The sequence below is a fragment of the Pseudophryne corroboree genome, chromosome 3, assembly GCF_028390025.1.
Source record: "Pseudophryne corroboree isolate aPseCor3 chromosome 3, aPseCor3.hap2, whole genome shotgun sequence".
NCBI classification, from domain to species: Eukaryota; Metazoa; Chordata; class Amphibia; order Anura; family Myobatrachidae; genus Pseudophryne; species Pseudophryne corroboree.
The window spans coordinates 39,321,118-39,609,475 of record NC_086446.1 but is presented as its reverse complement, the minus strand read 5'-3'; the positions used below and the strand labels follow the sequence as shown (position 1 = coordinate 39,609,475).

Below are 288,358 nucleotides of genomic sequence, written 5' to 3'. Positions count from 1 at the left end.
CAACCAAACATGGAACAGGGACAGCAACAGCAGACCCAACCAAGAACACTTACAACCAGGTAAGCAGGAATCCGAAGCACTGAGGAGGGTGCCCAGTATCCACTACGGACTACGAGAAAAGGAATTACTGGTAGGTATTAAATTCCTATTTTCTCTAACGTCCTAGTTGATACTGGGATGACATTAGTACCGTGGGGAAGTCCCAAAGCTCCCAGAATGGATGGGAGAGTGCTGAGACCCCTGTAAAACCACCTGACCAAACTTCAGGTCATCTCTGGCCAAGGTGTCGAACATATAGAACTTTACAAACGTGTTCGAACCAGACCAAGTAGCTGCAAGGCACAACTGTAAGGCCGAGACACCCCGGGCAGCTGCCCAGGAAGAACCCACCAACTATGTGGAGTGGGCCTGGATAGAATTAGGCAACGGTAATGCTGCCGAAGAATAGGCTTGTTGAATGGTCAACCTGAACCAACGAGACTGCTTAGAAGCAGGACAACCAATTTTGGTAGCGTCATAAAGGACAAAAAGGGAGCCAGACTTCCTGTGACAAGCTGTCTACTTGATGTATATCCTCAAAGCCCTCACAACGTCCAAGGACTTTGGAGTAACCGATGTGTCAGACAGTACCGGAACCACTATCGGTTGATCAATGTGAATAACCAATGCTACTTTCTGCAAAAACTGCGAGCGAGTCCTGAGCTCTGCCCTATCCTTGTGAAATATCAAATATGGGCTCTTACAGGATAAGGCCCCCAATTCTGATACACAGCTGCAGAGGCTAAAGCCAGCAACGTGACTGGCCTCCACGTTACATATTTCAAGTCTACCCTGTGTAAGGGTTCAAACCAGTCCGACTGGAGAAAGGTCAAGACCACATTGAGATCCCGCAGAGCCGTGGGAGAGACAAAGGGTGGCTGAATGTGAAGAATACCCTTTAGGAAAGTCTGTTATTCTGGTAGTTGTCTCTGGAAGAAGAAGGAGAGAGACGAAATCAGAACTTTGATGGAGCCTAACCGTAGGCCCTTATCCACACCTGCTTGCAGGAAAAGCAGAAAACGGTCAAGTCGAAATTCCACAGGAGGATATTTTCTACCCTCGCACCACAAGACATATTTCTTTCAGATACGGTGGTAATGTTTGGACGTAAACACCTTACGGGCCTGGACCATAGTATAAATAACGTTGGAGGGAAGACCTTTTCTAGTCAAGATCTCCCTCTCAACTTCCAAGCCATCAAACGTAGCCGCAGTAAATCTGGAGGCTAACTGTCCTTGTTGAAGAAGGTCCTTGAGTAGCGGCAGAGGCCAGGGTTCCTCCAGAGACATGGTCAGGAGGTCCGCATACCAAGCCCATCGAGGCCAATCTGGGACAAATAGAATTGCCAGAACTCTTTCCCTTTTGAGTCTTTTTAGAACTCTTGGAATGAGAGGTATTGGCGTGAACAGGTATACAAACTGGTAGTTCCACGGCGCCGTCAGAGCGTCCACTGCTGCAGCCTGTGGATTCCTCATTCTGGAACAGTAATGACGGAGCTTCTCGTTGAGACGAGAAGCCATCAGGTCTATCTGCGGACATCCCCACAAGTGAATCAGTTGTTGGAACTGTGTCGCACAGTGGTAAACGCCACGTGGTTACTTTCCTAGCCCTGGTCCTACCCATGTACTTAACTAATTGCTGATATGTCATTGGTTATATGCCAGGCAATATTGTATTGTGTTGTTATGTTATTGTGTTGTGTTATTACAGCCGTGGTCTGTAAGCAGGCGAGTTGTCAAGTCAATGCTGTGTAACAGTTGTTACCTGGACACCGCCTTTATCAGGAAATCGTCCAGGTACTATGTTGAGCAATTGCAGCATCATTTCCGCCATGACTTTTGTGAATACCCTTGGAGCTGTGGAGAGACTAAAGGCCTGGAACTGGAAGTGTTGATCCAGTACCGCGAACCGAAGGTAAGCCTGATGAGGCAGCCATATTGGTATACGAAGGTATGTATCCTTGATATCCAGAGATACCAGGAACTACCCCTCCTCCAGACCGGAGATCACTGTCCTTAGGGATTACATCTTGAATTTGAACACGTGAAGATACGGTTTCAGGGATTTGAGATTCAAGATCGGCCGGACCCTGCCATCCGGTGTCACAACTAAGGGCCTGAGCTGACGGGAGGCAGCCTCAGTTGTAGGGGCTGAGATGTACCGGAACCTGGGAGGTTGTATCAGACCCCTGGACATGTAAGTAACATGAATAATAACTGCCCGAAGGCGTGACCACGACAACTTGGATAAAAGTCAATGATGTTTATTATGACAACTCCGCATCACAGCAGCAGTAAAAGAAAACGTAAAAGTCAGCAAAGAATAAATACAGTTCCTGAGTACTACAGGATGGCAGGAGCCACAGGGCACTGGTAGTGTGAGATAGTTCTTATGATCTTCTAGATGGAAAGTCCTTACCAGGCCCGACTGTAGCAATGGAGATAACCCAGGATTGTGCCAGCTGGTGTTCCAGGAAAAGCTGGGTTGCTGAAGGTAAAACAGCTGCTGTGGATACTGGCTGGAACCAGACTGTTGTTAGCACAGAGTGGATACTGGCTGGAACCAGTTAAATAATAAATGAACTTGGGAGCGATGAAATATGAACTGAAATGTAGAACTTGAGAGCGGAGAAATAATAATACCGGTGGAGAGTGGTAAAGTGTAGAAAGGACACCGGCCCTTTAAGGGAAGCTGTACTCTGCTGGAAGCTGAGCTGGAAGCAGGTAATGTTGTAGCTGGAAACAGATGAATCCACAATGGATTGGAGAGTCAGGCTACACCGCAGGTGGAATGCTGGTGCGGGTCTCTATGGTGGAAGTCTTGAGACAGGAGCTGGAATCTGGAAGACAATCACAGGAGAGAGACAAACAGGAACTAGGTTTGACAACCAAAGCACTGACGTCTTCCTTGCTCAGGCACAGCTTACTTATACCTGCAGCAAGGAAGGGGTTGGCTAGGCAATTATGCAAATCAACAATACAGACAGCAGATTGGTGTAAATGATCAGATGACAGAATCCAAGATGGCTGCGCCCATGCAGACACTTGGAGGGAAGTTTGGTTTGTAATCCATGTGGTCTGGGAAACAGTAATGGCGGCGCCGGCCACCGGAGACAGGAGACGCCAGGCTGATAGATGCACATTTAACCACGCGGGCACAGCGGAGGCTGCGGCTGATGAAAACACCACTCTGACACTCTGCATGTGGAAACTCAGGAACAGCGGGATCCGGTCCTGGAACGCTGAGCCCGCCTTTGGAGGCATCTGAAGGGTAAGTAATGGCGTCCAGATACCTGGATCGTGACCGCACCCCCCCCCTTTAGGAGTGGCCCCAGGACACTTCTTAGGCTTTAAAGGAAACTTTGCGTGGAAATTTCGGACCAAGGCAGGAGCATGGACGTCAGAGGCATTGGTCCAAGAGCGTTCTTCAGGACCATAGCCCTTCCAGTCAATGAGATACTGAAGTTGACCGTAACGGTGACGTGAGTCCAGGATCTTGGCCACTTCATACTCAATGCCTCGTTGAGTTTGGACTTTCGGAGTTGGTGGAAGTGAGGAATGAAACCGATTCAAGATTAGCGGTTTCAACAGGGAAACATGGAATGTCCTGGGTATTTTTAAGAAGGGAGGTAACTGGAGTCTGTAAGCAACAGGATTGATGACTTGATCAATTTTAAAAGGACCGATGTAGCGAGGTGCAAACTTCATACTGGGAACTCTTAACCTCAAATTCTTCGTGGATAACCATACCCGATCACCCACCTTGAGAGCAGGAACTGCTCGACGCTTCTTATCCGCAAACTTCTTGTACCTGAACGATGCCTTGAGCAGAGCTGATCGTACGCTCTTCCAGATATTGGCAAACTGATGCAAGGTGATATCCACTGCGGGAACAGAAGTTGCTGGAAGCGGTTGGAACTCAGGGACTTTAGGGTGGAATCCAAAGTTGGTGAAGAATGGTGTTGAAGAAGATGAAGAATGATACTGGTTGTTATGACAGAACTCGGCCCAGGGAAGTAATTGAACCCAGTCATCTTGAGAGGAGGACACATAGATGCGGAGGAAGGCCTCCAAGTCCTGATTCACCCTCTCAGTTTGACCATTGGTCTGAGGATGGTAAGCCGTGGAAAACTTTAACTTGACTTGGAGGACTTGACATAAACTTCGCCAGAATTTGGCTGTGAATTGAACTCCTCGATCTGAGATAATTTCTTCTGGAAGACCGTGGAGTCGGAAGATCTCTTGTATGAATACTTGAGCCAACTTGGAAGCTGACGGAAGACCGGTGAGAGGAATGAAGTGTGCCATCTTGGTGAACCGGTCAACTACCACCCAGATGGTATTGAACTTGTTGCACATGGGCAAATCTGTAATAAAATCTATCGACAAATGGGTCCATGGTCGACGGGGAACAGATAGTGGAACCATTTGCCCCGCAGGCGACTGGCGGCATACTTTATGTTGAGCACACTTTGGGCAAGATGCAATAAACTCCAAAACGTCCTTTTTCAGAGTTGGCCACCAATAGGACCTAGAGATAAACTCCAGGGTTTTTTGGATACCTGTATGTCCGGCAAAACGGGAAGCATGGGCCCAATGCATGAGCTTCTTCCTTAGTGTCGGCTTCACAAAACTTTTCCCTGATGGGGGCATAGAGTCCATCCCTACCGTGGAGAATGCCAACGGATTTATAATAGGATGCTTGTCTGAAGACTCTGACTCATTTTCTTGCTCCCATGAGCGGGAAAGGGCATCGGCCTTGCGATTCTGAGAGCCCGGACAGAACTGGAGTTTAAAGTCGAACCTGGAAAAGAAAAGTGCCCATCTGGCCTGACGAGGGTTGAGACATTGTGCGCCTTTTAGATATTGAAGGTTCTTGTGGTCTGTAAGGATGGTGATTGAATGAGAAGCTCCCTCCAACAGATATCTCCACTCCTCTAGAGCGAGCTTGATGGCTAGCAACTCCTGGTCGCCAATGGCATAGTTGCGCTCCGCTGGGGAGAACTTCCGTGAGAAGAAACTGCAAGGATGTAAATGACCATCTTTAGCCCTCTGAGATAACACCGCTCCTACTCCAACGGAGGAGGCATCCACCTCTAAGATGAAAGGAGAGTCGATGTCAGGCTGTTTCAGGACAGTTGCAGAGATGAACCTCTGTTTTAAAAGATGAAAAGCTTGCATGGCTTCTTCAGACCACTTGGACGGGTTAGCACCCTTCTTGGTGAAAGCAGTAATAGGCGCCACAATGGTGGAAAAGTCTCGTATAAACTTTCGGTAATAATTGGCGAACCCTAAGAACCTCTGGACCCCTTTGAGGGTTAAGGGTACCGGCCAATTCTGGATTGCTTGTAGTTTCTCAGGATCCATCTCTAGTCCGGATCCGGACACAATGTACCCTAGAAACGGAATGGACTTGACTTCAAAGACGCATTTCTCTAATTTGCAGTAGAGATGATTGACACGGAGACGGGACAGAACCTCCTTTACCCAGAAACGATGTTCCTCTAAATCGTTGGCAAAAATGAGGATATCATCTAGATAGACCACGACATGACGGTATAGAATGTCTCTGAAGATCTCATTGACGAAATGCTGGAAGACAGCTGGAGCATTGCTCAATCCGAAGGGCATGACGAGGTACTCATAATGTCCGTCACGGGTGTTAAATGCGGTCTTCCACTCGTCACCCTCACGGATCCGGATGAGATTGTATGCACCTCTCAGGTCCAGCTTTGTAAAGATGGTAGCTCCGCTAACTCTGTCAAAGAGCTCAGTAATCAGGGGTAAAGGATAGCGGTTCTTGATGGTAATGTCGTTCAAACCTCTGTAGTCGATGCACGGCCGCAGACCACCATCTTTCTTCTTTACAAAAAAGAAGCCTGCGCCGGCTGGAGAAGAAGAAGGTCGAATGAACCCCTTTGCTAGGTTCTCTTTAATGTATTCCTCCATAGAATGCGTCTCGGGGAGAGACAACGGATAAGTTCGGCCTCGAGGTGGAACCTTCCCTGGAACGAGATCAATCGGGCAGTCCCATTCTCTATGAGGAGGAAGGATATCAGCAGAAGCTTTACTGAACACATCCGTGAAATCTTGATATGGAGGAGGTGGAACATCAGACGACCTGGGGGAGGAAGAACAGACAGGCAACACTTTAAACAAACATGTCTCAGCACAGGAGGGACCCCATGCCAGGATTTGCGTAGTCGTCCAATCAATTGTAGGATTGTGAAGACGGAGCCATGGAAGGCCCAGGACCACAGGATGTGTGGCTCTTGGAATCACTAAAAGTGAAATAAGTTCGGAATGAAGAACTCCCACTCTCAGACGAACTGGTAGAGTCCTTAGAGAAATAACTGTATCAAAAATTTTACTGCCATCCACAGCAGTTAAGGAAAAGGACGAAGGAAGTCTCTCGGTGGGTAGGGACCACCGTTTAACATAGGCTTCGGTAATAAAGTTCCCAGCTGCTCCGGAATCCAGGAGGGCAATGACGTTCTGATAACGTTGAGCAACTTGAAGCGAGACTGGGAGTTTACAATCTTGAGGAGATGGAGAGGAGATCATTACTCCTAGCCGGCCCTCTCCTTGACGAGCTAGGATTTGGAGTTTCCCGGACGTTTGGGACAGGCATTAATGGTGTGAGACGGAGCTGCACAATACAGACAGAGAAACTCGGAGAGACGTCTTCGGCGCTCAGCAGGAGTTAAACGGGAACGGCCAATTTGCATGGGTTCATCTTTAGTTGGTGACAGTTGGCGAGGAGGAGGAGCAGAAGATTTTGGAGCAGATGATCTTCCACGCTCAGTTGCTCTCTCTCTGAAACGTAAGTCAACTTTCGTACAAAGTGAGATTAGCTCATCTAACTTGGAGGGTAAGTCTCTGGTAGCTAACTCATCTTTAATACGCTCGGATAAACCATGCCAGAATGCAGCATACAGGGCCTCGTCGTTCCATGCCAGTTCGGATGCCAGGATCTGGAACTGTATAAGATATTGTCCTACAGTACGTGATCCCTGGCGTAAACGGAGAATCTCAGACGAAGCTGAAGTTACCCGGCCTGGCTCGTCGAAGATGCGCCTGAATGTTGACACGAATGCAGTGTAAGAAGATAGCAGGGTGTCGGACCTCTCCCATAACGGTGATGCCCAATCAAGGGCTGAGCCACTGAGAAGAGAAATAATGTAGGCAATTTTTGTACGGTCACTGGGAAAATTGCCAGGTTGTAGCTCTAACTGAATCTCACACTGGTTGAGAAATCCCCTGCAGAATCTTGGAGATCCGTCAAATTTTGCTGGCGTTGGAAGATGAAGACGTGGAGCAGAAATGGGTAAGGTGGGTGGGGTTATAGCTGGAGTCACTGTGGTTGACGCACCAGACGCGCCTGATCCACGGAGAGTTGTCTGAATCCCATCCAGCCGAGTAGAGAGATCCTGGAGACAGCGGATGATGTGGCCCTGTGCAGCCTCCTGATGTTCTAGTCGGGCTGCCAGTTCCTGCATCGGCCTGGCCGCTTGATCCTGGTCTCCGGCTGGATTCATTAGGTCAGTGCTTACTGTCACAACCGAGGGCCTGAGCTGACGGGAGGCAGCCTCAGTTGTAGGGGCTGAGATGTACCGGAACCTGGGAGGTTGTATCAGACCCCTGGACATGTAAGTAACATGAATAATAACTGCCCGAAGGCGTGACCACGACAACTTGGATAAAAGTCAATGATGTTTATTATGACAACTCCGCATCACAGCAGCAGTAAAAGAAAACGTAAAAGTCAGCAAAGAATAAACACAGTTCCTGAGTACTACAGGATGGCAGGAGCCACAGGGCACTGGTAGTGTGAGATAGTTCTTATGATCTTCTAGATGGAAAGTCCTTACCAGGCCCGACTGTATGTTAACTTCCTATTTGCGTATCATCATCATCTCTGCCATCACCTTGGTGAACACCCTTGGTGCCGTGGAGAGACCAAATGGCAGGGCCTAGAACTGGTAGTCCTGCAGTGCAAATCGTAGATAAGCCTGATGAGGCGGCCAGATCAGAATGTGAAGGTATGCATCCTTGAAAACCAGAGACACTAGGAATTCCCCCTCTTCCCGAACGGAGATCACCGCTCTCAGAGACTCTATCTTGAACTTGACCACCCATAAGTACTGGTTCAATGACTTGAGATTTAGGATCAGTCTTACTGAACCGTCCAGTTTCGGAACTACAAACAAGCTGGAATAGTATCCCCTGTCTTGTAGATGAGGTGGAACTGGAACAATGACCTGGGTCTGTAACAGTTTTTGAATGGCTTCTTGTAAGGTTACTCTTGTTTCTTGTGAAACTGGTAAGCCTGATTTGAAGAATCTGTGAGGTGGGAGATCCAGTAACTCCAGCCTGTGGCCCTGGGATATAAGGTTTATGGCCCAGAGGTACTGGAAAGATTCTGTTCAGGTGTGACTGAAAAATTTTAGGTGGGCTCCCACATGCCTGATTCCCAGGCATCGCGGCCCACCGTTATGCAGAGGGCTTTGAGGAGAAAGAGCCAGAGCTCTGTTCCTGAGAACCAACAGCCGCTGGTTTGCGCAGTTTACCTCTAGCACCTCTGGTGGCATTAGAGGAACCTCTGGTCCTGCCCTGAAACTCTTTGCCAAATAAGGCCTCACCTGTGAAAGGCAGGCCTTCCACACCTTTTTTAGAGTCTGCGTCAGCAGTCCACTGACGCAGCCATAATCCCCTGCGTGCCGACACTGCCATAGCTGTGGTGTGTGCATTAAGCAGTCCTATCTCCTTAATGGCTTCAATCATAAAATTTGCAGTCTTGTATGTGTTGCAAGAGTATAATACTATCATCTTGAGGCAAGGTGTCTAAACCCTCAATTAAATTACCAGACCATTTTGCAATGGCTCGTGTAATCCACCCACATACTATAGTGGATCTCTGGGCCACCCCTGCTGCTGTATACAAAGATTTGAGGGTAGTCTCAATCTTACAATCAGCTGTATCCTTTAGGGAGGCTGCACCAGGAACAGGCAATACTGTTTTACGTTAGAGCCTGGAGACTGATGTATCCACTATCGGTGGATTTTCCCACTTTTTCCTATCCTCAGAAGGAAAAGATGACAATAACCACCTAGGAATTTGACATTTCTTATCGGGATTAACCCACGGTTATTCAAACATGGTATTTAGTTCCTTTGACATAGGAAAAGTGGCTGAGGATTTTTTCTTTACATTAAAGTAAGATTCCTCACACACCTCTGTCACCTTATCAGGGATATTTAGGACTTCTCTGATAGAGTTTATGAGAACCACTACACCCAACAGAGTACCCTCACCTACCTTTATGTCCCCCTCACCTTCCTCCATTTCTGTCCCATCATTATCAGAGTGAGAATGTAGGATATGTGCCAAAGTACGTTTTTGCGGACAAATGGTAAAGGACTGAGATGCTGGTCTGATTACTGAATACTTTTGCATAAACGCAGCCATAGACTTTCTTATATATTGTGTCTCCTGCTCACTAAGATTTAATTTAGTAGAGATAGTGGTAATCATCCCCCGAATGGAGTCCATCCAAGCTGGCTCCGCAGCCCCACTTGTCTGAGAAGGTGTACTACACTGAGTACACACTAGTGAACCCCCTGGAGAAGAGGAACACTGTGCCTTACATGTTACACACTCTTTGCCTGACATAATGCAGCAGTAACAGCACACACACAGGAAATGGTTAAATGCACAATTTACCTACAAAGAGCACTTCCCGAGAGACACAGAGAGAATCAGCACACGGCGCCCTTATCGCTAAAGCCAAGCTTAGCCGGGTCGCAGACTAAGTACCTAGATTAGGGACTTAGTACACAAGTATAAAACTCCACCCTACTATGACCCCCTGGTATCGCTGAGGTAATCTGGAGACTCTTTGGAGGAGCTGCACATCAGTGTTGATGCAGTGAGGTAAAATGGCGCCTGTGAGCTGCTGTTTCCGCTCATAGTGAAGCCCCGCCCCTTCAATAGCACACGGTCTTCCCGCTCTTCTTTATACTGGCTGTCATCTCTAAGTGCATAAAATGGAGTAAGCTCCCTTTTAAGCTGTATTGCCAGTCTGGGAACTGTGTACACATACTGTGTACTAAGACTCAGTCCGCCCCATTAGAAGCCGTGCATCTGTGTACCACGTACACGCACTGTGTACTAAGTCTGGAGACTCAGTCCGCCCCGTTAGAAGCCCTAATGCCGCCATAACGGCCGGTGACCCGCTAGCCGGGACACCTGCCTTTCACTCACCACTCTTATTTCTTCTGGCTCTGTTAGGGGTGTCGGCGTGCTGCGGAAATGTTTGCTCGCTGTGGGGGGGCTTGCAAATAGCTCCCTCAGGAGCTAGTGTCCTGTCAGCGGGGAACCGGACCATTAACCCTTAGTGGGGTTGGGCCATTCCCCCCCTAAGTCCCACGAAGCAGGCAGGCTGATGCCATCCAGTCCTGCCTGAACAAACTTAAAATAAATGCAGAATACTCTTCAGGAGCTTCGAGATGTGACCGTCTCCGTCGGGCACAGTTTCTAAATGGAGTCTGGTAGGAGGGGCATAGAGGGAGGATCCAGCACACATTATCAAACTTCTATAGTGCCCACGGCTCCAAGTGGACCCATCTATACCCCATGGTACTAGGATTTCCAGTATCCCCTAGGACGTAAGAGAAAAATATAGGAATTTAATACCTCCCGGTAATTCCTTTTCTCGTACGTTAGTACCATGGAGTATAGATCAGGTCCATTGGAGCATGGCAATTTAAGAATTTATTAGTGTGTTCTGGCTCCTCCCCTCTATGCCCCTCCTAGCAGACTCAGTCTAGAAACTGTGCCCAAGGAGACGGACATACTTTGAGAAGGATATAAACACAAAAGTGGTGAGGTAACAAACCAACACATAATAACAAAGACACCAGAGCTAACCAGAACAGAGGATAGCAGCACTAACTATAATAAGGATAGCAACGCTAACCAAACATGGAACAGGGACAGCAACAGCAGACCCAACCAAGAACACTTACAACCCTGTAAGCAGGAATTTGAAGCACTGAGGAGGGCGCCCAGTATCCAGTACGGACTACGAGTAAAGGAATTATCGGTAGGTATTAAATTCCTATTTTCTCTAACGTCCTAGTGGATACTGGGGAAAGTATTTTAGTACCGTGGGGAAGTCCCAAAGCTCCCAGAATGGGTGGGAGAGTGCTGAGACCACCGCAAAACTGCCTGACCAAACTGAAGGTCACCTGAGGCCAAGATGTCAAACCTGTAAAACATTACAAACGTGTTCGAAACCAGACCAAGTAGCTGCACGGCACAACTGTAAGGCCGAGACACCCCGGGCAGCCGCCCAGGAAAAACCCATCCAGGGCTGATTCTAGCCCTTGTGGCCCTCTGGGTGAAAATATGGGCGTGGCTTCATAAAGGGGTGTGGTCAGGTATGCCCCCTGTAGAGTTGTGCCCCCCGTTTGTGCCCCCGTTTGTGCTGGTTACAAAAAAATAAAAAAATAAAAATTAATACTCACCATCCTCACTCCTGATTCCCGACCTCCAGCCGCCAGCGCCGCTTCTCTGATCTATGGGAGAGACGTCATGACGTCTGTCCCATAGCACAGCATAGACACTAGAGGTCAATTATGACCCCTAGCGTCTATGTGCCGGTCCAACAATGCTGTGCAGTGCGCGATGACGTTATCGCTCAGCAGTGACAGCACAGCCACGAGGGGCACCACCAGGAGCGGATCTTGCCACGGCGGCACCCTGGGCAAAAATCCTGTGTGCCCGTAGCAAGATCCGCTACTGAACACACCGACCTAGTGGAGTGGGCCTGGATAGAACTCGGCAGCGGTAATGCTGCCAAAGAATAGGCTTGTTGGATGGTCAACCTGAGCCAACAAGCAACGGACTGCTTAGAAGCAGGACGACCAATCTTGGTAGCAACATAAAGGACAAAAAGCTAGTCAGATTTCCTGTGATGAGCTGTCCTCTTTACGTAAATTTTCAAAGCCCTCACAACGTCCAAGGACTTTGGAGCAAGTGATGTGTCAGCTAGCACCGGAACCACTATTAGCTGATTCATGTGATAAGCCGGCACTACCTTCGGCAAAAACTGTGTTCAAGTCCTGAGCTCCATCCTATCCTCATGAAATAATAAATAGGAGCTCTTACAGGATAAGGCCCCCAATTGTGATACTCGTCTTGCAGAGGCTAATGCCAGCAACATGACTGTCTTCCAAGTGAGATATTTCAAATCCACCCTGTGTAAGGGTTCAAACCAGTCTGACTAGAGAAAATCCAAGACCACCTTGATATCCCTCGGAGCCGTGGGAGTCACGGAGGGTGGCTGAATATGAAGAACATCTTTAAGGAAAGTCTGTACTTCCGGCAACACAGCAAGTTGTTTCTGAAAGAAGATGGAGAGAGACGAAATCTGGACCTTGATGGAGCCATACCGTAGGCCCAAGTCCAGACCTGCTTGCAGGAAGAGAAGGAAATGACCAAGTCAAAACTCCGCAGGAGAATATGTTCTACTCTCACATCATGAAACACATTTTTCCATATACGGTGGTAATGTTTTGAAGTAACACCTTCCTGGCCTCGACTATAGTAGAAATAACCTTTTCTTGCTAGAATTTCCCTCTCAACCTCCAAGCCATCAAACGTAGCCGCTGTAAGTCTGGATAGACGAACGTCCTTGCTGAAGGAGGTCCTTGAGAAGCGGCAGAGGCCAGGGGTCCTCCAGAGACATCGTCAGGAGGTGTGCATACCAGGCCCGTCGAGGCCAATCCGGGGCACTCTGAATTGCCTGAACTCTTTCCCTTTTGAGGCTTTTTAGAACTCTGGGAATAAGAGGGATTGGAGGAAACAGGTATAAGAACTGATAAGGCCAAGATGCCGTCAGATCGTCGACCACCGCGACCTCTGGATCCCTTGTCCTGGAACAGTAACAACAGAGCTCCCTGTTGAGATGAGAAGCCATCAGGTCTATCTGTGGACAGCCCCACCGGTAACTCATTTGTTGAAACACCTGAGGGTGAAGGGCCCATTCTACTGGAGGAAGGTCGTGCCTGCTGAGGAAGTCCACTTCCCAATTGTCCATGCCTGGAATGAAGATGGCCGAAATGGCCCTTCAGTTGGCCTCAGTCCAGAGGAGTATCCTGGATACATCTTGCATTGTGACCCTGCTTCTTGTTTATCCCTGTCAATTTATGTACGCCATCACCGTGGTATTGTCCGACTGCACCTGGATGGCTTGATTTCGGAGAAGAGAGGAGACCTGCAGGAGAGCATTGTAAATTGCCCTGAGTTCCAGTACATTTATCGGAAGTGCAGATTCCTGACTCAACCACTTTCCCTGGAATTGGGCCCCCTGGGTCACAGCCCCCATCCTCATAGGTTGGGATCCGTTGTCAGCAGTATGCATAACTGGATACCAAAATTCCGACCATTCACAAGGTGAGGGACCTGTAGCCACCATAACAGGGAAATCCATGCTTTTGGCGAAAGAGTTACCATCTGATGCATGTGTAGTTTAGACCCTGACCATTTGTCACGCAGATCCAGCTAGATCGTATGGGCATGAACCTGCCATACTGGATGCCTCGTATGAGGCTACCATCTTGCCAAGTAAGCGAATGCAAAGATGAATTGAAATCTTGTGGGACTTAAGCACCGAGCGGACCATAGTCTGAATAGTCAAAGCCATGTCCATTGATAGGAACACCTTCTGAGGCACTGTGTCCAGTATCATCCCCACGAACTGAAGTCTTTGTGATGGTTTCAGGTGAGATTTATGGAAATTTAGGATCCATCCATGATCCGTAAGCAGGCGAGTCATCAGGTCGATGCTGTGAAGCAAATATTCCCTGGACATCGCCTTTATCAGGAGATTGCCCAAGTAGGGTACTATGTTGACTCCCATTCTGTGCAATTGCAGCATCATCTCTGACATGACTTTTGTGAATACCCTCGGAGCTGTGGGAAGACTGAAGGGAAACGCCTGAAACTGGAAGTCCAGGAGAGCGAACCGAAGGTAAGCCTGATCGGGAGGCATATGTAGGTAAGAATCCTTGACATCCAGGGATACTAGGAATTCCCCCTCCTCCAAACCATAAACCAACGCAAGCAGTGATTCCATTTTGAATTTGAACACACGTAGGTATGGGTTCAGAGATTTGAGGTTCAAAGTGGGGCGAACTGTCCGGTTTCGGAACAACAAATAGACTGGAGTAAAACCCCAGTTTGTGTTACAGAGCAGGTACTGCGACAACAACCTCTGTTTGTAGCAGTTTTTGAATGGCGTCTTGCAAGGTAGCTCTTTCTACGGGTGAAGCTGGCAAGCTTGACTTGAAGAATCTGAGAGGAGTTAGTTCCTGAAATTCCAGCAGGTATCCTTGGGATATGAGCTTCCTCAGCCAAGGATCCAGGCAGGACTTTGCCCACATATGAGCAAAGCACTGAAGGCGAGTATCGTATCTACCTGGAAGTCACCTTGCTGCTGGAGCCAACCGTCACGTGGAGGGCTTTGTGGATGAGGATCTGGAGGCCTGTTCCAAAGCACCAGCAGCTGCTGGTTTACGGGACGTACCGCAACTTCCTCTAGTAGTGTTGGACACACCTCTGGCTCTGAAATTTGCCACACAAACTGCAGAGAGGGCCCAGGGTAGGGACGTCTAGCAGGCGGTGCAACAGATGGCAGATAGGTAGACTTACCTGCCTTCGCCTGAGATATCCACTTGTTTAGTTCTTCTTCAAACAAGGCATCCCCTGTAAAAGGAAGGTTTCTCAACCCCCCATTTGGAATCAGCATCTGCTGACCATTGTTGCAGCCACAGGGCTCTGCGAGCCAAGACCGCCATAGCCGTGGTACGCCCATTAATGAGACATAATTCCTTAACTGCCTCACTTATTAAGTTTGCAGCATCTTGGATATGCTGTAGCAGTGTAATGATCTCATCCTGAGGTAGGGAGTCAAACCCATTTATTATATTATTGGACCATGTAACAATGGCCTAGAGATCCAGCCGCAAGCAATAGGGGGGCATTGGGCTACGCCCACTACAGTATAGAATGACTTAAGTGTGGTCTCAATTTTGCGCTCAGCTGGATCTTTGAGGGAGATAGCCAAGGGACAGGTAGTACGATTTTATGTGACAGCCTGGACACTGAAGTATCCACGAATGGTGGGTTTTCCCAAACTTTCCTATCCTCAACAGGAAAGGGAAAGGATTTTAGTAACCGCTTAGAAGTAAATTTCTTATCAGGATTCACCCACTCCTCTTTGGAAAGAGAGTTTAATTCTTTTGAGATGGGGAAGGTGACAGAGGATTTTGTTTTCACATTAAAACAATTCCTCTTCTGGTTCTGTCTCCTTATTGTGTATGTTGAGGACTTCCCTAATAGCATAAATCAGGGCCTCAACCACTGGGAACAGAGCATTGTCATCTTCCACCTCCAGTTCTCCCTCACCTAGCTCTAGTATTTCAGTATCAGAGTCAGACTGGAGCACCTGTGGTAGTGTGCGTTTATGAGAGACCACCAGTGGGGGCTGAGTAGCCTGTCTGTGGTCAGCAGTCTTAACCAAGAAATCATCTACAGACTGTTTCAGGGTCTGCCTTTCCTGCTTTGCAGCAGCTAACTCTGAATTTATATTAGTAATCATTGTTTTAAATGATTCTAACCACTCTGGTTCCTGCAAGCCACTACCTTGTGATGGCAGAGAACACTGGGTACAGAGTAGAGACCCTTGTGAAGAGGGTGTAAACTTGGTGTTGCATGAGGGACACAGACTTTTCCCCAGACATGCTATTAGCAGGAAACACAGAGTTATAACACAGTGCAGTAACAACACATCAGTGACACAGCACAATAAGCCCAGACAGCCCTGAATGGAGTGACACAGAGAGGATTGGGACCAGCAGACAATACCTCCGCTGGGTGTATATGTATATATATTTGTTATGAGCACAGCAATGTAACCGCTGTATATATGTTCCCCCCTTTCTATAATAATAATAATAATAATAATAATAATTTTATTTATATAGCGCTCTTTCTCCAATAGGACTCAAGGCGCTTAACAGATACACAGCATAATATAGTACAGAAAAATAATGAAGTACATTTTCATAAAATACAGAAGCATGAAGATACTAAAAGAGACACTATGGAAATGCTTGAGTAAACAGGAAAGTCTTGAGTCTACTTTTGAAGGATTCTATAGTTGGGGCCTCTCGCACTGTGCTGGGAAGTGAGTTCCATAGAGTCGGAGCCGCATGACTAAAAGCTCGACCCCCAGATGAATTACGGTAGATTCTAGGTACTGCTAAAAGTCCTTCATCTACAGATCGCAGTAATCGAGTGGGGCAGTATGGGATCAGAAGCTGTTTCAGGTACTTTGGGCCTTGGTCATGTAATGCTTTGAAACTCAGTAAGCCAATCTTGAAGAGGATTCGCCATCTTACAGGCAGCCAGTGAAGGGAGTAGAGGATGGGTGTTATGTGGCTGGAACGGGGCTGGTTGGTTAACAGCCTGGCAGCTGTGTTTTGCACCAGCTGTAAGCGTTGCAATTCTTTTGCTGGTAGACCAAGGTAGAGGGCATTACAGTAGTCTAATCGAGATGATACAAATGCATGTATAACTTTTGGCATATCATCTGAGGGAATTAAGTGCTTGATTCTGGCTATGTTCCTCAGGTGAAAGAATGAGGATTTGATTGTGGCTGATATCTGATGTTTAAGTGTCAAGCCATCATCCAGGACAACGCCAAGATTCCGCACATGATCACTGGTCTGTAATTCTAAATCCCCAAGTGTAAGTCCAGTTGGTTGGCTATGCTGCAGTCTTGTCCTTTGATGTTGCGGTCGTATTATAAGGACCTCTGTTTTATCCGGGTTCAGTCGCAGCCAACTGGCGCTCATCCACTCCTGTAGTTCAGCTAGACAGCCATTCAGGGTTGCTACTGGGTTATCAGTGCCCGGAGCAAAGGACAAGTACAGTTGTGTATCATCTGCATAGCAGTGGTAGACCAGGCCATGGCGCCTGATTATTTCGCCCAATGGGAGCATGTATACTGCAAAAAGCATGGGGGATAGTATAGAACCTTGTGGGACACCACATGGCAATGGCACTGGTGGTGATGAGTATAATCCAGATGATACTCTCTGTGACCTGCCTGTGAGAAATGATTTGAACCAGTTTAGGACTGTGCCATCCAGACCACAGAAGTGTATCAGTCGCTCAATCAGAAGCCCGTGGTCCACGGTATCAAATGCTGCCGAGAGATCCAGAAGGATTAATATTGAACAGTCACCTCTGTCTTTTGCCATCAGAAGATCATTTAACACACACACCAGGGCTGTTTCAGTGCTATGTCTTCTCCTGAATCCTGATTGAAATGGATCATAAATATCATGGGTTGTCAGGCGAGTTTCCAGTTGATTTGCAACCACTTTCTCAATAACCTTTCCTAGGAAAGGAAGGTTTGATACCGGTCTGTAGTTGGACATGCAGTCGGGATCTAAATTAGGTTTTTTAAGAAGTGGTCTAACAATTGCTTCCTTTAGGGGTCCAGGAAAAATGCCTGTCTGCAAAGAGCATTGAACAATTTTTGCAAAGACAGGACCGATTATATCCGTACAACCTATTAGAAGCTTGGTTGAGGCTGGGTCCAGACCACAGGTGGTGGGACGCAAAATCCGAGCAATTTCAGCAGTGTCCTTTACATCCACTGGGTCAAAGCTGGTCCATGAAGGCAGGTAGCTTATATTGGCAGGCTTTGTAGTTTGGCTCTCCTTTGATGGCACTGTGGATATTCCAGCCCGGATGGTGGATATTTTATCTGCAAAGAAGTTTGCAAACTCGTTGCATCTTGCTTGGGAAAGGGTCTCATCAGTCTGCAGGCATGCTGGCTTGCAAAGCATCTCCACTGTGCGGAAAAGTTGAGCTGGCCTATTGTTTGCTGCTGTGATCTCATTTGACAGGAACTGTGATTTCTTGCGAGTGATTGTCGATTGATATTCTTCGTTATGCTTTATTAGTTTTATTTTGTCATCCACTAGGTTAGTCTTCCTCCATCGTCTTTCCAGTCTACGCCCCCTTTTCTTGAGCTCACTAACACTGTTGTCGTACCATGGAGCTTGACGATGTGGTTTACGAGGTCTTATACGCACAGGGGCGATAATATCAATTGCAGCCTTAACATCCCTATTATAATAACGGACTAGGGAACAGGGATCTTCACAGGCACCCAGTATAGCAGAGAGATCCATATTTGCTGCAAGAGCCTGGGGAGTCATACCCCTCCTTGGACGGTACCTGGTCAACTCCACGGGCAGAGATCTTATTTGAGGGGTTGCAACTGAGAACCAGAGGGAGTAGTGGTCTGACCAGATGACTGGGTTTATTTTTAGGTCAGTGACTTCTAATCCAATCTGAAAGACAAGATCAAGAGTGTGACCACTTTTATGTGTGGCAGAGGGAATTATCTGTGTGAAGCCCAGACCATTCATTGTGCACAGGAGGTCTTGGCCAAGGCGTGAGAGCTCATCATCCACCCATGCATTGAAATCCCCGAGGATGAGCCATCTTTGATGTTCCAGAACCAGGCCAGCAACAGTGTCTGCAATTTCTTGTAGAAATATATTTCCATCTCCAGGTGGCCGGTAGATGAGAAGTACTCTGAAACCTAATCCTGTCGAACTCTGGGCAGCAATGCACTCAAATGAGCGAGTAATTTCAATAGGGTGGACCCTAAGTTTAAGTTCTTTTTTGAAACAGATAGCCACCCCGCCACCCCTGCGGTCCAGTCTTGGGTTGTGGATGACAGAGTAGTTTGTTGGTACCGCAGCCTCCAATATAGGTGCTGCATTTTCGTCTAGCCAGGTCTCTGTAATACAGGCTAGATCTGCAGATTCAATAAGGTCAGCAATTGTTGCAGTCTTGTTTCTTATAGATCTGGCATTACAAAGGACTAACCTGATTGGGCATACCAGAGGGCCTTCAGTTTTCTTTATGTTAAGTGCAGGAGCTCTGGGTATGGGGGTCACAAAGCGAGAGTTGACAGTTCTGTCCTTCCAAGCATAGGGCCGTCTTTTGGGTATTACTTCTATTTGATTGTTCTTTGTGTATGGGGGTGAGCAGGTGGGCAAAGGACGTAGATGGTTACCGGGGGAGATAAGTTTCCTGCCTGCTCGCTTCCCACGAATGCGCCTGTGTTTTCTTTTTAAAATGCCAAGGGATTGGAGAATAGAAGCCTGTGATGGTGTGATAGGAACTGCAGAACGTGGTGGGCGGAGTGAAAGAATGAAGCTGGAGCAATATGTATACATTTGGTCATCAATGACAGATTACTATGAGTTTGAGCTGCATATGATGATGAGATAAGATCCCCTGGTACCAGTATAATTGGTGGGTCAGTGGCCTTTGTGGAGGAGCAGTCTCAGTGGGTAGCCTGTAATCAGCAGCAGCAGGAAATGGTGCCTTTCAGCTTCTGGTCCCGCTCTCCAGGAAGCCCCGCCCCTTCAATAGCGCTCGGTCCCTATAAAGATTATAGTGGCATTTTAATGTGATATTGTGTAAAAGGAGAGATTAGGATCCCCCTTTTACTTTGCGCCAGTGTGAGTCCCCAGTGGGCACCGCAGCTCGAGGCCTGGTGACCGCCGCACCCTAATGCCGCCATTGTCACTGGGGACCCACTAACTGGGACCCCGGGGTAGTACTAACCGCACCGCGTCTATTTGCCATCTGTTCGGGGTGGCGGCATGCTGCTGGCGTGGGCTCACACCCTGGGGCATGAGAAACAGCGCCTTAGGAGCTCAGTGTCCTGTCAGCGGTGAAACAAATCATTAACTATATATTAAGTCGGTTCGCCCCCCCCCCCCCCTAAGTCCCATGATGCAGGCAGACTGGTGCCAACCAGCGCTGCAGAAAAAAACAAACATAAAGTCTGAAAAAAACTCTCTGGAGCTCCAGAGAATGCACCCGGCTCCTTGGGCACATTTTTCTAAACTGAGTCTGCTGGAGCGGCATAGAGGGGAGGAGCCAGCACACACTAATGATTTCTTACAGTGCCAGGCTCCAATGGACCCAATCTATACCCCATGGTACTAATGTCACCCCAGTATCCACTAGGACGTTAGAGAAAACATGGATGTAGACTCTTACTCTACATCCATGGTAATATAATAATAATAATAATTTTATTTATATAGCGCTCTTTCTCCCATAGGACTCAAGGCGCTTAACAGATACATAGCATAATATAGTACAGAAAATAATGAAGTACATTTTCATAAAATACAGAAGCATGAAGATACTAAAAGGGACATTATGGAAATGCTTGAGTAAGCAGGAAAGTCTTGAGTCTACTTTTGAAGGATTCTATAGTTGGGGCCTCTCACACTGTGCGGGAAAGAGAGTTCCATAGAGTCGGAGCCGCATGACTAAAAGCTCGACCCCCGGATGAATTACAGGAGATTCTAGGTACTGCTAAAAGTCCTTCATCTCCAGATCGCAGTAATCGAGTGGGGCAGTATGGGGTCAGAAGCTGCTTCAGGTGCCTTGGTCATGTAATGCTTTGAAACTCAGTAAGCCAATCTTGAAGATGATTCGCCATCTTACAGGCAGCCAGTGAAGGGAGTAGAGGATGGGTGTTATGTGGCTAGAGCGGGGCTGGTTGGTTAACAGACTGGCAGTGGTGTTTTGCACTTCTTTGCTGGGAGACCAAGGTAGAGGGCATTACAGTAGTCTAATCAAGATGATACAAATGCATGTATGACTTTTGGCAGATCATCTTAGGAAATTAAGTGCTTGATTCTGGCTATGTTCCTCAGGTGAAAGAATTAGGATTTGATTGTGGCTGATATCTGATGTTTAAGTGTCAAGCCATCATCCAGGACAACGCCAAGATTCCGCACACGATCAGTGGTCTGTAATTCTGAATCCCCGAGTTTAAGTCCAGTTGGTTGGCTATGCTGCGGTCTTGTCCTTTGATGTTGCGGTCATATCATAAGGACCTCTGTTTTACCCGGGTTCAGTCACAGCCAACTGGCACTCATCCACTCCTGTAGCTCAGCTAGACAGCCATTTAGGGTTGCTTTTGGGTTATCAGTGCCCGGAGCAAAGGACAGCCATTTAGGGTTGCTTTTGGGTTATCAGTGCCCGGAGTAAAGTTGTGTATCATCTACATAGCAGTGGTAGACCAGGCCATGGCACCTGATTATTTCGCCCACTGGAAGCATGTATACTGCAAAAAGCATGGGGGATAGTACAGAACCTTGTGGGACACCACATGGCAATGGCACTGGGGGTGATGAGTATAATCCAGATGATACTCTCTGTGTCCTGCCTGTGAGAAATGATTTGAACCAGTTTAGGACTGTGCCATCCAGACCACAGAAATGTATCAGTCGCTCAATCAGAAGCCCATGGTCCACGGTATCAAATGCTGCCGTATATACTGTACACTGACTTCTTGAAACACGACTGTCAAAAATATAAAAATTTTCAAAGTTAATTTTAACAATACTAAACACCTTGGTTTTTGAAATCATGTGATGTAAATCAGCATACCCTGCCATTAATGAATACTAAGGGCTCACACTTCAGCCTTTGTCTAGATGTCAGCCTCTGTATCTGGGAGGTGAGTACACTTTACCTGCAATGTAATGAGGTATGAGGCATACTGTATGTTATAGAGTAGGAACTTGCATATGAAGGGGAACCCTGGATGTTGTGCTGCAAGCTTACATGGGCTAATCACAATATGAACATGAACACACTGTCATGTGCTAGATACACCCAGATCTGCAGTGACAAGTGCTGACAATAATTGTGTTATGTATTATTTATGCAGTGGTCACACAATGTATAGATTTTTTAATTCCAGAAAACACCATTAGTTGCTTAATTCTCCTAAAAAGGTAAAGAACCTCCATAAAAAATGCAAAAACATATATAAAATGCAATTGCAAGACAGTGTAAAGAAAGCTAATGTTTTATGTGTTCTCTACCCATCACCAAGAAACGCTTCCCTGTAAATCCACCATTCCAAACCAGCAAATGCTGGATTCTACCCATAAGTTTCCGTAATAAAATGTTTTTATAAATGATTCCGCTGGGGCGCGGCTTGGAAGACGAATGGAGTGAGATCTCTTTCCTGGAGCTACCGGCTACCTGCTGCCACACACATCGGGGGTACATCCAGCTTAGTGCTCAGGCCTGACGGAGGTGCGCTTGGTGCTAACTGTAGCACTATATACATAGCGGCTCTCCCCACTGCGACACCCGTGGTTGTGGTCTCTCATAGCCACAGTTATCTCAAAGGTAATGGGTAAACAAAAGCTCTATGCACAATACACTGCTGCCAGCTTGCATAAACTCTTATGAGGTATCCTTCACCCCTCACCAACATGGTATAGTGCAAACAAAGAAATTAGAGTAAATGACTTAGCCGGCGCTGTTAGAATGTAGTTCTCATCTGGATACAACCATCAAACTTCCATTTGCATGTCATTGAGTTTCACCATAGGGAAAATGAAACAAAGTGGCAATAGTGAAGGATACCTTGAAAAATACTCCAGCATAGGAGTGGAAACGCGTTGGGAGCCTTCTGGGACTACAGGAAGCGCGAGGTTCATTAACGGTGACCGGCGTGGACATCAATTGGATCCATTCGAACTTCCATCACTTGTCCATGCTCAGTTTGGAACTGTTTGGCCGCGGTTCCATCGTTATCCAGTAATTAGCCCGCACTCTTGAGTTACCAGAAGCTAATGGTGGAAATATTGACAGAATCCAATGATTTGATTTTAACCTTTGTTTGTATATTGTCTCTCACTGTATTAAACAAACTTCACTATTGCCACTTTGTTTCATTTTCCCTATGGTGAAACTCAATGACATGCAATTGGAAGTTTGATGGTTGTATCCAGATGAGAACTACATTCTAACAGCGCCGGCTAAGTCATTTACTCTCATTTCTCATAACCACAGTACCTGCCTCTTGTAATACAGCAGGTAGCACTGGCTACTGCCCGCCGCTGCTGAGCAGAAGTCTGTGGATGACTGCTAGTCACATATCATGTTGGGTCCTGCTGCAGTTACACTGTGTACGGCGGACATTTTCTCCCCTCTGCTGCTGTATGTGATGTGCCAGATCACAGCTTATATCCAGCAACTTCCACATGCCTCACAGTGCACTCAATGTAAGGTTGCCTGCTGCTTCAATTTTTTCTTTCTGCAGCAGGGTACACTGTGTTCCACAGGGAAACATCAGGGTGTAGAAATGGATCTTGATCCAGGCATCAGAGCAAAGCCCTAAACAATATGATGCCCTAGGCAAGATTTTGCACAGACGCTAGTTCTGCCTCGGACCCAGTACCCCTTTCCCAGCACCATCACCCCTTACCCTTAGCAGTCCACATTTTGGTGCTCCTACCTCCTATATTTTAAGTAGGAACAGTGTGCACATTCGGTGCGCAGCCCAAAATGATGTGTTTTCTTGCTGGGAAAGGGCATGGCCACACAATAGCGGAATATATATATATATATATAGAGAGAGAGAGAGAGAGAGAGAGAGAGAGAGAGAGAGCAAAAACGGGCGGCACTCCACGCATTTTCAAAACAAAGTTAGACAGCTACACAAGCTTGATAGTCAACGTTTCAGGTGCTGTTTATTCACACCTTTCGTCAGGATACATACAAGATATATGATCAGGCAACGTTAATTCGTTGCCTCTCTAAGCAGATGTAATGGGTGGAGAGTAGTCACTCCCTCCAAAGTAAGTAAAGAGAAGATGAATAATTACACAGCGCGTTAGTACGTTTGTTGATTAAGAAATTGAGTCACAATTTAATAATATAGACATACAATACAATTGAAAAAACATTAGACTTTATTCATATAAGGATAAAATAGCAGTCTCATGAGAAAATAGAAGATAAAAAGGACCCGCTGTAATTAGCAGTTTGTGGTATCCCAAATGGCATTAGGTTTAGGCAAAATAGGCACCCAGATAGACAGTGTTCACTTTGAACAATTGTTGGATAGGAATACTCCAGTAAAGGTGCTTTTAATTACCAGTTCAGTGTTCCAATTGATTAGAGTCCCAAAGTGGAGTTGGTTCATGTGGCAACGGCAACCATTGGCGATAGGATCCTGGTCCATGGCTGACTGGTTGTGGCTGGTATATGTAGATATCCTTCTTGTGCCTGCAGATGCCTGTTCTGCCTGGGTTCACTTGTTTAAGATAGCAGGGTCTGGGTCTTACGCGTTTTGCTGCTGACTGCAGCTTTTTAAAAAGCTACAGCCAGCAGTGAAACGCGTCAGCCCAGACCCTGCTATCTTAAACAAGTGGACTATTTGGGATACCACAAACTGATCATTACAGCAGGTCCTTTTTATCTTCTATTTCTTCATGAGACTGCTATTTTAGCCTTATATGAATTTTGAAAGTCTATTGTTTTTTCAATTGTATTGTATGTCTATATCAGGCATGTCCAAACTGCGGCCCGACAGCTGTTGTGAAACTACATATCCCAGCAGGCCCTGACAGTTTTGCTGTCAGAGAATCCTAAAGCTGTGTCAGGGCATGCTGGGATGTGTAGCTTCTCAAAAGCTGGAGTTCCGCAGTTTGGACATGCCTGGTCTATATTATAAAATTGTGACTCAATTTCTTAATCAACAAATGTGCTTAAGCGCTGTATAATTATTCATCCACACAATAATACCCCCAGTTGAAATTACGCCACACAGTACTGCAACTTTATTTACATTATATCATGCAATAGTGTGTCTTATTCACGTTACACCATACAGTAGTACCACGTTACTCCCCACAGTAGTGCCCCTTATTCACATTACACCGCACCATATTGCTCTTAATTCACATTATACCACACAGTAGTGCCCTTGCATATTTTGCCACAAAGTACTGTAGTACACCTTATACACATAATGCCGCACATCAGTAATGCATTTCGTACGCAGATACAGCCGCAATCACACACAAAATATAGGCATGCCGCATATCATTTTAATCAGTAGAAGCTGCTGGAGACCCTAGGCATTCAATTTGCCTATGCCTAGGGCCGGCTCTGCCAGGAACCAACAGGCTAAAGCTTTAGGATGTCCAAGGATGCATTGGGGCCTCCTCTATAACCCCGCCTCCAGGCACTGTGAGCTCAGTTTACGAGTTGGTGCTTGCAGAGCAGGTCACCTAACATGGGGGCTGCACTGGGCAGCCCTAAAAAGCTTTCTAAGAAGACTTCAAGGGCCACAGCACTTATATGTCAGGGTGACATTCTGTGCTGTGGCTCCGTCACCTACCAAGCGGCGTTGCATACTCCCGTGGCTGTTACCCAGGTACATGCGGAGGAGACACTCCAGCTTTAGGCACACGGTCGCATACGCTCTCCTGGTTCGCGTGGCTGCTATAAAGGGAGGAGGTAAGAGGGTCCCCCAGGCAGGACTCGCCACTAAATCACGTTCCTGTTGCGGTCTAGGATGGACCACGATGCTGGCAGGGACCCCACTATATCCGCCAGGGCATAGAAGTACAGGTCGGGTGTACTAACGCCAGAGGCCTGGAGGCGGAAGAAACAATGGTGCCCCACTCCCCCGCACACATAACCACATATATGCACACAGCCACATATATACATATACACACAGTGGCGTAAGTTCGTCCCAGTTGCCCGGAGGCAAGATAAATATTGGTGCACACCCTATTTCCTATATTAAGATAAATATGTGTGTGTGTGTGTGTGTGTGTGTGTGTGTGTGTGTGTGTAGTGTTCTGAGAAAAATGTATATACTGTATTTATACATTTAATTGTCTTTTATTGTAAATCACACATTTCTTAGCAGGATTAGAACCCATGACCTGTTACACTAACAGCAGACACTTTACTGATGGAGCTATTTGCTCCTGTAGAGGATGCATGAGAATTCTAACTATATGAAGTTACGTGTAATTGTCAAAGAAGTATCTTCATATAGGTAACATTCTCATACTTCCTATACAGGAGCAAACAGCTTCATCAGTAAGGTGTCAGCTTCCAGTGTAATAGGTTGTGGTTTCTAATCCTGGGTGTGACACTTGTAAAATGTGTATATTTAGTATAATAAAGAGGGTGTGATTTGTAAGGTGCAGGGACCAGTGAGGGCAGTGGCAGCTATCAATTAACTTAATTAAATGGTGTCACAGAATGGGAGGAGAGCTTCCCCCTTCAGAGGCGGCAGATGACTCCGTTGCCTCCCAGAGTTCTGCCTCTGACTAACGCCCAGTTTAATAAGACTCCATAGTAACAGGCGGTGAAGACCAGCATAGGGGAGCTGGCGCTTGACCTGTAGCCCATTCCCTGGCCCAGGGTGCCATCTACTGCAGATTTTTCCACCCTGGCGCTGCCTCACACTCTCCCTCACTCCCTGACTGAGACACTGGGCACCCTCTTCTAAGCATAGCTGCGACTGGTCTCCGGGACTGCATGGCAATGTCTCTCTTGTAAAGCCGCCTGCATACAGCTGATGGCTTCTGATGTATGAGATACACCAGAGAGGGTACAGTTTGGTATGCCGGCGGTCAGGCTCCCAGCGACCAACATACCGGTGCCGGGAGTCCGACCGCTGGCTTACCGACAGCGCAAATGAGCCCCTTGCAGGCTCGCTGTGCTCACCACACTACGCGCGCCACGCTATTTTAGTCTCCCTCCAGGGGGGTCGTGGACCCCCACGAGGGAGAATAAGTATCGTATGCTGGCTGTCGGGATTCCGGCACTGGTATACTGTGCACCAGGATCCCGTCAGTTGGCATACTGAAGACCACCCACCAGAGAGTATGGGGAGGAGACTGGTCAGATATCTGGGCTGGTAACACACAGGGATATGATGTGAGGGAGAGAGCAGGAGTATAATAGGGACTGATGGCTCCTGATGTATGAGATACACCAGAGTGTGTGTGGGGAGGAGACTGGTCAGATCTCTGGGCTGGTAACACACAGTGACATGATGTGAGGGGGGAGCAGGAGTATAATAGGGGCTGATGGCTCCTGATGTATGAGATACACCAGAGAGTGTGGGGAGGAGAATGGTCAGATATCTGGGCTGGTAACACACAGTGACATGATGTGAGGGGGAGAGCAGGAGTATAATAGGGGCTGATGGCTCCTGATGTATGATATATACCAGAGAGTGTGGATAGGAGACTGGTCAGATCTCTGGGCTAGTAACACACAGTGGCATGATGTGAGGGGGAGACCAGGAGTATAATAGGGGCTGATGGCTCCTGATGTATGAGATACACCAGAGATTATGGGGAGGAGACTGGTCAGAATTCTGGGCTGGTAACACACAGTGACATGATGTGAGGGGAGAGCAGGAGTATAATAGGGGCTGATGGCTCCTGATGTATGAGATACACCAGAGAGTGTGGGGAGGAGACTGGTCAGATCTCTGGGCTGGTAACACACAGGGACATGATGTGAGGGGGGAGAGCAGGAGTATAATAGGGGCTGATGGCTCCTGATGTATGAGATACACCAGAGAGTGTGGGGAGGAGAATGGTCAGATATCTGGGCTGGTAACACACAGGGATATGATGTGAGGGAGAGAGCAGGAGTATAAGAGGGGATTATGTATTCTACATGTCTTTATACAGACAGCATTAGTTAAGAAAAAATGTACCTATTACAGGATATATTGTATGAGTATTCTGATATATATCTCCGGTCTAGGACCACGCTGTGTTTTATTTATTTATATATATATATATATATATATATATCATCCCTGTTTCCCTGTGGAAAATAATGTACCCTGCTGCAGAAAAGGAGAGTTATAGTAGACTTACCATGGTTAACTCTTTCTGCGAGGTACATTGGGTTCCACAGGGCACCCACCATGACGCACTTACTGTAGCTTCTATGGGTTTGTATGGCATTAGGCGCTGGTTCCTTCTCCTGTCGTTAGAATGTGGTTCTATGTGATTAACATCTGCCTTCTCTTTTACCTGCTTCTGCATTGGACTGGTTAACGAAAACTGAGCTCATAGTGCCTGGAGGCGGGGTTATAGAGGAGACCCCAATGCATCCTGGGACAGCTTAAAGCTTTAGCATGTTGGTGCCTGGATCAAGCAAGAGCCATCTCTACACCCCGATGTTTCCCTGTGGAACCCAATGTACCTCGCAGAAAGAGAGTTAACCATGGTAAGTCTACCATAACTCTCCTTTTGTTTACTCCTTTATGATCTATTTTTCAAAATCTGCAAGTTTGTAACACCGTGCTCTACTAACATTATTATGAAACAGACCTGGATGTGACGGCTTCTATTTCTACCATTGTGATGTGATATTCTCACTTTTGGAAGTGACTCTAGGGTATATACTCCTTTACACCTGGCTCCTGCTTCACATTACTCATTGGTAATTTGATTATAGGTGGTCATTCCGAATTGATTGCTAGCTGCATTTGTTCGCAGCGCAGCGATCAGGCTAAAAAATGGCAGTTCTGCGCATGCGTATGCGGCGCAATGCACACACGCGATGTACGGGCACAACGAATGATGCAGTTTTGCACAGGGTCTAGCAATGCATTTCAGTCGCACTGGTTGCCGCAGAGTGATTGACATGAAGTGGGCGTTTCTGGGTGTCAACTGACTGTTTTCAGGGAGTGTTCCGAAAAACGCAGGCGTGCCAGGGAAAATGCATACGTGGCTGGGCGAACGCTGGGTGGGTGTGTGGCGTGAAATCCAGAACTGAATATTCTGAAGTGATCGCAAGCGCTGAGTAAGATTTAAGCTACTCTGAAACGACACAATTTTTTTCTGCAGGCGCTCTGTGATAAAAACGTTCGCACTTCTGCTAAGCTAAAATACACTACTAGTGGGTGGCGGCATAGCGTTTGCATGGCTGCTAAAAACTGCTAGCGAGCGATCAACTCGGAATGACCCCCATAGTCTTTACTTTTACCATTGTTTGCTGGACACTCTAATATATGTTGATCTTTCTCTCGGTCTATGCTGACATCTTGTGGCCGAATGGATACAATTATCTCCACACAGACCCCAGCCAGAGTGTCTCGTACTAGAGCACGGTGCTTAAATTATTCAATTGACACAGAATCTGCAGGAGTTCCGTCTGACTCATAGAGTAATATGGACCTTCCTACCACAATGTCCTCCTCAACATCCTCCGCAGAGATCCAAGTGGTGGCTATCGAATTAAGACTTGGTGACCATGAACAGGCAATTACAGAATTACAAGAACAAATGCATTCTGCGATTCAGCAAAACCGTCATTTACTTAATAAGGTCGATGACCTTGAGAACCGATCACGACGGAACAGTTTGCACATTATTGGCCTGCCTGAAAGTCTCCGCAGCCCAGAATTGGCAAATTTCCTACAGTCCACACTTCCAAATCTATTGGGTATCTCTGAAGATATCCCCTCTTTGTTAAGAGCACACTGGGTACCCCAGGGACTCACCCCATCCGGACAGTCATACTCTGCTGCCTGAACTCCGCACACAAAATGGCCTTGTGGACGGCAGCGTGGAATATGGGCTGTATTGAATGGAACACCAATTACCTACTGCTGTTCCAGGACTATTCTACTGAAGTATCCCGGGCCCGGTAGGAAATGACTCCAGGTTACACTAAATTGATCCAATCACAAACAAAATGTGCACTCCTCTTTCTAGCCCGCTTATGAATTTTTCAAGGCAAAGACTTTATTTCTGCTCAATATGCACTGGCGTTTCTAGATAAGGAGACCTCAACGCCTGCTGATACCTGATTTAGAACCCTATGTGCCCGCACTTACTGCGGGTGCCCTGCAATAAATGCGAATGCTTCTGCCAGTCAATCAGGCACAGGTGTTTGTGGAGCGGGAGGGGGGCAGCAATGCTCAGTTTGATAGGCAGATACGGATCATTGCAGAAGCGGCGTTACTAAAAAGGAGGCGTGGCGGGGAAAATGGGGGGCATGGCGTGGTTGGGGCAGCTGTGTGACATCACACACTGCTCAAATCAAAAAGATGGAGGCAGCCCTCCTGCAATCGCAGCCAGGCTGTGCTGGGAGGATTCCTTACTTTCTGCAAACACGCTGAAATTGCGGTGCAACAACAGTGTCAGCATGGTCACAAGGGGGAGGTGGTGGGTAGCATGCTGGGCAGCCTTTCCCTGCTATGGGTGGCCTCCAGCATGCAATCCAAAAGGATTGCAATCCTTAGTCCACCGCCTAATTAACATGACGCATATTTCCTTGTTCATTATGTTATTTTTGTCATTAACATAGTAACATAGTATCTAAGGTTGAAAAAAGACAATTGTCCATCGAGTTCAACCTATTTGTGGTCTCCTATGCATGATTATTTTGTATAAAATTTTGACTAAAGTTGATGACTGCCATTACGTTTTACCCCTCTTTTTTATAATAACCATAGTGCGTGACTATGCCCCGTAACCCTGGATATCCTTATCCATTAGGAATTTATCTAACCTATTCTTAAAGGTGTTGACTGAGTCCGCCATTACAACTCCCTCAGGCAGGGAATTTCAAACATGTATCTTCCTTACCATAAAAAAGCATTTACGCCGTATTGTGCGGAATCTCTTCTAACCTGAGCGAACGAGTTCTCTGTGTTGATCTAACCAAAAACAGGTCCTGTGCAAGATCTGTATATTGTCCCCTTATATATTTGTAAATGTTGATCATGTCCCCTCTTAATTTCCTCTTTTCCAGTGTAAACATGCCTAGTCTTGCAAGCCTTTCCTCGTATTCCAGCGTCTCCATACCCTTAATTAGTTTGGTCGCCCGCCTTTGAACCTTTTCTAGCTCCAGGATATCCTTTTTGTAGTAAGGTGCCCAGAATTGTACACAGTATTCGAGATGTGGCCTCACAAGTGATTTATATAACGGGAGTATAATACTCTCGACCCTAGCATCAATTCCCCGTTTTATGCATGCTAATATCTTATTAGCCTTCTTTGCTGCAGTCCTACTTTTGGTACTACTGGTTAGTTTGCTATCTATGAGGACAACTAAGTCCTTTTCAAGTACAGAATCACCTAATTTTACCCCATTTAGTAGGTAGGTGTTATTTTTGTTCTTGTTACCACAGTGCATTACCTTACACTTGTCTGTATTGAAGCACATTCTCCATTTCGCTGCCCAAGCCTCTAATTTAACTAAGTCATTCTGAAGCGACTCAGCATCCCCCTCCGCATTTATAAGTTTACACAATTTGGTATCATCTGCAAAAATTGACACCATGCTCTCTAGACCTTCTGCGGCACACCACTTAGCACTTCAGTCCAAGTTGAAAAAGATCCATTAATCACAACACGCTGCTCCCTATTATCTAACCAGTTTTTGACCCAAGTGCATATTGTGCTTCCTAGCCCTGATTCTTGTAGCTTGTAGATAAGTCTCATGTGTGGTACATTGTCGAATGCTTTGGCAAAATCTAAAAAGACTACATCCACCTCTTTATCCTGATGTAGGTTTGCGCTTACTGTTTCACAAAAGCCAAGTAAATTGGTTTGACAGCATCTGTCCTTCATAAACCCATGTTGATTCCTTTTAATGAGCTTATTGATTTCAAGGAACTTCTGAATACTATCTCTTAGAATACCTTCCATACTTTCCCCACTATAGATGTAAGACTAACTGGTCTATAATTACCTGGTTCAGCTTTACTTCCCTTTTTGAATATAGGCACTACTTCCGCTATACGCCAGTCTTTGGGAACCATACTTGATATTACTGAATCCTTACAGATCAAACATAGCGGTTTTGCAAGTTCAGAGTGAAGCTCCATTAGAACCCTTGGGTGAATACCATCGGGACCTGGTGACTTATTAATCTTTAAATGTTTTAATCGGTCACAGACTACTTCCTCACTTAAATAAGTACCTATCAGTGGGATATTCTCATTATAGAGATTATGTGTTAGTCCCTGAATTGGGTCCTCTCTAGTAAATACTGTTGAAAAAAACTCATTTAGTGTGTCTGCTTTGTCATTATCATTTTTGCTTAAGACTCCCAACTTGTCTTTTAAAGGGCCTATACTCTCCTTCTTTAATCTCTTGCTATTAATGTATTGAAATCATTTTTGGGAATTTGCTTTGCTTTCCTTTGCTACTAATTTTTCAGTTTCTACTTTAGCTGCTCTTATTTCCTTTTTGCATATTTTGTTATATTCCTTATAGTGCTGAAATGACTCTGCTTCCCCGTCAGATTTGTATTTTTTAAATGCTCTCCTTTTCTTGCCCATAAGTTCCTTTATCTTTTTGTTAAGCCACATCGGTTTATGATTTTTATTCCTTTTCTTGCTGCTCGTAGGAATAAATTTGAGTGTATTTTTAGCTAGCAGGAATTTTAGTACCTCCCATTTTTCTGTGGTATTTTTTCCTAAAAACAAACCTTCCCATTCAATATCCCTGAAAAATACCCTCATCTTTTCAAAATTCGCTTTGCTAAAGTTTAGAGTCCTAGTTGAGCCAGCATAGGGCTGTTTATCAAAACTGATATTGAATGTGACCATATTGTGGTCGCTGTTTCCTATGGGTTCCCCTACTATAATACCAGATACCAAATCCCCATTGTTTGTTAATACCAGGTCTAAGATTGCATTGTACCTAGTTGGTTCCTCAATTAGTTGAACTAAGTAGTTATCATTAAGTGTGTTTAAAAACATATTGCCCCTAGCAGTATCACATGAATCGTTTTTCCAGTTTATCTCTGGATAGTTAAAATCTCCCATCACTACTATGTCTCCTACTCCTGCTGCTCTTTCAATTTGCTTTAGTAACAATAAATCATCAGATATGTTGATACCAGGCGGCCTATAGCATACACCCAATACTTTTTTATTCCTTTTTCCCCGCATGCAATTTCTACCCATAATGTCTCGACAGTGTCTACAGTCCCCTCCTGAATATCTTCCCATATATCAGGATTTAAAAATGGCTTTACGTAAAGACACACCCCTCCACCCTTTTTATTTAGTCTGTCTCTCCTAAACAGTGTATAGCCCTCTAGATTGACTGTCCAATCATGAGATTCGTCCCACCAAGTTCCAGTAATGCCTATAATATCATACTGTGTGCTTGCTGCAAGTATTTCTAGTTCGCCCTTTTTACCAGTAATGCTTCTAGCATTTACATACATACAACTAAGATAAGTATTTTACCTTGTGTTAGGGACATCTTTCACCTTATGTAGCAATGATGACCTGTAATCGTCATTGGTTAGTGCTTTGGTAAAATCTCTTTTACTACCAATGTTGGTAACCTAACCACCTGCTCTTACCCTCCCCGCAACTTCTCCCCATTTCGTTTACTACCACTACCACCATCCCCACTATTCTCACTGCATGACCCGTAGTTTCTAGCTAAACCCTCCCCCCAGGCTCCTTGTTTAAAATCTCCTCCAACCTTCTAACCATCCTTCCCCCCGGCACCGCTGCCCCCTCCTCAGTCAGGTGCAATCTGTCACGAGAAAAATAGATGGTGCCTGACTGAGAAGTCCGCCCAGTGTTCCAGGAACACAAACCCCTCTTTCCTGCACCAATCTCTAAGCCACACATTTACCTCCCTAATCTCCATCTGCCTCCGTGGACTAGCGTGTGGCATGGGTAATATTTCGGAGAATATTACCTTAGATGTCCTTAAGTTTCTTTCCTAAGTCCCTATAGTCTTTCTTAAGGACATCCCACCTTCCGCTAACTTTGTCATTGGTGCCAACGTGCACCAAGACCGCCGGGGCTTTCCCAGACCCTCCCAACAATCTATCTACCCGGTCCGCGATGTGCCGTACCCGAGCACCCGGGAGACAAAAGACTGTACGGCGATCACGGTCCCGGTAGCAGATTGCCATATCTGCCTTCCTGGTGATAGAATCCCCTACCACCACCATCTGACTAGGTACCTCACTATCTTTTTTTTTATTTTTATAAATTTATTTATTAGACAGCCATAAAGTCACAACATATGTTGCCAGATATTAAGGTACAAGATTATTCAGCAGTGACATATAATCAAGTTCTAAAATGAATAGAATACAGAGAATTGAAGGCTGTACAGTTTTTTTTGTAAGAGGAGAAGAAAAATAGAAACACTTCACAACAAATAATGCAAACTCAGCTGTCTAGTAATAATAGTAGTAATAGTACTAGGGGGTGTTTTTTACTCAAGTGCACCACCTCCCCCAATAATAAGGAACAGTCCAAACAAATGAGTTAAATATCACAGCTGTTGAAGGGAAGTTGAGATAGGAAAGAGAAAGTATAAAAGAAGAAAGAAAAGAGGATAGACGTAGAAAGCAAAGAAAAAGAATTAGTACCGCGGTACTATAGATGGGTAGTATATGTTGCCGGGGGAAGGGGGGGAGTTATTAAATCCATATTCTGGATGAGGAGAGTAGATCATGGGTTTGGAGTGAATGCTGTAGTACTCTAATGAGGAGTCGATGCTCTAAGCAAGGCATCCCAATTAAACCTCTCTTTCAGCCTACAGGTGGTCAAGTATTAGTTCCCACTATCCGACTAGTCCAATACCATGTTGTGTCTCGGAATACCTTCCAGATACATTCGCGCCTGTCTAAGGGTAAACTCTCTATATAGGTTCCCCATTTTTTATGGAAAAGCATCACTCCATTTTCAATTTGAAAAGTGGCCATTCGTCTCTCACAAAATAGTACGTCTAATAAGGCAGATTCCCATTCTCCTATCGATGGAGCAGTTTTATATATCCAATGTTGCAGTATCTTCTGTTTCGCCACCGTGACCATCACAGTCAGTAAAGGGATCACAGGAGCAAGGTCAAACCGTGACAGCCAGGGCGAGAAGTCTGCGAACAGCAACGGGCCCACCGCCTCGGGAAGAGTTCATTTGAGTAAACGGGATAAATACTGGAGAATCTTACGCCAGAACCGTTTCATTTTCCCACATAACCAGAGATTGTGTGCAAGGGATGCTCCACTCACTCCACATTTAGGGCAACTGCCCGCCTCACCAGGGCGGAAGTGTTGTCTTTGAGAGGGGGCTATATACATCCTGTTCAGAGTCCTTAAATGTATTTCTTGTAGTGTAGTGGATTTTAGAGCCTTTAGGACCAATTCAGTGTTTGCAGAAATCTCACCCATCGCGGGTGCCTCCGGGAGCTCCCGCCGCCATGAAGCAGAGAGATGGGACCAAGAGGGGGCTGACACCTCAATCAGGTCACTATAAAGGTAACGAATTTTGAATGGGTTATGTCCGCAGAACGTGAGAGTGTCGAGTATTGTTCGAGTAGAGGCCTTTTTGCCCAGGGGGTCACCTAGTGAGTTAATGTAATGGCACGCTTGGAGATACATAAAGAAGTTAGTGTGGGGCAAAGAAAATCTGTCACGTAGTTGCTTAAAGGAGAGCATCTGTCCACCAGGATCAAAGACATCCTTGATAGAATATATTCCTTTACATTTCCATGTGTAAAAGTGACGGTTATCTAAAGAAGAGGGGAAATTAGGGTTGCCCCATAAGGGTATGTACGGTGACTCAAAAGGGTTAGTATAGAATAGTTTATGAGTGGAGATCCAGGTCCTATAAGTATCCCAAAACAAAATATTAGTCCTAAGCTCATGGGGTGGTTTAGATAATGGTGTGTGAAGCAATGCTGCAGGGGAGTAAGGGAAAAACAATGCTTCTTCCAATTCCAGGTTCGTAAATAGATCTGACCGGAGTAGCCAGTCTAAGGCGAACTTAAATAGTGCTGCTCTAGCAAACATCGTCACATTGGGCATGCTCAGACCACCTTTTCATTTGTTAACATAAGTTCGGGCTTTGGGCATGCGAGGCTTAGCATTTTTCCAGATAAATTTTGAAAATATTTGCGGGCAGAGAAGGGAGTCCTGTTTAGTAATCGTAACGGGGAGCATCTGGAGCAAATAAGCCAGTTTTGGGAATATAACTGTCTTTATCACCACTATCCTGCCTAGGAGAGAGAGTTTGAGGTCTTTCCAGGTTTCTAAGCATGTTTTAATTTGTTGAATAATGGGTGTATAGTTGAATAGATACAGCCGGGAGAGTTCCGAAGGGATATAAATACTTAAGTATTTTAGTTTAGTAGGGGTCAGCGTAAATTGGGAAGTGAAGTCAGTATAAATGAGGGGGTCTTTTATGTTAGTCAGGGGGAGTAATTCAGATTTATGGGTATTTATGCGATAACCAGCAAAGGTACTAAAACAGTGTATGGTGTCAAAAATAGCTGGTATCGAAGTACGGGGATTGGAGACAAATAAGATCATATCATCCGCGAATAGTCCAAGTTTAACTTCTTTCTCCCCTACCGAAATCCCCGAAAAGGCCGGTAATTGTTTAAGTGCTATAGCCAGCGGTTCCAAAGCTGCCGCAAAAAGCAGAGGGGATAAGGGGCATCCCTGTCTAGTCCCCCTATAAATCATTAAGGGTCGTGACAGATATCTATTCGTGAAAATTTGTGTAGATGCATTATGGTATATAGTGTGTATAACGGCTACAAATCGGTCAGGAAATCCAAAACGTCGGAGTGTCTCAAACAGGTGGTCCCACATCACCAAATCAAATGCCTTTTCGGCGTCTAATGACAGTAGGAAAGTGGGATCACCGGTCTCCACCGTCCCCAGGGACTGTAGAACTGTCAGAACTTTACGGATATTGGTCACCGAGTGTCTGCCTGACCTAAAACCGGTTTGATCTGCATGGATTATTTCAGGCAAGATAGTTTTTAGCCGATCCGCCAACAGTTTAGTGAACAATTTGTAGTCCACATTAAGTAAGGAGATAGGGCGGTAAGAGGACAGGAGGAGTGGGTCTTTGCCAGGTTTGGGTATAACTCGAATCAGGGCCGAGTTGAAATAGTGTGGGATAGTAAGGCTGGAGAAGAAAGAATTAAAAAAGGCCGTTAGAGAGTCCACTATCTTAGGGGAGAGCAATTTAAAGAATTCCCCGGATAAGCCATCGGGGCCCGGGGTCTTCAGTGGTTTAAGGGCTTTAATAGCTTCTGTCACTTCAGTGACAGTAACAGGAGCCGTAAGGGAATCTGACTGATCTGGGGAGATATGAGGCAACTGTAATGTTTCCCAGAAGGAGTTTTTAGTAGGTTGATCAATGTCGCTATGTGAGTAGAGTTCGGTATAAAAGGGGTAAAAAATATCAGTGATCGCCTTCCCTTCAGATTGTATAACTGAGGATGGGTCTCTCAGAGCTGTTACATGTTGAGGCCCCTTATCGGATTTAAGGAGATTGGAAAGCATTCGGCTAGGCTTATCTCCATATTGGAAAAATGTATACTTTCCTGCAATAAGGAATCTATTGTCCATTTGTGTCAGGGTATGATCAAACTGGGTCTTAGCGTCCCTATATTTCTGTTTGTTAGCTAACGTGGGTGAGGATTTAAATATTTGAAATAAGTAAGTGAGTATAGATTGTGCCGCTCTCTATGCGGCTTCCAGGTCTCGTCTATATTTCGCCATGTATGCAATTATATCCCCTCGTAAAACAGCTTTAGCCGTCTGCCAAAACAAGGCAGGGTCAGACGTGTGGGCAGAGTTATTAAGAACGTAAGAGTCCCAGGAAGTCATCAACATAGTTTTAAAGTATGGAGAAGCCGCCATCTTGGCAGGGAATCTCCAATGTGAATTGGTACCTAAAGTGAGTCTACCCTGTAGCACAATCGATATAGGGGCATGGTCTGAAATGGTTATGGGGTTAACAGCTGCCTCAATTATCCTGGGGGACAGATCAGTGGAAACAAAAAAATAATCAATACGTGAGAAGGAATTATGAGTAGAAGAGTAGTAAGTATATTCCAATTCCACAGGGTTATGAAGATGCCATACATCAATCAGTCCCAGCTGTGCAGACATGTAATCCATGTTGATCCCGGGAAGTCGGGTCCTCTGAGACGAGGCACCCTTCCTGTCTAAGACCAAAGAGGATACCATATTCATATCCCCTCCAACAATAAGAGAGGCATGCGAATATGGGCAGAGAATGTTCGTTATTTCTAGATAAAATGACTTATCATAGACAGCCGGGGCATAGACGTTGCATAAAGTTAATCTGGTACCCTCCAAAGTTATATCTACCTAGGGGGTCGATAATCTGATGATGGATGTCAAACACCACCCCCTTACGGATAAGGATCGCGACCCCCCTCGCCTTAGAGGAGAATGAAGAAAACGCCACAACTTCTTGTCTAAGCATGGTAAGTTTAGCATGTTCAACAGGGGTCAGATGTGTCTCCTGGAGCATAGAGACGTCCGCTTTTATCTTATTTAAGTAGGTAAGGATATGTCTCCGTTTGATAGGAGAATTAATACCCCTAACATTCCACGATATATTAAGTTGTGACATTTATACCATCGGCAGGAGAATACAGAAGGACCGTACCAGGTCTTAAGACGATAAGCCTCCTTATATAATCAATCCAGAGTGTTGTGAACATAGACAATCCCCACCCCCACCGGCTAGGCATCTTCAGGTAGGAAGGAATAGAAAAGTAGACAGAAAAAGTCGGAAAGTTGAAAGAAAAGTAAAGATAAAGGTTAAGACAAAAACAAAATATGGGAGCGTCCACACCAGCATACATCAGTATAGACTGTCTGCATGACCTCGCTGCAATGTAGAACAAAAAAAAAAAAAGAATAACAACATAACCAACAGGCAATACCAAGATAATGAACTTCAAAAAACATCACTATGACCCTTATATAAAGAGAATGGAGTGACTACTAAATTAACCCGGTAGGAGTTAAACCAAATTCACCCGCAATAGATGAGAAACATCAACTATATCAACCAGCATAAGAATATGGACTAAGTCCAGAAATCAGGTTTCAATCTTTATCATCTGCTCTGCTCGGAGAAGATGGGTGTGAGGCCGAGGGCGACCGCATGGGTCCTCCGAGCCCCGTTACAAAGTCCGTAGCTGAGTCCGTTGAAGTGAAATATTTTGGACCTTGTGGAGTAAAAATGCACAATCGCGCAGGATAAAGGAGGGCAAATCGGATACCACTTTTCACCAGCTGAGAGCATATTGGAGACATTTCCCTTCTGGCTCTAGAGACTTCTGTGGAATAATCCTGGAAGAGAAACAGCCATTGGCCATCCCATTGAAGTGGGCCTTTGCTCCGCGCCGCAGACCACATCAGTTCTTTATGCCTGAAATTTAAGCATTTAAAGATAACCGGGCAGGGTCTAGATTGGTTAGAGTCACGTGGCGGACCCAGTCTATGAGCTCGTTCAATTTCCATCGAAGAGAGTTCTTCCGGGATACCTAGGAGGTCTGGCAGGTTGGAGAGGAGAAATTTTAGAAGATCAGGGCCTTTCAGTGATTCTTTAAGTCCTACAATTCTCAGGTTGTTACGAACGATTTTCTAGGTCGTCCATCTTCATCATCATATGTTGGCGTGAAGATGTTAAATATACGATCTGTTCCTTAAGATCTTCAATTTCCTTGAAGTTAACTCCAATCCTATTCTCATTCACCGAGATTCTGCGAGTCATAGATCCAAGCTCTGATTTCAGGTCTGATACTGCGGTCATAAATTTATCCGCCTGTGCTTATAATAAAGGTTCCACGGTTTCCTTAATTGCTTTCACTATTTCCGAATAGGAAGGAGGAGCGGGGGGGGGGGGGGGGGCTTTTGGGGCCATGGTAGGCGATGGTTCAACTTTGCTGTCTAAGCCGACAGGATTAGAGGACAGTGGCGGAGAGTTGGGGCTCGGATCCCCGCGTTTACTTCCACTCCTATATCTTTGTGGTTTTGGTGCAGAAGAACTTAAGAATTTGTCCATAATAATAATAATTATGAGCTCATGAGGGTCGGATAGATGGGATGGTATGCCTTTGGCTATGGAAGCATGAAGAATTCTACATCACAGCTGCGGGTGGTGTGAGTTCAGATCTCGTTGCGAAATGTGTCAACTTAGGGGAAACTGAGGACGGGCGTAGTCCACCAAGTTGTCAGCGGAATGCAATTGTGTTAACCGGGTATAAATTTGATATCGCCAGGTTATGTGGGAGGGCGAGCAGCTAGGTTTAGAGAGCGTGGTAAATATATTCAGTGGTGTAATATTTCAATTACAACAGCAATCCGGCCAGCGGCATCACCGTATGAGCACGCCAATTGAAGATTAATTAGTAAGTAATGAGATAATCGCACTCACCTCCCCCACACGTGGCGAAAAGAGGAGAGGGTAGGAGTTGTAATTCACTTTGTGGCAACAGACTGGAGAAACAGCACTGCTTCTGAGAATCAACAGCGATGGTATAGGGGTAATTCCGTCCCACTATAATGTGATCTATGAGATAACCAGCTTAGAGGAAAGATTTGATCAGCTGAGGGTGAAGGGAAGCAGGGCTTGGTAGGTCTGTGGTGCCTCTGTAATTAATGCAATGTGATAGACCCAGAGTGTCAGGTGGTCTCCCACAGTCTTCTTATTTGACTGCGGTGCCTATAGGCCTCCTCAATTCCAAGTCCCACCTCCGCCCCAGCAGCTTATATTTTCAAGGGGAGAGGGATGCAGGGAGGGCACAGCCGCCTCGTAGGGAGTCCGCATCGGGTAGAGACAGAGCTGCGCTGTCGCAGCACCGGAAGTGCGGTCCCGTGAGTCTCTCCGTCCGCAAGCACCGGGTGTCAGTAGATGCTTCACGGGGCACCAACTTTGTTGTAGGGGGGTCTCAGAGGCCTCTCAGCAGGTGGTAAGGTGAGTCCAGGTGCTCCGGCGGTCGCGGGTAGCTCCGGTTCTCACGCTGTTCACGGAGCCTCCCGTCGGGCCACACATGGAAATTTAGCCCGCGGCTCCGGCACCCGGTGCAGGCCCCAACCCGCAAAGACCGTAAAAACGGTCTCCCAGCTCCGCGACCAGGCACTCAGGCAACCAGAGCCACAGGGGGAACTGTAGGGGTATGAAGGGGCCAGTAAATCCAACGGCAGCTGGTGTTTTCTGGATTTTTAGCAGGAGCTCTGATTTCCTGCTTCCAGCCGTCTCTCCAGTCAGGCCACGCCCCCCTCATCACTATCTTTTATTCCAATTGCGCCAGAGGTACCGCTCCTCTGGATGCTAGAGGGAGCAGTCTCCTCCGGCACCGTAATTTCTTCACTATCATCCTCCGATTCCTCGTCCAGTCGGGCAAATTTGTTTAGGTTTGATAGTCCGGAGATGTTCAGCCTCTCCCTCTTTTTCTTCCTTCTAACTGTGACCCAGCTGGCTATCTGATCATCATCCTCTTCTACCAGTGACCCCTCCCACAACTCCTCCATCGTTCTGTCTAAACTTCGCTCGAGATTGTGAATCTCCCTCAGTTGCGTAACGGTTTGCTCTAGATCAGTTACCTGGGCTTCCAGGGCAACCGTTCGCACACACCTCGTGCAGATGTAATCACACTAGGCCGGTAGCTCCAGGTGTGCACACATCTTGCACGACATGCACTGAGTGAGGTCCCCAATCACAGCCCCTCCCATATTGTTTGTAAGGTCTAACTCCCGGTTACTCTCAAAGAAAAAGAAGCAAAAAGAGAAAGTAGAAGACAAGCAATCTCACTTATACAATAATTAAGCTGGCTTATACTTATCTATCTTTGTGCGGTTCTTGGTCCTTCACGTTTATGCAGCCGTAGTACTCCAGTGCCCCCTCTGAGTGGGACCTCTCCTGCGGCACCGATACTCCATTTAGCAGTTGCAGTTGTTCCAGCTCACTGCACCTCCTTTTCACTCGGCTTCCAGCTCCTTTTGCTGTTACCAACTCACATACACTTACAAATCCAAGCAACACTTTAAAATACAAAATACATCTAGTATGTTTTTGATCCCTCTATAGGGATGCCCGTATTACACTTATTGTTCACTTATACCAAACAATTGTCATATGCCGTTTTTTCTTGAGCTTCTATTGCTGTGTTGGATCTAGCTGGACCTAAGGTTGATACCTGCTTTGGACCCCTCTCCCCCCCCCCCCGGAGGATGAGGATTGCTTAACCTGTGGGCTTTTGTCCCCCTTTTCTTTTGGTTGAAGTTTTAGCTATCCCATCACCTTTCCTTTTATGTATTTACCGCTAGTCATTCACCTGTTGTTGCAGAAAATGTTCTATTTTTGTACAACGGTTGCTGCATGCTCTGCAATCTCCTCCTTTATCTTCCATCTTTTTCTCTTTCTCTCTCTTCTATTTTTCTGTCCCACACCGCCTGTTCTCCTGTGGTCACCATCTCTTATTAGTGACTGTTTATATGCTCTATATTGATTTTCAAGCTTTGCTTTTGGTCTCTCGGCTGATGACTTGATGGCCATTTCCTCCTCTCATGACTGGCATTACATTTTGCTCCTGGAATGTTCATGGTATTATTATAAACTTATTACTTATCTAAATCTGATGAAGGCTGATATAACATTTCTGCAGGAAACGCATCTTACTGATGCAGAACATCAAAAATGATCAATGCTCCAACAGAATGTTTTAACCTTTTCCTCAAAATCCAAAGGTGCGGCCATATTGCCTCGAGAGAATCTACTGGTTACATTAGTCAGTCAGGCGGCAGATACATTTTAATCGTGATTTAATTATTTGGCTCTACATATATGATATGCTGTCATGAACCAAGGACTCCCCTCCGGTGACAGTCCCCGGTGGCTCTGTCCAGTGGCTTGCGGTACGGCGGTGGAGGTCTGTGGGTGTTGCTGGTGTGTTGCAGCCATGGATAAGTGGGTGACTGTGCGGCCTGCAGCAGCTGGAGTGCTGTGCAGGGAGGCTGACTGAGCAAGGTCCTCTGCTCTGGCAGGTCTGAAGTACTGGGGGCCGCCATGTTGGAGACCAATTTACTGTGTGCTAATGAGATTTAGTCTCTGGTCACTTCCAGCCAATCATCGGCTGGCTGCTCAGGTAAAAGGGGTCGGTTCAGGCTCAGACCTAGCCAGTACTTTATGTTTCTGTCCCAGTACAGGTGTCTTGGCTCTGCGCTCCCACAGGTTCACCTGTGTGCCTTTCCAGTGTCTCTAGGATTTCCTTTCCATGGAATTGTCACCTCAGCTGCCATTTGCTGCACAAGTGGTTACCCTGGTCTATTCTATAATACTCCTTCAGTGTGCCTCAGTCACGCCTAACAATTATCTATTCTATAATACTCCTTCAGTGTGCCTGTCACGCCTAACAATTATCTATTCTATAATACTCCTTCAACGTGCCTCAGTCACGCCTAACAATTATCTATTCTATAATACTCCTTCAGTGTGCCTCAGTCACGCCTAACAATTATCTATTCTATAATACTCCTTCAGTGTGCCTCAGTCACGCCTAACAATTATCTATTCTATAATACTCCTTCAGTGTGCCTCAGTCACGCCTAACAATTATCTATTCTATAATACTCCTTCAGTGTGCCTCAGTCACGCCTAACAATTATCTATTCTATAATACTCCTTCAGTGTGCCTCAGTCACGCCTAACAATTATCTATTCTATAATACTCCTTCAGTGTGCCTCAGTCACGCCTAACAATTATCTATTCTATAATACTCCTTCAGTGTGCCTTAGTCACGCCTAACAATTATCTATTCTATAATACTCCTTCAGTGTGCCTCAGTCACGCCTAACAATTATCTATTCTATAATACTTCTTCAGTGTGTCTCAATCACGCCTAACAATTATCTATTCTATAATACTCCTTCAGTGTGCCTCAGTCACGCCTAACAATTATCTATTCTATAATACTCCTTCAGTGTGTCTCAATCACGCCTAACAATTATCTATTCTATAATACTCCTTCAGTGTGCCTCAGTCACGCCTAACAATTAGCCATTCTACAAAACTCCTTCAGTGTTCTTCAGCCACGTCTAACAATCATCAATTGTACAAGCTCTTTCAGTGTTCTTTAGCCACGTCAATCTTTTTTATTATACAAACTCTTTCAATTAATGAATATTCTGCATTCAAGTCTTCCGGAATTCTTCATCTTTGTTCTTCAGATTTTTGCTCTTAAATGTCTTTTCTTTAATAAAAGTATATGAAAAGAAACTACATTCATCCTCCTCGTTTTTGTGACATATGCATTATATATGCACCTACCTCTTATGATAAGTCTTTCTTCTTAACATGCTCTTACCAAGATACTTGTTTGAGTTTTAGCGGAGACTTCTATATAGTTGGCTCTCATTGTATGGATCGCCAGTCGCAAGCCTCTACTCCTTTTAGAGAAAAGAAATTAGGTATCCCCTACCTCACCCCTACCTACACCTCATTAATGTGTGGTGTTTACACATCCCACTGATAGGGAATACACCTTTTATTCTTCACCCCACAAGTCATTCTGTAGAGTTGATTATCTTTTATTGTGAAACGCCCGTGTATGTAAAGTGAAATCCTCAGCTAATGAAGTTTTAAGCCTCACTGACCACTCATTAATTTGATTTACTATTAGCCCTTCTATTTCCTCTGGTACATTCTATTCCTGGCGCATATTTAACATCTTCTATTAAATTTAAAGACTCCCCACAAACCTTTTGGAATAACTATGGTTTTACCAATGACGTACATTCCAGTAACGCCTTCTATATTGGCAGGCAGCAATAGCTATTATGCGTGTGACATATTCTCCTGTACAGCTCATCATAATAGACACCAGTTGGAAAGTATATGTAAGGCACAGATTGCACTGCAATGTCCACAGGTATCCACAGGATAACAATGGGATATGCCGGAGCGACAGCGGAAATTGCACTAAACGGTTACCAGCTTTCTGGCCTCCCAGGATGCATCGGGGCTTCACCATATAATCCCACCCACTAACTCAAATCAGTACTTTCCACAGCGATTAGGCAGGAGCATCAGGTAGAAATCTATTTAGGTGATAAGAACAAACATGCACACCCTTCCATACAAGAGGGAAGATGTTGAGTGATTGTCAAGATCCTCAAATCAGGTGCGTCAGGGTGGGACCCCTGTGGATACTTGTGGACATAAGAGAAATTATGTTATCAACGGTAAATTCTTACCATAACGTCTATTTCTCTGACTGGGTCCACAGGTTATCCACAGGATAACATTGGGATTGCCAAAGCCAGTTTTAGTGGTGGGGACGCTCCTGATTACACAGGAGGACCTTTCGCCCGAAGTCTGCGTCATGAGAGGCAAAAGTATCCAAGGCATAATATCTAATGAATGTGTTTATGAAAGACCATCTGGCTGCCTTACAAATCTATTCTGCTGATGCACCCAGTTGTGCTGCCCATAAAGGACCTACCTTACATGTAGAGTGAGCAGAGACATTAGCCGGAGTAGGGAGATCTGCACGAGAATAAGCTACTGATATTACCATTCGGAGCCATCTTGCCAGCGTCTGTTTACTAGCAGGCCATCCTCTTTATGAAATCCGTAGAGGATGAAGAGAGAATCTGTTTTTCTGATGGCACTAGTACGATCTATGTAGATTCTTAAAGCTCGGACTACGTCCAGCGACGCTTCTCCCGCAGAAAGTCCCGATACCTAAAAAGCTGGGACTACAATCTCTTCATAAAGGTGAAACTTTGAAACCACCTTCGGAAGATAACCAGATATAGTTCTGAGAACTGCTCTGTCTGGAAAAAAAACTTAGGAAAGGAGACTTACACAATAACACTCCTAAATCTGACACTCTCCTAGCTGACGCCACTGCCAGTAGAAAAAGTACTTTAGCCGTTAACCATTTAAGATCTGATTTCTTCAGTGGTTCAAACGGAGGTCCCAGGAGGAATTTAAGAACTAAGGCCCTCATTCCGAGTTGATCGCTCGCAAGGCGATTTTAGCAGAGTTACACACGCTAAGCCGCCGCCTACTGGGAGTGAATCTAAACTTCTTAAATGTGCGACCGATGTATGCGCAATATTGTGATCACAAACGAGTTAGCAGTTTTTGAGTAGCTTCAGACTTACTCTGCCTGTGCGATCAGTTCAGTGCTTTTCGGTCCCGGCTGACGTCATAAACACACCCAGCGTTCGCCCAAGCACTCCCACCGTTTCATAAACACACCCTGCGTTTTTTCCGGAAACGGTAGCGTTTTCAGCCACACGCCCCTAAAACGCAGAGTTTCCGCCCAGTAACACCCATTTCCTGTCAATCACATTACGATCGCCGGAGCGATGAAAACACCGTGAGTAAAAATACTTTCTTCATAGTAAAGTTACTTGGCGCAGTCGCAGTGCGAACATTGCGCATGCGCACTAAGCGGAATTTCACTGCGATGCGATGAAAAACTCCGAGCGACCAACTCGGAATGAGGGCCCAAATTCAAATCCCAGGGAGCTGCAGGAGGAACAAATGGAGGTTGAATATGTACAACTCCCTGAAAGAAAGTACGTACATCCTGTAAATCAGCAATCTTTCACTGAAACCATACAGTTAACGCTGATACTTGAACTCTCAAGGAAGCTACTTTCAAACCTTTATCCAATCCTGCTTGAAGGAAATCCAAAATCCTGGATACTTTAAAAGATCTTGGATTTAAACTTTTTTCAGTACACCAATGAATACAGGCTTGCCATATGCTATGAAACACATGAGCTGAAGAAGGCTTTCTTGCTCTAAGCATAGTTTGGATTACTTGTTTTGAAAATCCTCTAGCTTCTAGGATAGAGGTTTCAACAGCCATGCCGTCAATGACAGACGATCCAGATGACTGTGACAACAAGGACCCTGCATTAGCAGATCTGGACATTGAGGGAGAAGTATCGGTGCTTCCACAGACATTCTCAGTAGATCTGTGTACCAATGCCTTCTTGGCCAAGCTGGAGCTATTAGAATTATGGTTCCCTTTGCTTGCTTTATTTTTTGCACTACTCTGGGTAACAGAGATATTGGAGGGAACAGATACGCCAGATGAAATTTCCATTCTACTGACAGTGCGTCTACAAGGACCGCTCCGGGATCCTTTGTTCTAGATCCGTACCTCAGAACTTTGTTGTTTAGATGAGATGCCATCAGGTCTATCTCTGGTAGACCCCATCTGTTCACTATTGTCTGAAACACTTCTGGGCGTAAAGCCCATTCGGTTTCCTGAATGGTGTGTCGACTGAGAAAATCTGCTTCCCAGCTCAGTACACCTGGGACAAACACTGCTGACAATGCTGGGAGATGGAGCTCTGCCCATCTTAGAATGGGAGTTACTTCCTCCATCAATCTTTTGCTGAGTTCCTCCTTGATGATTGAGGTACGCTACTGCTGTCGCATTGACTGAGCGAATCTGGACCGGTCTTCCTTGCAGACTGTCCTTTGCCTGAACTATAAATGGCCCTTATTTCCAACAGATTTATTGGCAGGTGACTTTCCCTTATGGTCCATTTTCCCTGGAACCAAAGGCTTCCGAGTACCGCACCCCAGCCTTTCACACTGGTATCTGTTGTCAGGACTTGCCATTCTTTTATCCAAAAGGGTCTCCCCTTGTTTAAATGGTCTGTCTGTAGCCACCACGATAGAGACCTTGTTACGTTTACTGGAAACTTTATCATCTGCTTTTTTATCGTCTGATGATTTCCGTTCCATTTGGTCAGAATAAGGTGCTGTAAAGGTCTGGAGTGGAATTGCGCATATTCCCCCATGTCGAAGATTGATACCATCAGCCCCAACAGTCGCATTGCTGCATGGACTGACATTGTCTGGGTGTGCAACATTTTCCGAGTCATGACCTGCACCTTGACCATCTTTTTCTCTGGTAAGAAAACTTTCTGTGGGTCTGAATCCAATATGGCCCCCAAATGAACCATCCTCTGTGACGGATTCAGACACGACTTTTCCCAATTTATGAGCCACCCGTGTCTCTGTAAACAAACTATTGTCTGTTGAAGATGGCTCAAAAGTAACTCCTGTGAATGTGCTAGGATTAACAGGTCGTCAAGGTATGGGAATATTCTTATCCCCCGCTTGCGGAGATAAGCTGCCATAACCACCATAATTTTGGTAAACACCCTGGGTGCTGTTGCTAGCCCGAAGGGCAAGGCTTGGAACTGAAAATGTTCCTGGAGGATGGCAAACCTGAGGTAACACTGATGAGACATTGCTATAGGCACATGTAGGTAAGCATCCTGTACATCCAGAGATACCATGTAATCTCCCGGTTCCATAGCCAACATTATTGAGCGTAATGTCTCCATGTGGAACCTTGGGATCCAAATGTATTTGTTCAACCTTTTCAGATTGAGAATTGGTCGAAATGACCCATTTGGCTTCTGGATCTGAAATAGATTGGAGTAAAACCCCTGTCCCCTTTGTGATGGAGGTACTGGGACAATCACACCTGACTGCAGTAATTTTTGGACTGCTTCTTGCAGGGCATTGGCCTTCGACTCTATACGAGACTGCTGGTGCAAAACATTTTTTGAGGAGGCTGCCTCCTGAATGGGAACCCATACCCCTGAGATACCACCTTTTGCACCCAAGCATCTGTTGTCGACTGTTGCCATATGTGTGCAAAATGAAGGAGTCGGCCCCCAACACTGGAATCCTCCAGGTGGAGGCCCATCTCTTCAGGTTGATGGTTTCTGTTCAATCTTGGAAGCTGGCTTTCTACTAGCCCATTGCTTCCTACCTCTGGCTGATCTATTGGACTGGGGTTGCTTAGACTCCTCTTTCGCTTTCGCCTTGCCATTGAAATGGGCGAAACTTTGAACCCTTAGTCTTAGGGTTATAACTAGCCGGAAATCTGACCTTCTTTGATTCAGCCTCCGATTCTAGAATATCAGACAATTGTTTTCCAAACAATATATTACCAATGAAACGCAATGCTTCCAATTCTTTCTTGGATTCCGCATCTGCGTTCCAGGTACGTAGCCAAACGTACGTGCTGCTTCTTCCAAGTATTGGGCAGATTGTCTTAAACGGCTTAAATGATACTCTTGCTCCCTATTAGGAGAAGAGAGGCTATTCTCTAGTTCCTCTATCCATTCGCCCATTGCCTTTTTCTATCCAGGCCGAAGCCATAGCAGGTCTTACCACTGCTCCTACGAGAGAAAATATATTTTTCAAGAAGCTATCTACCCTTCTGTCTGTGACATCATTTAGTGAGGTAGATGACAGTAGTAAAGCAGATTTATGCACAAGTTGCAGTACATGTGCATCTACTTTTGGAGGAACTTCTCTTTTCGAACAATCCGCAGCTGGAAATGGATAATAAGAATCCCATCTTTTCGGAATCTTATACTTTTTTACTGGGCGTCGCCCAAGATTCTTCCATCATTTCCGTCAGCTCATCTGACGCTGGGAATTCAGTTTTAACTGACTTTGTATGTTTAAACACAGGTGCTTTAGACTTTGACATTGTTTTGGCTGGCACTTCCAAAGAGAGATCAGCCTTCACAGCATCAATAAGTTCAGCTACATCCTCTTAAGTAAAACTCTGTGACTGATCATCATACGGAGTATTTGAATATACTGTATCATCATCTGTTGTATCATCTTGTGCCACATAGACGCATCTGTCTTAGTCTTACCTGTCCCTTGGTTACTTGTAGAGGCTACTGGAACCAAGCCGTAGGACGGGAGCTGCATGTATGGGTTAATAGTGTAACCTAACCCCTGGGGTGGTGCTGCCGGAGTTAACCTGTCCGCTATTGAAGACAAAGTCTTTGCAAACATATTCCATGGTGGCTCTACTGGTTGTTGAACCAAATCCTGTTTTTTACTTTGCTGAAAAGCAAAACAGTTCGCACACAACCCCTCATCAGTGACCAACTGGCCTATTCCAAATTAACCCTGTTTTAAAAGATAAACATGTTAGGGATGTAGGAGTGCCTGATAAATTCTCCTCGTCACTTTTGCCGCTCACAGACATGGTAATAATCTGTTATTGACTACACAATTTGTGACTGAAAATTACCTATATATGTATATATAGAAGTGAGATTAATCTGACCACAACCGTGCACCTGAATTGGGGGTCAGAACGGGACTGACGACATAGAAAAGTCAGCACACATACTAGCAGTCAGTCATATGTTAAGGCATTAAACATTGTCATATGAGAATACAACCCCATAACAACTTACAAGTAAGTAGGAAAATTGTACTTTTTTTTTAACTGTTTTTTTCAAACATAACATGCAGAAACAACAGTAATATACAGGTCTCATATGCAGTATGTACTAGAAATAAGATTTTAAACCTACCGGTATTCCTTCTAGTCCGTAGAGGATGCTGGGGACTCCGTAAGGACCATGGGGTATAGACGGGCTCCGCAGGAGACATGGGCACTATAAAGAATTTTAGAATGTGTGTGCACTGGCTCCTCCCTCTATGCCCCTCCTCCAGACCTCAGTTAGAGAAACTGTGCCCAGAGGAGATGGACAATACGAGGAAAGGACTTTGTAAATCTAAGGGCAAGATTCATACCAGCCCACACCATCCACACCGTACAACCTAGAACATACGCAACCAGTTAACAGTATGAACAAAACTAAAGCTAAAGACTGATCTCAACTGTAACATAACCCTTATGTAAGCAACAACTATATACAAGCCTTGAAGATTTTGTCCGCACTGGGACGGGTGCCCAGCATCCTCTACAGACTAGAAGAAAAAGATTTACTGGTAGGTTTAAAATCTTATTTTCTCTTGCGTCCTAGAGGATGCTGGGGACTCCGTAAGGACCATGGGGTTTATACCAAAGCTCCAGACCGGGCGGGACAGTGCGGACGACTCTGCAGCACCGACTGAGAAAACGCAAGGTCCTCATCAGCCAGGGTATCAAACTTATAGAACTTTGCAAAAGTGTTTGAACCTGACCAGGTAGCAGCTCGGCAAAGCTGTAAAGCCGAGACGCCTCAGGCAGCCGCCCAAGAAGAGGCCACCTTCCTAGTGGAATGGGCCTTTACCGAATTTGTTAACGGCAATCCTGCCGTAGAATGAGCCTGCTGAATCGTGTTACAGATCCAGTTAGCAATAGTCTGCTTCGAAGCAGGAGCGCCAACTTTGTTGGCTGCATGCAGGACAAACAGTGCTTCTGTTTTCCTAACTCGAGCCGTCCTGGCTACATAGATTTTTAAGGCCCTGACTACATCCAGGGACTTGGAATCCTCCAAGTCACTTGTAGCCACAGGCACCACAATATCTTGGTTCATATGAAATGAGGAAACCACCTTAGGCAAAAACTGAGGACGAGTCCTCAACTCTGCTCTATCCACATGGAAGGTCAAATTGGGGCTTTTGTGAGACAAGGCCGCCAATTCGGACACCCGCCTTGCAGATGCCAAGGCCAACAACATGACCACCTTCCAAGTGAGAAATTTTAATTTAACCGTTTGAAGAGGTTCAAACCAGTGAGACTTCAGGAACCAGAACACCACGTTAAGGTCCCAAGGTGCCACTGGGGGCACAAAAGGAGGCTGGATGTGCAGCACTCCTTTTACAAAAGTCTGGACTTCTGGGAGAGAAGCCAATTCCTTCTGAAAGAAAATAGACAGGGCCGAAATCTGTACCTTAATGGAGCCTAATTTTAGGCCCATATCCACTCCTGTCTGTAGATGGAAATCTTCCGTAGGAGCATTCTTGGCTTCACACCAAGAAACATACTTCCTCCAAATACGGTGATAATGTTTTGCCGTCACTTCCTTCCTAGCCTTTATCAGAGTAGGGATGACTTCCTCCGGAATACCTTTCCCAGCTAGGATTCGGCGTTCAACCGCCATGCCGTCAAACGTAACTGCGGTAAGTCTTGGAACACACAGGGCCCCTGATGTAACAGGTCCTCCCTGAGAGGAAGAGGTCAGGGATCCCCTGTGAGCATCTCCTGAAGATCTGAATACCAGGCCCTTCGATGCCAATCTGGAACAATGAGTATTGTTTTTACTTTTTTGTCGTATGATTCTCAATATTTTTGAGATGAGAGGAAGAGGAGGGAACACATAGACCGACTGAAACACCCAAGGTGTCACCAGGGCGTCCACCACTACTGCCTGAGGGCCCATTGACCTGGCACAATACCTCCAAAGCCTCATGTTGAGGCGTGACACCATCATGTCTATGTGAGGAATTCCTCAAAGACTTGTTATCTCTGTAAAAACTTCTTGATGAAGTCTCCACTCTCCTGGATGGATATCGTGTCTGCTGAGTAAGTCTGCTTCCCAGTTGTCCACTCCCAGAATGAAGACTGCTGACAGAGCGCTTATGTGATTTTCCGCCCATCGAAGAAGAATCCTGGTGGCTTCTGCCATTGCCACTCTGCTCTTTGTCCCGCCTTGGCGGTTTACATGAGCCACGGCTGTGACGTTGTCTGATTGAATCAGAACCGGTAGGTCGAGAAGAAGATCCTCCGCTTGTCGCAGGCCGTTGTATATAGCCCTCAATTCCAGTATGTTGATGTGTAGACAAGCCTCTTGGCTTGACCATAGCCCCTGAAAATTTCTTCCTTGTGTGACTGATCCCCATCCTCGGAGGCTCGCGTCCGTGGTCACCAGAACCCAGTCCTGAATGCCAGAACCTGCGACCCTCTAGAAGGTGAGCACTTTGCAGCCACAACAGGAGAGACACCCTGGCCCGGGGGGGACAGGCTTATCTTCTGATGTATTAGTAGATGGGACCCGGACCACTTGTCCAGGAGGTCCCACTGAAACGTCCTTGCATGAAACCTGCCGAAGGGGATTGCCTCGTAGGCTGCCACCATTTTTCCCAGAACACGAGTGCATTGATGAACAGACACTCTTTTTGGTTTTAGCAAGTCTCTGACCATGTTCTGGAGGTCCTGGGCTTTTTCCATCGGGAGAAAAACCCTCTTCTGCTCCGTGTCCAGAATTATTCCTAGAAATGATAGTCGAGTCATTGGAATCAATTGTGACTTTGGCAGATTGAGAATCCAACCGTGTTGTTGTAGCACTCTCAGTGAGAGCGACACGCTCTTCTGCAATTGATCTCTCGATCTCGCTCTTATCAGGAGATCGTCCAAGTATGGGATAATTGTGACTCCCATCCTGCGCAGGAGCACCATCATCTCCGCCATCACCTTGGTGAAAATCCTTGGGGCCGTGGAAAGCCCAAACGGCAACATTCTGAAACTGGTAATGACAGTACTGTACAGCGAATCTCAGGTACGCCTGATGAGGAGGATATATGGGGACATGAAAGTATGCATCCTTTATGTCGAGTGACACCATAAAATCCCCCCATTCCAGACTGGAGATCCCAGCCCGGAGTGATTCCATCTTGAATTTGAACTCTCTCAAGTACAGGTTTAGGGATTTTAGATTTAAAATGGGTCTGACCGAACCATTGGGCTTTGAGACCACGAACAGGGTCGAATAGTACCCTTTCCCCCATTGGACTAGGGTAACCTTGACAATCACTTGCTGTTGATACAGCTTTTGAATTGCAGCGAACACTACTTCCCTCTCTGGGGGAGAAGCTGGCAAGGCCGACTTGAAAAATCGGTGAGGGTGCACCTTTTCGAATTCCAGTTTGTAGCCTTGGGATACAATATCCATCGCCCAAGGATCCACGTCTGACAGAACCCAGACCTGGCTGAAGAGTTGAAGACGTGCCTCCAACGGTGCGGACTCCCTCAGTGGAGCCCCAGCATCATGCAGTGGATTTAGTAGAAGCCGGGGAGGACTTCTGCTCATGAGAACTAGCTGGAGCAGGTGCTATTTTTCCTCTACCCTTACCTCTGGCGAGGAAAGATGAGCCCCGACCTCTTCTGGACTTATGTGACCGAAAGGACTGCATCAGATATTGTGGAATTTTCTTTTTCTGCGGGGGAACAAAAGGCAAAAAGGTAGCTTTACCCGCGGTAGTTGTGGCAACCAGGTCCGCGAGACCTCTCCCAAACAAAACTTCACCTTCGTATGGCAAAACCTCCATATGCTTCTTTGAGTCGGCATCACCCGTCCACTGCGGGTCCACAGGGCTCGCCTAGCAGAAATTGCCATGGCGTTGGCTCTCAAACCCAGCAGCCCAACGTCTATTTGAGCGTCTCTCATATATAAGACTGCGTCTTTAATGTGCCCTAAGGTCAATAAAATGGTATCCCTATCTAGGGTATCAAGGTCAGCTGACAAGGTATCTGTCCAAGCTGCAACTGCACTACACACCCATCCCGATGCTATTGCCAGTCTGAGCAAAGCACCTGTATGCGCATAGACTTTCAAGTAGTTTCCTGCCTGCGATCAGCAGGATCCTTGAGGGCTGCCGTGTCCGGAGATGGTAGCGCCACTTTCTTGGACAGGCGTGTTAAAGCCTTATCCACCCTGGGTGAGGATTCCCAACGTACCCTGTTCTGTGCAGGGAAAGGATACACCACAAGAATCCTCTTGGTAATCTGCAGTTTTTTATCTGGAGTTTCTCAAACTTTTCAAATAACTTGTTAAGCTCATGGGATGAGGGAAAGGTTACCTCAGGTTTCTTTTCCTTATACATGCGCACCCTCGTGTCAGGGACCGAGGGGTCATCTGTGATATGCAAAACATCTTTTATTGCAACAATCATATAATGAATACTTTTGGCCACCCTTGGGTGTAACCTCGCATCATCGTAGTTGACACTGGAGTCAGAATCCGTGTCGGTATCAGTGTCTGCTATTTGGGATAGGGGACGTTTCTGAGACCCATAAGGGCCCGGTGACCCAGCCGAAGCCATGGATTGACTCCCTGATTTTTCCCTGGACTCTTAGTCCAATCTCTGATGTAATAAGGTCACATTTGCATTTAAAACATTCCACATGTCCATCCAATCATGAGTCGGCATTGCCAACGGAGACACCACAATCATCTGCTCCCCCTCCTCCTTAGCTGAGCCTTCCGCATCAGACATGCCGACACACTCATACCGACACCCCCACACACACAGGGATAATAGTTATAAGGTGACAGTTCTCCAAGAAGGCCCTTTGGAGAGACAGAGAGAGAGAGTATGCCAGCAAACACCCAGCGCCAACTGACACTGGAAAATAAACTCCCAAATAGCGCTTTTTTATATTACTCACTGTGTTAATACACTCATTGCACCTTACAAGTGCCCCCCCTCCTATTTTTAAGCCCTGTGTCACCGTTTTCAGCTGGGGAGATACCAGGGAGCCAGCTTCTCTGCAGATCTCTGTGGAGAAAATGGCGCCGGTTAGTGCTGAAGGACTAAGCTCCGCCCCCTCCATCGGTGGGCTTCGGTCCCGCTCAATCTCAAAACTGGCGGGTGATTTTAAAGAATTACTGCCTCCTCAGTGCCTATAATAATGCGAGATATAGAGGTTATTATTGCTGCCCAGGGTGCCCCCCCTGCACCCTGCACCCATCAGTGCCCGCTAGTGTGTGTAGTGTGTGGGAGCAATGGCGCACAGCATTACCGCTGCATGCTTACCTCAGTGAAGATCAGAAGTCTTCTGCTGCCTTGAAGTCTTCTTTTCTTCTTATACTCACCTGGCTTCAATCTTCCGGCTCTGTGAGGAGGACGGCGGCGCGGCTCTGGGACGAACAGCGGGGGGGAGACCTGCGTTCCGACTCCTTCTGGAGCTAATGGTGTCCAGTAGCCTAAGAAGCAGAGCCTATCACTTAAGTAGGTCTGCTTCTCTCTCCTCAGTCCCACGATGCAGGGAGCCTGTTGCCAGCAGTGCTCCCTGAAAATAAAAAACCTAACAAAATTCTTTTTCAGAGAAACTCAGGAGAGCTCCCCTGTAGTGCACCCAATCTCCTCTGGGTACAGGATCTAACTGAGGTCTGGAGGAGGGGCATAGAGAGAGGAGCCAGTGTACACCCATTCTAAAGTTCTTTAGAGTGCCCATGTCTCCTGCGGAGCCCGTCTATACCCCATGGTCCTTACGGAGTCCCCAGCATCCTCTAGGACGTAAGAGAAATGAACAATTCATACTAACAAGTAGAGAGAATTTTTAGTACTGTATACCCTTCCTCCATAGAGCGGGTTACAGGGAGACTCACCACACTTCCATATCCAAACAAATACGCTGACAAGATGCTGAGTGGATTCAGACGCTACTGGTGTACACTGCCGTTCTGATAACTGATGCAAGACACGGACGCTCACAAACGGACATGGACGCTCAGTGAAATACCATGTGTATGCAGATGATTAAGGCCTGCAATTCGCTCTGGCAATCTCTAGTGTACACAACCGCGGAGTCTAAGCTGCGACCGAGTACCCTCGTGGTAGCGTCTGAGACGGAAGTGAGGTCATTCAGTTCATGGACGGGAGACGTGCGGAAACTGGTCATGAACTTGGGGGAGGGGCAGCCAGGAGAGCGTCTGATTCCCCCCCGTTGACTTTAACTTTAAGGATCGCGGCCTCAAAATAGTCCTGGTGCCCATGATCCCTAGAGCGTAGCGCTGTCGCACCAGAGAGTGTTCGGCGCATCAACACAGTTTTTAGTTTCCACCAAAAGCAGTGTAGCTGTGTCCGGACCCACCTAGTAAGAGGAAATCCATAGACTTACCTTCCCCCCATGCTCCGGCCACAGCCTGGTTACGTCTGCTGGACCTGCTAGAACATCCGACACAGACGCCCGTCGAGACAGCACTGTACCGCGAAGGTAAGCGTTGTTGTGACCCGGTGGGGAGTTGTTGGAGCGACTCTTTCCAGTATGCGTTTAAGACGCTGTTAAGAAAAGTCGCTAAAAAAAAACATAGACTATAAAAATAACATAATAAAAGCTTCAGGCTGCTTTATTAACAGCAGCCCTGTGACCATGGTCCGGCTCCTGCAGCACCAAACAAAAAACTGATTTGACTTAGTCAGTGGGCGGGATTATATGGTGAAGCCCTGATGCATCCTGGGAGGCCAGAAAGCTCGTGACCGTTTGGTGCCATTTTCGCTGTCGCTCCGGCATATCCCAATGTTATCCTGTGGATAACCTGTGGACCCAGCCAGAGAATAAAGGACTTAAACACGGTCAGTCCCTGGAACTGGATGGTCTTACTGGGGAATTCTACAAACTTTTGCGATCCTCTCTGGTTGCTCTGCTTACAGCATTTTTCACTTATATCTTAGGTGGTCATACTACTCCATATTTCAATGATGTAATTTTAAAAGTCCTGCCTAAGCCTAGTAGAGATCCCTCACTGCCAGGTTCTTATCGCCCGATCTCGCTACTTAATGCTGACTATAAACTTTTTACAAAAAATTCTAGCTGAACAATTTAAACATATAGTTCCATCTCTAGCACATAGCGACCAGACAGGCGTTTTTGGGGGAAGAAACTCTTTTTCCAATATATGGAAGGATGTATCTACATTTTGATAATATACAGGATGACACTCTTAATGTCTTTTTATCACTTGACGCTGAGAAGTAACTTGACCTGGTAGTGAGGGATCATCTTTTCGAAACCCTACGCTGTTATGGCTTTCCCCTTCAAATGATCCTCCTAAATATTCTTTACTCTTCTTCCATTTCCAGAATACTAATAATTTTATGTCAAAATATTTTACCATTTATAGAGGCACTCAGAAAGGTTGCCCACTCTCCAGTCTGTTATTCACCTTGGTTTTGGAACATTTCACCATCTCTATTCACTCCAACACACTATTCCATGGTATTTGTTCAAGTAACCAAGAATTGAAGCTGTCTCTCTTCGCGGACGACATGCTGCTTTTTGTATCCAGCCCTGCTGTTTCCATCCCTGCTATATTAAACAAAATTAACAATTTTCACTCTTTTGCAAGATATAAAACGAAATGACAAAAATCTGAGGTCCTCCCGCTTACAAGGCCTGATTTACATCTGCAATGTCCCCTCCTGAGTACCACTTTCTGTGTAAATTTATCTAAATTGAAATAATTAGTTATTTTTATTATTCCTTCCATTTCTAAAATGTATTCTGACAACTTCTCTGTGGTCATTGATAGGATTATCCAGTCTACTCTGCACTAGATGAATCTGCCCCCGTTATTGATAGGAAGGACAGCAAAGGTTACAAATATTTTATTTCCTAAACTTGCTTATCCTTTACAAATGCTCCCTCTGGTGCTTTCAAGATTCAGGGGAACTAGAAGAGGCTGGAATAAATCCCAGCAAAAATATAAGAACATGAGGAATAAAGGTGTATATAATATATCCTCAAAAACCCTTAGTGAAAGCGAGAAAGCACTTATTTCAAAGGGACTGGAATTTGCCTCCTCAAAAGAACCTGAACTATTTGAATTATTTATAGAGCTCAAGACACACCTGAGATTTATGAAGAAAGAGCTACTTCTTTAATAAGAACATGAAGAGAAATGGAGAAGTTGCATTACCCTTTCTGCTAGATAGCCAAGATCAAGGAGCATTAGATATACTAAATGAACTCTGCACTGAACAAGAACCTACCCAAGATATTGCTTATGATGTGAATTCTACTAAATCCAGATTTAAAAATAAATCCGAATTCTATACGACCCAACAAAAAAGTGGTTATATTGAAACTTTTTATGCGGCTACTCTTAGTGATTTTAGAAAATGATGTACCTCTACCAATAAATATAAACAAAAGTATAATTTACATCCAAATGAAAGAAAAGCACTTAAAACCCTAAAGGATGATAATTCGACCATAATAAAGACAGCAGATAAGGGCGGCGGCGGCATAGATATACAAGACAAAAGTGACTACATCAGTGAGGCCACTAGAGAAATGAATAATTCCAAGTTCCACACCATACTTCCCAAAGATCCTACAGTGGAACATCTGAGTTAACAAAAACTTTTACTTGATGATGCACTACAAAAGGGGCGGTGTCAAAGAACAAATATAATTTTTTAATTCACATCCTATTATCCCCACATACTATCACTTACCTAAAATATACAAATCTCGTTCTTCACCTCCTGGGCATCCTATAATTTCTGGAGTGGGATCCTTAACCACAAATTTATCTGCATCTACCTCACATTATTAGATTAAAATCGACTATTAGACTCGACTCACTTTATCAACCTTATTAAATACATGAAATGGAAAACTGATTATGTATTTTTGACTTGTGATGTCAAGTCTCTATATACAATATACCACACATAGGAGGCATTAATGCAGTTAAGAATTATTTGATTCCTGATGATAATTTTACTTTAGCACTGAGTAACTTTATTCTTGATTCAGTTCACTTTATACTTTTGATTCCAAATTTTATTTACAGAAGCACGGTACTGCCATGGGCACCAGATTCACCCCAAGTTTTGATAATCTATATATGGGACTCTTTGAAAAGACTTACGTCTGGGAGGGACCGTTTGGGGCGAATCTGGTGATCTATGGTCGGTACATTGATGACATGTTCTTTATTTGGGAAGCTGATGGGGTTTCCACACAATCGTTTATTTATTATTTAAATTACAACACCTTTGGATTGATATTTACGAGCACTATGCACCCCACAAGAATATTCTTGGACATCGCCCTCCAAGTAGAAGGGATCTGTTTAATTACCTACACAGAAAAAAATATGTTGATTGCAGTAAGCTTAACTTTAACAGATGTCATTACAAACCATGGCTATTGAACATTCCAAAGAGCCAATACCTAAGAATACCTAAGAATGTGGCTAAGAGACGGCAAATTCATCAAAGTTTAATAAATACTTCTTGGTATTTGCTACGCCTAAAAGATAACGATCCACCTATTGAGACCAATGTCACACCTGATTGATTGCAATATGTAATCAGAAACAGGGTAGGGTGCTACAGGGATGGGGGGGGGTTAATGGGTGAGAGAGTGTTAGTTTATTTTATGATTTGTTTTGCTATCATTTTCATTGTGAACTGCTATTCACGGATATAGTTTGTGCATCATAAATAATTCTGACGTTTCCTGAATTGTGCAACTGATTTTGACACTCTAATTTCTACGAACACAGATTTTTCTATAATATTAGATGAACATTTAAGCTGTGCTATTGTCTGTTCGATTATTCTCCTCATCTTATATAAGTACTAGACACTTGACATTGTTAGCCACACAACTGTTATTTTTATGTCTTCTTGGCATATATTATCTGAATGAGTTTGTACAATTATATTGCTCTGCACAATCTTTATTGTATGTCATACAATGCCTCAATAAAAATAATTTTGAAAAAAAAATCTTGCTACTATGGATAGCTGGATTTGTTCTCATACTATCATTAAATGATCTTATAACTGTGGTAAGACCAAATGTATTACGTGTAGTCACATTTTGAACAGAACGCTGGATTTGAATCTAGTTCACTTAGACATAGTTTTAAGATCAAAAAACTTCATCAACTGTCATAGTTCGTTTGTTGTTTATAAAAACACTTGTGTATGTGGGGCACAGTATATAGGAAGAACAACCCGCACACTGAATCTGATTTTCCTAGAACAGGATCCTGAATAGTGACAGAAATTGTGTACAGATCGTGAGCGCAATGAAGCCGCTGTTTGACAGGAAGTTGGCATTTCTGGGCGGAAAACCTGCTGTTTTCTGGCTGTCTAAAAAAATACAAGCTTGCCCAGACGTTTTTAAGGAGGCCTCTGACGTCAGCGATGACCACTTCCAGCGGTTGTGTCACAGGAATTGTGTATGACCTTGCCTTGCGCAGATAGGAAACATCAACGATGTTCCGATAATTGTGTTTGGTTTTGTGATCAGCCCGCATTTTGCGATGCATTCGCAATTTCTGCAACGGGCGTTTTCAAAATCTTTCTCTAATGGGCAAAACCATGTGCACTGCAGGGGGGGGCAAATGTAACATGTGCAGAGAGAGTTAGATTTGGGTGGGTTATATTGTTTCTGTGCAGGTTAAATACGGTCTGCTTTATTTTTACAGTGCAGTTTAGATTTCTGTTTGAACAAATGCCACCCACATCTAACTCTCTCTGCACGTTACATCTGCCCCACCTGCAGTGCACATGGATTTTCCAATTAGAGGAAGATTTTTCTTTTGCGATCAACCTTGAATCAGGCCCATAGACGGTTATATAACACAATGGTCTGTTATTGTTTTGGAGAGAGGTGCCGATATCTACTGCCAGAAACAAACTGGGGCTCCTATTTGGATTCGGCAGTTGTAAACTTGCAAGCGCACGTGACAGGAAGGGAGGGTGGAGCAGGGCGCAAGGATACGACACACAAGGACATGCTGTGAGTCAGGGGGCGTGGACTTGCTGCACGCCGCCATTTCCATGGAGATGCACACTTTGTGCAGTGGGGACGGCTAAACCAGACAGCCAGAGGGTGTGGCCTTCTCATCCCTCTGTGGAACCGGACAAACCCACCAGCCCATCAGCCTTTCTGGAATATGCCAGAAGTGCCAGATGCGCAGTCCGGCCCTGTTTAGTGCAATAAAGAAATACTGTAAGTTTCATCTGAGTGATCTTTTCCAGTCTTATATTAATGACACACATTCCAATTATCTGCAGATGGGTAACAGTGTCACTGTGTGACTGGAGTGTAGCTACAACCCTGTTGTGTATCAGATCTTTGTAATGCTTTACTCCTGTGTGATTTCTGATGTTTAACAAGATACGATTTGTCTGAAAAACATTTCCCACACTCAGAGCATGGAAATGGTTTCTCACCTGTGTGACTTCTCTGATGTCTAACAAGACGTGATTTGAGTGGAAAACATTTCTCACACTCAGAGCATAGAAATGGTTTCTCACCTATGTGACTTCTCTGATGTCTAACAAGTTCTGATTTGCCTGAAAAACATTTTCCACACTCAGAGCATGGAAATGGTTTCACACCTGTGTGAATTCTCTGATGTCTAACGAGCTGTGATTTAAGTGCACAACTTTTCCCACACTCAGAGCATGGAAATGGTTTCTCACCTATGTGACTTATCTGATGTCTAAGAAGATCTGATTTACATGAAAAACATTTCCCACACTCAGAGCATGGAAATGGTTTCTCACCTGTGTGTCTTCTCTGGTGTATAACAAGTTCTGATTTGCCTGAAAAACATTTCCCACACTCAGAACATGGAAATGGTTTCACACCTGTGTGACTTCTCTGATGTCTAACAAGATGTGATTTGAGTGTAAAACTTTTCCCACACTCAGAGCATGGCAATAGTTTCTCACCTGTGTGACTTCTCTGATGTATAACAAGCTGTGATTTGTGTGCAAAACTTTTTCCACACTCAGAGCATAGAAATGGTTTCTCACCTGTGTGACTAATCTGATGTCTAGCAAGATCTGATTTATGTAAAAAACATTTCCCACACTCAGAACATGGAAATGGTTTCACACCTGTGTGACTTCTCTGATGTCTAACAAGCAGTGATTTGTGTGCAAAACTTTTCCTACACTCAGAGCATGGAAATGGTTTCTCACCTGTGTGACTTTTCTGATGTGTAACAAGACGTGATTTGAGTGTAAAACTTTTCCCACACTCAGAGCATGGAAATGGTCTCTCACCTGTGTGACTTCTCTGATGTATAACAAGTTTTGATTTGATAGAAAAATATTTCCCACACTCAGAACAGGGAAATATTTTATCACGTGTATGAGCTGCGTGATGTGTAATAAAATCTGAGGTATCAGATGAACAGTCAACGCGATTAGAGGGATCGGATGAAGTACCAGCACTGTGAGGTACTGGATGTATAGTTAGAGTAATGGGGATGTCTCCTGGAGAATCCTGTGTGATGTTATCTTCTATTTTATTATCTGCAGACAAGATGAGATCTCGCTCCAAGGAATTCCTGCTTGTGCCTCCATCTGCTGAAAATAATATAACTATTACTATGCACAGTTCTATATACAGTGCACACATATTACTCCGCTCTACAGAGAATAACAAGAAAATCACAGTATTCCCTGCCCCAGTGGAGCTAACAATCTATATTCCACATGACACACTAGGGTTCATATGTGTCAGAAGTCAATTAAACTACCAGTATGATTTTTGCAGAGGTGTAGATACAAACTCCACACATATATAACCTTGGTTGGGAACTGAAGTCATGACTAATACTGCGAGACAACACTGCTCACCACTACATCACCGTGTCACTATTATGAATAATGTTTAGTTGTTAAATTTCAGCTTAAAAACTATGACTACATTATTACAATTATAAATGTACCAACATCAAATAAGACTCTCAGAAAACAGATAAAATATTGTCTTCTGCTGCCACAACTACAGATGTCATAGCCCCGGGATGTAGTCAATTTACCTACAACCAAAATTCCCACTGTCAAAATACGGACAACCATTGACCGATGGTCAAAATACTGACTTGGTCAAAATATCGGCATTAAAAATGCCCACAGGTCACAAAATCGACGAGTTTTTCATGCTTTTTTTCATTGAAACCGACTTGTTCATACTTTACCATCCCAGTGGACATGGAGGGGGAATAATATGATTTTAACTACCTACTGGTAAATCCTTTTCTAGTAGTCCATAGAGGATACTGGGGTCCACATTAGTAACATGGGGTATAGACGGGTACACTAGAAGACTTGGGCACTTTAAGAATTTAACAGTGTGCGCTGGCTCCTCCCTCTATGCCCCTCCTACCAGACTCAGTCTAGAAAATGTGCCCGAGGAGATGAACATACTCTGAGAGGATTTAAAAGGCTAGTGGTGAGAATAAAACCAGCACACACAAGAGAAAGGCCATGCTAACCAAACTTGAACAGGGACAGCTTGAACAGGGACATGCTAACCAAACTTGAAAAGGGACAGCAACAGCTAAACCAACTTAACCAAGTAACCGTGCAGGAAAAAACCTGAAGCGCTGGGTGGGCGCCCAGTATCCTCTATGGACTACGAGAAAATAATTTACCGGTAGGTAATTAAAATCCTATTTTCTCTTATATCCTAGAGGATTCTGGGGTCCACATTAGTACCATGGGGATGTACCAAAGCTCCCAAACCGGGTGGGAGAGTGCTGAGGTCCCTGCAGAACTGATTGACCAAGCTGACGGTCCTCAGCGGCCAAAGTATCGAACTTGTAGAACTTAGCAAACGTGTTCAATCATGATTAAGTAGCTGCTCGACAGAGCTGTAAAGGCGAGACACCCTGGGCAGCTGCCCAGGAAGAACCCACCGACCTAATAGAGTGGGCCTGTACAGATTTTGGAACCTGCCGTAGAATAAGCATGCTGTATAGTAAGCCTGATCCAGCGAGCAATAGACTGCTTTAAAGCAGGACACCCAATTTTATTTGGATCATAGAGAAAAAACAGTGAGTCCGACTTTCTGTGACGAGCTGTCCGCTTCACATAAATCTTCAAAGCCCTCACAACATCTAGGGACTTCGAAGCAGAAGAGGTGTCTGTAACCACCGGAACCACAATAGGTTGGTTGATATGAAACGCAGACACCACCTTTGGAAGAAATTGCTGAAGAGTTCTAAGATCAGCTCTATCCTCATGAAAAATCAAATAAGGGCTCTTGTGAGACAACGCCCCCAGTTCCAACACATGCCTGGCAGAAGCCAAAGCCAACAGTGTGATGGTCTTCCAAGTAAGAAACTTTATGTCCACCACCTGTAAGGGCTCAAACCATTCTGATTGTAGGAACTGCAACACCACGTTGAGTTACCAAGGTGTCGTAGGAGGCACAAAGGGCGGTTGGATGTGCAGAACCCCCTTCAAGAACATCTGAACCTCAGGGAGAGAAGCCAATTGTTTCTGGAAGAAAATGGATAAGGCTGAAATCTGGACTTTTATGGAGCCCAGACATAGGACCACATCCACACCTGACTGCAGAAAACGTCCCAGTTGTAATTCTACCACAGAAAAGTTCCTGTTCTCACACCAACAGACGTATATTTTCTAAATGCAGTGGTATTGCTTAGACGTTACCCCTTTCCTGGCTTGGATCAAAGTTGGAATAACCTTGTCCGGGATCCCCTTCCAGGCTAGAATTTGACGTTCGACTTCCATGCCGTCAAACGTAGCCGTGGTAAGTCTTAATAGACGAACGGCCCCTGTTGCAGGAGATCCTCTCGAAGAGGTAGAGGCCACGGATCCTCCAGAAGTATGTCCAGCAGATCCGCAAACCAAGCCCTTCTTGGCCAGGCCGGAGCAATGAGAATTGCATGAACCTTTTCCCTTTTTATTCTTTTGAGAATTCTTGGGATCAATGGAAGTAGTGGAAACACGTACACCATCTGGTAGATCCAAGTAGTCACCAGAGCATCCACTGCCACTGCCTGTGGGTCCCTCAACCTGGAAAAATACCACTTTAGCGTCTTGATGAGACGAGAGGCCATCATGTTGATTTGTGGCATTCCCCAACGATGAGACAAGCACTCAAACACCTCCGGGTGAAGGCCCCACTCTCCTGGGTGGAGGTCGTGTCTGATGAGGTAGTCTGCTTCCCAGTTGTCTACTCCTGGAAAGAAGATTGCCGACAACGCCACAGTGTGTTTCTCTGCCCAGAGGAGAATCCTTGTTATCTCTGACATTGCTGCTCTGCTCTTCATTCCGCCCTGTCGGATTATGTACGTTACCGCCGTCACATTGTCTGACTGAACCTGAATGGCGTGATCTTGAAGAAGATGTGATGCCTGTAGAAGGGTGTTGTATATGGCCCTTAGTTCCAGAATGTTGATTGGAAGAATGGTTTCCTGACTTGACCATTTTCCTTGGACTGTTCCCCCTGGGTGACTGCTCAACAACCTCTGAGGCTTGCGTCTGTGGTTCGCAGAATCCAATCTTGAATCCCAAACCTTCAACACTTGGTCAGGTGAGAAGTCTGAAGCCACCCCAGAAGAGAAATCCTGGCTTTTGGCGACAGACATATCTTTTGGTATACGTGAAGATGTGATCTGGACCTTTTGTCTAACAGATACAGCAAGGGCCTTGCGTGAAACCTTCCATACTGTAGTGCCTCGTAAGAGTTTACCATCTTCCTCAGAAGGCGAATGCATAGATGCACCAATATCCGGGTTGGTTTTACAACGTCCTGCACCATCGACTGGATTACCAATACCTTCTCTAATGGAAGGAATACCTTCTGGGACTCCGTATCCAGTATCATCCTCAGGAATGGAATCCTCCGCATTGGTTCCAGGTGAGATTTTGGTAGGTTCAGAATCCACCCGTGATCCTGGAGTAGTCTGGTTGAGAGGCCAATGTTGTCCAACAGCCTCTCCCTGGAAGTGTGCTTTTATCAGTAGATCGACCAGGTACGGTATTATGTTCACTCCGTTTGCGGAGGATAAACATCATCATCTCTGCCATGACCTTGGTGAACACCCTCGGTGCCGTGGATCCTACATACGTATCCAGAGACACCAGGAATTTCCCCTCCTCCAGACCTGAGATCACCGCTCTCAGAGACTCCATCTTGAATTTTATCATCCGCAAGTACGGGTTGAGTGACTTGAGGTTGAGAATGGGCCTTACCGAACCGTTCGGCTTCGGTACCACAAACAGGTTGGAATAATAACCCTTGTTTAGTAGCTGAGGTGGAACTGGAACAATGATCTGCATCTGTACCAGTTTTTGAATTGCTTTCTGTAAAGTCAAACTTGCTTCTTGAGAAACTGGTAAGCCCGATTTGAAAAATCTGCGAGGTGGGAGTTCCTGAAACTCTAGTCTGTATCCCTGGGCGATAAGATCTTTACCCAGGGATTTTGGCACGAAGTTGTCCATATGTGACTGAAATCTTTTAATCGGGCTCCCACCCGCATGTCTTCCAAAGCTGAAGGCTTTGAGGAAGCAGAACCGGAGTTCTGTTCCTGTGAACTTGCAGCTGTAGGTTTTCTGGGTTTACCTCTAGCACCTCTGAAGGCAGTAGAAGAACCTCTGTTTTTGTTCTTAAATTTGGCAGTCCGAAAGGAATGCAAAGTTGGAGCTGAGTAGGTCTTTCTGACACGGGAGGCTGCGGAATGAAGATATGTAGACTTACCTGCAGTTGCCTTGGATATCCATGTAACCAGTTCATCTCCAAACAAGGCCTCACCTGTGAATGGTAGGCTTTCAGGAATCCGCACCTGCAGTCCACTGGCATAGCCAAAAGCCTCTGTGTGCTGACATTGCCGTGGCAGTTGTCCGAGCGTTGAGCAAGCCAATTTCTTTCATGGCTTCCACTATAAAATTTGCAGAGTCCTGTATATGCTGTAGGAGTAAAACTCTCTCTCCCCTGGGTAAGAAATCTATCAATTAGATTACCTGACCATTTAGCAGTGGCCCTAGTGATCCATGCACAAGCAATAGTGGGTCTCTGGGCTACCCCAACAGCTGTGTACGGGGATTTGAGAGCGGTCTCAATCTTGTGTCTTGCGTTCTTTAAGGAGGCTGCCCCAGGGACAGGTAAGACTTTCTTACGTGACAGTCTAGATACCGATGTGTCTCCAATCGGTGGGTTTTCCCATTTTTTCCTATCCTCCTGAGGAGATGGAAAGGATATGAGTAATCTCTTAAAGATTTGAAACTTCTTCTCAGGATTAACCCAAGTTTCTTCAAACAGAGCATTTAACTCTTTTGATGCTGGAAAAGTAGCAAAGGATTTATTTTTTACGTTAAAATAAGACTGCTCCACCTCCTCTGTCACCTTATCAGGAATTTGTAGAACGTCTCTAATAGCTTCTATTAGAGCCTGTACCCCCGTGAAAGAGCTGCATCCCCCCCGCAGAGCCCACCTCACCCTCTTCCACGTCTGACACGTCGTCATCAGTGTCAGCCTGCAGGATCTGGGCCAGTGTATGCTTTTGTGGACCAATGTTAGGGGTCTAGGACGCTGGTATGGGAACTGAATCTCTAGTCATCAGGTCATTCACAGACTGTCTTAAGTATTGCATCTCTTTCTCATTCTGGGATCATTTGAAATATTCAAGATTATCCCATTAAGAGAATCCAAACATGCTGGTTAGCATCCACTAGCCTGAGAATGTGTACTATCATGAGTACATTGTAGAGATCCCCCTGGGGAAGAAAAACACTCTGCGGTTAATGAAACACACTCCTTAGACATTGTATTGTGAAAGTACACCCACACACACACACACAGGAGAAAAGGTTAAGCACGGTTAACCCACACAGAGCCCTTCTAGGGAGACACAGAGTATGATGGAGCCAGCCACACAGCGTCCTTCTAGCTAAAGCTTAAACCTAGCTGGGTCGCAGACTAAGAACCCTTAATAGGGTATTAGTACACTTAACATAGTAACTAAGGTTGAAAAATTACAATTGTCCATCGAGTCCAACCTACTTGTGGTCTCCTATGCAGTCTTATTATAGGACTAGTTATTTTTATGTTCGGACTAGTTATTTAAACTATAATGCGTGCCTACGCACCATAACCCTGAATATGTTTATCCAATAGGAATTTATCGAACCCATTATTAAAGGTGTTGACTGAGTCCGCCGTTACTACTCTCTCAGGCAGGGAATTGCAAACACGTATTGTCCTTACTGTGAAAAAACTTTTTTGCCTCAATGTGCGGAAACGCCTCTCCTCTAACCTAAGCGAGTGACCACGTGTCCTCTGTGCTGATCTATTAGAAAACAGGTCCCTCCCAAGCTCTGTGTATTGACTCCTTATATATTTGTAGATGTTGATCATGTCCCCTCTTAGTCTCCTCTTTTTCAATGTAAACATGCCTAGCCTTGCAAGAATTTCCTCGTATTCCAGCATCTGCATGCCCTTGATTAGTTTGGTCGCCCACCTCTGAACCTTTTCTAGCTCCAGGATATCCTTTGTGTAATATGGTAACCAAAATTGCACACAGTATTCAAGATGAGGCCTCACTAGTGATTTATATAATGGGAGTATAATACTCTCGTCTCTTGCATCAATTCCCCGTTTTGTGCATGCTAATATCTTATTAGCCTACTTTGCTGCACTCCTACTTTGGGTACTGCTGCTTAATTTGTTATCTATGTGAACCACTCAGGCTTTTTCCAGTACAGAATCCCCTAATATTACCCCATTTAATATGTAGGTGTTATTTTTACACTTGTCTGTGTTGAATCTCATTCTCCATTTTGCTGCCCATGCTTCCAGTTTAGTTAAGTCATTCTGAAGAGACTCTGCATCCCCCTCCATATTTATAACCTTACACAATTTGGTATCGTCTGGGAAAATTGATACCATGCTGTCTAGACCTACTGTTAGGTTGTTGATGAAAATGTTGAACAAAAGTGGTCCGAATACAGACCCTTGTGGCATACCACTTAGTGTACTTTAGTCCAATTTGAAAATGATCCATTGACCACAACGCGCTGCTCCCTATTATCTAACCAATTACTGACCCAAGTGCATATTGTGCTCCCTAGCCCTATTTCTTGTAGCTTGTAGTTAAGACGCATGTGTGGTACAGTGTCGAAAGCTTTGGCAAAGTCTAAAAAGATTACATCCACCTCCTTACCCTGATCAAGGTTCGCACTTACTGTTTCATAAAAGCCAAGTAAGTTGGTCTGACATGATCTGTCCTTCAAAATCCATGTTGGTTCCTTTTAATGACCTTATTTGCTTCAAGGAACTTTTTAATACTGTCCCTTAGAATACCTTCCAATACTTTTCCCACTATAGATGTAAGACTAACTGGTCTATAATTACCTGGTTCAGCTTTGCTCCCTTTTCAAATATCGGCACTACCTCCGCTATACGCCAGTCTTTGGGAACCATACCCAATTTAACCGAATCCATGAAGATCAAAAATAGAGGTCTTGCAAGTTCAGCATGCAGCTCCATAAGAACCCTCGGGTGAATTCCATCAGGACCAGGTGACTTATTAATCTTTAACTTTTTTAATCGGTCACAGACTACCTCCTCACATAAATAAGCATTTAGCAGTGGGACATTATCTTTGAGATTTTGTGTTAGACCCAGCATTTGGTCCTCTCTGGTAAATACCATTGAAAAAAACCTTGTTTAGTTTGTTTGCTATCTCATTATAATTTTTGATTAAGACTCCCCTCTTGTCCTTTAAAGGGCCTATACTCTACTTCTTTAGTCTCTTGCTGTTGATGTACTTAAAAAAAAATTGGGATTCACTTTGCTTTCCTTTGCTACTAGTTTTTCTGTTTCTACTTTAGCCGCTCTTATTCCATTTTTACATATGTTGTTACAGTTTTTATAGTGTTGAAATGACTCCGCATCCCCCTCAGATTTGTATTTTTTTTTGAATACTCTTCTTTTTTTGCCCATTAATTCCTTTATATTTTTGTTAAACCACATTGGTTTGGGGTTTTTATTCCTTTTTTGCTGCTGGTGGGAATAAATTTACGAGTATGATCAATTAGAAGTGATTTTAAAACATACCATTTCTCTGTAGTATTTTTTCCTTGAAATAGAATTTCCCATTCAATGTCCCTTAACGCTTCCTTCATCATGTCAAAGTTGGCTTTGCTAAAGTTTAGAGTCCTAGTTGAGCCAGTACAGGACTGCTTATAAAAACAGATATTGAATGTGACCATATTGTGGTCACTGTTACCTATGGGCTCTCCTACTTCAATATTTGATACCAATTCCCCATTGTTAGTTAATACCAGGTCTAAGATTGCATTGTACCTAGCTGGTTCCTCAATTAATTGAACTAAGTAATTATCATTTAGCGTGTTTAAAAACATATTGCCCCTAGCAGTATCACATAAATTGATTTTCCAGTTTATCTCTGGATAGCAAAAGTCTCCCATCACTGCTATGTATCCTACTCCTGCTGCTTTCAATTTGGTTCAGTAACAATTTCTCGTCAGACACATTAATTCCAGACGGCCTGTAGCATAACTCCAATAATAACTTCTTTATTCCTTTACCCCCGCATGCAATCTCTACCCATAAGGTCTCAATAGTATTTACAGTCCCTTCTTGAATATCTTCCCGTATAACAGGTTTTATACATGGCTTTACGTAAATACATACCCCTCCACCCCGTTTATTTAGTCTGTCTCTCCTGTACAGCGTGTAACCCTCTAGATTGACTATCCAATCATCAGATTCATCCCACCACGTTTCAGTAATGCCTAGAATATCATATTCCCTGCTTACTGCGAGGATTTCTAGTTGCCCCTTTTTACCTGTAAGGCTTCTAGCATTTACATACATACAATTGAGATATGTATTTCCCCTTATGGTAGGGACATCATAATTCTTATGCTGTAAAGATGACCCGTTATCGTCGTTGGATACTTTTATTCTAAAACCCTTTTTAGTTCCCATATTACTACCCTTGCCGTCTGCTCTACTCCTCCCCCGTTTTGTTCAGTAATGCCACCCCTGCTATTCTTACTGAATGACCCGTATTTTCTTGCTAATGCCTCCTCCCAGGCACCTTGTTTAAAATCTCCTCCAAACTTCTAACCATCCTGCCCCCTCCTCATTCAGATGCAATCCATCACGACAAAAAAGATGGCGACTGACTGAGAAGTCCGCCCAGTGTTCTAGGAACACAAACTCTTCTTTCCTGCACCAATCCATAAACCACACATTTACCTCCCTAATCTCCCTCTGTCTCCATGGGCTAGCATGTGGCACAAGTAATAATTCAGAGAAAATTACCTTAGATGTCCTTGCCTTAAGTTTCTTGTCTAAGTCCCTGTGGTCTTTCTTAAGGACATCCCACCTACTACTAACTTTGTCAGTGCCAACATGCACCAAGACCGCCGGGTCGTTCCCGGCCCCTCCCAACAATCTATCTACCTGGTCCGCGATGTGCCGCACCCGGGAGACAACAGAACGTACGGCGATCACGTCCCTGTAGCAGATTGCCCTATCTGTCTTCCTTATATTGGAATCCCCTACCACCACAATCTGACTAGGTACCTTACTAACTTTTAACACTTATACTGCTCCCCCCCTACTATGACCCCCTGCTACCGCTGAGTATGCTGGAGTCCTTGTGGAGGAGCTGCGCTTCCCTGCCAGTCTGTTCAGTGAGAGCTGGAGAGGGAAAATGGCGCTGGTGAGCTGCTGGATCCGCTCACAGTGAAGCCCCGCCCCCTTAATGGCACGTGGTCTTCCCAGTATTTTATACTGGCTGAGGCAATATGGTCTGCCTTACCGTGGGTTAGAACCCCTGTAAGCTGTACTGCCAATGCGGGTATTGTTAGTTGTGGCTTCAGATTCCCCCTCACAGTGGAACACACATACACACTGAAGCCTGGAGCCGCAGCCTGCCCGTCAGCGCTGAGCTCCTACCCTCATGCCGCCATTACAGCCAGCGACCCTCTAACCGGTACGCCGGCTTCCTACTCGCCACTCTTCATACTTCTGGCTCAGTTAGGGGTGATGGCGTGCTGCGGGAATGTACCGTGGTGGGGCTTGCAAATGGTTCCCTCAGGAGCTCAGTGTCCTGTCAGCGGGGAAAGAGACCATTAACCCTAATGAGGTTGGCCCGTTCCCCCAAGTCCCACGAAGCAGGCACTCTGGTGCTAACCAGACCTGCCTGAAAACAACAAACAGAAAAAATAAATGTAGAAAACTCTTCAGGAGCTTCCCTAAGCGTGACCGGCTCCTCCGGGCACATTTTCTAAACGGAGTTTGGTAGGAGGAGCATAGAGGGAGGATTCAGCACACACTATCAAATTCTTAAAGTGCCCAAGGCTCCTAGTGGACCCGTCTATACCCCATGGTACTAATGTGGACCCCTGTATACTCTAGGACATAAGATAAATAACACTGTGCAGAGCGCAGCCAGGCGAGCGAAGCGAGCCATGCAAGGGGACGCAGTACACTTATATGATGTCCATGTCATACTAAGTCGACATACACACCAAATTTTTTTTTTTAAACCCATGTTGACTTTTTAAATGTCGTTATATTGACCAAGTCGCCATTTTAAGTGTCGGTTTCTTCAGCAGGGTCCACAGGCTATCCACAGGATAACAATGGGATATGATGGAGCGACAGCAGATTGGCACCAAATGATCACAAGCTTTCAGTCCTCCCAGGATGCAACGGGCTCATCCATATATTCCCGCCCACTGGCTCAGGCAAATCAGTTTTTTGTTTGGTGCGGCAGGAGACGGACCATGGTCACAGGGCTGCTGTTCTAGGCAGCCCTAAGCTTTCTTATTTTATTTTTATAGTCTTACTACATTGTTTTTGCGTGATCTTTCCTAACAGCGTCTTATACGCATATTGGAAAGAGTCGCTCCAACAACTCCCCGCCGAGTCGCAACAACGCTTACCCACGTGTAAAGTGCTGTCTCGACGGGCGTCTGTGTCGGATAACTAGCAGGTCCAGCAGATGTTACCAGGTATTTTGACCGTCAGGATTAGGATTGTAGGTAAATCATACTGATCCCACAGCCCCAGCCACAGGGACATGCAGATGGCACATCACCAATGATTATCTCCCCTTTCCCACATAATGCAGACTTTGCTGGGTAACATACCAAAGCCAGCATCAGAGAACAGGAAACCTCATCAGCCAGTGACATTACTAAACCACACTATCTATCCAGACTGCCCCCACACATACATACAGGACACTTGTGGGCTGAGCTACCAACATCTGCTTCCACACTACACAAAGTGCTCCAGGTGAATATGTATGTTGCAACAGCAGCCTCTATATGGTCCTCTGGTCATCCCCAGGTAGAATAGTCCCACCAGACGTATGCTAGTAAATTAAGCTAATAAATCAATCATAGTGATGACTTAATTACTGATAAATAAGATACACCAGAGAGTATGGGGAGGAGACTGGTCAGATCTCTGGGCTTGTAACAAACAGTGACATGATGTGAAGGGGAGCAGGGGTATAATAGGGGCTGATGGTCCTGATATACGAGATACACCAGAGAGTGTGGGGAGGAGACTGATCAGATCTCTGGGCTGGTAACACACAGTGACACAATGTGAGGGGGAGAGCAGGAGTATAATAGGGGCTGATGGCTCCTGATGTATGAGATACAGCAGAGAGTGTGAGGAGGAGACTGGTCAGATCTCTGGGCTGGTAACACACAGTGACACAATGTGAGGGGGAGAGCAGGAGTATAATAGGGGCTGATGGCTCCTGATGTATGAGATACACCAGAGAGTGTGGGGAGGAGACTGGTCAGATCTCTGGGCTGGTAACACACAGTGACATGATGTGAGGGGGAGAGCAGGAGTATAAATAATAAGAATTTACTTACCGATAATTCTATTTCTCGTAGTCCGTAGTGGATGCTGGGAACTCCGTAAGGACCATGGGGAATAGCGGCTCCGCAGGAGTCTGGGCACATCTAAAGAAAGCTTTAGGATCACCTGGTGTGCACTGGCTCCTCCCCCTATGACCCTCCTCCAAGCCTCAGTTAGGATACTGTGCCCGGACGAGCGTACACAATAAGGAAGGATTTTGAATCCCGGGTAAGACTCATACCAGCCACACCAATCACACTGTACAACTTGTGATCTGAACCCAGTTAACAGCATGATAATAGAGGAGCCTCTAGAAAAGATGGCTCACTACAGCAATAACCCAAATGTTTTGGTAACAATAATTATGTACCAGTATTGCAGACAATCCGCACTTGGGATGGGCGCCCAGCATCCACTACGGACTACGAGAAATAGAATTATCGGTAAGTAAATTCTTATTTTCTCTGACGTCCTAGTGGATGCTGGGAACTCCGTAAGGACCATGGGGATTATACCAAAGCTCCCAAACGGGCGGGAGAGTGCGGATGACTCTGCAGCACCAATGAGAGAACTCCAGGTCCTCCTCAGCCAGGGTATCAAATTTGTAGAATTTTACAAACGTATTTGCTCCTGACCAAGTAGCTGCTCGGCCAATTGTAAAGCCGAGACCCCTCGGGCATCCGCCCAAGATGAGCCCACCTTCCTTGTGGAGTGGGCATTTACAGATTTTTGGCTGTGGCAGGCCTGCCACAGAATGTGCAAGCTGAATTGTACTACAAATCCAACGAGCAATAGTCTGCTTAGAAGCAGGAGCACCCATCTTGTTGGGTGCATACAGGATAAACAGCGAGTCAGATTTCCTGACTCCAGCCGTCCTGGAAACATATATTTTTCCGGGCCCTGACAACGTCTAGCAACTTGGAGTCCTCCAAGTCCCTATTTGCCGCAGGCACCACAATAGGCTGGTTCAGGTGAACGCTGACACCACCTTAGGGAAAAAACTGAGGACGAGTCCTCAATTCCGCCCTGTCCGAATGGAACATCAGATAAGGGCTTTTACAGGATAAAGCCGCCAATTCTGACACGCACCTGGCCCAGTCCAGAGCCAACAGCATGACCACTTTTCCTGTGAGATATTTTAACTCCACAGATTTAAGTGGGTCCAACCAATGTGACTTTTGAAATCCAAAAACTACATTGAGATCCCAAAATGCCACTGGAGGCACAAAAGGAGGCTGTATATGCAGTACCCCCTTTAACAAACGTCTGAACTTCAGGGACTGAAGCTAGTTCTTTTTGGGAGAAAATTTACAGAGCCGAAATTTGACCTTAATGGACCCCAATTTCCGGCCCATAGACACTCCTGTTTACAGGAAATGTAGGAATCGACCCAGTTGAATTTCCTCCGTCGGGCCTTACTGGCCTCGCACCACGCAACATATTTCCGCCAAATGCGCTGATAATGTTTTGCGGTTACATCCTTCCTGGCTTTGATCAGGATAGGGATGACTTCATCCGGAATGCCTTTTTTACTTCAGGATCCGGCGTTCAACCGCCACGCCGTCAAACGCAGCCGCGGTAAGTCTTGGAACAGACAGGGTCCTTGCTGGAGCAGGTCCCTTCTTAGAGGTAGAGGCCACGGATCCTCCGTGAGCATCTCTTGAAGTTCCGGTTACCAAGTCCTTCTTGGCCAATCCGGAGCCACGAATATAGTGCTTACTCCTCTCCATCTTATCAATCTCAGTACCTTGGGTATGAGAGGCAGAGGAGGGAACACATACACTGACTGGTACACCCATGGTGTTACCAGAGCATCTACAGCTATTGCCTGAGGGTCCCTTGACCTGGCGCAATACCTGTCGAGTTTTTCCCAACGGTTTATAATCATGTGGAAGACTTCTGGGTGAAGTCCCCACTCTCCCGGGTGGAGGTCTTGCTGAGGAAATCTGCTTCCCAGTTTTCCACTCCCGGAATGAATATTGCTGACAGTGCTATCACATGATTTTTCGCCCAGCGAAGAATCCTTGCAGCTTCTGCCATTGCCCTCCTGCTTCTTGTGCCACCCTGTCTGTTTACGTGGGTGACTGCCGTGATGTTGTCCTACTGGATCAACACCGGCTTACCTTGAAGCAGAGGTTCTTGCTAAGCTTAGAGCATTGTAAATGGCCCTTAGTTTATTTATGTGAAGTGATGTCTCCAGGCTTGACCATAAGCCCTGGATATTCCTTCCCTGTGTGACTGCTCCCCAGCCTTGCAGGCTGGCATCCGTGGTCACCAGGACCCAGTCCTGAATGCCGAATCTGCGGCCCTCTAGAAGATGAGCACTCTGCAACCACCACATGAGGGATACCCTTGTCCTTGGTGACAGGGTTATCCGCTGATGCATCTGAAGATGCGACCCGGACCCTTTGTCCAGTAAGTCCCACTGGAAAGTCCTTGCGTGGAATCTGCCAAATGGGACTGCTTCGTAGGAAGCCACCATTTTTACCCAGAACCCATGTGCATTGATGCACTGGAGACTTGGCTCGGTTTTAGGAGGTTCCTGACTAGCTCGGATAACTCCCTGGCTTTCTCTTCCGGGAGAAACACCTTTGTTCTGGACTGTGTCCAGGATCATCCCTAGGAACAGAAGACAAGTCGTCGGAACCAGCTGCGATTTTGGAATATTGATAATCCAATCGTGCTGCCGTAACACTACCTGAGATAGTGCTACACCGACCTCCAACTGTTCCCTGGATCTTACCCTTATCAGGGAATCGTCCAAGTAAGGGATAACTAAAATTCCCTTCCTTAGAAGGATTATCATCATTTCGGCCATTACCTTGGTAAAGACCCGGGGTGCCGTGGACCATACCTACGGCAGCGTCTAAACTGATAGTGACAGTTCTGTACCACAACCTGAGGTACCCTTGGTGAGAAGGGTAAATTTTGACATGAAGGTAAGCATCCTTGATGTCCCGAGACATCATGTAGTCCCCTTCTTCCAGGTTCGCAATCACTGCTCTGAGTGACTCAATCTTGAATTTGAACCTCTGTATGTAAGTGTTCAAATATTTTAGATTTTAGATTTAGAATCGGTCTCACCGAGCCGTCTGGCTTCGGTACCACACTAGTGTGGGATAATACCCTGTTCCCTGTTGCAGGAGGGGTACCTTGATTATCACCTGCTGGAAACACAGCTTGTGAATGACTTCCAAAACTGCCTCCCTGTCAGAGGGAGACGTCGGTAAAACCGACTTTTGGAAACGGCGAGGGGGAGACGTCTCGAATTCCAATGTGTACCCCTGAGATATTACCTGAAAGATCCCGGGGTCTACTTGCGAGTGAGCCCACTGCGCACTGAAATTCATTGAGAACGGGCTCCCACCTTGTACAGCCCTAGCGTCATACTGAGGGCTTGGCAGAGGCGGGAAAGGGTTTCTGTTCCTGGGAACTGGCTGATCTCTGCAGCCTTTTTCCTCTCCCTCTGTCATGAGCAGAAAAGAGGAACCTTTTGTCCACTTGCCAACAAAGGACTGCGCCTGATAATACGGCGTCTTATTTTGAGAGACGACCTGGGGTACAAACGTGGATATCCCAGCTGTTGCCGCGGTCACCAGGTCTGAAAGACCGACCCCAAATGTCCCCTTTTTTAAGGCAATACTTCCAAATGCAGTTTGGAATCCGCATCACCTGACCACTTTACTGGTAGAATTGGACAACGCACTTATACTTGATGCCAGTCGGCAAATACTCCGCTGTGCATCATGCATATATAGAAATGCATCTTTTAAATGCTCTATAGGCAATAATATACTGTCCTTATCTAGGATATCAATATTTCCAGTCAGGAAAACCGACCACGCCAACCCAGCACTGCACATCCAGGCTGAGGCGATTGCTGGTCGCAGTATAACACCATTATATGTGTAAATACATTTTAGGATACCCTCCTGCTTTTATCAGCAGGATCCTTAAGGGCGGCCATCTCAGGAGAGGGTAGAGCCCTTGTTCTTACAAGCGTGTGAGCACCTTATCCCCCCTAGGGGGTGTTTCCCAACGCACCCTAACCTCTGGCGGGAAAAGGTATACTGCCAATAACTTTTTAGAAATTATCAATTGTTATCGGGGGGAAACCCACGCATCATCACACACCTCATTTTATTTCTCAGATTCAGGAAAACTACAGGTAGTTTTTCCTCACCAAACATAATACCCCTTTTTTGGTGGTATTCATATTATCAGAAAAGTGTAAACATTTTCCATTGCCTCAATCATGTAATGTGTGGCCCTATTGGAAATCACGGTTGTCTCTTCACCGTCGACACAGGAGTCAGTATCCGTGTCGGTGTTTGTATCTGCCATCTGAGGTAATGGCCGCTTTAGAGCCCCTGACGGCCTATGAGACGTCTGGACATGCCCAAGCTGTCTCATGTCAACCACTGTCTTTTATACAAAGCTGACACTATCACGTAATTTCAACCGTACATCCACTCAGGTGTCGACCCCCTAGGGGGTGACATCACTTTTACAGACACTCTGCTCCATCTCCACATCATTTTTCTCCTTATACATGTCGACACAAACGTACCGACACACAGCACACACACAGGGAATGCTCTGATAGAGGACAGGACCCCACTAGCCCTTTGGGGAGACAGAGGGAGAGTTTGCCAGCACACACCAGAGCGCTATATATATATATAGGAATAACCTTATATAAGTGTTTTTCCCTTTATAGCTGCTGTATTATTTATACTGCGCCTAATTTGTGCCCCCCTCTCTTTTTTAACCCCTTTCTGTAGTGTAGTGACTGCAGGGGAGAGCCAGGGAGCTTCCCTCCAACTGAGCTGTGAGGGAAAATGGCGCCAGTGTGCTGAGGAGATAGGCTCCGCCCCTTTCTCGGCGTCCTTATCATCCGTTTTTCTGTATGTTTTGGCAGGGGTTAAATGCATCCATATAACCCAGGAGCTATATGTGATGCATTTATTTTAGCCATATAAGGTTTTTATCGATTTATTGCGTCTCAGGGCGCTGCCCCCCCAGCGCCCAGCACCCTCAGTGACCGGAGTGTGAAGTGTGTGGAGAGCAATGGCGCACAGCTGCGGTGCTGTGCGCTACCTTATCTGAAGACAGGACCGTCTTCTGCCGCCGATTTTCCGGACCTCTTCGCTCTTCTGGCTCTGTAAGGGGGCCGGCGGCGCGGCTCCGGGACCCATCCAGGCTGGACCTGTGATCGTCCCTCTGGAGCTAATGTCCAGTAGCCAAGAAGCCCAATCCACTCTGCACACAGGTGAGTTCGCTTCTTCTCCCCTTAGTCCCTCGATGCAGTGAGCCTGTTGCCAGCAGGTCTCACTGAAAATAATAAACCTAAACTAAAAATTTCACAAAGATCAGGAGAGCCCCTAGTGTGCACCCTTCTCGTTCGGGCACAGAGATCTAACTGAGGCTTGGAGGAGGGTCATAGGGGGAGGAGCCAGTGCACACCAGGTGATCCTAAAGCTTTCTTTAGATGTGCCCAGACTCCTGCGGAGCCGCTATTCCCCATGGTCCTTACGGAGTTCCCAGCATCCAATAGGACGTCAGAGAAAAGAATTTACTCACCAGTAATTCTATTTTTCGTAGTCCGTAGTGGATGCTGGGTACTCCGTAAGGACCATGGGGTATAGACGGGCTCCGCAGGAGACTGGGCACTCTAAAGAAAAAGATTAGGTACTATCTGGTGTGCACTGGCTCCTCCCTCTATGCCCCTCCTCCAGACCTCAGTTAGGTAAACTGTGCCCGGAAGAGCTGACATTACTAGGAAAGGATTTGGAATCCAGGGTAAGACTCATACCAGCCACACCAATCACACTGTACAACTTGTGATAACTATACCCAGTTAACAGTATGAATAACAAATGAGCCTCAGTAACAGTAAACAATAACCCTTTAGCTATGCAATAACTATATACATGTATTGCAGAAAGTCCGCACATGGGACGGGCTCCCAGCATCCACTACGGACTACGAGAAATAGAATTACCGGTGAGTAAATTCTTATTTTCTCTGACATCCTAGTGGATGCTGGGTACACCGTAAGGACCATGGGGATTATACCAAAGCTCCCAAACGGGCGGGAGAGTGCGGATGACTCTGCAGCACCGAATGAGAGAACTCCAGGTCCTCCTCAGCCAGGGTGTCAAATTTGTAAAATTTTACAAAGGTATTTGACCCTGACCAAGTTGCAGCTCGGCAAAGTTGTAAAGCCGAGACCCCTCGGGCAGCCGCCCAAGATGAGCCCACCTTCCTTGTGGAATGGGCTTTTACAGATTTTGGATGTAGCAGTCCTGCCACAGAATGCGCAAGCTGAATTGTACTACAAATCCAGCGAGCAATAGTTTGCTTCGAAGCAGGAGCACCCAGCTTGTTGGGTGCGTACAGGATAAATAGCGAGTCAGTTTTCCTGACTCCAGCCGTCCTGGAAACATATATTTTCAGGGCCCTGACGACGTCCAGCAACTTGGGAGTCCTCCAAGTCCTTCGTAGCCGCAGGCACCACAATAGGTTGGTTCAGGTGAAACGCTGAAACCACTTTAGGGAGAAACTGAGGACGAGTCCTCAATTCTGCCCTGTCCGTATGAAAAATCAGATAAGGGCTTTTACAGGATAAAGCCGCCAATTCTGACACACGCCTGGCCGAAGCCAGGGCCAACAGCATGACCACGTTCCACGTGAGGTATTTTAAATCCACAGTTTTAAGTGGTTCAAACCAATGTGATTTGAGGAACCCCAAAACTACATTGAGATCCCAAGGTGCCACTGGAGGCACAAAAGGAGGCTGTATATGCAGCACACCCTTGACAAACGTCTGAACTTCAGGAACTGAAGCCAATTCTTTCTGGAAGAAAATCGACAGGGCCGAAATCTGAACCTTAATGGATCCCAATTTGAGGCCCATAGACACTCCTGCTTGCAGGAAATGCAGGAATCGACCCAGTTGAAATTCCTCCGTCGGGGCCTTCCTGGCCTCACACCACGCAACATATTTTCGCCAAATGCGGTGATAATGCTTTGCGGTAACATCCTTCCTGGCTTTGATCCCAGGGTAGGGATGACTTCCTCCGGAATGCCTTTTTCCTTCAGGATCCGGCGTTCAACCGCCATGCCGTCAAACGCAGCCGCGGTAAGTCTTGGAACAGACAGGGCCCCTGCTGTAGCAGGTCCTGTCTGAGGGTCAGAGGCCATGGGTCCTCTGAGATCATTTCTTGTAGTTCTGGGTACCAAGATCTTCTTGGCCAATCCAGAACGATGAGTATTGTCCTTACTCCTCTCTTTCTTACTATCCTCAGCACCTTGGGTATAAGAGGAAGAGGAGGGAACATGTACACCGACTGGTACACCCACGGTGTCACCAGAGCGTCCACAGCTATCGCCTGAGGGTCCCTTGACCTGGCGCAATATCATTTTAGCTTTTTGTTTAGGCGGGACGCCATCATGTCCACCTGTGGTCTTTCCTACCGGTGTACAATCCTCTTGAAGACTTCTGGATGAAGTCCCCACTCTCCCGGGTGGAGGTCGTGTCTGCTGAGGAAGTTTGCTTCCCAGTTGTCCACTCCCGGAATGAACACTGCTGCCAGTGCTATCACGTGATTCTCTGCCCTCGAAGAATTCTTGTGGCTTCAGCCATAGCCATCCTGCTTCTTGTGCCGCCCTGGCGGTTTACATGGGCGACCGCTGTGATGTTGTCTGACTGAATCAGAACTGGTTGGCTTTGAAGCAGGGATTCTGCTTGACTCAGGGCATTGTCAATGACCCGTAGTTCCAGAATATTTATGTGCAGGGAAGTTTCCTGACTCGACCATTGTCCTTGGACGTTTTCTTCCTTGAGTGACTTCCCCCCACCCTCGAAGGCTTGCATTCGTGGTCACCAGGACCCAGTCCTGTGTGCCGAATCTGCGGCCTTCGCGAAGATGAGCACTCTGCAGCCACCACAGCAGAGACACCCTGGCCCTCGGGGACAGGGTGATCAACCGATGCATCTGAAGATGCGATTCGGACCACTTGTCTAATAGATCCCACTGGAAGGTCCTCGCATGGAACCTACCAAAGGGAAACGCTTCTTAAGAGCTACCATCTTTTCCAGGATTCGAGTGCAGTGATGCACCGACACCTGTTTTGGTTGCAGGAGGTCCCTGACCAGAGATGATAATTCCTGGGCCTTCTCCTCCTAGAGAAACACCTTCTTCTGTTCTGTGTCCAGAATCATACCCAGGAACAGCAGACACGTCGCGGGAATCAGCTGCGACTTTGGGATATTCAGAATCCAGCCGTGCTGATGCAGCACTTCCTGAGATAGTGCTACGCTGACTAGCAACTGCTCCTTGGACCTCGCCTTTATCAGGAGATCGTCCAAGTACAGAATAATTATAACTCCCTTCTATCGAAGGAGTATCATCATTTTGGCCATTACCTTGGTAAATACCCTCGGTGCCGTGGACAGACCAAACGGCAACGTCTGGCATTGGTAATGACAGTCCTGTACCACAAACCTGAGGTACTCCTGGTGAGGTGGGTACATGGGGACCCCCTCTTCCAGGCTTGCAATAACCGCCCTGAGCGATTCCATCTTGAACTTCCTTATATAAGTGTTCAAGGATTTTAAATTTAGGATGGGTCTCACCGAACCGTCTGGTTTCGGTACCACAAACATTGTGGAATAGTAACCCCGCCCCTGTTGAAGGGGGGGGGGGGGTACCTTGATTATCTCCTGCTGGAAGTACAGCTTGTGAATAGCGTCCAATACTACCTCCCTTTCTTTGGGAGCAGCCGGCAAGGCAGATTTGAGGTAACGGCGAGGGGGAGTGGCCTCGAACTCCAGCTTGTATCCCTGAGATACCACTTGAAGAACCCAGGGATCTACCTGTGAGCGAACCCACTGGTCGCTGAAGTTCCTGAGACACGCCCCCACCGCACCTGGCTCCGCCTGTGGAGCCCCAGCGTTATGCGGTGGACTTAGAGGAAGCGGGGGAGGATTTTGGTTCCAGGGAACTGGCTGTCTGGTGCAGCTTTTTCCCTCTTCCCCTGCCTCTGGGCAGAAAGGAAGCGCCTCTGACCCGCTTGCCTTTTTGTGGCCGAAAGGACTGTACCTGATAATACGGTGCTTTCGTAGGCTGTGAGCTAACCTGAGGTAAAAATGTCGACTTCCCAGCTGTTGCTGTGGATACTAGGTCCGAGAGACCATCCCCAAACAATTCCTCACTCTTATAAGGCAAAACCTCCATGTGCCTTTTAGAATCAGCATCACCTGTCCACTACCGAGTCCATAATACTCTTCTGGCAGAAATGGACATTGCATTAATTCTAGATGCCAGCCGGCAAATATCCCTCTGTGCATCTCTCATATATAATGCTAGCCATACATCAGACCAACTTTTCTCCAACACTCCAAACTTCCAACCATCCAACTTGTCTGTTCAACTAAAACAGTGCCCCACACATCTAACCAACTTTTTACCAGTGCTCCACACATCTAACCAACTTTTCATCAGACCAACCAACCTACCAACTTCTGTCCAACTTGTGATGTCACCCAAGTAGGCGGACAGTGCCTGCCTACAGTTCTTCAGTTTTGTTTTGTTTTTTTTCATTTCAAAACATGCAGAATTGTCTTTTTTTTCAGTGAAACTGGGCTTTTCTTTCACCGCCATACATTTATTAGATTTACTTGTTTTTATACTGAACTATGGATACCAGCATGGTTGGGCTGCCAAGGCAAATATATATATATATATATATATATATATATATATATATATATATATATATACCAGATGTAGATATTCGGCACTCCCAATGTAGTAAAATGTACAGCTTGCCTGGTGCCCTCCTGAGCTTCAAAAAGCAAACATATCACAAACGATAGGCGGCACTTTAGGACTTTTCAAAAATCAAGAACATACGTGACCCTGTTCTGACAGCTTAACGTTTCGGTTTCGGTCATTTTCAATCCGCCACACTTTGCTGGCGGAATCTAATAAAAAAATTTAAAAACATGTTTTTTTTGGTGTTTTTTTGGGTGGGTAATAGCATATCTATTTATATTAGAAGGGATTAGGTACTTGGTTTGTCTTTTTTGGAGGCACAAGTATTATTTATATATTTTTAAAAAGATTATTATTATTATTTTTTTTAAATAGAATGGGAAAAACCTGAAAAAAAATTGCGTGGGGTCCCCCCTCCACAGCATAACCAGCCTCGGGCTCTTCGAGCCGGTCCTGGTTCTAAAAATGCGGGGGGAAAATGGACAGGGGATCCCCCGTATTTTTAAAACCAGCACCGGGCTCTGCGCCTGGTGCTGGTGCAAAAAATACGGGGGACAAAAAGAGTAGGGGTCCCCCGTATTTTTTACACCAGCATCAGGCTCCACTAGCTGGACAGATAATGCCACAGCCGGGGGTCACTTTTATACAGTGCCCTGCGGCCGTGGCATTAAATATCCAACTAGTCACCCCTGGCCGGGGTACCCTGGGGGAGTGGGGACCCCTTCAATCAAGGGGTCCCCCTCCTCAGCCACCCAAGGGCCAGGGGTGAAGCCCGAGGCTGTCCCCCCCATCCAAAGGCTGCGGATGGGGGGCTGATAGCCTTGAGAAAATTAAAAGAATATTGTTTTTTCCAGTAGTACTACAAGTCCCAGCAAGCCTCCCCCGCAAGCTGGTACTTGGAGAACCACAAGTACCAGCATGCGGGAGAAAAGCGGGCCCGCTGGTACCTGTAGTTCTAATGGGAAAAAAATACCCAAATAAAAACAGGAGACACACACCGTGACAGTAAAACTTTATTTCACACATGTCGACACACACATACTTACCTATGTTGACACGAAGCAGTCGGTCCTCTTCTCCAAGTAGAATCCACGGGTACCTGAAAATAAAAGATAATTATACTCACCTGATCCAGGGTCCAGATTATAATCCACGTACTTGGCAAAACAACAAACCGAACACCCGGACCAAACGGACTGAAAGGGGTCCCATGTTTACACATGGGAACCCTTTCCACGAATGCAGAGACACCCCGGTCACAGCTGTCACAGAAGTGTCTCTTCAGCCAATCAGGAAGCGCCACTCCGTGGCACTCACCTGATTGTCTCCGTGCGCGTCTGAAGTGACAGAAGGCTGGTGGAGGGGGGCCGCGGGGGGGGGGGGGGTGAATTAGCGGTGCGGGAGCCGATGCGGGCTGGAGCTGGCCCTGGTGGTGGTGAGGGGGAAGGGGTGCCGCGATCTTGGGGGGCAGTGACTGCAGGAGGGGAGCAGAGGTCCCGCGATCGCTGGTGATATGCGAGGGGGGCCGCGATCGTGGATGATATGCGGGGGGTGCCGCGATCGCGGGTGATATGCGGGGGTGCCGCGATCGTGGGTGATATGCGGGGGGTTCCGCGATTGCGGGTAAGCTGCGGGGGGAGCCGCGATCGCGGGTGGGGTGCAGGGTTGCCGCAACCGCAGGTGGGGTGCCAGTGATCGGGGGTGGCGTGCGTGGGTGCAGCAATCATGGGTGGGGTGCGGGGGGTGCCGCGATCGTGGGGTATCGCGGGAGGGGTGCAACTGCTGGGTGTCCTGTGACAGCGGCAGCCCGGCAGCAGTGGTGTGCTACCGCAGCGATGCGGGGGGGGGGGGGGGTTGCGGCGAATTAGCGGTGCGGGGGGGGGGGGGGTGCGGCTGATTAGCGGTGCGGGGGGGGGGGTGCGGCTGATTAGCGGTGCGGGTGCGGCTGATTAGCGGTGCGGGGGCGGGTGCGGCGAATTAGCGGTGCGGGGGGGTGCGGCTGATTAGCGGTGCGGGGGCGGTGCGGCTGATTAGCGGTGTGGGGGGGGCTGATTAGGGGTGCGGCTGTTTAGCGGTGCGGGGGGGGCTGATTAGCGGTGCGGGTGCGTCGAATTAGCGGTGCGGGGGGGGTGCGGCTGATTAGCGGTGCGGGGGTGGCTGATTAGCGGTGCGGGTGCGGCTGATTAGCGGTGCGGGTGCAGGGGGGTGCGGCTGATTAGCGGTGCGGGGGGGGGCTGATTAGCGGTGCGGGGGCGGCTGATTAGCGGCGCGGGGGCGGGTGCGGCTGATTAGCGGTGCGGGGGGGCGGATTAGCGGTGCGGGTGCGGCGAATTAGCGGTGCGGGTGCAGGGGGGGTGCGGCTGATTAGCGGTGCGGGTGCGGCTGATTAGCGGCGCGGGGGCGGGTGCGGCTGATTAGCGGTGCGGGGGGGGCTGATTAGCGGTGCGGGGAATTAGCGGTGCGGGTGCGGCTGATTAGCGGTGCGGGGGCGGGTGCGGCTGATTAGCGGTGCGGGGGGGGGTTGATTAGCGGTGCGGGGGAGGGGGGGTGCGGCTGATTAGCGGTGCGGGTGCGGCTGATTAGCGGTGCGGGGGGGGGGGGCTGATTAGCGGTGCGGGGAATTAGCGGTGCGGGGGGGGGGGGTGCGGCTGATTAGCGGTGCGGGGGGGCTGATTAGCGGTGCGGGTGCGGCTGATTAGCGGTGCGGGGGGGGGGCTGATTAGCGGTGCGGGGGGGCTGATTAGCGGTGCGGCTGCGGGGGTGGCTGATTAGCGGTGCGGGTGCGGGTGCGGCTGATTAGCGGTGCGGGGGTGGCTGATTAGCGGTGCGGGGGTGGGGGGGGTGCGGGTGCGGCTGATTAGCGGTGCGGGGAATTAGCGGTGCGGCTGATTAGCGGTGCGGGGGGGGGGCTGAGTAGCGGTGCGGGTGCGGCTGATTAGCGGTGCGGGTGCGGCTGATTAGCGGTGCGGGGGGGGGGGGCTGATTAGCGGTGCGGGGAATTAGCGGTGCGGGTGCGGGGGGGGGGTGCGGCTGATTAGCGGTGCGGGGGGGGGCTGATTAGCGGTGCGGGTGCGGCTGATTAGCGGTGCGGGGGCGGCTGATTAGCGGTGCGGGGGAGGCTGGCTGGCGGCCGGGCGGGCTGGCGGCCGGTGAATTACCGGTGTGGCAGCCGGAGGGAGGCTGGCGGGCGGGGTGATAATTTGCGGTGCGGGAGCCGGTGCGAAGGGAGGCTGGCGGCCGGGGGTGGGGGGGAATTACTGCTGGGCGGGCTGAGGGAGGCTAGCGGGATGGATGGGGCGGCCGGCGGAGGAAAGGGACTGGCGGGCGGAGGGGGGTTAATTTGCGGTGGGACTGGCGGCTGAGCAGTGGCGGGTCACTGCGGCTGGGGCGGTGAGGTGGCCGGAGGGGGACTGGTCAGAGAGGGTCACCTGCAGCACGAGACAAAAGTAGGCGGACACTAGCAGCCAGTGTCCGCCTACTTATCGTTCAGTTGGGGGGAAGTTTTCCCCTACACCTGAACGATTGGTTGGGAAAATCAAACAGGTTTGATTTTCCCAACTAGTTGGTCAGACCGTTTCTGACCGTTTTTTAGCGTGTGGGAGCAAACGGCTGATAATCGTTTGCTCCCACACACTGCCAGATTATCTTTACAACCAGCCAACTAGTTGGCTTGTTGGAAAGATATCGTCCTGGTGTATGGCTAGCTTAAGACTACGTCTTTAATATGCTCTATGGTTAGCAAAATAGTATCCCTGTCTAGTATTAATATTATCTGACAGGGTATCGGACCAAGCTGCTGCAGCACTACACATCCATGCTGAAGCAATTGCAGGTCTCATAGTACCTGAGTGTGTATATACAGACTTCAGGTTAGCCTCCTGCTTTCTATCAGCAGGCTCCTTTAAGGCGTCCGTATCCTGAGACGGCAGTGCCACCCTTTTTTGACAAGTGTGCGAGCGCCTTATCCAGCCTGGGGGGGGGGGGGTCCCAACGTAACCTGTCCTTTGGCGGGAAGGGTACGCCATCAGTAACTTTTTAGAAATCACTATTTTCTTATCGGGGGAACCCCACGCTTCTTCACACACTTTATTCAATTCATCTGATGGGGGAAAAACCACTGGATGCTTTTTCTCCCCAAACATAATACCCTTTTTTGTGGTAACCGGGTTAAGGTCAGAAATGTGCAACACATTTTTCATTGCCGTAATCATACAACGGATGGCCCTTGTGGATTTTTCATTTGTCTCATCGTCGTCTACACTGGAGTCAGACTCCGTGTCGACATCTGTGTCTGCCATCTGAGATAGCCATTGAGACGCCTGGGCAGGCACGGGCTGAGAAGCCGGCTGTCCCACTGCTGTACGTCATCTAGCCTTTTATGTAAAGGAGTTGACACTGTCGGTTAATACCTTCCACATATCCACCCACTCTGGTGTCGACCCCGCAGGGGGTGACATCACACTTATCGGCACCTGCTCCGCCTCCATATAATCTTCCTCATCAATCATGTCGACACAGCCATACCGACACACACACACACACACACACACACACACACACACAGGGAATGCTCTGACTGAGGACAGGACCCCACAAAGTCCTTTGGGGAGACAGAGAGAGAGTATGCCAGCACACACCACAGCGCTATATATCACAGGGAGTAACACTTTTGTACTGAGTGATTTCTCGCTATAGCAGCTTTTTTACACAGTTTGCGCCTAAATTTATTGCCCCCCCTCTCTATTTAACCCTTGAGGCCTGGAAACTGCAGGGGAGAGCCTGGGGAGCTGTCTTTCAGCGGAGCTGTGAAGAAAATGGCGCCGGTGTGCTGAGGGAGATAGCCCCGCCCCTTTCTCGGCGGACTTCTCCCGCTTTTATATATGTTGTATGGCGGGGGATTATGCACATATACAGTGTTATACACTGTATTATGTGCTTTTAGCCATGGTAAGGTACTCTAATTGCTGCCCAGGGCCCCCCCCCAGCGCCCTCCACCCATCAGTGACCGGAGTGTGTGGTGTGCAGAGGGAGCAGTGGCGCACAGCTGCAGTGCTGTGCGCTACCTTAATGAAGACAGAAGTCTTCAGCCGCCGATTTTTCCACTTCTCTTCGTTCTTCTGGCTCTGCGAGGGGGACGGCGGCGCGGCTCCGAGACCGGACCTGTGTTCGATCCCTCTGGAGCTAATGGTGTCCAGTAGCCTAAGAAGCCCAAGCTAGCTGCAAGCAGGTAGGTTCGCTTCTCTCCCCTCTGTCCCACGAAGCAGTGAGTCTGTTGCCAGCAGATCTCACTGAAAATAAAAAACCTAACAAATACTTTCTTTTTCTAGAAGCTCAGGAGAGCCCCTAGTGTGCAACCAGCTCTGGCCGGGCACAGATACTAACTGAGGTCTGGAGGAGGGGCATAGAGGGAGGAGCCAGTGCACACCAGATAGTACCTAATCTTTCTTTAGAGTGCCCAGTCTCCTGCGGAGCCCGTCTATACCCCATGGTCCTTACGAAGTACCCAGCATCCACTAGGACGTCAGAGAAATAGGGGGTGATGGCTCCTGATGTATGAGATACCCCAGAGAGTGTGGGGAGGAGACTGGTCAGATCCTTGGGCTGGTAACACACAGTGACGTGATGTGAGGGGGAGAGCAGGAGTATAATAGGGGCTGATGGCTCTGATTTATGAGATACACCAGAGAGTGTGGGGCGGAGACTGGTCAGAACACTGGGTTGGTAACACACAGTGACATGATGTGAGGGGAAGGGCAGGCGTATAATAGGGGATGATGGCTCCTGATGTATGAGATACACCAGAGTGTGTGTGGAGGAGACTGGTCAGATATCTGGGTTGGTAAAACACAGTGACATGATGTGAGGGGGAGAGCAGGAGTATAATAGGGGCTGATGGCTCCTGATGTATGAGATACACCAGAGTGTGTGGGGAGGAGACTGGTCAGATCTCTGGGCTGGTAACACACAGTGACATGATGTGAGGGGGAGGGCAGGAGTATAATAGGGAATGATGGCTCCTGATGTATGAGATACACCAGAGAGTGTGGGGAGGAGACTGGTCAGATCTCTGGGCTGGTAACACACCGTGACATGATGTGAGGGGGAGAGCAGGAGTATAATAGGGGCTGATGGCTCCTGATGTATGAGATACACCAGAGTGTGTGGGGAGGAGACTGGTCAGATCTCTGGGCTGGTAACACACAGTGACATGATGTGAGGGGGAGGGCAGGAGTATAATAGGGAATGATGGCTCCTGATGTATGAGATACACCAGAGAGTGTGGGGAGGAGACTGGTCAGATCTCTGGGCTGGTAACACACAGTGACATGTTGTGAGGAGGAGAGCAGGAGTATAATAGGGGCTGATATTTCCTGACTCCCAAATTGAGCAGATACTTTTCCCTCATTAGGCTGTACTGACAGAGGAGGGTGTAGGGGAACAGACTTCTGTAGTGATGCAGCAAGGAGAATATGTGACTCTTTTCTGTAATAAGGATTATTACCTGTGCTGATATCTGTAGGGATTTCCTCTTCCTTACACTTCTGATCTCTCCTCACATACGTCTCTTCTCCCTCTATATCTTCTGCCTTCATATCAGTCACATACGTCTCTTCTGCTCCCTCTATATCTTCTGCCTTCATATCAGTCACATACGTCTCTTCTTCTCCCTCTATATATTCTATCTTCATATCAGTCACATACGTCTCTTCTTCTCCCTCTATATCTTCTGCCTTCATATCAGTCACATACGTCTCTTCTTCTCCCTCTATATCCTCTGCCTTCATATCAATCACATACGTCTCTTCTTCTCCCTCTATATCTTCTGCCTTCATATTAGTCACATACGTCTCTTCTTCTCCCTCTATATCTTCTGCCTTCATATCAGTCACATACGTCTCTTCTTCTCCCTCTATATCCTCTGCCTTCATATCAATCACATACGTCTCTTCTTCTCCCTCTATATCTTCTGCCTTCATATCAATCACATACGTCTCTTCTTCTCCCCCTATATCCTCTGCCTTCATATCAGTCACATACGTCTCTTCTCCCTCTATATCTTCTGCCTTCATATCAGTCACATGCGTCTCTTCTTCTCCCTCTATATCTTCTGCCTTCATATCAGTCACATACGTCTCTTCTCCCTCTATATCTTCTGCCTTCATATCAGTCACATACGTCTCTTCTTCTCCCTCTATATCTTCTGCCTTCATATCAGTCACATACGTCTCTTCTTCCTCTATATCTTCTGCCTTCATATCAGTCACATACGTCTCTTCTCCCTGTATATCTTCTGCCTTCATATCAGTCGCATATGTCTCTTCTTCTCTCTCTATATCATCGGCCTTCATATCAGTCACATACGTTTCTTCTTCTCCCTCTACATCTTCGGCCTTCATATCAGTCACATACGTCTCTTCTCCCTCTATATCTTCTGCCTTCATATCAGTCACATACGTCTCTTCTTCTCCCTCTATATCTTCTGCCTTCATATCAGTCACATATGTCTCTTCTTCTCCCTCTATATCGTCGGCCTTCACATCGGAAAGGTGTTCACCCTGAATAACAACAACAAAATAACACTTTAGTAATGTCTGATAACTTTAAGACTGAACAACAGAATATCACTGTATAAGACACACAGATTCTCTACAGATCATATAGGGATAGTGTGGCCGGAGACCCCGTCAGCCACAGGGACAATGGCGTCCGCGACACTGAAGGGGTTATCCTTCCATGCCCGGCACCATTTTACAGAGACAATGAGCGCTAGGCGCCCCATTCAAATGTACTAACGGCGCCGGGAGCGGAGTGTTTAAAAATGTGTCTTTATGTTATATCACTTCGCTGTGCGCAGTTGGAGAGTTATACACTGCATGTTTTATAATGTATTTGTAACCAAGATGCTCTTAGTAACTATAGGATAAGTCATAGCACACTCTCACATAGGAAGTCATATGCTCAGTAACCTCCTAGTGTGATCAGAACTTTTGATGTGTTGGTCAGGGCACCGCAGGTAATGTGCTTGGGTTCTGCAGTTCCTGTGAGAAGGTGTAAGAGTGAAATGACCAATACTTTGGTTACAGCACTTCCTGTGAAATGACCCCTAGGTGGTCTTTTGGTGTGTCTATGCTATTGGGGAAATCAGTTTGTTTTCAATGATTTCCTGTGTATTCACTCCAGATAGGTGAATAGCAGGGGGAAACAAATTCTATACTTTGTATAAGTTGTTTTCCTGTACCATTTGTTACAAATACAGACACTACTGTAGAAACTATAGAATCTGTGTATCAAAGGAGACTTGTAAATTACCAGGTGGTAAAGAAAATAAGAATTTACTTACCGATAATTCTATTTCTCGTAGTCCGTAGTGGATGCTGGGGACTCCGTAAGGACCATGGGGAATAGCGGCTCCGCAGGAGACTGGGCACATCTAAAGAAAGCTTTAGGACTACCTGGTGTGCACTGGCTCCTCCCCCTATGACCCTCCTCCAAGCCTCAGTTAGAATACTGTGCCCGGACGAGCGTACACAATAAGGAAGGATTTTGAATCCCGGGTAAGACTCATACCAGCCACACCAATCACACTGTACAACTTGTGATCTGAACCCAGTTAACAGCATGATAACAGAGGAGCCTCTAGAAAAGATGGCTCACTACAGCAATAACCCGAATTTTTTGGTAACAATAACTATGTACCAGTATTGCAGACAATCCGCACTTGGGATGGGCGCCCAGCATCCACTACGGACTACGAGAAATAGAATTATCGGTAAGTAAATTCTTATTTTCTCTGACGTCCTAGTGGATGCTGGGGACTCCGTAAGGACCATGGGGATTATACCAAAGCTCCCAAACGGGTGGGAGAGTGCGGATGACTCTGCAGCACCAAATGAGAGAACTCCAGGTCCTCCTCGGCCAGGGTATCAATTTTGTAGAATTTACAAACGTATTTGCTCCTGACCAAGTAGCTGCTCGGCAAAGTTGTAAAGCCGAGACCCCTCGGGCAGCCGCCCAAGATGAGCCCACCTTCCTTGTGGAGTGGGCATTTACAGATTTTTGGCTGTGGCAGGCCTGCCACAGAATGTGCAAGCTGAATTGTACTACAAATCCAACGAGAAATAGTCTGCTTAGAAGCAGGAGCACCCAGCTTGTTGGGTGCATACAGGATAAACAGCGAGTCAGATTTCCTGACTCCAGCCGTCCTGGAAACATATATTTTCAGGGCCCTGACAACGTCAAGCAACTTGGAGTCCTCCAAGTCCCTAGTAGCCGCAGGCCCACAATAGGTTGGTTCAGGTGAACGCTGAAACCACCTTAGGGAGAAACTGAGGACGAGTCCTCAATTCCGCCCTGTCCGAATGGAAAATCAGATAAGGGCTTTTACAGGATAAAGCTGCCAATTCTGACACGCGCCTGGCCCAGGCCAGGGCCAACAGCATGACCACTTTCCCTGTGAGATATTTTAACTCCACAGATTTAAGTTGGTCAAACCAATGTGACTTTTGGAACCCAAAAAACTACATTGAGATCCCAAAGTGCCACTGGAGGCACAAAAGGAGGCTGTATATGCAGTACCCCTTTTACAAACGTCTGAACTTCAGGGACTGAAGCTAGTTCTTTTTGGAAGAAAATTGACAGAGCCGAAATTTGAACCTTAATGGACCCCAATTTCAGGCCCATAGACACTCCTGTTTGCAGGAAATGTGGGAATCGACCCAGTCAAATTTCCTCCTTCGGGCCTTACTGGCCTCGCACCACGCAACATATTTTCGCCAAATGCGGTGATAATGTTTTGCGGTTACATCCTTCCTGGCTTTGATCAGGATAGGGATGACTTCATCCGGAATGCCTTTTTTCCTTCAGGATCCGGCGTTCAACCGCCATGCCGTCAAACGCAGCCGCGGTAAGTCTTGGAACAGACAGGGTCCTTGCTGGAGCAGGTCCCTTATTAGAGGTAGAGGCCACGGATCCTCCGTGAGCATCTCTTGAAGTTCCGGTTACCAAGTCCTTCTTGGCCAATCCGGAGCCACGAATATAGTGCTTACTCCTCTCCATCTTATCAATCTCAGTACCTTGGGTATGAGAGGCAGAGGAGGGAACACATACACTGACTGGTACACCCACGGTGTTACCAGAGCGTCTACAGCTATTGCCTGAGGGTCCCTTGACCTGGCGCAATACCTGTCAAGTTTTTCCCAACGGTTTATAATCATGTGGAAGACTTCTGGGTGAAGTCCCCACTCTCCCGGGTGGAGGTTGTGCTGAGGAAATCTGCTTCCCAGTTGTCCACTCCCGGAATGAATACTGCTGACAGTGCTATCACATGATTTTCCGCCCAGCGAAGAATCCTTGCAGCTTCTGCCATTGCCCTCCTGCTTCTTGTGCCACCCTGTCTGTTTACGTGGGTGACTGCCGTGATGTTGTCCGACTGGATCAACACCGGCTGACCTTGAAGCAGAGGTCTTGCTAAGCTTAGAGCCTTGTAATGGCCCTTAGCTTCAGGATATATATGTGAAGTGATGTCTCCAGGCTTGACCATAAGCCCTGGATATTCCTTCCCTGTGTGACTGCTCCCCAGCTTCGCAGGCTGGCATCCGTGGTCACCAGGACCCAGTCCTGAATGCCGAATCTGCGGCCCTCTAGAAGATGAGCACTCTGCAACCACCACAGGAGGGATACCCTTGTCCTTGGTGACAGGGTTATCCGCTGATGCATCTGAAGATGCGACCCGGACCATTTGTCCAGTAGGTCCCACTGGAAAGTTCTTGCGTGGAACCTGCCGAATGGGATTGCTTCGTAGGAAGCCACCATTTTTACCCAGAACACTTGTGCATTGATGCACTGAGACTTGGCTCGGTTTTAGGAGGTTCCTGACTAGCTCGGATAACTCCCTGGCTTTCTCTTCCGGGAGAAACACCTTTTTTCTGGACTGTGTCCAGGATCATCCCTAGGAACAGAAAACAAGTCGTCGGAACCAGCTGCGATTTTGGGATATTGAGAATCCAATCGTGCTGCCGCAACACTACCTGAGATAGTGCTACACCGACCTCCAACTGTTCCCTGGATCTTACCCTTATCAGGGAATCGTCCAAGTAAGGGATAACTAAAATTCCCTTCCTTCGAAGGAATATCATCATTTCGGCCATTACCTTGGTAAAGACCCGGGGTGCCGTGGACCATCCATACGGCAGCGTCTGAATTGATAGTGACAGTTCTGTACCATAAACCTGAGGTACCCTTAGTGAGAAGGGTACATTTTGACATGAAGGTAAGCATCCTTGATGTCCAGAGACATCATGTAGTCCCCTTCTTCCAGGTTCGCAATCACTGCTCTGAGTGACTCAATCTTGAATTTGAACCTCTGTATGTAAGTGTTCAAATATTTTAGATTTTAGATTTAGAATCGGTCTCACCGAGCCGTCTGGCTTCGGTACCACAACAGTGTGGAATAATACCCCGTTCCCTGTTGCAGGAGGGGTACCTTGATTATCACCTGCTGGGAATACAGCTTATGAATGGCTTCCAAAACTGTCTCCGTGTCAGAAGGAGACATCGGTAAAGCCAACTTTAGGAAACGGCGAGGGGGAGACGTCTCGAATTCTAATTTGTACCCCTGAGATATCACCTGAAGGATCCAGGGGTCTACTTGCGAGTGAGCCCACTGCGCGCTGAAATTCATTGAGACGGGCCCCCCACCGTGCCTGATTTTGCTTGTAAAGCCCCAGCGTCATGCTGAGGACTTGGCAGAGGCGGGAGAGGGTTTCTGTTCCTGGGAACTGGCTGATTTCTGCAGCCTTTTTTCTCTCCCTCTGTCACGGGGCAGAAAAGGAACCTTTTGCCCCTTGTCCACGAAAAGACTGCGCCTGATAATACGGCGTCTTCTCATGTTGAGAGGCGACCTGGGGTACAAACGTGGATTTCCCAGCTGTTGCCGTGGCCACCAGGTCTGAAAGACCGACCCCAACTAACTCCTCCCCTTAATAAGGCAATACTTCCAAATGCCATTTGGAATACACATCACCTGACCACTGACGTGTCCATAACCCTCTACTGGTAGAAATGGACAACGCACTTAGACTTGATGCCAGTCAGCAAATATTCCGCTGTGCATCACGCATATATAGAAATGCATCTTTTAAATGCTCTATAGGCAAAAATATACTGTCCCTATCTAGGGTATCAATATTTTCAGTCAGGGAATCCGACCATGCCAACCCAGCACTGCACAACCAGGCTGAGGCTATTGCTGGTCGTAGTATAACACCAGTATGTGTGTAAATACATTTTAGGATACCCTCCTGCTTTCTATGAGCAGGATCCTTAAGGGCGGCCATCTCAGGAGAGGGTAGAGCCCTTACAAGCGTGTGAGCGCTTTATCCCCCCTAGGGGGTGTTTCCCAACGCACCCTAACCTCTGGCGGGAAAGGATATAATGCCAATAACATTTTAGAAATTATCAGTTGTTATCGGGGAAAACCACGCATTCACACACCTCATTTAATTTCTCAGATTCAGGAAAACTACAAGTAGTTTTTTCTCACCTAACATAATACCCCTTCTTGGTGGTACTCGTATTATCAGAAATGTGTAAAACATTTTTCATTGCCTCAATCATGTAACGTGTGGCCCTACTGGAAGTCACATTTGTCTCTTCACCGTCGACACTGGAGTCAGTATCTGTGTCGGCGTCTATATCTGCCATCTGAGGTAACGGGCGCTTTAGAGCCCCTGACGGCCTATGAGACGTCTGGACAGGCACAAGCTGAGTAGCCGGCTGTCTCATGTCAACCACTGTCTTTTATACAGAGCTGACAGTGTCACGTAATTCCTTCCAACAGTTCATCCACTCAGGTGTCGACCCCCTAGGGGGTGACATCACTATTACAGGCAATCTGCTCCGTCTCCACATCATTTTTCTCCTCATACATGTCGACACAAACGTACCGACATACAGCACACACACAGGGAATGCTCTGATAGAGGACAGGACCCCACTAGCCCTTTGGGGAGACAGAGGGAGAGTTTGCCAGCACACACCAGAGTGCTATATATATGCAGGGATAACCTTATATAAGTGTTTTTCCCCTTATAGCTGCTGTTTTATTAATACTGCGCCTAATTAGTGCCCCCCTCTCTTTTTTAACCCTTTTCTGTAGTGTAGTGACTGCAGGGGAGAGCCAGGGAGCTTCCCTCCAACGGAGCTGTGAGGGAAAATGGCGCCAGTGTGCTGAGGAGATAGGCTCCACCCCCTTTTCGGCGGCCTCATCTCCCATTTTTCTGTATATTCAGGCAGGGGTTAAATGCATCCATATAGCCCAGGAGCTATATGTGATGCATTTTTTGCCATGTAAGGTATTTTTATCGTGTTTTATTGCGTCTCAGGAGGCCCCCCCAGCGCCCTGCACCCTCAGTGACCGGAGTATGAAGTGTGCTGAGAGCAATGGCGCACAGCTGCGGTGCTGTGCGCTACCTTATTGAAGACAGGAACGTCTTCTGCCGCCGATTTTTCCGGACCTCTTCGCTCTTCTGGCTCTGTAAGGGGGCCGGCGGCGCGGCTCCGGGACCCATCCAGGCTGGACCTGTGATCGTCCCTCTGGAGCTAATGTCCAGTAGCCAAGAAGCCCAATCCACTCTGCACGCAGGTGAGTTCGCTTCTTCTCCCCTTAGTCCCTCGATGCAGTGAGCCTGTTGCCAGCAGGTCTCACTGAAAATAACAAACCTAAACTAAAACTTTCACTAAGAAGCTCAGGAGAGCCCCTAGTGTGCACCCTTCTCGTTCGGGCACAGAGATCTAACTGAGGCTTGGAGGAGGGTCATAGGGTGAGGAGCCAGTGCACACCAGGTAGTCCTAAAGCTTTCTTTAGATGTGCCCAGTCTCCTGCGGAGCCGCTATTCCCCATGGTCCTTACGGAGTCCCCAGCATCCACTAGGACGTCAGAGAAAGCAGTTTAAACAACACCAAACTTTGTGTGACAGGAAGGAGGAAATTGCTTTATGCAGTTTTATCCTTTTAAAATGTAATTTATTTATTTATATTTTGTAAGATATCCTGATTGGATGAAAAAGACTCAGGGTGGGACTACCTCATGAGATTCAGTGTGGTTTTAATGTATAAAAAGGGTCCTGCGAGCCTCAGGGGGTATATACACCATCTTCTGTCTGCTGTGAACATCTGCTGTATTGCTGTTGACCCCTAGAACTAGGGAAGAGTTCTTTTTAGAACTATTTGAGTTAATAAACATATTTTGCCTCAAGACGACCGCTTCATCTTGTGACCTGCAGGGTTATGCCAAACATAGCCCCATTCTTCGGCTGTTTTGGGTACACCCAGCGTCTTCAAGCTCCGCCTTCCGCCAGCTACCGTGCCGTGTTTGGGCAAGCGATTAGTGGGGATCAGTCAACGTCACACAGGTGTGGTAAGACAGCATGTTGACGCATACAGAACAGAACCGTGGTTCAAGACGCCACAGGAAGGAGGAGTCTGGTGATGGCAGCATAGTACCCGCCCACTGGGCGGAGTCAGTAACAGGTGGTTACTGACAGTAAACGGGAATCCCCTAATTGGCCAGGTCCCGTGTGACTTGTACTCCCATTCTGTGACGGCAGGACGCGAGGCAGTGAGGGCTTTCGGAGGCGTCCGGTCACAGAGAGTCACTTTGGTATATTGGTGAGACCCTAAATCCCACCTACCTGATCCTCTTGTGGGATCCTGTGATTCTCCTCTGTACGGTCCTGGGAATACAGAGGACGGGGACATCTCTCTGGCGTATCTCTGTTACTGGGTCCATCTGTAGAAGACACACAGTGATTGAGTACAGTGTATATATGTGATTATCTGGTGATGTGTGTATATAGGGGGCCCCCATACCTGCTCTCCCCTGTACAATACATGACAGTCTCCTCTTACCCAGAGATGTGAGGGGCCGGTGATTCTCCATCATCACGTCCTTGTACAGACCACTGTGTTCCTCTATATACTCCCCCTCCTGCATGGAGAGATAGACAGTGACATCCTGACACCTTATAGGAACCAGACACACGCAATGATAGACACTATAGAAAAAATAGGATTTTGGTATTTACCAGGTAAATCCTTTTCTTTGAATCCATAGGGGGCACTGGAGTACTCTTGGGATATGGACGGCTTTAGCAGAACAAAAGGCACTGAATATTTAAATTTAGTAACTCTCCTCCCCTCCATATTCCCAGAGTACCTTAGTGTTTTTTACTGAGCCGAACAGGAGCGATAGAGAGATTGACAATGGAGAATTACATACAACATAATGGACAACTAAACAGTTGACACATAACGTTACTGACAACTAAACAGTTGACACCATAACCGATAGAGCTTGAAACTTTGAACCAGTCGGTGGCAATTCTGTGTTACCATAAGATCCACTGAACTTACCACAAACCAGGTAAAACTGCTCTGGGTGGGCGTCCAGTGCCCCCTATGGATTCAAAGAAAAGGATTTACCTGGTACCAAAATCCTATTTTCTTTTTCATCCACTAGGGGTCACTGGAGTACTTTTGGGTTGTACCAAAACTTCCCCCGTGGACGGGAGAGCTGTTTGGCACCTGTAACACTAGGCGGCCAAAGCTAGATGCTGATGCCGCAAACGTATCAAACTTGTAAAAGCGCACAAACGTGTGCACTGATGACCTTGTAGCCGCACGGCAAAGCTGCGTCGTAGAAGCCCCACGACCAGCTGCCCATGAAGATCCCACAGAACGTGTGGAATGAGCAGTTACTGATGTAGGCGGCTGTAACCTAGCATGAAGGTAAGCCTGACGTATGGTCAGTTTAATCCATCTGGATAAGGTCTGCTTAGAAGCTGGCCAACACATCTTGGCAGCATCATAGAGAACAAACAACGTATCCGTCTTACGAACTGTAGACGTTCAGGATACATAAACGCATAGTGCGCGTACCACATCCAAAGTTCCAGAATCTTCTGTCAACACAGGAACTACTATTGGTTGATTGATGTGAAAAGATGACACTACCTTTGGCAAGAAAGCGGGATTTGTCCGAAGTTCCGCTCTGTCATCATGAAACACCAAATATGGTGGCTTGCATGACAAAGCACCCAAATCTGAAACACGCCTTGCCGAAGCTAAGGTTAGGAGAAAAATTGTTTTCCAAGTGAGAAACTTAGCATCCACTTGTTGTAGGGGTTCAAAATATGAAGACTGTAAAAATATAAGATTTTATTCACCGGTAAATCTATTTCTCGTAGTCTGTAGTGGATGCTGGGGAATCCGTAAGGACCATGGGGAATAGCGGCTCCGCAGGACACTGGGCACAACTAAGAAAGATTTAGGACTACCTCGTGTGCACTGGCTCCTCCCTCTATGCCCCTCCTCCAGACTTCAGTTAGGATACTGTGCCCGGAAGAGCTGACACAATAAGAAAAGGATTTTGGAATCCCGGGTAAGACTCATACCAGCCACACCAATCACACCGTATAACTCGTGATACTATACCCAGTTAACAGTATGAAAAATAACTGAGCCTCGCAACAGATGGCTCTCAACAATAACCCTTTAGTTAAACAATAACTATATACAAGTATTGCAGACAATCCGCACTTGGGATGGGCGCCCAACATCCACTACGGACTACGAGAAATAGAATTACCGGTGAGTAAAATCTTATTTTCTCTAACGTCCTAGTGGATGCTGGGGACTCCATAAGGACCATGGGCTTTATACCAAAGCACCCAAACGGGCGGGAGAGTGCGGATGACTCTGCAGCACCGAATGAGCAAACTCTAGGTCCTCCTCAGCCAGGGTGTCAAACTTGTAGAATTTTGCAAATGTGTTTGACCCCGACCAAGTAGCTGCTCGGCAAAGTTGTAAAGCCGAGACCCCTCGGGCAGCCGCCCAAGAAGAGCCCACCTTCCTCGTGGAATGGGCTTTCACTGATTTAGGATGCGGCAGTCCAGCCGCAGAATGTGCAAACTGAATCGTGCTACAGATCCAGCGAGCAATAGTCTGCTTTGAAGCAGGAGCACCCAGCTTGTTGGGTGCATACAGGATAAATAGCGAGTCAGTTTTTCTGACACTAGCTGTCCTGGAAACATAAATTTTTAGGGCCCTGACTACGTCCAGCAACTTGGAATCCTCCAAGTCCTTAGTAGCCGCAGGCACCACAATAGGTTGGTTCAAATGAAAAGCTGACACCACCTTAGGCAGAAATTGGGGACGAGTCCTCAATTCCGCCCTATCCATATGGAAAATCAGATAAGGGCTTTTACATGACAAAGCCGCCAATTCTGACACACGCCTGGCCGAAGCCAAGGCCAACAGCATGACCACTTTCCACGTGAGATACTTTAGCTCCACGGTTTTAAGTGGCTCAAACCAATGCGACTTTAGGAAATCCAACAGCACGTTGAGATCCCAAGGTGCCACTGGAGGCACAAAAGGGGGCTGAATATGCAGCACTCCTTTAACAAAAGTCTGAACTTCAGGCAGTGAAGCAAGTTCTTTTTGGAAGAAAATCGACAGAGCCGAAATCTGGACCTTAATGGAACACAATTTGAGGCCCATAGTCACCCCTGACTGTAGGAAGTGCAGGAATCGACCCAGCTGAAATTCCTCCGTTGGGGCCTTCCTGGCCTCACACCAAGCAACATATTTTCGCCATATGCGGTGATAATGTTTTGCGGTCACATCCTTCCTGGCTTTGATCAGCGTAGGAATGACTTCCTCCGGAATGCCCTTTTCCTTTAGGATCCGGTGTTCAACCGCCATGCCGTCAAACGCAGCCGCGGTAAGTCTTGGAACAGACAGGGCCCCTGCTGCAGCAGGTCTTGTCTGAGCGGTAGAGGCCATGGGTCCTCTGAGATCATTTCTTGAAGTTCTGGGTACCAAGCTCTTCTTGGCCAATCCGGAACAATGAGTATAATTCTTACTCTTCTCCTTCTTATTATCCTCAGTACCTTGGGTATTAGAGGAAGAGGAGGGAACACATACACCGACTGGTACACCCACGGTGTCACTAGAGCGTCCACAGCTATATCCTGAGGGTCCCTTGACCTGGCGCAATATTTTTCTAGCTTTTTGTTGAGGCGGGACACCATCATGTCCACCTGTGGCCTTTCCCAACGGTTTGCAATCAGCTGGAAGACTTCTGGATGAAGTCCCCACTCTATCAGGTGGAGGTCGTGCCTGCTGAGGAAGTCTGCTTCCCAGTTGTCCACTCCCGGAATGAACACTGCTGACAGTGCTAACACGTGATTTTCCGCCCCATCGGAGAATCCTTGTGGCTTCTGCCATCACCATCCTGCTTCTTGTGCCGCCCTGTCGGTTTACATGGGCGACCGCCGTGATGTTGTCTGACTGGATCAGTACCGGCTGGTTTTGAAGCAGGGGTCTTGCCTGACTTAGGGCATTGTAAATGGCCCTTAGTTCCAGAATATTTATGTGTAGGGAAATCTCCTGGCTTGACCAGAGTCCTTGGAAGTTGCTTCCCCGTGTGACTGCCCCCCAGCCTCGAAGGCTGGCATCCGTGGTCACCAGGACCCAGTCCTGTATGCCGAATCTGCGGCCCTCCAGAAGATGAGCACTCTGCAGCCACCACAGCATAGACACCCTGGTCCTTGGAGACAGGGTTATCAGCCGATGCATCTGAAGATGCGATCCGGACCACTTGTCCAACAGATCCCACTGAAAGATTCTTGCATGGAACCTGCCGAATGGAATTGCTTCGTAAGAAGCTACCATCTTTCCCAGGACTCGCGTACAGTGATGCACCGACACCTGTTTCGGTTTTAGGAGGTCTCTGACTAGAGATGACAACTCCTTGGCTTTCTCCTCCGGGAGAAACACTTTTTTCTGGTCTGTGTCCAGAACCATCCCCAGGAACAGTAGACGTGTCGTAGGAACCAGCTGTGACTTTGGAATATCCAGAATCCAACCGTGCTGTTGTAGCACCTCCCGAGATAGTGCTACCCCGACCAACAACTGCTCCCTGGGCCTCGCCTTTATAAGGAGATCGTCCAAGAACGGGATAATTAAAACTCCCTTTTTCCGAAGAAGTATCATCATTTCGGCCATTACCTTGGTAAATACCCTCAGTGCCGTGGACAGACCAAACGGCAACGTCTGGAATTGGTAATGACAGTCCTGTACCACAAATCTGAGGTACTCCTGGTGAGGAGGGTAAATGGGGACATGCAGGTAAGCATCCTTGATGTCCAGTAATACCATGTAATCCCCTTCCTCCAGGCTTGAAATAACCGCCCTGAGCGATTCCATCTTGAACTTGAACCTTTTTATATAAGTGTTCAGGGATTTCAAATTTAAAATGGGTCTCACCGAACCGTCCGGTTTCGGTACCACCAACATTGTGGAATAGTAACCCCTTCCTTGTTGAAGGAGGGGTACCTTGACTATCACCTGCTGCGAATACAGCTTGTGAATTGCCTCTAGCACTCCGTCCCTGTCTGAGGGAGTTGTTGGCAAGGCAGATTTGAGGAAACGGCGAGGGGGAGACATCTCGAATTCCAGCTTGTACCCCTGAGATACCACTTGTAGAATCCAGGGATCCACCCGTGAGCGAGTTCACTGATCGCTGAAGTTCTTGAGACGGGCCCCCACCGCACCTGGATCCGCCTGTGGAGCCCCAGCGTCATGCGGTGGACTTAGAGGAAGCGGGGGAGGACTTTTGTTCCTGGGAACTGACTGTATTTTGCAGCTTTTTCCCTCTACCTCTGCCTCTGGGCAGAAAGGACGCGCCTCTAACCCGCTTGCCTTTCTGGGGCCGAAAGGACTGTACCTGATAATACGGTGCTTTCTTTGGCTGTGAGGGAACATGGGGTAAAAATGTTGATTTCCCGGCTGTTGCTGTGGAAACTAGGTCAGGGAGACCATACCCAAACAACTCCTCACCCTTGTAAGGCAAAACTTCCATGTGCCTTTTAGAATCTGCATCCCCTGTCCACTGCTGAGTCCATAATCCCCTCCTGGCAGAAATGGACATTGCACTTATTCTAGATGCATGCCGGCAAATATCCCTCTGTGCATCTCTCATGTATAAGACTGCGTCTTTAATATGCTCTATGGTTAGCAATATAGTGTCCCTGTCTAGGGTATCAATATTTTCCGACAGGGAATCTGACCACGCAGCTGCAGCACTGCACATCCATGCTGAAGCAATAGCTGGTCTCAGTATAATGCCTGAGTGTGTATATACAGACTTCAGGATAGCCTCCTGCTTTCTATCAGCAGGCTCCTTTAGGGCGGCCGTGTCCGGAGACGGTAGTGCCACCTTCTTTGACAAGCGTGTGAGCGCTTTATCCACCCTAGGGGATGTCTCCCAACGTGACCTATCCTCTGGCGGGAAAGGGTACGCCATTAGTAACTTTTTAGAAATTACCAGTTTCTTATCAGGGGAAGCCCACGCTTCTTCATACACTTCACTTAATTCATCAGATGGGGGAAAAACCACTGGTAGTTTTTTCTCCCCAAACATAATACCCTTTTTTGTGGTACCTGGGGTAATATCAGAAATGTGCAACACATTTTTCATTGCCGTAATCATGTAACGGGTGGCTCTATTGGAATGTACACTAGTCTCATCGTCGTCGACACTGGAGTCAGTATCCGTGTCGACATCTGTGCCTGCCATCTGAGGTAGCGGGCGTTTTAGAGCCCCTGACGGCTTTTGAGACGTCTGGGCAGGCACGAGCTGAGAAGCCGGCTGTCCCATATCTGCTATGTCGTCAAACCTTTTATGTAAGGAGTTGACACTGTCACGTAATTCCTTCACACATATCCATCCATTCAGGTGTCGGCCCCGCATGGGGTGACATCACATTTATCGGCACCTGCTCCGCCTCCACATAAGCCTCCTCATCAAACATGTCGACACATCTGTACCGACACACCGCACAGGAAATGCTCTGACTGAGGACAGGACCCCCAAAGTCCTTTGGGGAGACAGAGAGAGAGTATGCCAGCACACACCAGAGCGCTATATATACAGGGATTCACACTACCCACAGTGATTTTTCCCTTATAGCTGCTAATATAGTAGTCTGGAAATTGCAGGGGAGAGCCTGGGGAGCGTCCTTCCAGCGGAGCTGTGAGGGAAAATGGCGCCAGTGTGCTGAGGGAGATAGCCCCGCCCCTTTTTCGGTGGACTTCTCCCGCTTTTTTATATTTATACTTGGCAGGGGTATTTTACACATATATAGTCTTTATGACTATATTATGTGGTATTTGCCAGCAAGGTACTCTTATTGCAGCCCAGGGCGCCCTCCCCCCCAGCGCCCTGCACCCATCAGTGACCGGAGTGTGTGGTGTGCATGGGGAGCAATGGCGCACAGCTGCAGTGCTGTGCGCTACCTTGATGAAGACCGAAGTCTTCTGCCGCCGATTTCCAGGAACGTCTTCTTGCTTCTGGCTCTGTAAGGGGGACAGTGGCACGGCTCCGGGACCGGACGACCGAGGCTGGGCCTGTGTCCGATCCCTCTGGAGCTAATGGTGTCCAGTAGCCTAGAAGCCCAAGCTAGCTGCAAGCAGGTAGGTTCGCTTCTCTCCCCTTAGTCCCACGTAGCAGTGAGTCTGTTGCCAGCAGATCTCACTGAAAATAAAAAACCTAAAATATACTTTCTTTTCTAGGAGCTCAGGAGAGCCCCTAGTGTGCATCCAGCTCGGCCGAGCACAAAATTCTAACTGAGGTCTGGAGGAGGTGCATAGAAGGAGGAGCCAGTGCACACCAGGTAGTCCTAATTCTTTCTTAGCTATGCCCAGTCTCCTGCGGAGCTGCTATTCCCCATGGTCCTTACGGAGTCCCCAGCATCCACTTAGGACGTTAGAGAAATCTAAAACCAGATTCAAGTCCCATGGCGCTGTAGGTGTAATGAACGGAGGCTGTACTCTGAGGACACCTTGCAGAAAGGTGTGTCCAGACGGCAATAGAGCAAATCGTTGTTGAAAGTAAACTGACAAAGCAGATACCTGCACCTTTAGTGTAGAGAAACGCAGTCCTCCATCTAACCCCGTCTGTAGAAATAACAAAATACGGGATAATTTGAAAGATGATGTCGGAAATTTCTGAGCTTCACACCAACCTATATAGGCACGCCAAATTCTGTAATAATGAGCTGCCGTAACCGGATTCCTAGCACGTAACATGGTTGGTATAACCGAATCTGGAATGCCCTCTCTTCTTACGAGGGCGGTCTCAACAGCCACTCCGTCAAACACAGCCGCGCTAAATCGGGGTAAAGGAACAGACCCTGTTGTAACAGGTCCGGACGTAGCGGAAGCGGCCAAGGATCGTCTGCGAGCAGTCCGCGGAGATCCGAGAACCAAGCTCTCCGAGGCTAATGAGGCGCCACTAATATGACTGTGGCGAACTCTCGTTTGATCCGTTTTAGCAACATAGGGAGCAGCGGAAACGGTGGAAACAGATACACGAGGCTGTACGGCCACGCGATTGTGAGAGCGTCCACTGCCACTGCCTTTGGATCCCGCTTTCTGGACACATACTGGGGCGTTTGGTGATTGTGGTGCGATGCCATCAGATCCACTTGTGGGTAACCCCACCTCTGGACCAACATGTGAAACACTTCTGGATTTAATGCCCATTCTCCTGAATGAAAATCCCTGTGTCTGAGATAATCTGCCTCCCAGTTGTCCACTCCTGGAATGAACACTGCTGACAATATCACTTGGTGATGCTCGGCCCAATTGAGGATTCAAGCTACTTCCCGCATGGCCATGCGGCTTCTTGTTCCTCCTTGTTTGTTGATGTACGCGACTGCCGTCGCGTTGTCCGACTGTACCTGAACAGTCCGAGACCGGAGGATGTGCACTGCTTGTCGTAGCGCATTGTAAATTGTCCGGAGTTCCAGGACATTTATAGACAACAATCTTTCGTGATCCGCCCAGAGACCCTGGAGCTGTCAATTTTGAACTACAGCTCCCCAACCTCTGAGACTTGCGTCTGTCGTTAGAATTATCCAATTCCAGACGCTGAACCGTTTTCCTGCGGTTAGATTGTGTACTTTGAGCCACCAGAGTAGAGATACTCTGGCCCGTGGAGACAACCTCACCCTCTGGTGAATCTGCAGATGCGAGCCCGACCACTGTGCGAGCACATCCAGTTGGAAAGGACAAGAGTGAAATCTTCCGAACTGAAGCGATTCGAAAGCCGCCACCATTGTGCCTAACAGGCGAATGCACAAAGGTACCGAGACTGTGCGTGGCTTGAGCACTAATTGTACCAGATGACGAATAATCTGTACTTTCTGTTCTGGTAGGTAAATTCTTTGATCTACCGTATTGAGAATCATACCTAGGAATTGAAGTCGTTGAGAAGGAATCAGATGTGATTTCTTGAAGTTGACAATCCAACCGTGCTGAACTAGTACATTGTACGTGAGCAACGCATGTTGGAGGAGCATCTGTTGAGCCGGAGCTTTGATAAGCAGATCGTCCAAGTACGGAACTATTATCACTCCCAGGGATCTGAGATGAGCTATCATCACAGACATCACTTTGGTGAATACCCGAGGCGCTGACGAGAGGCCAAACGGTAGATCCTGAAACTGGTAATGGTTCTAACGTATCACAAAACACAAAAACCTCTGATGAGGTGGCCAAATCGGAATGAGTAAGTACGCATCCTTGAGATCCAGCGCAATCATGAATTCCTGTGGCTCTAAACCTGCAATTACTGACCGCAGAGATTCCATCTTGAATCTGTAGTAAGGGACATACTGATTGAGGCCCTTTAAGTTCAATATTGGCCTGACCTAGTCATCCTGCTTTGGTACCACAAACAGACTGGAATAATAACCCTGACCTTGTTGGTGTACAGGGACCGGAATCAAAACTGCGGAATCCAGCAGAGACTGAATGGCAATTTGCATAACCGCCCTCTTGTCGTCCGACACAGGCAGTCCTGTCTTGGCAGTGGCGGGAGACAGTCGAACTCTATTTTGTAACCTTTTAACACTAAATTGCGGATCCACCCATCTGTGGATGTCTGGAACCACGCCAAATGGAACGTCTGAAGGCGTGCTCCCACAATTGGAGATACGAGATGGGCTGGGAGCCCGTCATGCCACTGGCTTGTCGGTGACCTTAGCATCCTGATGACTGGTGTGGGTTTGTGGAAAACCACATCCTCGACCTCGTCTACCAGGCGTAGCTGTTCGTCTACCACGGCCTCAAAAGGGCTGAGGTCTAAAGGATTTGAACGCCGTCCGAGAATATTTCCGTCTAGGTACCGTTGGAGGCAATGGTAGGAAAACAGACTTTCCTCTCGTGGCCTCAAAAATCCATTTGTCCAATTCAGGACCAAACAACTTCTCGCCACCGTAAGGTAACGCTTCTATACCTTTTTTGACCTCTGCCTCCGCTTGCCAAGAACGCAGCCAGAGTGCTCGTCGTGCCGTAACTAGCGATGATGAAAGGCGAGAACTGAGCTGACAGACGTCAGTAGAAGCTGTACACAGATAATCAGCAGCTTCACAGATTTGATCAGAGAGAAGTATAAGGTGATCGTCATGTAGACCAGACTTGAGTTCTGTTATCCATACAATTAGTGCCTTAGTTACCCAAATGCCAACCAACCCAGGTCTAAGCAACACTCATGCTACTATATACATGGACTTAAGCATAGCTTCTATTTTCCGGTCTGAAGGGTCTTTAAGCGTAGTAGCAGTTGGTACTGTTATGGTTAATTTCTTTGTAAGTTTTGACACAGACAAATCCACCATTGGCGGATTCTCCCATGTAGATGTCACAGACTCTGGAAACGGGTAACTAGACTTAAATCTGCGAGGTATAGAAAACCGTTTATCCAGATTCTTCCTTGTTTCTAACATCTTATTAAGAGATTCCGAAACAGGAAAACACATCGGAGATCACTGCCGTTTAGTAAATACGACTTCATCATTTGTCAGAGGCTCCTCAGTTTCTGTAAACTTCAGAGACTGACGCACCGCTCTGATGAGATTATCAATGCCTGGGCTGTCAAAATCTTCACTATCTGACTGCTGGTCTACTTCGCCCTCCTCACCCTCATCTTGCTCAGTGAGGTCTGGCATAGAATCGTCAGAATGCAACATAGCAGAAACTGGTAAATCATAAGACAAATTAAATTTATCCCTTCTACTCAAAATGGACCTGGACCTTTGGCAAGGCTGAGACCCTTCCGGTAGTTCTGGCGGTCTCACCCGAGACTTAGATCTTGCCGCTTCCCGCTCTAGTCGAGTGGCGGCCAATTCTGATTGCAACCCATCCATGACATCTGTTAGCATAGCCCATGGAGGGTCCGGGGATGAAACCGGCTTTGAAACCGGAGCGGAAATTGTATTCGTAACAGAATTCACAAAACATACTGTACATGTGGTAGATCCATCCGGTAACACACTCTTACAGACACTGCAGTGAAACTGCTTTTTAGTCTTTGCTGGTGCCTTACTCATTATGCAGACAGACAATACAATATAAAAAGACAGGCCACTTGCACGACTAAGTAAAATTGTACTAAGGTGTGTGTAATATACATATATATATGGCCGCAGTGCAGTGCACGTGGCCAGTACTATATGAAATCTGATCCAAAATTCCCACTAACACCCCTGCGCCATCCGGTGGAGTAGAGATGTAGGACAGGAACGTTCTGGAATCACAAATAGGAAGAACAGGAAGCATGGTTAAAATGGCATCCATGCCATGCTTACAGTTATAATAACAGTGCAGGTTATAAATTGTGAAAAACATATATAACCTGGAAATATGCTGTTTAAAACAAATCCTGTTAAAGGCTTAAAAGCCTATACAAGTCTTACAACCCATGCAGCCTTTTATGCTGCTGCTGCTATGGGTTTATACACTTCTCTCCCCCCCCCCCCCCCCCATGCAGCTGCGCTGCATGTGAAGACTTCTCCCCGCCCCCTCCCCCTGTGCTCCATGTACCGCTGTATATTCCAGCTGGGAGCGGGTAAACTGAGCCGGGGAACTTTACAGGGAGCCGGGGCGCGGGTAGAGGGAGCCGGGGAGCAGGCACAGGGAGCCGGGGAGCGCGCTCTATAGAGCTGTGGAGCGGCGGCTATGGAGTGACAGAAGTGCGGCCGGCGTACGGGGCTCTGTGCGGTGAGACTGAGCGGCTCTGGCAGCCGCTTAAAAGACTAACCAGCGGCGCTGCACTGTTAGCGGCGGGCGGCGCACATAAAGGAAAGTGTTCCCCACACAGCGGGGCGGCAGCGTGAGCTGACTGCCCCGTCCCCCAACATACCTGGACACCTGTGGTGAGGGGCTATGTCCAGCCTTTCCTGCAGGTTGATCTGCACTTCGCTGTGAGGGTGCTCTGTAGTGAGGACCGACACGCCAGCAGCTGCTTGTAGCAGCTTCCACTATCTCGCACCCACGCCTTTTGGAAGGAGGGAAGGGATGTGTATAAAGTTTAGTAAAAATAAAAATAAAATATTCAAAATAAGTGTGGGAGGTCCACACAACACATGTTGCTGCTGTGAGCACAGAAAAAAAACTGAGGTACTCTGGGAATATGGAGGGGAGGAGAGTTACTAAATTTAAATATTCAGTGCCTTTTGTTCTGCTAAAGCCGTCCATATCCCAAGAGTGACCCCTATTGGATGAAAAAGAAAGAACATCCTCACAGGTTATCCTGACTGTCTCTTAGTGATATGTTAGTCAATGTGAATATGGGGAGATGCTACCTACTACCACAGTGTATACAGAAAGAGCAGAAATCTGCAGCTGAATGGGCGCCGGTCACGTATCATATATAAAACACAAGCTTTTATTAAAAACTATTAAAATAATAGAAATCCTCACAAAACAGCCCATAAAACAACAAAAGCAGAGGTTATGGTAGACTTACCTAGATAACCCTCTTTCTCTGAAGTCCACAGTGTCCACAGGATCTACCTTGGGATATATAGTAGCGACAGCGGAACAGGCACCAAACAGCTAAGCTTTTCAGACTCCCAGGATGCAATGGGCCAGCCCCCTATATCCCTGCCTCCCGGCTAATGACTAATGACAGGACACCACAGGCTGCTCCCCCTGTATAATAATAATGACAGGACACCACAGGCTGCTCCCCCTGTATACTAATAATGACGGGACACCACAGGCTGCTCTCCCTGTATAATAATAATAATAACAGGACTCCACAAGCTGCTCCCCCTGTATAGAAGGAACCCATTACCTGTTGCCGGACGACAGACTCCTGCTCGAGCGAAAACCGGAAGTTGCAGCGATAGATAGATAGAAGAAAACTCTCTTCCTGTGTGACACACAGGCCGAAAGTGAAGTGTGGAACGCAAAATCCGGAAACGGGCAGAGCCTGAAACGCACAGGCCGGAAGTGAGGTGTGATTGGCAGGGGAACACAAGCTGCTTCTTCCTCAGTGACCGGCCACACTGACGTTCATATCCCCGCCCACGGCCCCTCTTCCAGCCCCGCCCCCGGCCCCGCCCCCGGCCTCAGCACAGGGAGAGGGCGCGGGTCCCGCACATGGCAGTGTGACAGGCGCTGGGGGCAGGCAGGGAGGTGTGAGAGAGGGCGGGTACCCGTGCAGCTGCTGCAGGACACAGAGCAAGGGCTGCATAGGTGCAATGCTTTCTGTGTGTATATCCAGAGATAGATGTACAGGGCGCCGGCACATCTGCAGCGCAGCCTCATCCGGGCATAGTGGTGGTGGGAGTGCTGCTCTCTTGTTGCCAGGGCGTCTGTGCATTGTATCTATGTGATCTTCTGGGGCATAATTGTGTCATGTCTGGGCATCTGTGCATCGTTCCAGAGCCTCTAAGCACCATGTCCGCCCATCTGTGCACCGCATCCGGGAAACTGCACCATGGCCGCCCTTCTGTCCGGGTGTTTGTGCACAGTAGCGGATTTTGCCACGGGCGCCGTACCAGGGCAAGATCCGCTGCTGCTGTGCCCCCCGCTGCCGCTGTGAAGGGAAACTCCTTCTTGGAGAGGTCCTTTACTGTGCTGTGCGTGATGACGTCATCGCGCACCGCACATCATTTCAGTCTGTACAGGGGGCGTAAATGACCATGCCCCCTGTACAAAGCCACACCCTTTATTGCCGCCTGGGGCACACAGAGCCCCAGAACCGGCCCTGTTTGTGCATCATGAGCAGTCTATCACTCATGCCACTGCCCCCATGACTGTCCTGTTCCCTCCTATGACTGGATGCGCCAAGCGATCACAGATTGGTTTTGAGTCTCATGGTGGGCCAATACAGGATCACTTACCGTCAGCAGCTGCCTGTTACTGACTCCACCCACTGCACAGTGGGTGGATACTAAGCTGCCACCACCAGGTTCCTTCAAGAAGGTACTTGGAACCGCGTTTCTTCTCAGGCTTCTACCATCGGCACCTGATACCGCTTGCTGCTGTGTATGTGTAGACATGCTGCTGCCACACCTCCTGCTGGCACTCTCCGGTGCACAGAGAGGGTTAACAGCTTAACCACTTAACTGACGATTTCTCATACGTCCTAGAGGATGCTAGAGTCCACTTCATGACCATGGGGGTATAGCCAGATCCACAGGAGCCATGGGCACTCTTAAGACTTTTCAATGGGTGTGAACTGGCTCCTCCCTCTATGCCCCTCCTCCAGACCTGTTTTAGAAATGTGCCCAGGCAGACTGGATGCACTCTGAGGAGCTCTACTGAGTTTCTCTGAAAAGACTTATGTTAGGTTTCTTATTTTCAGGGAGAACTGCTGGCAACAGACTCCCTGCTTCGTGGGACTGAGGGGGCAGAAGTAGGAACCAACTTCCTGAAGAGTTTCATGGCTCTGCTTCTGGCTGACAGGACACCCTTAGCTCCTGAACTGAACGCTAGCCGTGTCTAGATGCTCACTCCCACAGCACGCCGTCACCCCCTCACAGAGCCAGAATCAGAAGACAGGTGAGTATAAGATAGATCTTCTATCAAGCAAAGTGACGGCTGAGGTACAGCGCGGCTGGCGGGAGCGCAGCGCGCCATTGCTGCCCACACACACAGGCACTGCAGGGGGGGGGGGGCGCCCTGGGCAGCATATACACCTCTATAAACTGGCAAAAAGGGGGCATAAGATGCCGCTGGCACAGCCCCTACCCCCGCCAGTATAAATATTATGCACATACACTGAGGTAAAAATGCGCCATTGCGGGGGCGGAGCTTATTCCGCAGGCAGCCAGCACACTGCTCAGCGCCATTTTCTCTCTCCTCAGGCTGCAGAGACAACGCTGGCCCTCTCCTCCACTTCTGACTACAAGTACAGGGTGAAATTAAGGGGGGGCACAAAGCATTTGTGGTGCATTACAAGTGTGAATTACTGTGTAAAAGCACTGTTTGTTGGAAGGGCATTCTGTGTTCACAGACATTACATACTGGCGCTTGGGTTGTGCACTGGCTGCTCCTATACTGTGTCCCTCTGACAGATTTTACTGTGGGTCTGTCCCCTTATAAGTCCCAGTGTGTCTGTGAGTAGTACACGTGTGTAAGACATGTCTGAGGCAGGGAGTTCCTCCCCGGAGGAAGGCATTTTAGGGACACAGAGTTGTAATGTGGTGGCGCTGCCGGCACACCAAAAGCTTGTATGGGTGAAAGAAATACGTTATAGTATGCATCATATCAATAGGAGATTAGATAAGTCTGAATCTCATGCTGAGTGCTGGAGAAAATCTGTGGAGGATGTGATTTTTCAGGACTCAGTTCTTCCATCTGCAGGCGGCCCCTCTGGGTCACATAAGAGACCATTTGCGAATATTGTGAATACTGATACCGACACGGACTCTGATTCTTGTGTCGACGATAGTGACTCCAGAGAAATAGATCATAAATTGGCAAAAAATATACAGTATATGATTGTGGCTATAAGGGACGTGTTTGAAGTTACAGAAGCCACGCCTGTACCTCAGGAGAAGGCTTATTTATGTAAGGAAAGAAATCCAAAGTCACGTTCCCTCCTTCACACAAGCTAAATACTCTTTGAAGGGATGTGGGTGAATCCTGAGAAGAAATTTCGTATTCCTAAGAGGATTCAGATAGCTTACCCTTTCCCAGCAGAGGACTGGAAAAAATGGGAATCACCCCGTGTTAGACAGTGCACTATCCAGGTTGACAAAGAAGGTAATTCTCCCTGCACCTGGCAAGGCTTCACTAAAAGAGCCGGCTGACCGTAAGATGGAAACTACATTGAAATCCTCTTAGGTGGCCAATGGTACAATGCTCAGACCCACTATTGCCTGCGCGTGGGTCAGTCGTGCTATTGAAAAATGGTCAGAAAGCGTGTAATCAGAAATTGACACGATTGATAAAGATGAGATAATCCTTAAATTAGGGTATATAAAAGATGCTGCCGCCTACATTGTAGAAGCAATAAAAGATATTGAACTTTTGAGTTTACAAGCCGCTACCATGGCAGTATCGGCAAGGCAGCATTGTGGATTCGCCAGTGGAATGCGGATGCAGATTCCAAAAGAACCATGGAGGCTCTCCCATATAAAGGTGAGACCTTATTTGTCGATGGTCTGGATGCGTTAGTCTTGGCGGCTACCGCAGGTAAGTCGACGTTTTTGCCCTCTGCGCCTGCACCGGCAAAAAAGACCTTTCACACACACAAGCAATCCTTTCGACCCAATAAATACAAAAAAGCAAGATGTTCCCCCTTCTTTGCAGGAAGGGGAAGGGAAAAGAAGCTCACAGCGGCTCCAGGTTCCCAGGAGCAGAAATCTACCCCTACTTCTGCCAAATCTTCAGCATGACGCTGGGGCTCCCTTGCGGGAGGCCGCTGGGGGGGGAGGACACGTCTAAAACTGTTCAGCCAAGGTTGGATTCTGTCTGGCCTGGATCCCTGAGTATTGAAAATAGTATCACAGGGATACAAGCTGGAGTTTCAAGACCTTCCCCCATGCCGATTTTTAAAATCAACCTTGCCAGCTTCTCTTCAAGAAAGAGAAGCAGTGACAGCAGCAATCCAAAAATTATGTCAGGACAAGGTCATAGTCCTGGTACCATCACCGCAACAAGGGGAGGGGTTTTAATTCAAGCCTCTTCGTAGTTCTGAAGCCGGACAGCTCGGTCAGACCGATCCTAAACCTAAAAAATTTGAATTGCTACTTGAAACGGTTCAAGTTCAAGATGGAATCACTCCGGGCAGTGATTTCCAGTCTGGAGGAGGGGGATTTCATGGTGTCGGTAGACATCAAGGATGCTTGCCTGCATGTTCCCATTTATCCCCCTCACCAGGCCTATCTGAGATTTGCGGTTCAGAATTGCCATTACCAGTTTCAGACGTTACCTTTCAGTCTCTCCACTGCGCTGAGGGTATTCACCAAGGTGATGGTGGAGATGATGGTCCTCCTTCGTCAAAAAGGAGTCAATATAATTCCTCAACTGGATGATCTCATGATAAAGGCGAGATCCAGGGAGCAGTTGTTACAAAACATTACACTCTCCCTGTCGATACTCCAACAACACGGTTGGATCATAAATGATCCAAAGTCACAATTGGAACTGACAACAAGATTGTCTTTTCTCGGGATGATTCTGGACACAGTTCAGACAGTATTTCTTCCGGTGAAAAAGGCTCTGGATATCCAGAAAATGGTAAAACAGATATTTAAACCATCCAGTGTGTTGATCCATCAGTGCATTCAGTTGTTGGGGAAGATGGTGGTGGCCTACGAGGCCATAGCACCGGAAGATAGTCCTGTCGTCAATAGCCAGGATTTCACTCCTGTGGTGGCTACACAGTCTGCACCTACTAGAGGAACGCAGGTTCGGGATTCAGGACTGGGTCCTGGAAACCACAGATGCAAGTCTCCGAGGCTGGGGAGCTGTCACTCAGGGGGAAAACTTCCAAGGAAAATGGTTAAGTCAGGAAGCCTGCCTTCACATAAATGTGCTGGAATGGATAACAATTTACAACGACCTTCAACAAGCGGTACATCTTTTTCAAAATCATCCTGTGCAGATCCAGTCGGACAATGTAACAGCGGTTGCGTACATAAACAGGCAGGGCGGAACAAAAAGCAGAGCGGCAATGGCAGAGGTGACAAAGATCCTCCTCTTGGTGGAAAGGCATGCAAGAGCTCTGTCAGCAATTTTCATTCCAGGAGTGGACAACTCGGAAGCAGACTTCCTCAGCAGACACGATCTCCATCTATCACGTCTAGCAAAGTTTGGGGATCCGGCAGCTAAGATTTGCCCAAGGAGGTAGCAGGCTGTGGAAGAACAAGATGGGGGGTTTGGATAGAGTTCCTTTGCATGGGACACAGAGCAATGAAGGACGTAGGCGGGGTTTGAGAGTCAATGGAAAGTATTTATTATGTACAGTTCCGAGGTAGAGAACTGAGGTTGGTGAACGGTGACTTGAGAACGTGGTCATAGACAAAGAACTGCGGAACTGTGCGTGAGGGTAAAAAACGAGGCTGAAGACAAGAACCGTGAACTGTGACTTATAAGATGAGACTGCGGTAGAGGAGAACTGTGGATGGTAGTTTGGGTCGTGACTGGAGACTGAAAACTGTAGATTGTGGCTTGAAAGATGAAGCTGGAGATAACGAGCTGAGGACTGTGAACGGTGGTTCAAGGACTTGGCTGGAAGCAAGAATCTGCAGACTGTGGCTTGGAGGACGAGGCAAGAGACCCGGGGTCGTCCGTACCCAAAGGGTCTTACTGAACTGGGTTTTCCAAGAGTGTCTCCACGGGCAGCAGCAGGCTAGGGACAGCAAGACTGCAGCAGCAACTGTGAACCGGCAAAGCAGGGTTAGAAGTACCAGAATACAGCAGGAATCCTGGGAGCACAGGCTAAAGCACCTACAACAGGGTTGTAACTTGAAGCACTGGCATCCCTGTCCTAAACCAGCCCCCTTTTATAGGAAGAAGTCTCCCTGGATTGGCTGGAAAACTAGGAACAAGAATTATGCCAGAAACTTGGTCTCCAACATGGCGGTGCCCAGTATTGCAGACCTTTTCTGACAACATGCTGCTCACTGCCCTTGGTCTCCTAGGCAACGGTTTAGCGAGAGGGAACCGCTGCAGCGGCATCCTGCCACCATGAGCGGACCCCCTCAGTGCCAGATCCCTGAACCCAGCGCCGCAGCCCTCCACCGCCGCTGCCCAGCCTCCTGTAAAGACCGCCCCGCGGCCCCAGCATTCCGATAAGACCCCGGACGCTGACACCATCCAGGAGAATGGGGCCTCCAGCAAGAAGTCTTTGCAGAGGTGACAAGTCTTTGGGGAGTTCCTCAAGTAGACATGATCGCATCTCATCTCAACAAGAAGCTTCAGAAATATTGTTCCAGGTCGAGAGACCCTCAAGCAATAGCAGAGGATGCGCTAGTGACTCAGTGGGTATTCCGGTCAGTGTATGTCTTCCCTCCACTTCGCTGATCCCAAAAGTTCTCAGGATCATAAGAAGAACAAGGGTTCGAGCAATCTTCATTGCCCCAGACTGTCCAAGGAGTGCTTGGTACCCAGATATTCAGGAGTTGCTCATAGAAGATCCTCGGCCTCTTCCACTTCACGAGGACCTGCTGCAGCAGGGGCTGTGCGTGTATCAGGAATTACTGCAGCTACATTTGACGGCATGGCTGTTGAGCGCCAGATCCTAGCCCGTAAGGGTATTCCGAAAGAAGTCATTCCCATACTTACTCAGGCCAGGAAAGGAGTGACGTTGAAACATTACCACCGTATTTTGAGGAAATATGTGTCTTGGTGTGAATCCAAGAAGGCTCCTACGGAAGAGTTTCACTTGGGACATTTTTTCCATTTTCTGCAGGCTGGTGTGGAGTCGGGCCTCCAATTGGGGTCAATCAAGGTCCAGATTTCGGCCTTGTCAGTGTTCTTCCAAAAACAATTGGTCTCTCTTCCAGAGGTTCAGACCTTCATGGAAGGGGTTCTGCACATCCAGCCTCCATTTGTGCCTCCAGTGGCACCATGGGACCATTAATGTGGTGTTGCAGTTCCTTCAATCGGATTGGTTTGAGCCTCTACGAGAGATAGAGTTGAAGATCCTCACTTGGAAAGTGGTGATGCTTTTGGCATTGGCATCCGCACGGCAGGTGTCTGACTTGGGGGCCTTGTCTCACAAGAGCCCTTACCTGATCTTCCATGAAGATAGGGCAGAATTGAGGACTCGTTAACATTTTCTTCCGAAGGTGGTTTCATCTCTCCACATAAACCAACCTATTGTGTTGCCAGTAGTTACTGACACGTTCACTGCATCAAAGTCTCTAGATGTGGTTAGAGCTTTTAAGATTTATGTCGCTAGCTCGAATTCGGAAAACAGAGTCTTTGTTTGTCCTGTATGCTCCCAACGAGATTGGGTGTCCTGCTTCCAAGCAGACTATTGCGCTTTGGATCGGTGGTACGACTCAGCAAGCTCATACTACGGCTGGTTTTCCGTTACCGACGTCGGTGGAGGCCCATTCCACTAGGAGGTTGGGCTCATCCTGGGCGGCTAACACAAAAGAGGTGTTTTCACACCCCAACTCCCGGCGCAATTAAATCAATTCAGTTCAATTGAACTTCAGCTGCACACATTAAAAAAGGATTCGCTAAATCCTCGAAAAGTTTTAAACAAAAAGGAGAGAACAATGGTGCGCTTGAATTAGAATATAAGATTATATACAGGTTGAGTATCCCATATCCAAATATTCCGAAATACGGAATATTCTGAAATACGGACTTTTTTGAGTGAGAGTGAGATAGTGAAATCTTTGTTTTTTTGATGGCTCAATGTACCCGAACTTTGTTTAATACACAAAGTTATTAATAATATTGTATTAAATGACCTTCAGGCTGTGTATACAAGGTGTATATGTAACATAAATGAATTGTGTGAATGTAGACACACTTTGTTTAATGCATAAAGTTATAAAAAATATTGGCTAAAATGACACTCAGGCTGTGTGTATAAGGTGTATATGAAACATAAATGCAATTTGTGCTTATATTTAGGTCTCATCACCATGATATCTCACTATGGTATGCAATTATTCCAAAATACGGAAAAATCCGATATCCAAAATACCTCTGGTCCCAAGCATTTTGGATAAGGGATACTCAACCTGTATTATATAATGAGTGTCTGCTTTTACTCACTGCTGCAGTCAGTAAACAAAGAGTCTGCTTTAATTTGAATACAATTTTTTACTCCAATTAATTGACAAAAATAAATACATAAAACTTTAAAAATAAAAATCAGTATGTTCCACACACTCTAATAGAGGACAAATAGTATCCGCTGGCACTGTAAAGGATTAGCAGCAACAGTGTAGTTATAACCTTAATAGCAACAATGAATTCATATGACACTAAACAGACCCATCCAATCTGTTACATCCAAATGTGTCACATCAATATGTGTCAAGGCTGTATCAACTGCCAACAAATTGTAGCACAAGTCTCTCAAATCCTCCTGCTACTGGCGTCCCAGTGCAGAGGAGTGATGCTGTATTCTTACCGGAACCTGCGGGAATGTCCAGTAATACGATGCATGCACCCAGAGAGATACACGTCCTTTACAGCTTCCAGATACAGCGCCTACCGCCGGTATATGGTTGTTGATTTCAGTCCTGGCGGGCGAGTGATTTAGTATAGCTCCAAATTACCGCTTGCAGTGTAACCGCTAGAGATAGCACACACTCAGGTTCTGGCGAGCGGACAGCGGGAGCTCCGGTCAGCGTCTCAGATGGAAACGCTGGAAACAGCACTTGTGTGGATACTTCCGTCAGTGTGTGGACAACCAGGGAAATTACGTCTCTTATTTTCATCCTAGGCGGCTGCCAGGGGGGGGGGTCTCGGCATTAAAACTTTGCAGAGCACTACTTGGTCGGGGTCAAACACATTTGCAAAATTCTACAAGTTTGGCACCTTGGCCGATGAAGACCTCAAGTTCGGTCAGTTGGGGCTGCAGGGTCATCCGCACTCTCCCGCCCGTACTGGAGCTTTGGTATAAACCCCATGGTCATGAAGTGGACCCCAGCATCCTCTAGGAAGTATGAGAAAACAGGATTTTAATACCTACCGGTAAATCCTTTTCTCCTAGTCCGTAGAGGATGCTGGGCGCCCGTCCCAGTGCGTACTTTACCTGCAGTTTAGTTATACACAAGTTGTGTTATGTTAGTTTCAGCTTGTTGCTGCAATTGGTTCATGCCTGTTGGCGTGTGTTATGTTGATTGCCATGTGTGTGGCATGGTTGAGGTGTGAGCTGGTATGTATCTCACCACTAGTATTAAAGTAAATCCTTTCCTCGAAATGTCCGTCTCCTTGGGCACAGTTTTTATAACTGAGGTCTGGAGGAGGGGCATAGGGGGAGGAGCCAGTTCACACCCATAGAAAAGTCTTAAGAGTGCCCATGGCTCCTGCAGAACCGTCTATACCCCCATGGTCATGAAGTGGACCTTAGCATCCTCTACGGACTAGGAGAAAAGGATTTACCGGTAGGTATTAAAATCCTATTTTTTCCCTTCAAAAGCGTTAACAACATTGTTTTTAAAAAATGTATTTTATTTAATAAAGTTGAAAAAGTATTTTTTAGAATATCTAAACATTATATTATGCACATTTGCAGAACGGATCTCCTCGTTAAAACGGGGACAGGGTGGGACGGCGCAGTTGCATGAAATCTGACCATGCCAGTTAAGTGGTTAAAGCACCGGTCCGCCAAGTGAACAGCACTATGCACCCTGCCCCATGCAGCACAGCACACCAGGGGTTAACAGCCACACTGCCCCCTGAGCTCCCCAGCCACAGAACTCAGTTTGGGCAGTGGGCGCTCCTTACTGTACTATGCTACAGGGAGTTGGCTCTTCCTAGCCCCCAACATGCATCCACATAGACCAACCTCTCGGTAGTGATGGGGCACCAGGAGCTAGTTCCGAGTCCCCAGCAGTAGGCACACACCCCTGTCTTGCCGCATGGAAATCTGACCGGTCTGGTCCTTTTAAAAATGGAGTCAGGAGTCTCCGGGCACACTGCATTCTACACCTGGGCTCAGTTCCAGAAACATGCAAGCCTGGCTCCAGCACTCGGATTTGGGACATGAGTTTGGGGTGCTTGGGATGTTGGACAGTTCATCCTTATTGATAATGTCAATAATTACCTTTAAACATAAAGCTATACCTCCTAATACACTTTTACCGTGGAGCCGCTATGGCTGCTAGACAAATTACTCACATTACGTACTAAGTACGCTATTTGCGTACTCAGTACTGTAGGGATACGCACTTTGCGTATCAGACGCCGTGCCATGGGTACAACGCACACGCGGCACGTTCGCACACGGATTCACGCTACGCACTAAGTACGCTATTTGCGTAGAGTAACGTATCGATACACTCTTAGCGTACAAGACGCCGTGTCGTGGGTACAACGTACACGCGGCACGTACGCACACTGGGTGATATACAGTAAACCTTATTAGTGATACACTGCAATGATACGTGTATGCTTTAAACCTTATGCAGCTTGTGACTATACAAAGTATCCGCAGTGCGTAGACCTTAACAATGCCTATACACCTTAAACAGGTTAATCTACTTTAAAAGCCCATGCAGGAAAGTGAAAACACAACACTGATTTGTAGTTGAAATCACAGGGTTCTAAGGCCACCGTGGATTGATTCCAAAAGGTAAACAATACAATTTCTACACTACAGTCTAACAAGTAAATCTAAACAGAATAATGGAGAATAATGGTACAGTGAATGTACATACGTGAGAATTCGTTCGCAAGCGCAACCCGGATCCAGTCCTCCGTTATCAGGTAGATAGCGTTCAGAGTCTCTGGCCGGCCTTGGCATCAATGGTCTTTTTATACACAATCATGCATACACACTACAATGGTCGCTGTAATCTCATTGTCCATTGGACACAGAGATACGTCTCTACATTACAGGTGAGGTCATAGGTGGATTTGAATAGGTGGACGATGTCTTTCACCAACTGATCCTGTGGGAGGTATCCTCTGGATTCCCGCCGCATACATAATATACAATAAACACAGTTTGTAACTATATTATTCTTTTGCACTAAACTATACGCTGGAGCATGCAATCTTTTCCTAACTAACACCGGAATGTTACCCTTAAAATACTGTACAGCTGGATACTAGACATCACCTTTCAACCTTTATCTGACCCTTCCTATCATGCTAAGGTGAATCTCTCTGTCCAGGGACTGTTTAAACTATTAATACTCGCTGATATGGTGTAAGGGAACTGTGGGAATAAAATGCACTATTTGGGTCAAATATGTAATGTTCTGGTAACACGCTACGCGTTCACAAACTCCGCCGTAAATACCCATATCACGTGCAGGGTCGCCGGAGCAACTCCTACGCAAACTGCGTATATGTGCACGCACGGCGGACTGAGTGCACGAGCAGCGGGCATGTGCATGGGGTTAGTACAGTGTGTGTGCATCATGATATTTTTCGATTTGACATTATATATCTGATTATCTGGCTGCCATATCACTTCTTATCCAGTTGGGGCTCCAGTGGTGTTATGAGTGGCTACCGAGATCTTCAGCTTACAGATCCCACTTGTCTCTCCGCAGTAAGCTAGCCTGGAAGGTAGAAAATAAGTCCCAGTTACAATATAGGCTGAGGCGGGATCTTTGCCACCTGTAAGCATGTGCAACAGTCTAGTCCTCTTGCAGGTGGGAGAATTGGCCCTGCAGCCACCCGCTAGATCAGAAAGGTTGTTGTAATAACACACACCCCTTCCCTACTGAGCCTATTTTGGCACTTTTTGGGCTCATTACATGTTAATTGTCAGCATCCCGAGTCTTACCGGTACGCTGGGGCCGCAGGGCTGGCTTCTCTGGCGGCGTGTGGCCAGCGGCGGAGGTGGGCTGCTGCGCCGGGTCTGTGGGTAGCAGTGGGGCGGTGGTGAGGGAGTCCGCTCGTGGCGGCAAGACGTCGCTACAGCGGGTCACTCTTGCTGAGTCGTTGCTAGGAGACCAGAGGCAGTGAGCAATGTGGCTTTGCAGAAAGGTCTGCATTATTGGGCACCGCCATGTTGGAGACCAAGTTTTAAGCATAGTTCCTGTTTCCTGTTTTTTTCAGCCAATCCAGGGGAAGCTCTCCCTATAAAAGAGGGCTGGTTTAGGACAGGGACGCCAGTGCTTCAAGTTACAACCCTGTTGTAGGTGCTTTAGTCTGTGCTCCCAGGATCCTTGTCGTATTCTTGTTACTCCTGATCCTGCTTGGTCAGTTCTCTGTTGCTGCTGCAGTCCTGCCGTTCCTAACCTGCTACTGCCTGTGGAAGCATTCCTGGAAAACCCGTTCCAGTAAGACTCTTTGGGCACAGTCGGCCCCGGGTCTTCTGCCTCTTCTTTCAAGCCACACTCCACAGGTCTACGTCACCAGCCACGTCTTTGTACCACCGACCACAACCTGCAGATTGTTATCTTCAGCCTCATCCTCCAAACCACAGTCCACAGTCCTTGTCGCCAGCCACGTCTTCAACTACCATTCACAGTTCCACAGTTCATTATCTACAGTCTCGTCTTTCAAATTACAGTCCACAGTTCTTTGCCTCCAGCCACGTCTTTTAACCATTGTGCTCCAGCCACAGTTCTCTACCTCAGCCCTGTACATAATAAATACTATTCATTGACTCTCAACCCCGCCTACGTTTTTCATTGCCCCATGTACCATGCGAAGGAACTATATCCAACCCCCTCATCTTGTTCACCCACAGCCAACTACCTCCTCTGGCAAGTCTCAGCTGCTTGATCCTCAAACTTTGGTAGACATGACATTAATGTCAGTATCACAGTGCACCGGAACCCTTTACCCACTTAACAGGTACAGCAGTGCTGGGCTCCTCCTGGACAGCAGAGGCAGAAGCTCCCTGATGAATTCTCCACTGATGTCTCTCCTTTGGTTGACTTCAAGGTATGCGGCTCACGGCTCATCTCTGAGCTTCAAGTCTCCACCTATATAAGGAAGTCCCTCATGTGCCAGAGTATATGTTCCCAAACCCTGCTCCAGCTTCTGCCTTGTGCTATTTTGTTCCTTACAAAAACTGTGTTCCCATTCCCTGTGCTGCTCCAGATTCCAGTCTGCTGTGCTCCGTTACATTTCCTGCTCCGATCCGGAGATTGTCTCTCAGCGTTCCAGCCATATTCAAGATGACCGGGTTACCACTCCAGTGTCCACACCCCATCCTGCGTACTCCAGTGTCTGCTCCAGTGCATATCAGCCTCTGTACCTGGGAAGCTAGACTGAGGGCTGCGACCTCTGGGTCCGGAGCAGCTAAGATCAAACCTTCTTGTGAGGGCCCTTGGTGACTACCACCGGCACGTTAGACTCTGTGTCCAGGGTCTCAGCCAATCCCACGAGACAGGTTTTCAGCCACAATCCATCCGTGACTTTGTACAGTAATTACTTATGCAGTAACAGAAGAGAAACATGCCTGTGTATGGACTTACCCATATTATACATAGAACTAGCTGCGTGACAATATTACTACCATTAATCAATACTAAGTGCTCACACGTCAGCCCTTGTCTAGAGGTCAGCCTCTGTATCAATGTAATGAGGTATGAGGCATACTGTATGTCATAGAGTAGGAACTTGCAGATGAAGGGGAACCCTGGATGTTGTGCTGCAAGCTTACATGGGTTGATCACATTATGAACATGAACACACTGTCATGTGCTAGATACACCCAGATCTGCAGTGACAGATCTGAAGTCTAGTATACGGCTGGATAGCCATCGGCTGTATGTGCTTACATAGAAGTGCTGACATAAAAGTGTTATTATAAAAATAGCGTTATACCTGCGTTAAACCGAAGGAAACCAGAGGGAAAACATCAACACATCAACACACCAACACTACCACAAAAGGACTGCCTTAATGCCTCAAAAGTATGTAATTCATCTTATGCATATCTGTTTTTAAAAAAACCTATGAAAAGGCATCCCCAATCTGCTCACTACAGTTCTCTCTTATGCAAACTTATGTATGTTTCTTTATGTAATGATTTATTGTAAATGTCATTGCATGTGTGGGGAAATTGCTCAGTGAAACAGTTTATTATTGCATACTGACTGATGTTTACCTCCTTTGAACATTTACCCATTGTGGTCAGGTGTACTATTTCTTTATATTTAGTGAGGTATAGTCATGGTGTAAAGGACAGAGTATGATTACTGATTAGTAAAAGAAAACAAATACTGAGCAACATCCCCAAACAGGTAATTTCAACTTTAAACTTGTCATTTATTTTGTACGCTCTGGACATGGCTACTACTAACAAATGCACAGAGAAAAATTCTTAAAGCTATGTCTGCAAATGCTAGGAGCTTAGGAGACAAAATTCCAGAGCTAATTGCGATTATGACAAGGGATAACCTGGATTTTGTGGCAATTACAGAGTCTTGGTGCAATGAGAATCATGACTGGGACTTCGTACCAGGCTACAATTTATTTAGGAAAAATAGAACATGAAGAATAGGAGGAGGGGTAGCAATGTATGTGAAAAAAAGCATAAATGCTACTTTAATACAAAATATTGAAGCCAAAACTGAGGCCCTTTGGGTCACCATAGAAACTGGGAAGAAGGATATTATTCGCATTGGGGTGATCTGTAGACCACCAGGCCAGTGGTAGGATTTGGCCAGGAACCTATTGTTTGACATCTCTAAAATGGCTTTTAAGGGAGAAGTCATAATCATGGGAGACTTTAATTTACCTGATGTAAATTGGGAGAGGTCTTTTGCAAGTTCAGCTACAAGTGGCAAATTTCTACATTCCTTACAGGGAGCATCTCTCAAGCAATTGGTGAGGGAGCCCATTCGCAAAGACTCAATATTAGATCTAATTCTTACAAATGGTGATAGAATATCTGATATATATGTGGGTGAGCACCTGGGATCCAGTGATCATCAAGCAGTATGGTTTAGTATAAAGACAGGATCCAACTTCTCTCACACAAAAACAAAGGTGTTGGATTTTAGAAATGCAGACTTTGCAAAAATGGGAAGATGTTTAAATGATTCATTGGCAGACTGGAGGAACTTGGAAGGAGTGCAGGAGAGGTGGAAAAAAATGAAAAGTGCATTACTAAGTGCAACAGACCTTTGTATCAAAATGGTTAGGAAAAGCACCAGGAAAAGGAAGCCAGTGTGGTTCACAAAAGTAGTATCAACTAGTGTGAAAGCAAAAAAGATGGCTTTTAGGAAATACAAACAGACTCAAAATAATAACGACAAAGAGGTGTATCTGGACAGACGGAAGGATGCTAAGAAAGTGATCAGACGTGCAAAGGCAGAAGCTGAGGAGAAAATGGCCCAGTCAGTAGATAAAGGGGGCAAAACTTTTTTTAAGTATATAAGTGAAAGGAGAAAATCAAATGGAGGAATAATAAGACTTAAGACAGAGAGTGGGCATTTGGTGGAGGGAGACAAGGCAATAGCAGATCACCTAAATAATTATTTTTGCTCAGTATTTACTACAGAAGAAGGGATGGGGCCACAGTTAAATTGCAAGGACATTCATAAAAATAAGGTAGATGAAAATACATTTACAGAGGAGAAGGTCCTAACAGAACTTTCAAAACTAAAAGTGGATAAATCAATGGGACCAGATGGGATACACCCAAGGATACTCAAAGAGCTAAAAGATGTGCTGGTTACACCTTTAACAGAATTATTTAACCAGTCACTAAATACAGGTGCTATTCCAGAGGACTGGAAAAGAGCAAATGTAGTTCCACTGCACAAAAGTGGAAGCAAGGAAGAAGCAAGTAACTACAGACCAGTAAGCCTTACATCAGTAGTAGGGAAAGTAATGGAAAAACTATTAAAAGAAAGAGTAGTGGAATATCTTAAATCAAACAACTTACAGGATCCAAAACAGCATGGATTTACTGGTGGGAGATCATGCCAAACAAATCTTATTGACATTTTTGACTCTGTGATGAAAATAATAGATCAAGGGGGAGCTGTAGATGTAGCATATCTAGACTTTAGTAAGGCATTTGACACTGTCCCACATCGCAGACTGCTAAATAAACTTGAAAGCCTGGGGGTGGATTATAAATCAGTTAAATGGATAAGAACCTGGTTGCAGGATAGGAAATAGACAGTCGTAGTTAATGGAGTGCAATCTATGGAGGGAAATGTTACCAGTGGAGTACCCCAGGGATCTGTACTTGGTCCAGTTCTCTTTAATATCTTTGTTGGTGACATTGCAGATGGTATTGAAGGGAAGATATGCCTTTTTGCAGATGATACAAGGATATGCAACAGGGTAGACACACCGGGAGGGGTCAAACAAATGATTAATGACCTAGGTAGGCTTGAGAAATGGTCAAGAACGTGGCAACTACAGTTTAATGCTAAAAAATGCAAAATCATGCACTTGGGTCTTAAAAACCCAAAGGCTAAGTATAGTATCAAGGGTACTATAATGGAAACTACTGAGGCAGAAAGAGATTTAGGAGTCACTATTTCAAGTGACTTGAAGGCAGGAAAGCAATGCAACAAAGCAATGAGAAAGGCAAGTCAGATGCTTGGTTGCATAGGGAGAGGAATCAGTAGCAGGAAAAAAGAAGTGATAATGCCACTGTATAGGTCATTGGTACGGCCCCATCTGGAATACTATGTCCAGTTCTGGAGACCCTATCTCCAGAAGGATATAAATACATTAGAGAGTGTACAAAGAAGGGCAACTAAAATGGTGCATGGCCTACATCACAAAACTTACCCAGAAAGGCTAAAAGATCTCAACATGTATAGTTTGGAGGAGAGAAGGGAAAGGGGAGACATGATAGAAACTTTCAAATATATAAAGGGTCTTAACAAAGTTCAGGAGGGAAACATTCTTCAAAGGAAAAGAAGTATTAGAACTCAAGGGCATACATTGAGACTGGAGGGGAGGAGGTTCAGGGGAAATTTAAGGAAAAATTACTTCACAGAAAGGGTAGTGGATGAGTGGAATAGCCTCCCATCGGAGGTGGTAGAGGCTAAGACTGTAGGGAATTTAAACATGCTTGGGACAGGCATATGAATATCCTTACAAAGAATCAAGGTTAAAAAAGGGTTGAGATTGCCTAAAGGATAAAATGAAAAAGGGGCAGACTAGATGGGCCAAGTGGTTCTTATCTGCCGTCAAATTCTATGTTTCTATGACAAGGACTGACAATAATTGTGTTATGTATTATTTATGCCGCGTTCACACAATGTATCGATTTTTTTAATCAAGAAAACACCATTAGTTGCTTAAGTCTCCTAAAAAGGCAAAGCATCTCCATAAAAATTGCAAAAAATTATTTAAAGGGACATGGTACTTGGGATCTCCTGCCTGGAACCCTTTTAAAAATCTTCATATGGTTACTCTGAGAGCCCACAATCTAGCATTCTGTCTCCCCAGTGCTTACCCACCGTAGATGGAGCTGGTTATGGAGCCGGGGGACATTTTGTGTGTCCTCGTGGGTTGCGGCTTCCTGTCTATCCGGAAACCGGGGACTAAATTTTCAGTGCCTGCCGTTACATACCCTGGATAGCACTGTGGATCACCGGTGTTGTGGTGTGACCCTACCAGATGGTGGTGATCTGACGCACATCGCCTGGTGACAGGGCGGTCTGCTTTCCTGAGTGAGACTGCGGAGGGGGAGACGGTTAGAGCTAATACCCCTGAAGGCCGCAGGGAGATGGAGTGTGGTGCACAGTGGATGGTGGTGAGCAGACACAGTTTCGTCTCACCGTGTGTGTGGCATAAGCCTCATTGCTACCAACTCATATTCTGTGGGGACTCCTGAGGATTGTCAACTTGTCAATGTAGCTTGGTGACCATAGGGATAGTCGGCCCCTAGACGTAATATATTATATATTTGCCATTTACAAGCTCACTTTCCTAGCCGATTACAGTGCCTCCATGTAGCCGTAATTAAGAATTATAACCTATACTCCCCTTATGTTTCTACATATTATTGAAAGCACTCTACAGGTTCTTAACACTATGGCCCAAAAAGACGCAGCCCTTCCTGTACTGTGATGGTCCAAACACTGATGCCTTGGCTCTGCTGAGTCTTATGGCTGCTTAGGTCTCCTTTCCTATGTGCGAAATGACCATTGATTCCATATGATCTAAAGTTCGCATTTACAGTATGCCCTAATTTTCATCTTATTGCATTCTGTACATTAGTGCTAGCTCCAAAGTGGTGTGGATCACATGAGTAAAGATGGGTAACGCACTTCGAAATCTGATATACCTAAACAATCGAGTTCAAATCTGCTGCCTGATGTATGTCAGTTTCTGAGGTCGTCTAGCCAACGCATAGCTTTCGCAGAAGTCACCTCTCATCCATCTTCTCCCAATACTTCTTCATCTCCATATTTGTCTTAACTGGACAACACCCTCGACATGGCTACTGATGGAATCCCTGACCATACCACAATAATGCAACTTCTTAAATCATTACCAACTAAGCAGGAACTTCCTTCTAAAAAAGACTTTGAGTTACTTGAATCTCGCCTCCAGGACACAGTCCACAAATAGGTGGCAATACTTAAAGCTGACATGTCCCAGTTGTCGAACAGACTACTACTCTTGGAAGAAAACAAGGATGCATTGGCAGAAGAACTACAAGTCTTGAGAGACATTGTGCACATTCAAGCCATGGGTATCCTTTCCTTGCAGCAGCAATTGGATGACATGGATAACAGAAGGCCTCAGAATAATTTACGAGCCTGTGGTATTCCTGAAGACATATCAGCACAGTCTCTAACCGACATTTTGACCAAGATCTTCAACAAAATCCTGGAAAACAATCCGAGCACTCACATTATATTCGACAGATCACATAGGGCCTTGGAACATCGCAGAGACCCCTCGGCTAAACCAAGGGATGTGATTTGTAGACTTCATTACTATCCCCAAAAAGATGAGATATTACGTAAACTATGTAATTTGGATGAGGTGGACTTTAATGGAAACAAAATCCAAATATTTCAAGACTTATCATGGTGCACCTTCAGCTGCAACCTTTACTCAGACCTCTATTTGAAGCCCTGCGTTCCAAGGACAGGAAATATAACTGGCTCTTCACTTTTGGTCTACAAATCCACTCACAATGGCAAGTCTGCAATATTCTGAGATCGACCCGACCTAGACAACTTCTGCTTCGTGTTGGGAATTCCAGTTCTGGATCTAACCAACTGAGAGGAAAACTACTTGGTGCCTCAACTCCCAGGAGATATTTCCAATTATGAAGGATTTCAACTGGCTTGTGGCCCTAAAAGCCAACGAAGGAGGAGATTCCAAAAAGAGGCACCTGACGCTACTTGACTTTCTTCATAGATAGGTTCCCCCTTCATTTCTTTTGTGTTGCTCTTTTTGACTTTACTGATGATCTATCACTTTTCATTAGACTTTAACGATATCTAATCATTATGTTATCAGTGGTGTTATGGATAGAGGTCAGTTTCTCACACGCCTTGCCGCAGATTCCATGTGGTTCACTAATATTAATGTTGACCCTACCTATGTTCTACTTATTAGGATTGTTGTATATCCAACTTACGAGTTGGATATATTGTTGATGTACTCTAAATTGGATATGGGACACTTTGGAGTGGCTTTATGTGCTGGTCCGGTCAGTCTGTCTGTTTTTCTGTTACCTAGATAATGTTTTATGCATTTTCTTCATGATAGTGTATTACTGTATTTTGCACATTATGTCTATTGATGTGTTACTTACATGTTCTTTTTTCTATAAGTGATCATTGGCACTAATCACCCAGTGCCCCTATACCACAAATGTTTTTCCTAATCATGGTGGGAGGATTTTGTTCTCTTTCCATGCTTCTTAGGAGCGGCATTTTACTAGAGATTTTTTTTAATACTTTGCTTTCTGGTTTTCTTTCTTAATACTTTGTTCTTCTCTTTCTCTTCTTTCTGGTCTCCTTTTTTTCCTGTCCCCCTTTCCATGTTTTTGGGAACTAGTTGTACGATTATTGATACTTGTCATGCTGTTTCTCGCTACAACTTTAGCATTCTGGATCGCAGTAGATTGCCCTTCTGTCTATCCCCCCTGAGAATGTCGATTTGATTACCTTATTAAACACTCTAAGAGGTTAAGAGACTTTGTACGCTATTGGAGTATGTAGTACCGTAAGGGTACGCTCTTAGCGTAGTGGACGCTGCATCAGGAGCGAGCCGCTCGAGCGACACAAATGCTCGCGAGAATACGCTGTTGGTATCGGGCACACTATAGGTGAGCGACTACCGTAATGCTACGCTATCAGCGTAGCGGACGCTCGAGACCACGAGGAGATCACGAGCGGCGCAGACGCTCACAAGATAACAATCATTAAACCTTGTATGTAAAACACAGAAAAGATATTCTTATGCTGTAAACCTTGTACTAGAACCAATGTAGCGATATAACGCTGTTTAACCTTGTTAATACTAAAGCTGTTTGAGCGATTGAGACGCTCTTATTACCCCTTGCAATATAATGAATACACACTACCGTGTTAAGGGTCCAAAACCTTTTACTAACAAGAGTCTTAAGTTATTTCAAAAAGGGGAAACAATTCACAAATCATACGCTACAAACTAACATATAAATCTAACATAATATCTAGACAGAAATATACAATAACGTTTACAATCTTAAACTAAACCGAAAGAGAGAGAATGTGGCCAATACAAAGAAAGAGCAATGATTACAGAGAATTACTTACATACACACTAGGAACGATCGCCGCGCAGCCTGGTACCAGACCCCAAGTTTGTCAATATGATAACCCTTTGTGGAGAGAGTCTGCTGGCTGTTCAGGCTGGCTGACCTTATATACACTACACACAATACAGTACAATGGTCCCTACAATCCCATTGTTCATTGGACACAGGAATTCGGCTTCGCATTATAACAAAAGGTCATAGGTTGATTCATACAGGTGGGCTGTGTCAGGAATCCACATTCTCCATTGCATCACTTCCAGTGAACAGGCGTCTCCTGGCTTCAGTCCTCTGTTTTCAGAGTATTCCCTGTGAATTGGACCTGTGGAACTACAGGTCCCAGCAGTTCCAGTCTTCAGTCTCCTGCAGCCCACAGCTCACTGTGTTCCACCTAACCAGCTCTATCGTTTGGTAATCACTGGTTTCAGCCAGCAGCCTGGAGTACACAGTGATTCTAGGTAACCAGCATTAACTCCCGGTGCACTACTGATCCCAGCCAGCAACCAGCAGTGCATTGCATTAACTGTCTACAGAATCATTCTCCCGGTTAATCACCATCTCCAGTTAATTCTCAGCTGATCTGAGCACCCAATCCTGGAGGGTGTGTTCTCAGAGATTCATCCTATCCTCACAGAGCAAGGTGTATAAACTCCAGTTCCTAGCTCATTCACATTGCCTTGGACAACACGTCACATCCCGTGAACAGGTGGCTCCTGTTTGCAATCCTCTGTCTTCTGAGATTCCCTTGTGTATTAGACCTGTGGAACAACAGGTCCCAGCCGTTCCAGGTTCCAGCAGTTCCGGTGTTCCTGTGGAACTACAAGTTCCAGCAATCACTCCAGCTCTCCTGCTACATTCGGTGTGTCAAGTCTCCAGTGGTTCCCTGTGTTCCAGTCTCCAGATCCCCTGTGTTCCTGGATATTCTCCTGTACCTGTTACTTCCGTGGAACTACAAGTTCCAGCAATCACTCCAGCTCTCCTGCTACATTCGGTGTGTCAAGTCTCCAGTGGTTCCCTGTGTTCCAGTCTCCAGATCCCCTCTGTTCCTGAATATTCTCCTGTACCTGTTACTTCCGTGGAACTTCAAGGCCCAGCAATACCTGCAGACAGGCTTCACACTCACCACCACCTTGTGTGCTTCAGCCTGCAGTTGAGACTGACTCCAGGTGTGTCTCATTCCAACACCTGTGATACAGCTTGCTGCTGCCAGTGCTTCAATACCTGCACTGTGAAGTCAGACTCCTGCCTCTGCTACCAGGTTTGCCATTTCACATCCTACTGCCTAAGTTCCTGTTTTAAATACCTGCACTGGTTTCCAAACCAGAACCATTTTCACAAGCACCTGTTCTTCTGTTATCATCACTACCGGTTACCATTTCTTCAGTTATCATTCATCCATTTACCATACTTCAGTTACCATAGACTTTCAGCTCCCACGCTGTACTATTGACATTGCACTTTCTCCCTGTTATTATTTACTGCCGTTTTGTGATCTTGCTGTTTATATCATCTGCCAATAAATATCATTGCACATGCGCAGAAACCCAGTACTGCCTCCTCACTTAATTCCACCTACCTCCACTGACCCACTAGCGCCCCCTCCGGGGACACAAACCAGACCGAACCTGACAGTTTGTCCAAGGCCCATGGACTCGGATGGTGGTCAGAATGTGGGGTCAGGGGCCTTACAAAATCTGGTCTCCCGTTTGGATGGTCAAGAGGCTGCGCAGCAGCAGATGTTCCAGTTCCTACAGGGAATGTCTATCCGTTTGGATACCTTGCAGCAATCCCTTCAAAGTTTTGTTGTTTCTCCAGTTCCTGTTCAAGTCACTCCTGCTCCAGTCATTTCAACTTTCCCTGCACAATCCGTTCCTGTGGATGGCTGTTGCTCAAGTCAGTCCTATGGCAGTCCCTTCGCAGCGAATTCTCCTGAGAGAGCGACTTCCTCCTTTGAAAGCTTCAAGACTCCTTTGTTGTCTGCTGTGAACTCTGAACCACTAAGCACTCTTTATCATCTATTGGAACAACTTCAAAGTCTCCTAACAAAAATCATTCCGATAATGCCAGAAATCCTGAGTGGTGCTTTAAACGCAGTGAAGAGTACTGCTCAAAGTATTGAAACTAGTGCGACCTCCGTGTCAACTTTTTTTCAAACTAAAGTCTCTCCTCTTGTGCAAAGAGAGGGCAGATTCCAGAGCTACCCGCGCTCCAAACTCACGGAAGCTGAACGCCGGCATCGCAAGCAGCTTAACCTCTGCTTTTACTGTGGAAGTTCTAGTCATCTTATTAAGGACTGTTCCTTCCGCAACTCAAAAGTTGGTGACAGGTCCCAACATCAAAGTGTTTTCACCTGCAAACCTTCCAACGTATCCTCTGCAGTTTCAAGTTCCTTTACCCGGGACAGGAGTGTCCAAAAAGTATACGATTGGGGTCCTGTGACAAATAGACCCAATCCCAAGTTCAGAAATCAACCGAGACTATCTATGTTACCCATAACTAAAGTAGTTTCTGTGTCTACAGCCCGAGAAGGGGCGTCTGTGCCTACAGCCCGAGAAGGGGCGTCTGTGCCTACAGCCCGAGAAGGGGCGTCTGTGCCTACAGCCCGAGAAGGGGCGTCTGTGCCTACAGCCCGAGAAGGGGCGTCCGTGCCTACAGCCCGAGAAGGGGCGTCCGTGCCTACAGCCCGAGAAGGGGCGTCCGTGCCTACAGCCCGAGAAGGGGCGTCCGTGCCTACAGCCCGAGAAGGGGCGTCCGTGCCTACAGCCCGAGAAGGGGCGTCCGTGCCTACAGCCCGAGAAGGGGCATCCGTGTCTACAGCCCGAGAAGGGGCATCCGTGTCTACAGCCCGAGAAGGGGCATCCGTGCCTTCAGCCCGAGAAGGGGCGTCTGTCTCTACAGCCCCAGGTGGGGCATCTGATGTTGTGACCCCAGTAGGGGTATCTGATGTTCAGGTTCCAGAAGTGGCATCCGGGCATGCAACTCAAAGAAGTGTGTCTGATCTATTAACCCCAGGAGGGGTCTTTGGAGTTTCATCCTCAAGTGAGGAATCCAGGGCCAAGATCCCAGGAGGAATTCTTAAAGCCACAGATACAGACATGAACTTTTGTTTGCCAACTTCAGAGAGTGCTACCAGCTCAGTACCACTCCAAAAGGGATCATCAGAACATCCGGATTCTGTCTATACAGAGTCAAGTGTCAATGGACCTAGCCCGGTTCCAGCCGTCGGTCCAAAGTCTCCACTGGTTCCAGCCAGCCTGAGTGGCTCCAATGATGGGCTACCTCCTTCGGTTCCAGCCGATTCCAGAATCCTCGGATCAAATCCGGTCCTATCCGTCAGTCCGAGGACTCCTCCGGTTCCTGTCGCTTCAAGCTCTTCCGGACCCAATCCGGTCCCATCCGTCTGTCCGGATCAGCCTCCTCTGGTTCCAGCCAGCCCGAGTAGCTCTGTTTCCAATGCTGAGCTACCTCCTTCGGTTCCAGCCGATTCCAGCATCCTCGGATCAAATCCGGTCCTATCCGTCAGTCCGAAGACTCCTGCGGTTCCAGCCGGTTCAAGCTTATCTGGACCCAATCCGGTCCCATCCGTCTGTCCAGATCAGCCTCTTACAGTTCAAGTCCATTCAAGTAGTCCTGGACAAATCCCTGTTCCATCCGTTTGTCCAAAGTTGTCGTCGGTTCCTACCAATTCCAGTTCCTCCGAACCCGGTGTGGTTCTCTCCAGTGTTTCAAGTAAGCAACTCCTGTCGCTATGTCCAGAGTCTACAGTTCTTTCAGATATTGCAGTTGCCTCAATCCAGATGGAGGCTCTACGCATATCACCCCAAGATGAAGCTTCTAGCGTTCTGTCAACCTCAGCAGAGAATTCCCGTCAGTCAATCCAGGAGATGACGTCCTCTCTCCACCCTCGAGCATTAAAAGTTGATTCTACTCCTGCTTTTGAATGCTTATTCCAGTCCTCAACTCTCAAGTGTCCTACATTGTCTTCCGAGACTTCATCTGACATTCAGCCTTCCAAGTGTCCACCAGATACAAAAGCTCCAATCTACTTTGATGGTGACTATGCTCAGTTTCGTGCAGTGGCGAGCCAATACCTCGCTTTTACTGAGTCTGAACCTTCAGTGACTATTTCTCCAGCCAATGCAATCAGATACTTCCTCCTGTTCTTCAAAGGTAGAGCACTGGACTGGGCGAATCCTCTCATTGAATCTAAAGATCCGCTACTGAGTGATCTTCCCGCTTTCTGCGAAGCCGTAAAACAGGAGTTTGCTCCAAAGTTTATGCATTCAGAGTCATCTGGGCATTCTGGCCAATTTGTCAACAGTTTGTCTACTGCTAAATCCTCTCCAACATCTCTGTCTGTGCAAGATCAGGATACATTAGACCAAGCTATTAAAGATTTCCAAGCTGTAAAGTCAAGACAAGGTTCTCAGTTTTTCGACTCAATTCCTTCCAAACATGAACAGGTTCTGTTGAATCAATGTATCAGAGATTTCAAGAATCACAGGATTTGGAGAGCTCCAGAATCAGTTCAAAGTCTACCATCTGACGTAAGTGTTGGCTATGCTGCCGTAAACCCTAGTCCTGGTGTCTCACATAGCTTCAAATTCACTGGTCCACAGATTGTCTCAGATTCTGTTGTTCCTAAACAAAAGGCTCCCATGACCACACTAGACCTGGACTCTGACTCTGAAAGTGAGTTTGTTGATGACGACTCAAGTTACATTATGGGGGGTTCTATCCTTCCGAGTTATGCCTTCTCCCAGGAAGTAAAATCTGTCTCAAATGACCATGAATGGTCTACTTGTTCTGAAGATGAAAGTTGGGAAGACTTTTGAGGACCTCTGCTTTTGTGTATTCCTAAGCTCTTTTTCAAGGATCCTCCAAGTTCCAGCGTGGGTGTTCGGTGCCCACCCATAAAAGGGGGGGTACTGTCAGGAATCCACATTCTCCATTGCATCACTTCCAGTGAACAGGCGTCTCCTGGCTTCAGTCCTCTGTTTTCAGAGTATTCCCTGTGAATTGGACCTGTGGAACTACAGGTCCCAGCAGTTCCAGTCTTCAGTCTCCTGCAGCCCACAGCTCACTGTGTTCCACCTAACCAGCTCTATCGTTTGGTAATCACTGGTTTCAGCCAGCAGCCTGGAGTACACAGTGATTCTAGGTAACCAGCATTAACTCCCGGTGCACTACTGATCCCAGCCAGCAACCAGCAGTGCATTGCATTAACTGTCTACAGAATCATTCTCCCGGTTAATCACCATCTCCAGTTAATTCTCAGCTGATCTGAGCACCCAATCCTGGAGGGTGTGTTCTCAGAGATTCATCCTATCCTCACAGAGCAAGGTGTATAAACTCCAGTTCCTAGCTCATTCACATTGCCTTGGACAACACGTCACATCCCGTGAACAGGTGGCTCCTGTTTGCAATCCTCTGTCTTCTGAGATTCCCTTGTGTATTAGACCTGTGGAACAACAGGTCCCAGCCGTTCCAGGTTCCAGCAGTTCCGGTGTTCCTGTGGAACTACAAGTTCCAGCAATCACTCCAGCTCTCCTGCTACATTCGGTGTGTCAAGTCTCCAGTGGTTCCCTGTGTTCCAGTCTCCAGATCCCCTGTGTTCCTGGATATTCTCCTGTACCTGTTACTTCCGTGGAACTACAAGTTCCAGCAATCACTCCAGCTCTCCTGCTACATTCGGTGTGTCAAGTCTCCAGTGGTTCCCTGTGTTCCAGTCTCCAGATCCCCTCTGTTCCTGAATATTCTCCTGTACCTGTTACTTCCGTGGAACTTCAAGGCCCAGCAATACCTGCAGACAGGCTTCACACTCACCACCACCTTGTGTGCTTCAGCCTGCAGTTGAGACTGACTCCAGGTGTGTCTCATTCCAACACCTGTGATACAGCTTGCTGCTGCCAGTGCTTCAATACCTGCACTGTGAAGTCAGACTCCTGCCTCTGCTACCAGGTTTGCCATTTCACATCCTACTGCCTAAGTTCCTGTTTTAAATACCTGCACTGGTTTCCAAACCAGAACCATTTTCACAAGCACCTGTTCTTCTGTTATCATCACTACCGGTTACCATTTCTTCAGTTATCATTCATCCATTTACCATACTTCAGTTACCATAGACTTTCAGCTCCCACGCTGTACTATTGACATTGCACTTTCTCCCTGTTATTATTTACTGCCGTTTTGTGATCTTGCTGTTTATATCATCTGCCAATAAATATCATTGCACATGCGCAGAAACCCAGTACTGCCTCCTCACTTAATTCCACCTACCTCCACTGACCCACTAGCGCCCCCTCCGGGGACACAAACCAGACCGAACCTGACAGGCTGTGACTACTTCCAACTGTTCAGGTGGGTGGGATACTGGGTTTCCCGCCGCATGACTAAGTAAGAACAAATAATAGTAAATGGACATAAACTTCTTATGTCCATAACTATTCGCACGAGCGATTAATCCGTTCCAAACCAACACCGGAATATTGCTATTTAAATACTCTTCCGATGGGTACCAAACACCACTGTATGACCCCTGTTAGACCCTTCGTACAATAAAAAGAGGAATCTCTCTGTCCAGGAACATGCTATATGAACTAAACTTTCAGAATCTATCAAAGGGACCATGATCTACAAAATACATTATATAGTGAAAATATGTAATGATTGAGTCGCACGCTACGATCACATAAACTCTACCGTAAATACGCATACCGTGCGCCTGCGGGTGCCCACGACTGTGAGTATGCGCACGTATGGGAGAGCGTACGCATGCGCAGCACGGACCTGTGTGAAGTGCAAATATGGTAGTGTGCATAGAGATAGTTTTCTGACTTTGACAGTCCACCCTTTGGCAGTCAATAATAACTGCCACCTTCTAAAACATTTCAAAAAGAGAAAAATATATGTCAGGGGTTAATACATTTCCATGGTTGGGTAAGGGAGGAGAGAGGAGAAGGTGTGAAGAGGGTATGACCTAGTGAGATAGCAGAAGCATGTGTGTATGAGTCCATGTTTGGGGGGTCATGTATCATCGTGCCGTACATGTGGTACATCAAGCTTCGAGGTATTGCGAAGTATACATTTGAATTCCTTCTTATCCCGTATTAAGGGTCTGTGGATGGGCTGTCAAACTCTACCGAGCTCTTTTCGGCTGTGGTTGTAACAAAATGGGGGAGCACATTTTAGTTGATGATACATGAATGGGGGAGGTATGTGGTTGCTGATATCTGTGCCTGGATTCCCTATCGACTATGTGTGTCATTACCTGAGGGTTGTAGAAATTAAGATAAAGAACACTTATGGTAAATGCAGTGGTATTCTATGTCAGGTTAATGTACATTTGTCGGTTGAAGTCTTGTTCGGTGTCTGTTGGTTGCAGTCTTCTTTGTGCTTTTGCCCATAAGGTGCGGGCAAAAGCTGTCAATGTCCATAGATTTACATAAGTGTTGGGCTAGCGTAATTTTAAAATTTCTAGGGAAACTGGGGATCCATGGCATAGTTCATCAAAAATCTGTGTATAAGGTTGTCAGAACTTCTTCTTTAATCCATCTGTTGTCTGTATATCGGCTCGTCAAATTCCTCGTCCAAGTGGGTCTTTTAACCTTGGAGAAAAACGGAAAAACAGGTGAAAGAAACGGACCGTATAATCGCATTTTCATTACATCATTGTTTCTACCGTTGGGTCATAAATCAAGTCCATTGGAATTTTGTCATGTGATACAGTCATTACTTCAGGCAGTACTTTTCCAATATAACACAATCCTTCAGAGTTTGGGGCAAGCCACTTATACGCCTTTCTCCCGCATATGAAATATGCCTCATCGGGGAGAACATATGGGACAGAGTAGGACATAACCATATTACACACCTTCCATGTGAAATCTCCTAACCCTAATTCTCCCATCTGTCTAGTACACGTATCAGGTTGTACGATATGTGCACAGTATCCTGGTGATACCTCTCCAACTCCCGTAATCCTATTTCCTAAGGTATACCTATATCGGAAAGATTTTTCTCTACTGGCTATGTGGCGTATAAGCTCTGTATCTGTCGGCATTCTATCTGCTCTATATGAAAAGGTCATGGTTTGGTTACTCCATGACATTTCCCAATTTCCCGGCTTTCGGGGATTGGAGATGTTAAAACATAATAGGGACCTATCCACATGATATTGGTGGAGCTTCAAACTAGGAGGGCTGGAGATATTAAACCTCCTGTCCACCGGTCTCCCACCCTTTAGCTCAAGTACCTCCCCTACCGTTAAAGGAAATGGTACTAGCCCTGATTTGCTATGACCTTGAGGTACTTGAGAGCATACCCAACAATCTGTTTTATTTAACACACTACCCACTAAGGAGTGATAGTCACTCAATGGATGCCGGTCCATATGGATATTAAAACTGGATTGGCATTTCTTAATGCACCCATCCTCAATGACATTGTTACAGAGCCTACAGATACAGTTTTCTTCAGCTAACAATCCTTAAAAGAAAATGTTTACAGATAACATGGCTGCTGGATCGTTTCCGGTACTCGCCTTTGCTTGGTGATTGGGTTGCTATTGGAAATTTACACCTCCATCTTTATCATCATCAGGACCTTTCTAGATCCTTTCTCGACCTCACTGATACTCTCACCGAAACAGACTGCTCTGGTCAACATTATGGTCAACAGGAAAATCCATATCACAGTCTCTTGGGGCAAGTCCATCTTACAGGAGGAGAAAAGAAGAAATTTGTAATGGGGTACAAAAAAAACAGTTCGAGGGGGAGAGAAACTTGTTACGATAATAAGTTCTCTAGTCTTGTTGTTCTTCTTGTTCCGCTGTCATCTCAAAGGTGCTGTCTTTCAGTCTTCCAAACGAACATTCCGATAATGCAATATTCCTTCCAAATCAGCGATCTCTCTGTAAAGAACAAAAATCTTGCATTACCATTTGTCTAACTGATGTGTGACATACCATCTTTAAAACATGAAAACATGAGTGAGAAGAGAGAGGAAACAAAAAACAAAAGAGAGAGAACAATTTATATGCATGTGTATATTACTTAAATCAACAATAACCATCAATAGGAAAAGAGAAAAAAAACATTTTTCAAACATTTTAAAACATTGTCAGATCATCAGGCTGTCATATCTACATGTCCAATGGTTTCCTTGCGCAGTCCCTCCCCACCAGCAACTCCATACCCTCTGTATCTGGCCAGAATACATTGATGTGGGTAGGTCATGCTGGGGTTTGGTAGACTTTTGCAAAGACCAAGTAGATATGCAATGTTTGAGTCCTACCAATAATCGTCAGAGATGGGGAGATAGAGAGAGAGAAAAAAAAATATTTCACAAATACATTTACAACGTTTCACCCGGTCATTCCTGTGTCTTCAGGGAATGACCTCCCAATTTATTAACCGTTACCTCAGGCTTACCATCAGTCCTAATGATCACCTTTTCTGATTGCATATTAAGGGTGTGGCCCAAACTCCTTCCTATGTGATCCTTGATTATAATTTGGGGTGTTATAACTTTGCTCATATTCATGTCTAGGGGGTCTGACTTTATGTGTGTTGCAGTTGCTGGCATAATGCCCTTCTCTTTTACAACGATAACAAACCCTGGGCTTCCTCCAAGTGTCAGTGAAATGGGGTCTTGGTTGATTTGATGCCTCCTCAAACGCTTGGATGCTCATCACCATCAACCGCTTTCCCTGTACCTCCCTGATTCCTTGGATATCATGATTATGTTGTTGTCTAGGGGGTTTATATGAATTTGGTCTACTTCTTGGTCTAACAATCTCTTGCAAAATGACCTTCCTTCTGGCAATTATAACACCTTATCACCTTGGACTTACCCACAGGGATCTGAGGCTCCTTACGTCTCTGTGTTTCCCTGTGCTTGCTGATGTTTTGCTCATGCCCAACAGCAGAGTCCCTTAATGCAGTTACTGATTTATCTCTCCAGTATGGATTGGTGATCTGTATCTTTGCTCTCAACACTTCCTTTAAACCATCCATTAGCACAGGTACTGCTACTTCTCTGTGTGGTGCACTTGTTTCGATGTTTTCTATACCCGTGTACCTAGTCATGTCCTGCAATGCCCGATGGAAATAATTAGAAGTACTTTCCCCTTCGTTTTGTCTTATGGAGAAGATTTTGTTCCACTCGACAATGGCTGGGAAATATATTTCTAACTGTCGGTTGATCTGCTTAATACATTCCTGATTGTGTTCCTCCGTACAAGGTTCCTCCGTGTCTAATTTACAATCAGCAATAAATTTCGCAGGGTCAACACTGGAGGGCAAACATGCCCTCAGCACTGTCCGCCAATCTTTGTTGGTGGGTTCTGTGGAGTTTCCTAGTTCTTTAATAAACCTTTGACATGTTACTAGATTTTTCCTAGGATCAGGAAATTCAGACATAATTGATCTCAATTCCATCCGGGACCAGGGACGGCGCATTGCACTGTCCTTGACGGGAATGGTTCCCTGATCGTCAGTCTTACCATTGGGGACTGTGATCACCCTGACAGGACTAAACTCAATTACATCATCTTGCGTTGGTTCTACAATATGAGGTACATTTGTTTGTGCATGATATAAAACTTTGTACGTACCTGTGGACACGACCTCACCTGACCCTCCGTTAGGGGGTATGATTATTGCCTTTACCGATTTGGTCGCGTCCACCTGGATGTCTTGTGTGATGGTTGTTGGAAGAGGTGCCGACATCGTTCTGGGCTCACTTTCTTGCTGATAATCCTGAGGGAAGTTTAACATGGGGTGCGACTTGCACAGGTTAACATTTGTACATTTAACACTTTCATTTTCATAAACATTATTACATTTTACACTTTCATTTTCATAAACGTTATTACATTTTACACTTTCATTCTTAACACAGTTACTAAGTGCATTTTTATCATTCACCAGTGTGTCATTCTCTGTAACCACCTTCTCTTTCATTGCCACATTTCTCTCACGAAGGTGAGAGTCAGCTGTATGAGCTAGCTCTCCTTGTATTTCACTTTCCCGTTGCCATAACTGTAAACAATCATTTTGTCTAATCCTCTGCTCAGCAGATTTTATTAGACCTATCCTTTTTCGTGGGTTCTGCAATACCTCAGGGTTCAGACTGCCTACCCGGGGAGACTGTTCCCCATCATCCTCTGTCATACGTTCCCATTCGTTGCATAATACCTGATACCTGGCGGACCCTTTGGGCCAGCACCTACCAACGTGAACCCTTGTTGGACGTCCCTTCTTTGAGCAACTGGCCCCCATCGTTTGTAGATATTGCTGTCTTAGCTAATTCTGACAGACCAAATTGCCCGTGGTAAGGTGACGGTGAAAGTTTAACCAGTGCTTTCACTCACTCTGCGCCCCAATTGGCCTATCCAATCCGTGGGATCTTTTTTAACCTCTATTTACTGGGGCGCGTGGGAGTATGTAATCCCTCCCCAGCAAGTATTGGTCGTTAGAGATTTGCTTAGTGAACAGCGAAACTCCCTTAAAATAACAAAAACCTACACAAATCACGTTAGAATGTACAAATAGCGTTTATGATCCCACAATAAATTGTTAATGGGTATCAAGGTAACAAACTAAATGCACACAATCACGTGCGGTACAGTCGCACTGCGTATAAGTAACTAAATATTTATACACTTTACGACCAATGGAATCGGTTGTTTAGGCTGCGAAACCTTCAGCCGGAGCTTTACCTTGACTATATGGGTGCTACTCAAAACCCTCCCCGGGGCTGCGCTTAAATACCTCGCAGTCCTTTTGTCTGCGGAAACTACTTGCTCCTTCAATACAATGTTAACGCGGGCAAGCCAGTCCCACGCCACCAAGTGTCCACTCACCTGATGTGGTCTCCGACGGGATCCCGATTTGTGGGTTCACAAAAATAATACCTTAAGTTCCACACTCACTCCTATTCAATCATATACACTTTTAATCTTTCTGTACAGAAATTCCTTTCATACAGGTAGGAGTCCAATCCCTGGGTTTGCAGTAGAAAAAGGTTTTCTTTTAACTAATACTTTTAGGAAAACTGAACTGAACAACTGTGTGCTATTTATCAGGTGGCTATACTATACCGCCCACCCTAAACAAGGTTATTGTGTGATATGAGTCTCAATGGGCGTATCCGTACGCTCCGTTGCGTAAAACACGCCACGTGCGTATGCCTTTGCGTCACGTACGTGCTTTTGCACATTGTCCGAGACAAAAGTGTAGATACGCCCACAGCGACACAATCAACACGCTTCTATCAATGTAAACAATACTCAACAGAAATCGCTTACCGTACACCACACAGTATTTGCTATGCTGTGTGTGTGTTCTTTACACTTATACCCTTAACAATTTTCCTTTGTAATCTTAACTAAATAGCACCAGATTCCTCAGCACGTGTCTAATAATCAATTCTAATGACAACAATAAAGTGAGCTGCAACACTGTAAATGTGTGCATGCGTGTGTGTGCAAAGGAAAAATAAACAGTTTTAAAAGATAATAGCGTTTTTGTTCTTACCTCCGGTTCCGGATTCCACCCCAGCACTCCTATAGCGTAGCGAAACAGATGCTTATCTAGTCAGCACTACTGTATCCCTCACCACCAATACGGATACGAAAGGATACTGCGTTCCCGCCCTTTGCTGACAGATAAAGTCTGTTTTAGCTAGTGCGGATGGATGTGTGGAGGGAGGACGAGCCCTCAATTGAGAATGTCGATTTGATTACCTTATTAAACACTCTAAGAGGTTAAGAGACTTTGTACGCTATTGGAGTATGTAGTACCGTAAGCGGACGCTGTATCGGGAGTGAGCCGCTCGAGCGACACAAACGCTCGCGAGAATACGCTGTTGGTATCGGGCACACTATAGGTGAGCGACTACCGTAATGCTACGCTATCAGCGTAGCGGACGCTCGAGACCACGAGGAGATCACGAGCGGCGCAGACGCTCACAAGATAACAATCATTAAACCTTGTATGTAAAACACAGAAAAGATATTCTTTTCCATGCTTCTTAGGAGCGGCATTTTACTAGAGATTTTTTTTAATACTTTGCTTTCTGGTTTTCTTTCTTAATACTTTGTTCTTCTCTTTCTCTTCTTTCTGGTCTCCTTTTTTTCCTGTCCCCCTTTCCATGTTTTTGGGAACTAGTTGTACGATTATTGATACTTGTCATGCTGTTTCTCGCTACAACTTTAGCATTCTGGATCGCAGTAGATTGCCCTTCTGTCTATCCCCCCTGAGAATGTCGATTTGATTACCTTATTAAACACTCTAAGAGGTTAAGAGACTTTGTACGCTATTGGAGTATGTAGTACCGTAAGGGTACGCTCTTAGCGTAGTGGACGCTGCATCAGGAGCGAGCCGCTCGAGCGACACAAATGCTCGCGAGAATACGCTGTTGGTATCGGGCACACTATAGGTGAGCGACTACCGTAATGCTACGCTATCAGCGTAGCGGACGCTCGAGACCACGAGGAGATCACGAGCGGCGCAGACGCTCACAAGATAACAATCATTAAACCTTGTATGTAAAACACAGAAAAGATATTCTTATGCTGTAAACCTTGTACTAGAACCAATGTAGCGATATAACGCTGTTTAACCTTGTTAATACTAAAGCTGTTTGAGCGATTGAGACGCTCTTATTACCCCTTGCAATATAATGAATACACACTACCGTGTTAAGGGTCCAAAACCTTTTACTAACAAGAGTCTTAAGTTATTTCAAAAAGGGGAAACAATTCACAAATCATACGCTACAAACTAACATATAAATCTAACATAATATCTAGACAGAAATATACAATAACGTTTACAATCTTAAACTAAACCGAAAGAGAGAGAATGTGGCCAATACAAAGAAAGAGCAATGATTACAGAGAATTACTTACATACACACTAGGAACGATCGCCGCGCAGCCTGGTACCAGACCCCAAGTTTGTCAATATGATAACCCTTTGTGGAGAGAGTCTGCTGGCTGTTCAGGCTGGCTGACCTTATATACACTACACACAATACAGTACAATGGTCCCTACAATCCCATTGTTCATTGGACACAGGAATTCGGCTTCGCATTATAACAAAAGGTCATAGGTTGATTCATACAGGTGGGCTGTGACTACTTCCAACTGTTCAGGTGGGTGGGATACTGGGTTTCCCGCCGCATGACTAAGTAAGAACAAATAATAGTAAATGGACATAAACTTCTTATGTCCATAACTATTCGCACGAGCGATTAATCCGCTCCAAACCAACACCGGAATATTGCAATTTAAATACTCTTCCGATGGGTACCAAACACCACTGTATGACCCCTGTTAGACCCTTCGTACAATACAAAGAGTAATATCTCTGTCCAGGAACATGCTATATTAACTAAACTGTGAAGTGCAAATATGGTAGTGTGCATAGAGATATTTTTCTGACTTTGACACCCCTGATGGCTCCAGTTCTCAAACTTATTTCTATCAACGCTAAAGGTTTAAACATCCCAGAAAAGAGGTCCGGACTTTTGAGAGAGCTCAGGGCAGATAGAAACATGGCCTTTATCCAGGAAACCCATTTTCGGGAAGGCCAGGCTCCTTCTCTGCATAACCGTGACTATAATGAGTCATATTATAGTAACAAAAATCAGGGTAAGACTCTGGGAGTTGCAATACTTTTCCACCATAGGCTCTCCCCATCCAATGTAGAATCTCATATTCTAGCCGAAGGTAGAGGTTTGCTGGTTAAGTGCAAAATGTACCACTAAATTTTCACGTTTGTGAACATATATCCTCCAAACTCAAATCAACATATTTTCATAAATAGTATGCTCGAGCATGTTCATGCCTTAAAGGCTGGTATTCTGATTACCGGTGGAGATTTAAATTGGCTATTACACCCAATGCTAGATTCCTCATCAACCCACTCAAATCGTCCAGATAAATGACATCGTAAAGTCTGACGATCTTTGCACGAACACCAACTTGTAGACACATGGAGATTACGTCATCCCACAGATCGAGACTACACCTTTTTTTCTCATTCCCATAAGATGTACTCTAGGATAGTTTACCTCTTACTAGAACACATTTACACATGCTGGTTGATGCAGAGATTGGGCATATTACCTGGTCTGACCATGCCCCCATTTCTATTTCTCTTAAGATATCTCAGCTTCAGCCCTCTTCGCACTTGGCTGTTCAATTCATTCTTCTTCAAGATCCACATTGTATGGATCAATTAAAACAATGCATTGATGAATATATTGCCTTTAATGACAATCCTAATACCTCGGCTATCACATTATAGGAGACACATAAATGTGTTATAAGGGGTAAGCTGATTCAACTTGGTTCATATGTTAAAAAGCAAAAAGAGGAACAAAAGTCGAGACTGTTATAAAAGATTCATACTTTTTTAAACTAAGCATAAGTCTTCCTTATCCCATGTAGCTCTTCATGAGCTTACTGAGACCAGGCAGGCCCTAAACAATCTCATGTCGGATAAGATTAAATTAGACTACTGTAAATGTAGTTGATTCTTCCAGTGGGGCAATAAACCCAGTAAAATGTTAGCGAGGGCACAAAGGGCCTCCATGCATATTCAGGCTATAGTGGACGACGATGAGCGGAAATCCCACTTGACATCTGAGATTGTGAAGGCTTTCCAAACCTACTATTCTAGCCTCTATATAAGTTTTTCCAGCTTACACATAGCACTCTCTAAAGTTTCATCTCGTAATACTACATCACGGTTTTAGGGATCAAACAGATTATGCAGAAGATTTTACGTTCCTTTCTATGTTTGAACATGGTAAATATCAGCACACTCCCTTAGGTAGTTAATGACCAGAAAGATTGCAGCAGCTGGGCTACAAATCAAGGGTAAACACAATGCAACAGACCTTACAGTCGGGAATCTAAAATATCATGTATTCCCCTCGGTATATTCATCATAGATGTAAATAAGTACCTTTTGTATACATCTATATTGTATGCTATACTAGTGTGCTTTTCGGACACATGCAATACTTATTATAGAATCCTCCTGTTTATGCATCAGATTCTACTAATGTAGAATCCTCTATTTATTTCAGTATACCCCAGCACATTGAGTGCGTAGCGCAAAGATATTGATAGCTTCCCGACTGAGGATTCAGTTGGTTTAGAATTAATACAATGTACATACATTGTATTTGCCGCACAGTAAACTCGAGTCCCGTAATAGAATGTGATTGGTTCATCTGCAGTCACGTGACCGGCATCACCGGGACAGTGCATCAGGACTCCTTGTATTTCTACACGATTGGGTTCCTTTTGGTAGCATTATAGTAGATCTAAAAATACCTTGCTGTGATTTATGTATAGTTTTAACTTTATTGTAGTAAACATTAGGTTTGCCTTTTTAAAGATTAGATTGTAAATGTATGAATACCATTTTGCAATTAAGCATCACCTGCTTTTGGATTGGGAGCGTATTGGGATTGGTCATATGGTATCATGGGACTGAAATCTACCCAGGATAAATTTGGGAACATTAGGACTTGCACAGCACTTCTTGATAAAGGGGAGAGAATCCTTGAAACGCATTGAAGTTACCCATCGACTGTGGGACGTTTATTGCAGAATTCATGCCTGTTATGTCTCATGAATAAACCTTTGTGTATTTTTAACTACATCGGTCTGCCTGCCTCCTGTCTGCAGCATGTGGGGATGAAAAAGAAACTCAAGACTGAATTTTAATGTAAGTGTTGTTCTTATGGTCTGCTGTATTTGAAAAAATCATCAGTCATATGCCACTGATATAAAGATACCTTTATGGGAATGCGAGACTGAAATTTAATGTGAGTGTCTCTCCAATTACGTGGAACCATCTGAAGATTGATTTGGATGAAGTTTCCAAAGCTTTCCAGTCAGATGTTTTATTATTGAAGTTTTTATTGTTTTAATAATTTGTAAAACATTAGCAGCGCTAGTTTTTATCTTTTTTCTAAATAATAATAATGCTGACATTTCACAGCAAAGTACATTCTGTGTGAAGCAAGGTCGTAGCTATAGTCTTGAAAACAAGTTATTAGACAGTCTCTTGTGTTTAGACCTCGTGTGAAGGACACGTAGGAGGGTGTCAGCCTGAGAGGAGTTATGAGAAGAGATGCATTGTTTTTAAATGTGACGCGTATCAAGTATTCATAGAAGTACCTTTTTCTATATAACGCCCTGCTGAATAAAGTGGAGCCAGTCTCATTTTGGTGGACATAACTTGCATGTGGTGTCGTCTGCTTTCTGGGATTCCCAATCGATTGGTAAACAAAGGGTAATGAACAGACAATTGAAGGAGATTGATAGTAGGAGTCTTATCTCTGACAGTTACATGGGCGCTCGTCCGGGATCGATGAGCTTATCAATATCAGATAACAACACAACTGCTGGATGTGTGCAACTACTGACATACCTAGGTAAGTAATCTGAAGATTGATCATATATATATATATATATCTCAACCTGATTGCTTTGTCAGTGCTTGTATATAATCATCTGGTCTGTTCATCTGATTAGGTAAGCAATACTCGATTATTTGGACCCAATTGTCTGTTTGATAAACATTTATTATTTGTCTGTGTGCGCTGATAAAGTTGTACATTTTAGGTTCACGGTTGCAAGGGAAAAAATGTGGTTTTATTTTAGATTTATAAGTTTCAATTTTGCAAGGAAAAATGTGGTTTTATTTTTAGATAACATATCATAACTGCAAATATTCAGAATGTTTGTGGTATAATCCTGCTATTTAGTTAGAATATTGTGAATTTAAAGGTTTATTGCAAAATAGTGATTTCAGGTTTGTAAGGAACCTAAGACAGGTTTTGCAACAGTTGTGGGATGTCATGTTGATAAGGTGGTGATAGAAAAATGTATTGGTGATAAATTTCTGTATTGTCTTGATAAATGAATTGCCTGTTAATTATATACTCCTTGGTTCCACAGTTATAGTTAGTGAAGTAAATTCTACTGATTGTAAATAACGTTTAACCAGTACGGTTAAGACACTGAACACTCGCATACTCAGCCTTTTAAATCTAGTATAGCCGGGGTCTGTGCGTCTCTTTTAATGTAAGGAATCTGCATTCGTGATTTAACATACAAGGTGTGGTACTAGTGGTATCAGTTTTTCATTGTGACGCATACTAAGTCTTTTTGTCACTTAAAATGTATTCCTGGCTAATTCAAAGAGTTTAACATTATTAGAAGTAGACGTTAAAGCTATTATTGACAAAGGTAACTTATTCATACATAAAAAACATATGACTCAGTGATTTGGGAGCTATTTGTGAACTAGATGGTTTTAAGTCAGTAATGACAGAATTTTGGTTTGTTGTATCAGAGGGCTAAGATCCAAGTGGTTTGCTTCATCTAATCCTTTTTTGTTGATGAATATAGAAAACACTTAAATAACATAAGTGTAACGTTTAAGAGAAGCAAGTCTCTTAAACAGGTATTTTCCTAAGAAAACACTTAATCCAAGTGTGATGTTTAGAATTCTAAGTTTTCTAAACTGAGAGTTCCCTAGAAAACACTTATTACTATGAGTGTGATGCTTTAAAGAGTAAATCTTTTAAGCTGAGGTATACACTGACCGTTGTTTTTGAATCTGCGCAGTACAAATAAAGGTGCAGCCCCAAAGGTTTTCGCAAAGTGAATTGATCAATCAGGCAAAGGGACAGCACAGTGAGTCCCTGTCAGTGCTAGGGAAGGAAAAATTGGCGCTTATTGGTGCAATTTGTGTAAGGGGCAAACTTCCCGGAGGAAGGGAAATGTTACTAATGAGGGAGATTTGAAGCAAACAACAAACACTGGATTGATAAACAAGGTTTTACTGACACTGTTAAGAATTTAACAAACTGTTTCAGGGGCATAAGGTTTAATACATCACCTGTATGAATAAAAGCGTATACACATGTCGACAGAAGACGTATGCTCAGAATGTTTGTGTGTGGCATTTATAGAAAAGAAAGGGCAAGGCCCTTTTATATTGAGAACCATTTCGTTTTGTGCTGAACTAGGAATGTGGTAAAAAGTGTTTATATATTTTTGGGATGTCACTTTATTCCAAAACCAAGTGTTATCGGTAGAGTGGCTGAGTTTCCTTGCTATGTCAGGAAATCGAGCACATAGCTGCATATCCTATGATCCTTTAGATCTTGTATATTGATACTTGAAAAAGTACCTAAATGTTAAATGTTACCCAACCTCCAGAATAGTTTTATGTCATCCACAAGAACAGTGGATCCAAATAGTTAAAATTTGTAAAAATGTATATATACTAGAAAGCTGCTAGTATACAATTTACCACAGTCGGGACAATTTTTCATATACCTTCGGGTCTAAGACCATAGAACATGTCTTAATCATACAGCTATAAGACACAAGTTTGTCTCTAATCAGCCCAACTTAACTGTTTTCGTATACCAGACAGTCCATACATCTGTTATTTTAATGTATTGCCATTGTTTATATATGTAAGTGATTTTCACACATTAGGCAATAGTTGATGCCCTTTTCGATCATTACAGACAGTCATGTCTCTTAATCTGTCATAACACTTGAATTGTTGCTTCCATCCCTGCAACACCAGTTTTTGCACTATTGCACTTTTCCAGCCCGATTCACTCCTCCTCCGCGACCCTGACATCCGCGTCAACCTCAGGCATCCATGACAACCTCAACGTGTCAGGCTGCCATTGTAACGCGATGGTCCGTGACACGAAGGAGGATCACATGAACACGGCGCACACATGTCATCACATCCGGGACGGAAGCACCACACTCCCCCGGACGCTGCTGTCCTTCCCACTCGTGGGTCTCCTTCACCATAAAGGTAACTGTTTTATGTTTTTCACTTCACTCTGTATTTGGCTCACCTTGACAAAGGGGCTTGCGTGCCCCGAAACGTTGGAACACTTCGCCTGCATCATGGAATAAAAAGCACCAGCACTTTACTTTCATTTGGCTTTGTCAGTCTCTGAGTGCCGCTGTTTGCTATACAGCTATTTACCTATATATATATATATATATATATATATTTTTTATTTTTATTTTATTTTTTACAAATATTATTATTAAAACCATTAAGAAATGTTTAATTGTTGTGTACTCATCCATCCATTTTAGTTTCACTTAGTGCTGCTATTTTCTTGTGAAATTTGTTGTGGTTAGTAGATTTGACTATAATCTACATTGAGCAGCTGCATTAGAACAACACACCCAAAAGCACCTAATTCTACCTCAAGTTATTTTCCTTTTGGATCCAAATTGTTCCCTGGTTTACACAAAAGTACCAGGATGGAAATGTACAAATAGAGATTGTCAAAATTGTAATGTTCCTAAGTCTGAAAAATGCAGACCTAATAATTCTGGGATACTGCCCACAGCATGTAGTACTAGAAGCGGTAATAAGGGAACGGTAAGGGTTACTCCCTATAAGCAAGGTTCCTGGAAATGTGAATGTGATGGGCAGAGAGAGGGAAGCTGACAGGCAGAGTGATCATGCAGCTACAGCCCGGCTATGTTGTAAATGCCTCAGGCTGATTCCATATGACCAAAGTACAAGTGTGTAAATCCAAAATATTACAAAATCTGAACAATAGATAATTGATATATCAAAGTTTATCGTAGTAGTAACATTGTCAATGGTAATGTTGTTCTATGTGCTCCGTAAATATACAGGCTGGGGATGGGATGTGAGGTAATAATTCACATATTAGTTCTATGTGACTAATGACATGCGGATGTACAAATGTTTATGACTACGGAATATGGATAATATAATATATATAACATAACAGTAAAGAAAAATTGTATTAGAAAAATAATTATTTTATTCCTTAAGGCCTTAAAATGTTTTAAAGATAATTAGAAAGCAGTAAGTTTTATAGAACATGCTACTGCAAAGTATATTAATGGGAGACTACACATAATTATGCAGATTTATATTTATATATTTCCATAAAGTAATTTTTTCACATATGCAATGTGTATTTTAGTTTTGGGTTAGAGAATAATTCTCAGCTGTCAGGTAGCTGAAGGATAGTAAGCATAGTGCTCATTATTACAGTGCTTTATTATTATTATTTAAAATACTGAAAGTTTTGTGATGCAGTTTCGATGCAGGGGAAAATGAGTTGGGCATTGCAGCTCCAAAAATATTGATTGAGAACATTACATACCATGGTGTCAGTCAAATGTGTTGGGAATTGTAAACAAGTTGCCAGTATGAGGGAATAGAATCCTGCTGCATTCTTTGAGTAAATACATGTATGATATATATACCCTGTTAAGTAAATTTAGAACAGGTTTTAAAAGCACAGCAGCAGGTTTCTTATCAGCCATATGTTAGGCAGCACACACGAGATAATAGAATGTGAGGGTGTGCAGCCCCTGTGTCAGCAGCAAGTGACTTTACACACAGGAGACACAAGGGTTTCAAGAGCTGTTTTTATGCACAACCAGATTCCTCCAAGTTTACTTACAGATCAGGCCATCGCAACAACTGGATTGGGAGGTTAAGCCCTACCCCCTACAAGAAAGTAAGATGTACCTACAACATTCCAGCAAAGACGTAACCTGAAATACCAGCTGCTATACAAGTCTACCTCTCACAGGAAAAGTAAGACAAAGAGGAACAACAACTCCCAGCATGGACATCATTATGTTGAACACCAGCACAGCATGGGTGGACTTGGACTAAGATGACATGCCAGCAGCAGTAGTAAGAAGCAAGGTAGAACACAAGTTCAGTATTGGCTCATTTCCACAGTACCAGTTGTGGAAGAAAGTAAGCAATACTACTAAACCAGAGTACTCCAGGGAGGGGCTACATTACCAAGTGATTTATCCAGAAGACACAACTAATACAGTCTGTGAATGACCTACTGATTGCCACCACCACTGGAAAAAGTACCAAGAAGGGGCAGTGTCCTTATTGAAGTTTCTGGAAGAACAAGTCTGCAGAGCCTCAGAAGGAGAAATTGCAGCTAGCCAAGCAAGAGGTAATCTTCCTAGGACACTCAAGGTACCCGACATCTAACAGAAGAGTGGAAGAAATTCATACTGCAAGCTTAGATGCCAACTAGTGTCAAGCAAGTCAGATGATCATTCCTGGGCCTAGTAGAATACTACAGAACGGATACCTCTAGCACCAGTCTACATGCAAGCATAGTATGACAACACTGAAAGGGAGGAGGGTCTGCATCCTACACACAGCAACAGATGAATGAAGCAATTGAAAAATTGGAAGCAGCAGTTACCTCATCTCAAGCCCTGGAACTCCCTGACTATTGCAGAAGGAGGCCATACATAGAAGTCCTTACGCAAAATTATGGACTGAGGTGAAGACCAGTGGCCTACCACTCAAGCAAGCTTGACAGCAGTACTCAAGGAGCACCTACCAGCATCAGAGCAGTAGCAGCAGTCCTAGAAGAGGACAAGAGCACAGGCACAGTCCTGAATCAGCAGTCCTAGAAGAGGACAAGAGCACAGGCATAGTGCTGAAGCATGAGCTTATCCTCCAGGTACCACATGCAGGTACAGAGAAGCTTCAACAAGCAAGAACCAACCACCTGTCAGCGGCAAGGCTGACCATGTATGAAGTAGTACTGCTAAAGTGCGACAAGTAACCATCAGAAGATGTATTACCCTCAACTCAGCAACCCTTTTCCAGCATTAATCAATAAAGGTGTTGAAACTCAAGATTCAAAAGGAGGGAAAAACAGATTATCTAATGATGAATCAGAAACAAGAAGTTGATGATAAGGACCAGGAAGGTGGTCCAGAAGAGTAAGATAGAAACAGATCATCATGAATGCAGGACCAGAGGTATGGTCCAGAAGAGGAAGAGAATTCTAGTAATCAAAAATTTTCCTTTTCCTTGTGTGGCGTTAATGGAACAAGAACCTCAACTTGCAACATGTTACAGACACAGCCCTACCTAATGCTCACCATGAGCTATATGTGGATGGATCAAGGTACCATGAGGATGGAGTTTCTTATACATGATATGTAATAACCCCTGAAAATGAAGTTGTGGATTCAGGATCCTTACAAGAGTGTGGGACAGATATGGAAAAGCAGAAGCTTCAAGAAGGCAAGTGACGAAGACATACAACATGCTTCACTGATGAGACACCAGTTCAGAGCTTTGCAGGGGCCACAGAAAAGGTTGCAGTAATGAAGATCCAGGCATATGCAAGAAATTACACTCCTGAAACAAGAGGCAACAATCTGGCAAGATGCTGAAGCCAATAGGGCAGCAAAATGCCCCCAGCAGAAAAGGCAAGCCTATCCCGTAACCATTCCAGTACCAGACCAAATGCCTCATTATGCTACGCTGATTGAACTTCAGAACCAAGCAGGAGAGAGTGAGAAAGAAGCCTGTGAAAAAAAAGAAAGCACCCAAACAACCAGTGAAGGTAACAGTCTACACCACACATACAGAGGTAACAGAAAGAAGCAAGGCCTCAAATGCCTGATCTACAGGCTTTGAAGAAATTTCAGGAACAAGCAGGTCCTGAAGAAAAAGCAGCATGGCAGAAAAGAGGGGCCAGACAAAAATAAATAAGATTTTACTCACCGGTAAATCTATTTCTCGTAGTTCGTAGTGGATGCTGGGAACTCCGTAAGGACCATGGGGGATAGCAGGAGACTGGGCACATCTAAGAAAGATTTAGGACTACCTGGTGTGCACTGGCTCCAACCACTATGACCCTCCTCCAGACCTCAGCTAGGATACTGTGCCCGGAAGAGCTGACACAATAGGGAAGGATTTTGAATCCCAGGTAAGACTCATACCAGCCACACCAATCACACCATATAACTCGTGATATTATACCCAGTTAACAGTATGAACATAACAGAGCCTCTCAACAGATAGCTCAACAATAACTATATACAAGTAATGCAGACAGTCCGCACTTGGGACGGGCGCCCAGCATCCACTACGGACTACGAGAAATAGACTTACCGGTGAGAAAAATCTTATTTTCTCTGACGTCCTAGTGGATGCTGGCAACTCCGTAAGGACCATGGGGATTATACCAAAGCTCCCAAACGGGCGGGAGAGTGTGGATGACTCTGCAGCACCAAATGAGAGAACTCCAGGTCCTCCTCAGCCAGGGTATCAAATTTGTAGAATTTTGCAAACGTGTTTGCCCATGACCAAGTAGCAGCTCGGCAAAGTTGTAAAGCCGAGACCCCTCGGGCAGCCGCCCAAGATGAGCCCACCTTCCTTGTGGAATGGGCCTTTACTGATTTAGGATGCGGCAGTCCAGCCGCAGAATGCGCCAGCTGAATTGTGCTACAAATCCAGCGAGCAATAGTCTGCTTAGAAGCAGGAGCACCCATCTTATTGGGTGCATACAGGATAAATAGCGAGTCAGTTTTCCTGACTCCAGCCGTCCTGGAAACATAAATTTTCAAGGCCCTGACTACGTCCAGTAACTTGGAATCCTCCAAGTCCCTAGTAGCCGCAGGCACTACAATAGGTTGGTTCAAGTGAAAGGCTGACACCACCTTAGGGAGAAACTGGGGACGAGTCCTCAATTCCGCCCTATCCATATGGAAAATCAGATAAGGGCTTTTACATGACAAAGCCGCCAATTCTGATACACGCCTGGCCGAAGCCAAGGCCAATAACATGACCACTTTCCACGTGAGATATTTTAGATCCAAGGTTTTTAGTGGCTCGAACCAACGTGATTTTAGGAAACTCAACACCACGTTGAGATCCCAAGGTGCCACTGGAGGCACAAAAGGGGGCTGAATATGCAGCACTCCTTTTACAAATGTCTGAACTTCAGGTAGTGAAGCTAGTTCTTTCTGGAAGAAAATCGACAGAGCCGAGATCTGTACCTTAATGGAGCCTAATTTCAGGCCCATAGTCACTCCTGCCTGTAGGAAGTGTAGAAATCGACCCAGTTGAAATTCCTCTGTTGGGGCCTTTCTGGCCTCACACCAAGCAACATATTTCCGCCATATGCGGTGATAATGTTTTGCAGTTACATCTTTCCTGGCTTTAATCAGCGTAGGAATGACTTCCTCCGGAATGCCCTTTTCCTTTAGGATCCGGCGTTCAACCGCCATGCCATCAAACGCAGCCGCAGTAAGTCTTGGAACAGACAGGGCCCCTGCTGCAGCAGGTCCTGTCTGAGCGGCAGAGATCATGGGTCCTCTGAGATTAACTCTTGAAGTTCCGGGTACCAAGACCTTCTTGGCCAATCCGGAACAATGAGTATAGTTCTTACTCCTCTTTTCCTTATTATCCTCAGTACCCTGGGTATGAGAGGAAGAGGAGGGAACACATAAACCGACCGGTACACCCACGGTGTCACTAGAGCGTCCACCGCTATCGCCTGAGGGTCCCTTGACCTGGCGCAATATTTTTCTAGTTTTTTGTTTAGGCGGGACGCCATCATGTCCACCTGTGGCTCTTCCCAATGGTTTACTATCTGTTGGAAGACTTCTGGATGAAGTCACCACTCTCCCGGGTGGAGGTCGTGTCTGCTGAGGAAATCCGCTTCCCAGTTGTCCACTCCCGGAATGAACACTGATGACAGTGCTAACACGTGATTTTCCGCCCATCGTAGAATCCTTGTGGCTTCTGCCATCGCCGCCCTGCTTCTTGTGCCGCCCTGTCGGTTTACATGGGCGACAGCCGTGATGTTGTCTGACTGGATCAGAACCGGTTAGTTTTGAAGCAGGGCCTTTGCCTGACTCAGGGCATTGTAAATGGCCCTCAGTTCCAGAACATTTATGTGTAGGGAAGTCTCGTGACTTGTCCAAAGTCCTTGAAAGTTTCTTCCCAGCATGACTGCCCCCCAGCCTCGAAGGCTGGCATCCGTGGTCACCAGGACCCAGTCCTGTATGCCGAATCTGCATGAGATGAGCACTCTGCAGCCACCACAAGAGAGACACCCTGGTCCTTGGAGACAGGGTTATCAGCCGATGCATTTGAAGATGCGATCCGGGCCATTGGTCCAAGAGGTCCCACTGAAATATTCTGGCATGGAACCTGCCGAATGGGATCGCTTCGTAGGAAGCTACCATCTTTCCCAGGACTCGCGTGCAGTGATGCACCGACACCTGTTTTGGTTTTAGGAGGCCTCTGACCAGAGACGACAGCTCCTTGGCTTTCTCCTCTGGGAGAAACACTTTTTTCTGGACTGTGTCCAGAATCATTCCCAGGAACAGTAGACGTGTTGCAGGAACCAGCTGTGACTTTGGAATATTCAGAATCCAACCATGCTGGTGTAGCACCTCCTGAGATAGTGCTACGCCCACTAACAACTGCTCTCTGGATCTCGCTTTTATCAGGAGATCGTCCAAGTATGGGATAATTAAAACTCCCTTTTTTCGAAGGAGTATCATCATTTCGGCCATTACCTTGGTAAATACCCTCGGTGCCGTGGACAGGCCGAACGGCAACGTCTGGAATTGGTAATGACAATCCTGTACCACAAATCTGAGGTACTCCTGGTGAGGATGGTAAATGGGGACATGTAGGTAAGCATCCTTGATGTCCAGAGATACCATGTAATCCCCCTCTTCCAGGCTTGCAATAACCGCCCTGAGCGATTCCATCTTGAACCTGAATTTTTTTATATATGTGTTCAAGGATTTTAAATTTAAAGTGGGTCTCACCGAACCGTCCGGTTTCGGTACCACAAACATTGTGGAATAGTAACCCCGTACTTGTTGAAGTAGGGGCACTTTGACTATCACCTGCTGGGAATACAGCTTGTGAATTGCCTCTAACACAGCCTCCCTGTCTGAGGGAGTCGTTGGTAAGGCAGATTTGAGGAAACGGCAGGGGGGGTAATGTCTCGAATTCTAGCTTGTACCCCTGAGATACCACTTGATCCAGGGATCTACTTGTGAGCGAGCCCACTGATTGCTGAAGTTTTTGAGATGGGCCCCCACCGTACCTGGCACCGCCTGTTGAGCCCCAGCGTCATGCGGCGGACTTAGCAGATGAAGCGGGGGAGGACTTTTGTTCCTGGGAAATGGCTGAATGCTGCAGCTTTTTCCCTCTACCTCTGTCTCTGGGCAGAAAGGACGCACTTCTACCTCACCTGCTCTTTTGGGGACGAAAGGACTGCACCTGATAATACGGTGCTTTCTTTGGTTGTGAGGGGACATGTGGTAAAAAAGCTGACTTCCCAGCCGTTGCTGTGGACACCAGGTCCGAAAGACCATCCCCGAACTACTCCTCACCCTTGTAAGACAAAACTTCCATGTGCCTTTTAGAATCTGCATCCCCTGTCCACTGCCGGGTCTTAATGTTTTCTGACAGGGATTCTGACCACGCAGCTGCAACACTGCACATCCAGGCTGAAGCAATAGCTGGTCTCAGTATAACACCAGTGTGTGTATATATAGCCTTCAGGGGAGCCTCCTGCTTTCTATCATCAGGTTCCTTTAGGGCGGCCGTATCCGGAGACGGTAGTGCCACCTTTTTTGATAGACGTGTAAGTGCTTTATCCACCCTAGGTGGTGTTTCCCAACGTGACCTATCCTCTGGCGGGAAAGGGTACGCCATTAGTAATTTTTTTGAAATCACCAATTTTCTATCGGGGGAAGCCCACGCTACCTCACACACATAATTTAATTCTTCAGAAGGGGGAAAGACTACTGGTAGTTTTTTCTCCCCAAACATAATACCCTTTTTTGTGGTACCTGGGGTTACATCAGAAATGTGTAAAACATTTTTCATTGCCTCAATCATATAACGAGTGGCCCTAGTGGACATTACATTTGCATCATCGTCGTCGACACTGGTATCAGTATCCGTGTCGACATCCGTGTCTGCCATCTGAGGTAACAGGCGCTTTAAAGCCCCGGATGGCCTTTGAGACGACTGGGCAGGCACGAGCTGAGAAGCCGGCTGTACCGGATTTGGCATGTCGTCAAATTTTTTATGTAAGGAGTCGACTCTTTCGCGTAATTCCTTTCAGAAGTCCATCCACTCAGGTGTCTGCCCCGCAGGGGGTGACAACACATTTATAAGCACCTGCTCCTCCTCCACATCAGCCTACTCATCAAACATGTCGACACAGCCGTACCGACACACCGCACACACACAGTGAGTGCTCTGATAGAAGACAGGACCCCACAAAGCCCTTTGGGGAGACAGAGTGAGAGTATGTCAGCACACACCAGAGCGCTATATAATACAAGGATTAACTAAATTATATCCCCTTATAGCTGCTGTATATGTATATTGCGCCTAAATTTAGTGCCCCCCCTCTCTTTTTTACCCTTTCTGTAGTGTAGTCTGCAGGGGAGAGCCAGGGAGCTTCCTTCCAGCGGAGCTGTGAGGGAGAAAATGGCGCCAGTGTGCTGAGGGAGATAGCTCCGCCCCCTTTTCGGCGGACTTTTCTCCCGCTGTTTTCTGTATTCTGGCAGGGGTAATTATCACATATATAGCCTCTGGGGCTATATATTGTGATATTTTTGCCAGCCAAGGTGTATTTATTGCTGCTCAGGGCGCCCCCCCCCCTAGCGCCCTGCACCGTCAGTGACCGAAGTGTGTATGAGGAGCAATGGCGCACAGCTGCAGTGCTGTGCGCTACCTTGGAGAAGACTGATGGCTTCAGCCGCCAATTTTCCAGACTCTTCTTGCTTCTGGCTCTGTAAGGGGGCCGGCGGCGCGGCTCCGGGAACCGAACATCAATGGTCGGTTCCATGCGGTCGATCCCTCTGGAGCTAATGGTGTCCAGTAGCCTAAGAAGCCCAAACTACCCACAGTTAGGTTCGCTTCTTCTCCCCTTAGTCCCTCGTTGCAGTGAGCCTGTAGCCAGCAGGTCTCACTGTAAAATATACTTACTTTCTAGGAGCTCAGGAGAGCCTCTAGTGTGCATCCAGCTCGAGCCGGGCACAGGATTCTAACTGAGGTCTGGAGGAGGGTCATAGTGGGAGGAGCCAGTGCACACCAGGTAGTCCTAAATCTTTCTTAGATGTGCCCAGTCTCCTGCGGAGCCGCTATCCCCCATGGTCCTTACGGAGTTCCCAGCATCCACTAGGACGTCAGAGAAAACAGGCTTATGGCAATTAGAAGAGAAGTTATGCTTACCCAGAAGCTTATATCCACTTATGTGTTAAGTGAGCCATGGACTCACACATCTGGGAGAGGATCAAATGGAAAATTTAGTTAATGGAAGATGGATAGCTCCAGGATTTTATCCTGATGCAATCAAGTTTGTACAAGCCTACTGGATATGTGGAAATGTCCAATTCAGGACAAAAGGTCAAGTCAACCCTTGGAGCAATCCCAAAAAAGTTATTTTCCATTTCAAAGACTGCTAATTGACTATATCTAACTGCCAAATATGTATTGGTAGCCACAGACATTTTCAGATTAATGGCCAATGGCAAAAGCCACAGCAAAATCAATAGCTAAATACTTAGTTCAGAAGTTATGTGCAGATATGGAGTACCAAAAGTTATAGCAGCAGACAGCGGTATTTATTTTATTAAAGAAATAATGTAGTACATAAGGTATGATTTGGAAATATAACAGGCATGCCATGTATCCCCCACAAGTTAGTGGGTGTGTCAAAGAAACCACAAAAGTATGCTAAAGTGTTTATTTTTAGTACCGGTTAATAGTAGAACCATATTTAGTAAAACCATAGGTTTTTCACCTTATGAAATATTGTTTGAGAGCATACCTAAGATAGGATGTTATTATCCATGAGAGTTACAGCATAAATATGGTAATTTGACTGCATAAGCTAAAAAGTCTTACTGAAGAAACTGACACTTCTGCATTTTCTAGTTTGCCTTTCTCCCAGATTCAGGAGCAAATCTGAACTCCCACAAGCTTTAACCAGAAGATCGGGTGTATCTGGAAATACATGTGAGTCACTTGACCCCAGATTTGATGGTCCATATCGAGTGTTGCAGACCACGCCCTCTTCTGTGTCAATTAAGGAAAGAGAAACTTGGGTTCCACTGCAATTTTGCTCAAGTTAAGTTGGAACAATGAAATACACAAACATGCAGAAGCTAATTGGGTCTAAACTAGACAGACCATAGGTCATTATATTGGGTACTTCAGTACTTATTGTAATCATAATATACTCTATATCTCTCATTGGAGAGGGCAGGGACTGGCATGTCCGCCAATCCAAGGTTACGTACCAGTGTTTAGTTTATAACTATATACTTCTTATATATGTAGTATGTGCATATACGAAGTGTGGTCTCACACTAGACCATGTGTTAGTCAAGTTAAAGTAAAGATCATCAAATCTCTAGAAGTTCAAAGATACCAGTTTATTAAGAAATGCTGGACTCAAATCAGCCCACATCTGGAAAATAGGATTTTAATTACCTGCCGGTAAATCCTTTTCTCGCAGTCTGTAGAGGATGCTTGGGTCCATTTTAGTACCATGGGGTATAGACGGTTCCGCAGGAGCCTTCAGCACTTTTCAACAGTGTGAACTGGCTCCTCCCTCTATGCCCCTCCTCCAGACCTCAGTATAGGAACTGCGCCCATGGAGACGGACATTCTCGAGAGGAATTACTATTAAACTTGTGGCGAGATTCACACCAGCTCACACCATCCATAAACAACATGTCGGGTAACATGGCCTTTAAGATAAGTCATGCCAACCAGCATGCATAACGCAACAGTAACAGCTGTTAACAACTGAACACATGAAAAAATGTGCAAAAAGATAAACGTACTCATCAGGAAAAATTAGCACTGGGCGGGCGGGCGCCCAGCATCCTCTACGGACTACAAGAAAAGGATTTACCGGCAGGTAATTAAAATCCTATTTTCTCTTAGGTCCTAGAGGATGCTGGGGTCCACATTAGTACCATGGGGATGTACCAAAGCTCCCAGAACGGGAGGGAGAGCGCGGAGGTTCCTGCAGAACTGATTGACCAAACTTAAGGTCAAAGTATCGAACTTGTAGAACTTAGCAAACGTGTTCGACCCAGACCAAGTAGCCGCTTGGCAAAGTCGAGACACCCCGGGCAGCCACTCAGGAAGAATCCATCTTACGAGTAGAGTGGGCCTTAATAGATTTTGGACAGGACAATCCTGACGCAGAATATGCATGCTGAATAGTGAACCTGATCCAGCGAGAAATAGTCTGCTTAGAAGCAGGACACCCAAATTTCTTGGGATCATACAGGACAAACAAAGAGTCCGATGTTCTGTGAAGAGCCGTCCTCTTCACATAGATCTGCAAAGCGCTCACAACATCCAAGGACTTTGATGTATTTGAGGAGTCAGTAGCCACTGGCACCACAATAGGTTGGTTGATATGAAAAGCCAACATAACCTTTGGAAGGAACTGCTGACGCATCCTGAGCTCAGCTCCATCTTCATGGAAGATTAAGTATGGGCTTTTAAAAGACAAAGCCCCAAATTCCAACACACATCAAGCAGAAGCTAAGGCCACGTGAGAAACTTGACCTCAGCCTTTTGTAAAGGGTCAAACCAATCCAACTGTAGGAAATACAACACCATGTTAAGATCCCAGGGTGCTGTTGGCACCACAAAGGGAGGCTGGATGTGAAGAACCCCTTTCAAAAAATTCTGAACCTCAGGGAGGACAGCCAATTGTTTCTGGAAGAAAATGCATAAAGCCGAAATCTGGATCCTTATGGATCCCAAACGCAGGCCGATATCTACACCTGCTTGCAGGAAGAGGAGAAACTCCACCATAGGAATCTTCTTGGACTCACACCAAGACACATTGTTTCCAAATGCAATGATAATGTTTAGACATTACTCCCTTCCTAGCCTGTATCAGGATAGGAATAACCTTGCTCGGAATACTCTTCCGAGCTAAGATCTGGCATTCAACCTCCATGCCGTCAAACGTAAGTCTTGATAAGCGAATGGCCCCTGTTGCAGAAGGTTCTCTCGAAGAGGAAGAGGCCTTGGATCTTCCAGCAATAACTTCAGAAGATCTGCATACCAAGTCCTCCTTGGCCAGTCCAGAGCAATACGGATCGCCTGAACTCTTGCTCTTTTTACAAGCTTTAGAATCCTTGGGATGAGTGAAAGTGGAGTGAACATGTACACTGATTTGAACACCCACAGAGTTACAAGGGCGTCCACCGCCACTGCTTGTGGGGCTCTAGACCTGGAACAGTACCCCGAAGCTTCTTGTTGAGACGGGAGGCCATCATGTCTATTTGAGGTACACCCTGAAAACTTGTCACCTCTACGAACACTTCTGGATGAAGGCCCCACTCTCCTGGAAGGAGATCGTGCCTGCTGAGGAAGTCCGCTTCCCAGTTATCCACTCCCGGAATGAAGACTGCTGACAGCGCCACCGCGTGCCTTTCTACCCAGAGGAGGATTCTTGTCACCTGATCTTGCAGGTGTGCTGCTTGTAGAAGACCGTTGTACATGGCTCTTAGTTCCAGGATGTTTATTTGAAGAAGGGATTCCTGACTTGACCACCTTCCTTGGAAGGTTTCCCCTTGGGTGACTGCGCCCCAACCTCTGAGACTTGCATCCATGGTTAGAAGGATCCAGTTCTGAACCCCGAACCTGCGGCCCTCCAGGTGAGGCATTTGCAGCCACCAGAGGAATATCCTTGCTTTCAGCGACAGATGAATCCTCTGGTGCATGTGTAGGTGAGATCCCGACTACTTGTCTAGGAGATCCAGTTGGAATGACCGAGCATGAAATATTCCATACTGTAGAGCTTCGTAGGAGGCAACCATCTTCCCCAGAAGGCGAATGTACTGATGAACCGATACCTGGGTATGCTTCAAGACATCCCGGACCATTGATTGTATTGCCAACGCTTTCTCCACCGGCAGAAACACCCTCTGCATGTCCGTGTCGAGGATCATCCCCAGGAAAGACAATCTCCTTGTCGGCTCCAAATGTGACTTTGGAAGGTTCAAGATCCAACCATGTTCCCTGAGCAGATGAGTCGTGAGAGCAATGGACTGTAACAATGTCTACCTGGACGATGTTTATCAGCAGATCGTCCAGATATGGAATTATGTTCACTCCATGTCTGCGGAGAACCATCATCTCTACCATCACCTTGCCGCTCTCAGAGACTCCATTTTGAATTTGAACTCCTTCAGGTAAGGGTTTAACGATTTCAAGTTCAAAATCGGTCTGACCGAACCATCCAGTTTCGGTACCACGAAAAGGTTTGAATAGTAAGCCATGTGTTGCAGATGAGGTGGAACTTGAACAGTGACCTCTGACTTCTCCAATTTTTGGATGGCTTCCTATAGGATAGCTCTTTCCGTCAGTAAAGCTGGCAAGCCTGATTTGAAGAATCGGTGAGGCGGTAGTTTTTGAAACTCCAGCCTGTACCCCTGGGACACAATATCCTGTATCCAGGCTGGACGACACCCAGACATGGCTGAAACGTCTGAGCCTCGACCCACCAGCCCGTTCTCCAGCCTGTGCGGTCCACCATCACGCTGAGGATTTTGAGAAACCAGAAGCAGGCTTCTGGTCCTGGGAACCTGTAGGCACAGGCTTTTTGGATTTTGCTCGACCTCTAAAGAAGGTAGTAGGGGGCTTGGACTTCTTTGCCTTTGCGGTCCGAAAGGACTGCAATGGTGATGAAGAAAAGGTGTCAGGTTCGGTCTGGTTTGTGTCCCCGGAGGGGGCGCTAGTGGGTCAGTGGAGGTAGGATGGAGGAAGAGAGGAGACTGGATTGGATTCCCGCGCATGTGCGCAATGTTATTTATTAACATAAAAGTTCACACAATAAGGCAGCAGAATAACGTGCAGGAATAAACAATAAAAACTATGCAATGGAAATGGTGCAGCTTGGAAGCTGAGAGTCTATGGAAGGAATGGTAATAAATGTATAGCTACCTGGTAGCAGATGCAGGAGACTCAGGTGAATGTTCACAGTGCAGTTCGTTAGGCACAGGCAGCTAGCAAGCTGCTTCACAGATGAGGTGAAGGTATGCACCTGGAGAGAGTCTCTACTGGTGAGGCTGAAGCACACTGTGGTTGTAGATAGGTGTGGAGCCAAATACAGATGCAGGGGTTGCTGATGCTTGTAGTTCCACGGAGATGCAGGAGGATAACCAGGAACACAGGGGATCTGGAGACTGGAACACAGGGAACCACTGGATGCAGCAGGAGAGCTGGAGTGGTTGCTGGAACTTGTAGTTCCACAGAGATGCAGGAGGATAACCAGGAACACAGGGGATCTGGAGACTGGAACACAGGGAACCACTGGATGCAGTAGGAGAGCTGGAGTGGTTGCTGGAACTTGTAGTTCCACAGGAACACAGGAACTTGCACACTGAATGTCGCAGGAAAGCTGGAGGGGTTGCTGGAACTTGTAGTTCCACAGGAACACAGGAACTTGCACACGGAATGTTGCAGGAGAGCTGGAGGGGTTGCTGGAATTTGTAGTTCCACGGGAACACAGGAACAACTGGGAACTGGAACGGAACTGGAACAGCTGGGACCTGTTGTTCCACAGGTCTAATACACAAGGAACTCTCTGTAGACAGAGGATTGCAAACAGGAGCCGTCTGTTCACGGGATGTGACGTGTTGTCCAAGGCGATGTGAGAGAGCCACAAACTGGAAGTTATACCACCTGCCCAGCAGTGATTGGACACAAACTGCAGGCGGAGATACTAGCTGGATTTGGTGTCCAGATCAGCTGTGAGTTAGTTGAAGCACTATGTACTCCAGGCTGCAGAGGACTGAAAACGAGAACTGGAACAGAACTGAGCTGCTGGAACCTGTAGTTCCACAGCAGTGATGCGATGGAAAATGCAGATTCCTGACAGTACCCCCCCTTTTATGGGTGGGCACCGAACACCCACGCTGGAACTTGGAGGAACCTTGAAAAAGAACTTAGAAATACACAAAAGCAGAGGTCCTCAAAAGTCTTCCCAACTTTCATCTTCAGAAGACAGATTTTCCCCGTCAGAACAAGTAGACCATTCATGGTCATTTGAGACAGAATTTACTTCCTGGGAAAAGGCATAGCTAGGAAGGATAGAACCTCCCATAATGTAACTTGAGTCTTTATCAACAAACTCACTTTCAGAGTCAAAGTCCAGGTCTAGTGTGGTCATGGGAGCCTTTTGTTTAGGAATAACATTATCTGAGACAACCTGTGGACCAGTGAATTTGAAGCTATATGAGACACCAGGACTAGGGTTTACGGCAGCATAGCCAACACTTACGTCAACAGATAGTAGACTTTGAACTGGTTCTGGAGCTCTCCAATTCCTGTAATTCTTGAAATCTCTGATACGTTGATTCAACAGAACCTGTTCGTGTTTGGAAGGAGTTGAGTTGAAAAACTGAGAACTGGAAGACTGATCAGAAGACTGAGCAGATGTTGAATCTGGGGAGTCAATACTTTCAGAAGTGTTGCTGTAGGATGGAGACACGGGAGTATATGCAACTTTCAAATCTGAAGTCTGAGAACCTTGTCTTGACTTTACAGCTTGGAAATCTTTAATAGCTTGGTCTAATGTATCCTGATCTTGCACAGACAGAGATGTTGGAGAGGATTTAGCAGTAGATAAACTGTTGACAAATTGGCCAGAATGCCCAGATGACTCTGAATGCATAAACTTTGGAGCAAACTCCTGTTTTACGGCTTCGCAGAAAGCGGGAAGATCACTCAGTAACGGATCTTTAGATTCAATGAGAGGATTCGCCCAGTCCAGTGCTCTACCTTTGAAGAACAGGAGGAAGTATCTGATTGCATTGGCTGGAGAAATAGTCACTGAAGGTTCAGACTCAGTAAAAGCGAGGTATTGGCTCGCCACTGCACGAAACTGAGCATAGTCACCATCAAAGTAGACTGGAGCTTTTGTATCTGGTGGACACTTGGAAGGCTGAATGTCAGTTGAAGTCTCGGAAGACCATGTCGGACACTTGAGAGTAGAGGACTGGAATAAGCATTCAGAAGCAGGAGTAGAATCAACTTGAAATGCTCGAGGGTGGAGAGAGGACGTCATCTCCTGGATTGACTGACGGGAATTCTCTGCTGAGGTTGACAGAATGCTAGAAGCTTCATCTTGGGGTGAGATGCGTAGAGCCTCCATCTGGGTTGAGGCAACTGCAATATCTGCAAGAACTGTAGACTCTGGACATAGCGACAGGAGTTGCTTACTTGAAACACTGGAGAGAACCACACCGGGTTCAGAGGAACTGGAATCGGCAGGAACCGAGGACAACTTTGGACAAACGGATGGAACAGGGATTTGTCCAGGACTACTTGAATTGACTTGAACTGTAAGAGGCTGATCTGGACAGACGGATGGGACCGGATTGGGTCCAGATAAGCTTGAACCGGCTGGAACCGCAGGAGTCTTCGGACTGACGGATAGAACCGGATTTGATACAAAGAGACTGGAATCGGCTGGAACCGAAGGAGTCCTCGGACTGACGGATAGGACCGGATTTGATTCGAGGATGCTGGAATTGGCTGGAACCGAAGGAGGTAGCTCAGCATTGGAAACAGAGCTACTCGGGCTGGCTGGAACCAGAGGAGGCTGATCCGGACAGACGGATGGGACCGGATTGGGTCCGGAAGAGCTTGAAGCGACAGGAACCGGTGGAGTCCTCGGACTGACGGATAGGACCGGATTTGATCCGAGGATTCTGGAATCTGCCCTCTCTCTGCATAGGAGAAGAGACTTTAGCTTGAAGAAAAGTTGACACGGAGGTCGCACTAGTCTCAATACTTTGAGCAGTACTCTTCACTGCGTTTAAAGCACCACCCAGGATTTCTGGCATCATTGGAATGATTTTTGTTAGGAGACTTTGAAGTTGTTCCAATAGATGATAAAGAGTGCTTATTGGCTCAGAGTTCACAGCAGACAACAAAGGAGTCTTGAAGCTTTCAAAGGAGGAAGTCGCTCTCTCTGGATAGTTAGCTGTGAAGGGACTGCCATAGGACTGACTTGAGCAAGATCCATCCACAGGAACGGATTGTGCAGGGAAAGTTGAAATGACTGGAGCAGGAGTGACTTGAACAGGAACTGGAGAAACAACAGAACTTGGAAGGGATTGCTGCAAGGTATCCAAACGGATAGACATTCCCTGTAGAAACAGGATCATCTGCTGCTGCGCAGCCTCTTGACCATCCAAACGGGAGACCAGATTTTGTAAGGCCCCTGACCCCACATTCTGACCACCATCCGAGTCCATGGGCCTTGGACAAACTGTCAGGTTCGGTCTGGTTTGTGTCCCCGGAGGGGGCGCTAGTGGGTCAGTGGAGGTAGGATGGAGGAAGAGAGGAGACTGGATTGGATTCCCACGCATGTGCGCAATGTTATTTATTAACATAAAAGTTCACACAATAAGGCAGCAGAATAACGTGCAGGAATAAACAATAAAAAGTATGCAATGGAAATGGTGCAGCTTGGAAGCTGAGAGTCTATGGAAGGAATGGTAATAAATGTATAGCTACCTGGTAGCAGATGCAGGAGACTCAGGTGAATGTTCACAGTGCAGTTCGTTAGGCACAGGCAGCTAGCAAGCTGCTTCACAGATGAGGTGAAGGGATGCACCTGGAGAGAGTCTCTACTGGTGAGGCTGAAGCACACTGTGGTTGTAGATAGGTGTGGAGCCAAATACAGATGCAGGGGTTGCTGATGCTTGTAGTTCCACGGAGATGCAGGAGGATAACCAGGAACACAGGGGATCTGGAGACTGGAACACAGGGAACCACTGGATGCAGCAGGAGAGCTGGAGTGGTTGCTGGAACTTGTAGTTCCACAGAGATGCAGGAGGATAACCAGGAACACAGGGGATCTGGAGACTGGAACACAGGGAACCACTGGATGCAGTAGGAGAGCTGGAGTGGTTGCTGGAACTTGTAGTTCCACAGGAACACAGGAACTTGCACACTGAATGTCGCAGGAAAGCTGGAGGGGTTGCTGGAACTTGTAGTTCCACAGGAACACAGGAACTTGCACACGGAATGTTGCAGGAGAGCTGGAGGGGTTGCTGGAACTTGTAGTTCCACGGGAACACAGGAACAACTGGGAACTGGAACGGAACTGGAACAGCTGGGACCTGTTGTTCCACAGGTCTAATACACAAGGAACTCTCTGTAGACAGAGGATTGCAAACAGGAGCCGTCTGTTCACGGGATGTGACGTGTTGTCCAAGGCGATGTGAGAGAGCCACAAACTGGAAGTTATACCACCTGCCCAGCAGTGATTGGACACAAACTGCAGGCGGAGATACTAGCTGGATTTGGTGTCCAGATCAGCTGTGAGTTAGTTGAAGCACTATGTACTCCAGGCTGCAGAGGACTGAAAACGAGAACTGGAACAGAACTGAGCTGCTGGAACCTGTAGTTCCACAGCAGTGATGCGATGGAAAATGCAGATTCCTGCCAAAAGGGTTTCTTCGCAGAAGGGGCAGCTGAAAGAAGAAAGGTCGACTTACCCGCGGTTGCCGTGGAAATCCACGCATCGAGCGCTTCCCCAAATAGAGCCTGACCTGTGAAGGGTAAGTTCCCAACACTTCTCCTGGAATTTGCGTCTGCAGACCATGAGCGTAGCCAGAGTCCCCTGTGCGCTGAGACAACCATGGAAGATATCCTTGCATTCAGAGTACCCAGGTCCTTCATGGACTCCACCATGAAACCCGCAGAATCCTGTATGTTACGTAAAAACAGTTCAATGTCACTTCTATCCATCGTATCTAAGTCCTCTAGTAATGTGCCTGACCACTTTACTATGGCTTTAGAAATCCATGCACAAGCAATAGTGGGCCTTAACGCCACTCCTGAAGCAGTGTATATGGATTTGAGCGTAGTGTCAATCTTTTGATCAGCTGGTTCTTTTACCGCGGTAGATCCAGGGACAGGTAAAACCACCTTTTTTGACAGTCTGGAGACAGATGCGTCAACTATGGGTGGGTTTTCCCATTTTTTTCTATCCTCCTCAGGGAAGGGAAAAGCAACCAGAACCCTTTTCGGGACCTGGAATTTTTTCTCCAGGGTTTCCCAGGACTTCTAAAATAATACATTTAATTCTTTAGGCGCAGGGAAGGTTAGCGAGGTTTTTTTTATTGTCTGTGAAGTAAGCCTCCTCTACCTGCTCAGGTGGTGTGTCAGTAATGTGTAACAAATACCTAATGGCCTCAATCATGAGCTGCACCCCCATTGCAAAGGATGCCGCCCCCCTAAGCACATCCCCATCACTGTCCTCCGTGTCAGAGTCTGTATCCGTGTTGGCTTACATAATCTGGGCAAGTGCACGTTTATTTGGGTAAATGCTTGGGGATTTAGAAATAATAGGGACAGAACCTGAGCAAACTTCCATAGATTTCTTTAAAACCTGAGTTTCAGTCTCAGTATGGGCTACCCTAGTTGAAATCTGATATCATTCTCTTAATGGAAGCCAGCCATTGGGGCTCAGATTCAGGAGCCTGAAACATGGTATTACATTCCTGAGTACATGGAATGGATTCCTCTGGAGAAGATACTTCCTCTGCAACATAAGACACAGAGTCCCTGGACATGGCTATGTGAGAAACTTGCATACACCCACACAGGAAAATGTCAGACAGTTTCCCCGAATTATCTTCAAAGGAACACAGAGTTTGGAGCCAGCACACACACAGCGCTATATCAGGCAGTTATAAATTAAATACCTGGCGCTGTGTACCCTTAATAGACTACACAGTAAACTACGGCCTCCCCCCCTTCTACAACCCACTGGTACCGCACAGGATAGTTGGAGTCGTGTAGAGGGACAGTGCTCCCTGTCAGCGTCTCAGTTTACGCATCTGCAGGGATAAAATGGCGCTGGTGAGCTGCTGGGTCCGCTCTGAGAAAATCTGCCCCCCCCCCCACCCCCCGAACATGGCGCGTCTTCCCGCACTTTGAAATCTTTATACTGGCCGGAGGTAAGGTGCTAGCAGCGTTACCAAGGTCCCTGATAACCAGAGTGAGCAATTTAGGGTATTTGCACTGACTCAGGGCACCCCTCCTAGTGCCGCACAGGTGTACCGCTGAGCCTCCGGAGCGCAGTGTCAGTACTGCGCTCCCACCCTGTTGTCTCCACACTCACCACCGGAATCTTCTGGCTCTGTTAGGGGGTGGCGGCATGCTGCGGGAGTGAGTGGCCGCCTCGGGCAGCTAACGATCATCACCCTTAGGAGCTCACTGTCCTGTCAGCGGAGATAGTGGCCATTAACCTCTCTGGGCTGGACACTACTGCCCCCCTAAGTCCCACGAAGCAGGGAGGCTGTTGCCAGCAGCGTCCCTGTGCCTAACTCTAAGTAAAAAAAACTAGAAAAACTCTTAGGAGCTCCCCTAGCTGTGACCGGCTCCTCCAGACACATTTTCTAAACTGAGTCTGGTAGGAGGGGCATAAAGGGAGGAGCAAGCCCACACTATTAAACTCTAAAAGTGCCAGTGGCTCCTAGTGGACCCGTCTATACCCCATGGTACTAATGTGGACCCCAGCATCCTCTAGGACAGTGATGGCTAACCTTGACACCCCAGTTGTTGTTGAACTACATATCACAGCATGCCCTGCTACAGTTATTTGGTCATGCTAAAACTGATGCAGGGCATGCTGGGATGTGTAGTTCAACAACAGCTGGAGTGTCAAGGTTAGCCATCACTGCTCTAGGACGTAAGAGAAAATAAGATTTTAAACCTACCGGTTAATCTTTTTCTCCTAGACCGTAGAGGATGCTGGGGACTCCGTAAGGACCATGGGGTAAAGACGGGCTCCGCAGGAGACATGGGCACTATAAAGAACTTTTAGTATGGGTGTGCACTGGCTCCTCCCTCTATGCCCCTCTTCCAGACCTCAGTTAGAGAACTGTGCCCAGAGGAGATGGACAATACGAGGAAAGGATTTTGTTAATCTAAGGGCAAAATCATGGCTGTGACATTGTCTGATTGAATCAGAACCGGTAGGTTGCGAAGAAGACTCTCCGCTTGTCAAAGGCCGTTGTATATGGCCCTTAATTCCAGCACGTTGATGTGCAGACAGGACTACTGGTTTGACCATACTCCCTGAAAATATCTTCCTTGGGTGACTGCTCCCCATCCTTGGAGGCTCGCGTCCGTGGTTACCAGAACCGAGTCCTGAATGCTGAACCTGCGACCCTCTAGAAGGTGAGCACTTTGCAGCCACCATAGGAGAGACACCCTGGCCCTGGGGGACAGTGTTATTTTCTGATATATCTGTAGATGGGACCCGGACCACTGGTCCAGAAGGTCCCACTGAAATGTCCTTGCATGAAATCTGCCAAAAGGAATGGCCTCGTATGAGGACACCATTATTCCCAGAACTCGAGTGCATTGATGAACTGACACTTTTCTTGGCTTTAGCAGGTCTCTGACCATGTTCTGGAGGTCATGGGCTTTTTCCGACGGGAGAAAAACCTTCTTACGTTCCGTGTCCAGTATCATGTCTAGGAACGATAGTAGAGTCGTTGGAACCAATTGCGACTTTGGCAGATTGAGAATCCAACCGTGCTGTTGGAGCACCCTCAGGGAGACCGACACGTTCTTCAGCAACTGATCTCTTGATCTTGTATTTATCAGGAGATCGTGAAAGTATGGGATAATTGTGACACCCTGCCTTTGCAGGATCACCATCATTTCTGCCATTACCTTGGTGAAAATCCTCGGGCCGTGGAAAGCCCAAACGGCAACGTCTGAAACTGGTAATGACAATCCTGTACAGCGAATCTCAGGTAATCCTGATGAGAGGGATATATGGGGACATGAAGGTAAGCATCCTTTATGTCCAATGACACCATAAAATCCCCCCCTTCCAGGCTGAATATTACAGCTCGGAGCGATTCCATCTTGAATTTGAACCGTTTCAAGTACAGGTTTAGGGATTTTAGATTTAAAATCCCGGCTTCGGGACCACAAACAGGGTCGAATAATATCCTTTTCCCTGGTGGTTCAGGGGAACCCTGACAATCACTTGCTGTTGACACAGCGTTTGAATTGCAGCTAATACTACTTCCCTCTCTGGGGAAGAAGCTGGTAAGGCCGACTTGAAAAACCGGCGCCGGGGCACCTCCTCGAATTCTAGCTTGTAGCCCTGGGAAACAATTTCCCTCGCCCAAGGATCCACGTCTGACTAAACCCAGACTTGGCTGAAGAGTCGAAGGCATGCCCACACCGGTGCGGACTCCCGTAGGGGAGCCCCAGTGTCATGAGGTGGACTTAGCGGAAGCCGGGGAGGACTTCTGCTCCTGGGAACTAGCCGAAGCAGGTGTTTTCTTACCTCTACCCATACCTCTGGCGAGGAAAGAGGAGCCCCAACCTCTTCTGGACTTATGCAACTGAAAGGACTGCATCTGATACTGTGGAGGCTTCTTTTGCTGTTGGGGAACAAAAGGTAGATTTACCCGCAGTAGCTGTGGAAACCAGGTCCGCGAGACCCTCCCCAAACAACACATCACCTTTGTAAGGTAAGACCTCCATATGCTTTTTCGAGTCCGCATCACCCGTCCATTGGCGGATTCATAAGGATCGTCTTGCAGAAATAGCCATGGCATTGGCTCCTAAACCCAGTAATCCAATGTCTCTTTGAGCGTCTCTCATATATAAGAAAGCATCCTTAATATGGGCTAATGTTAACAAAATGGTATCCCTATCTAGGGTATCAAGGTCAGCTGACAGGGTCTCTGTCCAAGCTGCTACTGCACTACATACCCATGCCGACGCAATTGCCGGTCTAAGTAAAGTACCAGTATGTGTATAAATAGATTTTAACGTAGTCTCCTGCCTGTGGTCCGCAGGATCCTTGGGGGACGCCGTGTCAGGAGACGGCAGCGCCACCTTCTTGGACAGGCGTGTTAAAGCCTTGTCCACTGTGGGAGAGGATTCCCAACGTACCCTGTCCTGTGTAGGGAAAGGGTATGCCATGAGCATCCTTTTGGGAATCTGCAGTTTCTTATCTGGAGTTTCCCAATCTTTTTCACATAACTCGTTAAGTTCATGAGATGGCAGAAAGTTTACTATCTGCTTCTTTTCATTAAACATGTGTACCCTCGTGTCAGGCACCGAGGGTTCCCCAGTGATATGCAAAACATCTTTTATTGCAATAATCATGCACTGAATACTTTTTGTCACCCTAGGGTGATATCTTGCTTCATCATAGTCGACACTGGAATCAGAGTCCGTGTCGGTATCTGTGTCTACTATTTGTGACAAGGGACATTTTTGAGACCCCGACGGGCCCTGTGAGTCGGTCCAATCCGTGGCTTGACCCCCTGGACTCTGCTTTGTCCAGTCTCTTATGTAATGATGCTACACTTGCATTTAACATATGCCACATATCCATCCATTCCCGAGTCGGCACCACCGACAGGGACACACCACTCATCTGCTCCACCTCCTCCTTGGATAAGCCTTCAGCTTCAGACATGCCGACACACACGTACCGACACCCCACACATACTAGGATATAACTATAAGGGGACAATTCCCCAACAAGGCCCCTTGGAGAGACAGAGAGAGAGTATGCCAGCACACACCCAGAAGACAAACTGACACTGGAATAAACCCAGATAGCGCTTTTTATATATCAACACTGATTTTCCCACTCACTGCGTGCAATTGTGCCCCCCTCCTCTTTTTCAGCCCTCTGAGCCTTGTTCAGCAGGGGAGAGCCCGGGAAGCCAGCGTTCTCTGCAGCTTCTGTGGAGAAAATGGAGCTGGTTAGTGCTGAGGGATCAAGCTCCGCCCCCTCCAGCGGCGGGCTTCGGTCCCACTCTAATTCCCCCAAAAATGGTGGGGGTTGCTTTATTTACTGCCTCTGCAGTCTAATAAACATTATAATGCCACCCTTTGAGGTTTACTGCTGCCCAGGGCGCCCTGCACCCATCTGTGCCTTCACTGTGTGTGTTGTGTGGGAGCAATGGCATGCAGCGTTTTCGCTGCGCGCTTACTTCAGTGAAAATCTGAAGTCTTCTGCCGCCTTGAAGTCTTTTCTTCTCATACTCACCCGGCTTCTATCTTCCAGCTCTGCGAGGACGACGGCGGCGCGGCTCCGAGACGAACCCCAGGGTGAGACCTGTGTTCCGACTCCCTCTGGAGCTAAAGGTGTCCAGTAGCCTAAGAAGCAGAGCCTATCATTTAAGTAGGTCTGCTTCTCTATCTTCAAGTGCTCCCTGAAAATAAAAAATCTAACAAAATTCTTTACACAGAGAAACTCAGGAAAGCTCCCTGTAATGCACCTTATCTCCTCTGGGCACAAGATCTAACTGTGGTCTGGAGGAGGAGCATAGAGGGAGGAGCCAGTGCACACCCATACTAAAAGTTCTTTATAGTGCCCATGTCTCCTGCGGAGCCCATCTATACCCCATGGTCCTTACGGAGTCCCCAGCATCCTCTATGACGTAAGAGAAAATTAGGTATTTTTATTTCACCTTCCATTCATAAAATGTATTCTGCCAGCTTCTCCGTGGCATTGATAGGATTGGATGGATCTGCCTCTGTCATTAATGGGAAGGAGAGCAGTGGTTAAAAAGATTTTATTTCCTAAACTTGCTTAATCTTTACAAATGCTCCCTCTGGTGCTTTCAAGATTAGATGACCTTCGGTGGACGAAAGCCTTTTCTAAATGTATACGGAAAGAAAAACCTAGAATTTCCAAACTCAAGATGATTCAACCAAAGTCTAGAGGAGGCCTTCATCTACCAGATATTCAGACATTTTCTAAATAAGCATTTTGTTATATTTCCCACTGTTCACGATTGTCTCGTTTCACTAGTTTACCATTAGAGGAAGAGCTATTTTCACCATTATCTCCTGCCGCCCTTCTGCATCTGCCCCGTACATAACGTCCTAGAGGTATACTGTCACATATTTTATTTACAGACTTTTATAACACTTGGGTGACTATTAATACATGTTTACATACAGATCTGCATTGTTCCAGATATGTTCCATTTTCAGGCAACCCTGACCTCTCACACAATAGGTCACTATCAGACATGGAAAGATAAAGGTATTCCAGCATTTCAGGAAATCTTGGGACACTATTTTTTCCTATCAACAAATGTGTACAAAGTACAATCTCCCACATTCCCTATTTTTCTTATACCTACAGTCCAGACACTATGTGTTTAGTAACCTTCCTACTAAAGTTTCCTGTTTACCTGCAGCTCCATGTCCTCACGCTAGCTTCTCTATGTCTGTTGAATAGTTTATTTTCATGTTGTATGAAGTAACAGATTGAATTGGATTCAGTTTAATAAAGAATTATTTATTCCAAAGACCACGCCCGTGTACAGACTGAGAGACAGCATTTGTTTCTCTCAGGGTTACAGGAAGATAACTTGAAATTTGATGGTGCACTTATTTTATAATACTTGGTTACACCCAATCCTTTTACCACACCCACTGATCTCATACATTCTTGAAGAATCTGTCTATGCTCTTATTCAGAAAGGATTGTAAAATTTGTGATTCGCAATCCGGCCGATTATCGAACGACTGTGCAGGTGCAGCGTTCGCATTGCGCAAGCGTTAGCAAAAATAGCAACATATATTATGTACAGATCATGAGCGCAATGCAGCCGCTGTTTCACTGACAGGAAGTTGGCGTTTCTGGGCGGAAACCTGCTGTTTTATGGCTGTGTCTGACAAAATGCAAGCGTACCCAGGCGTTTTTAAGGAGGGCCTCTGACGTCTGCGATGACCACTTCCAGCGTTTGTGTCACACGAATTGTGGATGACCCTGCCTGGTGTAGATAGGAAAAAATCGACGATGCTCCGATAACTGTGTATGGTTTTGTGATCAACCCGCATATTGCGATTCATTAGCAATTTCTGCAATGGGCGTTTTCAAAATCTCTCTCTAATTGGCAAAACCATGTGCACTGCAGGTGGGGCAGACGTAACATGTGTAGAGAGAGTTAGATTTGAGTGGGTTATATTGTTTCTGTGCAGGGTAAATACTGGCTGCTTTATTTTTACACTGCAATTTAGATTTCCGTTTGAACACACCTCACCCAAATCTAACTCTCTCTGCACATGTTACATCTGCCCCACCTGCTGTGCACATGGATTTTGCCATTAGAGGAAGATTTTCCTTTTGCGATCGACCTTGAATTAGGCACATAGATGCTTATATAACACTATGGTCTGTTATTGATGTGGAGAGTGGTGCCGATATCTACTGCCAGGGACGAACTGTGGCTCCTATTTGGATTGGGCATTTGTAAACTTGTGAGCGCACGTCACTGGGGGGGAGGGGGCGCAAGGACATGACACACGAGGATGTGCTTTGAGTCAGGGGGGCATGGACTTACTGCATGCCCCCATTTCCATGGAGATAGACATTTTGGGAAGTAGGGGCAGCTAAACCAGAGAGCCAGAGGCTGCGCTGCACACGGCCTTCCCATCTCTCTGTGGAACTGGATGAAACCACCAGTCCATTGGCACTTCTGGAATATGCCACAGGTGACAGATGGGCAGTCCGGACCTGTCCAATGCAATAAAGAGTGTTGCTACAACCCTGTTGTGTATCAGATCATAGTAATGCTTTACTCCTGTTTGATTTCTGATGTTTAACTAGATACGATTTCCCTGCAAAACTTTTCCCACACTCAGGAGCATGGAAATGGTTTCTCACCTGTGTGACTTTTCTGATGTCTAACAAGTTCTGATTTCCACAGAAAACATTTTCCACACTCAGAGCATGGAAATGTATTCTCACCTATGTGAATTCTCTGATGTCTAGCAAGCTGTGATTTGAGTGGAAAACATTTCTCACACTCAGAGCATGGAAATGGTTTCTCACCTGTGTGACTAATCTGATGTCTAACAAGTTCTGATTTACACAGAAAACATTTCCCACACTCAGAGCATGGAAATGGTTTCTCACCTGTGTGGCTTCTTTGATGTCTAACAAGATGTGATTTGAGTGGAAAACATTTCTCACACTCAGAGCATGGAAATGGTTTCTCACCTGTGTGGCTTCTTTGATGTCTGACAAGATGTGATTTGAGTGCAAAACTTTTCCAACACTCAGAGCATGGAAATGTTTTTTCACCTGTGTGACTTTTCTGATGTCTAACAAGACGTGATTTGAGTGCAAAACTTTTGCCACACTCAGAGCATGGAAATGGTTTCTCACCTGTGTGACTTTTCTGATGTGTAACAAGCTGTGACTTGAGTGCAAACCTTTTCCCACACTCAGAGCATGGAAATGGTTTCTCACCTGTGTGACTTCTCTGATGTCTAACAAGTTCTGATTTACACAGAAAACATTTCCCACACTCAGAGCATGAAAATGTATTCTCACCTGTGTGAATTCTCTGATGTCTAGCAAGCTGTGATTTGAGTGGAAAACATTTCTCACACTCAGAGCATGGAAATGGCTTCTCACCTGTGTGACTTCTCTGATGTCTAACAAGTTCTGATTTACACAGAAAACATTTCCCACACTCAGAGCATGGAAATGGTTTCTCACCTGTGTGACTAATCTGATGTCTAACAAGTTCTGATTTACACAGAAAACATTTCCCACACTCAGAGCATGGAAATGACTTCTCACCTGTGTGGCTTCTTTGATGTCTAACAAGATGTGATTTGAGTGGAAAACATTTCTCACACTCAGAGCATGGAAATGGTTTCTCACCTGTGTGGCTTCTTTGATGTCTAACTAGATGTGATTTGAGTGCAAAACTTTTCCAACACTCAGAGCATGGAAATGGTTTCTCACCCGTGTGACTACTCTGATGTCTAACAAGCTGTGATTTGCCTGAAAAACTTTTCCCACACTCAGTGCATGGAAATGGTCTCTCACCTGTGTGACTTCTCTGATGTGCAACAAGATGTGATTTGAATGTAAAACATTTCCCACACTGAGAACATGGAAATGGTCTCTCACCTGTATGCCTTCTCTGATGTATAACAAGTTGTGATTTGCGTGCAAAACTTTTCCCACACTCAGAGCATGGAAATATTTTATCACATGTATGAGCTGCACGATGTGTAACAAAATCTGAGGTATTAGATGAACAGTCATCGCGATTAGAGGGATCAGATGAAGTATCAGTACTGTGAGGTACTGGATGTATAGTTAGAGTAATGGGGATGTCTCCTGGAGAATCCTGTGTGATGTTATCTTCTATTTTACTATCTGCAGACAAGATGAGATCTCCCTCCAAGGAATTCCTGCTTGTGCCTCCATCTGCTAAAAATAATATAACTATTACTTTGCACAGTAATATATACAGTGCACACATATTACTCCGCTCTACAGAGATTAACTAGAAAATCACATTTCCTGCCCCGGTGGAGCTAACAATCTATATTCCACATGACACACTAGGGTTCATATATGTCAGAAGCCAATTAAACTACCAGTATGATTTTTGCAGAGTTGTAGGAAACACATACAGACTCCACACATATAGAACCTTGGTTGGGAACTGAACTCATCACTAATGCTGCGAGACAACACTGCTCACCACTACACCCCTGTGTCACTATAATGAATAATGTTTAGTTGTTAAATTTCAACTTATAACCTATGACCACATTATTACAATTATAAATGTACTAACATCAAGTAAGACTATCGGAGAACAGATCATACGATTTTATTCACCGGTAAATCTATTTCTCGTAGTCCGTAGTGGATGCTGGGGACTCCGTAAGGACCATGGAGAATAGACGGGCTCCGCAGGAGACTGGGCACTCTAAAAAAGAATTAGGACTACTGGTGTGCACTGGCTCCTCCCTCTATGCCCATCCTCCAGACCTCAGTTAAGGAAACTGTGCCCGGACGAGCTGACATTACAAGGAAAGGATTTTGGAATCCAGGGTAAGACTCATACCAGCCACACCAATCACACCATATAACTTGTGATAACATATCCAGTTAACAGTATGAAAAACAACAGAGCATCAGACAACCTGATGCAACATAACATAACCCTTATTTAAGTAATAACTATATACAAGTATTGCAGAAGAAGTCCGCACTTGGGACGGGCGCCCAGCATCCACTACGGACTACGAGAAATAGATTTACCGCTGAGTAAAATCGTATTTTCTCTAACGTCCTAGTGGATGCTGGGGACTCCGTAAGGACCATGGGGATTATACCAAAGCTCCCAAACGGGCGGGAGAGTGCGGATGAATCTGCAGCACCGAATGGGAAAACACAAGGTCCTCCTCAGCCAGGGTATCAAACTTGTAGAATTTTGCAAACGTGTTTGATCCCGACCAAGTAGCTGCTCGGCAAAGCTGTAATGCCGAGAACCCTCGGGCAGCCGCCCAAGAAGAGCCCACTTTCCTTGTGGAATGGGCTTTTACTGATTTTGGATGCGGCAATCCAGCCACAGAATGAGCCTGCTGAATCGTGTTACAGATCCAGCGAGCAATAGATTGCTTTGAAGCAGGAGCACCCAGCTTCTTGGATGCATACAGGATAAACAGCGAGTCAGTGTTCCTTACTCCAGCCGTTCTGGCTATATAAATCTTCAAAGCCCTGACCACATCAAGTAACTTGGAATCCTCCAAGTCACGAGTAGCCGCAGGCACCACAATAGGTTGGTTCAAATGAAACGATGACACCACCTTCGGCAGAAATTGCGGACCTAGTCCATAATTCTGCCCTGTTCATATGGAAAACCAGATAGGGCTTTTACATGACAAAGGCGCCAATTCTGACACGCCTAGCCGAAGCTAAGGCCAATAGCATGACCACCTTCCACGTGAGATATTTTAACTCCACGGTTTTAAGTGGCTCAAACCAGTGTGATTTCAGGAAACTCAACACAACGTTAAGATCCCAAGGTGTCACTGGGGGCACAAAAGGGGGCTGAATATGCAGCACTCCCTTTACAAACGTCTGAACTTCAGATAGAGAAGCCAGTTTCTTTTTAAAGAAAATGGATAGGGCGACTTTATGGACCCTAATTTTAAGCCCAAAGTCACTCCCGACTGTAGGAAGTGAAGGAAAAGGCCCAGCTGGAATTCCTCTGCAGGGGCATTCCTGGCCTCACACCAAGCAACATATTTTCGCCATATACGGTGATAATGTTTAGCCATCACGTCCTTCCTAGCCTTTATCAGCGTAGGAACAACGTCATCGGAATGCCTTTTTCTGCTAGGATCCGGCGTTCAACCGCCATGCCGTCAAACGCAGCCGCGGTAAGTCTTGGAATAGACAGGGCCCCTGTTGCAACAGATCCTGTCTGAGAGGCAGAGGCCATGGGTCCTCTGTGAGCATTTCTTACAGTTCCGGATACCAAGTCCTTCTTGGCCAATCCGGAACAATGAGTATTGTTCTCACTCCTCTTTTTCTTACGATTCTCAGCACCTTGGGTATGAGAGGAAGAGGAGGAAACACATAAACCGACTGGAACACCCACGGCATCACCAGTGCGTCCACAGCTATCGCCTGAGGGTCTCTTGACCTGGCGCAATACCTCTGTAGCTTTTTGTTGAGGCGGGATGCCATCATGTCCACCTGTGGCAGTTCCCACCGACTTGCAATCTGCGTGAAGACTTCTTGATGAAGTCCCCACTCTCCCGTGTGGAGGCCGTGCCTGCTGAGGAAGTCTGCTTCCCAGTTGTCCACTCCCGGAATGAACACTGCTGACAGTGCTTGCACGTGATTCTCCGCCCAACGAAGAATCCTGGTGGCTTCTGCCATGCCACCCTGCTTCTTGTGCCGCCCTGGCGGTTTACATAAGCCACTGCGGTAATGTTGTCTGATTGAATCAGCACCGGTTGGTTGCGAAGCAGAGGCTCCCCTTGACTCAGGCCATTGTATATGGCCCTTAGTTCCAGGATATTGATGTGCAGACAAGCCTCCTGACTTGTCCACAGCCCTTGGAAGTTTCTTCCCTGAGTGACTGCCCCCCACCCTCGGAGGCTTGCATCCGTGGTCACCAGGACCCAGTCCTGTATGCCGAACCTGTAGCCCTTGAGAAGGTGAGCACTCTGCAGCCACCACAGAAGAGACACCCTGGCCCTGGGGGATAGGGTGATCAGCCGATGCATCTGAAGATGCTATCCGGACCACTTGTTCAACAGATCCCACTGAAACGTCCTCGCATGGAACCTGCCGAAGGGAATGGCTTCGTATGACGCCACCATCTTTCCCAGGACTCGCATGCACTGATGCACCGACAGCTGATTTGGTTTTAAGAGGTCTCTGACCAGAGTCACGAGCTCCTGGGCCTTCTCCTCCGGGAGAAACACCTTCTTCTAGTCTGTGTCCAGAATCATGCCCAGGAAGGGCAGTCTCGTCCCGTGCTGTTGTAACACCTCCCGAGAGTGTGCTAGGCTGATCAGCAACTGCTCTCTGGACTTGGCCTTTATGAGGAGATCGTCCAAGTATGGGACAATTGTGACTCCTTGCTTTCGCAGGAGCACCATCATTTTCGCCATTACCTTGGTAAATATTCTCGGTGCCGTGGACATACCAAACGGCAACGTCTGGAATTGGTAATGACAGTCCTGTACCACAAATCTGAGGTACTCCTGATGAGGTGGATAAATGGGGACATGCAGGTAAGCATCCTTTATGTCCAGAGACACCATAAAATCCCCCTCTGCCAGGCTTGCAATGACCACTCTCAGCGATTCCAACTTGAACCTTTTCAGGTATATGTTCAGGGATTTTAAATTCAATATGGGTCTGACGAACCGTCCGGTTTCGGTACCACAACATGGTCGAATAATAATCATTTCCTTGTTGAAGGAGGGGCTAACCTTGACCACCACCTGCTGAAGATACAATCTGTGAATTGCAGTGAACACTGTTTTCCTCTCGTGGAGGGAAGCCGGCAGGACCGTCGGTGAGGGGGCATCTTCTCAAAGTCCAGCTTGCATCCCTGAGACACAATATCTATTGCCCAGGGATCTAACAGGGAGTGAACCCACTTGTGGCTAAACTTACGCAGGCGTGTCCCCACCGGGCCTAGCTCCGCCTGTGGAGCCCCAGCGACATGCGGTGGATTTTAGTAGAGGCCGGTGAGGACTTCTGTTCCTGGGACCTAGCTGTGTTGTGCAGCTTCTTTCCTCTGCCCCCGCCTCTGGCAAGAAAGGACGCACATCCGACTTTCTTGTTTCTTTGTTCTAAAGGCTGCATTTGATAATGCCGTGCTTTCCTAGGCTGTGCAGGAATATAAGGCAAATTATTAGAATTACCAGCTATAGCTGTGGAGACCAGGTCCGAGAACCCTTCTCCACACAATCCTCAGCCTTCCATATGCCTCTTAAGTCGGCATCATCTGTCCATTGCATATTCTACAGGACACCTCAAGCAGAAATCGACATAGATTTGTCTCTAGGACCCAGTATACTCATGTCTCTTTGAGCATGTTTTATATATATATATATATATATATATATATCTTAAGACAGCATCTTTAATATATATATATATATATATATATATATACATATATCTATATATATCTACATACTAGGGTCTCAATCTCTGCTGATAAGGTACCTGTCAACGCTGCCACAGCGCTATAAACCCATGTCGACACAATCGCCGGTCTGAGTAGTGTCCAGAATGTGCACGCTATCTGCAGGATCCCTGAGAATAGCTGTTACGACAGGGCTACCTTTTGGGCAAACGTGACACCCTTGGGGAAGATTCCCATCGTATCCTGGCCCTAGTGGGGAAAGGATACTGCCTGAGAATTCTTTGTGGGAAACTGCAGTCTCTGGTCTGGAGATTCCCGCTCGTTTCCATCATGAGAGGAAAATTTACCTCAGCTTTCTTCCCCTTAAACATGTGTACCCTTGTGTCAGGGACAGATGAGTCATCAGTGATATACAAATCATCTTTTTATTACAATAATCATATATTGAATACTTTTCAGCCATTTTGGCTGCAACTTTGTATTATCGTAGTCGACACTGGAGTCAACCTCCGTGTCGACATAAGTGTTTATTATTTTGGATAGTGAGCATTGAGAGACACTGAAGGTCTCTGCGACAGAGGGACAGACATGGGTAGATTTCCTGTCTGTTCTCTATCTTTTGTGCAATAAATTCACCTTAGCACTTACACATATCCAAACAGGTGTCGGCGTTGTCGACGGAGACACCCTCTCACACACATATTAGTTCCATCTCCTCCTTAGGGGAGCCTTTTACCTCAGACATGTCGACACACACGTACTGACACACCACACACACACACACACACACACACACAGGGGATGCTCTATTTGAAGACAGTTCCCCCACAAGGCCCTTTGGAGAGACAGAGAGAGAGTATGCCAGCACACACCCCAGCACTATATGACCCAGGAATCACACAGTAACTTAGTGTTAACCCAGTAGCTGCTGTATATATTGTTTGTACGCCAAATTTATGTGCCCCCCCTATCTTTTTACCCTCTTTCAACCATGATTCTGCAGGGGAGAGCCTGGGGAGCTTCCTCTCAGTGGAGCTGTGGAGAGAAAATGGCGCTGGTGAGTGCTGAGGAAGTAGCCTCGCCACCTCAGCGGCAGGCTTCTGTCCCGCGATTTTGTGTAAAATAATGGCGGGGGCCAATGCATATATACAGTGCCCAGCTGTATATATGCCCTATTTTGCCAGGAGGTACTCAATTGCTGCCCAGGGCGCCCCCCCCCCCCCCCCTGCACCCTACAGTGACCGGAGTGTGTGGGTGTAATGTGGGAGCAATGGCGCACAGCTGCAGTTCTGTGCGCTACCTCATATGAAAACAGGAGTCTTCTGCCGCCGATTTTGACGTCTTCTTGCTTCACCCGCCGGCTACTGTCTTCTGACTCTGCGAGGGGGACGGCAGCGCAGCTCCGGGAACGGACGACCAAGGTTAAGTTCCTGTGTTCGATCTCTCTGGAGCTAATGGTGTCCAGTAGCCTAAGAAGCGCAATCTAGCCGCAGTTAGTAGGTTTGCTTCTCTCCCCTCAGTCCCTCGTAGCAGAGAGTCTGTTGCCAGCAGATCTCTCTGAAAATAAAAAACCTAACTAAAATACTTTCTTATTAGCAAGCTCAGGAGAGCTCACTAAAGTGCACCCAGCTCTGTCCGGGCACAGATTCTAACTGAGGTCTGGAGGAGGGGCATAGAGGGAGGAGTTAGCGCACACCAGTATCCAAATTCTTTCTTAGAGTGCCCAGCCTCCTGCGGAGCCCGTCTATTCCCCATGGTCCTTACGGAGTCCCCAGCATCCACTAGGACGTTAGAGAAAATATATTGTCTTCTGCTCCCACAATCACAGATGTCATAGCCCCAGCCACAGGGACATGCAGATGGCACATCAACAATGATTATCTCTCCCCCTCATAATGAAGACTTTGCTATGTAACATACACAGGCCAGCATTACAGAACAGGAAGCCTCTTCAGCTACTGACATTGCTAAACACAATATCTATCCAGACTGCTCCCACACATACATACAGAACACTTGTGGGCTGAACTACCAACATCTGCTTCCACACTACACAAAGTGCTCCAGGTGGATATGTATGTTGCAACAGCCGCCTCTATATGGTCCTCTGGTCATCCCCAGGTAGAATAGTCCCACCAGACTTATGCTAGTAAATTAAGCCAATGAGTCAATCATTATTGTGACGACCTAATTACTGTTGTATGAGATACACCAGAGAGTGTGGGGAGGAGACTGGTCAAGTCTCTGGGCTGGTTACACACACAGTGACATGATGTAAGTGGGAGTGCAGGAGTATAACAGGGGCTGATGGCTCCTGATGTATGAGATACACCAGAGAGTGTGGGGAGGAGACTAGTCAGGTCTCTGGGTTGGTTACACACACACAGTGACATGATGTGATGGGGAGAGCAGGAGTATAATAGGGGCTGATGGCTCCTGATGTATGAGATACACCAGAGAGTGTGGGGAGGAGACTGGTCAGATCTCTGGGCTGGTAACACACAGTGAGATGATGTGAGGGGAAGAGCAGGAGTACAATAGGGGCTAATGTTACCCGACTCCCATATTGAGCAGATACATTTCCCTCATTAGTCTGTACTGACAGAGGAGGGTGTAGGGGAAGAGACATCTGTAGTGATGCAGCAAGGAGAATATGTGACTCTTTTCTGTAATAAGGATTATTACCTGTGCTGATATCTGTAGAGATTTCCTCTTCCTTACACTTCTGATCTCTCCTCACATACGTCTCTTCTTCTCCATCTGTATCTTCTGCCTTCATATCAGTCACATCCGTCTCTTCTTCTCCCTCTATAGCTTCTGCCTTCATATCAGTCACATACGTCTCTTCTCCCTCTATATCTTCTGCCTTCATATCAATCACATACATCTCTTCTTCTCCCTCTATACCTTCGGCCTTCATATCAGTCACATACATCTCTTGTTCTCCCTCTATATCTTCGGCCTTCATATCAATCACATACGTCTCTTCTTCTCCCTCTATATCTTCTGCCTTCATATCAGTCACATACGTCTCCTCTTCTCCCTCTATATATTCTGCCTTCATATCAGTCACATACGTCTCTTCTTCTCCCTCTATATCTTCTGCCTTCATATCAGTCACATACGTCTCTTCTTCTCCCTCTATATCATCTGCCTTCATATCAGTCACATACGTCTCTTCTTCTCCCTCTATATCTTCTGCCTTCATATCAGTCACATACGTCTCTTCTTCTCCCTCTATATCTTCTACCTTCATATCAGTCACATACGTCTCTTCTTCTCCCTCTATATCATCTGCCTTCATATCAGTCACATACGTCTCTTGTTCTCCCTCTATATCTTCTACCTTCATATCAATCACATAAGTCTCTTCTTCTCCCTCTATATCTTCTGCCTTCATATCAGTCACATACGTCTCCTCTTCTCCCTCTATATATTCTGCCTTCATATCAGTCACATACGTCTCTTCTTCTCCCTCTATATCTTCTGCCTTCATATCAGTCACATACGTCTGATCTTCTCCCTCTATATCTTCTGCCTTCATATCAGTCACATACGTCTGATCTTCTCCCTCTATATCTTCTGCCTTCATATCAGTCACATACGTCTCTTCTTCTCCCTCTATATCTTCTGCCTTCATATCAGTCACATACGTCTCTTCTTCTCCCTCTATATCTTCTACCTTCATATCAGTCACATACGTCTCTTCTTCTCCCTCTATATCGTCTGCCTTCATATCAGTCACATACGTCTCTTGTTCTCCCTCTATATCGTCTGCCTTCATATCAGTCAAATACGTCTCTTCTTCTCCCTCTATATCTTCTGCCTTCATATCAGTCACATACGTCTCTTCTTCTCCCTCTATATCTTCTGCCTTCATATCAGTCACATACGTCTCTTCTCCCTCTATATCTTCTGCCTTCATATCAGTCACATATGTCTCTTCTTCTCCCTCTACATCTTCGGCCTTCATATCAATCCCGTACGTCTCTTCTTCTCTCTCTATATCTTCTGCCTTCATATCAGTCACATATGTCTCTTCTTCTCCCTTTACATCTTCGGCCTTCATATCAGAAAGGTGGTCACCCTGAATAACAACAAAATAACACTTTAGTAATGTCTGATTACTTTAAGACTGAACAACAGAATATCACTGTATAAGACACACAGCTCCTCTACAGATCATATAGGGATAGTGTGGCCGGAGACCCTGTCAGCCACAGGGACAATGGCGTCCGCGGCACTGAAGGAGTTATTCTTCCGTGTCCATCGCCATTTTACAGACAATGAGCGCTAGGCGCCTTATTCAAATGTACTAACGGCGCTGGGAGCGGAGTGTTTAAAGATGTGTCTTCATGTTATATCACTGCGCTGTGCGCAGTTGGAGAGTTATACACTGCACGTTTTATAATGTATTTGTATCCAAGATGCTCTTAGTAACTACAGGATAAGTCATAGCACACTCTCACATAGGAAGACATATGCTCAGTAACCTCCTAGTGTGATCAGATCTTTTGATGTGTTGGTCAGGGCACAGCAGGTAATTGTTATGATTCCAGTACTTCTGACCAGAGGAGATCTTATGACAGAGGCCAGAGTACTGGAAGGAAATGCTGGTTACGGGAGCGGGAAAGCCTAGTAACCCCTGGCGCCCTAACTCGTTGTCTCGCCCGTGTAATCAGAAATCCCCTGCGAGACTATGGTTGCTTGAGCCCATGGCAGCCGCGTTTGAAGGGCGGATTATGTCTGCCCAACTCCGATGCCCCCTCAGGTCTTAATGGGAGACAAAGGGAAATCCGAGACAGGGTGATAACAAGGGGCCCTCTGACTAAGCAACCAGGCCAGGGGCTACAAGCTAACTAACTAAAACCAGAAGTATGTGCGGACAAACCGCCAGGGAAAAGGACAACCAAAAATCCACTAATCCGTTACTCCTATCCAGCACCGCTGGATACCAGAGTGGATTTGTGGGAGCGGAATCCTCCGCAAAAAGCTCCGAAACACAATATAACCAAATAATAAATAGTAAGCGGTCAAGCCGCAACACACGGCTACGCCGCGACTCACGAACACCACAGGATGTTAAAGGTGCTCGGTCTGGACTCCAGGAAAAGATGACAACTTCCGAGTACTGGACCACTGAGGACAGGAACGACCGGATAGAACAGGACTGGAAAACTCTCTGCAACTGACACAGCAAACAATAAGCTATAACCGGCGTCTGTGAGAAGTCCTGAGAGTGCCTTTAAATGGGAGCCCTCCAATCAGGAGCCAGACAGGGCTAATTACAACATGCCGTGCAGCTGCATGCTGCACGGCCAGGAACCAGTGAGGTGATTAACTTAGACCCAGCAACGGGGAACGCGGTCCGACAGTGGCGTCCCCGTTGCTAGGGTCTGTGCGGCTCCGTGCGCCCGGCGTCTAGCGTTGCTAGGGAGCCGGCGGCTGTCCGCATGCGGCGTCCCTAGTTGCTAGGCGCCGGGCCGCACTGACGAGCGGACCCTCGGCGCCTAACAGTACCCCCCCCCCTTGAGGAGGGGTCAAGGAACCCCTTAAGCCAGGTTTCTGAGGAAATTCTCGAAAAAATGCCCTCTTGAGCCTCGGGGCATGGAGATCCTGATCCAGGACCCAAGACCTTTCTTCTGGACCATAACCTCTCCAATGTACCAGAAAATAAAGCCGACCCCGGGACAACTTGGAATCGAGAACCTTCTCCACCAAGAACTCCTGCTGACCCTGTACATCTACTGGTGATTTCCCCTGAGAGACCTTTCGAGGAAATCTACTGGAAGAAACGTATGGTTTCAACAAGGAGCAATGGAACGTATTTCCGATCCGGAGAGTTCTTGGTAAACGTAACCGGAAAGCAACTGGATTGATTTTTTTTATAATATGAAATGGTCCAATAAATTTGGGGCCCAATCTGGCTGAGGTTTGTCGAAGTTTAATGTTGCGAGTCGACAACCATACCCTATCTCCTACTTTAAAAGTGTAAGGCCGCCGGAGCCTGTCAGAAAAAATTTTCTCCCGAAATGCCGCTTTTCTGAGAGCAAGGTGCACTTTTCTCCAAATGAGTCTGAGATGAGAGGTCAAGGTCAGCGAGGAGACAGAGGAATGTTGAAAAAAGGAATTAGCCCTGGGGTGAAAACCGAAAACTGTAAAAAATGGAGACACATTGGTGGAGGAATGACAGGCATTGTTGTAAGCAAACTCCGCCAAAGGAAGAAACTCGGACCAATCATTTTGGAGTTTGGCCGAGTACAAACGCAAATACTGTTTTAATGATTGATTAACTCGCTCAGTCTGCCCGTTGGATTGGGGATGGTAGCCGGACGTTAAAGACAATTTCATCTTTAATGAGGCACAAAAAGACTTCCAAAATTGTGCAATGAATTGTGGACCCCGATCAGAAACAATATCAGTGGGTAATCCATGGAGTCTGAAAACATGGCGGAGGAACAAAACTGCCAATCCCTGGGCAGATGGCAGTCGGGGAAGGGCAATGAAATGGGCCATCTTGCTAAAACGGTCCACTACTACCCATATGACTCGGCATCCGGCTGACAGAGGGAGGTCTACCACAAAATCCATGGAAATATGAGACCATGGCCTGAGGGGAACATTTAAGGGCATAAGTTGACCGATAGGCAAGGAACGGGGAACTTTATGCTGTGCACAGACTTGACAAGAAAAAACAAACTCCTTAATGTCTTTGGAAAGACCAGGCCACCATACTGAGCGGGAGACTAATTCCAAAGTCTTAGAGATCCCCGGATGCCCGGCAACTTTGCTATCATGAAACTCAGTCAAAACAGTTGCTCTCAAAAACTCAGGGACATAAAGACGACCAGCAGGAGTATTTCCAGGAGCTTGATGTTGAAGCTGCTTTAACTGGGTGAATAAATCTTGTGTGAGACCTGCCCGAATGACTGAAGACGGAAGTATGGGAGTAACAGGACTGTTATCATGAACTGGAAGAAAACTGCGTGACAGGGCATCCGCCTTGGTATTCTTGGAACCTGGCCTGAAGGTGATAAAAAACTTGAAACGAGTAAAAAATAAAGCCCAACGAGCCTGCCGGGCATTCAGCCGTTTAGCTGATTCGATGTACTGAAGATTTTTGTGATCAGTCAAAACTGAAATGGTGTGTGTTGCTCCCTCAAGCCAATGCCTCCACTCCTCGAAAGCCCATTTAATAGCCAGTAATTCCCGGTTACCAACATCGTAGTTGGATTCAGCAGAAGAGAATTTCCTGGACATAAAGGCACAAGGATGTAATTCTAGAGAGTCCGGATCCTTCTGAGACAGGATAGCCCCTACTCCAACCTCCGAGGCATCAACCTCAACAATGAAAGGCAATTCTGGGTTGGGATGTCTGAGGACTGGGGCTGAGATGAAGGCTTGTTTCAAGGCCTGAAAAGATACTTCAGCTTCACGTGACCAGTTGGTTGGATCCGCTCCCTTCTTAGTCAGTGCCACAATGGGAGCAACCAGGTCGGAAAAAGAATGAATAAATCTTCTATAATAATTCGCAAACCCTAAAAAGCGCTGAATTGCTTTTAAGTTGGTGGGTTGCGCCCAACTAAGGATGGCTTGGAGCTTCTTTGGTTCCATACAGAATCCCCGAGGGGAAATAATGTACCCTAAAAAGGATACCTCCGTGACATGAAATTCACACTTCTCCAGCTTGGCATATAGGTGATTTTCACGTAATTTTTGAAGAACCTGACGCACCTGGGTAACATGTTGTTCAATAGAGTCAGAATAGATCAAGATATCGTCTAAGTAGACGACTACGAATCTTCCAAGAAAATCACGGAGCACATCGTTAATGAGATCCTGGAAAACTGCCGGAGCGTTAGACAGGCCGAATGGCATAACCAGATACTCGTAGTGACCCGATTGAGTACTGAATGCCGTTTTCCACTCATCTCCTGACTTGATTCGGATGAGGTTATACGCTCCTCTCAGGTCAATCTTAGAAAAAATCACAGCCGAACGTAGCTGATCAAAGAGGACAGAAATCAGCGGCAAAGGGTAAGTATTTTTACTGAGATCTTATTCAAGGCTCTAAAGTCAATGCAGGGTCTGAGTGATCCATCTTTCTTCTCCACAAAGAAGAAGCCTGCACTTAAAGGGGATTTAGATGGCCTGATAAATCCTTTCCCTAGGCTCTCTTTAACATACTCATTCATGGCCACAGTTTCTGGTCCGGACAATGCATATAACCTTCCCTTTGGCAATGTGGCACCAGGAATTAGCTCAATAGCACAATCATAAGGCCGATGGGGAGGCAGAATGTCCGCATTGCCCTTGGAAAATACATCAACAAAATCCTGGCATTCCACAGGAATGGGTGCGGGAATGACAGCAGCAATTCTGAGGGGAAGCGTAATACATTCCTTATTACAGATGGTACCCCATTGTGAGATCTCCCCCGACTGCCAATCAATGATGGGATTATGAAAGGCCAGCCAAGGGTGACCCAGAACCACTGGAACTGCTGGGCAATGGGTAAGGAAAAATTCAATTTTTTCGGAATGAAGAGCTCCTACCGAAAGTAGAACAGGGGGTGTACAGAGAGAAATAACCCCATTGGATAAGGGACTCCCATCTAAACCATGCATGGTGATATGCCTACCCAAGGTTAACTGAGGAATACCTAAGGCCTTGGCCCACGTTAAGTCCATAAAGTTCCCTGCAGCTCCACTGTCAACGAAAGCCGACACGGAAGAACAGAGGCTGCCAAAGGAAACTTTAGCTGGGACTAACAGGGAATTCGAGGAGATAAGCTGCAGACCAAAGTGAACCCCCTCACAATTCACTTGGTCGAGGCGTTTCCCGACTTGTTCGGACAATTACGGGCAAAATGTCCTTTACCCCCACAGTACAAACAAAGACCAGAATTTTGCCTTCTGGTTCTTTCTTCAGGAGACGGCTTGGAGAGACCCATCTGCATGGGCTCCTCTATGTCCACAGGAATGGAAAAGACACAAGGGGTAGACCCGACAGGTGCTCCTTTCTCAGCCCTCCGCTCTCTGAGACGACGATCAATCTTAATAGAAAGCTCCATGAGTTTATCGAGAGTCTCAGGAGCGGGATACTGAAGGAGACTGTCTTTTATAGACTCAGATAAGCCGAGGCGAAACTAACTGCGCAGGGCTGGGTCATTCCATCCACAGTCGTTCGACCAACGGCGAAACTCCGTACAATAAATCTCTGTGGGATTCCTACCCTGTCTGAGAGCACGTAACTGACTCTCGGCGGATGCCTCTCTATCAGGGTCATCATACAATAGCCCTAAAGACCCCAGAAAGGCGTCTACAGACAACAATGCCGGATCCTCTGTTCTTAAACCAAAAGCCCAGGTCTGGGGATCCCCCTGAAGTAAAGAAATAATAATTCCGACCCGCTGAGATTCCGTACCTGAGGAGACTGGTCTTAAACGAAAATAAAGTTTACAAGACTCTTTAAAATTAAAAAACTGCTTCCTATCACCAGAAAAACGGTCAGGCAAATGCATTTTCGGTTCAGGAACGACCCTCGGGGAAGTCCGTAAAAGATCTTCCTGTGACCTCACCCGAAGGGAAAGATCCTGAACCATCTGAGTAAGTTCTTGAATCTGGCTAACTAGAAGCTGGCCAGGATTTGGCCCTAAACCAGTGGGATTCATGAGGCCGACAAATCTTCAAAACTGAATAAGGGAAAAAATCAAACCCTGTTTAATTTTAAGTTTTGGTCTGGCCGGTTATAATGTTATGATTCCAGTACTTCTGACCAGAGGAGATCTTATGACAGAGGCCAGAGTACTGGAAGGAAATGCTGGTTACGGGAGCGGGAAAGCCTAGTAACCCCTGGCGCCCTAACTCCGTTGTCTCGCCCGTGTAATCAGAAATCCCCTGCGAGACTATGGTTGCTTGAGCCCATGGCAGCCGCGTTTGAAGGGCGGATTATGTCTGCCCAACTCCGATGCCCCCTCAGGTCTTAATGGGAGACAAAGGGAAATCCGAGACAGGGTGATAACAAGGGGCCCTCTGACTAAGCAGCCAGGCCAGGGGCTACAAGCTAACTAACTAAAACCAGAAGTATGTGCGGACAAACCGCCAGGGAAAAGGACAACCAAAAATCCACTAATCCGTTACTCCTATCCAGCACCGCTGGATACCAGAGTGGATTTGTGGGAGCGGAATCCTCCGCAAAAAGCTCCGAAACACAATATAACCAAATAATAAATAGTAAGCGGTCAAGCCGCAACACACGGCTACGCCGCGACTCACGAACACCACAGGATGTTAAAGGTGCTCGGTCTGGACTCCAGGAAAAGATGACAACTTCCGAGTACTGGACCACTGAGGACAGGAACGACCGGATAGAACAGGACTGGAAAACTCTCTGCAACTGACACAGCAAACAGGAAGCTATAACCGGCGTCTGTGAGAAGTCCTGAGAGTGCCTTTAAATGGGAGCCCTCCAATCAGGAGCCAGACAGGGCTAATTACAACATGCCGTGCAGCTGCATGCTGCACGGCCAGGAACCAGTGAGGTGATTAACTTAGACCCAGCAACGGGGAACGCGGTCCGAAAGTGGCGTCCCCGTTGCTAGGGTCTGTGCGGCTCCGTGCGCCCGGCGTCTAGCGTTGCTAGGGAGCCGGCGGCTGTCCGCATGCGGCGTCCCTAGTTGCTAGGCGCCGGGCCGCACTGACGAGCGGACCTTCGGCGCCTAACAGTAATGTGCTTGGGTTCTGCAGTTCCTGTGAGAAGGTGTAAGAGTGAAATGACCAATGCTTTGGTTACAGCACTTCCTGTGAAATGACCCCTAGGTGTTCTTTTGGTGTGTCTATGCTATTGGGGAAATCAGTTTGTTTTCAATGATTTTCTGAATATTCACTCCAGATACGTGAATGGCAGGGGGAAACAATTTCTATACTTTGTATAAATTGTTTTCCTGTACCATTTGTTACAAATACAGACACTACTGTAGAAACTACAGAATCTGAGTGATCAAAGGAGAATTGTAAATTACCAGGTGGTAAAGGAAGCAGTTTAAATGATATCAAACTTTATGTGACAGGAAGGAGGAACTTGATTTATGCATTTATATCCTTTTAAAATGTAATTTATTTATTTATATTTTGTAAGATATCGTGATTGGATGGAAAAGACTCAGGGTGGGACTACCCCATGAGATTCAGAGTGGTTTTACTGTATAAAAAGGGTCCTGCGAGCCTCAGGGGGATATACACTATCTTCTGTCTGCTGTGAACATTTGATGTATTGCTGTTGCCCCTAGAATTAGGGAAGAGTTCTATTCAGAACTATTTGAGCGAATAAACATCTTTTGCCTAAAGGCGACCGCTTCATCTTCTGACCTGCTGGGTTATGCCAAACATAGCCCCGTTATTCGGCTGTTTTGGGGACATCCAGAGTCTCCAAGCTCCGCCTTCCACCAGCTACCATTCCTTGCTTGGGCAAGCGATTAGTGGGGATCAGTAAACGCCACACAGGTGTGGTAAGACAGAGTGTCGACGCATACACAGCAGAACCGTGGTTCCAGATGCCACAGGAAGGAGTCTGGTGGTGGCAGCATAGTACCCACCCACTGCGCAGTGGGTGGAGTCAGTAACAGGCTGTTACTGGCGGTAAGCGGGAATCCCCTAATTGACCAGGTCTCATGTGACCTGGACTCCATTCTGTGACGGCGGGGCGCGAGGCGATGAGTGCTGTCGCAGGTGTCCGGTCATAGATAGTCACTTTCGTATATTGGTGAGACCCTAAATCCCACCTACCTGATCCTCCTGTGGGATCCTGTGATTCTCCTTTGCAAAATCCTGGAAATGCAGAGAACGAGGACATCTCTCTGGGGTATTCCTGTTACTGGGTCCATCTGTAGGAGACACATAGTGACTGAGTACAGTGTATATATGTTATTATCATATGATGTGTGTATATAGGGGGCCCCCATACCTGCTCTCCCCTGTACAATACATGACAGTCTCCTCTTACCCAGTGATGTGAGGGGCTGGTGATTCTCCATCATCACGTCCTTGTACAGACTCCTGTGTTCCTCTATATACTCCCCCTCCTGCATGGAGAGATAGACAGTGACAATGATACACACTATAGAAAAAGATCATCCTCACAGATTATCCTGACATTCTTAGTGTTATGTTAGTCAATGTGAATTTAAGGAGACGCTACCCTACTACCACAGTGTATACACAAAGAGCAGAAATCTGCAGCTGAATGGGTGCCGGTCTCATCTCATATATAAAACACAAGCTTTTATTAAAAAAATATTAAAATAATAGAAATCCTCACAAAACAGCCCATAAATAACAAAAGCAGCGGCTATGGTAGACTTACCTAGAAAACGCTATTTCTCTGAAGTCCACAGGATCTACCTTGGGATATATAGTAGCGACAGCAGAACGGGCACCAAACGGTTAAGCTTTTCAGACTCTCAGGATGCTATGGGCCAGCCCCCTATATCCCCGCCTCCCGGCTCAGGCAATTCAGTTAGTTCCAAAGCTCAAGGCAGGAGCAGTTCAAGAGGGAGACCTATTCAGGTGAGAAGAACATACACACACTTCTATTCCAAAGGACAGGAAGAGGTTAGTAAGAGTACAAAATCTCAAATCAGGTGCCTCAGGGTGGGATTCCTGTGAACACTGTGGACTTCAGAGAAAGAGGGTTATCTAGGTAAGTCTACAATAACCTCTGCTTTCTCTATCAGGGTCCACAGCGATCCACAGGATCTATCTTGGTACGTCCCAAAGTAGATACTAGTGAAGGGGATGCTCCTGATTGCAAAGGAGAATCCTTCGCCCAAACGCAGCATCCTGAGAGGCAAATGTGTCAAAGGCATAATGTCTAATAAATGTGTTAATGGATGACCATGTGGCTGCCTTACAAATTTGATCAGCTGAGGCGCCATGGTAGGCTGACCAAGAAAGTCCTACCTTACGAGTAAAGTGGCCAGACACATTGGGCCTAATCCAGATCTGATCGCTGCTGTGCGTTTTGGAAGCACTGGGTGGGTGACCAGCATCCTCTAAGGACTACGAGAAAAGGATTTACCGGTAGGTAATTAAAATACTATTTTCTCTTACATCCTAGAGGATGCTGGGGTCCATTTTAGTACCAAGGGGATGTACCAAAGCTCCAAGTATGGGAGGGAGAGTGCTGAGACTCCTGCAGATCAGACGGACCAAACATGAGGTCCTCAGAGGCCAAAGTATCGAACTTGAGGAACTTAGCAAACGCGTTCGACCATGACCAAAAAGCTGTAAGCCGAGACACCCCGGGCATCCGCCCAGGATGAATCCAACTTACGAGTAGAGTGGGCCTTAACAGATTCTGGACACGGCAAGCCTGCCGTAGAATTAGCATGCTGGATAGTGAACCTGATCCAACGAGAAATCGTCTGCTTAGAAGCAGCACACCCAACCTTGTTGGCATCATAAAGGACAAAGAGAGAGTCTGATTTCCTGTGCCGAGAAGTCCTCTTCACATAAATCTTCAAAGCCCTCACAACATCCAAGGACTTGGAGGAAATTGAGGAGTCAGTAGTCAATGGCACCACAATAGGTTGGTTGATATGAAAAGTTGACACAATCTTAGGAAGAAACTGCTGACGCGTTCTGAGCTCAGCTCTATCTTAATGAAAAATCAAGTAGGGGCTCTTGCAGGAAAAAGCCCCCAATTCCGACACACGTCTAGCAGATGCTAGAGCCAACAGTGTGACCACCTTCCAAGTAAGAAACTTGACTTCCCCCTTCTGCAAAGGCTAAAACCAATCCGATTGTAGGAACTGCAGCACCACATTAAGATCTCAAGGTGCCGTAGGAGGCACAAAGGGTGGCTGGATGTGCAGACCCACTTTCAAGAAAGTCTGAACCTCAGGGAGAGCAGCTAATTGTTTCTGGAAGAAAATGGATAAGGCCGAAATCTGGACCTTAATGGAGCCCAAGCGTAGGCCCACATCCACACCCGCTTGCAGAAAGAGGTGAAACCGTCCCAGTTGAAACTCCACCGTAGGAAACTTCTTGGATTCACACCAAGACATATACTTCTTCCAAATCCAATTATAAGGTTTAGACATTAATCCCTTCCTAGCCTGGATCAGGGTAGGGATGACCCTCTTCGGAATACCCTTCCGAGCTAAACTCAGGCATTCAACCTCCATGCCGTCAAACGTAGCCGTGATAAGTCTTAATAGGCGAACGGCCCCTGTAGGAGAAGGTGCTCGCGAAGAGGAAGAGTCCTCGGATCCTCCAGCAGTAATTCCAGAAGATCCGCATACCAAGCCCGTCTTGGCCAGTTCAGAGCAATGAGGATTGCCTAAACTCTTCTTCTCTTTATTAGTTTGAGAACATTTGGAATAAGTGGAAGTGGAGGGAACACATACACTGACTGGAACACCCACGGAGTTACCAAGGCGTCCACCGCCACTGCTTGTGGGTCTCTCGACCTGGAACAGTACATCCAAAGCTTTTTGTTGAGGCGGGAGGCCATCATGTCTATCTGAGTTACTCCCCACCGACTTGTTACCTTTGCGAACACGAGGCCCCATTCTCCTGGATGGAGATAGTGTCTGCTGATGAAGCCCACTTCCCAGTTGTCCACTCCCAGAATGAAGATGGCTGACAGCGCCAGCATGTGCTTTTCTGCCCAGAGGAGGATTCTTGTCACCTGACATCGCCGCTCTGCTCTTCGTTCCGCCTTGACAGTTTATGTAGGACACTGCCGTTACATTGTCCAACTGAACCTGAATGGCCCGACTTGCAGAAGATGTGCCGCTTGTAGAAGACCGTTGTATACTGCCCTCAGTTCCACAATGTTTATCGGAAGGATGGATTCCAGACTTGACCACTTTCCTTGAAAGTTTACCCCTTGGGTGACTGCTCCCCAAGCCTTGCATCCATGATTAGAAGGATCTAATTCTGAATCCCGAACCTGCGACCCTTGAGAAGTTGAGAAGCTTGCAGCCACCATAGGTGCGAAATCCTGGCTTTCGGCGACAGGCATTTCCGCTGGTGCATGTATCCAGAAAATCCAGTTGGAAGGACAGTGTGTGGAATCTTCCGTACTGTAGAGCATTGTAAGAATCTACCATCTTCCCCAGAAAGCGAATGTACTGATGAACCGATACCCAGGCTGGCGTGACCAGTGTTAGGGTACAAGCGCCGGCCCAGGATGCCCCTCACGCGCCAACACAGTGTGTTCTGAGCCAGCCGGACCGCAGCCTGCGAGGGTTGCGCTCCCACACTTGTGCCGCCATACCCGCCGGCTTCCCTCTAACCAAGTCGCCGGCGTCATACTCACCACCTCTTCTTTCTTCTGCCTCTGTTAAGGGGTGGCGGCCGTGCTGCGGGAGTGATCAGTCACCTCGGGGGCTTGCGATCATCACCCTCAGGAGCTCAGTGTCCTGTCAGTGGAGATAGAGAACCATTAACTTCTAGAGTTGTTTCCTACTCCCCCCTTAAGTCCCACAAAGCAGGGAGGCTGTTGCCAGGAGCCTGCCTGTGACCTAACAACTCAGAAAACAATACAAACTAGAAAAACTCCTAAGAGCTCTCCTAGCTGTGACCGGCTCCTCTGGGCACCTTTTCTAAACTGGGTCTGGTAGGCGGGGCATAGAGGGAGGAGCCAGCCCACACTATCAAACTTTTAAAGTGCCCATGGCGCCTAGTGGACCTGTCTATACCCCATGGTACTAAAATGGATCCCATCATCCTCTAGGACGTAAGAGAAAAGAACTTTAGCTGTCAACCATTTGAGATCCACTCGAATCAGTGGTTCAAAAGGAGCAACTTGAAGTGCCTTGAGAACTCATTCTAGATCCCAGGGAGCTGTAGGGGGGAACAAAAGGAGGTTGAATGTGAAGCAATACCTGGAAAAAAGTGTGAACATCCTCTAGGTTAGCAATTTTCTTTTGAAATCATACAGATAATGCTGACACTTGTACCTTCAAGGAAGCTATACGGAGACCCTTGTCCATTCCTGCTAGAAAAGCTAGAATTCTAGAAACTCTAAAAGACCTAAGATCTAAACTTATGGCAGCACACCACAGAAAATAAGCATGCCATATTCGGTAAAAGATGTGAGCAGAGGATGGTTTCCTTGCATTGTTTGGATTACCTCATGGGAAAAACCTTTTGCCTTTAAGATGGATATTTCAAGAGCCATGCCGTCAGAGACAGTCAAGACAGATGTTTATAGAGACAGGGACCCTGAAATAGCAAATCTGGACGTTGAGGCAGAGGAAACGGTGCATCTACAGACATCCTCTGCAGATCTGTGTACCAATTTCTCCTGGGCCACCTTGGAGCTCTTAGTATCGAGGACTTTGCCCAACTTATGAGCCAGTCGTGATCCTGTACATAGGCTACTGTCAATTGGAGATGGCAATGCAAAGTTTCCTGGGACTGAGCCAGGATAAGCAAGTCGTGGAGATATGGGAAAATCCTTACTCTCTGACGACGGAGATGAGCTGCCATCACCACCATGATCTTGGTATATACCCTTGGAGCTGTAGCCAGTCCAAAAGGTAGAGCCTGGAACTGGAAATGCTGTTGGAGGATAGAAAACCTGAGATAACACTGATGAGAAGCTGCTATCGGTACATGGAGATAAGCATCCTGTATACCCAGGGACACCATAAAGTCCCCCGGCTCAAAAGCTAGAATAATGGACCGCAAGGTGTCCATACAGAATCGGGGCATCCAGATATATTTGTTCAGAGTCTTAAGATCGAAAATGAGTCGGTAAGATGCATTCGGTTTCTGAACTAAAAACAGGTTGGAATAGAAACCTCGTCCTCTCTGTGCTGTAGGAACCTGCACTATTACTCCTGACTGCAGCAAATTACGAAATGCGTCCTCTAAAGCCCTGGCCTTCGATTCCACCGGAGACGGGCTGGTACAAAATAATCTTTGATGAAGGTTTTTCCTGAAGGAAAAAGCATAACAGTGAGACACCGCTTCTTGCACCCAGATATCTGTGGTGGACTGCTGCCATACCTATGCAAAAATAATTCGGCCTCCCACCCTGGGTTCCCCCAGGTGGAGGCCCACACTATCAGGCTGATGGCTTGCTTTCTGGTTTAGAAGCTGCGCGTCTGGTTGACTAAGGCTGCTTGGTCTTAATCTTACCAGTTTTATCTCATTGAGGCTGCTTGCTGTAAACCTTTCCTTTTGCTTTACCATGAGCCCGAAAGCCAGAAATCTGGCTTATATGAAGAAGGAAACTTCACCTTTTTGGAGTCTGTCTCAGACACAAGAATATTATTTAATTCTGTGCCAAACAGTATATCTCCAACAAAAGGCAGAGGAGATTCCAGGACCTTCTTGGATTCCAAATCAGCCTTCCATGCTCGTAGCCAGATAGCTCTGGGAGCTGCTACCAAGAAGGCACAGCCTGAGAAGCTACTGTACCAATATCTAGGGCAGCTTCTTCAATAAAAGCAGCTGCCTGCTTTATACATGCACTATGGGGTAAATGTTCTCTTGTAGCTGATGAAAGATCTTCTTCCAACGTATCTCCACAGCCTGACACTGCTTTAGCCACCCAGGCTGTAGCCATAACTGGGCTAGTCACTGACCCTGCTAAGGAAACCACAGTCTTAAGAAAACCATCAATCTTTCCGTCAGTCACATCATTTAATGATGTTGAAGGCAGGGGTAATGTAGATTTATGCACAAGTCGCACTACGTGAGCATCTACCTTGGGAGGAACCTCCCTTTTTAACCAGTCTACAGTAGGAAAAGGATAAAAAGAACCCCATTCTTTGGGAATCTTAAACTTCTTACCGGGTGTAACCCATGCCTCTTGCATAATTTCTTTCAGCTGATCTGAGTTAGGAAATTCTGCTTTTACTGTTTTTGGACGTTTAAACACAGGAGCCTTGGATTTTAATACAGGCTCTGCTGCCTCCTCAATTGACAGAATTTACTTTACCGCCGCATTAAATTCAGGTATAACCACTGAAGAAGAGTGCTCCTCCTCTCATCTGAAAATTGTGTCGACAGTGTATCTCCGTGTCTATCTGACTTCCAATCCTTGGATAAATACTGTGACGCACTATATTAGCGGACCCTGATGCACCTAGCCTCGTAGGGTACAGAATATAGTGACAGTTATATCTGGGAAACACGGAGAGTGAAACCTCAGAGCAGATACAGGCACACACAGTCACAGGCAATGCAGAAATTATTACAACAATAAAGCTGCACTGGACTAGTATGTATATATATAACACAGCGCGGTCCTAGACCGGAGGTATATATCATCAAACACTGTCTGTATAACGACATGTAGAATACTCAAGTGTTTGTAAAGACACAGTGCTGTATACAGGCGGCTTTACAAGGGAGACCTTGCCCTGCAGTCCCGGAGACCAGCCGCAGCTATGCTTATAAGATGGCGCCCAGCGCCTTAGTCAGGTAGTGAGGGAGAGTGTGAGGAAGCTCCAGAGTGGGAAATCTGCAGTAAATGGTGCCCTGGGCCGGGGGAGGAGCTACAGGTCAAGCACTGGCTCCCCTATGCTGAACTTCCACCCGAAGTACTGTGAGCCTTATTAAATGGGGTGTTAGTACCCCTGACCTGTACTCAATATGCCCCGGTGATCTAGTGGGGTCCACGCCAGCGCCGCGACCCATGTGATTTCTTCGTTTTTTATTTGTAATAAATTAGCAAAAATCTCAAATTCACAGTTTTCATGTTGTCATTATGGGGTAATGTGTGTAGAATTTGGAGGGAAAAAATGAATCTATTCCATTTTGGAATAACGCTGTAACATAACAAAATGTGAAAAAAGTCAAGCGCTGTGAATACTTTCCGGATGCACTGTAGGTAGGAAAAAACATTACTGCATTACCTTAAACCAGCTACCGTATTCAGACACTTATTACACTACTCAATATCGCCAAGGGTAGGTAGGAACTCAGCACTGTATCACCTGCCTCAGGAGAGTGGGATACAGGTAGACTTAACCCCACTCCGTATTCCAGCACGTTTCTTACAGACGGCTGAGAGAATCAGACGCACCAGCGAACACAGCTGCACCGCGACTCTGACTGAACTGTATTGCAACAAGTGTCTCAGACGGAAGAGGAAAAAATAAGAATTTACTCACCGGTAATTCTATTTCTCGTAGTCCGTAGTGGATGCTGGGAACTCCGTAAGGACCATGGGGAATAGCGGGCTCCGAAGGAGACTGGGCACTCTAAGAAAGAATTAGGACTACTTGGTGTGCACTGGCTCCTCTCTCTATGCCCCTCCTCCAGACCTCAGTTAGGGAAACTGTGCCCGCAAGAGCAGACACAATAAGGAAAGGATTTGGAATCCCGGGTAAGACTCATACCAGCCACACCAATCACACCGTACAACTCATGATACTATATCCAGTTAACAGTATGAATAACAACTGAGCCTCACGAACAGATGGCTCATAACAATAACCCTTTAGTTAAGCAATAACTATATACAAGTTTTGCAGACAATCCGCACTTGGGATGGGCGCCCAGCATCCACTACGGACTACGAGAAATAGAATTACCGGTGAGTAAATTCTTATTTTCTCTGACGTCCTAGTGGATGCTGGGAACTCCGTAAGGACCATGGGGATTATACCAAAGCTCCCAAATGGGCGGGAGAGTGCGGATGACTCTGCAGCACCGAATGAGCAAACTCAAGGTCCTCCTCAGCCAGGGTATCAAACTTGTAGAATTTTGCAAATGTGTTTGAACCCGACCAAGTAGCAGCTCGGCAAAGTTGTAAAGCCGAGACCCCTCGGGCAGCCGCCCAAGAAGAGCCTACTTTCCTCGTGGAATGGGCTTTTACAGATTTAGGATGCGGCAGTCCAGCCGCAGAATGTGCAAGTTGAATCGTACTACAGATCCAGCGAGCAATAGTCTGCTTAGAAGCAGGAGCACCCAGCTTGTTGGGTGCATACAGGATAAATAGCAAGTCAGTTTTCCCGACTCCAGCCGTCCTGGAAACATATATTTTCAGGGCCCTGACTACGTCCAGTAACTTGGAATCCTCCAAGTCCCGAGTAGCCGCAGGCACCACAATAGGTTGGTTCACATGAAAAGCTGATACCACCTTAGGAAGGAATTGGGAACGAGTCCTCAATTCCGCCCTATCCATATGAAAAATTAGATAAGGACTTTTACATGACAAAGCCGCCAATTCTGATACACGCCTGGCCGACGCCAAGGCCAACAGCATGACCACCTTCCACGTGAGATATTTTAGCTCCATGGTCTTAAGTGGCTCAAACCAATGCGACTTTAGGAAATCCAACACCACGTTGAGATCCCACGGTGCCACTGGAGGCACAAAAGGGGGCTGAATATGCAGCACTCCTTTAACAAAAGTCTGAACTTCAGGCAGTGAAGCCAGTTCTTTTTGGAAGAAAATGGACAGAGCCGAAATCTGGACCTTAATGGAACCCAATTTTAGGCCCATAGTCACTCCTGACTGTAGGAAGTGCAGAAATCGACCCAGTTGAAATTCTTCCTCACACCAAGCAACATATTTCCGCCATATGCGGTGATAATGTTTTGCGGTCACCTCTTTCCTAGCTTAAATCAGCGTAGGAATGACTTCTTCCGGAATGCCCTTTTCTTTTAGGATCCGGTGTTCAACCGCCATGCTGTCAAACGCAGCCGCGGTAAGTCTTGGAACAGACAGGGCCCCTGTTGCAGCAGGTCCTGTCTGAGCGGCAGAGGCCATGGGTCCTCTGAGATCATTTCTTGAAGTTCTGGGTACCAAGCTCTTCTTGGCCAATCCGGAACCACGAGTATAGTTCTTACTCCTCTCCTTCTTATTATTCTCAGTACCTTGGGTATGAGAGGCAGAGGAAGGAACACATAAACCGACTGGTACACCCACGGTGTTACCAGAGCGTCCACAGCTATCGCCTGAGGGTCTCTTGACCTGGCGCAATATCTTTTTAGCTTTTTGTTGAGGCGGGACGCCATCATGTCCACCTGTGGCTTTTCCCAATGGTGTACAATCATTTGGAAGACTTCTGGATGAAGTCCCTACTCTCCCGGGTGGAGGTCGTGTCTGCTGAGAAAGTCTGCTTCCCAGTTGTCCACTGGCACATGATTTTCCGCCCATCGGAGAATCCCTGTGGCTTCTGCCATCGCCATCCTGCTTCTTGTGCCGCCCTGTCGGTTTACATGGGCGACCGGCGTGATGTTGTCTGACTGGATCAGCACCGGCTGGTGTTGAAGCAGGGGTCTTGCCTGACTTAGGGCATTGTAAATGGCCCTTAGTTCCAGAATATTTATGTGTAGGGAAGTCTCCTGACTCGACCATTGTCCTTGGAAGTTTCTTCCCTGTGTGACTGCCCCCTAACCTCGAAGGCTGGCATCCGTGGTCACAAGGACCCAGTCCTGTATGCCGAATCTTCGGCCCTCTAGAAGATGAGCACTCTGCAGCCACCACAGCAGCAACACCCTGGCCCTTGGAGACAGGGTTATCAGCCGATGCATCTGAAGATGCGATCCGGACCACTTGTCCAACAGATCCCACTGAAAGATCCTTGCATGGAATCTTCCGAATGGAATTGCTTCGTAAGAAGCCACCATCTTTCCCAGGACTCGCGTGCAGTGGTGCACCAACACCTGTTTTGGTTTTAGTTGGTCTCTGACTAGAGATGACAACTCCTTGGCCTTCTCCTCCGGGAGAAACACTTTTTTCTGTTCTGTGTCCAGAACCATCCCCAGGAACAGTTCAGGATCCAGCCGTGCTGTTGTAGCACTTCCTGAGCTAGTGCTACTCCGATCAACAACTTTTCCATGGACCTCGCCTTTATAAGGAGATCGTCCAAGTACGGGATAATTATAACTCCCTTTTTTCGAAGGAGTATCATCATTTCGGCCATTACCTTGGTAAATACCCTCGGTGCCGTGGACAGACCAAACGGCAATGTCTGGAATTGGTAATGACAGTCCTGTACCACAAATCTGAGGTACTCCTGATGAGGAGGGTAAATGGGGACAAGCAGGTAAGCATCCTTGATGTCCAGTGATACCATATAATCCCCTTCGTCCAGGCTTGCAATAACCGCCCTGAGCGATTCCGTTTTGAACTTGAACCTTCTTATATAAGTGTTCAAGGATTTCAAATTTCAAATGGGTCTCACCGAACCGTCCGGTTTCGGTAACACAAACATTGTGGAATAGTAACCCCGTCCTTGTTGAAGGAGGGGTACCTTGGTTATCACCGGCTTGTGAATCGCCTCCAGCACCGCCTCCCTGTCTGGGGGAGTAGTTGGCAAGGCTGATTTGAGGAAACGGCGAGGGGGAGACGTCTTGAATTCCAGCTTGTACCCCTGAGATACCACTTGTAGAATCCAGGGATCGACCCGTGAGCGAACCCACTGGTCGCTGAGGTTCCGGAGACGGGCCCCCACTGCCCCCTGGCTCCACCTGTGGAGCCCCAGCGTCATGCGTTGGACTTAGTGGAAGCTGGAGAGGACTTTTGTTCCTGGGAACTGGCTGTTTGGTGCAGCTTTTTCCCTCTACCTCTGCCTCTGGGCAGAAAGGACGCGCCTTTAACCCGCTTGCCTTTCTGGGGCCGAAAGGACTGTACCTGATAATACGGTGCCTTCTTTGGCTGTGAGGGAACATGGGGTAAAAATGTCGACTTCCCAGCCATCGCTGTGGAAACGAGGTCCGAGAGACCATCCCCAAACAATTCCTCACCCTTGTAAGGCAAAACCTCCATGTGCCTGTCCACTGCCGGGTTCATAATACTCTCCTGGCAGAAATGGACATTGCATTTATTCTAGATGCCAGTTGGCAAATATCCCTCTGTGCATCTCTCATGTATAAGGCTACGTCTTTAATATGCTCTACAGTTAGCAATATAGTGTCCCTGTCAAGGATATCAATGTTATCAGACAGGGAATCTGACCACGCAGCTGCAGCACTGCACATCCATGCTGAAGCAATAGCCGGTCTCAGTATAATACCTGAGTGTGTATAGACAGACTTCAGGATAGCCTCCTGCTTTCTATCCGCAGGCTCCTTTAGGGCGGCCGTATCCGGAGACGGTAGTGCCACCTTCTTTGACAAGCGTGTGAGCACTTTATCCACCCTAGGGGATGTCTCCCAACGTATCCTGTCCTCTGGCGGGAAAGGGTACGCCCTTAGTAACTTTTTGGAAATAACCAGTTTCTTATCGGGGGAAGCCCACGCTTCATCACACACTTCATTTAACTCTTCAGAACGGGGAAAAAAACACAGGTTGCTTTTTCTCCCCAAACATAATACCCTTTTTTTGTGGTACCAGGGTTAATGTCAGAAATGTGCAACACATTTTTCATTGCCGTAATCATGTAACGGATGGCCCTATTGGAATGTACACTAGTCGACCCTGGAGTCAGTATCCGTGTCGACATCTATGTCTGCCATCGGAGGTAGCAGGCGTTTTTGAGCCCCTGATGGCTTTTGAGACGCCTGGGCAGGCACGAGCTGAGAAGCCGGCTGTCCCACATCTGCTATGTCATCAAACCTCTTATGTAAGGAGTTGACACTGTCGCGTAATTCCTTCCACATATCCATCCACTCAGGTGTCGACCCCGCAGGGGGTGACATCACATTTATCGGCACCTGCTCCGCCTCCACATAAGCCTCCTCATCAAACATGTCGACACAGCCATACCGACACACCGCAAACACACACGGAATGCTCTGACTGAGGACAAGACCCCACAATGTACTTTGGGGAGACAGAGAGAGAGTATGCCAGCACACACCACAGCGCTATATATCACAGGGATGTACACTATAATGAGTGATTTTACCCTATAGCAGCTATAATATACAGTAATTTGCGCCTAAATTTAGTGCCCCCTCTCTCTTTTTTACCCTATTGAGCCTGGAAACTGCAGGGGAGAGCCTGGGGAGCGTCCTTCCAGCGGAGCTGTGAGAGGAAATGGCGCCAGTGTGCTGAGGGAGATAGCCCCGCCCCCTTCACGCCGGACTTCTCCCGCTTTTTTTATGGATATATGGCAGGGGATTTTACACATATATAGTCATAATGACTATATTATGTGTGTATTTTGCCAATATAAGGTAATCTTATTGCAGCCCAGGGCGCCCCCCCCCCCCCCAGCGCCCTGTACCCATCAGTGACCGGAGTGTGTGGTGTGCATTGGGAGCAATGGCGCACAGCTGCAGTGCTGTGCGCTACCTTAATGAAGACCGGAGTCTTCAGCCGCCGAGTTCCTGGACGTTCTTCTTGCTTCTGGCTCTGCAAGAGGGACGGCGGCGCGGCTCCAGGACCGGACGACCGAGGCTGGGCCTGTGTTCGATCCCTCTGGAGCTAATGGTGTCCAGTAGCCTAGAAGCCCAAGCTAGCTGCAAGCAGGTAGGTTCGCTTCTCTCCCCTTAGTCCCTCGTAGCAGTGAGTCTGTTGCCAGCAGATCTCACTGAAAATAAAAAACCTAAATATACTTTCTTTTCTAGAAGCTCAGGAGAGCCCCTAGTGTGAATCCAGCTCGAGCCGGGCACAGATTCTAACTGAGGTCTGGAGGAGGGGCATAGAGGGAGGAGCCAGTGCACACCAGGTAGTCCTAATTCTTTCTTAGAGTGCCCAGTCTCCTTCGGAGCCCGCTATTCCCCATGGTCCTTACGGAGTTCCCAGCATCCACTAGGACGTCAGAGAAATAGGATTTTAATTACCTACCAGTAAAACCTTTTCTCGAAGTCCGTAGAGGATGCTGGGGTCCACATTAGTACCATGGGGAATAGACGGGTCCACCAGGAGCCATTGGCACTGTAAGAGTTTAATAGTGTGGGCTGGCTTCTCCCTGTATGCCCCTCCTACCAGACTCAGTCTAGAAACTGTGCCCGAGGAGACAACATACTTCGAGATAAGGAAATACACAGAGAGTGGCGAGATTCATACCAGCTCACACAACAAGGCAAACCAGGCCAACATGCCGGAAAAACTCAGCAACAGCTGAAACAGTACTGAAACAGTAAAGAACGCAGAACTTACCTAGGAACCAGGCAGTATTGATCTAAATAACCACTGCAGGATAAAGAAGCGCTGGGCGGACGCCCAGCATCCTCTACGGACTATGAGAAAAGGATTTACCGGTAGGTAATTAAAATCCTATTTTCTCTTACGTCCTAGAGGATGCTGGGGTCCATATTAGTACCATGGGGTTGTACCAAAGCTCCCAAAACGAGAGGAAGAGCGCGCAGGCTCCTGCAGAACTGCTTGACCAAACATGAGGTCATCAGAGGCCAAAGTGTCTCGAACTTGTAAAACCTAGAAAACGTGTACGATCCAGACCAAGTAGTTGCTCGGCAAAGCTGTGAAGCCGAGACACCTCGTGCAGCCGCCCAGGAAGAACCCACCTTACGAGTAGAGTGGGCCTTAACTGATTTTGGACACGGCAATTCTGCCGTAGAATATGCATGCTGAATGGTGAACCTGATCCAGCATGAAATTGACTCCTTAGAAGCAGGATCATAGAGGACAAACAGAGAGTCAGATTTTCTGTGACGAGTCGTCCTCTTCACATAAATCTTCAAAGCCCTCACAACATCCAAGGCCTTTGAAGCAATGAGGACTCAGTAGCCACTGGCACCACAATAGGTTTGTTGATATGAAATGCTGACACAAACTTAGGAAGGAACTGTTGACGGGTCCTGAGTACCGCCCTATCTTCATGGAAGACCAGATAGGGACTTTTACCGGATAAAGCCCCCAATTCCAACACACGTCGCGCAGAAGCTAAGGCCAACAAAGTGACATCCTTCCACGTAAGAAACTTGACCTAAATTCCATGTAGAGGCTCAAACCAATCTGATTGCAGGAAATGCAACACCACGTCAAAATCCCAGGGTGCCGTCGACGCCACAAAGGGAGGATGGATGTGCAGGAGGACCCCATTCAAAAAGGTCTGAACCTCAGTGAGGGCAGCCAATTGTTTCTGGAAGAAAATGGATAAAGCCAAAATCTGGACCTTGAGGGATCCCAATCTCAGGCCCATATCCATACCTGCTTGCAGGAACAGGAGAAAACCTCCAAGTTGAAACTCCACCACAGGAAACTTCTTGGATTCATACCAAGACACATATTTTTTCCAAATGCGATGGTAATGTTTAGACTTTACCCCCTTCCTAGCCTGTTTCAGGGTAGGAATAACTGCGCTCTGAATACCCTTCCGAGCAAAGATCTGGCACTCAACCGCCATGCCGTCAAACGTAGCCATGGTAAATCCTGATAAGCGAACGACCCCTGCATTAGAAGATACTCCCGAAGAGGCCTTGGGTCTTCCAGCAGTAGATCCGCGTACAAAGCCTTCCTTGGCCAGTCCGGAGCAATGAGGATTGCCAGAACCTTTGTTCTTCTTACAAGTTGTAGAACTCTTGGAATGAGAGGAAGTGGAGGGAACACATACACTGACGGGAACACCCACGGCATTACCAGTGCGTCCACTGACACTGCTTGTGGGTCTCTTGACCTGGAACAGAGGCCATTATGTCAATGTGAGGAACCCCACACAAATCGGTTACCTTCTCGAAAACCTCCGGATGAAGGCCCCATTCTCCTGGATGGAGATCGTGTCTGCTGAGGAAGTCTGCTTCCCAGTTGTCCACTCCCGGAATGAAGATTGCCGACATCACCGCTGCGTGTCTTTCTGCCCAGAGGAGGATTCTTGCCACCTCTGACATTGCAGCCATGCTCTTTGTTCCGCTTTATCGGTTTATGTAGGCCACTGTGGTCACGTTGTCCGACTGCACCTGAACAGCCCGATACTGTAGAAGGTGTGCTGCTTAAAGAAAGCCTTTGTAGACGTTGTGCCAGGATGTTTATTGGAAGAAGGGATTCCTGACTTGACCACCTTCCTTGGAAGGTTTCCCCTTAAGTCACTGCTCCCCAACCTCTGAGACTTGCATCCATGGTTAGAAGGATCCAGTCCTGAACCCCGAACCTTCGGCCCTCCAGAAGGTGAGGCAGCGGCAGCCACCAGAGGAGTGAAATCCTTGCTTTCGGCGACAGACGTATCCTCTGGTGCATGTGTAGGTGAGATCCCGACCACTGGTCCAGGAGATCCAGTTGAAAGGACCGAGCATGAAACCTTCCGTACTGCAGAGCCTCATAGGAGGCAACCATCTTCCCCAGAAGGCGGATGCACTGATGAACCGACACCCGGGTAGGCTTCAAGACATCCCAGACCATTGACTGTATCACCAATGCTTTCTCCATTGGTAGAAACACCCTTTGCACCTTCGTGTCGAGGATCATACACAAGGAAAGACAGCCTCCTTGTCGGCTCCAGATGAGACTTGGGAAGGTTCAGGATCCAACCGTGCTCCCTGAGCAGATGCGTCGTGAGAGCACTGGACCATAACAACCTCTCACTGGACGACGCCTTGATCAGCAGACCGTTCAGATATGGAATTATGTTCACCCCCTGCTTGCAGAGAACCATCATCTCTGCCATCACCTTGGTGAAGACCCTCTGTGCTGTGGAAAGAACAAATGGCAGTGCTTGAAACTGATCGTAATCGTCTAACAGTGCAAACCTCAGATAAGCCTGATGCGGTGACCAAATCGGAATGTGGAGGTGCGCATCCTTGATATCCAGGGACACCAGGAACTCCCCCTCCGCCAGAACTGAGATCACTGCTCTCAGAGACTCCATTTTGAACTTGAACTCCTTCATATAAGGGTTCAGCGACTTCAAGTTCAAAATTGGCCTGACCGAACCATCTGGTTTTGGTACCACAAAAAGGTTCGAATAGTAACCCTTGTTCAGCTGATGAGGCGGAACTGGAACAATGACTTCTGACATTACCAATTTTTTTATGGCGTCCAGAAGGATTCCCTGTCTGCCGGCAAAGCCGGCAAGCCTGACATGAAGAATCGGTGAGGTGGAAGAGTTTGAAACTACAGCCTGTACCCCCGGGACACAATATCCAGTACCCAGAGATCTAGGCTGGACGACATCCAGACGAGGATGAAATGTCGGAGTCTCGCTCCCACCTGACCGACCTCCAGGCTGTGCGGTCCACCGTCATGCTGCAGATTTTGATGACTGCAGCGTCCCTGATGTGACCCAGCGTCAAAAGCACGCTTTCCCTATCCAGGGTGCCTATTTCAGATGACAAGTGATCTGCCCACTTTTCAATAGCGCTACTCACCCATGCCGATGCCACGGCAGGTCTGAGCAGCGTACCCGTAGTGACATAAATAGATTTCAAGGTAGTTTCCTGCTTACGATCGGAAGGATCTTTAAGTGCTGCAGTGTCCGGGGATGGTAGCGCCACCTTCTTGGACAAACGCGCCAGGGCTTTGTCCACCGTAGGGGAGGATTCCCACAGTAAACTATCCCCCGCGGGAAATGGATACGCCATAGAAATCCTCCTGGGAATCAGTAGTCTCTTGTCAGGAGATTCCCAAGCTTTTTCAAAAAGAGCGTTCAGTTCATGAGAGGGAGGAGACATTACCTCAGGTTTCTTTCCCTTAAACATACAGACCCTTGTCTCAGGAACAGTGGGGTCTTCTGTGATATGTAACACTTCTTTTATTTCCACAATCATGTACTGAATACCCTTAGCCACCTTAGGATGTAACTTGGCATCATTATAGTCGACACTGGAGTCGGAATCCGTGAAGGTATCTGTGTCTGCTATCTGGGTAAATGAACGTTTCTGGGACCCTGAGGGGGTCTGAGATTGTGACAAAACATCTCCCATGGATTGTCTCCATGCTTGGTTCTGAGCCTCAGATTTGTCCAACCTCTTGTGCAACAAAGCCACACTTGTATTTAAAACACTCCACATCTCTACCCAATCATCAGTCGGCGGTGCCGACGGAGTCACTCCCTCATTCTGGTTCAGCCCCCACCACAGCCTCCTCCTGGGAAGAGCATTCAGCCTCAGACATGTCGACACACGCGTACCGACACCCACAAACACACTGGGCTATAGGGGACAGACCCACAGTAAGGCCCTTCAGAGAGACAGAGAAGGAGTTTGCCAGCTCCCACCCAGTGCCTCACCGGTCTGAAAGAATTAAATAATGCCCCAGACCTATAAGCGCTTTTATATAATAGTAACCAATACCAAATTTCGGTGTGCCCCCCCCCCCTTGTTTTTTGCACCCTGTTACTTGTGACAGCAGTGAAGGGCCAGGAGCAGCGTCTCTGCAGCAAGCTGTGGAGATAAAATGGCGCTGGTTAGAGCTGCAGGACGAAGCCCCGCCCCCTCAATGATGCGCTTGTGTCCCGCTTTTCTTTATACTGGCGGGGATCTGTATACAGTGCCTATGCACTGTATACCAACTTGCCAGTCTCAGTTAGAGGTTTTATTGCTGGCCAGGGTGCCCCCCCCTGCGCCCTGCACCCATGTAGTGCCTTGTGTGTGTGGGAGCAATGGCGCGCTGCGCGGTACCTCAAGGAAGAACTGAAGTCTTCTGCCGCCTCTCAAGTCTTCTTGCTTCTGCTACTCACCCAGCTTCTTACTTCAGGCTCTGCGAGGGGGACGGTGGCGCGGCTCCGTGAACGAACAGCTAGGCTATACCAAGTGATCAGACCCTCTGGAGCTAATGGTGTCCAGTAGCCTAAAAAGCAGAGCCTTTGAACTCACAGAAGTAGGTCTGCTTCTCTCCCTTCAGTCCCACGAAGCAGGGAGCCTGTTGCCAGCAGCGCTGCCTGAAAATAATAAACAAAAGTCTTTTTTAGAGAAACTCTGTAGAGCTCCCCTAGTGTGTGACCCAGTCTCCTCTGGGCTTAGAATCTAACTGGAAGAGGGGCATAGAGGGAGGAGCCAGTTCACGCCCATTAAAGTCTTAAAGTGCCCATGTCTCCTGCGGATCCCGTCTATACCCCATGGTCCTTTTGGAGTCCCCAGCATCCTCTAGGATGTAGGAGAAAGGAATTTAATACCTACCGGTAATTCCTTTTCTCGTAGTCCGTAGTGGATACTGTGAAACTGTACTTTCATACGGGTATAGATCGAGTCCACTGGAGCCCGGCACTTTAAAACCTTTAGTGTGTGTGTGTGTCTGTGTGTGTGCTGGCTCCTCCCCTCTATGCCCCTCCTATCAGACTCAGTCTAGGAAAACTGTGCCCGAGGAGACGGACATACCACGAGAGAAGGAATAAATACAACAGCGGTGAGGCAACAAGCCAACACACAACCAAAATAAAAAGAACAGAGGATAGCAACACCAGGATAGCACAGCTATCCCAACAACATAATGGGACTGCAACGGCGGACCAACCAAATACTTACTCAAGTAAGCAGGAATCGAAGCATTGAGGCGGACGCCCAGTATTCATTACGGACTACGAGAAAAGGAATTACCGGTAGGTATTAAATTCCTATTTTCTCTAACGTCCTAGTGGATTTTGGGGAACTGTACTTTAGTACCATGGGGAAGTCCCAAAGCTCCCAAACGGGTGGGAGAGTGCTAAAACCCCTGTAAAACCGCCTGGCCAAACTGAAGGTCATCCCTGACCAAGGTGTCGAACTGATAAAATTTCACAAAAGTGTTCAAACCAGACCAAGTAGCAGCTCGGCACAACTTCAAGTCCGAGACACCCTGGGCAGCCGCCCAGGGCATGAATAGACGTTGGCAAAGGCAGAGCCGCCGAAGTATTGGCCTGTTGAATGGTCAACCTGAGCCAACGAGCAATGGATTGCTTGCAAGCCGGACGACCAATCTTGGTGGCATCATAAAGGACAAACAGCGAATCATATTTCCGATGAAGAGCCGTCCTCTTGACATAAATCTTCAGAGCCCTCACCACATCCAAGGACTCTGGCCCAATGGAAGCGTCAGACAACACCTGAACCACAATGGGTTGATTGACATGAAGGACGGGTCCTGAATTCCGCCCTATCTTCATGAAAAACCAAATAAGGGCTCTTCAGGATAAGGCCCCCAATTCAGAGACATGTCTTGCAGACGCCAACGCCAATAACATCACCGTTTTCCAGGTGTAAAATTTTAACTCCACCCTATGTAAGGATTCAAACCAATCCAAGTGAAGAAAGGACAGACCCACATTGAGATCCCATGGAGCCGTGGGAGGTATGAAACGCGGTTTGCATATGAAGAACTCCTTTTAGGAAAGTTTGTACTTTCCAGCAACATGGTAAGTTGTTTCTGGAAGAAAATAGAGAGCGCCGAAATCTGGACTTTGATGGAGCCTAAACATAGGCCCATATCCACTCCCGCTTGCAGGAAAAGTATAAACGACCAATTCTAAATTCCACGGGAGACACCTTTCTACTCTCACACCAGGAAACATACTTTTTCCAGATACGATGATAATGTTTTGATGTCACCATCTTCCTGGCTTGGACCATGGTAGAAATAACCCGGGAGGGAATACCTTTTCTTGCTAGAATCACCCTCTCAACTTCCAAGCGGTCAAATGTAGCCGCTGTAAGTCTGGATAGACGAACGGAACTTGTTGAAGAAGATCCTTTTGGAGCTGTAGAGGCCAGGGATCCTCCAGAGCCATGGTTAGGAGGTCAGAGTACCAAGCCCGTCGAGGCCAATCCGGGGCAATTAGAATTGCTTGAACGCTTTACCTTCTTAGTAATTTTAGAACCCTTGGGATTAACGGTAGAGGAGGGAACAGGTACACAAACTGGTACGTCCAAAGCGCTGTCAGCGCGCACACTGCTACAGCCTGCGGATCCCTTATTCTGGAACAGTAATCGTATAGCTTCTTGTTGAGACAAAAAGCCGTCAGATATATCTGAGGACAGCCCCACCAGTGAATTAACAGTTGAAATACCTAGGGATGTAGGCCCCATTCCCCCGGATGGAGGTCGTGTCTGCTAAGGAAGTCCGCTTCCCAGTTGTCCACTCCATGAATATGGCTGAGATGGCCCTTGCATTGGCCTCCGCCCAGAGTAGGCATTTGACACTTCTCGCATCGCTGCTCTGCTTCTTGTTCCCCCTTGTTGGTTTATGTACGCCACCGCCGTGGCGTTGTCCGATTCCTCAGGAGATGGGAAGCTTGCAGAAGGGCATTGTAAACTGCACTGAGTTCCAGGATGTTTATCGGCAGAGTAGATTTCTGACTTGACCATATCCCCTGGAACTGGGCCCCTTGGGTCACAGCCCCCCCAACCCCGGAGGCTGGCATCCGTTGTCAATATAATCCATGATTGGATATTGAAAATCCTGCCTTCTACCAGGTGAGGAACTTATAGCCACCATAATAGAGAAATCCAGGCTTTCGGAGATGAGTTCACCTCCTGATTCATGTGAAGGTGAGACCCCGACCATTTGTCCAGCAGATCCAGCTGAAATGGCCAGGCACGAAATCTGCCGTATTGGATTGCCTCGTAAGCAGCAACCATCTTGCCCACCAAACGTATGCAAAGATGTATGGACACCTTGCAACAACAGAGCACTTAGCGGAGCAAAGTCTGGATAACCAAGGGCTTGTCAATCGGAAGAAACACCTTTTGAGACACTGTATCCATTATAATTCCCAGGAATTGGAGACGTTGGGTCGGATCCAGGTGAGATTACTGAAGGTTAGGATCCACCCATGATCCGTAAGCAGGCGAGTCGTCAGATCGATGCTGTGCAATAGACGCACCCTGGACATAGCCTTTATCAGGAGATTGTCCAAGTAGGGGACTATGTTGACTCCCATCCTGCGCAGTGGCAGCCTCATCTTCGCCATGACTTTGGTGAAGACCCTTGGAGCTGTGGATAGGCCAAAGGGCAAGGCCTGAAACTGGAAATGGTCGTCCAAGATGGCAAACCTGAGGTAAGCCTGATGAGGCGGCCACATGGGAATATGTAGGTAAGCATCCTTGACATCTAGGGATACCAAGAATTCCCCCTCCTCCGGACCGGACACCACTGCCCGCAGGGATTCCATCTTGAATTTGAACACCCGCAGATACGGGTTTAGAGACTTCAGGTTTAAGATGAGTTGCACCGAACTGTCCGCTTTGGAACAACAAAAAGACTGGAGAAAACCCCCCGTTTGTGTAACGGAGGAGGTACTGGAACCACCACCCCTGTCCGTAAAAGTTTTTGAATGGCCTCTTGCAAGGTAACTTTTGCAGCGGGCAGAATTGGTAAGCCCGATTTGAAAAATCTGTGAGGAGGAAGAGCATTAAATTCCAGCCGGTATCCCTGGGAAATGAGATCCCACACCCAAGGATCCCAGCAGGACTTCGCCCACACGTGTGCATTTGCAGGTTTACGGGAATTACCACGAGATCCTCTCGGAGTGGTGAAGACTCCTCGGCCCCTGCCTCTGAACCTTGCTACGCGAAAGGACTGCAAGGAGGGTGGAGCGGCCGGCGGCAAATAGGTAGACTTACCCGCCATTGCCTGGGAAAGCAGGTGGCACAGCCGCCGGCAGATAGGTAGACTTGCCCGCCATTGACTGGCAAATCCATTTATTTAATTTGTCCCCAAACAAGGCATCCCCTGTGAAGGGAATATTTTCTACACCCTTTTCGGAATCAGCATCCCCTGACCACTGACGCAACCACAGAGCTATGCGTGTCGAAACTGCCATAGCAGTAGTGCAGCCATTTATCTTACACAATTCCTTTATAGCCTCGCTCATAAAATTTGCAGCAACCTGTATGTTTTCCAGTACAGTAATGACCTCATCCTGGGGCAGATTGTCTAATCCATTAATAATATTATCGGACCACTTGACCATTGCCCTGGAAAATCCACCCACAAACTGTTGTGGGGCACTGTGCTACACCCGCTGCCATATAAATTGCCTTGACAGTGGTCATCCGACTCTTTTAGGGATATACCCCCTGGCACCAGCAGTACCAATTTCTTAGACAGCCTGGACGTATCCACTGACGGGGGTTTTCCCATACCTTCTTCAGCTGGGAGGGGAAAGGTAGCTAAAAACCTCTGAGGAATTTTACATTTCTTATCAGGGTTTAACCATACTTCCCTAGCCAGTGAGTTTAACTCTTTAGAAACAGGAAAAGTTGCTGAGGTCTTTGGTCTTACATTAAAGCACAACTTCTCATCTGGTTCTGACTCCTGATCCGGAGTGTGAAGAACCTCTCTTACCGCAAAAATGAGGGCCTCCACCCCTGGAGAAAAAGAGAGCTGTTCTCATCCATATCATCATCCACATCAGGCGGATCAGAATCAGACTGGAGCACCTGTGGCAGTGAGCGTTTATGTGAAACCAACAGAGGGGGCTGAAAAGCCTTTCTGGTATCTGCTGCTTTTGCCATAGAATCAATAGACTGTTTTAACACCTGTCTCTCCTTTTTAGCTGCAGCTAATCTGAATTAACATTCTGATTCATGCTTTAAAGGTATCAAGCCAGTCAGGTACCTGTGAACTGTGTCCCTGAGGCGATACGGACCATTGCTCACACATGAGGGACCCCACTGATGAAGGGGTAGAGTTACAAGCAGCACACATAACCATGTCAACAGACATCTTGACACAACTGTAATACAGCGCAGCTCACTGGAAAACACCCCCACACAGATCCTAGAGAGCCCCTGGAGTGACACTGAGGAACGGAGACCAGCACACAGAACACAGTGTGTGAAATAATGTGTATAACCTGATAAAAGTGCAGAGGCCCTACCGCTGTAGTGCTCACCACCACCTATGATCCTCTGGTACCGGTACACAGTCTGTAACAGCGTGGGTTTGTGGAGGAGCAGCATGCATGCAGCCTTGATATTCCGCAGCAGGAAATGGCGCCTTCCCGCCTCTGGTCCAGCTCCGGGAAGCCCCGCCCTTTGCAATGGCGTGCAGTCCCTCACATTATTATACTGACCATGTGTAAATTTCATATAGATAACAGCATAGACAAGCCCTATGGGGCAGTGAGCACTGCGGGCATGAGCCCTGAGCCAGTTTTGTTGCAGCGGGCACCGCAGCTCATGGCCCGTGACCGCCACGCAACATGCCGCCAAACTGCAACGGGGACTCACTAACCAGGACCCCGGTGTAATACTCATAGCACCTTGATCTTTTGTATCTGTTAGAGGGTGGCGGCTTGCTGCTGGCGTGGGCACACATACTAACGATGTGTGATCAGCACCTCAGGAGCTCAGTGTCCTGTCAGCTGGGATTACGAACCATTAACCCTCAGGAGGTTGGTTCGGTTTCCCCTCTAAGTCCCACGAAGCAGTAACTACCTGAAAACAATAAACTAAAACAAAAATTAAAGGAAACTCTCTGGAGCTCCAGAGAGATGCACCCGGTTCCTTGGGCACATTTTTCTAAACTGAGTCTGGTAGGAGGGGCATAGAGGGGAGGAGCCAGCACACACATACACACACTAAAGGTTTTAAAGTGCCATGATCCAGTGGACCCGATCTATACCCCTATGAAAGTACAATTCCCCAGTATCCACTAGGATGTTAGAGAAATAGCAGGTCATGGCAGGAAACTCTGCGGACACTGGTCATGAACTGGGAGGAGGTACGACCAAGGGAGCGTCTGACTCCCCACTGCTGCCATCAACCTCAGGGATAACGGCCTCTACTATTCCCCAGAACCTATGATCTCTGAGGTCTAGCGCTGGTGCACCCGATGTGGCAGCAGCATCAGCGACTGTCCGGTAGTCTCCACCTGAGACAATAAGGCTGCGTTATACGCATCTTAAACCGCTGATCGGTAACAGACGCCTTACCTTCTCCCGTTCTACGGCCGCAGCCTAGGATAATCAGTACATCCAGTCTGAAGCCCGCCGAAACAGCAGTGTACTCGGAGGTAACAGTTGTCGCAACCCGACAGAGTTGTTGGAGCATCTTTATTAAGACGCATAGAGAGATCACTCATAAAAAGAAAAAATACTATAAAATAACAAAAGCTTGTGGCTGCAGAAATTTTTTTTGTAGCCCAACTGTTCTAGTGGCCCGGCTCCTGCCGTACCAAACTAAAACTGATTTCCCTGAGCCGGGAGGCAGGGATATAGGGGGCTGACCCACTGCATCTTGGGAGTATGAAAATCGTAATTGTTTGGTTCCCGTTTCACTGTCGCTACTATATATATACGTTATGGTAAGAACTTACCTATGATAATGGTATTTCTCCAAAGTCCACAGGTTCCACAGGATAACAATGGGATATGATGGAGCGATAGCGGATTGGCACCAAACAATCACAAGCTTTCAGTCCTCCCAGGATGCAATGGGCTCGTCCATATATCCCGCACACTAGCTGAGGCAAATCAGTTTATTCCAAAGCATTTAGGCAGGAGCATTATGTAAAACCCTATTAAGGCGAGAAGACCACACACGCACACCCTTCCCTACAAGAGGGAAGAGGTTTAGTGAGTGTAAAGATTCTAAAATCAGATGCATCAGGGGATCCCTGTGTAACCTGTGGACTTAGGAGAAATACAGTTATCAACGGTAAGTTCTTACCATAACCTATATTTCTCCGGCTGGGTCCACAGGTTATCCACAGGATGACAATGAGATTTCCCAAAGCAACCCTAGTGGCGGGGACGCTTCTGATTGAACAGGAGAACCCTATGCCCGCATTAAGCATCATGAGAGGCAAAGTATCCCAGCATAATGTCTATTGATTATGTTAACGGAAGCCATGCGGCTGCCTTCCAATCTGTTCTACTGAAAAGCACCCTGTTGTGCTGCCCATGAAGGACCTACCTCATGAGTAGTGTGAACAGAGACATTAGCCAGAACAGGGAGATCCGCTTGAGATTATGCTTGCGAAGACCTTATTCGAAGCTATCTAGCCAGCCATCTATTCTTATGGAGTCCATAAAGAATGAAGAGAGAATCTGCCTTTCTGATGGCACCGGTATGATTCACGTAGATCTTAAATGTTTTGACTACGTACAGTGACGCATCTCCCGCAGAGAAGAAATGCTACCTGAAAAGGACGGGACTACCATATCTTCATTAAGGTGGAATACAACCCCACGTTAGGAAGATACCCAGACCTAGGTCTGGGAACTATTTTACCTGGATAAAAAAATCCAGAACTAGGAAACGACATGACAGCGTTCCTACATCTGATGCTATAATCAGTAAAAACAGTACCTTTGTTGTCAACCATTTAAGATTCACCTATTAAGTGGTCCCAATGGGCAACTTGAAAGGACCTATAGGACTAGACTTAAGTCTTCTGTAGGTGAAAAAAGCGATTGAATGCGCAGCATTCCCTGAGAAAAGTGCGCACAACCTGTAATTTTGGCAATTTACTTTGGAATCATACAGTAAATGCCAACACTTGCATTTTCAAGAAAGCCATCCTCAACCCCTATTCTTTCCTGTATGAAGGAACGGCAGAACTCTGGACACTCCTAAAACTTTCGGGTCCAAGCCTCTTTCAGTGTTACCAATGAATATACCATATTTGGTAAATATGAGCTGAGAAGGTCTTTCCTTGTTCTGAGCATAATTTGAATTATTTGCAAGAATCCTCTGGAGTTCAGGATACAGATCCAAGAACCACGCTGTCCAAGACAGTTGATGCAGATGTCTGTAACAACCAGGACCCTGTATGAGTGGATGTGGGCGTTGAGAAGCAGAAGTGGAGCACCATTCCCTGCAAATCTTAGTACCAACGCCTTCAGTATCAAGCCGGAACCATTAGATCACGGCACTTACCTTATTTCATTTTCCCCACCATCCTGACTTAGCAGAATTGATTGGAGGACACACATAAGTGAAATAAATTCCCATAGCACCCACAAAGATCAGTCCCTGATCCTGGGTGACCCGTATTAGTGTACCCAAGTCTGAACCGACCGTTAAGCCCATTTGTCTACCGAAATGGAATGTCGAGATGAGAAACGCTTCTCAATCTAAGACTCCTAGTCACTTGCTACGGAAAACCTGAAAGATTGAGTTCTGGCCACTTTTGTACGTGACCTACCTCCTTCCTTTTTATCTGCGCTTTCCTCTTGAAAAGTTGAAATACGCTAATGTCGTAGCCTCGTCTGGCCAGACGTGGACTGGTTTTCCCTTAGGAATGTCCTTTACCCAAACAATACCATGTATAGGCCTGAAGTGTAAACAGACTTATTAACAGGCAATTTACTTCTGTGGTCTATTGTCCCTAGAATATTCTTCTGGACAGTGACCCCTGAAGACTTCCATATATTGTCAGGATACTCCAAACCGATATCCAAAATGATATCCCCTGTCTAGATGAGCTGTCTGTAGTCACTAGGCCAATGACCATCCTTAACTCTTCTGACAGTAGCTTGTTCACAGATACCACACCTGACACTTACAGGTGGTTTTTTACCCAAAGACCAACCATACAAACATTTGTGTAGCTTCCAAGGACATCTGAGATTGGGCATCTCCAGTGTGACTCGGCTGCCGATAAACGAGATACTGTAGAAGCCCTGAGTGCAATTGCGCACACTTCAGCATGCCGATTTGTTAACACCGTTAACCACTCATTTGCACTATTATGTGAAAAGATATAATTACCTGTGTAACAAGTCCCAAGTTTTATCATACCTTGGATACTTACTTCAAAGTAAATACTTCCTGCAGACTTGAGTCAGATAAAATAAGAATTTACTTACCGATAATTCTATTTCTCGTAGTCCGTAGTGGATGCTGGGAACTCCGTAAGGACCATGGGGAATAGCGGCTCCGCAGGAGACTGGGCACAAAAGTAAAAGCTTTAGGACTACCTGGTGTGCACTGGCTCCTCCCCCTATGACCCTCCTCCAAGCCTCAGTTAGGATACTGTGCCCGGACGAGCGTACATAATAAGGAAGGATTTTGAATCCCGGGTCAGACTCATACCAGCCACACCAATCACACCGTACAACCTGTGATCTGAACCCAGTTAACAGCATGATAACAGCGGAGCCTCTGAAAAGATGGCTCACAACAATAATAAACCCGATTTTTGTAACAATAACTATGTACAAGTATTGCAGACAATCCGCACTTGGGATGGGCGCCCAGCATCCACTACGGACTACGAGAAATAGAATTATCGGTGAGTAAATTCTTATTTTCTCTGACGTCCTAGTGGATGCTGGGAACTCCGTAAGGACCATGGGGATTATACCAAAGCTCCCAAACGGGCGGGAGAGTGCGGATGACTCTGCAGCACCGAATGAGAGAACTCCAGGTCCTCCTCAGCCAGGGTATCAAATTTGTAGAATTTAGCAAACATGTTTGCCCCTGACCAAGTAGCTGCTCGGCAAAGTTGTAAAGCCGAGACCCCTCGGGCAGCCGCCCAAGATGAGCCCACTTTCCTTGTGGAATGGGCTTTTACAGATTTTGGCTGTGGCAGGCCTGCCACAGAATGTGCAAGCTGAATTGTACTACAAATCCAACGAGCAATAGTCTGCTTAGAAGCAGGAGCACCCAGCTTGTTGGGTGCATATAGGATAAACAGCGAGTCAGATTTTCTGACTCCAGCCGTCCTGGAAACATATATTTTCAGGGCCCTGACTACGTCCAGCAACTTGGAGTCCTCCAAGTCCCTAGTAGCCGCAGGTACCAGAATAGGTTGGTTCAGGTGAAACGCTGAAACCACCTTAGGGAGAAATTGAGGACGAGTCCTCAATTCTGCCCTATCGGTATGAAAAATTAGGTAAGGGCTTTTATAGGATAAAGCCGCCAATTCTGAGACACGCCTGGCTGAAGCCAGGGCCAACAACATCACCACTTTCCATGTGAGATATTTCAAGTCCACAGTGGTGAGTGGTTCAAACCAATGTGATTTTAGGAACCCCAAAACTACATTGAGATCCCAAGGTGCCACTGGAGGCACAAAAGGAGGCTGTATATGCAGTACCCTTTGACAAACGTCTGAACTTCAGGAACTGAAGCCAGTTCTTTCTGAAAGAAAATCGACAGGGCCGAAATTTGAACCTTAATGGACCCTAATTTTAGGCCCATAGACAGTCCTGTTTGCAGGAAATGCAGGAAACGACCCAGTTGAAATTCCTCTGTAGGGGCCTTCCTGGCCTCACCCCACGCAACATATTTTCGCCAAATACGGTGATAATGTTGCACGGTTACATCCTTCCTGGCTTTGATCAGGGTAGGGATGACTTCATCTGGAATGCCTTTTTCCTTCAGGATCCGGCGTTCAACCACCATGCCGTCAAACGCAGCCACGGTAAGTCTTGGAACAGACAAGGTCCCTGCTGGAGCAGGTCCTTTCTTAGAGGTAGAGGCCACGGGTCCTCCGTGAGCATCTCTTGAAGTTCCGGGTACCAAGTCCTTCTTGGCCAATCCGGAGCCACTAGTATAGCTCTTACTCCTCTCCTTCTTATGATTCTCAGTACTTTGGGTATGAGAGGCAGAGGAGGGAACACATACACTGACTGGTACACCCACGGTGTTACCAGAGCGTCCACAGCCATTGCCTGAGGGTCCCTTGACCTGGCGCAATATCTGTCTAGTTTTTTGTTGAGGCGGGACGCCATCATGTCCACCTTTGGTTTTTCCCAACGGTTCACAATCATTTGGAAGACTTCTGGGTGAAGTCCCCACTCTCCCGGGTGGAGGTCGTGTCTGCTGAGGAAGTCTGCTTCCCAGTTGCCCACTCCCGGGATGAACACTGCTGACAGTGCTATCACATGATTTTCCGCCCAGCGAAGAATCCTTGCAGCTTCTGCCATTGCCCTCCTGCTTCTTGTGCCGCCCTGTCTGTTTACGTGGGCGACTGCCGTGATGTTGTCCGATTGGATCAATACCGGCTGACCTTGAAGCAGAGGCCTTGCTTGACTTAGGGCATTGTAAATGGCCCTTAGTTCCAGGATATTTATGTGAAATGACGTTTCCATGCTTGACCACAAGCCCTGGAAATTTTTTCCCTGTGTGACTGCTCCCCAGCCTCTCAGGCTGGCATCCGTGGTCACCAGGACCCAGTCCTGAATGCCGAATCTGCAGCCCTCTAGAAGATGAGCACTCTGCAACCACCACAGGAGAGACACCCTTGTCCTTGGAGACAGGGTTATCCGCTGATGCATCTGAAGATGCGATCCGGACCATTTGTCCAGCAGATCTCACTGAAAAGTTCTTGCGTGGAATCTGCCGAATGGAATCGCTTCGTAAGAAGCCACCATTTTTCCCAGGACCCTTGTGCATTGATGCACTGAGACTTGGCCTGGTTTTAGGAGGTTCCTGTTCGGATAACTCCCTGGCTTTCTCCTCCGGGAGAAATACCTTTTTCTGGACTGTGTCCAGAATCATCCCTAGGAACAGCAGACGTGTCGTCGGAATCAGCTGCGATTTTGGAATATTTAGAATCCACCCGTGCTGTCGTAGTACTACCTGAGATAGTGCTACTCCGATCTCTAACTGTTCCCTGGACCTTGCCCTTATCAGGAGATCGTCCAAGTAAGGGATAATTACAACGCCTTTTCTTCGAAGAAGAATCATCATTTCGGCCATTACCTTGGTAAAGACCCGGGGTGCCGTGGACAATCCGAACGGCAGCGTTTTAAACTGATAGTGACAGTTCTGTACCACAAACCTGAGGTACCCTTGGTGAGAAGGGCAAATTGGGACATGGAGGTAAGCATCCTTGATGTCCAGAGACCCCCTATAGTCCCCTTCTTCCAGGTTCGCCATCACTGCTCTGAGTGACTCAATCTTGAATTTGAACCTCCGTATGTAAGTGTTCAAGATTTTAGATTTAGAATCGGTCTCACCGAGCCGTCCGGCTTCGGTACCACACAGTGTTGAATAATACCCCATTCCCTGTTACAGGAGGGGTACCTTGATTATCACCTGCTGGGAATACAGCTTGTGAATGGCTTCCAAAACTGCCTACCTGTCAGAGGGAGACGTCGGTAAAGCCGACTGTAGGAAACGGCGAGGGGGAGACGTCTCGAATTTCAATTTGTACCCCTGAGATATCACTTGAAGGATCCAGGGGTCTACTTGCGAGTGAGCCCACTGCGCGCTGAAAAACATTGAGACGGGTCCCCACCGTGCCTGAGCTTGTAAAGCCCTAGCGTCATACTGAGGGCTTTGCAGAGGCGGGAGAGGGCTTCTGTTCCTGGGAACTGGCTGATTTCTGCCGCCTTTTTCCTCTCCTTCTGTCACGGGGCAGAAATGAGGAACCCTTTGCCCGCTTGCCAACGAAAGACTGCGCCCTGATAATACGGCGTCTTCCTATTTTGAGAGGCGACCTGGGGTACAAACGTGGATTTCCCAGCTGTTGCCGTGGCCACCAGGTCTGAAAGACCGACCCCAAATGACTCCTCCCCTTTATAAGGCAATACTTCCAAATGCCGTTTGGAATCCGCATCACCTGACCACTGTCGTGTCCATAACCCTCTACTGGCAGAAATGGACAACGCACTTATACTTGATGCCAGTCGGCAAATATTCCGCTGTGCATCATGCATATATAGAAATGCATCCTTTAAAATGCTCTATAGGCAATAATATACTGTCCCTATCTAGGATATCAATATTTTCAGTCAGGGAATCCGACCACGCCAACCCAGCACTGCACATCCAGGATGAGGCGATTGCTGGTCGCAGTATAACACCAGTATGTGTGTAAATACATTTTAGGATACCCTCCTGCTTTCTATCAGCAGGATCCTTAAGGGCGGCCATCTCAGGAGAGGGTAGAGCCCTTGTTTTTACAAGCGTGTGAGCGCCTTATCCCCCCTAGGGGGTGTTTCCCAACGCACCCTAACCTCTGGCGGGAAAGGATATACTGCCAATATCTTTTTAGAAATTATCAATTGTCATCGGGGGAAACCCACGCATCATCACACACCTCATTTAATTTCTCAGATTCAGGAAAACTACAGGTAGTTTTTCCTCACCGAAAATAATAATACCCCTTTTTGGTGGTACTCGTATTATCAGAAATGTGTAAAACATATTTCATTGCCTCAATCATGTAACGTGTGGCCCTACTGGAAATCACGTTTGTCTCTTCACCGTCGACACAGGAGTCAGTATCCGTGTCGGCGTCTGTATCTGCCATCTTTAGAGCCCCTGACGGCCCATGAGACGTCTGAACAGGCACAAGCTGAGTAGCCGGCTGTCTCATGTCAACCACTGTCTTTATACAGAGCTGACACTGTCACGTAATTTTCAACAGTTTATCCACTCAGGTGTCGACCCCCTAGGGGGTGACATCACCATTACAGACAATCTGCTCCGTCTCCACATCATTTTTCTCCTCATACATGTCGACACAAACGTACCGACACACAGCACACACACAGGGAATGCTCTGATAGAGGACAGGACCCCACTAGCCCTTTGGGGAGACAGAGGGAGAGTTTGCCAGCACACACCAGAGCGCTATATATATATATATATATATATATATATATATATATATATATATAGGGATAACCTTATATAAGTGTTTTTCCCCTTATAGCTGCTGTATATTTAATACTGCGCCTAATTAGTGCCCCCCTCTCTTTTTTAACCCTTTCTGTAGTGTAGTGACTGCAGGGGAGAGCCAGGGAGCTTCCCTCCAACGGAGCTGTGAGGGAAACTGGCGCTTGTGTGCTGAGGAGAAAGGCCACCGAGAAGGGGGCGGAGCCTTTCTCCCGCTTTTTTGTGGAAAAACTGGCAGGGGTTAAATACATCCATATAGCCCAGGAGCTATATGTGATGTATTTTTAGCCATTAAAAGTATTTTCATTGCGTCTCAGGGCGCCCCCCCCAACGCCCTGCACCCTCAGTGACCGGAGTGTGAAGTGTGCTGAGAGCAATGGCGCACAGCTGCGGTGCTGTGCGCTACCTTATAGAAGATAGGACGTCTTCTGCCGCCGATTTTCCGGACCTCTTCACTCTTCTGGCTCTGTAAGGGGGCCGGCGGCACGGCTCCGGGACCCATCCATGGCTGGGCCTGTGATCGTCCCTCTGGAGCTAATGTCCAGTAGCCAAGAAGCCCAATCCACTCTGCACGCAAGTGAGTTCGCTTCTTCTCCCCTTAGTCCCTCGATGCAGTGAGCCTGTTGCCAGCAGGACTCACTGAAAATAAAAAACCTATTTAAAACTTTTACTCTAAGCAGCTCAGGAGAGCCACCTAGCCTGCACCCTTCTCGTTCGGGCACAAAATTCTAACTGAGGCTTGGAGGAGGGTCATAGGGGGAGGAGCCAGTGCACACCAGGTAGTCCTAAAGCTTTTACTTTTGTGCCCAGTCTCCTGCGGAGCCGCTATTCCCCATGGTCCTTACGGAGTTCCCAGCATCCACTAGGACGTCAGAGAAAATCCATTATGAGTAATCCATTGTTACGAAACCAGACATGACTTTGCCCATTAAAAAACCCACCGTGCCACTGTTGACAAGTTATTGTCTGTTAGAAATAGCACAAAATCCTGACAGGATAAGAAGTGGTCAAGAATGGCAATTGTCTTATCTCCTATCTATGGGGATAAAACTGTCCGGTAAATACTCTGGGATTGAGGCTAACCCAAAGGGTAAGGCCTAAACTGAGATGTTGCTGAAAGAGAAAAACCTTGAAATAACACAGATGGACAATGCCATAGAAATTTCTGCTAGGCTTGTCACAAGATTAGACACACACGGTGCACATTTCAGTATGTGTACAAAAAAAGAATGTATCAAGAGTACCGTGTTGGTAGTGAGAAATACATATAGCACCTGGTATTCCCAGGTGATTTCCCATCCAAGTACTAACCAGGCCCAACACTGTTTAGTTCCTGAGGTATACCGTCTGCATGCCATAACCTACAGAAACTGATAATTATCCAGAGATACTAGGTATTCTCCTGGATCCCCAAACTATGGGACGTCATGTTTCCATATAAACGCGGTACCCAAACTTATCTGTTTTGGTTTTATGAGAATGGAGTCCCCATCCTTCTATATCAACCAGATTAGACAAACCCCTCTATTTGGATTACCTGAAAAGCATTATCTCGTGTGATGAGTCGCTGTACTGACTTCCACTTCTATGGGACCTGTATCCCCTGCCCAGGAGGCCAGTACCCCCATTAAGCCCCTGGGGCTCAGTATGAGGTAAAACATTTTCAACTGCTTTCCTACAAAACCCCTGTCATCGCCTCTACCCGAGACGAGCTGGAGCAAGGGAACCTTCGAGAGGACTACTTCAGGAAAAGATAAGTAAGGAGACCCCTTTTCTGCACTCACGCACCTGCCTGGGTCAATATTTGCACAGCCCCACTCGGTATCAAACCCGGGATGCACACATTGCAGGCAGACACTGTATTCATATTATAGTCACCATGAAGAAGTCGGCCCCCTACTCTGGGTATCCCCCAGGAAAGAGGCCCACACCATCTCCTGATGGTGAATGTGATTTGACAGCTGGCCCTCTGGTTGCTGTCACCATCCTTAAGTTTTCCGTTTTATGCCCGTGAAGGCCAGAATTAGACTCCTAAATAAGGATTAAAGGGAAAAAGGTAAGACTTTTCTGGAGTCTGCTACTCCAAACTCAAGTTCCCAGAACCCTTTCCCGACTCTGAATCACCTTTCTTATAAAGAAAATTGCTCTGCCACCCGCTTTAATTAAGGGTGATACCGCAGCAGCATTACAAACATCTATAGCTGCCTTAAGCTACAAATGGAGCCACGTCTATCCTGGCCTGTCCTAGGATTTATTGCCCTGGGACAATCAAACCCTGTCTCTTCTCTGCATTGTCACAGAGACCGCAGATATGCTAATAAATATTAGCCCCTTACAGAAACCAAGATAACGTGACTTATATATGGAATCTTGTTCCTAACCAGGTACTGAACGTTTCCAGTACCCTAGCCCAAACAGCTATTTGCTTTCATGCCAGTTGAAAATCCGGGCTGGCCTTAATCTGATGTAGAGGCCATTGTAACAAATATGCATATTTAAAAGACATTTTTAAAGACAGTACCCAGCTGGAAAAGGAAAATGAAACAGATATCCCATTTAGTGAGATTTCTATTTTATTTGGGTGTCACCCAACTCTCTCCCCTTTAAACCGCTGGTGCCCCCATCAGGAGGTTCTACCTTATTCTGGGATTTTCCACAGAAAAATGCCTTATACAACCTAGGCTCTGCTGCCTCCAAGGACAGCTAGCCTCCACTGCTCCATAATAACAGTTTACTTACTGAGTAAAATAAGAATTTACTCACCGGTAATTCTATTTCTCGTAGTCTGTAGTGGATGCTGGGTACTCCGTAAGGACCATGGGGTATAGACGGGCTCCGCAGGAGACTGGGCACTCTTAAAAGAAAGATTAGGTACTATATCTGGTGTGCACTGGCTCCTCCCTCTATGCCCCTCCTCCAGACCTCAGTTAGGGAAACTGTGCCCGGAAGAGCTGACATTACTAGGAAAGGATTTGGAATCCAGGGTAAGACTCATACCAGCTACACCAATCACCCCGTACAACTTGTGATAACCATACCCAGTTAACAGTATGAACAACAACAACTGAGCCTCATTCAACAGATGGCTCATAACAATAACCCTTTAGTTAAGCAATAACTATATACAAGTATTGCAGAGAGTCCGCACTTTGGACGGGCTCCCAGCATCCACTACGGACTACGAGAAATAGAATTACCGGTGAGTAAATTCTTATTTTCTCTGACGTCCTAGTGGATGCTGGGTACTCTGTAAGGACCATGGGGATTATACCAAAGCTCCCAAACGGGCGGGAGAGTGCGGATGACTCTGCAGCACCGAATGAGCAAACTCAAGGTCCTCCTCAGCCAGGGTATCAAACTTGTAGAATTTGTTTGAACCCGACCAAGTAGCAGCTCGGCAAAGTTGTAAAGCCGAGACCCCTCGGGCAGCCGCCCAAGAAGAGCCCACCTTCCTTGTGGAATGGGCTTTTACTGATTTAGGATGCGGCAGTCCAGCCGCAGAATGTGCAAGCTGAATCGTGCTACAGATCCAGCGAGCAATAGTCTGCTTTGAAGCAGGAGCACCCAGCTTGTTGGGTGCATGCAGGATAAATAGCGAGTCAGTTTTTCTGACTCCAGCCGTCCTGGAAACATAGATTTTCAGGGCCCGGACTACGTCCAGCAACTTGTAATCCTCAAAGTCCCGAGGCACCACAATAGGTTGGTTCAGATGAAACGCTGATACCACCTTAGGAAGAAATTGGGGACGAGTCCTCAATTCTGCCCTGTCCATATGGAAAATCAGATATGGGCTTTTACAGGACAAAGCCGCCAATTCTGACACCCGCCTGGCCGAAGCCAAGGCCAACAGCATGACCACCTTCCACGTGAGATATTTTAACTCCACGGTCTTAAGTGGCTCAAACCAATGTGATTTTAGGAAATCCAACACCAAGTTGAGATCCCACGGTGCCACAAAAGGGGGCTGAATATGCAGCACTCCCTTAACAAACGTCTGAACTTCAGGCAGTGAAGCCAGTTCTTTTTGAAAGAAAATAGACAGGGCCGAAATCTGGACTTTTATGGATCCCAATTTTAGGCCCATAGTCACTCCTGACTGTAGGAAGTGCAGAAAACGACCCAGCTGAAACTCCTCTGTTGGGGCCTTTCTGGCCTCACACCAAGCAACATATTTACACCATGTGCGGTGATAATGCGTTGCTGTCACATCCTTCCTAGCCTTTATCAGCGTAGGAATGACTTCATCCGGAATGCCCCTTTCCATTAGGATCCGGCGTTCAACCGCCATGCCGTCAAACGCAGCCGCGGTAAGTCTTGGAACAGACAGGGCCCCTGCTGCAGCAGGTCCTGTCGGAGCGGCAGAGGCCATGGGTCCTCTGAGATCATTTCTTGAAGTTCCGGGTACCAAGTTCTTCTTGGCCAGTCCGGAACAATGAGTATAGTTCTTACTCCTCTCTTTCTTATTATCCTCAGAACCTTGGGTATGAGAGGAAGAGGAGGGAACACATAAACCGACTGGTACACCCACAGTGTCACCAGAGCGTCCACAGATATCGCCTGAGGGTCCCGTGACCTGGCGCAATATCTTTTTAGCTTTTTGTCGAGGCGGGACGCCATCATGTCCACCTGTGGTTGTTCCCAACGGTTTACAACCAGCTTGAAGACTTCTGGATGAAGTCCCCACTCTCCCGGGTGGAGTTCGTGTCTGCTGAGGAAGTCTGCTTCCCAGTTGTCCACTCCCGGAATGAACACTGCTGACAGTGCTAGCCCATCGAAGAATCCTTGTGGCTTCTGCCATTGCCATCCTGCTTCTTGTGCCGCCCTGTCGGTTTACATGGGCGACCGCCGTGATGTTGTCTGACTGAATCAGCACCGGTTGGTTTTGAAGCAGTGATTCTGCTTGACTCAGGGCATTGTAAATGGACCTTAGTTCCAGAATATTTATGTGCAGGGAAGTTTCCTGACTCAACCATTGCCCCTGGAAGTTTCTTCCCTGAGTGACTGCACCCCAACCTCGGAGGCTGGCATCCGTGGTCACCAGGACCCAGTCCTGTATGCCGAATCTGCGGCCTTCGAGAAGATGAGCACTCTGAAGCCACCACAGCAGCGACACCCTGGCCCTCGGGGACAGGGTGATCAACCGATGCATCTGAAGATGCGAACCGGACCACTTGTCCAATAGATCCCACTGGAAGATCCTTGCATGGAACCTGCCGAAGGGAACTGCTTCGTAAGCAGCTACCATCTTTCCCAGGATTCGCGTGCAGTGATGCACCGACGCCTGTTTTGGTTTCAGGAGTTCCCTGACCAGAGATGACAATTCCTGGGCCTTTTCCTCCGGGAGAAACACCTTCTTCTGTTCTGTGTCCAGAATCATGCCCAGGAACAGCAAACGCGTCGCAGGAATCAGCTGTGACTTTGGGATATTCAGAATCCAGCCATGCTGATGCAGCACTACCTGAGATAGTGCTACGCTGACTAGCAACTGCTCTTTGGACCTCGCCTTTATCAGGAGATCGTCCAAGTACGGGATAATTATAACACCCTTTTTTCGGAGGAGTATCATTATTTCGGCCATTACCTTGGTAAATACCTGCGGTGCCGTGGGCAGACCAAACGGCCATGTCTGGAATTGGTAATGACAGTCTTAGACCACAAACCTGAGGTACTCCTGGTGAGGCGGGTAAATGGGGACATGCAGGTATGCATCCTTGATGTCCAATGACACCATAAAATCCCCCTCTTCCAGGCTTGCAATAACCGCCCTGAGCTATTCCATCTTGAACTTGAACTTCCTTATATAAGTGTTCAAGGATTTTAAATTTAGGATGGGTCTCACCGAACCGTCCGGTTTCGGTATTACAACCATTGTGGAATAATAACCCCGTCCCTGTTAAAGGAGGGGTACCTTTATTATCACCTGCTGGAGGTACAGCTTGTGAATAGCTTCCAGTACTACCTCCCTTTCTTTGGGAGCCGCTGGCAAGGCTGATTTGAGGTAACGGCGAGGGGGAGTGGCCTCGAACTTCAGCTTGTATCCCTGAGATACCACTTGCATAACCCAGAGATCCACCTGTGAGCGAACCCACTGGTCGCTGAAGTTCCGAAGACACGCCCCCACCGCACCTGGCTCCGTCTGTGGAGCCCCAGCGTCATGCAGTGGACTTAGTGGAAGCAGGGGAGGATTTCTGTTCCTGGGAACTGGCTGTCTGGCGCAGCTTTTTCCCTCTTCCCTTGCCTCTGGGCAGAAAGGAAGCGCCTTTGACCCGCTTGCCTTTTTGGGGCCGAAAGGACTGTACCTGATAATACGGTGCTTTCTTAGGCTGTGAGGAAACCTGAGGTAAAAATGTCGACTTCCCAGCAGTTGCTGTGGATACGAGGTCCGAGAGACCATCCCCAAACAATTCCTCACCCTTATAAGGCAAAAACTCCATGTGCTTTTTAGAATCAGCATCACCTGTCCACTGCCGAGTCCATAATACTCTCCTGGCATGGAAATGGGCATTGCATTAATTCTAGATGCCAGCCGGCAAATATCCCTCATATATAAGACGACGTCTTTAATATGCTCTATGGTTAGCATAATAGTATCCCTGTCGAGGGTATCAATATTATCTGACAGGGTATCGGACCAAGCTGCTGCAGCACTACACATCCATGCTGAAGCAATTGCAGGTCTCAGTATAGTACCCGAGTGTGTATATACAGACTTCAGGATAGCCTCCTGCTTCCTATCTGCAGGCTCCTTTAAGGCGGCCGTATCCTGACACGGCAGTGCCACCTTTTTTGACAAACGTGTGAGCGCCTTATCCACCCTAGGGGATGTCTCCCAACCTAACCTATCCTCTGGCGGGAAAGGGTACGCCATCAGCAACTTTTCAGAAATTACTAATTTCTTATCGGGGGAACCCCACGCTTCTTCACACACTTCATTCAACTCATCTGATGGGGGAAAAACCACTGGTTGCTTTTTCTCCCCAAACATAATACCCTTTTTTAGTGGTAACCGGGTTAATGTCAGAAATGTGCAACACATCTTTCATTGCCGTAATCATACAACGGATGGCCCTTGTGGATTGTACATTAGTCTCATCATCGTCGACACTGGAGTCAGACTCCGTGTCGACATCTGTGTCTGCCATCTGAGGTAGCGGGCGTTTTTGAGCCCCTGATGGCCTTTGAGACGCCTGGGCAGGCACGGGCTGAGAAGCCGGCTGTCCCACTGCTGTTGCGTCATATAGCCTTTTATGTAAGGAGTTGACACTGTCGGTTAATACCTTCCACATATCCACCCTGGTGTCGGCCCCGCAGGGGGTGACATCACACTCATCTGCACCTGCTCCGCCTCCACATAAGCCTCCTCATCAAACATGTCGACACAGCCGAACCGACACACCGCAGACACACAGGGAATGCTCTGACTGAGGACAGGACCCCACTAAGTCCTTAGGGGAGACAGAGAAAGAGTATGCCAGCACACACCACAGCGCTATATATCACAGGGATTAACACTTTTGTACTGAGTGATTTTTCCCAATAGCTGCTATTATACACAATTTTGCGCCTAAATTTATGTGCCCCCCCTCTCTTTTTTATCCTTCTCATAGTGTATACTGCAGGGGAGAGCCTGGGGAGCGTCCTTCCAGCGGAGCTGTGAAGAGAAAATGGCTGGTGTGCTGAGGAAGATAGCCCCGCCCCTTCATCAGCGGACTTCTCCCGCGTTTTTACATGTATAATGGCGGGGGTTAATGCACATATACAGTTTATTAGGCTGTATTATGTGCGTTTTGCCAAGTAAGGTACTCTAATTGCTGCCCAGGGCGCCCCCCTCCCCCATAGCGCCCTGCACCCATCAGTGACCGGAGTGTGTGGTGTGCTAAGGGAGCAATGGCGCACAGCTGCAGTGCTGTGCGCTACCTTAATGAAGACAAAAGTCTTCAGCCACCGCTTTTTCTAATTTCTTCGTTCTTTTGGCTCTGCGAGGGGGACGGCGGCGCGGCTCCGGGACCGGACGACCGAGGCTGGGCCTGTGTTCGATCCCGGAGCTAATGGTGTCCAGTAGCCTTAGAAGCCCAAGCTAGCTGCAAGCAGGTAGGTTCGCTTCTCTCCCCTCAGTCACACGAAGCAGTGAGTCTGTTGCCAGCAGATCTCACTGAAAATACAAAAAACCTAACAAATACTTTCTTTTCTAGGAAGCTCAGGAGAGCCCCTAGTGTGCATCCAGCTCTGGCCGGGCACAGATACTAACTGAGGTCTGGAGGAGGGCATAGATGGAGGAGCCAGTGCACACCAGATATAGTACCTAATCTTTCTTTTAAGAGTGTCCAGTCTCCTGCGGAGCCCGTCTATACCCCATGGTCCTTACGGAGTACCCAGCATCCACTAGGACGTCAGAGAAATATCTTTTACCTTGTATGCTGAAGTATACAGCTTTCATCGTGTGATGAATTATCTGTGTAGCCTGTGAAGTGGATGCTTTATTTGTGTTTGGTTTCTTAGCTTGCTTTACTCTGAAAAGCTGTAGGGGACATACCGTATGAAGAGAGCTGCATTTGTAAAACAAAAAACTTTTCAAGTTAAACCTAGACAATCTGCCTAGGTCAGAGAGGATAATACAGTTCATGCAAACAACATATGTATATGAGTATTGCTTACTGTAAATACAACCTCTTAACTTGCCGCTCTAAGACATGCTAACATCTAGCACCTTCACAGTGTTATACACTATTTATGACTGTAATCACAATACCTCTGAAAGTGATATCAAACTGACCCTCCAGAGACAGTACCCACATCAGTACTCAGGTCAAAAAAGAACCACTGACATTATTAGAACAAAGTCAGTAATCAAAACTAGCAGTCAGTCATAAATGTAATCTATAAATTAGACATATGAGCATATCATCAACTACAACACATTTCAAAGTATGTAGGGGTACATATTACTGAATTCTGTTCTATACAGACGATAATGTATTCAGAACGCAAAAGTGAAGAAAACCACAGTAAGTACACAGACTCAAGCCTCTAACCCCAAGCGACTTTTTAATACATTTAAATCACTTCTTGTCCCTCCCTCACCTAACCCACCAGCCACTGTCAGTGCGCAAGATCTTGCTTCCTATTTCAAGGACAAGATTGACAAGATCCGAAATGAAATGGTATGCTCTTCCACAGCAAGTGACCTGGTCAATTCCCTGCCTGAACCCTCTAACACCTTCTCTTCCTTTGATCCTACAAATGAAGATGAAGTATCTGCACTCTTTTCATCTGCCTACTCTAATACCTCTCCCCTTGACTCTATACCCTCACAAATTAGTAAAGCTCTGTCTACTGTGCTCATCCCAACCTTAACGAAAATCTGTAATCTCTCCCTGTCTACTGGTACCTTTCCTTCTCTATACAAGCATGCAGTGATTACTCCCATTCTGAAAAAACAAAACTCTGACCCGAACACTCTCTCTAACTACCGTCCCATCTCTCAGCTCCCATGCCCCTCCAAGCTACTGGAGAGACTTGCCTACACTCGCCTCACACACTTTCTTAACTCACACAGCCTACTGGACCCACTTCAGTCAGGATTTCGTGCCCAACACTCCACAGAGACAGCACTGACTAAGGTAGTGAATGATTTGGTCACTGCTAAATCTAAAGGACATTTCTCTCTACTTATTCTCCTTGATCTCTCTGCTGCTTTTGACACTGTTGACCACTCTCTTCTCATACAAACACTACAATCCCTAGGTATTCAGGACACAGCCCTTTCTTGGTTCTCATCCTACCTATCTAATCGCTCCTTCAGTGTTCGTTTCTCTGATTCCACCTCTCCTTCGCTACCTCTCTCAGTTGGAGTACCGCAAGGCTCAGTCCTAGGTCCTCTGCTTTTCTCTATCTATACCACATCTCTTGGCAAACTAATCAACTCTTTTGGATTTCAGTACCATCTGTATGCGGATGATACTCAAATCTACCTATCCTCCCCTGATTTGTCACCATCTGTATTGGGCCGTGTCACTGAATGCCTTTCTGCCATTTCATCTTGGATGACATCTCGCCACCTCAAACTTAATATTTCCAAAACAGAATTAATTATATTTCCACCGGCCAATAGTAGTTTCCAACCTGATATCTCTATCACTGTTGAGAACTCTGCAATCACCCCTACCCCACAAGCTCGCTGCCTAGGTGTCATTCTTGACTCTGAACTGGCCTTTGTTACCCACATTCAATCTGTCTCAAGATCATGTTACATACATCTAAGAAACATATCCAAAATACGCCCTTACCTTACACAAGACACAGCAAAAACTCTAATCCATGCTCTCATTATCTCCCGCATTGATTATTGTAATAGTCTCCTGACCGGCAGTGATCGCAAAAACGCGCTATGGCGCGTATTTTACCCCATTATTGATGGTGGGGACTCAAAAATAAAAAACCGCCGGGTCCCTCAGGACGCGCTCTGACTAACAGCGCTGTCCTGTGCTGTCAGTCAGTTTTTGTCTCCACGGCAGCAGAGGGAGGAACTTGGAAGGGGAGGAGATCGAGAGTATGTTCACTCCCGCCTCCCCTCACTGTCTGCTCTGCGCGCACACCGCTCCCTCTCCTGCCGGCACCTCCCACTTAGCCACACCGGCCCCACCCCCTTCTGTCTGCTCCGTGTCCGCTTTCATGTACTGCCGCGTAACTGGCAGTGGCGGCCATCAGCGCTCCCCCCCCCCCGTTGAAGCCCGGCCTGTACATCAGCGGGTCCGAGTGTGAGCGGCGTCCGCCCAGTACTCCGTGGCCGTCAATCAGGGGGATGGAAAGAAGAGCGGTCTGCAGTGCTACTAAGCGCCGGGGTCAGCACCGGCCAGCGGGAGGCGGCACAGCAGGGTAGTCTCAGGCCGCTCCCGTTCAGCACCCCTCTCTCAGTGCCTTTCCGTCAAAGTGTGTGAGTTGTTCTGAAAATCCCTATACATTACACTGTGTTCCTGAAAACCTTGCTGTTGCAGTGTCTTTACCATAACTATCACTGATATAACATAGTGCTGGTCACCTAGAAATCTAAGTGGTTTTTTTATAATGTTATTTTAGTCATACTGTATTGAATGATGGCATTAGCATATTAGTACTCCACCTGGCGTAATGTGTGTAACGTACTCCACCTGGCGCAGTGGGTGTAATGTGCTCTACCTGGCGCAGTGGGTGTAACGTGCTCTACCTGGCGCAGTGGGTGTAACGTGCTCTACCTGGCGCAGTGGGTGTAACGTGCTCTACCTGGCGCAGTGGGTGTAACGTGCTCTACCTGGCGCAGTGGGTGTAACGTGCTCTACCTGGCGCAGTGGGTGTAACGTGCTCTACCTGGCGCAGTGGGTGTAACGTGCTCTACCTGGCGCAGTGGGTGTAACGTGCTCTACCTGGCGCAGTGGGTGTAACGTGCTCTACCTGGCGCAGTGGGTGTAACGTGCTCTACCTGGCGCAGTGGGTGTAACGTGCTCTACCTGGCGCAGTGGGTGTAATGTGCTCTACCTGGCGCAGTGGGTGTAACGTGCTCTACCTGGCGCAGTGGGTGTAACGTGCTCTACCTGGCGCAATGTGCGTAACGTGCTCTACCTGGCGCAGTGGATGTAACGTGCTCTACCTGGCGCAGTGGGTGTAACGTGCTCTACCTGGTGCAATGTTTGTAACGTGCTCTACCTGGTGCAATGTTTGTAACGTGCTCTACCTGGCGCAATATGTATAACATGTATAGGAGATCCTACCTGGTGCAATGTGTACAAGCGGCACTAATATGATGTGGCCATGCCCCTTCTCCACGAAAACATGAACCTAAATTTCCTTTCTTCACATTATAGGAGGGGTAGAACCAGTTCAGTTTCTGCGAAAGGGCACTACAATGTCTAGTTAAAGCCCTGTTGCAGAGTGTCCTGTATGCTGCACAGCCCAGCATCACTGTCACTCCCCCTCCTCCCCCTTGCAGCACTTTTGTAGCGTCAAAATCAAGTCTGTGTTTTATGTTTGAATCATTAATAAGATTAATAAGAACCTTTATTCCGATGGAACCCAAAAAAGGACAGGCAGGACCCCAATTTTCAAAAGTGAGGGGTCCCTGGGACCCACTTTTTTTTGGGCTTATTGCGATCACTGGACCGGTCTTCCCAAACATAAGCTCTCACCGCTACAATCCATTTTGAATGCAGCTGCGAGGCTAATCTTCCTTGCCAGACGTTCATCGTCTGCAGATCCGCTCTGTCAGTCCCTCCATTGGTTACCGGTATTCTACCGTATTAAATATAAAATACTTTTACTCACATACAAGGCTATTAACCAAACTGCACCAACATACATCTCTTCACTCATCTCAAAATATCTCCCTACCCGACCTCTCCGCTCTGCACAAGACCTACGTCTCTCATCCACACGCATTACTTGTTCACACTCAAAATTACAGGACTTTATCCAGGCTTCACCCACTCTGTGAAATGCCCTCCCACGCACAGTAAGACTCGCCTCTAGTCTCCAAACCTTTAAATGTTCCCTGAAAACTCACCTCTTCAGACAAGCCTATCAAATTCCAGACCCACCCACATAACCTTCACTGCTTCCCAATCTAATTACATCCTCTGTAGAGTATTCATAACATCACATATCTTGTCTTTCTTTAGTCTCACACCCTCCTGACACTTGGATAACTTTGTGGGGTATCATCATACAACCCATTAAGAACCTAGCAATCTGGTGGACCATTATGCAATAGGTAGCATCAATCCTTGTGTATCTATGCCTATTTCCCTATAGATTGTAAGCTTGCGAGCAGGGCCTTCCTACCTCTATGTCTGTCTGTTTTTACCCAGTTTTGTTCTATTACTGTTGTTCTAATTGTAAAGCGCAACGGAATATGCTGCGCTATATAAGAAACTGTTAATAAATAAATAAAATATGCATTAGGCACGAAGCTTAACTATTCATACTGACAAGTAGATAGAATTGCAGTGCTGCATCGTCCGCACTCAGTAGAGTGGGATACAGGGAGGCTCACCTCACTTCCAGGCTCGATCAATACGTTAACAAACACTGAGTGGAACCAGACGCTACCAGTGTACACAGACGCTCCGGGACTATACAGATACAGTAACCGGGTCTCCACACGGTAGCGTTTTAGTGAACACAGAAGCAGCGGCCTAAGCTGCGACCGAGACCCCTCATGGTAGCGTCTGAGACACGCAGAAACTGGACATGCACGGGAGGGGGGGGCGACCAGGAGAGCGTCTGACTCCCCACTGCTGACATCAACCCTAGGGATCGCAGCCTCATCCTAATCCTGGCGCCTATGATCCCTAAGGCCTAGCTCTGAAGCACCCGTGGTGGTGGCGCATCAGCCACTGTTTGGTAGTTTCCCCCAATACAGTGCGGCTGTGTCCGTATTACCCTAGTAAGCGGCACCGATGCCTTACCTTCTCCCCGTGCTCCAGCCACAGCCTGGTAACGTCTGCTGGACCTGCTAGAATATCCGACACAGACGCTTGCTGAGACAGCACTGTACACGTGGGTAAGCGTTGTTGCGACATGGCGAAGAGTTGTTGTTGGAGCGACTCTTTCCAATATGCGTGTAAGACGCTGTTAAGAAAGATCGCTCAAAACATAGTAAGACTATAAAAATAAAATAATAAAGCTCAGTGCTGCCTAGAACAGCAGCCCTGTGACCATGGTCCGACTCCTGCCGCACCAAATCAAAAACTGATTTGCCTCAGCTAGTGGGAGGGATATATGGACGAGCCCGTTGCATCCTAGGATGACTGAAAGCTTGTGATGGTTTGGTGCCAATCCACTATCACTCCATCATATCCCATTGTTATCCTGTGGATAACCTGTGGACCCTGCCGGAGAAATACCAAGTTAGATCCTGTGGATCACTGTGGACCCTGATAGAGAAATATTAGTTAACAAACAAAGGGAAGAAAGAAGTAGTTTTACAATAAGACAGCAGTATATAATGTCACTATGTGGGAGCTCTACACTTACTTATACCACTTGTACTGACTGCATCACTCACCTAAACATGATATACACGTAGGGACCGTACATCATACAGACACTGCAGGGTCATTACATCTCATGTGCTCCTATTGTGAGGAGACCGTACATCATACAGACACTGCAGGGTCACTGCATATCATGTGCTCCTATTGTGAGGGGACCGTACATCATACAGACACTGCAGGGTCACTGCATCTCATGTGCTCTTATTGTGAGGACACCGTACATCATACAGACACTGCAGGGTCACTGCATCTCATGTGCTCCTATTGTGAGGGGACCGTACATCATACAGACACTGCAGGGTCACTGCATCTCATGTGCACCTATTGTGAGGGGACCGTACATCAGACACTCTTGTGTAAAGTGATTTCCATGTATGTAGGTGTTAACCTTGGTACAAAACCCTTTGCTGTCAGCACATTCTGGGTTACATTACTGGAGCACTGACAGATAAAGGGCGCTCAGTCACAGCACAACGTCCCCCTATCCCGGTTTCTGTATTTTGTCAGAAGTATATAAACACATACATACACTTTGTGAATTTTTAGCAAATTAAAAACCTAAACTCGGAGCGCTGTAATAGCGTAATATGACATGGTATTATTTTGCGGCTAAGCCTCTTACCCATGAAGCAACGCCTCTACATTTTGGTTGTGCGTGCACTGGCCCTGTCTTAAATATGGGGGGGGGGGGCGATGCCGTTTCTTGCGCACAGCGCTCAAATGTCTAGTTACGGCACTGATATATACTGTATACTTACTGAATTGTTGGCAACAAATAACTAAACTCTGATATCTGTTTTCTGAGACTGTGAAAATGAAGGTCTCTCAGAATTGCTCCTAGTTGAGGCCATTATCTCCGGTGGGCAGCATTGGGATCATTATCTCAGGCTGGGGTCACCGTCTGTCTGATGCGTCTCCGCTGTGAGAGCTTCAAGTGTCAGACTGACCCTAGAATTAGATCTAGAATATAATGTAATATTATAACAGTCAGGCTGACGGGACTACACAGACACAGAGCCGAGAGCGCCCCGTTATAGCTGGGACTGGCTCCCTCACTGATTCCCTGACAAAGGCAAAACGCATGGTGCCAGGACAATAGGGGGTCATGTGCGCCCACCACACAGCACGCCTCCGCCGCCCTCACTGCTATAACATGGGGCATGTTCTGCTTTATTTCTGCCTCCTGTCATAGAGCCATAACCCCGCACTGCCCCCACTGCAATACCCTATTGGAGCCACAGTTTTATATATATATATATATATATATATATATATAGGTGGTCTTCAGTATGTCGGCGGTCGGGCTCCCGGCGTCCAGCATTCCGGCGCCGTGAGCCCGACAGCCGGCATACCGACACTTATTCTCCCTCGTGGGGGTCCACGACCCCCCTGGAGGGAGAATAACATAGTGTGGCGCCCGAATCGCGCCACTGTGCCCGTAGCGTGGCGAGCCCGCAAGGGGCTCATTTGCGCTCGCCACACAGTCAGTAAGCCGGCGGTCGGGCTCCCGGCGCCTGTATGCTGCTCGCCGGGAGCCCAACCGCCGGCATATCGTAGTGAACATATATATATATATATATATATATTTTTTTATTTTTTTCAGCCTTAATATAAGGGCACGACCGTGCCCTTATAATATATAGAGGGTAATGCCTGCGCTCACTGATATGTTAAACGTGATATACAGAACACCACAGGCCGCTCCCCCTGTATAAAATATTATAACAACAGGACACTACAGTCCACTCCGCCTGTACAATAATAATTATAATAGGACACCAAAGGCTGCTCTCCCTGTATAATAATAATAATAACAACAGGACACTACAGAACACTCCGCCTGTATAATAATAACAACAGGAAACTACAGGACACTCCGCCTGTATAATAATGACAGGACACCACAGGCTGCTCCCCCTGTATAGTAGGACCCCATTACCTGCTTTTGCGGACGACTGACTCCCGCTCCAGGGAAACCCGGAAGTTGCCGCGAAAGAAAAAATCTCTCTTCCTGTGTGTGGAACGCAGCGGCCGGAAGTGGGATGGAACGCACACGCCGGAAGTGAGGTGTGATTGGCAGGGGAACACAAGCTGCTTCCTCCTCAGTGACCGGCCACACTGACGTTCATATCCCCGCCCCCTCCTCCAGCCCCGGTCCCTCCTCCAGCCCCGCCCCCGGCACAGGGAGAGGGCGCGGGTCCCGCACATGGCAGTGTGACAGGCGCTGGGGGCAGGCAGGGAGGTGTGAGAGAGGGCGGGTACCCGTGCAGCTGCTGCAGGACACAGAGCAAGGGCTGCATAGGTGCAATGCTTTCTGTGTGTATATCCAGAGATAGATGTACAGGGCGCCGGCACATCTGCAGCGCAGCCTCATCCGGGCGTGGTGGTGGGGGAGGGGGAGCGCTGCTCTCATGGTGCCGGGGTGGTCTGTCTACTGGGAGTTTGTGCACCATGTATCTACCCAGCATCTGCGCGTCGTATCCGGGCGTCTGTACACTATGTCTGGCCGTCGATGCACTGTATCTGGGCGTCTGTGTGTCGTTCTGGGGCATCTGTGCACCGTCAGGGAGTCTGTGTGTCGTATTGGGGTATCTGTGCCTCGTGTCTGGGTGTCGGTGCCTCATGTACGGCGTCTGTGTGCATCTTGATGTGGTATCTATGCATCTGTGAGTTGCGTCTGTGCATTGTGTCTGCAACGTTTGGGGGCATCTGTGCCTCATTTCCGGGCGTCTGTGAATTGCATCTGTCCATCATTCTGGGGCATCTGGGCATTGTTCTGGGGCAGCTGTGCCTTGTTTCCACGTGCATGTGCCTCGGTAACTGTGCTTCGTGAGCAGTCAGCGGCTCTGTCGCTCATGCCTGACTGTCTATCTCTTATAGACTTGACTTTTCCCTCATGTACTCTTCCTTCCAGTTCCATGGATGAAACATGAAACCAGGCTCCAGCACTCAGATTTGGGGCATACGTTTGGGATGTTGGCCATTTCATCCTTAGATGTCCGATTTTCCTGCAGCCATAGTCCGTGGCCATATTGCGGCTTCAATGGTGTTATGAGATGCTACCAAGATCTTGAGCTTACAGAACCCACTCGGTGAGTGCTTCACCTATAACAGCCACTTTCCTGGAATTTATATATACTGGTCTGCTAGCTTGGCTTCTGCTTTCAAAGTTGGTGGTTCCTGGTCTAGCATCCTCTGCTTCATCTCTGGAGGGCACACGCTGTAGAACTGCGCTTGGCACATCAGGTCAGTTAGTGCTTCCCATGTGGTGGTACGAGATTTCTTCCTACAACTTCACCATGTGCTGTGAGGGTGCCGGAAATAATTAAAGACTGCTTTAAGAGGGCACTTCCTAGTCCACCATTACTACCTTCTCTGGTAGAGAATTCCAAATCCACCATTACTACCTTCACTGGTAGAGAATTCCAAATCCACCATTACTACCTTCACTGGTAGAGAATTCCAAATCCACCATTACTACCTTCACTGGTAGAGAATTCCAAATCCACCATTACTACCTTCACTGGTAGAGAATTCCAAATCCACCATTACTACCTTCACTGGTAGAGAATTCCAAATCCACCATTACTACCTTCACTGGTAGAGAATTCCAAATCCTTACTGCTCTTACTGTGAAGAACTCTTTTCTCCGTTATGTATGAATTTTTTTTTCTATGAACCTCAGGGGGTGTCCTGTGTAGCGTTTTTTTAAATAAACAGATCGTCTAATAAATCCTTGTATTGTCCCTTTATGTATTTATAAATATTAATACTGTTTCCTCTCAGCCGCCTCTTTTCCAGTGTAAACATACCTAACCTTGTAAGTATTTCCTCATAGTCCAGTGCCTCTAACCCCTTAATCAGTTTGGTGGCTTACCTCTGAACCCTTTTGAGTTCCAAGATATCTTTTTTTATAGTGTGGTGCCTGGAACTGTACAAAATATTCCAGGTGTGGCCGCATCAGTGATTTATACAGTGGCAGGATTACACTCTCATCCCTTGTCTCCGTTCCCCGTTTTATGCATGCTAACACTTTATTAGCTTTTGTTGCTGCATTGTGACATTGCATACTGCTACTAAGTCTACTATCGATGAGCACCCCCAAATCCTTTTCAACTACCGTTATCCCTACATTTTCCCCATTTCATTTATAAGCTGCCCGATTGTTCTTAGTCCCAAAGTGCATAACTGTACATTTTTCCATATTGAACCTCATTCTCCATTTGTCTACCCAGACCTTCAGTCTAGATAAATCATTCCGCAGAGACTCAACATCCTTGTCTGAATTAATGACTCTGCACAGTTTAGTATCGTCTGGAAATTGACACTGTGCTTTCCAGGCCCACTCCTAGGTCATTAATGAATATGTTACACAGCAATGGGCCGAGTACTTAACCCTGCAGTATTCCACTAAGCACGAGGCCCATTCAGAGAACATCCCATTAACCACTACTCGCTGTTCCCTGTTGTACAGCCAATTACTCACTCAACTACAAATAGTGTTTCTCTGACATCCTAGTGGATGCTGGGAACTCCGTAAGGACCATGGGGAATAGACGGGCTCCGCAGGAGACTGGGCACTCTAAAAAAAAAAAGATTAGGTACTATCTGGTGTGCACTGGCTCCTCCCTCTATGACCCTCCTCCAGACCTCAGTTAGAATCTGTGCCCGGCCAGAGCTGGATGCACCTAGTGGGCTCTCCTGAGCTTGCTAGAAAAGAAAGTATTTGTTAGGTTTTTTATTTTCAGTGAGATCTGCTGGCAACAGACTCACTGCTACGTGGGACTGAGGGGAGAGAAGCAAACCTACCTGCTTGCAGCTAGCTTGTGCTTCTTAGGCTACTGGACACCATTAGCTCCAGAGGGTTCGAACACAGGGCCTGACCTCGATCGTTCGTTCCCGTAGCCGCGCCGCCGTCCCCCTTGCAGAGCCAGAAGAACGACAAAATCGGCGGCTGAAGACTCCTGTCTTCATTAAAGTAGCGCACAGCACCGCAGCAGTGCACCATTGCTCCCACTGCACACCACACACCCCGATCACTGTAGGGTGCAGGGCGCTGGGGGGAGGCGCCCTGGGCAGCAATTATACCTTTTTTGGCACTAAAAATACACATATACAGTCTAGCACTGTATATGTGTAAAAACCCCCGCCATTACTACAAGCAAAACGCGGGACAGAAGCCCGCCGCTGAGGGGACGGGGCCTTCTTCCTCAGCACACCAGCGCCATTTTACCTACACAGCTCCTCTAGAAGCAGCTCCCCAGGCTCTCCCCTGCAGTATCCAGGTGCAAGAAGTGTAAAAAAGAGAGGGGGGGCACATAAATTTAGGCGCAAATAAGATAAAAAGCAGCTATTGGGTAAATCACTTATTATAAGTGTAATCCCTGTGTTATATAGCACTGTGGTATGTGCTGGCATACTCTCTCTCTGTCTCCCCAAAGGATTTTGTGGGGTCCTGTCCTCAGTCTGAGCATTCCCTGTGTGTGTGCGGTGTGTCGGTACGGCTGTGTCGACATGTTTGACGAGGAAGGTTACGTGGAGGCGGAGCAAGGGCAGATAAGTGTGGTATCGCCCCCGACGGGGCCGACACCTGATTGGATGGATATGTGGAAGGTCTTAACCGACAGTGTCAACTCCTTACATAAAGGGTTCGATGACGCAGCAGCCTTGGGACAGCCGGGGTCTCAGCCCGCTAGCTCAGACACAGATGTCGACATGGAGTCTGACTCCAGTGTAGATGACGATGAGACAAATGTACAGTCTTCAAAGGCCATCCGATGCATGATTACTGCAATGAAAGATGTATTGCACATTTCTGACGTCAACCCGTTTACTACCAAGAGGGGTAATATGTTTGGGGAGAAAAAGCAGCCAGTGACTTTTCCCCCATCTGATGAATTAAATGAATTGTGTGAAGAAGCGTGGTGTTCCCCTGATAAGAAACTAGTGATTTCTAAGAGGTTACTGATGGCGTACCCTTTCCCGCCAACTGATAGGTTAAGTTGGGAAACATCCCCTAGGGTGGACAAGGCGCTCACACGCTTATCTAAAAGGGTGGCACTTTCGTCTCAGGATACGGCCGCCCTTAAGGAGCCTGCGGATAGAATGCAGGAAGCTATCCTGAAGTCTGTGTATACACACTCTGGTACTCTACTGAGACCTGCTATTGCTTCAGCCTGGATGTGCAGTGCTGCAGCAGCATGGACTGATACCCTGTCAGACAACATTGATTCCCTCGACAGGGATACTATTTTCCTAACCCTAGAACATATAAAAGACGTCTTAAATATGCGAGATGCCCAGAGGGACATTTGCCTGCTGGCATCTAGAATTAATGCAATGTCCATTTCTGCCAGGAGAGTATTATGGACTCGGCAGTGGACGGGGGATGCTGATTCTAAAAAACACATGGAGGTTTTACCCTATAAGGGTTAGAAATTGTTTGGGGACGGTCTCTCGGACCTCGTATCCACAGCAACAGCTGGGAAGTCGACTTTTTTACCTCAGGTTCCCTCACAGCCTAAGAAAGCACCGTATTATCAAATGCAGTCCTTTCGGCCTCAGAAAGGCAAGCGGGTCAGAGGCGCATCCTTTCTGGCCAGAGGCAGGGGTAGAGGAAAGAAGCTGCACCAGGCAGCCAGTTCCCAGGAACAAAAATCCTCCCCTGCTTCCACTAAGTCCACCGCATGACGTTGGGGCTCCACAGGCGGAGCCAGGTGCGGTGGGGGCGCGTCTCCGAAACTTCAGCAACCAGTGGGTTCGCTCACAGGTGGATCTCTGGGCTGTACAAATTGTTTCTCAGGGATACAAGCTGGAGTTCGAGGCGACTCCCCCTCGCCGTTACCTCAAATCAGCCTTGCCAGCTGCTCCCAGGGAAAGGGAGGTAGTACTGGCGGCAATCCACAAGCTGTACCTCTAGCAGGTGATACTCAGGGTCCCCCTCCTTCAACAGGGACTGGGTTACTATTCAACAATGTTCGTGGTATCGAAACCGGACGGTTCGGTGAGACCCATTCTGAATTTAAAATCCTTGAACACTTACATAAAAAAGTTCAAGTTCAAAATGGAATCGCTCAGAGCGGTTATTGCAAGCCTGGAAGAGGGGGATTTTATGGTGTCACTGGACATCAAGGATGCTTACTTGCATGTCCCCATTTACCCACCTCACCAGGAGTATCTCAGGTTCGTGGTACAGGACTGTCATTACCAATTCCAGATGTTGCCGTTTGGTCTTTCCACGGCACCGAGAATATTTACCAAGGTAATGGCCGAAATGATGATACTCCTTCGGAAGAAGGGAGTTATAATTATCCCATACTTGGACGACCTCCTCATAAAGGCGAGGTCCAGAGAGCAGTTGTTGGTCAGCGTAGCACTCTCTCAGGAAGTGTTGCAACAGCACGGCTGGATTCTGAATCTACCAAAGTCGCAGCTGGTTCCGACGACGCGTCTGCTTTTCCTGGGCATGATTCTGGACACAGAACAGAAGGTGTTTCTCCCCGTGGAGAAGGCCCAGGAATTGTCATATTTGGTCAGGGACCTCCTGAAACCAAAACAGGTGTCGGTGCATCACTGCACGCGAGTCCTGGGAAAGATGGTGGCTTCGTACGAAGCAATCCCCTTCGGCAGGTTCCATGCAAGGATCTTTCAGTGGGATCTGTTAGACAAGTGGTCCGGATCGCATCTTCAGATGCATCGGCTGATCACCCTGTCCCTGAGGGCCAGGGTGTCTCTGCTGTGGTGGCTGCAGAGTGATCATCTTCTCGAGGGCCGCAGGTTCGGCATACAGGACTGGGTCCTGGTAACCACGAATGCAAGCCTCCGAGGATGGGGGGCAGTCACTCAGGGAAGAAACTTCCAAGGGCAGTGGTCAAGTCTGGAGAGTTCACTACACATAAATATACTGGAACTAAGGGCCATTTACAACGCCCTGAGTCAAGCAGAGCCCCTGCTTCAAAACCATCCAGTGCTGATTCAGTCAGACAACATCACGGCGGTCACCCATGTGAACCGACAGGGCGGCACAAGAAGCAGGATGGCAATGGCAGAAGCCACAAGGATTCTTCGATGGGCGGAGAATCACGTGCTAGCACGGTCAGCAGTGTTCATTCCGGGAGTGGACAACTGGGAAGCAGACTTCCTCAGCAGACACGACCTCCACCCGGGAGTCTTCACACAGATTACAAATCGGTGGGAAATGCCACAGGTGGACATGATGGCGTCCCGCCTCAACAAAAAGCTAAAAAGATATTGCGCCAGGTCCAGGGACCCTCAGGCGATAGCTGTGGACGCACTAGTGACACCGTGGGTGTACCAGTCGGTTTATGTGTTTCCTCCTCTTCCTCTCATACCCAAGGTACTGAGGATAGTAAGAAGGAGAGGAGTAAGAACTATACTCATCGTTCCGGATTGGCCAAGAAGAACTTGGTACCCAGAACTGCAAGAAATGATCTCAGAGGACCCATGGCCTCTGCCTCTCAGACAGGACCTGTTGCAACAGGGGCCCTGTATGTTCCAAGACTTACGGCGGCTGCGTTTGACGGCATGGCGGTTGAACGCTGGATCCTAACGGAAACGGGCATTCCAGATGAAGTGATTCCTACGCTGATAAAAGCTAGGAAGGATGTGACAGCTAAGCATTATCACCGTATATGGCGGAAATATGTTGCTTGGTGTGAGGCCATGAAGGCCCCAACGGAGGAATTCCAGCTGGGTCGATTTCTGCACTTCCTAAAGTCAGGGGTGACTATGGACCTAAAATTGGGGTCCATAAAGGTTCAGATTTCGGCCCTATCTATTTTCTTTCAAAAAGAACTGGCTTCACTGCCTGAGGTTCAGACGTTTGTTAAGGGAGTGCTGCATATTCAGCCCCCTTTTGTGCCTCCAGTGGCACCTTGGGATCTTAACGTTGTATTGGATTTCCTGAAATCACACTGGTTTGAGCCACTTAAGACCGTGGAGCTAAAGTATCTCACGTGGAAAGTGGTCATGCTGTTGGCATTAGCTTCAGCAAGGCGTGAGTCAAAATTGGCAGCTTTGTCATGTAAAAGCCCATATCTTATCTTCCATATGGACAGGGCAGAATTGAGGACTCGTCCCCAATTTCTCCCAAAGGTGGTATCAGCGTTTCATTTGAACCAACCTATTGTGGTGCCTGCGGCTACTCGGGATTTGGAGGACTCCAAGTTACTTGATGTAGTCAGGGCTTTGAAGATCTATGTAGCCAGGACGGCTGGAGTCAGGAAAACTGACTCGCTGTTTATCCTGCATGCGCCCAACAAGCTGGGTGCTCCAGCTTCAAAGCAAACTATTGCTCGCTGGATCTGTAGCACGATTCAGCAGGCGCATTCTGCGGCTGGTCTGCCGCATCCAAAATCAGTGAAAGCCCATTCCACAAGGAAGGTGGGCTCTTCCTGGGCGGCTGCCCGAGGGGTCTCGGCATTACAACTTTCCCGAGCAGCTACTTGGTCGGGTTCAAACACTTCAAACACAAGTTTTACAAGTTTGATACCCTGGCTAAAGAGGACCTAGAGTTTGCTCATTTGGTGCTGCAGAGTCATCCGCACTCTCCCGCCCGTTTGGGAGCTTTGGTATAATCCCCATGGTCGTTAAGGAGTTCCCAGCATCCACTAGGACGTCAGAGAAAATAAGAATTTACTCACCGGTAATTCTATTTTTCGTAGTCCGTAGTGGATGCTGGGCGCCCGTCCCAAGTGCGGACTTTCTGCAATACATGTATATAGTTGCAGTGGAGGGATAAGGGTTCCGGCGACCAATGTTGTGTAAAAATACAGATAATGTTAAGAGCTTAAGATTTATGAGCCAAAGAATATATAAAATCGAGCAAACAGTTTTAATAGCATATATAGATAAAATACATAAAAGGTCATATAATATCCGAATCAGGTAAAAAGGTATCAAGGTAAAAGACTTAGCTTTAAAATAGGCAAGGGGGTCACTGCAGGGAACCCAACGCGTTTCGTCACATCAGACTTCTTCAAACTTTGAAGAAGTCTGATGTGACTAAATGCGTTGGGTTCCCTGCAGTGACCCCCTTGCCTATTTTAAAGCTAAGTCTTTTACCTTGATACCTTTTTACCTGATTTGGATATTATATGACCTTTTATGTATTTTATCTATATATGCTATTAAAACTGTTTGCTCGATTTTATATATTCTTTGGCTCATAAATCTTAAGCTCTTAACATTATCTGTATTTTTACACAACATTGGTCGCCGGTACCCTTATCCCTCCACTGCATCTTTTCTCTGGCAGCACCGTACTAGTGCTGCACCCTTAAGGGGTGGCTGACACCTTTAACAAGGTGGTTGTGTATTTTATACCTTGTTAATACATCATATAGCTTTTTATTTAATCAAGTTAGTACTGAGACTATACCCCACAAGTGGCGCTGTATCACCCTTTTGCAATACATGTATATAGTTATTGGTTAACTAAAGGGTTATTGTTATGAGCCATCCGTTGACTGAGGCTCAGTTGTTGTTCATACTGTTGACTGGGTATAGTTATCACAAGTTGTACGGTGTGATTGGTGTGGCTGGTATGAGTCTTACCCTGGATTCCAAATCCTTTCCTTGTAGTGTCAGCTCTTCCGGGCACAGTTTCCCTAACTGAGGTCTGGAGGAGGGGCATAGAGGGAGGAAATACATTGGGGATAAACCCCTGGTGTCCCCCAGCACACCGAGCTGTACCTGTACCAAGACATGAAAGACTATATATATATATATATATATATATATATATATATACATATAATAGAAATCCAGAGGTCTTAGTTACATACAGTTTGCAAACGTATGATAAGCCACCAGGCCCCGACAAGGCTCCTCTGATGCTGGTGGTCCCTATCTCTAGGTCTGGGCCCGGGGTGCAGGACCCCACAAACCGGCAAAGGCCAGCTACCCCAGGGCAGCACAATGCGAGAAGGTAAAGTGTTAGTATGTGTTAATAAAAGGAAAACAAAATCTATATACAAAAATTAATATACTAGTGAGAGTGTAATTAAAAGACCAGAAGGATTAATAAATGTGTTAAGGGGGTGCTAAATAAGATCTCGCAGTGTGCTACCCCAGAGCAGCCCAGCCCCACCAATCCAGGGGGAACCGCACCCCAGACCCACCCCAGGTACTAATAATAATAGTAATAACAACCCTTCCGGGTAATATAACATAATGCCACATGATAATGGCATCTGAGCAAATGTATCCAAATTGAGAGCTAACTTACCTGAAGATACCCCCGGGATCTCCATATGGCAATACAGAGACCAGCATACCCTCCAAACACTGGTCCCATCCATGCCCCTCATACTAACAGAACAAAATGTAAGTTGCTCAAATCAATTAGGAAGTACAATTCAGGTGCATGAAAGGGAGGGGGTAGTCTGGCTAGAAATACATTGGGGATAAACCCCTGGTGTCCCCCAGCACACCGAGCTGTACCTGTACCAAGACATGAAAGACTATATATATATATATATACATATAATAGAAATCCAGAGGTCTTAGTTACATACAGTTTGCAAACGTATGATAAGCCACCAGGCCCCGACAAGGCTCCTCTGATGCTGGTGGTCCCTATCTCTAGGTCTGGGCCCGGGGTGCAGGACCCCACAAACCGGCAAAGGCCAGCTACCCCAGGGCAGCACAATGCGAGAAGGTAAAGTGTTAGTATGTGTTAATAAAAGGAAAACAAAATCTATATACAAAAATTAATATACTAGTGAGAGTGTAATTAAAAGACCAGAAGGATTAATAAATGTGTGGGACCAGTGCATGGATGGGACCAGTGTTTGGAGGGTATGCCGGTCTCTGTATTGCCATATGGAGATCCCGGGGGGATCTTCAGGTAAGTTAGCTCTCAATTTGGATACATTTGCTCAGATGCCATTATCATGTGGCATTATGTTATATTACCCGGAAGGGTTGTTATTACTATTATTATTAGTACCTGGGGTGGGTCTGGGGTGCGGTTCCCCCTGGATTGGTGGGGCTGGGCTGCTCTGGGGTAGCACACTGCGAGATCTTATTTAGCACCCCCTTAACACATTTATTAATCCTTCTGGTCTTTTAATTACACTCTCACTAGTATATTAATTTTTGTATATAGATTTTGTTTTCCTTTTATTAACACATACTAACACTTTACCTTCTCGCATTGTGCTGCCCTGGGGTAGCTGGCCTTTGCCGGTTTGTGGGGTCCTGCACCCCGGGCCCAGACCTAGAGATAGGGACCACCAGCATCAGAGGAGCCTTGTCGGGGCCTGGTGGCTTATCATACGTTTGCAAACTGTATGTAACTAAGACCTCTGGATTTCTATTATATGTATATATATATATATATAGTCTTTCATGTCTTGGTACAGGTACAGCTCGGTGTGCTGGGGGACACCAGGGGTTTATCCCCAATGTATTTCTAGCCAGACTACCCCCTCCCTTTCATGCACCTGAATTGTACTTCCTAATTGATTTGAGCAACTTACATTTTGTTCTGTTAGTATGAGGGGCATGGATGGGACCAGTGTTTGGAGGGTATGCTGGTCTCTGTATTGCCATATGGAGATCCCGGGGGTATCTTCAGGTAAGTTAGCTCTCAATTTGGATACATTTGCTCAGATGCCATTATCATGTGGCATTATGTTATATTACCCGGAAGGGTTGTTATTATTATTATTATTAGTACCTGGGGTGGGTCTGGGGTGCGGTTCCCCCTGGATTGGTGGGGCTGGGCTGCTCTGGGGTAGCACACTGCGAGATCTTATTTAGCACCCCCTTAACACATTTATTAATCCTTCTGGTCTTTTAATTACACTCTCACTAGTATATTAATTTTTGTATATAGATTTTGTTTTCCTTTTATTAACACATACTAACACTTTACCTTCTCGCATTGTGCTGCCCTGGGGTAGCTGGCCTTTGCCGGTTTGTGGGGTCCTGCACCCCGGGCCCAGACCTAGAGATAGGGACCACCAGCATCAGAGGAGCCTTGTCGGGGCCTGGTGGCTTATCATACGTTTGCAAACTGTATGTAACTAAGACCTCTGGATTTCTATTATATGTATATATATATATATATAGTCTTTCATGTCTTGGTACAGGTACAGCTCGGTGTGCTGGGGGACACCAGGGGTTTATCCCCAATGTATTTCTAGCCAGACTACCCCCTCCCTTTCATGCACCTGAATTGTACTTCCTAATTGATTTGAGCAACTTACATTTTGTTCTGTTAGTATGAGGGGCATGGATGGGACCAGTGTTTGGAGGGTATGCTGGTCTCTGTATTGCCATATGGAGATCCCGGGGGTATCTTCAGGTAAGTTAGCTCTCAATTTGGATACATTTGCTCAGATGCCATTATCATGTGGCATTATGTTATATTACCCGGAAGGGTTGTTATTATTATTATTATTAGTACCTGGGGTGGGTCTGGGGTGCGGTTCCCCCTGGATTGGTGGGGCTGGGCTGCTCTGGGGTAGCACACTGCGAGATCTTATTTAGCACCCCCTTAACACATTTATTAATCCTTCTGGTCTTTTAATTACACTCTCACTAGTATATTAATTTTTGTATATAGATTTTGTTTTCCTTTTATTAACACATACTAACACTTTACCTTCTCGCATTGTGCTGCCCTGGGGTAGCTGGCCTTTGCCGGTTTGTGGGGTCCTGCACCCCGGGCCCAGACCTAGAGATAGGGACCACCAGCATCAGAGGAGCCTTGTCGGGGCCTGGTGGCTTATCATACGTTTGCAAACTGTATGTAACTAAGACCTCTGGATTTCTATTATATGTATATATATATATATATAGTCTTTCATGTCTTGGTACAGGTACAGCTCGGTGTGCTGGGGGACACCAGGGGTTTATCCCCAATGTATTTCTAGCCAGACTACCCCCTCCCTTTCATGCACCTGAATTGTACTTCCTAATTGATTTGAGCAACTTACATTTTGTTCTGTTAGTATGAGGGGCATGGATGGGACCAGTGTTTGGAGGGTATGCTGGTCTCTGTATTGCCATATGGAGATCCCGGGGGTATCTTCAGGTAAGTTAGCTCTCAATTTGGATACATTTGCTCAGATGCCATTATCATGTGGCATTATGTTATATTACCCGGAAGGGTTGTTATTATTATTATTATTAGTACCTGGGGTGGGTCTGGGGTGCGGTTCCCCCTGGATTGGTGGGGCTGGGCTGCTCTGGGGTAGCACACTGCGAGATCTTATTTAGCACCCCCTTAACACATTTATTAATCCTTCTGGTCTTTTAATTACACTCTCACTAGTATATTAATTTTTGTATATAGATTTTGTTTTCCTTTTATTAACACATACTAACACTTTACCTTCTCGCATTGTGCTGCCCTGGGGTAGCTGGCCTTTGCCGGTTTGTGGGGTCCTGCACCCCGGGCCCAGACCTAGAGATAGGGACCACCAGCATCAGAGGAGCCTTGTCGGGGCCTGGTGGCTTATCATACGTTTGCAAACTGTATGTAACTAAGACCTCTGGATTTCTATTATATGTATATATATATATATATATAGTCTTTCATGTCTTGGTACAGGTACAGCTCGGTGTGCTGGGGGACACCAGGGGTTTATCCCCAATGTATTTCTAGCCAGACTACCCCCTCCCTTTCATGCACCTGAATTGTACTTCCTAATTGATTTGAGCAACTTACATTTTGTTCTGTTAGTATGAGGGGCATGGATGGGACCAGTGTTTGGAGGGTATGCTGGTCTCTGTATTGCCATATGGAGATCCCGGGGGTATCTTCAGGTAAGTTAGCTCTCAATTTGGATACATTTGCTCAGATGCCATTATCAAGTGGCATTATGTTATATTACCCGGAAGGGTTGTTATTATTATTATTATTAGTACCTGGGGTGGGTCTGGGGTGCGGTTCCCCCTGGATTGGTGGGGCTGGGCTGCTCTGGGGTAGCACACTGCGAGATCTTATTTAGCACCCCCTTAACACATTTATTAATCCTTCTGGTCTTTTAATTACACTCTCACTAGTATATTAATTTTTGTATATAGATTTTGTTTTCCTTTTATTAACACATACTAACACTTTACCTTCTCGCATTGTGCTGCCCTGGGGTAGCTGGCCTTTGCCGGTTTGTGGGGTCCTGCACCCCGGGCCCAGACCTAGAGATAGGGACCACCAGCATCAGAGGAGCCTTGTCGGGGCCTGGTGGCTTATCATACGTTTGCAAACTGTATGTAACTAAGACCTCTGGATTTCTATTATATGTATATATATATATATATATATATATAGTCTTTCATGTCTTGGTACAGGTACAGCTCGGTGTGCTGGGGGACACCAGGGGTTTATCCCCAATGTATTTCTAGCCAGACTACCCCCTCCCTTTCATGCACCTGAATTGTACTTCCTAATTGATTTGAGCAACTTACATTTTGTTCTGTTAGCATAGAGGGAGGAGCCAGTGCACACCAGATAGTACCTAATCTTTCTTTTAGAGTGCCCAGTCTCCTGTGGAGCCCGTCTATTCCCCATGGTCCTTACGGAGTTCCCAGCATCCACTACGAACTACGAGAAATAGAATTACCGGTGAGTAAATTCTTATTTTCTTACCCCAAGCTCTCTTATTTTGAAAATTAGTCTCTGATGTGGGACTTTGTCAAAGGCCTTAGCAAAGTCCAAAAAGACCACATCCACTGCTTTACCCTGATTAATATTACCGCTCGCTTTCTCATAGAAGCTTATTATATTAGTTTGACATGACCTGTCCTTCACAAAACCATGCTGATTCCTATTAATAACCTTGGAGGTATCCAAGTACTCTAGTATAGTATACCTTATTATACCTTCCAGTATATCTTGTACGTCCTAGAGGATATTGGGTTCCACATTAGTACCATGGGGTATAGACGTGTCCAACAGGAGCCAATGGCACTTTAAGAGTTTGAGAGTGTGGGCTGGTTTCTCGCTCTATGCCTCTCCTACCAGACTCAGTTTAGAACATGTGCCCGGAGGAGCCGGTCACAGCTAGTTTATTTTTTTACAGGAGCCTGTTGACAACAACCTGCCTGCAGCGAAGGACTAAGGGGGAAAACAATTTCTGCCTTGTGGGGTCTGAGCCGCTGTCTCCGCTGACTGGACACTGAGTGGCAGAGGGGTCGGATCATTCTCTGCCACAGGGGACCGATCGCATCAGCAGCATGCCGCCAACCCCTTACAGAGCTGAATAGTGGTGAGTGAGTCACCCTCCCCCCTCACAAGCGGGGGGGCCGGTGTGAAGATAACGGCTATGGGGAGGGAGCGCAGTATTAACTGCGCTCCTGGGAGGCTCAGAGGCTATTAGTGCGGCGCTGTGAGGGGCGCCCTGGGCCAGCGCTTACCCCCACACTGGTCAGGAAGTCTGTCGGGGTCCGTGGGTCTCAGCCAGCACATTTTACCTCAGGCCAGTATAATATCTGAAGAGCGGGTAGACAGCACCATTAAGGGGGTGGAGCTTCTCAGAGTGGACCCAGCAGCGTTCCAGCGCCATTTTCCTGCCTGCACAGCGCTGAGAGGAAGAACAGGTCTCTCCATAGCAACTCCAGCTATCTGTACACGGTACCAGGGGGTTGTAGAAGGGAGGGGGGGGGCTGTAAAATGACTGTGTATCCTATTAAGGTGCAAGGTCTGGCTGACAAGGGGTCTCCCTTTACTAAAAGAGTGTAGGGGTTGGCTCCAATCTCTCTTATCATACTTGGGGGGGGGGGGGGGGGGGACTCTGTCTGCCCCCACCTGTGTGTGTGTGGAGTGTTTGGTGGTCTCCTTTAGCTTTGTCCAGGGACACTGTTTCATATGCTGCAGAGGATTTATCCCAGGATGAGCCCATTCCATGTAATCAGGATAGCACTAGTTTAGCACAGATACCTGCAAGGGAACCAGAGTGGTTTTCCTCTATCAAATCTTGGATTTCTCAGATTTCTGACAGGGTTGCAAGTAATGAATCTGGTATTACAGAGCTCTGTGGCTGTGTGGCCTGTTTCTGGTACCTCAGGACGCTCCGCTATGTACCCCCACAAACGTGCGCTTGTGCTTGTCACACAAGACGACACTGATACCGATTCAGACACCACAGACGGTGATGGGGATGTGTTGCAGGGGTCCGCATCTCTTGCAAAGGGGCTGCAATTGTTGATAGAGGCTATCAGGGATGTGTTGAATGTTAATGATACCACACTTGAGCAGGTTGAGGAGGCTTTTTTCACTGAAAATAAAAAAGCCATGCTAACCTTCCCTACATCAAAGAAATTGAATGCTATATTTGAAAAGGAATGGGTAAACCCTGAGAATAAATTCCAGGTCCCTAAAAGGTTGCTGGTGGCATTTCCTTTCCCTGAGGAGGATAGAAAAAAATGGGAAAACCCACCGATTGTTGACACATCTGTGTCCAGACTCTCAAAGAAGGTGGTTTTGCCTGTTCCGGGATCTACCGCCTTAAATGAGTCGGCTGATAGAAAAATTGATAACATGCTTAAAGCAATGTACACTGCCATATTATGTCCCACTATTGCTACTGCTTGGATTGCAAAGGCTATAGTAAAGTGGTCAGCTACCTTACTTGAGGATTTGGATACGATGGAAAGGGATGACGTTGCTTTATATTTACGCAACATACATGTTTCACAAGGTTTTATGGTAGAATCCATGAAAGACCTGGGTTCCCTTGCCTGCAGGAATATCTTCCATGTCTGTTTCAGCTCATCGGGGACTGTGGCTGCGCCAGTGGTCTGCCGACACGGAATCCAGGAAAAGTGTGGAGGCCCTACCCTATACAGGTCAGGATCTCTTTCGGGAAGCTCTATATACGTGGATATACACGGCTACAGTGGGTAAATATCCGTTTCTTCCCTCAGCAGCACCTGCTCCGAAGAAGTCCTTCTCTTCACCTGCAACGCAGTCCTTTCGGCCTAACAGGCCTAGAAAGGCCAGAGCGTCCAATACCTTCTTTAGGGGAGGTCGAGTTAAGTCCAAAAAACCTGCAGCTGCAGGTTCCCAGGAACAAAAGCCTGCTTCAGGTACGCCAAAGTCCTCCGCATGACGGTGGACCACGCGGCCTGGAAATGGGGACTCAGACACTTCAGTCACGTCTGGGTATCGTCCGGCCTGGATCCCTGGGTGATAGATATTGTATCCCGGGATACAGGCTGGAATTTCAAAGTCTCCCTCCAGATCGCTTTTTCATATTAGGCTTGCCGACTCTGTTGGCAGACAGCACTGTACTACAAGACGCTGTCCAAAAACTGGTGGAGGCACAGGTCATTGTACCAGTACCGCCTCACACGCAGAACAAAGGTTATTATTCAAACCTTTTTGTGGTACCGAAACCGGATGGTTCGTCAGGCCCATTCTGAACCTAAAATCATTGAACCCCTTTCTAAACGAGTTCAAGATGGAGTCTCTCAGGGTGGTGATATCAGGTCTGGAAGAGGGGGAATTCCTGGTATCCCTGGATATCAAGGATGCCTACCTCCACATTCCGATATAGCTGCCGCATCAGGCTTATCTCTGTTTCGCATTGCTGGACTGTCATTTCCAGTTCCACGCCCTGCCATTTGGCCTTTCCACAGCACCAAGGGTGTTTACCAAGGTGATGGCAGAAATTATGATTCTCCTCCGCAAACAGGGTGTAAACATCATTCCATATCTGGACGGGCTGCTGATAAAGGCATCGTCCAAGTAGAAACTGCTGCAATCCATTGTTCTCACAACACGCCTCCTCAGGAGTCATGGTTGGAATCTGAACCGTCCAATGTCACATTTGGAACCAACCCAGAGGTTGTCCTTTCTGGGAATGATCCTGGACACGGAAGTGCAAATGTGTTTCTTCCGCAGGAAAAGGCGTTGGTGATACAAACTATGGTCCGGGATTTCCTAAAGCCAGCCCGAGTGTCGGTTCATCAATGCATTCGCCCATTGGCAAAGATGATGGCCTATTAAGAGGCTCTCCAGTACGGGAGGTTCCACTCTTGTACCATCCAACTGGATCTTCTGGACAAGTGGTCGGTTTCTCAGCTCCACATGCACCAGAGAATTTGTCTGTTGCCAAAGGCAAGGATTTTACTCCTCTTGTGTCTTCAATTGCCTCACCTTCTGGAAGTCCGCAGTTTCGGGATTCAGGACTGGGTCCTTCTAACCATGGATGCGAGCCTTCAGGGTTGGGGAGCAGTCACTCAAGGAGTAACCTTCCAAGGACGGTGGTCAAGCCTGAATGCCGGCCTGCCCATCAACATCCTGGAACTAAGAGCCGTCTACAACGGGCTTCTTCAAGCGGCCCCTCTTCTAAGAAATCGGGCCATTGAAGTGCAGTCGGACAACGTAACAACAGTGGCTTACATAAACCGACAAGGCGGAACGAAGAGCAGAGCGGCAATGTCAGAGGTGACAAGAATACTCCTCTGGACTGAAAAGCATGAGTTGGTGCTGTCAGCCATCTTCATTCTGGGAGAAGACAACTGGGAAGCAGACTTCCGCAGCAGACATGATCTCCATCCAGGGGAGTGGGGTCTCAATCCGGAGGTGTTTGCAGAAATAACAGACCTTTGGGGTTTGCCCCAAATAGACATGATGGCCTGTCGTCTCAACAAGAAGCTTCGGCGTTATTGTTCCAGGTCGAGGGACCCACAGGCAGTGGCAGTGGACGCCCTGGTGTCTCCGTGGGTGTTCCGGTCAGTGTACGTGTTTCCACCACTCCCACTCTTCCCAAGAATCCTAAAGCTCATAAGGAGAACAAGGGTTCAAGCGATCCTCATTGCCCCAGACTGGCCAAGAAGGGCTTGGTACGCAGACCTTCTGAATCTACTGCAAGAAGAGCCTCTTCCTCTTCGGGAGGACCTGCTGCTGCAGGGGCCATTCGTCTATCAAGACTTAGCGGCTACATTTGACGGCGTGGAAGTTGGGCGCCTGATACTTGCTCGGAAGGGTATTCCGAAGAAGGTTATTACTACCCTCATACAGGCTAGGAAAGGAGTAACGTCTAAACATTACCATTGTATTTGGAAGAAATATGTCTCTTGGTGTGAATCCAATAAGTTTCCAATGGTGGAATTTCAACTGGGACGTTTCCTCCTATTCCTGTAAGCAGGAGTGGATATGGGCCTGAGGCTAGGTTTTGTAAAGGTCCAGATTTCGGCCATATCCATTTTCTTTCAGAAACAATTGACGGCTCTCCCTGAGGTTCAGACCTTTTTGAAGGGAGTTCTGCATATCCAATCTCCCTTTGTACCACCTACGGTGTCCTGGGACCTTAATGTGGTGTTGCAGTTCCTCCAGTTGGATTGGTTTGAGCCCCTACAGGAGGTAGAGGTCATGTTTCTTACATGGAAGGCGGTCACGTTGTTGGCCTTAGCTTCTGCTAGATTTGTGTCCGAGCTGGGGGCTTTATCCTGTAAAAGCCCTTACTTGATCTGCCACGAAGATAGAGCTGAGCTCCGGACATGTCAGCAGTTTCTTCCGAAGGTTGTGTCAGCATTTCATATCAACCAACCTATTGTGGTGCCAGTGGCTACGGACTCCTCAATTACATCAAAGTCCTTGGATGTTGTAAGGGCTCTGAAGCTATATGTAAACAGAACTTCTCGTCACAGAAAGTCGAACTATCTGTTTGCCCACTCCTGCCAGGGCAAGTCATGCCTGGGTTGTAACTACTTTCAAAAGCTTGCAAGTGTCCATCATAATCCCCAACACTGTCCTCATATTTGGAAAAATAGATGGGTCCTGATCTGGGCACAGCAGCAGGCAAAGGTTCTCCTGGTACCACGGCCAATGGTGCCTGCTTATTCTGCCACCTCTGGATGATAAGAATCCTTTTCGTTCTCTATTGTACGATCTGCCAATCTTTTAGCTAGGGTATTAGTCACACCCTCTTGGTACGTTGGGATGCCCGTCTTGCTGGAGAATGTGGGGACATATGGCTTCTGCTTGATGGGGATTGGTCTGAAGTTGTCAATATTTTAAGTCAAGTTTCTGCTGTTAGACTGCCCTTGTGGTTGCTACTGCCTCCAGCTCACAGCTTATATCCAGCAACTTCCACATGCCTCACAGCGCACTCAATGTAAGGTTGCTGCAGCTTCACTGTGTACGGCAGCCATTTTCTCCCCTCTGCTGCTGTATGTGAATGTGCCAGCTCACAGCTTATATCCAGTAACTTCCACATGCCTCACAGCGCACTCAAAGTAAGGTTGCTGCAGCTACACTGTGTACGGCGGCCATTTTCTCCCCTCTGCTGCTCCTTTCCCTGACTGCTGGGACCCCCCGTGACTCCTGTCAAAGAGGGTCCCTTCAGCCAATCAGGGAGCGCCACGTCTTGGCACTCTCCTGATTGGCTGTGCGCTCCTGAGCTGACAGTCAGGCAGCGCACTGAAGATACAATGTAGTGCATAGGCGCTCCATTGTATCCAATGTTGGGTACTTTGCGGTCAGCGGTTGACCGCGAGTAACCTCAACCGCTGACCGCAAAGTTCTCATCATTGGATACAATGGAGTTCCTATGCGCTACATTATATCTTCAGTGCGCTGCCTGTCAGCTCAGGAGCGCACAGCCAATCAGGAGAGTGCCAAGATGTGGCGCTCCCTGATTGGCTGAAGGTACCCTCTTTGACAGGAGTTAAGGGGGTCCCAGCAGTCGGGGAAAGGGGTCTCATGTGTAAACATGGGATCCCTTTCCGCGCGTGGTTTGGGTTTTTCGGTTTGTTTTTTGCCAAGTACGTGGATTACAAGTAGAAGAGGACAGAGCTACTCTGGATTGTTGTGAGTATAATTTTATTGACAGGTAACCCGTGGATTCTACTTGGACAAGGGGACCGACTGCTTCGTGTCAACATAGGTAAGTATGTGTGTGTGTCGGTATGCATGTATGTAATAAAGTTTTACTATCACGGTGTGTGTGTGTGTGTGTGTGTACTGTTTTGATTTTTTTTTTGTAGTAGTACTACAGGTATCAGCGGCCCCGTTTTTTCACTGCATGCTGGTACTTGTGGTTCTCCAAGTACCAGCTTGCGGGGGAGGCTTGCTGGGACTTGTAGTACTGCTACAAAAACCAATATTCTTATTTTTATACTTGGCTATCAGCCCTCCATCCACCGCCCTTGGATGGGGGGGCCAGTCCCGGCTTCACCCGTGGCCCTTGGGTGTCTGGAGGGGGGGACCCCTTGATTTAAGGAGTCCCCACTCCTCTAGGGTAGCCCGGCCAATGGTGACTAGTTAGTGATTTAATGCCAGGGCCGCAGGGACCAAGATAAGTGTCCCCCGGCTGTGGCATTATCTCTCTGACTAGTGGAGCCCGGTGCTCGTGTTAAAAATACGGGGGACCCCTACGCTTTTTGTCCCCCGTATTTTTGGCAACAGAACCAGGCGCAGAACCCGGTGCTGGTTGTAGAAATATGGGGGAACCCCTGTCAATTTTTCCCATATTTTTTCAACCAGGACCGGCTCAAAGAGCCCGAGGCTGGGTTTGCTTAGGAGGGGGGACCCCACGCAATTTTTTGCTTGATTTTTAACACTTTATTTTTTTTTTTAAAGGTGCACAATGAAGCCCTGCATGGATCTCACAGATCCGGCCGAGATTAATTGTGTTAATGTCGGCAGTGTTTTACTATTCACTCCCATAAAACAGTGGCCGAAAATACGAATGACATCGACATCGGAAAACTCGAAAATGCAGAATACGACAGCATAGTAAATGAGGAGTACAAAATTCAAAAAGTTGCAAATTCACACATTCGATGTCATTCGTGTTTGAACTTTAACCTCATTCAGAATAATACGAATTTTAGTAAATATACCCCTATGAGTATCTCGTAATGCCATTCGGCCTGTCTAACGCTCCAGCAGTGTTTCAAGATCTCATACACTATGTCCTCCGCGACTTCCTGGGGAAATTCATGGTTGTCTATTTAGATGACATTCTAATTTATTCTGAATCCCCAGAACAGCATTATCTCCATGTTCGGCAAGTACTTCAGAAATTGCGGGAGAATCACCTGTATGCCAAGTTGGAGAAATGTGATTTTCATATTTTGGAAGTGTCCTTTTTCGGATATATTATTTCTCCAGAGGCGGTTTTTATGGAACCTAAAGAACTCCAGGCGGTCCTGAATTGGGCTCAACCAACTAATTTGAAGGCAATTCAGAGGTTTTTAGGTTTTGCCAATTACTACAGACGTTTCATTCAAGCTTTTTCCGAGTTGGTTGCTCCTATTGTGGCATTGACTAAGAAGGGAGCTGATCCTTCAAAGCGGTCGCCTTAAGCCGAACAAGCCTTCCATGCTCTGAAACAGGCCTTTGTCTCGGCTCCCGTCCTTAGACACCCCATCCCTGATTTTACATTTATCGTCGAGGTGGATGTCTCTGAGGTTGGAGTGGGAGCTATTCTGTCTCTAGAAGACCCCAAGTCTCTGGTGTTACACCCTTGTGCTTTCATGTCCAAGAAATTCTCCTCTGCAGAATCCAACTATGATGTTGATAATTGAGAATTATTAGCGGTCAAGTGGGCGTTTGAGGAATGGAGGCACTGGTTTGAGGGAGCAAAGCATACCATCACGGTGTTTACAGACCACAAGAATTTACAGTATATTGAGTCGGCTAAATGGCTTAATTCTTGGTAGGCTCGCTGGGCATTGTTTTTACACGGTTCAAGTTCATCATCTCCTACAGGCCCGGTACTACGAACACCAAGGCCGCTGCCTTGTCATGCTGCTGTTCACGATAACCATTCGCCTGCTACTCCCATTATCCCAGCATCCTCTATCCAGACCGGCCTCACACAGGATTTGCAAACACAGTTAGTTCAGGTTCATTAGCAGGTTCCCACTAATAAGCCTGTTGGTAGTCTCTTTGTTCCAAAGTTCTTGAGAGGCAGTGTCCTTGCCAAATTTTACGATAGCAAGGTTGCTGGACATCCTGGTGTTGCTAAAACTTTGGAGTTACTTGCTCGCTCGGTGGGGTGGCCTAATCTTTCCAAGGATGTTAGGGAGTTCATTCTCTCCTGTCAAGATTGTTCTAGGCACAAGGTGTCCCGGTCTCTGCCCGTTGGGCAGCTCATGCCTCTAGGTATTCCAGTCAGGCCATGGTCACACATTTCCATGGATTTCGTGGTAGATCTTCCACTCTCTTCTGGTTTTCAGGTGGTCGTAGATCGTTTTAGCAAGATGGCCCATTTTACTGCTTTACCCCGATTGCCGTACGCTCGGGGCTTGGCAGTCTTGTTCCTCCGTCATGTTTTTAGGCTCCATGGATTACCACTGGATATTGCCTCGGACTGGGGACTGCAGTTTATTGCCCGTTTCTGGAAGCTTTTCTGTGCTTCGTTACATATGAAACTCAGTTTAACCTATGGATACCATCCGCAGTCCAATGAGCAGACGGAGTGTGTGAATCATTCGCTGAACCAATATCTGCGCCTCTATACTGCCAAGCTTCAGAACGATTGGTCAGATCATCTTCCCCTGGCTGAGTTTGCTTACAATAACGCCTGTCATTCATCCACCAAGGTGTCCCCGTTCTTTTCGGTCCTGGCCTTTCATCATAGAGCCAGTTCCTTTTCTCCTAATTGTCCATCTTCTTCCTTGGCCTTAACTTCCCTAACTCAGAGCTATTTGGAAAAAGGTACACCTTGCTCTTAAGAAAGCTGCCTTCCGGGAGAATTTTTTTCGGATAAGTTAAGACGTCCATGCACCTTTAAGGTGAGAGTGTTAGGGTCTCCTGCCCTGTGCTGCCACGTCGTCATGGCAACCGGGAGACAAGTGCTAGTGGAGTAACCTGAGCGCAGCTGATACTCCGGTTCGGGTCTTTTGCTGTGCAGTGGTTATAGGCTCTGTGCACGGCAGGGGATCCGGTGCTGGTTTTTGTGCTCACAGTCTGTGAGGTCTGAGTGGGGCGTGGACAGCACCTGCTTTATAAGGCCTCTTTTCAGGGTAAGCAGATGCTGCTGAATCTTTGTTGGTTAGTCAGTTCATGAAAGTTAGCCAGTACTGTGTAGCTTTGTATTTGTTTGTTGCTTACTGTAAATAGGCCTGGGGATTTGGTATTACACTCTGCCAATCCAGACCTAGCAGTAAGACTGGAGTCAGTCATTTAGCTTGCTGGGGTTCTGTTACTACTCTGTGAACTTAGCAAGTTTGCGGCTGTATTCTAAGACTTGCCTGTCTAATCCTGTCTCACTGTGCTAGGTGTCAGGGGTCAGTTTAGTGGCAGTAAGCTAAAACCTGTGCACTGCAAGTGAGAATTAGGATTGTGGAGATTCTCCTTGTGTCTATCATTCCATCTCTGACCAAGGAGTTTACTGCCACACCCGTTGGTAACCCTTTAGGGTTTTGCTGTTGCCCTTAGCAACAGCATTTCGGGTTCTCTACGTATTAAAACACAACATCTTGCTTTTCCATCTGAGCAGTTCTAATACAAGGGAGATACCCAGTTCCTTAGCCTCTGGGCTTCTCTGTTCACTTTGTGTGTATTTTGTTACCCTATCACCTTCTGTGTACGTTATGTCATATCCCCCAGTTTGTCTGTGAGTCCATCTGTTTTGCATAACAGTTCAAACACCAGTACATTCCTGCAGACACTGGAGTGCATAACAGTTCTGACACCAGTACTTTCCTGCAGGCACTGGTGTGCATAACAGAGAGACAAGGTCTGGTTGTCAACCCGTAACATCAAACTCCGACAACCTTTGGCTAAATTGGGACCTAGATTTATCGGCCCATTTCTCATTCTCATAAAGGTGAATCCGGTTGCTTTTCGGCTGCAGTTGCCAAAATCACTTAAAATTTCCAACACCTTTCATTGTTCCCTGTTCAAGCCATGTGTTGCTTCAGGAAATTTCCTCAGAAAATTCTTCACGGTAGACCTCCGGTTGATGTTCGGGGCCAACAGGAATTCCTGGTAGAAAAGGTTTTGGATTCCAAATTTTCTCGTGGTCTGCTGTATTTTTTGGTCCATTGGAAGGGGTATGGCCCAGAGAAGAGGTCTTGGGTCCGGGACAAATATTTGCATGTCCCTAGACTTAAGATGTTCTTTTGGGAATTTCCTCATAAACCCGGGTTTAGGGGTTCCTTAACCCCTCCTCAAGGGGTGGTACTGCTAGCAGCGGCACGTCCTGCTGGTCCCCGCCCGTTGCCTGGCAACAGGCTGACGCTGGGCTCTGGGAGCCACCGGATCCTCGGTAACGGGGGCGCCAGAGGCAGACTGCGTTCCCCGTTGCTGTGCAGTTAGTATCCACCTGGCGGTTCTGCGATGTGCGGCAGGGCAGCTGCACAATATTTCTAATATGGTTCTCTGCAGGGATTGGGGGAGGTTTCTGTTACTGTATATCCTCCTCCAGTACTGGACTCAGACACCGGCTTCGTGAGCTGTGTCCTGCCTTGGGGGTATTCCAGTGCGGTCAGTCTGTTCCTGCATACGGCATCCTGTGTCCAGTTGTCCAGAGCCTCATTCCTGATATCCAATCCAGACCTCCTCTCCAGTGATCCTGCACTGGCTACCTTGGGGTGCCTTGTTCCTTCTGTGTGCACCATACCCAATGTCGTGAGTAGCGGCTCTGCCACACCTTTCGGCTTGGCCGAGTTATTTCTTTCCTTCTTGCTTTTGGGTTTTCTGCAGAGGTTCCGCAATTGTTGTCCATGCCAAGTGACGACGATTTGTTTGCATTTAGGACGTTACATTTGTTACGGTGAGTCTTGGCGGCTGCGCCGTACATAATTTAGCTATAATTTTTTGTAGTTTCCATTTTCTTGTGTGTTCGTCTTAGTCAGTCTTCCCCTTGTTCTCTCTCGGCCTCGGTTAACGCCTTGTTACTCACTAAGACCGGGGGGGGGCATCAGAGTCGGGCAGACCTACTCCGCCCGTCAAACGCGGCTGCCGTGGGCCCAAGAAAACATAGTCTCACAGGCGTTGACCGACCACTTGGGAGAGACAACGGAGTTAGGCTTTCTGTTTGGTGTTGCTGCATAACCCAGTTCCGTCGCAGCATCACGCTTCTGCACCTGGAACTCCTCTGCTGCCACCCTATTTACTGAGTTCCTAGTACAGAGAACATATCAGTGTTTATATGCTCTATATGGATGTCCAAGCTTTGCTTTTGCGTCTCTCGCCTGATGACTTGATGGCCATTTCCTCCCCTCATGACTGACATTACATTTTGCTACTAGAATGCTCAAGTATTCCGCTGCTAAGAGACGTAAACATATTACTTATCTTAATCTGATGAAGGCGGATATAACATTTCTGCAGGAAACACATCTTACTAATGCAGAACATCAAAAATAATCAATGCTCCAACAAAAAGTTTTAGCCTTTTCCTCAAAATCCAAAAGGTGTAGCCATATTGCCTTGAGAGTATCTACATTTCAGTAGACAGTCAGGCGGCAGACCCTAGTGGCAGATACATTCTAATTGTAAGTTAATCATTTGGCTCTACATGTACGATATGCTGTCATGAACCGGGGACTCACCTCCGGTGGCTCTCTGTCCGGTGGCTTGCTGTATGTCGGTGGAGGTTTGCAGGAGCTGCTGGTGTGTTGCAACCGTGAAGGGGGAGTGGGTGACTGTGCAGCCTGCGGATGCTGGAGCGCTGTGCAGGGAGGCTGTCTGAGCAAGGTCCCATTCTCTGGCATGTCTGAAGTGCTGGGGGCCGCCATGTTGGAGACCAATTTACTTTGTGCCAATGAGATTTAGTCTCTGGTCTCTTCCAGCCAATCACGGGCTGGCTGCTCAGGTTAAAAGGGTCGGTTCAGGCTCAGACCTTGCCAGTGCTTTTATGTTTCTGTATCAGTACAGGTGTCTTAGTTCTGCGCTCCCACAGGTTCACCTGTGTGCCTTTCCAGTGTCTCTAGGATTTCAGCTCCACGGAATCGTCACCCCAGCTGCTATTTGCTGCACTACCATCAGTGGTTATCCCGGTTCCGCGGGCCACAGCTTGCCACTTAGGATGGCGCCTCCTGGAGTTATATCCATAGAGGACTACCCAGCAATCTTCCAGTGTGTCTCAGCCACGCCAAATTATCCATTCTACAAAACTCCATCAGTGTTCTGCAGCCACGCCTAACAATTATCCATTCTACAAAACTCCTTTAGTGTTCTGCAGCCACGTCTAGCAATCATGCATTGTACAAGCTCTTTCAGTAGTGTTTAGCCACGTCAAACAATCTTTCATTATACAAACTCTTTCAATTAACTCTGCCCTACGAATATTCTGCATTCAAGTCTTCCGGAATTCTTCATCTTTGTTTCTCAGATTTTTGCTCTTATGTCTTTTCTTTAATAAAAGTATATGAAAAGAAACTACATTCATCCTCCTCGTTTTCTCCTCACAGAAACAATCACTTCCTCTGCTAACACTCATCCAATGGATTCACAAACACAGCAGTATGTGACAGTAAGCACTGGCCACATGAATCCGATGGGTGATCAAGCATCTGAAGGTGATGCCATAGCTAATATTCTGGCACGCCGTAATGAACATGAATCCACACAGGTGCAATTGGTACAAGCCATGCAATCTGTGTCTGCGCGGCTGGATGCGTTTAATGCCGCTATCACGACGCCACAGATTGCAGCTCCGGCAGTAGCAATACTGCCTGTTCTAGTTCCAGTATCTCATTTACAGTTACCCTTGCCTGGTAAATCTGATGGTAATCAGAAGCTCTGCAGAGGATTCTTGAACCAGTGCAAGATTCAGGTTGAGCTATAGGCCGCAAGTTTTCCATCTCCGTGAACAAGAATAACTTACATTATCTCCCTTTTTAACCGGACAAGCAGTGGAGTGGGCGTCCCATTTATGGGAAAGGGCTGATCCTATTCTTTTGAATTACTGTATATTGAGTTTGTATCTTTTTTTGCGCAAGATCTTCGATGAGCTGAGCAGAACTACTTCAGCCTCTCTGGAAATTCTCTCTCTCCATCAGGGATCTCACTCAGTCAGCCAGTATGTTATTCAGTTTCATACCCTGTCCTCCGAATTGAACTGGAATGAGGAGGCATTGGTCACCACGTTCTGAGCAGTTTATTGAATAAAATCAAGGACAACTTAACCACCCAAGATATTCCTGCAAAACTGGATGATTTAATATCTCTATGCAATAAGTTGAATCTTCATTACAGGGAACGGTGCTTAGAATGGTCCAGGTGTGAGCGTCCCAGTTTCTGACCTCGATCAAGACCTCAGCAGGATCTTTCTTACAGGCCACCTTCACCCCCATCCGAGGAGCCAATGCAGGTTAATCGTTCTCGACTTACTGAGGAGGAATGGCTACGCCGTCACCAAGTAAATCTCTGTATATACTGTGGCTAATCCGGTCACTTCATGAAATCCTGTAGTCTTCATCCAGGAAACTCCCACTCCTATCTTATTCAGGAGAGGTTAAGCTTGGATTATCTAGTGAATCAACTGCTAGGAAGGAACCCATTCTACCTTTTTGTTTGGAAATTCCATCTACTTCCGTCAAGATTTCTGCTTTGCTCGACTCTGGTGCACAGGAAAATGTAATTTTTTTCAGCGCTAGTTCTACATGTCGGAATTCCGGCTGTGCCGTTGGATTGGGTGGTATCTTTCACATCTGTAGACGGAAGTCATATTCCAGATGGAGTCATTACTTTGCGTACTGTACTTCTTAAAATAGGAATTTAATACCTACCAGTAATTCCTTTTCTCCTAGTCCGTAGTGGATGCTGGGCGCCCGCCTCAGTGCTTTGTTCCTGCTTACCTGTGTAAGTATTTGTTTGGACCGATGTTGTGGTCCCATTTTATTGTTGGGATAGCCGTGCTATCTGGTTTAGGTTGGTGTCGCTACCCTCTGTTCAGGTTAACAACCCCCTTTCATTCGGGTTGTGTTGGCTTGTTGCCTCACCGCTGTTGTATTGTTCTCTCATGTTACGTCCGTCTCCTCAGGCGCAGTTTTCCTAGACTGAGTCTGGTAGGAGAGGCATAGAGGGGAGGAGCCAGCACACACATACACACACTAAAGTACCAGGCTCCAGTAGACCCAATCTATACCCCATGATACTAAAGTACAAGATCCCAGTATCCCCTATGGGAGGGGTGGGGAACCTTTTTTCTACCAAGGGCCATTTGGATATTTATCAACTCCTTCGGGGGCCATAAAAAGAATGATCAACTTAAAAATGACCCTGCCCCCCAGCAGTTATGCCTTAGTGGTACTGAGTGCATGCGCATATCACCCCAATAGTGCAGTGCCAGATACACAAATGCCCCTAGCAGTGCCATATGTGCCCCCACAGTGCCAGATACACAAATGCCCCTAAAGTGCCAGATACACAAATGCCACAGATTCCCCACCCCACCTTGCTGCTCACCGCTGTTAGGGACCAGGCAGGGAGGAGCGCGCGGCTATGTCGGGCGACAGTGGCGGCGTGTAGGACTTCAAAACAGCCGATTTGTGAGCCAATCAGCACTCTCGTACGGGCTTCGGTTTAATATACCTATTTTCTCTTACGTCCTAGTGGATACTGGGATCTTGTACTTTAGTACCATGGGGTAGTCTCAAAGCTCCCAAACAGGTGGGAGAGTGCTGAGACCCATGTAAAACCGCCTGACCAAACTGAAGGTCATCCTTGGCCAAGGTATCAAACCTATAGAATTTGACAAACGTGTTCGAACCAGACCAAGTTGCAGCTCGACACAATTGGAGGGCGAAGACACCCTGGGCAGCCGCCCAGGAAGAGCCCGGCCTGAATAGACGACGGCAAAGGCAGAGCCACCGAAGTATAGGCCTGATGAATGGTCAACCGGAGCCAATGAGCAATAGATTGATTAGAGGCTGGCTGACCAATCTTGGAGGCATCATAAAGGACAAACAGCGAGTCAGATTTCCAATGACGGGCCATTCTTTTGACATAAATTTTCAGAGCCCTGACCACATCCAGGAACTCAGGACCAATGGAAGCGTCCGATAACACCGGAACCACAATAGGCTGATTCAATTGAGGACAGGTCCTAAGTTCCACCCTGTCTGCATGAAAAATCAAATAAGGGCTCTTACAGGATAAGGCCCCTAATTCAGAGACACGCCTGGCAAACGCCAAAGCCAATAACAATACCGTCTTCCAGGTGAGAAATTTCAACTCCACCCTATGTAAGTGTTCAAACCAATCCGATTGGAGAAAAGACAGAAACACACTGAGTTCCCACGGAGCCGTGGGAGGTACAAAGGGCAGTTGCATATGTAGAACACCCTTCAGCAAAGTCTGTACTTCAGGCAACATGGCAAGCTGTTTGTGGAAGAAAATAAAGAGCACCAAAATATGGACTTTGATGGAGCCGAAGCGTATGCCCATATCCACTCCCACTTGCAGAAAAAGTAGAAAACTACCAATTCTAAATTCCAAGGGAAAAACCTTTCTACTTTCACACCAGGAAACATACTTTTTCCAGATACGATGGTAATGTTTTGACGTAACCATCTTCCTGGCCTGGACCATGGTGGAAATAACCCAAGAGTCGCTAGAATCTCCCTCTCAACTTCCAAGTCGTCAAACATAGCCGCTGTAAGTCTGGACAGACGAACAGACCTTGCTGAAGAAAATCGCCTTGGAGTGGAGGAGGCCAGGGATCCTCCAGAGTCATGGCCAGGAGGTCCGAGTACCAAGCTCGTCGAGGCCAATCCGGGGCAATTAGAATTGCCAGAATGCTTTCCCTTCTTAACCTTTTTAACACCCTTGGGGGCAATGGTAAAGGAGGGAACAGGAACACGTACTGGTACGTCCACGGAGCCATCAGTGTGTCCACTGCTACAGCTTGTGGATCCCTCATTCTGGAACAGTAATGGCATAACTTCCTTTTGAGATCAGAAGCCATCAGATCTATCTGCGGACAGCCCCACCAGCGAAGTAGCTGTTGAACACCTGGGGATGTAGGCCTCATTCCCCCAGATGGAGGTCGTGCCTGCTGAGGAAGTCTGCTTCCCAGTTGTCCACTCCTGGAATGAATATGGCCGAGATGGCCCTTACGTTGGCCTCCGCCCAGAAGAAGATCTTTGACACTTCTCGCATCGCCACTCTGCTTCTTGTTCCCCCTTTTCGGTTTATGTACGCCACTGCCGTGACGTTGTCCGATTGAACCTGGCTTGCCTCACCCTCCAGGACATGGGAGGCTTGTAGAAGGGCATTGTAAACTGCCCTGCATTCCAGGATGTATATTGGTAAAGTTGATTCCTGAACACCACAGCCCTTGAAACTGGGCCCCTTGGGTCACCACTCCCCAACTCCAGAGGCTGGCATCCGTTGTCAGTAGAATCCACAGGTGGCTATTGAAGCATCTGCCCTCTACCAGGTGAGGAATTTGAAGCCACCATAATAGAGAAATCCGGCCTTTCGGAGACAGGGTCACTTCCTGATGCATATGCAGGTGAGAACCAGACCACTTGTCAAGCAGATCCAGTTGAAATGGCCGGGCACGAAACCTGCCGTATTGGATTGCCTCGTAAGCAGCCACCATCTTGCCCAGTAATCTGATGCAAAGATGTATAGACTGAGTACCGAGCGGACCATAGCCTGGATAGCCGAGGCCTTGTCCATTGGGAGAAACACCTTTTTGAGTTACCGTGTCTAGTATCATTCCCAGGAACTGAAGACACTGGGTCAGTTCCAGGTGAGATTTCTGGAAATGTAAGATCCACTCATGATCCGTGAGTAGTCGGGTAGTCAGATCAATACTGTGTAGCAGATGTTCCCTATACAAAGCCTTTATGAGGAGATCGTCCAAGCAGAGGATTACGTTTACTCCCAACATTTGCAGTTGCAGCATCATCTCCGCCATGATCTTTGTGAAGACCCTCGGAGCTGTGGATAATCTGAAGGGTAAGGCCTAAAACTGGAAATAGTCATCCAATATGGTGAACCTGAGGTAAGCCTGATGAGGGGGCCACATGGAAATGTGACATCTAGAGACAGCAGGAACTCCCCCTCCTCCAGAGAAGACACCACCGCCCTCAGGGACTCCATCTTGAATTTGAACACCCACAGATACGGGTTGAGAAACTTCAGATTGAAGGTAGGGCGACCGGACTGTCTGGTTTGGAAATGACAAAAAGACTGGAGAAAAAAACCCATTGCGTAACGGAGGAGGCATAGGAACTAACCCCATGTCTGCAAAAGTCTTTGAATAGCCTCTTGCATGGTAACTTTTGCTGTGGGTAAAGCTGGTAAGCCCGACTTCAAAAACCTTTGAGGAGGGAGTGTTTGGAATTCCAGCCGGTATCCATGGGAAATTAGGTACCTCACCCAAGGATCCTGGCAGGACTCCGCCCACACGTGGGCGAAGTGGTGAAGGTGAGCACCTATCTGAAAGTCAACTTGTCGCTGGGGCCAACCGTCACGCTGAGGGTTTAGCGGCAGGGGATCCGGTGGTCTGGTCCAGGAAGACAGCAGGTGCAGGTTTACGGGACTTATCACGAGATCCTCTGGAAGTGGTGGAGACCCCTCGGCCCCTGCCTCTAAACCTTGCCACACGAAAGGACTGCAAAGAGGGTCCGGTGTAAGAATGTCTAGCAGGTGGCGCAGCCGACGGCAGATAGGTAAACTTACCCACCGTTGCTTGGGAGATCCATTTATTCAATTTGTCTCCAAACAAGGCATCACCTGTAAAAGCCAAAATACAAAAAGATATAGTGTTGCGCTAGATGTATTAATTAATAAATACAGGCAGATGTCTGCTTTGACTTCACACACTTATAGGAACTTGCTTGTTAATTTATATAATAAGTTTATTAAAATTAGACACAAATACAACGCACAAATGTACCTAAATGAACAGATGATAAAATGAATTCATATAATACCACCACACTGATAGAGAGCGCACTGAATAAAAGGATTGACTGTAAATATATAGCAACACTGTATACTAAAGTCACTAAACAGACTCGCCTGGTCTGTTAATATAGAGTGCAACAAATCTGCAACAATAACAGGTGCCTGTGGAAGATTGGTAACACAGTTTCTCCTTTCCTCTTGCAACTGGCGTCCCAGTGCAGAGGATACACTGTAGTAATAATTACCCGAACCAGCGGGAAGTGTCCAATTTACAGCAAAGTTCTTCCAGAGATATTCCTGTGGCATATAGTAACAGCAGTGTGCTCCACCGTTGGCATACATAGTGAGATCTTATCACTATACAGGGGGGCTGGTGGTAGCGCTCAACAGCCGCTTGAATTGTGACCGCTGGCTGGAGCGCTCAAGCAGGTGCGCTCAGTGGGATAGTTCTGTAAGTGCTTTCGTCAGTGGGTAGAACTCGGAGAGATGACGTCAACGCGTTTCATCCCATCACAAATAGGGACTTCCTCTAGTGTGTGCAGCAAATGCCCAAATTAATCAATTTATTTATTTATTTATATTGGTTATTTGCGCCCGGAATTGGGGTGATTTCACCTTTAAATTATCACCTGTAAAGGGAAGATTTTCTACACCCTTTTTGGAATCAGCGTCCGCCGACCATTAACATAACCACAGAGCTCTGCGCGCTGAGAGCGCCATAGCAGTAGTGCGGCTATTAATCTTCTACAACTCCTTTATAGCCTCGCTCATAAAATTTGCAGCATCCTGTATATGTTGCAGCAGAGTAACTACCTCATCCCGGGGTAGAGAGTCTAAACCATCAATACCATTATCAGGCCACTTTACCACAGCCCTGGACATCCACCCACAAATTATTATGTGGCGCTGTGCAGCGCATGCTGCCGTAAAAATGGCCTTGAGTGTTGTCTCAATTTTACGGTCAGCAGGTTCCCTCAGGGATACAGCCACAGGAACAGGCAGTACCAAATTTTTATGACAGTCTGAATACAGACCTATCAACCAACGGGGGTTTTCCTAGACCTTCCTATCCTCATCTGGAAGGGGAAAGGTAAATATAAACCTCTGAGGATTTTTTTTTTTATCAGGGTCTAACCAAGCCTCCCTGGCCAGGGAGTTTAACTCTTTAAACACCGGAAAGGTAGCTGAACTCTTAGGTCTTACATTAAAGTATAACTCCACAACTGGTTTCACCTCCGGGTCCGGTATGTGAAGGACCTCTCTTATAGCAAAAATGAGAGCCGCCCCCCTGGGGGGACAGAGAGCTGTCCTTGTCCATATCATCATCACCCACATCTGACTGATTAGAATCGGAGTGGAAAACCTGTGGCAATGAGCGTTTATAAGAAGCCACTAGAGGGGGCTGCGAAGCCTTCTTGAAATCTGCTGCCTTAGTCAGACAATCAATTGAGTGTTTTAACACCTGTCTCTCTCTTTTAGCTGCAGCTAGTTCAGAATTTACATTGTGAATCATGCTCTTAAAGCTATCCAACCAGTCAGGTGCCTGTGAGCTGGGTCCTTGAGACAAGGAATATTGCTCACACATGAGAGACCGCGCTGAAGACGGGGTAGAATTACAAGCAGCACACATAACCAAGTCTTCAGACATTATACAGTAAACTACAGCGCAGCCCTTTGCCCAACACCCCATACAGACCCTAGAGAGCTTTTTGGAGTGACACAGAGGAGCGTACCCAGCACACAGCAGCACACTGTGTAAATAAGTGTATGTAATAGCAGTGCAGCGGCACTACCGCTGGCATGCTCCCCCCTGTCTACGACCACCTGGTACCATTTCAGACAGTCTGTATCAGCGTGGGTCCTGGAGGAGCAGCGTGCATACAACCTTGATGATCCGCAGCAGCAGGAAATGGTGCCTTCCCGCTGCTGGTCCCGCTCCAGGAAGCCCTGCCCCTTGCAATGGCGTGCGGTCCCTCACAAGATTGAACTGGCCACAAGTGAAAAACACATCAGAAATATCTGTAACAGTCCACACAAAGCCTTAGATGACAGTGAGCACTGCGGGGCAATAGCCCTAAGCCAGTTTTGTCTGCAGCGGGAACTGCAGCTCCGGGCCTGTGACTGCCACCAAACTACATCGGGGACCCGCTAACAAGGGGCCCTAGTGTAACACTCACCACACCTGGTCTTCGCATCTGTTAGAGGGTGGCGGCTAGCTGCTGGTGTGTGCACACATACTGACGATGAACGATCAGCACCTCAGTGTCCTGTCATCTGGGATTATGAACCACTAACCCTCAGGAGGTTGGTTTGGTCATCCCTCTAAGTCCCACGAAGCAGGTAGTCTGTCTGCCAAGCAGAGCTACCTGAAAATAATAAACTAAATGATATTTAAAAGAAAAATCTCTGGAGCTCCAGAGAAGTGCACCTGACTCCTTGGGCACATTTTTCTAAACTGAGTCTGGTAGGAGAGGCATAGAGGGGAGGAGCCAGCACACATTCACACACTAAAAGTTTTAAAGTGCCAGGCTCCAGCGGACCCAATCAATACCACATGGTACTAAAGTATAAGAGCCCAGTATCCACTAGGACATAAGAGAAAATTAAAGTAGGAGCATTACATTCTAATATTTCTAATATTTCCTTCCTCGTGATTCCTAAAGCCTCTCATAAAGTTATCTTGGGACTCCCTTGGTTGCAGAAACACATTCCTCAAGTTACATGTCCTGGGGGGAATCTTGCATTGACACTTGTGCTTAGAGGTGTCAACGTCACTAAACAACTCAACCGTATGAATTGCCTCCGGCCTACTGGTCTTTCTTGGATGTTTTCAATAAGCATTGTAAATTGGACTGTCCAATTGACCTGATTCCAGGTAAAACACCTCCCAGGGTGCGATTCTACCCTGTCGCTGCCAGAGACACAAGCCATGTCAGAGTATGTCCAAGAAAATTTAGCTAAGGGCTTTACCAGACCATATCCTCCCCAGCAGGAGGATTTTTCTTCATAAAAAAAAAGAGACGGATGCCTACGGCACTGCACTGACTACCAGAGCCTCAATTATATTACCCTCAAGAATCAGTAAAAGGCGTCGATTCAGGCTCAGATCTTGCCAGGGATTTATGTTTCTGTCCCAGTACAGGTCTCTTAACTCTGCGATCCCACAGGTTCACCTGTGTGCCTTTCCAGTGTCTCTAGGATTTCAGCTCCACAGAATCGTTACCTCAGCTGCCATTTGTGGTTACCCCGGTCCCACACAGCATGGCACTTAGGACGGTGCCTCCTGGAGTCTTATTTATAGAGGATTATTCAGCAATCTTCCAGTGTGCCTCAGCCATGCCTAACAATTATCCATTATACACTTCAGCCATGTCTAACAATCATCAACTGTAAAAGCTCTTTGAGTGTCCTTTAGCCACATCAAACAATATTTCCATTATACCAACTCTTTCAATTAACTCTGCTCCACGAATATTCTGCATTCAAGTGTTCTGGAATTCTTCATCTTTGTTCTTCAGATTTTCTCTCTTATATGTCTTTTCTTTAATAAAAGTACACTGCTCAAAAAAATAAAGGGAACACTAAAATAACACATTCTAGATCTGAATTAAATATTCTTATTAAATACTTTGTTCTTTACATAGTTGAATGTGCTGACAACAAAATCACACAAAAATTATCAATGGAAATCAAATTTATTAACCCATGGAGGTCTGGATTTGGAGTCGCACTCAAAATGAAAGTGGAAAAACACACTACAGGCTGATCCAACTTTGATGTAATGTCCTTAAAACAAGTCAAAATGAGGCTCAGTAGTGTGTGAGGTCTCCACGTGCCTGTATGACCTCCCTACGATGCCTGGGTATGCTCCTGATGAGGTGGCGGATGGTCTCCTGAGGGATCTCCTCCCAGACCTGGACTAAAGCATCCGCCAACTCCTGGACAGTCTGTGGTGCAACGTGGCGTTGGATGGAGCGAGACATGATGTCCCAGATGTGCTCAATTGGATTCAGGTCTGGGGAACGGGCGGGCCAGTCCATAGCATCAATGCATTCGTTTTGCAGGAACTGCTGACACACTCCAGCCACATGAGGTCTAGCATTGTCTTGCATTAGGAGGAACCCAGGGCCAACCGCACCAGCATATGGTCTCACAAGGGGTCTGAGGATCTCATCTTGGTACCTAATGGCAGTCAGGCTACCTCTGGTGAGCACATGGAGGGCTGTGCGGCCACCAAAGAAATGCCACCCCACACCATTACTGACCCACTGCCAAACCGGTCATGCTGGTGTTACGTGCAGTGTACTCGGTACTCTGGGAACAGGGTGGACAAGCTCCGAGTACAGGAACGTAATGCTGCAATAGACACGGAGCTCGGCAGCAACCCCTATGGAAACCTGACTCTGTTGTCTCACCCTCGTAGTCCGCTTACGCCTGCGAGACTATGGTTTCTTGGGCAGCCACGTTTGAAGGGCGGATTATGTCTGCCCAACTCCGATGCCCCCCGGTCTTAGTTGGAGACAAGGCGTAAACTGAGACGCGATGATGACAATGGGAACCTCTAACTAAAGACAGAAATACAGAGTTAGGGACGCTACAGAACTAAATGAAAGTATGTGCAGTTAAGCCGCCAAGACTAACAACAAAGGCAATGCTGTCCACACGCCTACACGACACTGTCGTATACCGGTGAGGACAGCCAACGCAGAACCTCTGCAGAAACTCCAAAACAAATATAACAAGACGCTGCGGCCTACGCTGAGGGATGCGGCAGAGCCGCTACTCACGGAACCGGTATGAACACAGGCGGACGGACGGGAACCCCAAAGCCGCAGTCACAGGCTCACAGAACAGGAAAGCCGGACAGACATCTTTAACAGGCTCCGGACAACAGGACTCTGGACTTACGGCTACTGGATCACAGGAATACACCAGGGCAGGAAGCATCTCACAAGAAGCTGACAGGTTCTCACTGTAGGTAAGAATGCAAGTGGACTGTAGTAACTCCAGATTCTGCCAGAACTGATTATGCAGGATTCCACTATGAAACAGGGCCTGAACACCGATACAACATAGGACATGAAACAAACCAAGAACATTCAGGTATCTTTTACAAATGTCTATCACCAGCTCAGAACTGCATAACAAGCTAGGTAATAAGGGAACACACCCCAATCAGGATGGCTGGAAGTCAGGCACGAGGTAAATGCACAAGACCTGCATTTCAGAATTAACCCATAGAAAACAGGCTGCAATTACACAGACTCACCACCGGCGGCCAACAAGAGTCTTCTAAACAGGTACAGGGTAAATCCTGGCATGTAAACAGAACTATAGTACAAAATACATAAACGGAAAGCAAACAGGAATGAACCACTACTTGTGGTTCATAACAGCTGGAGGATGTTGCAGACAGCAGAATGTTCTCCTTGGCGTCTCCAGACTCTGTCACATGTGTTCAGTGAGAACCTGCTTTCATCTGTGAAGAGCACAGGGTGCCAGTGGCGAATTTGCCAATCTTGGTGTTCTCTGGCAAATGCCAAACGTCCTACACGGTGTTGGGCTGTAAGCACAACCCCCACCTGTGGACGTCGGGCCCTCATGGAGTCTGTTTCTGATCGTTTCAGTAGACACATGCACATTTGTGGCTTGCTGGAGGTCATTTTGAGACTCTGGCAGTACTCCTCCTGTTCCTCCTTGCACAAAGGCGGAGGTAGCGGTCCTGCTGCTGGGTTGTTGCCCTCCTACGGCCTTCTCCACGTCTCCTGATGTACTGGCCAGTCTCCTGGTAGCGCCTCCATACTCTGGACATTACGCTGATAGACACAGCAAACCTTCTTGCCACAGCTCGCATTGATGTGCCATCCTGAAATTCGAAAAAAATAATAATAGTAACTTGCGCCCCAAAAACAGCAGCTCGGGTTCCAACCCTAAGAGCACCACTCCTTATCACAATCACCAAAACAGAAAAGTGGGATGATTCCCAAGCGCTGTTCTACATATATGAATATCTTCCCATTCGACTTCCACCACAGGTATCCCTGGGAGGAAACAAAAAAGGACAAACACGTCCTATGTGTATGAATTATTCTCAATTCTTTACAATAAACGGAAGGAATCCACCACTGACCTTAAAACAAGGCCCTATGTTCACGTAAAGGTATCTTTCTGGGACTTCACTTCTAAGCATATCCAAGTATATTCATATTCATTTTTACTTGACTTATTGGTATATAGCTCACATCCAATAAGTGCCCTATGTTCACCAAAAGGTATCTTTATTCCATGGATCCTCCGTTGTATAGAATCCTGCTCATAGTTTTTGTAATCACCGGCAAAAAAGGTTTCGTATTCCTCGTGTATTATTCAAATAATTTATTAAAAAAATATATATAAAATTCATGAACACATAACCCACTAGTAACGACTAGACCATATACCACTTCACAGCCCTCAGATGGAAATAGAGGGGGGGAAAAAGTTTCAAAGTGGGAAACAAGCTAAACCACAATTAAGTGGCATAGAGAATAATCCACCAAAATTTTCCAGTGGGTGGTACTGTTAAGTCTGGGGTTAGTGACTGTGATCTCACCTACGCGTTTCGGAACTGACGTTCCTTCCTCAGGATGTGAAGTGATAATGGCCCTGCCCAGGGCCATTATCACTTCACATCCTGAGGAAGGAACGTCAGTTCCGAAACGCGTAGGTGAGATCACAGTCACTAACCCCAGACTTAACAGTACCACCCACTGGAAAATTTTGGTGGATTATTCTCTATGCCACTTAATTGTGGTTTAGCTTGTTTCCCACTTTGAAACTTTTTCCCCCCCTCTATTTCCATCTGAGGGCTGTGAAGTGGTATATGGTCTAGTCGTTACTAGTGGGTTATGTGTTCATGAATTTTATATATATTTTTTTAATAAATTATTTGAATAATACACGAGGAATACGAAACCTTTTTTGCCGGTGATTACAAAAACTATGAGCAGGATTCTATACAACGGAGGATCCATGGAATAAAGATACCTTTTGGTGAACATAGGGCACTTATTGGATGTGAGCTATATACCAATAAGTCAAGTAAAAATGAATATGAATATACTTGGATATGCTTAGAAGTGAAGTCCCAGAAAGATACCTTTACGTGAACATAGGGCCTTGTTTTAAGGTCAGTGGTGGATTCCTTCCGTTTATTGTAAAGAATTGAGAATAATTCATACACATAGGACGTGTTTGTCCTTTTTTGTTTCCTCCCAGGGATACCTGTGGTGGAAGTCGAATGGGAAGATATTCATATATGTAGAACAGCGCTTGGGAATCATCCCACTTTTCTGGTTTGGTGATGTGCCATCCTGGATGAGCTGCATTACCTGAGCCACTTGTGTGGGTTGTAGACTCCGTCTCATGCTACCACTAGAGTGAAAGCACCGCCAGCTTTCAAAGGGATCAAAACATCAGCCAGAAAGCATAGGAGCTCAGAAGGGGTCTGTGGTCACCACCTGCAGAACAACTCCTTTATTGGGGGTGTCTTGCTAATTGCCTATAATTCCCACCTGTTGTCTATTCCATTTGCACAACAGCATGTGAAATTGATTGTCAATCAGTGTTGCTTCCTAAGTGGACAGTTTGATTTCACAGAATGGTGATTGACTTGGAGTTACATTGTGTTGTTTAAGTGTTCCCTTTATTTTTTTGAGCAGTGTATATGAAAGAAACTACATTCATCCTCCTCGCTTTCTACTCACTGAAGCATTCACTTCCTCTGCTAACACTCATCCAACGAATTCACAAGCTCAGCAGTTTGTGACATATGCATTATATTTGCACCTACCTCTTATGAGGAGTCTTTTTCCTTAACATGCTTATGCTGTTATATCCAAGGTACTTGTAAGTTTTAGCAGAGACTTCTATATAGTTGGCTCTCATTGTATGGATCACCAGTCGCAAGCCTCTACTCCTTTTAGAGAAAAGAAATGAGGTATCCCCTACCTCACCCCTACCTACAACTCATTAATGTGTGGTGTTTATACATCCCACTGATAGGGAATACACCTTTTATTCTTCACCCCACAAGTCATTCTGTAGAGTTGATTATCTTTTATTGTGTAACGCCCGTGTATGTAAAGTGAAATCCTCAGCTATTGAAGTTTTAAGCCTCACTGACCACTCATTAATTTGATTTACTATTAGCCCTTCTATTTCCTCTGGTACATTCTATTCCTGGCACATATTTAACATCTTCTACTAAATTTAAAGACTCCCCACACACCTTTTGGAATAACTATGGTTTTACCAGTGACGTACATTCCAGTAACGCCTTCTGTATTGGCGGGCAGCAAAAGCTATTATATGGGTGACATACTCTCCTGTACAGCTCATCATAATAGACACCAGTTGGAAAGTATATGTAAGGCGCAGATTGCACTGACAGAGGCATACCAAACCCTCCGCCACTCCTCTACACCTTCCTCCAAAAAGGCTTTTGAGGTATGTTGAATCCATTATGAAGCCCTTGTACAACACGCAGGGGATCGCAAAATACGTAGTAATAAATATATTTTTCTTTTCATGGGGACAAAAATGGCAAACGCCTCTCTAATTTACTTAGAGGAGATAGGACTGATTCTGCTATCTTGGCTTTACAAGAAACAGAGGGAAAATAAGTGCATAGTGGACCGGTCATTTTGGATGTCTTATACCAATTTTACTCAAATTTATATGTGCAGGAACCAATCCAGGAAGATAACAAAACTTCTTTCTGGAACCGTATTTCCTTTCCTCAACTCTCTGTTCCCAAAGTGAATCGCTTACATCACCCATTACTGAGCAAGAAGTAATATCTACAATTAAAGGACTTAAACCCGGTCAGTCCCTGGAACTGGATGGTCTTACTGGGGAATTCTACAAATGTTTGTGATCCTCTCTGGTTGCTCCTCTTACAGCATTTTTCAATGATATCTTAGGTGGTCATACTCCTCCATATTTCAAGGATGTCATTTTAAAAGTCCTGCCTAAACCCAGTAGAGATCCCTCACTGCCAGGTTCTTATCATCCGATCTCGCTACTTAATATGACTATAAACTTTTTACGAACATTTTATCTGAATGATTTAAACACACAGTTCCATCTCTAGTACATAGCGACCAGACAGGCTTTGTTTGGGGTAGAAACGGTTTCCAATATACGGAAGGATATATCTGTCTTACAACATTTTGATGATAAACAAAAGAATTTGAAACCGCACTAGACCTGTGGAAAGTGACCACAGACAATTTCAACTCACTAGGAGTTCCTCAATAGTGTCTAGACCAACATAAAGGCTCAATTAGTGTAATACCTATGGCACTGGGTTGGTGGTGCTCCCGGGAAGTTAGTTCAATCAACTGAAAAGGAAGTAGGACCGCAAGAAAGCAGGACAAAAGAAGACTAAAAGTCTGACCCGGGGCACGCTTTTTGTATCTATAGATTAAAATGTAACTTTTATCATCATTTAATAGAACTGTAACTTACACAAAATCACTAGGTAATTAAAGCAAATTTGATACATACATGAATATCAGGTCATAAGACCATTCATAAAATATAATCAAAAGTGAATACTAATTAGTGTGGCAGGCCTGTATCTGCCAAGAGCAAAAATATTGATCAGTAATAATGCTCTAAGTTTTCATGTGGTAAAAATATTCATACCTCATATCAGTAATATCATATGTAAGTAAGCTGGTATACCACAAAACTTAACGAGCATCAATACTTAGATTATGCCCTCTCCCATGGTCTATAACCAATTACCACAATAGTAAGGAGAGTGGACTGCCTTGTGCGCGACTTTGAACCACCAGATATGATTTCAACAAAACATCCAGACACAAGTCATATATATAGACCATATCATAAATGCAGGTAAATTGAAAAACTCTATACTTCCAACCCCAATTATGCATAGATAAGGCTGTAGGCCTCTGTTTTAGAAAACACAGCTCTACAAAGAATGATACAATTTATCGTTTGTGTAGAGTTTGTATGTGCACCAAAACATCATTCAGAATTCATATGCATGGTATACTGTGAAAAATATAGACTGCTATATATTGATATTAAACAAATTCTTTTCAACATTCCTGTCAGTCTATACACCACAAAATGGATAATAGATAGCATTATAAGTCATTCATAATTAATCAGAATGTGGAGTTGGAAGGTATTACATATCGTTGATTTCGGTTCAAAATTCATATCAATCAATACACCACCATATGAAAGCAGGGGAGTGACATTGCACGTTGTTTATGCTTGGTTTCACCACTGTGTGGAGTTTGTATGTGCTTCAAACCACAAATAATTTTGTCACTGTGTGGAGTTTGTATATGCTTCAAACCACAACTGAAGGTAAATATACAGTGACTTTGTTCATGAAGAATACCCCTCAACAGGAAATAGTACACAGTTTTGAATATCCTATATCAGTATTTTAGATTCAGTATTGAAATTAATTCTCATGAAATTTTTCCAAATGAGATAGAAAAGAATACCGGAGTATTTGGAAGGTGCAGACCTTCTGCTGTCTCAAACATCTGCTTAAAGCATTGAATGTCAGGATGAGAGGGGCCTGCCTCCTTCACCACGGTATTGAATGGAAGAAATAGAGGTACCCACTTCTGCTTTTCCAATTTTGCTGCTCAGAGCTCTTTGTTGCTGAAGCATTGCAGAGTAGCCCAGCTGCTGGAATGAGATAGTGAGTACCTATATATATATATATATATATATATATATATATATATATATGTGAGAAATAATCACAGATTTGTATATAATGATTCCACAGGTCTCTCTGCGTTTGGATATAGGAAAATAACTAATAAACCGTGTACATACTGCTAATTTGCGGATTTAGGCACAGAAAATATGTTGTGAATGGATTTATCTACAGATATATGGTACCTGTAGTGCACCAATCTAAGAATAGCTATTTACTACAATGCTCCCGTGCAGTATTAATATCTGTCACATGTTACCTATACTAAAGTATAGGACATAAAATGGAGTCTAACATGAAGTCTATTCTGTATCCACCTCAGTATGATATAAATGTGATGCACCAGACTATAATAAATGCTGGCTATATAGCTATCATACAGTGTCTGGCATAACTTATCTGTAGGTGGAGAAGCTGATGTAGTGCAGGTAGCAGATATCTGATGGTCCGCACGCGCTGGGAAGCCGCCGGCATCCAGAGTCCGTGACCGGAAGTCGGACCTGGCTTACCGGAAGTAGACGTACGTTTCGCTCCTAGAGCTTTGTCACTTGGTCGCCTAGTAACACTTCTGCAACCAGGGAGTTTTTATTCAGTCCGGCGGCCATTTTGGGTGGGATTGAACACATAATCAAGGACACTTTTGCCTCCATAATATGCACTCCTAAAGTTCATGCCGGTTTCCATAGCAATAATAGTGCATGTAAGCTAATGAATGATTACAAAATTGCCTTTATACTTTGTGGATAGATTCAGACATAGAGATTATATTGCAAACACTAATGAGATAACATAATTGACAGAAAGAGAAATGAGTATATAAATGTTTAGATAGTCAGCTTTTGAAAATAGATAACTTTAAAAGATAAAGAAAAGAAAAAGAAAAGAAAATATACATATATATAAAAAAATATATATATATATATATATATAAAAAAAGAAAATTATGTATAAAAATATATAAAATGTATGGAATAGATTGGTTAGCTAAGGTATGATGTCACTTTATTGGTTTTATTGGATATTTAATATAATATTGAATAATTTGATTCTATTTTTTCAGATTAAAATACAGCTATGTGCATAGTGTCTTTCTATTATGTGGTTTACATGTGGTGAAATAACTGTGGTAAAGAGATGTGAAATGAGTGTCCCATATAGTGCTGAAAAAAGAAGAAAATTGAAACTCTATGCTAACGAGGAATGTGTACACCATGGATATTATATGTTGCATGTGATGTGAGAGTCCTGTGTATGCTTGTGAGGTGACTTTTTTTTATAATGTGACATTAACTGTATAGTGAGAGAGGACTGGGTTGAAGAACTACTAGCCAGATTAAAAAAACACCTAACGGTGAGATATGTGATGAACCTACTCACAATGATTACTAAAAAAGGTTAGGGGGGGGGGGGGGGGGAGAAGGGAAAAGGGAGGGGGGGGGGGAGTTGGGAAAGAACCATAAGTGAAATTAAAGATGTGACTATATGTTTGATCAAGTAATGGTTGGACAAAACTGCCATAATGGTGGTACTAATTCTCAAAAAAACCACTGTAATTAATGTACTCATTCATACCATTGGGAGCCAAAGGGTGAAGTCTGAATGTCCACTGGCTTTCTTTCTGGAGACGTGTCCTAGTTACATCCCCTCCTCTAATGCCTAGTTTGGCCTTTTCCAGGCCGAAGATCCTGAAATGTTCAAATGATCCTTGATGATATTTCAAAAAATGTTGTGCAATCGTAGTAATTGGTTTCATCTTCTGGATATCTGTCCGAACATTTCTAATGGACCCGATGTGTTCTAACGCTCTAATTTTCAGCATACGTGTTGTCCTCCCCACATATCTTTTTTGACATGGGCATTCAATGCAGTAGATAAGATTACTACTCTTAACAATTGACATAATCTTGGATTGTAATGACACAGCCATATTTGTCTGTGATAGTTTGTACTTGGGCAATATACTGACATATTTTACAATTCCCGCAAGGATAACTTCCTTTGATAATCGGTTCTTTGGGTGGTGAAGCTTTGAAATTACTCTGTACTAATAGATCTCTTAAATTGGGAGCCCGACGCCAGCTCATGTCAATCCGGGTATTTAATTTGCTGGCCAGGTCACTGTCTGATAAGATGACCGGCCAGTGTTTCTGTAGAATGGAAAGGATGGATCTCCATTCTGTGCAGAAATCACCCACGAACCTAATGGTGTTATCATTCCGTTTTTGTGGTTTCTCCTGAAAAATGAGATTCCCTAGAGATGTCGTTGACCACGTTTCTCGCTTTTTTAGTGCACCTGCAGCTATAGCCTCTATCCTTTAGTCATAGTTCAATTCTTTACTCCTAAGATTGAAAGTTTAATAGTTGGAGCAGTTCTGTTCCAATCTCAGAAATTCGCCCTTTGGAATATTTTGGATAGTGGGTGGAAAATGGAAGCTATCATGATGCAGAAGGGTATTAGTAGATGTAGTTTTGTGAAAAATTTCCGTCGACAGCATATTGTTGGCTCCTCTATAGATTCGTAAATCCAAGAATGAAATACTATCAATACTCCACTCATATGTGAATCTTAAGTTAAGCTGGTTAGTAATCAAGAATTGCAC

At 46.7% G+C, this 288,358-nt stretch overlaps 1 protein-coding gene across 1 annotated transcript; it reads right to left on the bottom strand.

The window, feature by feature from the left end:
• Positions 1–59,053: 59,053 nt before the first annotated feature.
• LOC135057126 (uncharacterized) lies at positions 59,054–243,208 on the bottom strand. The gene is given in 12 exon segments (XM_063963021.1): positions 59,054–62,669; positions 90,265–91,318; positions 98,453–98,550; positions 98,670–98,748; positions 110,968–111,045; positions 170,021–170,127; positions 178,012–178,072; positions 178,074–179,662; positions 186,549–187,950; positions 195,650–195,747; positions 195,867–195,945; positions 243,137–243,208. Coding segments are annotated over 11 exon segments (5,892 nt in total). The 5' UTR covers positions 195,901–195,945; positions 243,137–243,208; the 3' UTR covers positions 59,054–61,377.
• Between the last annotated feature and the right edge of the window lie 45,150 nt (positions 243,209–288,358).